At 36.5% G+C, this 283,074-nt stretch overlaps 23 protein-coding genes, 4 long non-coding RNA genes and 2 pseudogenes across 91 annotated transcripts; 20 read left to right on the top strand and 9 right to left on the bottom strand.

Moving 5' to 3' along the window:
* The first annotated feature begins 18,470 nt into the window (after positions 1-18,470).
* LOC148786795 (uncharacterized) lies at positions 18,471-22,913 on the top strand. Of its 2 annotated transcripts, XR_016068000.1 has the most exons (5): positions 18,471-18,808; positions 19,013-19,219; positions 19,501-19,583; positions 19,716-19,793; positions 20,567-22,913. It is a non-coding gene; the product is annotated as an uncharacterized LOC148786795 (long non-coding RNA). The 2 variants fall into 2 exon arrangements; XR_016068001.1 differs by lacking the exon at positions 19,716-19,793 and having other exon boundaries at positions 18,474-18,808.
* Positions 22,914-34,707: 11,794 nt separating this feature from the next.
* On the top strand, positions 34,708-39,479 carry LOC148786794 (uncharacterized). 3 transcript variants are annotated; one of them, XR_016067984.1, is made up of 5 exons: positions 34,708-35,027; positions 35,232-35,447; positions 35,729-35,811; positions 35,944-36,021; positions 36,794-39,141. It is a non-coding gene; the product is annotated as an uncharacterized LOC148786794 (long non-coding RNA). The 3 variants fall into 3 exon arrangements; XR_016067982.1 differs by lacking the exon at positions 36,794-39,141 and adding an exon at positions 39,148-39,479 and having other exon boundaries at positions 34,712-35,027; XR_016067983.1 differs by lacking the exon at positions 36,794-39,141 and adding an exon at positions 39,148-39,479 and having other exon boundaries at positions 34,716-35,027; positions 35,310-35,447.
* A 21,392-nt stretch (positions 39,480-60,871) lies between these two features.
* On the top strand, positions 60,872-65,638 carry LOC148786793 (uncharacterized). 4 transcript variants are annotated; one of them, XR_016068025.1, is made up of 5 exons: positions 60,872-61,206; positions 61,432-61,626; positions 61,908-61,990; positions 62,123-62,200; positions 62,974-65,638. It is a non-coding gene; the product is annotated as an uncharacterized LOC148786793 (long non-coding RNA). The 4 variants fall into 4 exon arrangements; XR_016068023.1 differs by having other exon boundaries at positions 61,411-61,626; XR_016068026.1 differs by having other exon boundaries at positions 60,873-61,206; positions 61,489-61,626.
* Positions 65,639-100,456: 34,818 nt separating this feature from the next.
* On the top strand, positions 100,457-105,239 carry LOC148786792 (uncharacterized). Of its 4 annotated transcripts, none has more exons than XR_016067993.1 (5): positions 100,457-100,788; positions 100,994-101,209; positions 101,491-101,573; positions 101,706-101,783; positions 102,554-103,333. It is a non-coding gene; the product is annotated as an uncharacterized LOC148786792 (long non-coding RNA). The 4 variants fall into 4 exon arrangements; XR_016067994.1 differs by having other exon boundaries at positions 100,459-100,788; positions 101,072-101,209; XR_016067995.1 differs by lacking the exon at positions 101,706-101,783 and having other exon boundaries at positions 100,459-100,788.
* A 4,201-nt stretch (positions 105,240-109,440) lies between these two features.
* On the top strand, positions 109,441-131,824 carry LOC105178824 (protein MOR1-like). 29 transcript variants are annotated; one of them, XR_016067676.1, is made up of 62 exons: positions 109,441-109,700; positions 111,489-111,559; positions 111,744-111,868; positions 111,955-112,063; positions 112,150-112,299; positions 112,405-112,483; positions 112,569-112,654; positions 112,759-112,886; positions 112,961-113,061; positions 114,567-114,637; positions 114,749-114,819; positions 115,002-115,126; positions 115,213-115,321; positions 115,408-115,574; positions 115,663-115,741; positions 115,827-115,912; positions 116,017-116,136; positions 116,226-116,373; positions 116,462-116,540; positions 116,626-116,711; positions 116,816-116,935; positions 117,022-117,170; positions 117,276-117,354; positions 117,440-117,525; positions 117,630-117,749; positions 117,836-117,984; positions 118,090-118,168; positions 118,254-118,339; positions 118,443-118,570; positions 118,644-118,744; positions 120,947-121,017; positions 121,129-121,199; positions 121,381-121,505; positions 121,592-121,700; positions 121,787-121,953; positions 122,042-122,120; positions 122,206-122,291; positions 122,396-122,515; positions 122,605-122,754; positions 122,860-122,938; positions 123,024-123,109; positions 123,214-123,333; positions 123,423-123,589; positions 123,678-123,756; positions 123,842-123,927; positions 124,032-124,151; positions 124,238-124,386; positions 124,492-124,570; positions 124,656-124,741; positions 124,845-124,972; positions 125,046-127,419; positions 127,531-127,601; positions 127,783-127,907; positions 127,994-128,102; positions 128,189-128,320; positions 128,406-128,491; positions 128,596-128,715; positions 128,802-128,951; positions 129,057-129,135; positions 129,221-129,306; positions 129,411-129,538; positions 129,612-131,824. XR_016067676.1 is itself a non-coding variant. In XM_088885536.1 (61 exons), exons 13-17 carry the CDS (start codon positions 115,229-115,231, stop codon positions 116,033-116,035), a joined length of 321 nt encoding a protein of 106 aa, XP_088741662.1. In that variant the 5' UTR covers positions 109,441-109,700; positions 111,489-111,559; positions 111,744-111,868; positions 111,955-112,063; positions 112,150-112,299; positions 112,405-112,483; positions 112,569-112,654; positions 112,759-112,886; positions 112,961-113,061; positions 114,567-114,637; positions 114,749-114,819; positions 115,002-115,126; positions 115,213-115,228; the 3' UTR covers positions 116,036-116,136; positions 116,226-116,373; positions 116,462-116,540; positions 116,626-116,711; positions 116,816-116,935; positions 117,022-117,170; positions 117,276-117,354; positions 117,440-117,525; positions 117,630-117,749; positions 117,836-117,984; positions 118,090-118,168; positions 118,254-118,339; positions 118,443-118,570; positions 118,644-121,017; positions 121,129-121,199; positions 121,381-121,505; positions 121,592-121,700; positions 121,787-121,953; positions 122,042-122,120; positions 122,206-122,291; positions 122,396-122,515; positions 122,605-122,754; positions 122,860-122,938; positions 123,024-123,109; positions 123,214-123,333; positions 123,423-123,589; positions 123,678-123,756; positions 123,842-123,927; positions 124,032-124,151; positions 124,238-124,386; positions 124,492-124,570; positions 124,656-124,741; positions 124,845-124,972; positions 125,046-127,419; positions 127,531-127,601; positions 127,783-127,907; positions 127,994-128,102; positions 128,189-128,320; positions 128,406-128,491; positions 128,596-128,715; positions 128,802-128,951; positions 129,057-129,135; positions 129,221-129,306; positions 129,411-129,538; positions 129,612-131,824. The 29 variants fall into 29 exon arrangements, 5 of the variants coding, with proteins under 5 accessions (XP_088741662.1, XP_088741664.1, XP_088741661.1 ...); XR_016067679.1 differs by having other exon boundaries at positions 118,644-118,774; XR_016067682.1 differs by having other exon boundaries at positions 118,644-121,017; positions 125,046-125,146; positions 127,349-127,419.
* A 6,508-nt stretch (positions 131,825-138,332) lies between these two features.
* LOC148786791 (uncharacterized) lies at positions 138,333-138,747 on the top strand (annotated as a pseudogene).
* Positions 138,748-149,642: 10,895 nt separating this feature from the next.
* On the top strand, positions 149,643-152,532 carry LOC105178927 (putative L-gulonolactone oxidase 6). Its single transcript, XM_011102519.3, has 4 exons — positions 149,643-150,422; positions 150,905-151,160; positions 151,316-151,417; positions 151,527-152,532. Exons 1-4 carry the CDS (start codon positions 149,721-149,723, stop codon positions 152,261-152,263), a joined length of 1,797 nt encoding a protein of 598 aa, XP_011100821.1. The 5' UTR covers positions 149,643-149,720; the 3' UTR covers positions 152,264-152,532.
* A 6,591-nt stretch (positions 152,533-159,123) lies between these two features.
* LOC148786790 (uncharacterized) lies at positions 159,124-159,782 on the bottom strand. Its single transcript, XM_088886267.1, has 2 exons — positions 159,496-159,782; positions 159,124-159,430 (listed from the first exon to the last, which is right to left on the bottom strand). The coding sequence occupies exons 1-2, from the start codon at positions 159,780-159,782 to the stop codon at positions 159,124-159,126; spliced, it is 594 nt and encodes a 197-aa protein (XP_088742393.1).
* A 4,474-nt stretch (positions 159,783-164,256) lies between these two features.
* On the top strand, positions 164,257-169,402 carry LIF2 (RNA-binding (RRM/RBD/RNP motifs) family protein). 2 transcript variants are annotated; one of them, XM_088885635.1, is made up of 9 exons: positions 164,257-164,423; positions 165,657-166,156; positions 166,275-166,391; positions 166,535-166,675; positions 166,750-166,929; positions 168,121-168,325; positions 168,558-168,736; positions 168,812-168,900; positions 168,992-169,402. In XM_088885635.1, exons 2-9 carry the CDS (start codon positions 165,773-165,775, stop codon positions 169,134-169,136), a joined length of 1,440 nt encoding a protein of 479 aa, XP_088741761.1. In that variant the 5' UTR covers positions 164,257-164,423; positions 165,657-165,772; the 3' UTR covers positions 169,137-169,402. The 2 variants fall into 2 exon arrangements, with proteins under 2 accessions (XP_088741761.1, XP_088741760.1); XM_088885634.1 differs by having other exon boundaries at positions 164,258-164,423; positions 165,704-166,156.
* A 5,151-nt stretch (positions 169,403-174,553) lies between these two features.
* On the bottom strand, positions 174,554-176,656 carry KCS1 (3-ketoacyl-CoA synthase 1). Its single transcript, XM_011102364.3, has one exon. It carries the CDS (start codon positions 176,391-176,393, stop codon positions 174,753-174,755), a length of 1,641 nt encoding a protein of 546 aa, XP_011100666.1. The 5' UTR covers positions 176,394-176,656; the 3' UTR covers positions 174,554-174,752.
* A 1,989-nt stretch (positions 176,657-178,645) lies between these two features.
* LOC105178830 (CBL-interacting serine/threonine-protein kinase 9-like) lies at positions 178,646-182,818 on the bottom strand (annotated as a pseudogene). The gene is made up of 13 exons (XR_016067746.1): positions 182,748-182,818; positions 182,563-182,670; positions 182,367-182,447; positions 181,777-181,818; positions 181,550-181,693; positions 181,382-181,471; positions 181,053-181,175; positions 180,848-180,955; positions 180,313-180,422; positions 180,115-180,171; positions 179,546-179,620; positions 179,376-179,445; positions 178,646-179,291 (listed from the first exon to the last, which is right to left on the bottom strand). The product of XR_016067746.1 is annotated as a CBL-interacting serine/threonine-protein kinase 9-like (transcript).
* Positions 182,819-183,438: 620 nt separating this feature from the next.
* On the top strand, positions 183,439-184,037 carry LOC148786789 (uncharacterized). Its single transcript, XM_088886266.1, has 2 exons — positions 183,439-183,606; positions 183,750-184,037. The coding sequence occupies exons 1-2, from the start codon at positions 183,439-183,441 to the stop codon at positions 184,035-184,037; spliced, it is 456 nt and encodes a 151-aa protein (XP_088742392.1).
* Positions 184,038-188,599: 4,562 nt separating this feature from the next.
* On the top strand, positions 188,600-192,212 carry PDE320 (pigment defective 320). Its single transcript, XM_020699452.2, has 6 exons — positions 188,600-188,975; positions 189,161-189,455; positions 189,749-189,995; positions 190,267-190,621; positions 191,119-191,441; positions 191,619-192,212. The coding sequence occupies exons 1-6, from the start codon at positions 188,900-188,902 to the stop codon at positions 191,811-191,813; spliced, it is 1,491 nt and encodes a 496-aa protein (XP_020555111.1). The 5' UTR covers positions 188,600-188,899; the 3' UTR covers positions 191,814-192,212.
* Positions 192,213-195,689: 3,477 nt separating this feature from the next.
* On the top strand, positions 195,690-200,002 carry LOC105178831 (uncharacterized). Of its 4 annotated transcripts, none has more exons than XM_011102366.3 (5): positions 195,691-195,841; positions 196,048-196,109; positions 196,228-196,610; positions 197,070-198,938; positions 199,717-200,002. In XM_011102366.3, exons 3-5 carry the CDS (start codon positions 196,261-196,263, stop codon positions 199,793-199,795), a joined length of 2,298 nt encoding a protein of 765 aa, XP_011100668.1. In that variant the 5' UTR covers positions 195,691-195,841; positions 196,048-196,109; positions 196,228-196,260; the 3' UTR covers positions 199,796-200,002. The 4 variants fall into 4 exon arrangements, with proteins under 4 accessions (XP_011100669.1, XP_011100668.1, XP_020555114.1 ...); XM_020699455.2 differs by having other exon boundaries at positions 195,703-195,970; XM_011102367.3 differs by lacking the exon at positions 196,048-196,109 and having other exon boundaries at positions 195,690-195,841.
* Positions 200,003-201,155: 1,153 nt separating this feature from the next.
* On the top strand, positions 201,156-202,325 carry LOC105178832 (Late embryogenesis abundant protein (LEA) family protein). Of its 3 annotated transcripts, none has more exons than XM_011102370.3 (2): positions 201,156-201,579; positions 201,763-202,325. In XM_011102370.3, the coding sequence occupies exons 1-2, from the start codon at positions 201,330-201,332 to the stop codon at positions 202,158-202,160; spliced, it is 648 nt and encodes a 215-aa protein (XP_011100672.2). In that variant the 5' UTR covers positions 201,156-201,329; the 3' UTR covers positions 202,161-202,325. The 3 variants fall into 3 exon arrangements, with proteins under 3 accessions (XP_011100672.2, XP_011100670.2, XP_011100671.2); XM_011102368.3 differs by having other exon boundaries at positions 201,745-202,325; XM_011102369.3 differs by having other exon boundaries at positions 201,157-201,579; positions 201,751-202,325.
* A 3,440-nt stretch (positions 202,326-205,765) lies between these two features.
* RPL3P (ribosomal protein L3 plastid) lies at positions 205,766-210,770 on the top strand. 2 transcript variants are annotated; one of them, XM_011102371.3, is made up of 5 exons: positions 205,766-206,190; positions 206,490-206,699; positions 207,463-207,567; positions 209,750-209,863; positions 210,301-210,770. In XM_011102371.3, exons 1-5 carry the CDS (start codon positions 205,846-205,848, stop codon positions 210,472-210,474), a joined length of 948 nt encoding a protein of 315 aa, XP_011100673.1. In that variant the 5' UTR covers positions 205,766-205,845; the 3' UTR covers positions 210,475-210,770. The 2 variants fall into 2 exon arrangements, with proteins under 2 accessions (XP_011100673.1, XP_020555127.1); XM_020699468.2 differs by having other exon boundaries at positions 209,750-209,859; positions 210,301-210,573.
* A 962-nt stretch (positions 210,771-211,732) lies between these two features.
* On the top strand, positions 211,733-216,566 carry LOC105178836 (hAT dimerization domain-containing protein). Its single transcript, XM_011102372.3, has 7 exons — positions 211,733-212,010; positions 212,563-213,904; positions 214,052-214,738; positions 214,832-214,915; positions 215,032-215,107; positions 215,186-215,502; positions 216,165-216,566. The coding sequence occupies exons 2-7, from the start codon at positions 212,588-212,590 to the stop codon at positions 216,375-216,377; spliced, it is 2,694 nt and encodes an 897-aa protein (XP_011100674.1). The 5' UTR covers positions 211,733-212,010; positions 212,563-212,587; the 3' UTR covers positions 216,378-216,566.
* A 224-nt stretch (positions 216,567-216,790) lies between these two features.
* On the top strand, positions 216,791-222,296 carry LOC105178837 (putative plant SNARE 12). Of its 2 annotated transcripts, none has more exons than XM_088885904.1 (10): positions 216,791-217,292; positions 218,104-218,196; positions 218,318-218,411; positions 218,951-218,988; positions 219,851-219,948; positions 220,735-220,814; positions 220,891-220,947; positions 221,033-221,125; positions 221,243-221,314; positions 221,401-221,475. In XM_088885904.1, the coding sequence occupies exons 1-9, from the start codon at positions 217,213-217,215 to the stop codon at positions 221,288-221,290; spliced, it is 681 nt and encodes a 226-aa protein (XP_088742030.1). In that variant the 5' UTR covers positions 216,791-217,212; the 3' UTR covers positions 221,291-221,314; positions 221,401-221,475. The 2 variants fall into 2 exon arrangements, with proteins under 2 accessions (XP_088742030.1, XP_011100675.1); XM_011102373.3 differs by lacking the exon at positions 221,243-221,314 and adding an exon at positions 221,827-222,296 and having other exon boundaries at positions 216,807-217,292.
* Positions 222,297-222,882: 586 nt separating this feature from the next.
* Positions 222,883-231,736, top strand: LOC105178838 (squamosa promoter-binding-like protein 1). Of its 3 annotated transcripts, XM_020699469.2 has the most exons (12): positions 222,883-223,376; positions 223,469-224,447; positions 224,744-224,925; positions 226,052-226,209; positions 226,284-226,694; positions 226,930-227,004; positions 229,287-229,394; positions 229,666-229,783; positions 229,886-230,027; positions 230,142-230,292; positions 230,412-231,023; positions 231,112-231,736. In XM_020699469.2, the coding sequence occupies exons 2-12, from the start codon at positions 223,771-223,773 to the stop codon at positions 231,538-231,540; spliced, it is 3,063 nt and encodes a 1,020-aa protein (XP_020555128.1). In that variant the 5' UTR covers positions 222,883-223,376; positions 223,469-223,770; the 3' UTR covers positions 231,541-231,736. The 3 variants fall into 3 exon arrangements, with proteins under 3 accessions (XP_020555128.1, XP_011100677.1, XP_088742029.1); XM_011102375.3 differs by having other exon boundaries at positions 222,883-224,447; XM_088885903.1 differs by having other exon boundaries at positions 222,913-223,667.
* Positions 231,737-231,881: 145 nt separating this feature from the next.
* LOC105178839 (major pollen allergen Ole e 10) lies at positions 231,882-233,703 on the top strand. 2 transcript variants are annotated; one of them, XM_088885905.1, is made up of 5 exons: positions 231,882-232,633; positions 232,720-232,754; positions 232,840-232,910; positions 232,981-233,246; positions 233,348-233,703. In XM_088885905.1, exons 1-5 carry the CDS (start codon positions 232,567-232,569, stop codon positions 233,371-233,373), a joined length of 465 nt encoding a protein of 154 aa, XP_088742031.1. In that variant the 5' UTR covers positions 231,882-232,566; the 3' UTR covers positions 233,374-233,703. The 2 variants fall into 2 exon arrangements, with proteins under 2 accessions (XP_088742031.1, XP_011100678.1); XM_011102376.3 differs by having other exon boundaries at positions 233,345-233,703.
* A 924-nt stretch (positions 233,704-234,627) lies between these two features.
* LOC105178842 (TRAF-like family protein) lies at positions 234,628-236,382 on the top strand. 2 transcript variants are annotated; one of them, XM_020699470.2, is made up of 6 exons: positions 234,628-234,885; positions 234,966-235,095; positions 235,199-235,368; positions 235,459-235,738; positions 235,825-235,991; positions 236,111-236,382. In XM_020699470.2, exons 1-6 carry the CDS (start codon positions 234,855-234,857, stop codon positions 236,263-236,265), a joined length of 933 nt encoding a protein of 310 aa, XP_020555129.1. In that variant the 5' UTR covers positions 234,628-234,854; the 3' UTR covers positions 236,266-236,382. The 2 variants fall into 2 exon arrangements, with proteins under 2 accessions (XP_020555129.1, XP_011100689.1); XM_011102387.3 differs by having other exon boundaries at positions 234,632-234,885; positions 235,450-235,738.
* On the bottom strand, positions 235,965-237,503 carry LOC105178841 (proteasome assembly chaperone). Of its 2 annotated transcripts, none has more exons than XM_011102386.3 (5): positions 237,283-237,417; positions 237,141-237,209; positions 236,897-236,972; positions 236,759-236,823; positions 235,965-236,342 (listed from the first exon to the last, which is right to left on the bottom strand). In XM_011102386.3, the coding sequence occupies exons 1-5, from the start codon at positions 237,391-237,393 to the stop codon at positions 236,277-236,279; spliced, it is 387 nt and encodes a 128-aa protein (XP_011100688.1). In that variant the 5' UTR covers positions 237,394-237,417; the 3' UTR covers positions 235,965-236,276. The 2 variants fall into 2 exon arrangements, with proteins under 2 accessions (XP_011100688.1, XP_011100685.1); XM_011102383.3 differs by having other exon boundaries at positions 236,326-236,593; positions 237,283-237,503.
* An 8-nt stretch (positions 237,504-237,511) lies between these two features.
* On the top strand, positions 237,512-241,097 carry LOC105178840 (S-adenosyl-L-methionine-dependent methyltransferases superfamily protein). 4 transcript variants are annotated; one of them, XM_011102381.3, is made up of 10 exons: positions 237,512-237,640; positions 237,734-237,959; positions 238,760-238,873; positions 239,079-239,147; positions 239,222-239,241; positions 239,319-239,371; positions 239,482-239,512; positions 239,750-239,825; positions 240,522-240,658; positions 240,796-241,097. In XM_011102381.3, exons 2-10 carry the CDS (start codon positions 237,758-237,760, stop codon positions 240,853-240,855), a joined length of 762 nt encoding a protein of 253 aa, XP_011100683.1. In that variant the 5' UTR covers positions 237,512-237,640; positions 237,734-237,757; the 3' UTR covers positions 240,856-241,097. The 4 variants fall into 4 exon arrangements, with proteins under 4 accessions (XP_011100683.1, XP_011100682.1, XP_020555131.1 ...); XM_011102380.3 differs by lacking the exon at positions 237,512-237,640 and having other exon boundaries at positions 237,659-237,959; XM_020699472.1 differs by lacking the exon at positions 237,512-237,640 and having other exon boundaries at positions 240,811-241,097.
* Positions 241,098-242,035: 938 nt separating this feature from the next.
* On the bottom strand, positions 242,036-255,508 carry POK1 (phragmoplast orienting kinesin 1). Of its 4 annotated transcripts, none has more exons than XM_011102388.3 (32): positions 254,635-255,494; positions 254,312-254,467; positions 253,991-254,074; positions 253,792-253,911; positions 253,594-253,707; positions 253,380-253,472; positions 253,139-253,299; positions 252,991-253,065; positions 252,278-252,365; positions 252,084-252,142; positions 251,935-251,998; positions 251,789-251,854; positions 251,551-251,718; positions 251,366-251,470; positions 251,054-251,289; positions 250,902-250,971; positions 250,754-250,822; positions 250,607-250,665; positions 250,155-250,221; positions 247,930-249,912; positions 245,472-246,773; positions 245,281-245,388; positions 244,920-245,083; positions 244,765-244,837; positions 244,604-244,678; positions 243,987-244,223; positions 243,540-243,638; positions 243,384-243,458; positions 243,230-243,288; positions 242,826-242,937; positions 242,466-242,731; positions 242,036-242,391 (listed from the first exon to the last, which is right to left on the bottom strand). In XM_011102388.3, the coding sequence occupies exons 1-32, from the start codon at positions 255,139-255,141 to the stop codon at positions 242,376-242,378; spliced, it is 6,930 nt and encodes a 2,309-aa protein (XP_011100690.1). In that variant the 5' UTR covers positions 255,142-255,494; the 3' UTR covers positions 242,036-242,375. The 4 variants fall into 4 exon arrangements, with proteins under 4 accessions (XP_011100690.1, XP_011100691.1, XP_088742027.1 ...); XM_011102389.3 differs by having other exon boundaries at positions 247,930-249,849; positions 254,635-255,493; XM_088885901.1 differs by lacking the exons at positions 254,312-254,467; positions 254,635-255,494 and having other exon boundaries at positions 253,792-253,907.
* An 824-nt stretch (positions 255,509-256,332) lies between these two features.
* On the bottom strand, positions 256,333-257,169 carry PER1 (1-cysteine peroxiredoxin 1). The gene has a single exon (XM_011102391.3). It carries the CDS (start codon positions 257,123-257,125, stop codon positions 256,451-256,453), a length of 675 nt encoding a protein of 224 aa, XP_011100693.1. The 5' UTR covers positions 257,126-257,169; the 3' UTR covers positions 256,333-256,450.
* A 119-nt stretch (positions 257,170-257,288) lies between these two features.
* On the top strand, positions 257,289-262,339 carry LOC105178845 (inositol transporter 4). The gene is made up of 6 exons (XM_011102392.3): positions 257,289-258,144; positions 258,223-258,293; positions 258,374-258,709; positions 258,783-258,890; positions 258,999-259,607; positions 259,735-262,339. Exons 1-6 carry the CDS (start codon positions 258,009-258,011, stop codon positions 260,215-260,217), a joined length of 1,743 nt encoding a protein of 580 aa, XP_011100694.1. The 5' UTR covers positions 257,289-258,008; the 3' UTR covers positions 260,218-262,339.
* DRM3 (S-adenosyl-L-methionine-dependent methyltransferases superfamily protein) lies at positions 260,988-268,811 on the bottom strand. Of its 4 annotated transcripts, none has more exons than XM_011102396.3 (12): positions 268,660-268,811; positions 268,318-268,377; positions 268,073-268,201; positions 267,717-267,813; positions 267,423-267,469; positions 266,782-266,871; positions 266,194-266,292; positions 265,117-265,216; positions 264,227-264,339; positions 263,388-263,490; positions 262,566-262,636; positions 260,988-262,475 (listed from the first exon to the last, which is right to left on the bottom strand). In XM_011102396.3, exons 2-12 carry the CDS (start codon positions 268,318-268,320, stop codon positions 261,090-261,092), a joined length of 2,238 nt encoding a protein of 745 aa, XP_011100698.1. In that variant the 5' UTR covers positions 268,321-268,377; positions 268,660-268,811; the 3' UTR covers positions 260,988-261,089. The 4 variants fall into 4 exon arrangements, with proteins under 4 accessions (XP_011100698.1, XP_011100697.1, XP_088741708.1 ...); XM_011102395.3 differs by having other exon boundaries at positions 268,643-268,801; XM_088885582.1 differs by lacking the exon at positions 267,717-267,813 and having other exon boundaries at positions 268,643-268,801.
* Positions 268,812-269,286: 475 nt separating this feature from the next.
* Positions 269,287-274,075, bottom strand: LOC105178847 (YTH domain-containing protein ECT2). Of its 2 annotated transcripts, XM_011102399.3 has the most exons (8): positions 273,801-274,075; positions 272,748-272,812; positions 272,387-272,528; positions 272,182-272,255; positions 271,629-272,105; positions 270,962-271,495; positions 270,624-270,836; positions 269,287-270,228 (listed from the first exon to the last, which is right to left on the bottom strand). In XM_011102399.3, exons 2-8 carry the CDS (start codon positions 272,754-272,756, stop codon positions 269,617-269,619), a joined length of 2,061 nt encoding a protein of 686 aa, XP_011100701.1. In that variant the 5' UTR covers positions 272,757-272,812; positions 273,801-274,075; the 3' UTR covers positions 269,287-269,616. The 2 variants fall into 2 exon arrangements, with proteins under 2 accessions (XP_011100701.1, XP_011100702.1); XM_011102400.3 differs by lacking the exon at positions 272,748-272,812.
* A 970-nt stretch (positions 274,076-275,045) lies between these two features.
* Positions 275,046-282,610, bottom strand: LOC105178848 (DEAD box RNA helicase family protein). 4 transcript variants are annotated; one of them, XM_011102401.3, is made up of 8 exons: positions 282,418-282,610; positions 280,418-281,781; positions 279,959-280,189; positions 278,929-278,997; positions 278,119-278,388; positions 277,679-278,029; positions 276,795-277,072; positions 275,046-276,596 (listed from the first exon to the last, which is right to left on the bottom strand). In XM_011102401.3, exons 2-8 carry the CDS (start codon positions 281,765-281,767, stop codon positions 275,480-275,482), a joined length of 3,666 nt encoding a protein of 1,221 aa, XP_011100703.1. In that variant the 5' UTR covers positions 281,768-281,781; positions 282,418-282,610; the 3' UTR covers positions 275,046-275,479. The 4 variants fall into 4 exon arrangements, with proteins under 4 accessions (XP_011100703.1, XP_011100705.1, XP_011100704.1 ...); XM_011102403.3 differs by having other exon boundaries at positions 280,418-281,769; XM_011102402.3 differs by having other exon boundaries at positions 282,433-282,610.
* Positions 282,611-283,074: the final 464 nt, after the last annotated feature.

The raw sequence follows: 283,074 nt of genomic DNA, 5'->3' as shown, positions 1-283,074 counted from the left end.
TATCCTGAGCACCTATTACTCCCGGAGTTTTTGGCTATCCAGCTAGCATCATTATATCCCTCAAGAACAACAGGGAATCTACCATAATGTATGGCAAGTGACACCGTGCCCTTTAGGTACCTTAGTACTCTATCCAAGGCACCCCAATTAGTTTTATCAGGGCAACTAGTGTATCTAGCCAGCTTAAAGACAGAAAAAGATATATCTGGTCTCGTGCCATTTGCCAGATACTGTAAGCTCCCAATAATTTGGGAATACCTTAGCTGTGCAACCGAAACACCACTTTCATTTTTGAATAAAGCTACAGAAGGATAATATGGTGTTTTAGCAATTCTACTGTTTTGATAACCAAATTTCTCAATTATCTTCTCAACATAATGAGACTGAGAATTGGCTATTCCATCAGTTGACCGAGTCAACTTGATGCCAAGAATCACATTAGCCTCACCCATATCCTTCATTTCAAACTTATTTTTAAAAAATGACTTGGTTTCGGTAATAATATCTAGACATGACCCTATTAATAGAATATCATCCACATACAGACATAGAATTATCAGTTTATCTCCTTTAATCTTGCAGTATATGCATTTATCATTCTCATTTACAGTGAAGCCGAACGCAAGAATAGTTTTATCAAACTTTTCATGCCACTGTTTGGGTGCTTGTTTAAGTCCATATAGAGACTTAACAAGTTTACAAACTTTATGCTCGTTACCATGAGCTACAAACCCCTCAGGTTGTTCCATATAAATCTCTTCCTCGAGTTCACCATACAAGAAGGCTGTTTTCACATCCATCTGATGAATTGAGAGATTATACACCGAAGCAATTGCTATAAGCATCCGGATTGTAGTGAATCGAGCTACCGGAGAATAGGTATCGAAATAGTCTATTCCCTCCTTTTGTTTAAACCCTTTAGCCACCAATCTGGCTTTAAACTTATCTATGGTCCCATCAGGTTTCAGTTTCCTTTTAAAAATCCACTTACACCCAATAGTAGTACACCCCGGAGGAAGATCGACTAGCACCCACGTTCCATTAGAAACAATGGAGTCCATCTCACTTTTGACAGCTTCTTTCCACTGCTTGGCTTCTGAAGAAGCCATAGCATCTTTGAAAGTTATCGGATCATCCTCGATGTTGTAAGTGACAAAGTCACTTCCAAAATATTTAAAATAAATAAAATGTGAATAATATATAAACACTAATCTAAACTTCAAATCCATCAATTCAAATATAGTCTAAGTGTTTCAGTCCTATTGTGAAAAAGACATAAGAGCAAACTCTGTTAAAGAAGAAAATTATTTGCCATTAATTCCTAATTTCTCTAAACTAATTAAAGAATGAACACTATATTCTTAAAAATAAATAGGCAAATAACATTTCAACGTTGTTAATTTGCTAGGAATTTATTTAAAATAAACAATTTAAAATAAATGAGCAATAATCATTTTAATGAATATTTTTATTAACAAGAAAATTTCTTATTCTTGATTGATAAAATATTTTTTAATAAGGTTTTAAAATTTTTTATATACTAAACTATATTAGTATAATATTAATTTATTTATTTATTAATACAAAATAAGGAGAAGGGTTATGTTGGAAAAATATTTGGTTTCAAGCAATCGAAACGATATTTTGAAATATTACAATCGGATTTAAGAAATTAAAAGCAAATAAAGCCACGTTGGAACAAATAACATTCCTTAAATTGGGCTGAAAATACTGATTTTCAAAAGGTGGAATGCTAGTTTCCAATTATCGCATGTGGGCTGAAAATTGCTAGCAGTGGGCCACAGCCTAACACTCCACAGTTGATGCCCATAATTAAGAATTAAAATAAATAATATTCTTTTACTTGTTAAGAATTTTAAAAAAACAGTATAATTATAAAAAATAGCAGCAGCGGTGCTGCCTACTTTTTAAACACCTCCAAAACCACCCCACTCTTGTAACTTTCTTTTTCTTTGCATTATTACAATAATTTCCCCTAAAAAAGTACATTCTTTTTTATTTACTCTCACACAAGTTTATATATATATATATAATTTTTCTCTAAAACTATTTTGGCCATCATCTCTAAGCTTTGTCTTGAAGATCTATTTACAACCAATTGCCCGTTTACCAGGCAAAAAAGGGGCAAGCTTCCAAGTGTTGTTGTGCTCTAAGGCCTGTAGCTCATTTTTCATGGCCTCCCTCTATTCTTCATGTTGGATGGCCTAAAAAAAAGACTTGGGCTCCTACAAAACAGATAACGAGGCTACAAACAACTTAAATGCAGGAGTGGTGGAGTGTAAAGAAGGAGGTACATGTGCAGAACATATAAAATCATTAAGCCAAGGAGGACATTGAGTATTTTTGGTGGAACGACGAAGAGGAGGTGCAGGTGGTTGAGGAGCAAGAGGAGAAACAGAAGGGACACAGGAGCCAGAGGAACTGCGGGAAATGGGTGAAAAGTGCAGTAGGATCACAGACAACATCATCAGTATAAGGGGGAACTAAAGGAAAAGGACAGAGACTAAGAGAAGAGAGAGAAACAGGGTAGAAAAAAGAAAGTAATGTTCATGGAAGTGAACATCTCTAGAGATGATAATATGGTTTTTATCCAAGTCATAGAGTTTATATGCTTTCTAGGTCATGGCATACCCTAACAGAATGCACTTGAGAGCCCTAGGATGAAAGTTAGACTTGTGAGGATCCATATTACTGGCATAGCAAAGGCAACCAAAGGCATAAAGATGAGTGTGAGAGGGACTGTGATCTATTAATTGTTCAAAAAGACTTTTCTAGTGGAGGAGCTTTGAAGGTGTTCTATTGATTAAGTAGGTTGCTGTGAGAATGAATCACCCTAGAACTGTAGGAGGCTTGGTGTAGCAAGGCTCTAGTAACATTTAGAAGTTATTTATGTTTGCGTTCAATTCTCCCATTTTGCTGAGGTGTATATGTGCAAGAAGTTTGATGGATGACACCTAGATCTTGACAAAGAGTGTGGCAGTCGTTGTTGAGGAATTCAAAACCATTGTTCGTCCTTATGACTTTTATATTTATGGCAAATTGGTTATTGATCATGGAGAAGAAATACTTGAGAGTGGAAGCAACTTAGGATTTGTATCTCAAGAGGTAAGTCTACAAGGAGCGACTGTAATCATCTAGAATTGTGAGGACATAGTTGCACTTTTAAATTGTATAGGTTGTATAATGGCCCCAAACATCTAAATGTATAAGATGAAAGGGTGCTTCAGATTGTGATTCACTGGAAAGAAATGTCATTAGTTTGTTTGGCTTTGTGACACACATCACAGGGTACATCAAGATCGACATGAGTGAAAGCACAGATTGGAATATGTTTCATTACGTTTAAAAGAATGTCCCAGCCTATTGTGCTAGGTTTGTACATCACATTGAACTGAGCTAGAACATGCAATATTGCAATGCACAGAGGGAGGAAAGGCATATGTGTTAAGGCACTGTCTAACAATGTAGAGATTCTTGGGAGCAGTCCCTTCAACCAAGCTCCTTTCGTAACTTGGTCCTGCAATAAGCACTTAGCTTTAGGGAACTGAAAAGTATAAGCGTTGTGATGACATAACTGGCTGACAAATAACAAGTTGATAGAGAAAGAAGGAATATAAAGACTTGCGTGTGTGTGACATGGTCATTTAAGTGAACAATGCCAACGTATGATGCAAGCTTCATGGAACCACCAGGCAAGTGAATGTATTTGGTGTGTGGAGGCTTAGTGTATGAATGATAAAGTTGAATGTTTCACATATATGGTTAGTAGCCCTGCAATCAATTATCCAACAGTCCGAATCATTTTCAGATGGTCCAGAGGTATTACCAGCAAACTCTTCTGTATTTTGTGACAAGCAAAGTTCGGTAGTGGTGGTATCTATAGATGTTTCCCTTTCATCCAGTGTTGCTGCAGCAACAAAATTTCGATTGCTTGTTCCTTCTACTTGTACTTGTACCAGTTTTGCTCTCCATGAACCTGGAAGCATGTGTCTTATGTAAGACCAGGTTTATGACAGTAGGTGCGCAACAAATTATGTTTATTCAAATATGGTTTCCTCCTGTTTGAGAACATATCTCCTACATCCTTCTTGTTATCTTTCAACATGAGCTGGTAGACCATTTGTCTTGAGACTTCTCCTATATCAGTGTGAACCTGCCTTTGTTTCTCCACCGTGAAAACCATGGAGAATGCTCGCTCTAAATCTGCCAAAGGTTCTTGCATCAAAATCTAGCTTCTTTCATAATCAAAGCTTTCATGTAACTCCATGAGTAATTGCATCAATTATGTGTTCTCATTCCTCTCTGCAATTGCTTTGTTTTGACCACATGTGCAGCCTCCAGAGGTGCATTTGGGATTAGGCGCCAGGTGACAATTTGTTCCATATTTTATTAAGTCTGGTCACATAAGCAGTCAGTGATAGATCCCGTTGAATTTGATAGACCATAGGGCCATTGCTCCGCCCATATCTACCTTGAATCTCAAGCCAAAGTTCACGTGAGGAAGATACGTACATGAACGACTCAACGAAATCTCTGGAAATTGAATTCCAAATCCATGACGTGACCATTAAATCCACCCGTCTCCATTGTTCAAAGATCACCGAACCAGCTGTTGGTCTGGGGAAAGTCCCATCAATGAAAACGAGTTTCATCTTTGTCCCAAGCGCTACAGAAACTACCATGTGATTCATGGGTGAAAATTATAGAGACCGCTATTAGTAGGAAGAAAATCAAAATGGCTAAACACACCAAAGTCAGGGTTCAAAACTACAATATTTTGTAATGGTCGCTGTCAACCAATTTCAAGAATTGGTTAGCATATCATAACCACCCAAGGCAGTTATCAGATTTTATCAATCCTCCACTCATTTTTCCTTACTATATCCCCTTTAGTAAATTAAATCAATCCAAGACCACTCTTGCTAACAAGATACAGTAAAATCTCTATAAATTAATACTCTATAAATTAATAAACTCTCTAAAATAATAAAATTTTTCGGTCCCGACTTGGGCCTTTGTAAAAAATCATCAAATTCAGTTGTCCTCCACCTGCAGCGTTTTCATGGCATCCGAAGTTCGTAGATATGCGTAAGAAGCACTTCGATTTGATGAAGGCCCTGGATTGATAATTCTGCTTGCAAGGAAGCAACGAATAATTTCTCCTCTTTCCACAAAATGCATGCGCATAGCTGTGAGAGGATTTCCCATCCATGTAAAGAAGAAACCAACATTGTGAAGACAGGGTGTTAATGGTGGACGGGGTAATCTGGAACAAAGGGGCCATGTTATGCCTACCCGAGAAGGCCATGCCTCAGCATTCTTGATATTTGGAAGCAAATGGCGGATCAGCCTTAGACGATGCTCCTATAAGCCCCTTGAAGCTCTATCAGACGTTGGCATGGCTGATTTGCCTGTCAGTGTGCATGGGTGCCAGCATGGTGTGGCACTCGAGCTGATTAAGTGTTGAACCAGTTTAAGGCAGACTGTTCATCGTATTAGACTATTCAAAATGAAAGTAAAATATGTTCTATCGTGAGACACACACACACACATACCCCACCCCAAACACACACACCCACCCACACACTCCACACGCATACACACACACACACACACACCCCACACGCAGACACACACACACACACACACCCCATGCACACACACACATATGCGCACACACACACACCCCACACACACACACACACACACCCCACACACACACACACACCCCACAGACACTCAAACACCACATAAAAAAAAGATGGACAAACAAGGAAATAAAAAGTTCAAAACAAGGAGGGGCCATCATTAAGCAAAACTTCTCAAGTTTGTGGACGATAAAATTGAAAAAGAAATGCAGTAGCTGATCATAACATATAAAAATATATTCGTTGACATCATGATCTCAACAGAAACCTGCTACAATAGATCTTAATTTTCAGAGTGGTTGATCCAGAAACTAGATAATATTAATGAAAAAATCATTGCCCTAATACTATTACATATGTAAAACACACTGGGAAATGTTGCAACTTTCTTTGCTCCAATAATAACACTGGGTTCAATAGAGCAGTAATAGTTAAGCTCTTCTTGATGCCCACAGGCAGGCTTCTCCCAAAGCATCGAATAGCAACCAACAAGTAATGCAACTTTAAACTCAATAAAATTACAAAGCATTACTGCAATATTTCAACTAACAGGACCGATCACATGTCCACATATCATACTCAGTAAGTATCAGAATTGTTACAACCAAAATAATAAAGCAATTACAATGATACATTACATCAAACTGAAAAACAGCAAATGCACCAAACTATGCATTGTCTACTAAGCTAAAGTGGTTTTCATCAAGAAGCTCATCAATCACCAGATTAAAGATTGAATAGAGCACGCTGAGCAGCAGTTTAGAGGAACCCTAAAAGCACATGACATATCACCCATTGTAGAAGCTAATCCTATTCATGAGCAAAAACACCATTCTCCCTCTTCCATTTACCCAAAAATCACGGTGATGCCACAGAAACTACCATGTGATTCAAGGGTGAAAATTATAGAGACCGCTATCAGCAGGAAGGAAATCAAAATAGCTAAACATACCAAAGTGAGGGTTCAAAACTACAATATTTTGTAATGGTCGTTGTCAACCAATTCAAGAATTGGTTAGCATATCATAACCACCCAAGGCAGTTATCAGATTTTATCAATCCTCCACTCATTTTTCCTAACTATATCCCCTCTAGTAAATTAAATCAATCCAAGACCACTCTTGCTAACGAGATTTATTAAAAGAAAAAAAAAAGAGGGCAATGCACTCTCTCCGGTCCTGTTATTGCTCTTATTTCAATAAATACTATTTCATATCAGGTAAATAAAAATGAGAATACACATCTATGCAATCACACAAAAATATTACAAAGGACAAAAATACACCACAAACACACACAATACCAGTAATTAGCATAAAATATTACGAAACTATGGTGACATCCTGCACGAGAAAAAAGATTGTGTAGATAAAAATGAAGACTTAGAAATTGAAGGAGAATGACAAATGTAACAAGATGCAGATGGCATTCGTTGGCGCTGAAGACAAAAGCAACACCTCATTTCTTCTATATTCAGAATGAAAGTAAACATGTTTTATCATGACACACACACACCCCCCCCATCCCAAACACACACACCCACCCACACACTCCACATGCATACACACACACACACACACCCCACACACACACACACACACACACACACACACCCCACACACACATCCCACACACACACACACACCACACACACACACCCCATGTGACGCCCCAAAAATTATAATATATAATTGGGGGATCAATTCGTAAATTTTTATGAAACTTAGTTAATTAGTACATAAATTATGGGTTATAATTGGAATATAATAAAATTTGAACGGATTGAATTGGAGTTCGTTATAATATTTTGGGACAATTCATATTAATTAAGAAAATTAGGAAGGACGTAAATGGTATTTTGAGAAAAGTTTAATTAAATAAATAAATTAATAATAATATTATATATATAATACATAAATATATACATATAATAATACATATATTATTTGGTGAGAAAAGAGGAAAAGGATGAGGGTGGGGGCCACCGCCACCTCTCTCCTCTCTCTCATGATATATATATATATATATATATATATATGTAAGATATACTTTATATATTAAAGTTACTGCTTCAGAAATTTGCAATTCCTCGCGGGCGAAGGAAGAAACAGGTAATTTATGTTTTAATTTTTATTAATTCATATAATTACATTATTTAATTAGTCTTTTTATTAAATATAATTTATATTAAGCAATGTACTATTTAATCGGAGTATTTTATGATTTTGGCTATTTAAATTAGTATCGTATTAAATATCACATTTGCTATAAAAATGATATAGTTGGGTAATTAAAATATTAGATTTGTTAGCTTTAATTATTATTATAGCTAATTTACACAATTCCATCGGAACGATTAACGAAATATGTAATTCTATGTATTGTTGCTTAATTAAATTATATAGCAACGATAAATTGGTAGAAAATTCATAGAAATGATTTTAAAATTATATTTAAGAAATATTATGTTATTAAAGAGGAAAAATAAAGATTTGTATTTTGATAGAAATGGAACATTAAAGAATTATTAGATATTGTACAAATGATAGTCAATATTATATTTAAAAGAAATTACGATATTCTCGATATTAATTGTATGTGGTATAACTCATTATAGGATATGGGGGTAAAGTGAAAAGACCGAACCACCACCTATTGGATAGATAAAAGCGTTGTAAGGTCGAGGTAAGTAAATAATTAGTATTATCTATATATGCTTTCTGTATTTGTGGTTTTATTGTTATATGAATTTGTGGTTCGTGTTGACGTGGATTTATCTGAAAATATATGAGTAATGGATGATTTGATTTGATTGACGGTATTGTGTACGTGGAATATGGAAATATGTTGCAATATTATGTTTGTTGTATGTTATGTTGTGGATATCTGAAAATTAGAATATATGTATATATATTATTTTACGTTACTAGTTGCTTACAAGAATGGTGATATGTGGAAATGAGGAAGTGGTGGAAATTGAATATAATTGTGGTGTGAATACCCCTTGACGTGTTGAAAATGCTATGTGCGAAAAGAAAGTGCTATGTGCAAAAAGAAAATGCTATGTGCGCAATGAAAGAGCTTTGATGCGAAATGAAAATGCTATGTGCGAAATGAGATTGATGAGCTGGCTGTCAAGGGGGTTCACTTAAATTTATATAACGGTGAGACTGAGTTGGTGGGAAAAACACAAATCACCTTCTGGTAAGCAAACTAGGAGAAATGGAGTTTGGTTAGTTGTCTCATTATGAGATAGTCATGTGGTGTAATAAAGTTGATTATATTGGAATTAAATTGATTGTATTCCATTCGTGTTGCTTATTTATCTTGTTTGGGCTATGGTTGACATGCATATATAGATAGGACTAGTTATTTGCTTACTGAGTGGCAGGCTCATTCCCCTGCTGACATTTTCTTTCAGGAATAGACTTTGAGGTGTCTGACTATTGAAGAATAGGTCCACGCGCTATACTCAGGCAGGTCGGGCCAGTATGCAGTTTTCTCCTCTGAGTCAATTAGAGTACAACTCACATTTTGTTTGTACAGAGAGAATATAATTGTACGGATTACTTGTGGTGAATCACCGTGTGGTGTTTGATATGTATATATATATATATATATATAATATTGTAGGTTGATAATACTTGCTATGACATGTTGGGATTACGTATGCAAATTGATTAGTTGATTATGTGCATTTATATATATGAATACAGGGATTACTATAAGTATGACGTTTAGGGTAGATATAGCCCTTGTATCAAAGGGGGTGTTACACCCCACACATACGCACACACACACACACACACACACACACACACACACACACACCCACATGCACAAACACACACACATCCCCACATGCACAAACACACACCCCACAGACACCCAAACACCACATAAAAAAAAAGATGGAATAAAAAATTCGAAACAAGGAGGGGAATCATTAAGCAAAACTTCTCAAGTTTGTGGCCTATAAAATTGAAAAAGAAATGCAGTAGCTGATTATAACATATAAAAATATATTTGTTGACATTATGATCTCAACAGAAACCTGCTACAATAGATCTTAATTTTTAGAGAGGTTGATCCAGAAACTAGATAATATTAATGAAAAAATCATTGCCCTAATACTATTACATATGTAAACACACTGGGAAATGTTGCAACTTTCTTTGCTCCAATAATAACACTGGGTTCAATAGAGCAGTAATAGTTAAGCTCTTCTTGATGCCCACAGGCAGGCTTCTCCCAAAGCATCGAATAGCAACCAACAAGTAAAATAACTTTAAACTTAATAAAATTACAAAGCATCACTGCAATATTTCAACTAACAGGACCGATCACATATCGGAATCACACATATCATACTCAGTAAGTATCAGAATTGTTACAACCAAAATAATAAAACAATTATAATGATACATTACATCAAACTGAAAAACAGCAAATGCAGCAAACTATGCATTATCTACTAAGCTAAAGTGGTTTTCATCAAGAAGCTCATCAATCACCAGATTAAAGATTGAATAGTGCACAGTGAGCAGCAGTTTAGAGGAACCTTAAAAACACATGACATATCACCCACTGTAGAAGCTAGTCCTCTTCATGAGCAAAAGCACCATTCTCCCTCTTCCATGCGAGTACCCAAAAATCACGGTGATGCCACAGAAACTACCATGTGATTCAAGGGTGAAAATTATAGAGACCGCTATTAGCAAAAAGGAAATCAAAATGGCTAAACATACCAAAGTCAGGGTTCAAAACTACAACATTTTATAATGGTCGTTGTCAACCAATTCAAGAATTGTTTAGCATATCATAACCACCCAAGGCAGTTATCAGATTTTATCAATCCTCCACTCATTTTTCCTTACTATATCCCCTCTAGTAAATTAAATCAATCCAAGACCACTTTTGCTAACGAGATATATTGAAAGAAAAAAAGAAGAGGGTAATGCACTCTCTCCAGTCTTGTTATTGCTCTTATTTCAATAAATACTATTTCATATCAGGTAAACAAAAATGAGAATACACATCTATGCAAGCACACAAAAATGTTACAAATGACAAAAATAGACCACAAAGACACACAATACCCATAATGAGCATAAAATATTACGAAATTATGGTGACATCCTGCACGAGAAAAAAGGTTGTGTAGATAAAAATGAAGACTTAGAAATTGAATGAGATTGACAAATATAACAAAACGCAGATGGCATTCGTTGGCGCTGAAGAGAAAAGCAACACCTCATTTCTTCTATTTTCAGAATGAAAGTAAACATGTTCTATCGTGACACACACACACAAACCCCACCCCAAACACACACACCCACCCACACACTCCACACGCATATACACACACACACCCCACACGCACACACACACACACATCCCATGCACACACACACACACACACACACACACACCCCACATGCACGCACACATCCCCACACACGCACACACACTCACACACACCCCCACATGCACAAACACACACACACTCCCACACGCACGCACACACCCCACAGACACCCAAACACCACATAAAAAAAAAAGATGGACAGACAAGGAAATAAAAAATTCAAAACAAGGAGGGGCATCATTAAGCAAAACTTCTCAAGTTTGTGGCGATAAAATTGAAAAAGAAATGCAGTAGCTGATTAGAACATATAAAAATATATTCGTTGACATCATGATCTCAACAGAAACCTACTACAATAGATCTTAATTTTCAGAAAGGTTGATCTAGAAACTAGATAATATTAATGAAAAAATCATTGCCCTAATACTATTACATATGTAAAACATACTGGGAAATGTTGCAACTTTCTTTGTTCCAATAATAACACTGGGTTCAATAGAGCAGTAATAGTTAAGCTCTTCTTGATGCCCACAGGCAGGCTTCTCCGAAAGCATCGAATAACAACCAACAAGTAATGCAACTTTAAACTCAATAAAATTACAAAGCATTACTACAATATGTCAACTAACAGGACCGATCACATGTCGAAATCACACATATCATACTCAGTAAGTATCAGAATTGTTACAACCAAAATAATAAAGCAATTACAATGATACATTAGATCAAACTGGAAAACAGCAAACGCACCAAACTATGCATTGTCTACTAAGCTAAAGTGGTTTTCATCGAGAAGTTCATCAATCACCAGATTAAAGATTGAATAGCGCACACTGAGCAGCAGTTTAGAGGAACCCTAAAAGCACATGACATATCACCCACTGTAGAAGCTAGTCCTCTTCATGAGCAAAAACACCATTCTCCCTCTTCCATGCGACTACACAAAAATCACGGTGATACCACAGAAACTACCATGTGATTCAAGGGTAAAAATTATAGAGACCGCTATTAGCAAGAAGGAAATCAAAATGGCTAAACACACCAAAGTCAGGGTTCAAAACTACAACATTTTGTAATGGTCGCTGTCAACCAATTCAAGAATTGGTTAAGATATCATAACCACCTAAGGCAGTTGTGAGATTTTATCAATCCTTCACTCAGTTTTCCTTACTATATCCCCTCTAGTAAATTAAATCAATCCAAGACCACTCTTGCTAACGAGATATATTGAAAGGAAAAAAGAAGAGGGCAATGCACTCTCTCTGGTCCTATTATTGCTCTTATTTCAATAAATAATATTTCATATCAGGTAAACAAAAATGAGAATACACATCTATGCAAGCACACTAAAATGTTACAAATGACATAAATAGACCATAAAGACACACAATACCCGTAATGAGCATAAAATATTGCGAAACTTTGGTGACATCCTGCATGAGGAAAAAGGTTGTGTAGATAAAAATGAAAACTTAGAAATTGAAGAAAAATGGCAAATGTAACAAGATGCAGATGGCATTCGTTGGCATTGAAGACAAAAGCAACACCTCACTTCTTCTATGTTCAGAATTAAAGTAAAACATGTTCTATCGTGACACACACACCCCACCCCAAACACACACACACACACCCACACACTCCACACGCATACACACACACACACACACACCCCACACGCACACACACACACAACGCACGCACACCCCTCCCCCCCCCCCACACACACACACTCACACACACCCCCACACCGCACACGCACACGCACACACACACAAACACACTCCCACACGCACGCACACACATACCCCACAGACACCCAAACACCACACAAAAAAAAATAGACGGACAGATAAGGAAATGGAATATTCGAAACAAGGAGGGGGCATCATTAAGCAAAACTTCTCAAGTTTGTGGCCGATAAAATTAAAAAAGAAATGCAGTAGCTGATTAGAACATATACAAATATATTTGTTGACATCATGATCTCAACAGAAACCTGCTATAATAGATCTTAATTTTCAGAGAGGTTGATCCAGAAACTAGATAATATTAATGGCAAAATCATTGCTCTAATACTATTACATATATAAAACACACTGGGAAATATTGCAACTTTCTTTGCTTCAATAATAACACTGGGTTCAAAAGAGCAGTAATAGTTAAGCTCTTCTTGATGCCCACAAGTAGGCTTCTCCCAAAGCATCAAATAGCGACCAACAAGTAAAACAACTTTAAACTCAATAAAATTACAAAGCATTACTACAATATTTCAACTAACAAGACCGATTGCATGTCAGAATCAAACATAGCATACTCAGTAAGTATCAGAATTGTTACAACCAAAATAATAAAGCAAATACAATGATACATTACATCAAACTGAAAAACAGCAAATGCACCAAACTAATGCATTGTCTACTAAGCTAAAGTGGTTTTTATCAAGAAGTTCATCAATCACCAGATTAAAGATTGAATAGCGCACACTGAGCAACAGTTTCGAGAAACCCTAAAAGCACATGACATATCACCCACTGTAGAAGCTAGTCCTCTTCATGGCGATGTTTCCTACTCTTTTTCTTAGACCGCTTCTCGCCCCTAACCACTCGTGAATCATTTGAAGCACTGACATCGGAATTAGAGTTTGAATACGCCTTCCTGTTCCTCCTTTTATGCCGCAGATCAGCAGAATCATCATCTGAATGATGGTGACTCCTCCCCCTCCTCTTCTCCTCTTCCTCTTTCTTCGCCTGCGCTTCAGTTCCTGCAATTTACCTAATTCAAAAAAGTGCCTTCAATTCCTTAAAAGAAAATAAAAAAAAATAGAAAAGTACCTTCAAGGTAATCCAACTACCCATACTGCTCAAAAGCAATATGAGATCAGAAAGTAAACACAAATCCAAAATGCTATGAATACATAGGATGGTTAACAGAAAGCAATTAGCACTAGGTTAGCTTTGTATTTACTAAGGCATTTCATCAAAAGCCCAAGCGACAAGAAACATAAATCACACAAGACACTTCAACCTTTAACAAAGTTAGCATAAAAACTTGTAATGAATTTTGATTACTTCATGAAACTTACCTCCCTTCCAAAAATTTAAAACTAGTGTCTCCTTCCAGTAAATGAATCATTCACTTTCTGAAGAAGAGCCACAGGAACTGCTGTACCATTTATCGAGCAACACCACAAATTTAACAACTTATAGGCCTAATATCCTGGTTTCTGCAATACCAAAACTGCATTACTAGGAAACTGTTACCACTCAAATATGTATAAAACTGTCAATAAGTACCTGAAGGCAGGAAAATAGCAAAAACTTGGGGAGGTAAATGATTAGTTCTTTACCTGATAAACAGTAAGCCACATGTAAGCACAAGCATGAGTCAAGCATCAACTACAACATATATAACTAATTAATTGTTCTTAAGCAAAAGCACCATTCTCCCTCTTCTGTGCGAGTACCCAAAAAACACGGTGATGCCACAGAAACTACCATGTGATTCAAGGGTGAAAATTATAGAGACCGCTATTAGCAGGAAGAAAATCAAAATGGCTAAACACACCAAAGTCAGGGTTCAAAACTACAACATTTTCTAATGGTCGCTGTCAACCAATTCAAGAATTGGTTAGCATATCATAACCACCCAAGGCAGTTATCAGCTTTTATCAATCCTCCACTCATTTTTCCTTACTATATCCCCTCTAGTAAATTAAATCAATCCAAGACCACTCTTGCTAACAAGATATATTGAAAGGAAAAAAGAAGAGGGTAATACACTCTCTCCTATCCTGTTATTGCTCTTATTTCAATAAATACTCTTTAATATCAAGTAAACAAAAATGAGGATACACACAATACCCATACTGAGTATAAAATATTGCAAGCACACAAAAATATTACAAAGGACATAAATAGACCATAAAGACACACAATACCCATACTGAGTATAAAATATTGCAAAACTATGGTGATATCCTGCACGAGAAAAAAAATTGTGTAGATAAAAGTGAAGACTTAGAAATTGAAGAAGGATGGCAAATGTAACAAGATGCAGATGACATTCGTTGGCGCTGAAGATAAAAGCAACACCTCACTTCTTCTATGTTCAAAATGAAAGTAAAACATGTCCTATCATGACACACACACTCACACACCCCACCCCAAACACACACACACCCCCACACACTCCACACGCATACACACACACACACACCCAACACGCACGCACACACCCCCCACACACATGCGCACACACACACACACCCCACACCGCACACGTGCATGCACACACACACACACACACACCACACCCACACACCACAAAAAAAAAAAAGACGGACAGACAAGGAAATGGAAAATTCGAAACAAGGAGGGGGCATCATTAAGCAAAACTTCTCAAATTTTTGGCTGATAAAATTGAGAAAAAAACGCAGTCAATTTTTTCAGACAATGAAGTTTCATACTCTCAGTTGTCCTGCACCTGTAGCGTTTTCATGGCATCCGAAGTTCGTAGATATGTGTAAGAAGCACTTCGATTTGATGAAGGCCCTGGATTGGTAATTCTTCTTGCAAGGAAGCTACGAATAATTTTTCTTTATGAGTTTTCTCTAGACTATCATGGTCTTCTGAGTTGCCTTATAGATTGTTAAAGATCCCGAGCCCGCTTCTAAAATGATGTAGTCAAAAAAGTGTCGTTTAAAGGGGATTGGGGCATATAGTTTAGTTATAGTAATCTGGTAGGGGGCACTGGTATATAGTTTACGACGCCAAACAAGGGAGACACCCCCCTGTAACCCCCCCCCATTAGTCGTCTCTCGCGCCTTCCAACTAGGAAGTCGCTCTCTCCCTCGATCGCTACGCTAGGCCTGCTACACTCTTTGATTTCCCATCCATGTAAAGAAGAAACCAATATTGTGAAAACAGGGTGTTAATGGTAGATGGGGTAATCTGGAAGAAAGGGGACATGTTATACTACCTGAGAAGGCCATGCCTCAGCATTCTTGATATTTGGAAGCAAATGGCGGATCAGTCTTAGACGATGCTCCTGTAAGCCCCTTGAAGCTCTATCAGACGTTGGCATGGCAGGTTTGCTTGTCAGTGTGCATGGGTGCCAGCATGGTGTGGCACTCGAGCTGGTTAAGTTTTGAACCAGTTTAAGGCAGACGGTTCATCGTATTAGAGTGACAATTAGCCATGCAGAGGTGTGAGCAACAATACGTTGGTGTCGTAGCCTTGTTCTACAGTGGTGAATGATTGTGGGTATGTGTGGATAGGGGCTTTGCATGGAAGGTTGCGGGAGTTGGCTAAATGGTACCCGAGTTTAGTGAAGATAGCACTTGAGTTGCAACAAAGAAAGGTGCCGCCCACACAGACCGCATGCATTTGAAGTAAGACCAGATGTCATGCACTCATATAGGACATGACGTTCAAAAGGCAGGAAGTTGCACGTGCAGGCAACATCCAATGTTTAGACGACATCAAGTTGTGCGACAGGCAGCACCCTACGTGCGGCAGACTAGCAGACAATGTGCGTCACGGAAGAACGGGAATATATGCGCTCAGGCTGATTGATGATAGCAGTTATGTGTGGCACTTTTATGGTTGTTGTCTTCCCTATCGCATGTGCCATTATCCCTCATGACAACCGTTGATAGATAGGAGACAAAAATTTATTTTTTATTACTACAAGAAAATAGAAAATTATCAACAAAAAGTATTTAATAATAATTTTAATATCTTATCTCAATCAAACATATTTTACTCGCAAGTAATTACAGCCTAAACTATTTACATTTTGAGATATAAAGAGACATTGTTCTTAAGTTATTATGTAATTGGTTGAGTGTGGAAAATACTTGGCTAGGTCCAATAATAAATGACGTCTTGATTCTCATAGTTAGATGATATTCTTGTGCCAAAAATGCAATTTTTTTATTTACAACAATTACAAAATATTAAATATGTTATACTATTTTAAAAGCTACATTCACGTACTCATTAATATTTTCAATAATAATGATTTTAAGTTACTTATTAATGTATTTTCAATAATAATACGCGTTAATGAAAGACAGATATAATAATATAAAATAATCATTATTTTTGTAGTATAATCAATATTTTTTTAATACATAATTAATTGTGAGATAAAATAATATATAATGATTATAGTTGATGTGATATATTTTTTTCAAATGTATTTAAAATACTTTTTCTTAAGTTAAAGAATAGTTTTTACAAAATAATTATATCTGCTAGTTCACTTAATTAACTCCTGTATTTATCAGCTCACTAACTGTACTACCTCTCTTGGCGTTATTTTTTTGTTCACGACCATTAACTCTCTCAAGAGTTACTGAACTGGTAAATATAAGAGTTAATTTTTACAATTAGAAACTAATTATAATTTTTATAAAATAATTATCTTCAATAAAACTTTAAAATTCATTGTTGTAATAAAATAATAATTCTTGCCACTAAATAAATATAATTTTTGATAATATTAAAATTATAATTAATTATTTTTTATCGATAATTTTCTATCTCTTTGCCATAGATTTTATCTTTTTTAATTTTTTATTTCGATCTACTTTTTCTATATATTTTCTCTCTCTTGCCCCACGATTTTTACACCACATTTTCTCTCACTTAAGATTATCCATGGCAATCATCCCAAAAAGCAATAGGAGATGAAATAGGAAAATGAAATAGAAGATCCAATGCCGAAATTGAATAGTGGGATTTTTTAAACTTTAATTGCATTTATTGTCATTTATATAAGAGGTGACAAAATAGTAACCTCGAATTAATTGATTTTTTACAATTGCAAGATTCTGATCGTCGATTTTAAAAGTGGCTAAAATATGGTGAGATGGACAAAATTGAGATTTTTTAATTTGAGGATTTTATTGATTGGACATTTTTTTAATTAGTCTTTCATCCGCTACATAAACACTTACATGTAAAAAGAAAATATCAAATTGCATAATATAAATGAGCAAAAAATCCTGTATAAAAAATAAAATAGTAAATTGTTTCATGTGTTGTCATAAGGGGATATTTGCTCATTTCGTATATCACATGAGTAAATTGCATTTAACCCCATTTTTTTTTATAACATGGCACTTATTTCACCTACATGTGTGGGTTATATGTGATTATATTTTTAAATTATGTATGATTTAATTATATTTTAATTCAACACATGCCAGTCATATATTAATGTATTAACACGAAAATGGTGCGGATTTTTCTAATTGATATCTTATGATATAATATTGTATTGATATAGCATTTTTTAATATTTCTCGCTCTTCGCCAGATCCTAACAGGAATAAAGTTTTACACAAGATTAATAAAAACATCGAATTTTTAACCTATTTTTTTTAATATAGGGGTTCTTTGCATTTTGATGATAATACAGGGGCAAAAATGCAATTTACCCTTGAAATCATCATCTTGTTCACGGGTCTGTCACTTTCTCACCCTCAAACCACAGTGAAACCTAATCTTCCCAACTTTACCGTTGTGATTTCAAGAAAGAAAAGAACAAAAAAACTTTACCGTTGTGTTCCCCGCGCCGGCGCATATTTATATAAGAGGAACATCCACGACCAGATTTTGAAAAATCAAAAATAGTGCAGAAGAAAAGCAAGAGGGCGCTCACATTGACATGCCCTTGTTTTTTAACAGCGGCGTTTTTGAACATCGTCTCAGACGTCCGGCCGCCTCCGCCGACTGCCCTCAGCCTCGATCTGTTCTTTCTTAAGGTATTTCTTGAGAGTCTGACATCACCTCATTGCATAAGAGTTCTTTTAAGTTTCTTGCATTATGGGTTCTTGCATTGTGAACTTAAGAGTATCTTGGTTAAAGGAAGTCTGTCTTCCCAACGGAAGATTTAATACGAGTACTTTTCAGTGTCACTGAATTGTGAAATTACGGCCTTACTCTTATTCCTTTTTGTCTTTTTTAAGGTCTCGATTTGTTATTTCAAGGTTCTTGAATTTCAATTACACATGGGCTCTACTGTATGTCTTGGATTACGACTGCAGTCTGCGGACAAGTGTCTGGGACTTACATACAAGGATGCTGGTGTGGACATTGTTGCTGGATCAGAACTTGTTCAGAGAATAGGCAAGATGGCTCTCTGAATTGGAGGTTTTGAAGGCTTTTCCCTTTGGGTATGGTTGTTTTTTCATATGATTATATTCAGTAGTGATCCTGTTGTCATTTTGATCGCTAGTGTCTTGAGGGATATTAATACATATTGCCTACACTCACAAACTGGTCAATTTTTTGGCAGTCTTGTTTTTCAGAGCTTCTTTCTTGAAGGCAGATTTGGCTTTGCTTATTCCACTTGCATTTTCTGTGTCTAGCTTTTCCTTTTTTCTTTTTGGCTCTGATTTCATTGGTATTTTCCCATCTTATAATGTTATTTAATTGCATCCAAATGCTTTCACAGGGGATTCGTATAGAGATGGAGTGGGAACGAAACTTATGTTGGGTTTAGGGACTCGAATCGACGAGACTACTGGCATTGAATTGGTAATCTTTTGGTCTTTTACATGTTCTTTGTTAATAATGCATGCGTTAATCATTGTTTCGAATCAAGTTTTCACGAGTGTTAATGATATAGTAACTCCTAGGGCAAAACCTTTGTTTTTCCAAATCTGCCAGGAGAACCTGCAGGCTTTGGATTGGATTGTCATCTTTGTCTGTTGGCTGATCTTCCCTACCATTAGGTTGGGAAAGAATGTGAGTCTAGCAATGTTATAACTTGCGTGAATGTTGTGTTTCAGAAAAGTTATTTACAAATACATATTTGGTTGCAGTTGTTAATATATTTTGCTTGTGTGAATGTATTGGCCATGATTTTCATTTTCCATCCGTATAAATTGCTGCCAATGATCCTTGGTTTACGTGGGATTTTGTTTCTGAAAATGTTTGGCTGCAGTTGTTAATATATGGGGCTAGGATATACTAGAAATATGATGATTTTTGTTAGTCACACCATGTCGATTATCTTACACAATCTAGCATAAGACAGTTGCTTGAAACTAATGGGACCCCACATGTATCTTCACTTAGATCAGCAACTATGAACCTACTTTAGGAACAGTAAGTAACACTTTGTTTTTCCTGCTATTATCTTTGTTGCCGATCAAGTTCACTTATCTTCTTTCTTAATGCATATATGTGATTCGCTGAATATGAGCTTGACTTTAAATATCTCAATTTCCTCTTTGGACTGTAATGGAACTTCGTAAACCAATTGATACTTGCTCAATTGATGGGCCAGCAAAATATCTTTTCTCAAGTGCATCAAGTGCGGCATTTGTTCTTATGCCTTTTAATTGGAGAGGTGCTACAATGTTGTATCTATGTTGTTTTCTTCCATGTCTGTTCGTAATTCTGTCTTGATACAAAGTATAGAGATTCAATAGAGTCACACGGAATTGCTGTTATCAATTCTTTTATTTGCAAGTTTTATTTGTTGAAAAAAGCACTATACTCTAAATTTGATGCAGGCAATGCCGTCACTGAAGTCTCGCTGAAACCCATATTTATTTGCAAGTTTGTTTCTAATTGCATTAAAATTGTGAAATTGTTCGATAGGTTTTGGGTCCCACAACCCATTGACTAGGTAAGGTGAGTATTTATTTATTGGTGAATTTCTATCCGTACATATAAAGTGAAATTTTAAGAGATTTTCAAATAAAAATTGGACCATATTGAACTAATGTTGGAGGTGATATCTGGTTTTCTTTAGCCCTAACACATATAGCGTTCAATTAGCAAAGGGCATCACCCTACCTGATACATCATTCTCCACATGCATTAAAGTGAAGCATATAAGTTAGTATAGGTTTTTCATACTTGTTTATTAAAAGATTGAAGGCTAGAGTTTGAATTGGGTTTGCCAATTAGGTGCAAACTAGATAACCTCATATCGATAAGAATTGTGTGGGAATTTGTTGACATTTTAGAACCTAATGGTAGCCTTACGTATCTTCATAGTCTTCTCTTCAAGTTTCTAACTGAAAAGCAACCAACGGCCCCTATCAATTCTTCTTTGCTGATTTTTCTCCTATATTTTGGAATCAAGAATGGTTGAGACCATTGATTTTATACTTTGTATAATTCAAACCTAAAATTTGCTGCTCTGATTTCTTTGGAAAGCCGTGCTTTCTCCATTCTGGTCTGGAAAGTATGGGATTAGGGATTTTTTAGGCTGCTCAAAAATGTGAATGATGCAAGTATAGAGTTGAGACCTTAATGAGAGAACAAATACCTCATCTTTTTGTAAATTTATTTTTGGTTCGTTTATTATGTTGGGTTTTCTTCATGAGCTGCCTTAAAACTTTTTGTTGTTAATACGTTTGACATTTGTGTATGATTTACAAAAACCATGTTAGTTCTTGTTATTAACATCTTATTTTTGAAGGTGTATTACAGAATAGTATGTTGGAACATCTATATTATACAATCATGAATTATTTTTTATTTGCGAACTTTGGGATTAAATGCTATGCTAATGTGGAACAGTTGTCGAGATGCCAATTAAAAATATATTTTTCAAGATTACTTGGTAAAACTTTTGTGAGTATTATTATGTACGTTCAAGAGTTCATCAATGATTTTTAAGGAACACAAAGTTTTGATAAGTTGAAATGTATTACTAGAAAATTGTTTCTCTCTTTTGCCCAAAAGATTTGTTTTCCTTGTCAAGTGTTCTTTTGTTTTCACGTAAAGTTCTTAAAATAAATTTTTCTCTTTGACTCAAAGATTTGTTTTTCTTGTGGGTGGTCTTCTTTAATTCTCAAAATCAGCTGTGGTTTTCTTTAATTCTCAAAATCAGCTTGAATTGCAGTAATTTCTTTCAAATTATTTAAAATAAATTTACAGCGTTTAGAATATTTTTTGTATTTGATTATTCATGGGCATATATTCATTTAATTATTTTTGATAAATGCATGAATAAGTCACGTTTTTGGATTTTCAAGGAAATCTGTTATTGATTTTTATTTCCATAAAAAAGAATTGGATTCAAAACAGTTTTTGCAGCTCTTTGGAAAATTTTAAGCTGCATTAAGTTTTCTGTTTTTTAGCAAATTGCATTCATCACCATCTTTGTTTAGACTTCCAAAAAAGTACACTATTTTTTAGCAAATTGCATCCATCACTATCTTTTATTTTGATAAATGATAAAAGTCTTTTAAGATATATATACAAGTGATTTTAACACAAATAATGAGATTGGCATCTCGACTGTTTTGCAATTTAGTATGCAGTATTTGATTTCTGAATTTCGTGTGATTGTGTAATAATGATTTTTCAACAAATTTTTTTGTGATACACCTTCAAATGTTAGATGTCAATGATATGGACATATATGGAGTTTTTGTAAAATTTGTACAAAAATGCAAATGTATGACAAACAAAAATTTCTAAGAAAGCAACATGAGGCCAAAAGCCAACATAATGAACAGACCAAGAATAAATCTACAAAAACATTGGAGTATTATCTCTCTTGTAGGCCTCAACTCCGAACTGCCTTGCGTCCGTCATGTTTAAAGTGGCCTTGGAATTCATAATCCTATTGCTTTCCCCATTAGAATGTTGAGAACGTGAAGGCATAATAGAAATCAGTCCGAATTTTGGGTTTGAATTATGCAAAGGATAATAAAATGGACTCAATATTTCTTGATTTTTAAATATGGGGAAAAATCAGTAGAGGTGAAATGGATGGGGACAAAGGTTGCTTTTGGGTAGAAATGGCAGAGAAGGATATAGGTTGTCCTATAGTTTACATGGCATTATGTGTTGCATACTTTTCTTATATGGTTGATTTTGCTCAAGTTTTCTTCTTTGTTTTTGCAGTTAAGTTAGCAGTGAAGATGATCTGAATGAAAGAGTCTGCTTAACAACGTTCATGGATTTGTCGATATCAGTTGTGGCGTTCAAGTAATTCTAAGTATGAGCCTCATGGGTTCGCCGTGGAAGTAAATCTTGCCTACTGTAAATAGAACCAAACATGTTTGTAATACTTAGATCATAATCATGTATTAAGGAAACCAGAAACAGGGAAAGTATGTCCGGTTCATGCCTAAAAGTGATCCCTAGAGATCCTATGTAGTTGTTTCCTACTATCTTGTTAGAAAATATTTGATGTGGTACCATGTTTTGAGCAAGCAAGCAATTTTTCTTTTTCCTTTCTCATGTGCACTATTATACCTTCTCTATCTTTTTCTGTTTTTTTTTTTATTGAGAGGAACAAACTTCACTCGAATTATCTGGCTAACTCGCCACACATGACAACATCAAGTCCAAGGGGACAGCAGGATGAATCAAGTAAACGACCAAGTAGGAAACATACTATATATCCAATAAAAAGATTAAATACAAAATAATATTTTAACACGATTAATTTGATAGAAGATATTTTTATTATAATTTACTTGGCATAGTAAAATTTAAAATAAATAAAATGTGAATAATATATAAACACTAATCTAAACTTCAAATCTATCAATTCAAATATAGTCTAAGTGTTTCAGTCCTATTGTGAAAAGACATAAGAGCAAAACTCTGTTAATGAAGAAAATTATTTGCCATTAATTCCTAATTTCTCTAAACTAATTAAAGAATGAACACTATATTCTTAAAAATAAATAGGCAAATAACATTTCAACGTTGTTCATTTGCCAGGAATTTTAGTTAAAATAAACGATTTAAAATAAATGAGCAATACTCATTTTAATGAATATTTTTATTACCAAGAAAATTTCTTATTCTTGTTTGATAAGATATTTTTTAATAAGGTTTTAAAATTTTTTATATAGTAAACTATAATATTAGTATAATATTAATTTATTTATTTACTAATACAAAATAAGGAGAAGGGTTATGTTGGAAAAATATTTGGTTTCAAGCAATCGAAACGATGTTTTGAAATATTACAATCGGATTTAAGAAATTAAAAGTAAATAAAGCCACGTTGGAACAAATAACATTCCTTAAATTGGGCTGAAAATACTAATTTTTAAAGGTGGAATGCTAGTTTCCAATTATCGCATGTGGGCTGAAAATTGCTAGCAGTGGGCCACAGCCTAACACTCCACAGTTGATACCCATAATGATGTGATTGTTCCATAATTCTATCTTATTTTTTATTTTTTATGTTTCGTAACTGTTCAAAATATAGCATAAATCCTTTTAATTGTTAAGAATTAAAATAAATAATATTCTTTTACTTGTCAAGAATTTTAAAAAAACAGTATAATTGTAAAAAATAGCAGCAGTGTTGTTGCCTACTTTTTAAACACCTCCAAAACCACCCCACTCTTGTAACTTTCTTTTTCTTTGCATTATTACAATAATTTCCCCTAAAAAAATACATTCTTTTTATTTACTCTCACACCTGTTTATATATATATAATTTTTCTCTAAAACTGTTTTGGCCATCATCTCTAAGCTTTGTCTTGAAGATCCATTTACAACCAATTGCCCGTTTACCAGGCAAAAAAGGGGCAAGCTTCCAAGTGTTGTGCTCTAAGGCCTGCAGCTCATTGTTCATGGCCTCCCGCTATTCCTCATGCTGGATGGCCTAAAGAAAGACTTGGGCTCCTGCAAAACAGATAACGAGGCTACAAACAACTTAAATGCAGGAGTGGTGGAGTGTAAAGAAGGAGGTACATGTGCAGAACATATAAAATCATTAAGCCAAGGAGTACATTGAGTATTTCTGGTGGAACGACGAAGAGGAGGGGCAGGTGGTTGAGGAGCAAGAGGAGAAACAGAAGGGACACAGGAGCCAGAGGAACTGCGGGAAATGGGTGAAAAGTGCAGTAGGATCACAGAGAGCATCATCAGTATAAGGGGGAACTAATGAAAAAGGACAGAGACTAAGAGAAGAGAGAGAAACAGGGTAGAAAAAGGAAAGTAATGTTCATGGAAGTGAACATCTCTAGAGATGATAATACGGTTTTTATCCAAGTCATAGAGTTTATATGCTTTCTAGGTCATGGCATACCCTAATAGAATGCACTTGAGAGCCCTAGGATGAAACTTAGACTTGTGAGGATCTACATTACTGGCATAGCAAAGGCAACCAAAGGCACAGAGATGAGTGTGAGAGGGACTGTGATCTATTAATTGTTCAAAGAGAGTTTTCTAGTGGAGGAGCTTTGAAGGTGTTCTATTGATTAAGTAGGTTGCTGTGAGAATGGAATTACCCCGGAACTGTAGGAGGCTTGGTATAGCAAGGTTCTAGTAATATTTAGAAGTTATTTATGTTTGCGTTCAATTCTCCAATTTTCCTGAGGTGTATATGTGCAAGAAGTTTGATGGATGACACCTAGATCTTGACAAAGAGTGTGGCAGTCGTTGTTGAGGAATTCAGAACCATTGTCCGTCCTTATGACTTTTATATTTATGGCAAATTGGTTATTGATCATGGAGAAGAAATACTTGAGAGTGGAAGCAACTTAGGATTTGTGTCTCAAGAGGTAAGTCCACAAGGAGTGACTGTAATCATCTAGAATTTTGAGGACATAGTTGCACTTTGAAATTGTATAGGTTGTATAATGGCCCCAAACATCTAAATGTATAAGATGAAAGGGTGCTTCAGATTGTGATTCACTGGAAAGAAATGTCATTAGTTTGTTTGGCTTTGTGACACACATCACAGGGTACATCAAGATCGACATTAGTGAAAGCACAGATTGGAATATATTTCATTACGTTTAAAAGAATGTCCCAGCCCATTGTGCCAGGTTTGTACATCACATTGAACTGAGCTAGAACAATACAATATTGCAATGCACAGAGGGAGGAAAGGCATATGTGTTAAGGCTCTGTCTAACAATGTAGAGATTCTTGGAAGCAGTCCCTTCAACCAAGCTCCTTTCGTAACTTGGTCTTGCAATAAGCACTTAGCTTTAGGGAACTGAAAAGTATAAGCATTGTGATGACATAACTGGCTGACAAATAACAAGTTGATAGAGAAAGAAGGAATATAAAGACTTGCGTGTGTGTGACATGGTCATTTAAGTGAACAATGCCAACGTATGATGCAAGCTTCATGGAACCACCAGGCAAGTGAATGTATTTGGTGTGTGGAGGCTTAGTGTATGAATGAAAAAGTTGAATGTTTCACATATATGGTTAGTAGCCCTGCAATCAATTATCCAACAGTCTGAATCATTTTCAGATGGTCCAGAGGTATTACCAGCAAACTCTTCTGTATTTTGTGACAAGCAAAGTTCGGTAGTGGTGGTATCTACAGATGTTGCCCTTTCATCCAGTGTTGCTGCAGCAACAAAAATTCGATTACTTGTTCCTTCTACTTGTACTTGTACCAGTTTTGCTCTCCATGAACCTGGAAGCATGTGTCTTATGTAAGACCAGGTTTATGACAGTAGGTGCGCAACAAATTATGTTTATTCAAATATGGTTTCCTCCTGTTTGAGAACAAATCTCCTACATCCTTCTTGTTATCTTTCAACATGAGCTGGTAGACCATTTGTCTTGAGACTTCTCCTATATCAGTGTGAACCTGCCTTTGTTTCTCCACCGTGAAAACCATGGAGAATGCTCGCTCTAAATCTGCCAAAGGTTCTTGCATCAAAATCTACCTTCTTTCATAATCAAAGCTTTCATGTAACTCCATGAGTAATTGCATCAATTGTGTGTTCTCATTCATCTCTGCAATTGCTTTGTGTAACCACATGTGCAGCCTCCAGAGGTGCATTTGGGATTAGGCGCCAGGTACGACAATTTGTTCCATATTTTATTAAGTCTGGTCCCATAAGCAGTCAGTGATAGATCCCGTTGAATTTGATAGACCATAGGGCTATTGCTCCGCCCATATCTACCTTGAATCTCAAGCCAAAGTTCATGTGAGGAAGATACGTACATGAACGACTCAACGAAATCTCTGGAAATTGAATTCCAAATCCATGACGTGACCATTAAATCCACCCGTCTCCATTGTTCAAAGATCACCGAACCAGCTGTTGGTCTGGGGAAAGTCCCATCAATGAAATCGAGTTTCATCTTTGTCCCAAGCGCTACATAAACAGAGCGACTCCATGGTAGAAAGTTTGTTCCGTCTAACGGAGAAGGGGGTAGTGTCAAGCTCGAATTCTTAGAGGGATATATATATATATATATAGTGCATCTCTTTCCAATTGTTCTGCAGCAGCTTTGCTGCTCGGACTCACAATCGAATCCGCCATAATTTAGCAATTCTCTATGCGCCATTGAAGTAAAATTGGTTTTAGCACCCCGAGATCTTCACAAGGAAGGCTCTGATACCATGTTATAGTTTGATCTTGAAGAGATATGACACAGTGGAAGCCATGAAAATGAACATTCAAGCTCTGTTTTCTGTGAATTAGTGTATATATCAATGAGGAAGAAGATGATTGTGATTTATATACAAATGAGCTCCTATAACTATCACTAACAGATTAACTGACTAAGTAATGACGTGGCCGAATAGACATGAGAATAAATGAATCAGCATACACATCAGACGTAAGAAGTGAAAAAATAAAACAAGCGTGTGACAATAGCGACTTCATCTTGTGTCTACAATATCAGTGTCGTCTTCTTCATGGTTTCATCATCTTCAGGCTAGTGTTTGTTGTTGTTGTTGTTGCTGCTGCTCATGGAATCCATCATCTAAGAATATCATTTGATCTGAGGTTGGATCCAGACAAAAAGAGCAGAGTGGATAACTTACCAAGCTCTATAGCCGCCACAAACAGTTAAAGTCAATTAAGACATCTCTTAAACTATTGAAAGGGTTCAAATTTTAATAAGATTTGAGTATTGCAATTATTTACTTGGAATATGCTTTAGCTACAGGAATAACAATATGGGAAACAATCAATTCAATAATTCTGAGCAAAGGTCATATTGATTGATGAACTATGTTGTAAGAGAAGGAACAAAAATACGAACTAGTCTTCCTTTGGTTATCACATCAAGCACATACCTCATTTGCCTGGAAAACAAATATGATATAAATGAATGTATTGAAGTCCAACTGTACCTTGGCTGAGCAATGGAAAAAAAATGCTCAGAGTCCACGTATTGATTAATTGTTTACCTGATAAACAGTAAGCCACATGTAAAAACAAGCATGAGTCAAGCATCAACTACAACATATATAATTAATTAATTGTTCATAAGCAAAAGCACCATTCTCCCTCTTCTATGCGAGTACCCAAAAATCACGGTGATGCCACAGAAACTACCATGTGATTCAAGGGTGAAAATTATAGAGACCGCTATTAGCAGGAAGAAAATCAAAATGGCTAAACACACCAAAGTCAGGGTTCAAAACTACAACATTTTGTAATGGTTGCTTTCAACCAATTCAAGAATTGGTTAGCATATCATAACCACCCAAGGCAGTTATCAGATTTTATCAATCCTCCACTCATTTTTCCTTACTATATCCCCTCTAGTAAATTAAATCAATCCAAGACCACTCTTGCTAACGAGATACAGTAAAACCTCTATAAATTAATAAACTCTCTAAAATAATAAGATTTTTCGGTCCCGACTTGTGCCTTTGTAAAAAGTCATCAAATTCAGTTGTCTTGCACCTGCAGCGTTTTCATGGCATCCGAAGTTCGTAGATATGTATAAGAAGCACTTCGATTTGATGAAAGCCCTGGATTGATAATTCTGCTTCCAAGGAAGCAACGAATAATTTCTCCTCTTTCCACAAAATGCATGCGCGTAGCTGTGAGAGGATTTCCCATCCATGTAAAGAAGAAACCAATATTGTGAAGACAGGGTGTGAATGGTGGACGGGGTAATCTGGTACAAAGGGGCCATGTTATACTACCCAAGAAGGCCATGCCTCAGCATTCTTGATATTTGGAAGCAAATGGCGGATCAGCCTTAGACGATGCTCCTATAAGCCCCTTGAAGCTCTATCAGACGTTGGCATGGCTGGTTTGCCTGTCAGTGTGCATGGGTGCCAGCATGGTGTGGCACTCGAGCTGGTTAAGTGTTGAACCAGTTTAAGGCAGACTGTTCATCGTATTAAACTGTTCAAAATGAAAGTAAAACATGTTCTATCGTGACACACACACACACACATACCCCACCCCAAACACACACTCCACACACACACACACACACACACACACACACACGCCACACGCACACACACACACACACCCCATGCACACACACACACATATGCGCACACACACACACACCCCACACACACACACACACACACACACCCCACACGCACGCACACACCCCCACACACGCACACACACTCACACACACCCCCACATGCACAAACACACACACACTCCCACACGCACACACACACACCCCACAGACACCCGAACACCACATAAAAAAAAAGATGGACAGACAAGAAAATAAAATTTCGAAACAAGGAGGGGCATCATTAAGCAAAACTTCTCAAATTTGTGGACGATAAAATTGAAAAAGAAATGCAGTAGCTGATCATAACATATAAAAATATATTCGTTGACATCATGATCTCAACAGAAACCTGCTATAATAGATCTTAATTTTCAGAGAGGTTGATCCAGAAACTAGATAATATTAATGAAAAAATCATTGCCCTAATACTATTACATATGTAAAACACATTGGGAAATATTGCAACTTTCTTTGCTCCAATAATAACACTAGGTTCAATAGAGCAGTAATAGTTAAGCTCTTCTTGATGCCCAGAGGCAGGCTTCTCTCAAAGCATCGAATAGCAACCAACAAGTAAGGCAACTTTAAACTCAATAAAATTACAAAGCATTACTGCAATATTTCAACTAACAGGACCGATCACATGTCGGAATCACACATATCATACTCAGTAAGTATCAGAATTGTTACAACCAAAATAATAAAGTAATTACAATGATACATTACATCAAACTGAAAAAGAGCAAATGCACCAAACTATGCATTGTCTACTAAGCTGAAGTGGTTTTCATCAAGAAGCTCATCAATCACCAGATTAAAGATTGAATAGCGCACACTGAGCAGCAGTTTAGAGGAACCCTAAAAGCACATGACATATCACCCACTGTAGAAGCTAGTCCTATTCATGAGCAAAAGCACATTCTCCCTCTTCCATGTACCCAAAAATCACGGTGATGCCACAGAAACTACCATGTGATTCAAGGGTGAAAATTATAGAAACCGCTATTAGCAGGAAGGAAATCAAAATGGTTAAACATACCAAAGTCAGGGTTCAAAACTACAATAATTTGTAATGGTCGTTGTCAACCAATTCAAGAATTGGTTAGCATATCATAACCACCCAAGGCAGTTATCAGATTTTATCAATCCTCCGCTCATTTTTCCTAACTATATCCCCTCTAGTAAATTAAATCAATCCAAGACCACTCTTGCTAACGAGATATATTAAAAGAAAAAAAGAAGAGGGCAATGCACTCTCTCCGGTCCTGTTATTGCTCTTATTTCAATAAATACTATTTCATATCAGGTAAACAAAAATGAGAATACACATCTATGCAATCACACAAAAATATTACAAAGGACAAAAATAGATCACAAAGACACAATACCCGTAATTAGCATAAAATATTACGAAACTATGGTGACATCCTGCACGAGAAAAAAAATTGTGTAGATAAAAATGAAGACTTAGAAATTGAAGGAGAATGACAAATGTAACAAGACGCAGATGGCATTCGTTGGCGCTGAAGACAAAAGCAACACCTCATTTCTTCTATGTTCAGAATGAAAGTAAACATGTTCTATCGTGACACACACACACACACCCCATCCCAAACACACACACCCACCCACACACTCCACACGCATACACACACACACACACACACACCCCCCCCCACACACACACCCCACACATACGCGCGCACACATACACACACCCCCACATGCACAAACACACACACACACTATATCCCCTCTAGTAAATTAAATCAATCCAAGACCACTTTTGCTAACGAGATATATTGAAAGGAAAAAAGAAGAGGGCAATACACTCTCTCCTATCCTGTTATTGCTCTTATTTCAATAAATACTCTTTAATATCAAGTAAACAAAAATGAGGATACACATCTATGCAAGCACACAAAAATATTACAAAGGATATAAATAGACCACAAAGACACAGAATACCCGTAATGAGTATAAAATATTGCAAAACTATGGTGTTATCCTGCACGAGAAAAAAGGTTGTGTAGATAAAAATGAAGACTTAGAAATTGAAAGAGGATGGCAAATGTAACAAGACGCAGATGACATTCGTTGGCGCTGAAGATAAAAGCAACACCTCACTTCTTCTATGTTCAAAATGAAAGTAAAACATGTCCTATCGTGACACACACACTCACACACCCCACCCCAAACACACACACACACCCACACACTCCACACGCATACACACACACACACACCCAACACGCACGCACACACCCCCCACACACATGCGCACACACACACCCCCCACACCGCACACGTGCATGCACACACACACACACACACCACACCCAGACACCACAAAAAAAAAAGACGGACAAACAAGGAAATGGAAAATTCGAAACAAGGAGGGGGCATCATTAAGCAAAACTGCTCAAATTTGTGGCCGATAAAATTGAGAAAAAAATGCAGTCAATTTTTTCAGACGATGAAGTTTCATACTCTTGGTTGTCCTGCACCTGCAGCGTTTTCATGGCATCCGAAGTTCGTAGATATGTGTAAGAAGCACTTCGATTTGATGAAGGCCCTGGATTGGTAATTCTGCTGGCAAGGAAGCTACGAATAATTTTTCTTTATGAGCTTTCTCTATTCTATCATGGTCTTCTGAGTTGTCTTATAGATTGTTAAAGATCCCGAGCCCGCTTCTAAAATGATATAGTCAAAAAAGTGTCGTTTAAAGGGGATTAGGGCATATAGTTTAGTTATAGTAATCTAGTAGGGGGCACTGGTATATAGTTTACGACGCCAAATAAGGGGGACACCCCCCTGTAACCCCCCCCCATTAGTCGGTTTCTCGTGCTTTCCAACTAGGAAGCCGCTTTCTCCCTCAATCGCTACGCTAGGCCTGCTACACTCTTTGATTTCCCATCCATGTAAAGAAGAAACCAATATTGTGAAGACAGGGTATTAATGGTGGATGGGGTAATCTGGAAGAAAGGGGACATGTTATACTACCTGAGAAGGCCATGCCTCAGCATTCTTGATATTTGGAAGCAAATGGCGGATCAGTCTTACACGATGTTCCTGTAAGCCCCTTGAAGCTCTATCAGACGTTGGCATGGCAGGTTTGCCTGTCAGTGTGCATGGGTGCCAGCATGGTGTGGCACTCGAGCTGGTTAAGTGTTGAACCAATTTAAGGCAGAATGTTCATCGTATTAGAGTGACGATTAGCCATGCAGAGGTGTGAGCAACAATACGTTGGTGTCGTAGCCTTGTTCTACAGTGGTGAATGATTGTGGGTATGTGTGGATAGGGGCTTTGCATGGAAGGTTGCGGGGGTTGGCTAAATGGTTACCCGAGTTTAGTGAAGATAGCACTTGAGTTGCAACAAAGAAAGGTGCCGCCCACACAGGCCGCATGCATTTGCAGTAAGACCGAATGTCATGCACTCATGTAGGACACGACGTTCAAAAGGCAGGAAGTTGCACGCGCAGGCAACATCTAATGTTTAGACGACATCAAGTTGTGCGGCAGGCAGCACCCTACGTGCGGCAGACTAGCAGACAATGTGCGTCGCGGAAGAACGGGAATATATGCGCTCAGGCTTATTGATGATAGCAGTTATGTGTGGCACTTTTATGGTTGTTGTCTTCCCTGTTACATGTGCCATTATCCCTCATGACAACCGTCGATAGATAGGAGACAAAAATTTGTTTTTTATTACTACAAGAAAATAGAAAATTATCAATAAAAAGTATTTAATCATAATTTTAATATCTTATCTCAATCAAATATATTTTACTCGCAAGTAATTACAGCCTAAACTATTTACATTTTGAGATATAAAGAGACACTGTTCTTAAGTTAATTATGTAATTGGTTGAGTGTGGAAAATACTTGGCTAGGTCCAATAATAAATGACGTCTTGATTCTCATAGTTAGATGATATTCTTGTGCCAAAAATGTAAATTTTTTATTTACAACAATTACAAAATATTAAATATGTTATACTATTTTAAAGGCTACATTCACGTACTCATTAATATTTTCAATAATAATGATTTTAAGTTACTTATTAATGTATTTTCAATAATAATACGCGTTAATGAAAGACAGATATAATAATATAAAATAATCATTATTTTTGTAGTATAATCAATATTTTTTTAATACATAATTAATTGTGAGATAAAATTATATATAATGATTATAGTTGATGTGATATATTTTTTTCAAATGTATTTAAAATACTTTTTCTTAAGTTAAAGAATAGTTTTTACAAAATAATTATATCTGCTAGTTCACTTAATTAACTCCTGTATTTACCAGCTCACTAACTGTACTACCTCTCTTGGCGTTATTTTTTTGTTCACGACCATTAACTCTCTCAAGAGTTACTGAACTGGTAAATATAAGAGTTAATTTTTACAATTAGAAACTAATTATAATTTTTATAAAATAATTATCTTCAATAAAACTTTAAAATTCATTGTTGTAATAAAATAATAATTCTTGCCACTAAATAAATATAATTTGTGATAATATTAAAATTATCATTAATTATTTTTTATCGATAATTTTCTATCTCTTTGCCATAGATTTTATCTTTTTTAATTTTTTATTTCGATCTACTTTTTCTATATATTTTCTCTCTCTTGCCCCACGATTTTTACACCACATTTTCTCTCACTTAAGATTATCCACACGGCAATCATCTCAAAAAGCAATAGGAGATGAAATAGGAAAATGAAATAGAAGATCCAATGCCGAAATTGAATAGTGGGATTTTTTAAACTTTAATTGCATTTACTGTCATGTATATAAGAGGTGGCAAAATAGTAACCTCGAATTAATTGATTTTTTACAATTGCAAGATTCTGATCGTCGATTTTAAAAGTGGCTAAAATATGGTGAGATGGACAAAATTGAGATTTTTTAATTTGAGGATTTTATTGATTGGACATTTTTTTAATTAGTCTTTCATCCGCTACATAAACACTTACATGTAAAAAAAAAATATCAAATTGCATAATATAAATGAGCAAAAAATCCTCTATAAAAAATAAAATAGTAAATTGTTTCATGTGTTGTCATAAGAGGATATTTGCTCATTTCGTATATCAGATGAGTAAATTGCATTTAACCCCATTTTTTTTATAACATGCACTTATTTCACCTACATGTGTGGGTTACATGTGATTATATTTTTAAATTATGTATGATTTAATTATATTTTAATTCAACACATGCCAGACATATATTAATGTATTAACACGACAATGGTGCGGATTTTTCTAATTGATATCATATGATATAATATTGTATTAATATAGCATTTTTTAATATTTCTCGCTCTTCGCCAGATCCTAAGAGGAATAAGGTTCTACACAAGATTAATAAAAACATCGAATTTTTAATATAAGGTTCTTTGCATTTTGATGATAATACAGGGGCAAAAATGCAATTTACCCTTGAAATCATCATCTTGTTCACGGGTCTGTCACTTTCTCACCCTCAAACCACAGTGAAACCTAATCTTCCCAACTTTACCGTTGTGATTTCAAGAAAGAAAAGAACAAAAAAACTTTACCATTGTGTTCCCCGCGCCGGCGCATAGTTATATAAGAGGAACATCCACGACCAGATTTTGAAAAATCAAAAATAGTGCAGAAGAAAAGCAAGAGGGCGCTCACATTGACATGCCCTTCTTTTTTAACAGCGGCGTTTTTGAACATCGTCTCAGACGTCCGGCCGCCTCCGCCGACTGCCCTCAGCCTCGATCTGTTCTTTCTTAAGGTATTTCTTGAGAGTCTGACATCACCTCATTGCATAAGAGTTCTTTTAAGTTTCTTGCATTATGGGTTCTTGCATTGTGAACTTAAGAGTATCTTGGTTAAAGGAAGTCTGTCTTCCCAACGGAAGATTTAATACGAGTACTTTTCAGTGTCACTGAATTGTGAAATTACGGCCTTACTCTTTTTCCTTTTTGTCTTTTTTAAGGTCTCGATTTGTTATTTCAAGGTTCTTGAATTTCAATTACACATGGGTTCTATTGTATGTCTTGGATTACGACTGCAGTCTGCGGACAAGTGTCTGGGACTTACATACAAGGATGCTGGTGTGGACATTGTTGCTGGATCAGAACTTGTTCAGAGAATAGGCAAGATGGCTCTCTGAATTGGAGGTTTTGGAGGTTTTGAAGGCTTTTCCCTTTGGGTATGGTTGTTTTTTCATATGATTATATTCAGTAATGATACTGTTGTCATTTTGATCGCTAGTGTCTTGAGGGATATTAATACATATTGCCTACACTCACAAACTAGTCAATTTTTTGGCAGTCTTGTTTTTCAGAGCTTCTTTCTTGAAGGCAGATTTGGCTTTGCTTATTCCACTTGCATTTTCTGTGTCTAGCTTTTCCTTTTTTCTTTTTGGCTCTGATTTCATTGGTCTTTTCCCATCTTATAATGTTATTTAATTGCATCCAAATGCTTTCGCAGGGGATTCGTATAGAGATGGAGTGGGAACGAAACTTATGTTGGGTTTAGGGACTCGAATCGACGAGACTACTGGCATTGAATTGGTAATCTTTTGGTCTTTTACATGTTCTTTGTTAATAATGCATGCGTTAATCATTGTTTCGAATCAAGTTTTCACGAGTGTTAATGATATAGTAACTCCTAGGGCAAAACCTTTGTTTTTCCAAATCTGCCAGGAGAACCTGCAGGCTTTGGATTGGATTGTCATCTTTGTCCGCTGGCTGATCTTCCCTACCATTAGGTTGGGAAAGAATGTGAGTCTAGCAATGTTATAACTTGCGTGAATGTTGTGTTTCAGAAAAGTTATTTACAAATACATATTTGGTTGCAGTTGTTAATATATTTTGCTTGTGTGAATGTATTGGCCATGATTTTCATTTTCCATCCGTATAAATTGCTGCCAATGATCCTTGGTTTACGTGGGATTTTGTTTCTGAAAATGTTTGGCTGCAGTTGTTAATATATGGGGCTAGGATATACTAGAAATATGATGATTTTTGTTAGTCACACCATGTCGATTATCTTACACAATCTAGCATAAGACAGTTGCTTGAAACTAATGGGACCCCACATGTATCTTCACTTAGATCAGCAACTATGAACCTACTTTAGGAACAGTAAGTAACACTTTGTTTTTCCTGCTATTATCTTTGTTGCCGATCAAGTTCACTTATCTTCTTTCTTAATGCATATATGTGATTCGCTGAATATGAGCTTGACTTTAAATATCTCAATTTCCTCTTTGGACTGTAATGGAACTTCGTAAACCAATTGATACTTGCTCAATTGATGGGCCAGCAAAATATCTTTTCTCAAGTGCATCAAGTGCGGCATTTGTTCTTATGCCTTTTAATTGGAGAGTGCTACAATGTTGTATCTATGTTGTTTTCTTCCATGTCTGTTCGTAATTCTGTCTTGATACAAAGTATAGAGATTCAATAGAGTCACACGGAATTGCTGTTATCAATTCTTTTATTTGCAAGTTTTATTTGTTGAAAAAAGCACTATACTCTAAATTTGATGCAGGCAATGCCGTCACTGAAGTCTCGCTGAAACCCATATTTATTTGCAAGTTTGTTTCTAATTGCATTAAAATTGTGAAATTGTTCGATAGGTTTTGGGTCCCACAACCCATTGACTAGGTAAGGTGAGTATTTATTTATTGGTGAATTTCTATCCGTACATATAAAGTGAAATTTTAAGAGATTTTCAAATAAAAATTGGACCATATTGAACTAATGTTGGAGGTGATATCTGGTTTTCTTTAGCCCTAACACATATAGCGTTCAATTAGCAAAGGGCATCACCCTACCTGATACATCATTCTCCACATGCATTAAAGTGAAGCATATAAGTTAGTATAGGTTTTTCATACTTGTTTATTAAAAGATTGAAGGCTAGAGTTTGAATTGGGTTTGCCAATTAGGTGCAAACTAGATAACCTCATATCGATAAGAATTGTGTGGGAATTTGTTGACATTTTAGAACCTAATGGTAGCCTTACGTATCTTCATAGTCTTCTCTTCAAGTTTCTAACTGAAAAGCAACCAACGGCCCCTATCAATTCTTCTTTGCTGATTTTTCTCCTATATTTTGGAATCAAGAATGGTTGAGACCATTGATTTTATACTTTGTATAATTCAAACCTAAAATTTGCTGCTCTGATTTCTTTGGAAAGCCGTGCTTTCTCCATTCTGGTCTGGAAAGTATGGGATTAGGGATTTTTTAGGCTGCTCAAAAATGTGAATGATGCAAGTATAGAGTTGAGACCTTAATGAGAGAACAAATACCTCATCTTTTTGTAAATTTATTTTTGGTTCGTTTATTATGTTGGGTTTTCTTCATGAGCTGCCTTAAAACTTTTTGTTGTTAATACGTTTGACATTTGTGTATGATTTACGGAAACCATGTTAGTTCTTGTTATTAACATCTTACTTTTGAAGGTGTATTACAGAATAGTATGTTGGAACATCTATATTATACAATCATGAATTATTTTTTATTTGCGAACTTTGGGATTAAATGCTATGCTAATGTGGAACAGTTGTCGAGATGCCAATTAAAAATATATTTTTCAAGATTACTTGGTAAAACTTTTGTGAGTATTATTATGTACGTTCAAGAGTTCATCAATGATTTTTAAGGAACACAAAGTTTTGATAAGTTGAAATGTATTACTAGAAAATTGTTTCTCTCTTTTGCCCAAAAGATTTGTTTTCCTTGTCAAGTGTTCTTTTGTTTTCACGTAAAGTTCTTAAAATAAATTTTTCTCTTTGACTCAAAGATTTGTTTTTCTTGTGGGTGGTCTTCTTTAATTCTCAAAATCAGCTGTGGTTTTCTTTAATTCTCAAAATCAGCTTGAATTGCAGTAATTTCTTTCAAATTATTTAAAATAAATTTACAGCGTTTAGAATATTTTTTGTATTTGATTATTCATGGGCATATATTCATTTAATTATTTTTGATAAATGCATGAATAAGTCACGTTTTTGGATTTTCAAGGAAATCTGTTATTGATTTTTATTTCCATAAAAAAGAATTGGATTCAAAACAGTTTTTGCAGCTCTTTGGAAAATTTTAAGCTGCATTAAGTTTTCTGTTTTTTAGCAAATTGCATTCATCACCATCTTTGTTTAGACTTCCAAAAAAGTACACTATTTTTTAGCAAATTGCATCCATCACTATCTTTTATTTTGATAAATGATAAAAGTCTTTTAAGATATATATACAAGTGATTTTAACACAAATAATGAGATTGGCATCTCGACTGTTTTGCAATTTAGTATGCAGTATTTGATTTCTGAATTTCGTGTGATTGTGTAATAATGATTTTTCAACAAATTTTTTTGTGATACACCTTCAAATGTTAGATGTCAATGATATGGACATATATGGAGTTTTTGTAAAATTTGTACAAAAATGCAAATGTATGACAAACAAAAATTTCTAAGAAAGCAACATGAGGCCAAAAGCCAACATAATGAACAGACCAAGAATAAATCTACAAAAACATTGGAGTATTATCTCTCTTGTAGGCCTCAACTCCGAACTGCCTTGCGTCCGTCATGTTTAAAGTGGCCTTGGAATTCATAATCCTATTGCTTTCCCCATTAGAATGTTGAGAACGTGAAGGCATAATAGAAATCAGTCCGAATTTTGGGTTTGAATTATGCAAAGGATAATAAAATGGTCTCAATATTTCTTGATTTTTAAATATGGGGAAAAATCAGTAGAGGTGAAATGGATGGGGACAAAGGTTGCTTTTTGGGTAGAAATGGCAGAGAAGGATATAGGTTGTCCTATAGTTTACATGCCATTATGTGTTGCATACTTTTCTTATATGGTTGATTTTGCTCAAGTTTTCTTCTTTGTTTTTGCAGTTAAGTTAGCAGTGAAGATGATCTGAATGAAAGAGTCTGCTTAACAACGTTCATGGATTTGTCGATATCAGTTGTGGCGTTCAAGTAATTCTAAGTATGAGCCTCATGGGTTCGCCGTGGAAGTAAATCTTGCCTACTGTAAATAGAACCAAGCATGTTTGTAATACTTAGATCATAATCATGTATTAAGGAAACCAGAAACAGGGAAAGTATGTCTGGTTCATGCCTAAAAGTGATACCTAGAGATCCTATGTAGTTGTTTCCTTCTATCTTGTTAGTAAATATTTGATGTGGTACCATGTTTTGAGCAAGCAAGCAATTTTTCTTTTTCCTTTCTCATGTGCACTATTATACCTTCTCTATCTTTTTCTGTTTTTTTTTTATTTTTTATTTTGAGAGGAACAAACTTCACTCGAATTATCTGGCTAACTCGCCACACATGACAACATCAAGTCCAAGGGGACAGCAGGATGAATCAAGTAAACGACCAAGTAGGAAACAGACTATATATCCAATAAAAAGATTAAATACAAAATAATATTTTAACACGATTAATTTGATAGAAGATATTTTTATTATACTTTACTTGGCATAGTAAAATTTAAAATAAATAAAATGTGAATAATATATAAACACTAATCTAAACTTCAAATCCATCAATTCAAATATAGTCTAAGTGTTTCAGTCCTATTGTGAAAAGACATAAGAGCAAACTCTGTTAAAGAAGAAAATTATTTGCGATTAATTCCTAATTTCTCTAAACTAATTAAAGAATGAACACTATATTCTTAAAAATAAATAGGCAAATAACATTTCAACGTTGTTAATTTGCTAGGAATTTATTTAAAATAAACAATTTAAAATAAATGAGCAATAATCATTTTAATGAATATTTTTATTAACAAGAAAATTTCTTATTCTTGATTGATAAAATATTTTTTAATAAGGTTTTAAAATTTTTTATATACTAAACTATATTAGTATAATATTAATTTATTTATTTATTAATACAAAATAAGGAGAAGGGTTATGTTGGAAAAATATTTGGTTTCAAGCAATCGAAACGATATTTTGAAATATTACAATCGGATTTAAGAAATTAAAAGCAAATAAAGCCACGTTGGAACAAATAACATTCCTTAAATTGGGCTGAAAATACTGATTTTCAAAAGGTGGAATGCTAGTTTCCAATTATCGCATGTGGGCTGAAAATTGCTAGCAGTGGGCCACAGCCTAACACTCCACAGTTGATGCCCATAATTAAGAATTAAAATAAATAATATTCTTTTACTTGTTAAGAATTTTAAAAAAACAGTATAATTATAAAAAAATAGCAGCAGCGGTGCTGCCTACTTTTTAAACACCTCCAAAACCATCCCACTCTTGTAACTTTCTTTTTCTTTGCATTATTACAATAATTTCCACTAAAAAAGTACATTCTTTTTTATTTACTCTCACACAAGTTTATATATATATATATATATATATAATTTTTCTCTAAAACTATTTTGGCCATCATCTCTAAGCTTTGTCTTGAAGATCCATTTACAACCAATTGCCCGTTTACCAGGCAAAAAAGGAGCAAGCTTCCAAGTGTTGTTGTGCTCTAAGGCCTGTAGCTCATTTTTCATGGCCTCCCTCTATTCTTCATGCTGGATGGCCTCAAAAAAAGACTTAGGCTCCTACAAAACAGATAACGAGGCTACAAACAACTTAAATGCAGGAGTGGTGGAGTGTAAAGAAGGAGGTACATGTGCAGAACATATAAAATCATTAAGCCAAGGAGGACATTGAGTATTTTTGTTGGAACGACGAAGAGGAGGTGCAGGTGGTTGAGGAGCAAGAGGAGAAACAGAAGGGACACAGGAGCCAGAGGAACTGCGGGAAATGGGTGAAAAGTGCAGTAGGATCACAGACAACATCATCAGTATAAGGGGGAACTAAAGGAAAAGGACAGAGACTAAGAGAAGAGAGAGAAACAAGGTAGAAAAAAGAAAGTAATGTTCATGGAAGTGAACATCTCTAGAGATGATAATACGGTTTTTATCCAAGTCATAGAGTTTATATGCTTTCTAGGTCATGGCATACCCTAACAGAATGCACTTGAGAGCCCTAGGATGAAAGTTAGACTTGTGAGGATCCACATTACTGGCACAGCAAAGGCAACCAAAGGCACAAAGATGAGTGTGAGAGGGACTGTGATCTATTAATTGTTCAAAGAGACTTTTCTAGTGGAGGAGCTTTGAAGGTGTTCTATTGATTAAGTAGGTTGCTGTGAGAATGAATCACCCTAGAACTGTAGGAGGCTTGGTATAGCAAGGCTCTAGTAACATTTAGAAGTTATTTATGTTTGCGTTCAATTCTCCCATTTTGCTGAGGTGTATATGTGCAAGAAGTTTGATGGATGACACCTAGATCTTGACAAAGAGTGTGGCAGTCGTTGTTGAGGAATTCAAAATCATTGTTCGTCCTTATGACTTTTATATTTATGGCAAATTGGTTATTGATCATGGAGAAGATATACTTGAGAGTGGAAGCAACTTAGGATTTGTGTCTCAAGAGGTAAGTCTACAAGGAGCGACTGTAATCATCTAGAATTGTGAGGACATAGTTGCACTTTTAAATTGTATAGGTTGTATAATGGCCCCAAACATCTAAATGTATAAGATGAAAGGGTGCTTCAGATTGTGATTCACTGGAAAGAAATGTCATTAGTTTGTTTGGCTTTGTGACACACATCACAGGGTACATCAAGATCGACATGAGTGAAAGCACAGATTGGAATATGCTTCATTACGTTTAAAAGAATGCCCCAGCCTATTGTGCTAGGTTTGTACATCACATTGAACTGAGCTAGAACATGCAATATTGCAATGCACAGAGGGAGGAAAGGCATATGTCTTAAGGCACTGTCTAACAATGTAGAGATTCTTGGGAGCAGTCCCTTCAACCAAGCTCCTTTCGTAACTTGGTCCTGCAATAAGCACTTAGCTTAAGGGAACTGAAAAGTATAAGCATTGTGATGACATAACTGGCTGACAAATAATAAGTTGATAGAGAAAGAAGGAATATAAAGACTTGCGTGTGTGTGACATGGTCATTTAAGTGAACAATGCCAACGTATGATGCAAGCTTCATGGAACCACCAGGCAAGTGAATGTATTTGGTGTGTGGAGGCTTAGTGTATGAATGAAAAAGTTGAATGTTTCACATATATGGTTAGTAGCCCTGCAATCAATTATCCAACAGTCCGAATCATTTTCAGATGGTCCAGAGGTATTACCAGTAAACTCTTCTGTATTTTGTGACAAGCAAAGTTCGGTAGTGGTGGTATCTACAGATGTTGCCCTTTCATCCAGTGTTGCTGCAGCAACAAAAATTCGATTGCTTGTTCCTTCTACTTGTACTTGTACCAGTTTTGCTCTCCATGAACCTGGAAGCATGTGTCTTATGTAAGACCAGGTTTATGACAGTAGGTGCGCAACAAATTATGTTTATTCAAATATGGTTTCCTCCTGTTTGAGAACATATCTCCTACATCCTTCTTGTTATCTTTCAACATGAGCTGGTAGACCATTTGTCTTGAGACTTCTCCTATATCAGTGTGAACCTGCCTTTGTTTCTCCACTGTGAAAACCATGGAGAATGCTCGCTCTAAATCTGCCAAAGGTTCTTGCATCAAAATCTAGCTTCTTTCATAATCAAAGCTTTCATGTAACTCCATGAGTAATTGCATCAATTGTGTGTTCTCATTCCTCTCTGCAATTGCTTTGTTTTGACCACATGTGCAGCCTCCAGAGGTGCATTTGGGATTAGGCGCCAGGTGACAATTTGTTCCATATTTTATTAAGTCTGGTCACATAAGCAGTCAGTGATAGATCCCGTTGAATTTGATAGACCATAGGGCCATTGCTCCGCCCATATCTACCTTGAATCTCAAGCCAAAGTTCACGTGAGGAAGATACGTACATGAACGACTCAACAAAATCTCTGGAAATTGAATTCCAAATCCATGACGTGACCATTAAATCCACCCGTCTCCATTGTTCAAAGATCACCGAACCAGCTGTTGGTCTGGGGAAAGTCCCATCAATGAAAACGAGTTTCATCTTTGTCCCAAGCGCTACAGAAACTACCATGTGATTCATGGGTGAAAATTATAGAGACCGCTATTAGTAGGAAGAAAATCAAAATGGCTAAACACACCAAAGTCAGGGTTCAAAACTACAATATTTTGTAATGGTCGCTGTCAACCAATTTCAAGAATTGGTTAGCATATCATAACCACCCAAGGCAGTTATCAGATTTTATCAATCCTCCACTCATTTTTCCTTACTATATCCCCTTTAGTAAATTAAATCAATCCAAGACCACTCTTGCTAACAAGATACAGTAAAATCTCTATAAATTAATACTCTATAAATTAATAAACTCTCTAAAATAATAAAATTTTTCGGTCCCGACTTGGGCCTTTGTAAAAAATCATCAAATTCATGACGTGACCATTAAATCCACCCGTCTGCATTGTTCAAAGATCACCGAACCAGCTGTTGGTCTGGGGAAAGTCCCATCAATGAAACCGAGTTTCATCTTTGTCCCAAGCGCTACATAAACGGAGCGACTCCATGGTAGAAAGTTTGTTCCGTCTAACGGAGAAGAGGGTAGTGTCAAGCTCGAATTCTTAGAGGGATATATATATATATATAGTGCATCTCTTTCCAATTGTTCTGCAGCAGCTTTGCTGCTCGGACTCACAATCGAATCCGCCATAATTCAGCAATTCTCTATGCGCCATTGAAGTAAAATTGGTTTTAGCACCCCGAGATCTTCACAAGGAAGGCTCTGATGTTAAAGTTTGATCTTGAAGAGATATGACACAGTGGAAGCCATGAAAATGAACATTCAAGCTCTGTTTTCTGTGAATTCGTGTATATATCAATGAGGAAGAAGATGATTGTGATTTATATACAAATGAGCTCCTATAACTATCACTAACAGATTAACTGACTAAGTAATGACGTGGCCGAATAGACATGAGAATAAATGAATCAGCATACACATTAGACGTAAGAAGTGAAAAAATAAAACAAGCGTGTGACAATAGCGACTTCATCTTGCGTCTACAATATCAGTGTCGTCTTCTTCATGGTTTCATCATCTTCAGGCTAGTGTTTGTTGTTGCTGCTGCTGCTGCTCATGGAATCCATCATCTAAGAATATCATTTGATCTGAGGTTGGATCCAGACAAAAAGAGCAGAGTGGATAACTTACCAAGCTCTATAGCCGCCACAAATAGTTAAAGTCAATTAAGACATCTCATAATCTATTGAAAGGGTTCAAATTTTAATAAGATTTGAGTATTGCAATTATTTACTTGGAATATGCTTTAGCTACAGGAATAACAATATGGGAAACAATCAATTCAATAATTCTGAGCAAAGGTCATATTGATTGATGAACTATGTTGTAAGAGAAGGAACAAAAATACGAACTAGTCTTCCTTTGGTTATCACATCAAGCACATACCTCATTTGCCTGGAAAAACAAATATGATATAAATGAATGTATTGAAGTCCAACTGTACCTTAGCTGAGCAATGGAAAAAAAATGCTCAGAGTCCACGTATTGATTAATTGTTTACCTGATAAACAGTAAGCCACATGTAAGCACAAGCATGAGTCAAGCATCAGCTACAACATATATAACTGATTAATTGTTCTTGAGCAAAAGCACCATTCTCCCTCTTCCATGCGAGTATCCAAAAATCGCGGTGAAGCTACAGAAACTACCATGTGATTCAAGGGTGAAAATTATAGAGACCACTATTAGCAGGAAGGAAATCAATATGGCTAAACACACCAAAGTCAAGTTCAAAACTACAACATTTTGTAATGGTCGCTGACAACCAATTCAAGAATTGGTTAGCATATCATAACCACCTAAGTCAGTTATCAGATTTTATCAATCCTCCACTCATTTTTCCTTACTATATCCCCTCTAGTAAAGTAAATCAATCCAAGACCACTATGCTAACGAAATATATTGAAAGGAAAAAAGAAGAGGGCAATACACTCTCTCCTATCCTGTTATTGCTCTTATTTCAATAAATACTCTTTAATATCAGGTAAACAAAAATGAGGATACACATCTATGCAAGCACACAAAAATATTACAAAGGACATAAATAGACCACAAAGACACACAATACCCGTAATGAGTATAAAATATTGCAAAACTATGGTGATATCCTGCACAAGAAAAAAGGTTGTGTAGGTAAAAATGAAGACTTAGAAATTGAAGGAGGATGGCAAATGTAACAAGACGCAGATGACATTCGTTGGCGCTGAAGATAAAAGCAACACCTCACTTCTTCTATGTTCAAAATGAAAGTAAAACATGTCCTATCATGACACACACACTCACACACCCCACCCCAAACACACACACAACCCCCACACACTCCACACGCATACACACACACACAAACACCCAACACGCACGCACACACCCCCCACACACATGCGCACACACACACACCCCACACCGCACACGTGCATGCACACACACACACACACCACACCCACACACCACAAAAAAAAGACGGACATACAAGGAAATGGAAAATTCGAAACAAGGAGGGGGCATCATTAAGCAAAACTTCTCAAATTTGTGGCCGATAAAATTGAGAAAAAAATGCAGTCAATTTTTTCAGACGATGAAGTTTCATGCTCTCGGTTGTCCTGCACCTGCAGCGTTTTCATGGCATCCGAAGTTCGTAGATATGTGAAAGAAGCACTTCGATTTGATGAAGGCCCTGGATTGATAATTCTGCTTGCAAGGAAGCAACGAATAATTTCTCCTCTTTCCACAAAATGCATGCGCGTAGCTGTGAGAGGATTTCCCATCCATGTAAAGAAGAAACCAATATTGTGAAGACAGGGTGTTAATTGTGGACGGGGTAATCTGGAACAAAGGGGCCATGTTATACTACCCGAGAAGGCCATGCCTCAGCATTCTTGATATTTGGAAGCAAATGGCGGATCAGCCATAGACGATGCTCCTATAAGCCCCTTGAAGCTCTATCAGACGTTGGTATGACAGGTTTGCCTGTCAGTGTGCATGGGTGCCAGCATGGTGTGGCACTAGAGCTGGTTAAGTGTTGTTCCAGTTTAAGGCAGACTGTTCATCGTATTAGAGTGACGATTAGCTGTGCAGAGGTGTGAGCAACAATACGTTGGTGTCGTAGCCTTGTTCTACAGTGGTGAATGATTGTGGGTATGTGTGGATAGGGGCTTTGCATGGAAGGTTGCGGGGGTTGGCTAAATGGTACCCGAGTTTAGTGAAGATAGCACTTGAGTTGCAACAAAGAAAGGTGCCGCCCACACAGGCCGCATGCATTTGCAGTGAGACCGGATGTCATGCACTTATGTAGGACACGACGTTCAAAGGGCAGGAAGTTGCACGCGCAGGCAACATCCAATGTTTAGACGACATCAAGTTGTGCGGCAGGCAGCACCCTACTTGCGGCAGACTAGCAGACAATGTGCGTCGCGGAAGAACGGGAATATATGCGCTCAGGCTGATTGATGATAGCAGTTATGTGTGACGCTTTTATGGTTGTTGTCTTCCCTGTTGCATGTGCCATTATCCCTCATGACAACCGTCGATAGATAGGAGACAAAAATTTATTTTTTATTACTACAAGAAAATAGAAAATTATCAATAAAAAGTATTTAATCATAATTTTAATATCTTATCTCAATCAAACATATTTTACTCGCAAGTAATTACAGCCTAAACTATTTACATTTTGAGATATAAAGAGACATTGTTCTTAAGTTAATTATGTAATTGGTTGAGTGTGGAAAATACATGGCTAGGTCCACGTTGCTGTGAAGAGCTTTGAAGGTGTTCTATTGATTAAGTAGGTTTGCTGTGAGAATGAATCACCCTAGAACTGTAGGAGGCTTGGTATAGCAAGGCTCTAGTAACATTTAGAAGTTATTTATGTTTGCGTTCAATTCTCCCATTTTGCTGAGGTGTATATGTGCAAGAAGTTTGATGGATGATACATAGATCTTGACAAAGAGTGTGGCAGTCGTTGTTGAGGAATTCAGAACCATTGTCCGTCCTTATGACTTTTATATTTATGGCAAATTGGTTATTGATCATGGAGAAGAAATACTTGAGAGTGGAAGCAACTTAGGATTTGTGTCTCAAGAGGTAAGTCTACAAGGAGCAACTGTAATCATCTAGAATTGTGAGGACATAGTTGCACTTTTAAATTGTATAGGTTGTATAATGGCCCCAAACATCTAAATGTATAAGATGAAAGGGTGCTTCAGATTGTGATTCACTGGAAAGAAATGTCATTAGTTTGTTTGGCTTTGTGACACACATCACAGGGTACATCAAGATCGACATTAGTGAAAGCACAGATTGGAATATGTTTCACTACGTTTAAAAGAATGTCCCAGTCTATTGTGCCAGGTTTGTACATCACATTGAACTGAGCTAGAACATGCAATATTGCAATGCACAGAGGGAGGAAAGGCATATGTCTTAAGGCACTGTCTAACAATGTAGAGATTCTTGGGAGCAGTCCCTTCAACCAAGCTCCTTTCGTAACTTGGTCCTGCAATAAGCACTTAGCTTTAGGGAACTGAAAAGTATAAGCGTTGTGATGACATAACTGGCTGACAAATAACAAGTTGATAGAGAAAGAAGGAATATAAAGACTTGCGTGTGTGTGACATGGTCATTTAAGTGAACAATGCCAACGTATGATGCAAGCTTCATGGAACCACCAGGCAAGTGAATGTATTTGGTGTGTGGAGGCTTAGTGTATGAATGATAAAGTTGAATGTTTCACATATATGGTTAGTAGCCCTGCAATCAATTATCCAACAGTCCGAATCATTTTCAGATGGTCCAGAGGTATTACCAGCAAACTCTTCTGTATTTTGTGACAAGCAAAGTTCGGTAGTCGTGGTATCTATAGATGTTGCCCTTTCATCCAGTGTTGCTGCAGCAACAAAATTTCGATTGCTTGTTCCTTCTACTTGTACTTGTACCAGTTTTGCTCTCCATGAACCTGGAAGCATGTGTCTTATGTAAGACCAGGTTTATGACAGTAGGTGCGCAACAAATTATGTTTATTCAAATATGGTTTCCTCCTGTTTGAGAACATATCTCCTACATCCTTCTTGTTATCTTTCAACATGAGCTGGTAGACCATTTGTCTTGAGACTTCTCCTATATCAGTGTGAACCTGCCTTTGTTTCTCCACCGTGAAAACCATGGAGAATGCTCGCTCTAAATCTGCCAAAGGTTCTTGCATCAAAATCTAGCTTCTTTCATAATCAAAGCTTTCATGTAACTCCATGAGTAATTGCATCAATTGTGTGTTCTCATTCCTCTCTGCAATTGCTTTGTTTTGACCACATGTGCAGCCTCCAGAGGTGCATTTGGGATTAGGCGCCAGGTGACAATTTGTTCCATATTTTATTAAGTCTGGTCACATAAGCAGTCAGTGATAGATCCCGTTGAATTTGATAGACCATAGGGCCATTGCTCCGCCCATATCTCCCTTGAATCTCAAGCCAAAGTTCACGTGAGGAAGATACGTACATGAACGACTCAACGAAATCTCTGGAAAATGAATTCCAAATCCATGACGTGACCATTAAATCCACCCGTCTCCATTGTTCAAAGATCACCGAACCAGCTGTTGGTCTGGGGAAAGTCCCATCAATGAAAACGAGTTTCATCTTTGTCCCAAGCGCTACAGAAACTACCATGTGATTCATGGGTGAAAATTATAGAGACCGCTATTAGTAGGAAGAAAATCAAAATGGCTAAACACACCAAAGTCAGGGTTCAAAACTACAACATTTTGTAATGGTCGCTGTCAACCAATTTCAAGAATTGGTTAGCATATCATAACCACCCAAGGCAGTTATCAAATTTTATCAATCCTCCACTCATTTTTCCTTACTATATCCCCTTTAGTAAATTAAATCAATCCAAGACCACTCTTGCTAACAAGATACAGTAAAACCTCTACAAATTAATACTCTATAAATTAATAAACTCTCTAAAATAATAAAATTTTTCGGTCCCGACTTGGGCCTTTGTAAAAAATCATCAAATTCAGTTGTCCTCCACCTGCAGCATTTTCATGGCATCCGAAGTTCGTAGATATGTGTAAGAAGCACTTCGATTTGATGAAGGCCCTGGATTGATAATTCTGCTTGTAAGGAAGCAACGAATAATTTCTCCTCTTTCCACAAAATGCATGCGCATAGCTGTGAGAGGATTTCCCATCCATGTAAAGAAGAAACCAACATTGTGAAGACAGGGTGTTAATGGTGGACGGGGTAATCTGGAGAAGGCCATGCCTCAGCATTCTTGATATTTGGAAGCAAATGGCGGATCAACCTTAGAAGATGCTCCTATAAGCCCCTTGAAGCTCTATCAGACGTTGGCATGGCTGATTTGCCTGTCAGTGTGCATGGGTGCCAGCATGTGTGGCACTCGAGCTGGTTAAGTGTTGAACCAGTTTAAGGCAGACTGTTCATCGTATTAGACTGTTCAATATGAAAGTAAAACATGTTCTATCGTGACACACACACACACACATACCCCACCCCAAACACACACACCCACCCACACACTCCACACGCATACACACACACACACACACACCCCACACGCACACACACACACACACACCCCCCATGCACACACACACACACCCCACACGCACACACACACACCCCACAGACACTCAAACACCACATAAAAAAAAAGATGGACAAACAAGGAAATAAAAAGTTCGAAACAAGGAGGGGCATCATTAAGCAAAACTTCTCAAGTTTTTGGACGATAAAATTGAAAAAGAAATGCAGTAGCTGATCATAACATATAAAAATGTATTCGTTGACATCATGATCTCAACAGAAACCTGCTACAATAGATCTTAATTTTCAGAGAGGTTGATCCAGAAACTAGATAATATTAATGAAAAAATCATTGCCCTAATACTATTACATATGTAAAACACACTGGGAAATGTTGCAACTTTCTTTGCTCCAATAATAACACTGGGTTCAATAGAGCAGTAATAGTTAAGCTCTTCTTGATGCCCACAGGCAGGCTTCTCCCAAAGCATCGAATAGCAACCAACAAGTAATGCAACTTTAAACTCAATAAAATTACAAAGCATTACTGCAATATTTCAACTAACAGGACCGATCACATGTCGGAATCACACATATCATACTCAGTAAGTATCAGAATTGTTACAACCAAAATAATAAAGCAATTACAATGATACATTACATCAAACTGAAAACAGCAAATGCACCAAACTATGCATTGTCTACTAAGCTAAAGTGGTTTTCATCAAGAAGCTCATCAATCACCAGATTAAAGATTGAATAGAGCACGCTGAGCAGCAGTTTAGAGGAACCCTAAAAGCACATGACATATCACCCATTGTAGAAGCTAGTCCTATTCATGGGCAAAAGCACCATTCTCCCTCTTCCATTTACCCAAAAATCACGGTGATGCCACAGAAACTACCATGTGATTCAAAGGTGAAAATTATAGAGACCGCTATTAGCAGGAAGGAAATCAAAATGGCTAAACATACCAAAGTGAGGGTTCAAAACTACAATATTTTGTAATGGTCGTTGTCAACCAATTCAAGAATTGGTTAGCATATCATAACCACCCAAGGCAGTTATCAGATTTTATCAATCCTCCACTCATTTTTCCTAACTATATCCCCTCTAGTAAATTAAATCAATCCAAAACCACTCTTGCTAACGAGATTTATTAAAAGAAAAAAAAAAGAGGGCAATGCACTCTCTCCGGTCCTGTTATTGCTCTTATTTCAATAAATACTATTTCATATCAACTAAATAAAAATGAGAATACACATCTATGCAATCACACAAAAATATTACAAAGGACAAAAATACACCACAAAGACACACAATACCAGTAATTAGCATAAAATATTACGAAACTATGGTGACATCCTGCACGAGAAAAAAGATTGTGTAGATAAAAATGAAGACTTAGAAATTGAAGGACAATGACAAATGTAATAAGATGCAGATGGCATTCGTTGGCGCTGAAGACAAAAGCAACACCTCATTTCTTCTATATTCAGAATGAAAGTAAACATGTTCTATCATGAGACACACAGACACCCCATCCCAAACACACACACCCACCCACACACTCCACATGCATACACACACACACACACACCCCACACACACATCCCACACACACACACACACACCACACACACACACCCCATGTGACGCCCCAAAAATTATAATATATAATTGGGGGATCAATTGGTAAATTTTTATGAAACTTAGTTAATTAGTACATAAATTATGGGTTATAATTGGAATATAATAAAATTTGAACGGATTGAATTGGAGTTCGTTATAATATTTTGGGACAATTCATATTAATTAAGAAAATTAGGAAGGACGTAAATGGTATTTTGAGAAAAGTTTAAATAAATAAATTAATTAATAATAATATTATATATATAATACATAAATATATACATATAATAATACATATATTATTTGGTGAGAAAAGAGGAAAAGGATGAGGGTGGGGGCCACCGCCACCTCTCTCCTCTCTCTCATGATATATATATATATATATATATGTAAGATATACTTTATATATTAAAGTTACTGCTTCAGAAATTTGCAATTCCTCGCGGGCGAAGGAAGAAACAGGTAATTTATGTTTTAATTTTTATTAATTCATATAATTACATTATTTAATTAGTCTTTTTATTAAATATAGTTTATATTAAGCAATGTACTATTTAATCGGAGTATTTTATGATTTTGGCTATTTAAATTAGTATCGTATTAAATATCACATTTGCTATAAAAATGATATAGTTGGGTAATTAAAATATTAGATTTGTTAGCTTTAATTATTATTATAGCTAATTTACACAATTCCATCGGAACGATTAACGAAATATGTAATTCTATGTATTGTTGCTTAATTAAATTATATAGCAACGATAAATTGGTAGAAAATTCATAGAAATGATTTTAAAATTATATTTAAGAAATATTATGTTATTAAAGAGGAAAAATAAAGATTTGTATTTTGATAGAAATGGAACATCAAAGAATTATTAGATATTGTACAAATGATAGTCAATATTATATTTAAAAGAAATTACGATATTCTCGATATTAATTGTATGTGGTATAACTCATTATAGGATATGGGGGTAAAGTGAAAAGACCGAACCACCACCTATTGGATAGATAAAAGCGTTGTAAGGTCGAGGTAAGTAAATAATTAGTATTATCTATATATGCTTTCTGTATTTGTGGTTTTATTGTTATATGAATTTGTGGTTCGTGTTGACGTGGATTTATCTGAAAATATATGAGTAATGGATGATTTGATTTGATTGACGGTATTGTGTACGTGGAATGTGGAAATACGTTGCAATATTATGTTTGTTGTATGTTATGTTGTGGATGTCTGAAAATTAGAATATATGTATATATTATTTTACGTTACTAGTTGCTTACAAGAATGGTGATATGTGGAAATGAGGGAGTGGTGGAAATTGAATATAATTGTGGTGTGAATACCCCTTGACGTGTTGAAAATGCTATGTGCGAAAAGAAAGTGCTATGTGCGAAAAGAAAATGCTATGTGCGCAATGAAAGAGCTTTGATGCGAAATGAAAATGCTATGTGCGAAATGAGATTGATGAGCCGGCTGTCAAGGGGGTTCACTTAAATTTATATAACGGTGAGACTGAGTTGGTGGGAAAAACACGAATCACCTTCTGGTAAGCAAACTAGGAGAAATGGAGTTTGGTTAGTTGTCTCATTATGAGATAGTCATGTGGTGTAATAAAGTTGATTATATTGGAATTAAATTGATTGTATTCCATTCGTGTTGCTTATTTATCTTGTTTGGGCTATGGTTGACATGCATATATAGATAGGACTAGTTATTTGCTTATTGAGTGGCAGGCTCATTCCCCTGCTGACATTTTCTTTCAGGAATAGACTTTGAGGTGTCTGACTATTGAAGAATAGGTCCACGCGCTATACTCAGGCAGGTCGGGCCAGTATGCAGTTTTCTCCTCTGAGTCAGTTAGAGTACAACTCACATTTTGTTTGTACAGAGAGAATATAATTGTACGGATTACTTGTGGTGAATCACCTTGTGGTGTTTGATATGTATATATATATATATATAATATTGTAGGTTGATAATACTTGCTATGACATGTTGGGATTACGTATGCAAAATGATTAGTTGATTATGTGCATTTATATATATGAATACAGGGATTACTATAAGTATGACGTTTAGGGTAGATATAGCCCTTGTATCAAAGGGGGTGTTACACCCCACACATACGCACACACACACACACACACACACACACACATGCACAAACACACACACACCCCCACATGCACAAACACACACCCCACAGACACCCAAACACCACATAAAAAAAAAGATGGAATAAAAAATTCAAAACAAGGAGGGGCATCATTAAGCAAAACTTCTCAAGTTTGTGGCGATAAAATTGAAAAAGAAATGCAGTAGCTGATTAGAACATATAAAAATATATTCGTTGATATCATGATCTCAACAGAAACCTGCTACAATAGATCTTAATTTTCAGAAAGGTTGATCTAGAAACTAGATAATATTAATGAAAAAATCATTGCCCTAATACTATTACATATGTAAAACACACTGGGAAATATTGCAACTTTCTTTATTCCAATAATAACACTGGGTTCAATAGAGCAGTAATAGTTAAGCTCTTCTTGATGCCCACAGGCAGGCTTCTCCGAAAGCATCGAATAACAACCAACAAGTAATGCAACTTTAAACTCAATAAAATTACAAAGCATTACTACAATATGTCAACTAACAGGACCGATCACATGTCGAAATCACACATATCATACTCAGTAAGTATCAGAATTGTTACAACCAAAATAATAAAGCAATTACAATGATACATTACATCAAACTGAAAAACAGCAAACGCACCAAACTATGCATTGTCTACTAAGCTAAAGTGGTTTTCATCGAGAAGCTCATCAATCACCAGATTAAAGATTAAATAGCGCACACTGAGCAGCAGTTTAGAGGAACCCTAAAAGCACATGACATATCACCCACTGTAGAAGCTAGTCCTCTTCATGAGCAAAAACACCATTCTCCCTCTTCCGTGCGACTACACAAAAATCACGGTGATACCACAGAAACTACCATGTGATTCAAGGGTAAAAATTATAGAGACCGCTATTAGCAAGAAGGAAATCAAAATGGCTAAACACACCAAAGTCAGGGTTCAAAACTACAACATTTTGTAATGGTTGCTGTCAACCAATTCAAGAATTGGTTAAGATATCATAACCACCTAAGGCAGTTATGAGATTTTATCAATCCTCCACTCAGTTTTCCTTACTATATCCCCTCTAGTAAATTAAATCAATCCAAGACCACTCTTGCTAACGAGATATATTGAAAGGAAAAAAGAAGAGGGCAATGCACTCTCTCTGGTCCTATTATTGCTCTTATTTCAATAAATAATATTTCATATCAGGTAAACAAAAATGAGAATACACATCTATGCAAGCACACTAAAATGTTACAAATGACATAAATAGACCACAAAGACACACAATACCCGTAATGAGCATAAAATATTGCGAAACTTTGGTGACATCCTGCATGAGGAAAAAGGTTGTGTAGATAAAAATGAAGACTTAGAAATTGAAGAAAAATGGCAAATGTAACAAGATGCAGATGGCATTCGTTGGCATTGAAGACAAAAACAACACCTCACTTCTTCTATGTTCAGAATGAAAGTAAAACATGTTCTATCGTGACACACACACACACACACACACCCCACACGCACACACACACACAACGCACGCACACCCCCCCCCCCCACACACACACACACACTCACACACACCCCCACACCGCACACGCACACACACACACACACACACACACACAAACACACTCCCACACGCACGCACACACATACCCCACAGACACCCAAACACCACACAAAAAAAATAGACGGACAGATAAGGAAATGGAATATTCGAAACAAGGAGGGGGCATCATTAAGCAAAACTTCTCAAGTTTGTGGCCGATAAAATTAAAAAAGAAATGCAGTAGCTGATTAGAACATATACAAATATATTCGTTGACATCATGATCTCAACAGAAACCTGCTATAATAGATCTTAATTTTCAGAGAGGTTGATCCAGAAACTAGATAATATTAATGGCAAAATCATTGCCCTAATACTATTACATATATAAAACACACTGGGAAATATTGCAACTTTCTTTGCTTCAATAATAACACTGGGTTCAAAAGAGCAGTAATAGTTAAGCTCTTCTTGATGCCCACAAGTAGGCTTCTCCCAAAGCATCAAATAGCGACCAACAAGTAAAACAACTTTAAACTCAATAAAATTACAAAGCATTACTACAATATTTCAACTAACAAGACCGATTGCATGTCAGAATCAAACATAGCATACTCAGTAAGTATCAGAATTGTTACAACCAAAATAATAAAGCAATTACAATGATACATTACATCAAACTGAAAAACAGCAAATGCACCAAACTAATGCATTGTCTACTAAGCTAAAGTGGTTTTCATCAAGAAGTTCATCAATCACCAGATTAAAGATTGAATAGCGCACACTGAGCAACAGTTTCGAGAAACCCTAAAAGCACATGACATATCACCCACTATAGAAGCTAGTCCTCTTCATGGCGATGTTTCCTACTCTTTTTCTTAGACCGCTTCTCGCCCCTAACCACTCGTGAATCATTTGAAGCACTGACATCGGAATTAGAGTTTGAATACGCCTTCCTGTTCCTCCTTTTATGCCGCAGATCAGCAGAATCATCATCTGAATGATGGTGACTCCTCCCCCTCCTCTTCTCCTCTTCCTCTTTCTTCGCCTGCGCTTCAGTTCCTGCAATTTATCTAATTCAAAAAAGTGCCTTCAATTCCTTAAAAGAAAATAAAAAAAAAATAGAAAAGTACCTTCAAGGTAATCCAACTACCCATACTGCTCAAAAGCAATATGAGATCAGAAAGTAAACACAAATCCAAAATGCTATGAATACATAGGATGGTTAACAGAAAGCAATTAGCACTAGGTTAGCTTTGTATTTACTAAGGCATTTCAGCAAAAGCCCAAGCGACAAGAAACATAAATCACACAAGACACTTCAACCTTTAACAAAGTTAGCATAAAAACTTGTAATGAATTTTGATTACTTCATGAAACTTACCTCCCTTCCAAAAATTTAAAACTAGTGTCTCCTTCCAGTAAATGAATCATTCACTTTCTGAAGAAGAGCCACAGGAACTGTTGTACCATTTATCGAGCAACACCACAAATTTAACAACTTATAGGCCTAATATCCTGGTTTCTGCAATACCAAAACTGCATTACTAGGAAACTGTTACCACTCAAATATGTATAAAACTGCCAATAAGTACCTGAAGGCAGGAAAATAGCAAAAACTTGGGGAGGTAAATGATTAGTTCTTTACCTGATAAACAGTAAGCCACATGTAAGCACAAGCATGAGTCAAGGATCAGCTACAACATATATAACTAATTAATTGTTCTTAAGCAAAAGCACCATTCTCCCTCTTCTATGCGAGTACCCAAGAATCACGGTGATGCCACAGAAACTACCATGTGATTCAAGGGTGAAAATTATAGAGACCGCTATTAGCAGGAAGAAAATCAAAATGGCTAAACACACCAAAGTCAGGGTTCAAAACTACAATATTTTCTAATGGTCGCTGTCAACCAATTCAAGAATTGGTTAGCATATCATAACCACCCAAGGCAGTTATCAGCTTTTATCAATCCTCCACTCGTTTTTCCTTACTATATCCCCTCTAGTAAATTAAATCAATCCAAGACCACTCTTGCTAACGAGATATATTGAAAGGAAAAAAGAAGAGGGTAATACACTCTCTCCTATCCTGTTATTGCTCTTATTTCAATAAATACTCTTTAATATCAGGTAAACAAAAATGAGGATACACATCTATGCAAGCACACAAAAATATTACAAAGGACATAAATAGACCATAAAGACACACAATACCCGTAATGTGTATAAAATATTGCAAAACTATGGTGATATCCTGCATGAGAAAAAAGATTGTGTAGATAAAAGTGAAGACTTAGAAATTGAAGAAGGATGGCAAATGTAACAAGATGCAGATGACATTCGTTGGCGCTGAAGATAAAAGCAACACCTCACTTCTTCTATGTTCAAAATGAAAGTAAAACATGTCCTATCGTGACACACATACTCACACACCCCACCCCAAACACACACACACCCCCACACACTCCACACGCATACACACACACACACACCCAACACGCACGCACACACCCCCCACACACATGCGCACACACACACACACCCCACACCGCACACGTGCATGCACACACACACACACACACACCACACCCACACACCACAAAAAAAAAAAAGACGGACAGACAAGGAAATGGAAAATTCGAAACAAGGAGGGGGCATCATTAAGCAAAACTTCTCAAATTTGTGGCCGATAAAATTGAGAAAAAAATGCAGTCAATTTTTTCAGACGATGAAGTTTCATACTCTCAGTTGTCCTGCACCTGCAGCGTTTTCATGGCATCCGAAGTTCATAGATATGTGTAAGAAGCACTTCGATTTGATGAAGGCCCTGGATTGGTAATTCTGCTTGCAAGGAAGCTACGAATAATTTTTCTTTATGAGTTTTCTCTAGACTATCATGGTCTTCTGAGTTGCCTTATAGATTGTTAAAGATCCCGAGCCCGCTTCTAAAATGATGTAGTCAAAAAAGTGTCGTTTAAAGGGGATTGGGGCATATAGTTTAGTTATAGTAATCTGGTAGGGGGCACTGGTATATAGTTTACGACGCCAAACAAGGGAGACACCCCCCTGTAACCCCCCCCTCCCCATTAGTCGTCTCTCGCGCCTTCCAACTAGGAAGTCGCTCTCTCCCTCGATCGCTACGCTAGGCCTGCTACACTCTTTGATTTCCCATCCATGTAAAGAAGAAACCAATATTGTGAAAACAGGGTGTTAATGGTAGATGGGGTAATCTGGAAGAAAGGGGACATGTTATACTACCTGAGAAGGCCATGCCTCAGCATTCTTGATATTTGGAAGCAAATGGCGGATCAGTCTTAGACGATGCTCCTGTAAGCCCCTTGAAGCTCTATCAGACGTTGGCATGGCAGGTTTGCCTGTCAGTGTGCATGGGTGCCAACATGGTGTGGCACTCGAGCTGGTTAAGTTTTGAACCAGTTTAAGGCAGACGGTTCATCGTATTAGAGTGACAATTAGCCATGCAGAGGTGTGAGCAACAATACGTTGGTGTCGTAGCCTTGTTCTACAGTGGTGAATGATTGTGGGTATGTGTGGATAGGGGCTTTGCATGGAAGGTTGCGGGAGTTGGCTAAATGGTACCCGAGTTTAGTGAAGATAGCACTTGAGTTGCAACAAAGAAAGGTGCCGCCCACACAGACCGCATGCATTTGAAGTAAGACCAGATGTCATGCACTCATATAGGACACGACGTTCAAAAGGCAGGAAGTTGCACGTGCAGGCAACATCCAATGTTTAGATGACATCAAGTTGTGCGACAGGCAGCACCCTACGTGCGGCAGACTAGCAGACAATGTGCGTCACGGAAGAACGGGAATATATGCGCTCAGGCTGATTGATGATAGCAGTTATGTGTGGCACTTTTATGGTTGTTGTCTTCCCTATCGCATGTGCCATTATCCCTCATGACAACCGTCGATAGATAGGAGACAAAAATTTATTTTTTATTACTACAAGAAAATAGAAAATTATCAACAAAAAGTATTTAATAATAATTTTAATATCTTATCTCAATCAAACATATTTTACTCGCAAGTAATTACAGCCTAAACTATTTACATTTTGAGATATAAAGAGACACTGTTCTTAAGTTAATTATGTAATTGGTTGAGTGTGGAAAATACTTGGCTAGGTCCAATAATAAATGACGTCTTGATTCTCATAGTTAGATGATATTCTTGTGCCAAAAATGCAAATTTTTTATTTACAACAATTACAAAATATTAAATATGTTATACTATTTTAAAAGCTACATTCACGTACTCATTAATATTTTCAATAATAATGATTTTAAGTTACTTATTAATGTATTTTCAATAATAATACGCGTTAATGAAAGACAGATATAATAATATAAAATAATCATTATTTTTGTAGTATAATCAATATTTTTTTAATACATAATTAATTGTGAGATAAAATAATATATAATGATTATAGTTGATGTGATATATTTTTTTCAAATGTATTTAAAATACTTTTTCTTAAGTTAAAGAATAGTTTTTACAAAATAATTATATCTGCTAGTTCACTTAATTAACTCCTGTATTTACCAGCTCACTAACTGTACTACCTCTCTTGGCGTTATTTTTTTGTTCACGACCATTAACTCTCTCAAGAGTTACTGAACTGGTAAATATAAGAGTTAATTTTTACAATTAGAAACTAATTATAATTTTTATAAAATAATTATCTTCAATAAAACTTTAAAATTCATTGTTGTAATAAAATAATAATTCTGGCCACTAAATAAATATAATTTGTGATAATATTAAAATTATCATTAATTATTTTTTATCGATAATTTTCTATCTCTTTGCCATAGATTTTATCTTTTTTAATTTTTTATTTCGATCTACTTTTTCTATATATTTTCTCTCTCTTGTCCCACGATTTTTACACCACATTTTCTCTCACTTAAGATTATCCACGGCAATCATCCAAAAAAGCAATAGGAGATGAAATAGGAAAATGAAATAGAAGATCCAATGCCGAAATTGAATAGTGGGATTTTTTAAACTTTAATTGCATTTACTGTCATGTATATAAGAGGTGACAAAATAGTAACCTCGAATTAATTGATTTTTTACAATTGCAAGATTCTGATCGTCGATTTTGAAAGTGGCTAAAATATGGTGAGATGGACAAAATTGAGATTTTTTAATTTGAGGATTTTATTGATTGGACATTTTTTTAATTAGTCTTTCATCCGCTACATAAACACTTACATGTAAAAAGAAAATATCAGATTGCATAATATAAATGAGCAAAAAATCCTCTATAAAAAATAAAATAGTAAATTGTTTCATGTGTTGTCATAAGGGGATATTTGCTCATTTCGTATATCAGATGAGTAAATTGCATTTAACCCCATTTTTTTTATAACATGGCACTTATTTCACCTACATGTGTGGGTTATATGTGATTATATTTTTAAATTATGTATGATTTAATTATATTTTAATTCAACACATGCCAGTCATATATTAATGTATTAACACGAAAATGGTGCGGATTTTTCTAATTGATATCATATGATATAATATTGTATTGATATAGCATTTTTTAATATTTCTCGCTCTTCGCCAGATCCTAACAGGAATAAGGTTCTACACAAGATTAATAAAAACATCGAATTTTTAACCTATTTTTTTTAATATAGGGGTTCTTTGCATTTTGATGATAATACAGGGGCAAAAATGCAATTTACCCTTGAAATCATCATCTTGTTCACGGGTCTGTCACTTTCTCACCCTCAAACCACAGTGAAACCTAATCTTCCCAACTTTACCGTTGTGATTTCAAGAAAGAAAAGAACAAAAAAACTTTACCGTTGTGTTCCCCGCGCCGGCGCATATTTATATAAGAGGAACATCCACGACCAGATTTTGAAAAATCAAAAATAGTGCAGAAGAAAAGCAAGAGGGCGCTCACATTGACATGCCCTTCTTTTTTAACAGCGGCGTTTTTGAACATCGTCTCAGACGTCCGGCCGCCTCCGCCGACTGCCCTCAGCCTCGATCTGTTCTTTCTTAAGGTATTTCTTGAGAGTCTGACATCACCTCATTGCATAAGAGTTCTTTTAAGTTTCTTGCATTATGGGTTCTTGCATTGTGAACTTAAGAGTATCTTGGTTAAAGGAAGTCTGTCTTCCCAACGGAAGATTTAATACGAGTACTTTTCAGTGTCACTGAATTGTGAAATTACGGCCTTACTCTTTTTCCTTTTTGTCTTTTTTAAGGTCTCGATTTGTTATTTCAAGGTTCTTGAATTTCAATTACACATGGGCTCTACTGTATGTCTTGGATTACGACTGCAGTCTGCGGACAAGTGTCTGGCACTTACATACAAGGATGCTGGTGTGGACATTGTTGCTGGATCAGAACTTGTTCAGAGAATAGGCAAGATGGCTCTCTGAATTGGAGGTTTTGGAGGTTTTGAAGGCTTTTCCCTTTGGGTATGGTTGTTTTTTCATATGATTATATTCAGTAGTGATCCTGTTGTCATTTTGATCGCTAGTGTCTTGAGGGATATTAATACATATTGCCTACACTCACAAACTGGTCAATTTTTTGGCAGTCTTGTTTTTCAGAGCTTCTTTCTTGAAGGCAGATTTGGCTTTGCTTATTCCACTTGCATTTTCTGTGTCTAGCTTTTCCTTTTTTCTTTTTGGCTCTGATTTCATTGGTCTTTTCCCATCTTATAATGTTATTTAATTGCATCCAAATGCTTTCACAGGGGATTCGTATAGAGATGGAGTGGGAACGAAACTTATGTTGGGTTTAGGGACTCGAATCGACGAGACTACTGGCATTGAATTGGTAATCTTTTGGTCTTTTACATGTTCTTTGTTAATAATGCATGCGTTAATCATTTTTTCGAATCAAGTTTTCACGAGTGTTAATGATATAGTAACTCCTAGGGCAAAACCTTTGTTTTTCCAAATCTGCCAGGAGAACCTGCAGGCTTTGGATTGGATTGTCATCTTTGTCCACTGGCTGATCTTCCCTACCATTAGGTTGGGAAAGAATGTGAGTCTAGCAATGTTATAACTTGCGTGAATGTTGTGTTTCAGAAAAGTTATTTACAAATACATATTTGGTTGCAGTTGTTAATATATTTTGCTTGTGTGAATGTATTGGCCATGATTTTCATTTTCCATCCGTATAAATTGCTGCCAATGATCCTTGGTTTACGTGGGACTTTGTTTCTGAAAATGTTTGGCTGCAGTTGTTAATATATGGGGCTAGGATATACTAGAAATATGATGATTTTTGTTAGTCACACCATGTCGATTATCTTACACAATCTAGCATAAGACAGTTGCTTGAAACTAATGGGACCCCACATGTATCTTCACTTAGATCAGCAACTATGAACCTACTTTAGGAACAGTAAGTAACACTTTGTTTTTCCTGCTATTATCTTTGTTGCCGATCAAGTTCACTTATCTTCTTTCTTAATGCATATATGTGATTCGCTGAATATGAGCTTGACTTTAAATATCTCAATTTCCTCTTTGGACTGTATTGGAACTTCGTAAACCAATTGATACTTGCTCAATTGATGGGCCAGCAAAATATCTTTTCTCAAGTGCATCAAGTGCGGTATTTGTTCTTATGCCTTTTAATTGGAGAGTGCTACAATGTTGTATCTATGTTGTTTTCTTCCATGTCTGTTCGTAATTCTGTCTTGATACAAAGTACAGAGATTCAATAGAGTCACACGAGAATTGCTGTTATCAATTCTTTTATTTGCAAGTTTTATTTGTTGAAAAAAGCACCATACTCTACATTTGATGCAGGCAATGCCGTCACTGAAGTCTCGCTGAAACCCATATTTATTTGCAAGTTTGTTTCTAATTGCATTAAAATTGTGAAATTGTTCGATAGGTTTTGGGTCCCACAACCCATTGACTAGGTAAGGTGAGTATTTATTTATTGGTGAATTTCTATCCGTACATATAAAGTGAAATTTTAAGAGATTTTCAAATAAAAATTGGACCATATTGAACTAATGTTGGAGGTGATATCTGGTTTTCTTTAGCCCTAACACATATAGCGTTCAATTAGCAAAGGGCATCACCCTACCTGATACATCATTCTCCACATGCATTAAAGTGAAGCATATAAGTTAGTATAGGTTTTTCATACTTGTTTATTAAAAGATTGAAGGCTAGAGTTTGAATTGGGTTTGCCAATTAGGTGCAAACTAGATAACCTCATATCGATAAGAATTGTGTGGGAATTTGTTGACATTTTAGAACCTAATGGTAGCCTTACGTATCTTCATAGTCTTCTCTTCAAGTTTCTAACTGAAAAGCAACCAACGGCCCCTATCAATTCTTCTTTGCTGATTTTTCTCCTATATTTTGGAATCAAGAATGGTTGAGACCATTGATTTTATACTTTGTATAATTCAAACCTAAAATTTGCTGCTCTGATTTCTTTGGAAAACCGTGCTTTCTCCATTCTGGTCTGGAAAGTATGGGATTAGGGATTTTTTAGGCTGCTCAAAAATGTGAATGATGCAAGTATAGAGTTGAGACCTTAATGAGAGAACAAATACCTCATCTTTTTGTAAATTTATTTTTGGTTCGTTTATTATGTTGGGTTTTCTTCATGAGCTGCCTTAAAACTTTTTGTTGTTAATACGTTTGACATTTTTGTATGATTTACAAAAACCATGTTAGTTCTTGTTATTAACATCTTATTTTTGAAGGTGTATTACAGAATAGTATGTTGGAACATCTATATTATACAATCATGAATTATTTTTTATTTGCGAACTTTGGGATTAAATGCTATGCTAATGTGGAACAGTTGTCGAGATGCCAATTAAAAATATATTTTTCAAGATTACTTGGTAAAACTTTTGTGAGTATTATTATGTACGTTCAAGAGTTCATCAATGATTTTTAAGGAACACAAAGTTTTGATAAGTTGAAATGTATTACTAGAAAATTGTTTCTCTCTTTTGCCCAAAAGATTTGTTTTCCTTGTCAAGTGTTCTTTTGTTTTCACGTAAAGTTCTTAAAATAAATTTTTCTCTTTGACTCAAAGATTTGTTTTTCTTGTGGGTGGTCTTCTTTAATTCTCAAAATCAGCTGTGGTTTTCTTTAATTCTCAAAATCAGCTTGAATTGCAGTAATTTCTTTCAAATTATTTAAAATAAATTTACAGCGATTAGAATATTTTTTGTATTTGATTATTCATGGGCATATATTCATTTAATTATTTTTGATAAATGCATGAATAAGTCACGTTTTTGGATTTTCAAGGAAATCTGTTATTGATTTTTATTTCCATAAAAAAGAATTGAATTCAAAACAGTTTTTGCAGCTCTTTGGAAAATTTTAAGCTGCATTAAGTTTTCTGTTTTTTAGCAAATTGCATTCATCACCATCTTTGTTTAGACTTCCAAAAAAGTACACTATTTTTTAGCAAATTGCATCCATCACTATCTTTTATTTTGATAAATGATAAAAGTCTTTTAAGATATATATACAAGTGATTTTAACACAAATAATGAGATTGGCATCTCGACTGTTTTGCAATTTAGTATGCAGTATTTGATTTCTGAATTTCGTGTGATTGTGTAATAATGATTTTTCAACAAATTTTTTTGTGATACACCTTCAAATGTTAGATGTCAATGATATGGACATATATGGAGTTTTTGTAAAATTTGTACAAAAATGCAAATGTATGACAAACAAAAATTTCTAAGAAAGCAACATGAGGCCAAAAGCCAACATAATGAACAGACCAAGAATAAATCTACAAAAACATTGGAGTATTATCTCTCTTGTAGGCCTCAACTCCGAACTGCCTTGCGTCCGTCATGTTTAAAGTGGCCTTGGAATTCATAATCCTATTGCTTTCCCCATTAGAATGTTGAGAACGTGAAGGCATAATAGAAATCAGTCCGAATTTTGGGTTTGAATTATGCAAAGGATAATAAAATGGTCTCAATATTTCTTGATTTTTAAATATGGGGAAAAATCAGTAGAGGTGAAATGGATGGGGACAAAGGTTGCTTTTTGGGTAGAAATGGCAGAGAAGGATATAGGTTGTCCTATAGTTTACATGGCATTATGTGTTGCATACTTTTCTTATATGGTTGATTTTGCTCAAGTTTTCTTCTTTGTTTTTGCAGTTAAGTTAGCAGTGAAGATGATCTGAATGAAAGAGTCTGCTTAACAACGTTCATGGATTTGTCGATATCAGTTGTGGCGTTTAAGTAATTCTAAGTATGAGCCTCATGGGTTCGCCGTGGAAGTAAATCTTGCCTACTGTAAATAGAACCAAGCATGTTTATAATACTTAGATCATAATCATGTATTAAGGAAACCAGAAACAGGAAAAGTATGTCTGGTTCATGCCTAAAAGTGATCCCTAGAGATCCTATGTAGTTGTTTCCTACTATCTTGTTAGTAAATATTTGATGCGGTACCATGTTTTGAGCAAGCAAGCAATTTTTCTTTTTCCTTTCTCATGTGCACTATTATACCTTCTCTATCTTTTTCTGTTTTTTTTTTTATTGAAAGAAACAAACTTCACTCGAATTATCTGGCTAACTCGCCACACATGACAACATCAAGTCCAAGGGGACAGTAGGATGAATCAAGTAAACGACCAAGTAGGAAACAGACTATATATCCAATAAAAAGATTAAATACAAAATAATATTTTAACACGATTAGTTTGATAGAAGATATTTTTTATTATAATTTACTTGGCATAGTAAAATTTAAAATAAATAAAATGTGAATAATATATAAACACTAATCTAAACTTCAAATCCATCAATTCAAATATAGTCTAAGTGTTTCAGTCCTATTGTGAAAAGACATAAGAGCAAAACTCTGTCAAAGAAGAAAATTATTTGCCATTAATTCCTAATTTCTCTAAACTAATTAAAGAATGAACACTATATTCTTAAAAATAAATAGGCAAATAACATTTCAACGTTGTTAATTTGCCAGGAATTTTAGTTAAAATAAACGATTTAAAATAAATGAGCAATACTCATTTTAATGAATATTTTTATTACCAAGAAAATTTCTTATTCTTGTTTGATAAGATATTTTTTAATAAGGTTTTAAAATTTTTTATATAGTAAACTATAATATTAGTATAATATTAATTTATTTATTTACTAATACAAAATAAGGAGAAGGGTTATGTTGGAAAAATATTTGGTTTCAAGCAATCGAAACGATGTTTTGAAATATTACAATCGGATTTAAGAAATTAAAAGCAAATAAAGCCACGTTGGAACAAATAACATTCCTTAAATTGGGCTGAAAATACTAATTTTTAAAGGTGGAATGCTAGTTTCCAATTATCGCATGTGGGCTGAAAATTGCTAGCAGTGGGCCACAGCCTAACACTCCACAGTTGATGCCCATAATGATGTGATTGTTCCATAATTCTATCTTATTTTTTATTTTTTATGTTTCGTAACTGTTCAAAATATAGCATAAATCCTTTTAATTGTTAAGAATTAAAATAAATAATATTCTTTTACTTGTCAAGAATTTTAGAAAAACAGTATAATTGTAAAAAATAGCAGCAGTGTTGTTGCCTACTTTTTAAACACCTCCAAAACCACCCCACTCTTGTAACTTTCTTTTCTTTGCATTATTACAATAATTTCCCCTAAAAAAATACATTCTTTTTATTTACTCTCACACCTGTTTATATATATATAATTTTTCTCTAAAACTGTTTTGGCCATCATCTCTAAGCTTTGTCTTGAAGATCCATTTACAACCAATTGCCCGTTTACCAGGCAAAAAAGGGGCAAGCTTCCAAGTGTTGTTGTGCTCTAAGGCCTGCAGCTCATTGTTCATGGCCTCCCGCTATTCCTCATGCTGGATGGCCTAAAAAAAGACTTGGGCTCCTGCAAAACAGATAACGAGGCTACAAACAACTTAAATGTAGGAGTGGTGGAGTGTAAAGAAGGAGGTACATGTGCAGAACATATAAAATCATTAAGCCAAGGAGTACATTGAGTATTTCTGGTGGAACGACGAAGAGGAGGTGTAGGTGGTTGAGGAGCAAGAGGAGAAACAGAAGGGACACAGGAGCCAGAGGAACTGCGGGAAATGGGTGAAAAGTGCAGTAGGATCACAGAGAGCATCATCAGTATAAGGGGGAACTAATGAAAAAGGACAGAGACTAAGAGAAGAGAGAGAAACAGGGTAGAAAAAGGAAAGTAATGTTCATGGAAGTGAACATCTCTAGAGATGATAATACGGTTTTTATCCAAGTCATAGAGTTTATATGCTTTCTAGGTCATGGCATACCCTAATAGAATGCACTTGAGAGCCCTAGGATGAAACTTAGACTTGTGAGGATCTACATTACTGGCATAGCAAAGGCAACCAAAGGCACAGAGATGAGTGTGAGAGGGACTGTGATCTATTAATTGTTCAAAGAGAGTTTTCTAGTGGAGGAGCTTTGAAGGTGTTCTATTGATTAAGTAGGTTGCTGTGAGAATGGAATTACCCCGGAACTGTAGGAGGCTTGGTATAGCAAGGTTCTAGTAATATTTAGAAGTTATTTATGTTTGCGTTCAATTCTCCAATTTTCCTGAGGTGTATATGTGCAAGAAGTTTGATGGATGACACCTAGATCTTGACAAAGAGTGTGGCAGTCGTTGTTGAGGAATTCAGAACCATTGTCCGTCCTTATGACTTTTATATTTATGGCAAATTGGTTATTAATCATGGAGAAGAAATACTTGAGAGTGGAAGCAACTTAGGATTTGTGTCTCAAGAGGTAAGTCCACAAGGAGTGACTGTAATCATCTAGAATTTTGAGGACATAGTTGCACTTTGAAATTGTATAGGTTGTATAATGGCCCCAAACATCTAAATGTATAAGATGAAAGGGTGCTTCAGATTGTGATTCACTGGAAAGAAATGTCATTAGTTTGTTTGGCTTTGTGACACACATCACAGGGTACATCAAGATCGACATTAGTGAAAGCACAGATTGGAATATGTTTCATTACGTTTAAAAGAATGTCCCAGCCCATTGTGCCAGGTTTGTACATCACATTGAACTGAGCTAGAACATACAATATTGCAATGCACAGAGGGAGGAAAGGCATATGTGTTAAGGCTCTGTCTAACAATGTAGAGATTCTTGGAAGCAGTCCCTTCAACCAAGCTCCTTTCGTAACTTGGTCCTGCAATAAGCACTTAGCTTTAGGGAACTGAAAAGTATAAGCATTGTGATGACATAACTGGCTGACAAATAACAAGTTGATAGAGAAAGAAGGAATATAAAGACTTGCGTGTGTGTGACATGGTCATTTAAGTGAACAATGCCAACGTATGATGCAAGCTTCATGGAACCACCAGGCAAGTGAATGTATTTGGTGTGTGGAGGCTTAGTGTATGAATGAAAAAGTTGAATGTTTCACATATATGGTTAGTAGCCCTGCAATCAATTCTCCAATAGTCTGAATCATTTTCAGATGGTCCAGAGGTATTACCAGCAAACTCTTCTATATTTTGTGACAAGCAAAGTTCGGTAGTGGTGGTATCTACAGATGTTGCCCTTTCATCCAGTGTTGCTGCAGCAACAAAAATTCGATTGCTTGTTCCTTCTACTTGTACTTGTACCAGTTTTGCTCTCCATGAACCTGGAAGCATGTGTCTTATGTAAGACCAGGTTTATGACAGTAGGTGCGCAACAAATTATGTTTATTCAAATATGATTTCCTCCTGTTTGAGAACATATCTCCTACATCCTTCTTGTTATCTTTCAACATGAGCTGGTAGACCATTTGTCTTGAGACTTCTCCTATATCAGTGTGAACCTGCCTTTGTTTCTCCACCGTGAAAACCATGGAGAATGCTCGCTCTAAATCTGCCAAAGGTTCTTGCATCAAAATCTAGCTTCTTTCATAATCAAAGCTTTCATGTAACACCATGAGTAATTGCATCAATTGTGTGTTCTCATTCATCTCTGCAATTGCTTTGTGTAACCACATGTGCAGCCTCCAGAGGTGCATTTGGGATTAGGCGCCAGGTACGACAATTTGTTCCATATTTTATTAAGTCTGGTCCCATAAGCAGTCAGTGATAGATCCCGTTGAATTTGATAGACCATAGGGCTATTGCTCCGCCCATATCTACCTTGAATCTCAAGCCAAAGTTCATGTGAGGAAGATACGTACATGAACGACTCAACGAAATCTCTGGAAATTGAATTCCAAATCCATGACGTGACCATTAAATCCACCCGTCTCCATTGTTCAAAGATCACCGAACCAGCTGTTGGTCTGGGGAAAGTCCCATCAATGAAACCGAGTTTCATCTTTGTCCCAAGCGCTACATAAACAGAGCGACTCCATGGTAGAAAGTTTGTTCCGTCTAACGGAGAAGGGGGTAGTGTCAAGCTCGAATTCTTAGAGGGATATATATATATATAGTGCATCTCTTTCCAATTGTTCTGCAGCAGCTTTGCTGCTCGGACTCACAATCGAATCCGCCATAATTCAGCAATTCTCTATGCGCCATTGAAGTAAAATTGGTTTTAGCACCCCGAGATCTTCACAAGGAAGGCTCTGATACCATGTTATAGTTTGATCTTGAAGAGATATGACACAGTGGAAGCCATGAAAATGAACATTCAAGCTCTGTTTTCTGTGAATTCGTGTATATATCAATGAGGAAGAAGATGATTGTGATTTATATACAAATGAGCTCCTATAACTATCACTAACAGATTAACTGACTAAGTAATGACGTGGCCGAATAGACATGAGAATAAATGAATCAGCATACACATCAGACGTAAGAAGTGAAAAAATAAAACAAGCGTGTGACAATAGCGACTTCATCTTGCGTCTACAATATCAGTGTCGTCTTCTTCATGGTTTCATCATCTTCAGGCTAGTGTTTGTTGTTGTTGCTGCTGCTGCTGCTCATGGAATCCATCATCTAAGAATATCATTTGATCTGAGGTTGGATCCAGACAAAAAGAGCAGAGTGGATAACTTACCAAGCTCTATAGCCGCCACAAATAGTTAAAGTCAATTAAGACATCTCTTAAACTATTGAAAGGGTTCAAATTTTAATAAGATTTGAGTATTGCAATTATTTACTTGGAATATGCTTTAGCTACAGGAATAACAATATGGGAAACAATCAATTCAATAATTCTGAGCAAAGGTCATATTGATTGATGAACTATGTTGTAAGAGAAGGAACAAAAATACAAACTAGTCTTCCTTTGGTTATCACATCAAGCACATACCTCATTTGCCTGGAAAATAAATATGATATAAATGAATGTATTAAAGTCCAACTGTACCTTGGCTGAGCAATGGAAAAAAAATGCTCAGAGTCCACGTATTGATTAATTGTTTACCTGATAAACAGTAAGCCACATGTAAAAACAAGCATGAGTCAAGCATCAGCTACAACATATATAATTAATTAATTGTTCATAAGCAAAAGCACCATTCTCCCTCTTCTATGCGAGTACCCAAAAATCACGGTGATGCCACAGAAACTACCATGTGATTCAAGGGTGAAAATTATAGAGACCGCTATTAGCAGGAAGAAAATCAAAATGGCTAAGCACACCAAAGTCAGGGTTCAAAACTACAACATTTTGTAATGGTTGCTTTCAACCAATTCAAGAATTGGTTAGCATATCATAACCACCCAAGGCAGTTATCAGATTTTATCAATCCTCCACTCATTTTTCCTTACTATATCCCCTCTAGTAAATTAAATCAATCCAAGACCACTCTTGCTAACGAGATACAGTAAAACCTCTATAAATTAATAAACTCTCTAAAATAATAAGATTTTTCGGTCCCGACTTGTGCCTTTGTAAAAAGTCATCAAATTCAGTTGTCTTGCACCTGCAGCGTTTTCATGGCATCCGAAGTTCGTAGATATGTGTAAGAAGCACTTCGATTTGATGAAGGCCCTAGATTGATAATTCTGCTTCCAAGGAAGCAACGAATAATTTCTCCTCTTTCCACAAAATGCATGCGCGTAGCTGTGAGAGGATTTCCCATCCATGTAAAGAAGAAACCAATATTGTGAAGACAGGGTGTTAATGGTGGACGGGGTAATCTGGTACAAAGGGGCCATGTTATACTACCCAAGAAGGCCATGCCTCAGCATTCTTGATATTTGGAAGCAAATGGCGGATCAGCCTTAGACGATGCTCCTATAAGCCCCTTGAAGCTCTATCAGACGTTGGCATGGCTGGTTTGCCTGTCAGTGTGCATGGGTGCCAGCGTGGTGTGGCACTCGAGCTGGTTAAGTGTTGAACCAGTTTAAGGCAGACTGTTCATCGTATTAGACTCTTCAAAATTAAAGTAAAACATGTTCTATCGTGACACACACACACACATACCCCACCCCAAACACACACTCCACACGCATACACACACACACACACACACGCCACACGCACGCACACACACACACACACACCCCATGCACACACACACACATATGCGCACACACACACACACCCCACACACAAACACACACACACACCCCACACGCACGCACACACGCACACACCCCCACACACGCGCACACACACACCCACAGACACCCGAACACCACATAAAAAAAAAAGATGGACAGACAAGGAAATAAAATTTCGAAACAAGGAGGGGCATCATTAAGCAAAACTTCTCAAGTTTGTGGATGATAAAATTGAAAAAGAAATGCAGTAGCTGATCATAACATATAAAAATATATTCGTTGACATCATGATCTCAACAGAAACCTGCTATAATAGATCTTAATTTTCAGAGAGGTTGATCTAGAAACTAGATAATATTAATGAAAAAATCATTGCCCTAATACTATTACATATGTAAAACACATTGGGAAATATTGCAACTTTCTTTGCTCCAATAATAACATTGGGTTCAATAGAGCAGTAATAGTTAAGCTCTTCTTGATGCCCAGAGGCAGGCTTCTCTCAAAGCATCGAATAGCAACAACCAAGTAAGGCAACTTTAAACTCAATAAAATTACAAAGCATTACGACAATATTTCAACTAACAGGACCGATCACATGTCGGAATCACACATATCATACTCAGTAAGTATCAGAATTGTTACAACCAAAATACAGTAAAACCTCTATAAATTAATACTCTATAAATTAATAAACTCTTTAAAATAATAAAATCTTCCGGTCCCGACTTGGGCCTTTGTAAAAAATCAGCAAATTCGATAAGATAATAAGATAATAATTTTTTGAAAAATTCCTTTATAAATATTAGGTCCCATTAAAACTCTAAATTAATAATTCATAAATATTATGGTAATTTGCTCAATTATGAAGTCTGTAATGTTTTACGCAATGAATCATTCATGGATGATTTTGTGATGCCTTTTAGATGAGAATACATGGTTGGGTGTTATGAATTATTTTATTTTCATATTAAGATTTATATAGTATATGTTTTCATTCATCATAACATGAATATATTTAATTGGCTATAATAGTTATTTAAGTGCAACGAATTAATATAAATATGTATGTTTAAGTAATTCCAATGAATTGATACATGCGTCTATGAATATAATAGTTAATTGTATAAAATGAATTGATATTATACATGAATATATGTAATTAGTTACAAAAAATTGATTGATGCATGAATATAATCAATGAAATATATATATGAATTCATTTATTTTCAGTACATATGTACTAAATTTGTTGAATTTAAAAGGTCTCTCTTTTAATTAATAAAATATTAATTTATCGATAAATTAATATCTCTCTAAATTAATAAAATTTCATGGTCCCAAGGTTATTAATTTATAGAGGTTTTACTGTAATAAAGCAATTACAATGATACATTACATCAAACTGAAAAAGAGCAAATGCACCAAACTATGCATTGTCTACTAAGCTGAAGTGGTTTTCATCAAGAAGCTCATCAATCACCAGATTAAAGATTGAATAGCGCACACTGAGCAACAGCTTAGAGGAACCCTAAAAGCACATGACATATCACCCACTGTAGAAGCTAGTCCTATTCATGAGCAAAAGCACATTCTCCCTCTTCCATGTACCCAAAAATCACGGTGATGCCACAGAAACTACCATGTGATTCAAGGGTGAAAATTATAGAGACCGCTATTAGCAGGAAGGAAATCAAAATGGCTAAACATACCAAAGTCAGGGTTCAAAACTACAATATTTTGTAATGATCGTTGTCAACCAATTCAAGAATTGGTTAGCATATCATAACCACCCAAGGCAGTTATCAGATTTTATCAATCCTCCGCTCATTTTTCCTAACTATATCCCCTCTAGTAAATTAAATCAATCCAAGACCACTCTTGCTAACGAGATATATTAAAAGAAAAAAAGAAGAGGGCAATGCACTCTCTCCGGTCCTGTTATTGCTCTTATTTCAATAAATACTATTTCATATCAGGTAAATAAAAATGAGAATACACATCTATGCAATCACACAAAAATATTACAAAGGACAAAAATAGATCACAAAGACACAATACCCGTAATTAGCATAAAATATTACGAAACTATGGTGACATCCTGCACGAGAAAAAAAATTGTGTAGATAAAAATGAAGACTTAGAAATTGAAGGAGAATGACAAATGTAACAAGACGCAGATGGCATTCGTTGGCGCTGAAGACAAAAGCAACACCTCATTTCTTCTATGTTCAGAATGAAAGTAAACATGTTCTATCGTGACACACACACACACACCCCATCCCAAACACACACACCCACCCACACACTCCACACGCATACACACACACACACCCCCCCCCCCACACACACACACCCCACACATACGCGCGCACACACACACACACCCCCACATGCACAAACACACACATACCCCCACATGAACAAACACACACACGCCCCCACATGCACAAACACACACCCCACAGACACACAAACACCACATAAAAAAAAAAGATGGAATAAAAAATTCGAAACAAGGAGGGGAATCATTAAGCTAAACTTCTCAAGTTTGTGGCCTATAAAATTGAAAAAGAAATGCAGTAGCTGATTATAACATATAAAAATATATTCGTTGACATTATGATCTCAACAGAAACCTACTACAATAGATCTTAATTTTTAGAGAGGTTGATTCAGAAACTAGATAATATTAATGAAAAAATCATTGCCCTAATACTATTACATATGTAAACACACTGGGAAATGTTGCAACTTTCTTTGCTTCAATAATAACACTGGGTTCAATAGAGCAGTAATAGTTAAGCTCTTCTTGATGCCCACAGGCAGGCTTCTCTCAAAGCATCGAATAGCAACCAACAAGTAAAATAACTTTAAACTTAATAAAATTACAAAGCATCACTGCAATATTTCAACTAACAGGACCGATCACATGTCGAAATCACACATATCATACTCAGTAAGTATCAGAATTGTTACAACCAAAATAATAAAACAATTACAATGATACATTACATCAAACTGAAAAACAACAAATGCAGCAAACTATACATTGTCTACTAAGCTAAAGTGGTTTTCATCAAGAAGCTCATCAATCACCAGATTAAAGATTGAATAGCGCACACTAAGCACTCTTGCTAACGAGATACATTGAAAGGAAAAAAAGCACCATTCTCCCTCTTCTATGCGAGTACCCAAAAATCACGGTGATGCCACAAAAACTACCATGTGATTCAAGGGTGAAAATTATAGAGACCGCTATTAGCAGGAAGAAAATCAAAATGGCTAAACACACCAAAGTCAGGTTCAAAACTACAACATTTTGTAATGGTCGCTGTCAACCAATTCAAGAATTGGTTAGCATATCATAACCACCCAAGGCAGTTATCGGATTTTATCAATCCTCCACTCATTTTTCCTTACTATATCCCCTCTAGTAAATTAAATCAATCCAAGACCACTCTTGCTAACGAGATATATTGAAAGGAAAAAAGAAGAGGGCAATACACTCTCTCCTATCCTGTTATTGCTCTTATTTCAATAAATACTCTTTAATATCAAGTAAACAAAAATGAGGATACACATCTATGCAAGCACACAAAAATATTACAAAGGACATAAATAGACCACAAAGACACAGAATACCCGTAATGAGTATAAAATATTGCAAAACTATGGTGATATCCTGCACGAGAAAAAAGGTTGTGTAGATAAAAATGAAGACTTAGAAATTGAAGGAGGATGGCAAATGTAACAAGACGCAGATGACATTCGTTGGCGCTGAAGATAAAAGCAACACCTCACTTCTTCTATGTTCAAAATAAAAGTAAAACATGTCCTATCGTGACACACACACACACACACCCACACACTCCACACGCATACACACACACACACACCCAACACGCACGCACACACCCCCCACACACATGCGCACACACACACACCCCACACCGCACACGTGCATGCACACACACACACACACCACACCCAGACACCACAAAAAAAAAAGACGGACAGATAAGGAAATGGAAAATTCGAAACAAGGAGGGGGCATCATTAAGCAAAACTTCTCAAATTTGTGGCCGATAAAATTGAGAAAAAAATGCAGTCAATTTTTTCAGACGATGAAGTTTCATACTCTTGGTTGTCCTGCACCTGCAGCGTTTTCATGGCATCCGAAGTTTGTAGATATGTGTAAGAAGCACTTCGATTTGATGAAGGCGCTGGATTGGTAATTCTGCTGGCAAGGAAGATACGAATAATTTTTCTTTATGAGCTTTCTCTAGACTATCATGGTCTTCTGAGTTGTCTTATAGATTGTTAAAGATCCCGAGCCCGCTTCTAAAATGATATAGTCAAAAAAGTGTCGTTTAAAGAGGATTAGGGCATATAGTTTACTTATAGTAATCTGGTAGGGGGCACTTGTATATAGTTTACGACGCCAAACAAGGGGGACACCCCCCTATAACCCCCCTTAGTTACAGGAAAAACCCAATTCCTTAGTTACGGCCAAACAACGACATTCACTTAGTTGGGTGTCTCCAAGGATGCACTGCTAGCATCTCGTCTTATAAGACTTGACCCCATTCAGAGATGAACTCTTACTATACTTGCAGTAGCAGCACCTTCTAGAATTTTAGGGGATAGACTCCAGATATAAAGTATCAGTCTATTTGGTGCTCTAACATACCCTTACGACTTGTTGATACCACATTGAACTTTTTTTATGGGATCTCCACTCAAAAGGTTGGGTTGCCGTCGTAGATATATCACTCATAGGTTTTCAGTCTCATCTCCAATCTGGACTTATGAACTTGCGACAGATTCAATCCTTTCGTCAAAGGATCAGCCACATTGTCCTTTGTTCCCACAAAGTCAATGCCTATTACTCTGTCTGACACTAATGCCCTTATAGATTTTAGTCTAACTTGGATGTGTCGTTTGGTCTTTTGATTGTATTTACGACTCCTCACCTTTGCTATTGTAGTTTGGTTATCATAATGTACAACAATTGGTGAAAGAGGCTGATTTACAACGGGAAGTTGTGATAACAACCAAAATAGCCATTCTGCCTCGGTACCATTCGTATCTAACGCACATAACTCGGCTTCAAACGTAGACCGGGTTATCAAAGTCTGTTTTGCAGACTTCCAGGAGACTGCCCCCCACCTAAGGTAAAAACATATCCTGAGCACCTATTACTCCCGGAGTTTTTGGCTATCCAGCTAGCATCATTATATCCCTCAAGAACAACAGGGAATCTGTCATAATGTATGGCCAGTGACACCGTGCCCTTTAGGTACCTTAGTACTCTATCCAAGGCACCCCAATTAGTTTTATCAGGGCAACTAGTGTATCTAGCCAGCTTAGAGACAGAAAAAGATATATCTGGTCTCGTGCCATTTGCCAGATACTGTAAGCTCCCAATAATTTGGGAATACCTTAGCTGTGCAACCGAAACACCACTTTCATTTTTGAATAAAGCTACAGAAGGATCATATGGTGTTTTAGCAATTCTACTGTTTTGATAACCAAATTTCTCAATTATCTTCTCAACATAATGAGACTGAGAAATGGCTATTCCATCAGTTGACCGAGTCAACTTGATGCCAAGAATCACATTAGCCTCACCCATATCTTTCATTTCAAACTTATTTTTAAAAAATGACTTGGTTTCGATAATAATATCTAGACATGACCCTATTAATAGAATATCATCCACATACAGACATAGAATTATCAGTTTATCTCCTTTAACCTTGCAGTATATGCATTTATCATTCTCATTTACAGTGAAGCCGAACGCAAGAATAGTTTTATCAAACTTTTCATGCCACTGTTTGGGTGCTTGTTTAAGTCCATATAGAGACTTAACAAGTTTACAAACTTTATGCTCGTTACCATGAGCTACAAACCCCTCAGGTTGTTCCATATAAATCTCTTCCTCGAGTTCACCATACAAGAAGGCTGTTTTCACATCCATCTGATGAATTGAGAGATTATACACCGAAGCAATTGCTATAAGCATCCGGATTGTAGTCAATCGAGCTACCGGAGAATAGGTATCGAAATAGTCTATTCCCTCCTTTTGTTTAAACCCTTTAGCCACCAATCTGGCTTTAAACTTATCTATGGTCCCATCAGATTTCAGTTTCCTTTTAAAAATCCACTTACACCCAATAGTAGTACACCCCGGAGGAAGATCGACTAGCACCCACGTTCCATTAGAAACAATGGAGTCCATCTCACTTTTGACAGCTTCTTTCCACTGCTTGGCTTCTGAAGAAGCCATAGCATCTTTGAAAGTTATCGGATCATCCTCGATGTTGTAAGTGACAAAGTCACTTCCAAAATATTTAAAATAAATAAAATGTGAATAATATATAAACACTAATCTAAACTTCAAATCCATCAATTCAAATATAGTCTAAGTGTTTCAGTCCTATTGTGAAAAGACATAAGAGCAAACTCTGTTAAAGAAGAAAATTATTTGCCATTAATTCCTAATTTCTCTAAACTAATTAAAGAATGAACACTATATTCTTAAAAATAAATAGGCAAATAACATTTCAACGTTGTTAATTTGCTAGGAATTTATTTAAAATAAACAATTTAAAATAAATGAGCAATAATCATTTTAATGAATATTTTTATTAACAAGAAAATTTCTTATTCTTGATTGATAAAATATTTTTTAATAAGGTTTTAAAATTTTTTATATACTAAACTATATTAGTATAATATTAATTTATTTATTTATTAATACAAAATAAGGAGAAGGGTTATGTTGGAAAAATATTTGGTTTCAAGCAATCGAAACGATATTTTGAAATATTACAATCGGATTTAAGAAATTAAAAGCAAATAAAGCCACGTTGGAACAAATAACATTCCTTAAATTGGGCTGAAAATACTGATTTTCAAAAGGTGGAATGCTAGTTTCCAATTATCGAATGTGGGCTGAAAATTGCTAGCAGTGGGCCACAGCCTAACACTCCACAGTTGATGCCCATAATTAAGAATTAAAATAAATAATATTCTTTTACTTGTTAAGAATTTTAAAAAAACAGTATAATTATAAAAAATAGCAGCAGCGGTGCTGCCTACTTTTTAAACACCTCCAAAACCACCCCACTCTTGTAACTTTCTTTTTCTTTGCATTATTACAATAATTTCCCCTAAAAAAGTACATTCTTTTTTATTTACTCTCACACAAGTTTATATATATATATATATATATATATATAATTTTTCTCTAAAACTATTTTGGCTATCATCTCTAAGCTTTGTCTTGAAGATCCATTTACAACCAATTGCCCGTTTAACAGGCAAAAAAGGGGCAAGCTTCCAAGTGTTGTTGTGCTCTAAGGCCTGTAGCTCATTTTTCATGGCCTCCCTCTATTCTTCATGCTGGATGGCCTCAAAAAAAGACTTGGGCTCCTACAAAACAGATAACGAGGCTACAAACAACTTAAATGCAGGAGTGGTGGAGTGTAAAGAAGGAGGTACATGTGCAGAACATATAAAATCATTAAGCCAAGGAGGACATTGAGTATTTTTGTTGGAACGACGAAGAGGAGGTGCAGGTGGTTGAGGAGCAAGAGGAGAAACAGAAGGGACACAGGAGCCAGAGGAACTGTGGGAAATCGGTGAAAAGTGCAGTAGGATCACAAACAACATCATCAGTATAAGGGGGAACTAAAGGAAAAGGACAGAGACTAAGAGAAGAGAGAGAAACAGGGTAGAAAAAAGAAAGTAATGTTCATGGAAGTGAACTCTAGAGATGATAATACGGTTTTTATCCAAGTCATAGAGTTTATATGCTTTCTAGGTCATGGCATACCCTAACAGAATGCACTTGAGAGCCCTAGGATGAAAGTTAGACTTGTGAGGATCCACATTACTGGCATAGCAAAGGCAACCAAAGGCACAAAGATGAGTGTGAGAGGGACTGTGATCTATTAATTGTTCAAAGAGACTTTTCTAGTGGAGGAGCTTTGAAGGTGTTCTATTGATTAAGTAGGTTGCTGTGAGAATGAATCACCCTAGAACTGTAGGAGGCTTGGTATAGCAAGGCTCTAGTAACATTTAGAAGTTATTTATGTTTGCGTTCAATTCTCCTATTTTGCTGAGGCGTATATGTGCAAGAAGTTTGATGGATGACACCTAGATCTTGACAAAGAGTGTGGCAGTCGTTGTTGAGGAATTCAAAACCATTGTTCGTCCTTATGACTTTTATATTTATGGCAAATTGGTTATTGATCATGGAGAAGAAATACTTGAGAGTGGAAGCAACTTAGGATTTGTGTCTCAAGAGGTAAGTCTACAAGGAGCGACTGTAATCATCTAGAATTGTGAGGACATAGTTGCACTTTTAAATTGTATAGGTTGTATAATGGCCCCAAACATCTAAATGTATAAGATGAAAGGGTGCTTCAGATTGTGATTCACTGGAAAGAAATGTCATTAGTTTGTTTGGCTTTGTGACACACATCACAGGGTACATCAAGATCGACATGAGTGAAAGCACAGATTGGAATATGTTTCATTACGTTTAAAAGAATGTCCCAGCCTATTGTGCTAGGTTTGTACATCACATTGAACTGAGCTAGAACATGCAATATTGCAATGCACAGAGGGAGGAAAGGCACATGTGTTAAGGCATTGTCTAACAATGTAGAGATTCTTGGGAGCAGTCCCTTCAACCAAGCTCCTTTCGTAACTTGGTCCTGCAATAAGCACTTAGCTTAAGGGAACTGAAAAGTATAAGCATTGTGATGACATAACTGGCTGACAAATAACAAGTTGATAGAGAAAGAAGGAATATAAAGACTTGCGTGTGTGTGACATGGTCATTTAAGGGAACAATGCCAACGTATGATGCAAGCTTCATGGAACCACCAGGCAAGTGAATGTATTTGGTGTGTGGAGGCTTAGTGTATGAATGAAAAAGTTGAATGTTTCACATATATGGTTAGTAGCCCTGTAATCAATTATCCAACAGTCCGAATCATTTTCAGATGGTCCAGAGGTATTACCAGTAAACTCTTCTGTATTTTGTGACAAGCAAAGTTCAGTAGTGGTGGTATCTACAGATGTTGCCCTTTCATCCAGTGTTGCTGCAGCAACAAAAATTCGATTGCTTGTTCCTTCTACTTGTACTTGTACCAGTTTTGCTCTCCATGAACCTGGAAGCACGTGTCTTATGTAAGACCAGGTTTATGACAGTAGGTGCGCAACAAATTATGTTTATTCAAATATGGTTTCCTCCTGTTTGAGAACATATCTCCTACATCCTTCTTGTTATCTTTCAACATGAGCTGGTAGACCATTTGTCTTGAGACTTCTCCTATATCAGTGTGAACCTGCCTTTGTTTCTCCACCGTGAAAACCATGGAGAATGCTCGCTCTAAATCTGCCAAAGGTTCTTGCATCAAAATCTAGCTTCTTTCATAATCAAAGCTTTCATGTAACTCCATCAGTAATTGCATCAATTGTGTGTTCTCATTCCTCTCTGCAATTGCTTTGTTTAACCACATGTGCAGCCTCCAGAGGTGCATTTGGGATTAGGCGCCAGGTACGACAATTTGTTCCATATTTTATTAAGTCTGGTCACATAAGCAGTCAGTGATAGATCCCGTTGAATTTGGTAGACCATAGGGCCATTGCTCCGCCCATATCTACCTTGAATCTCAAGCCAAAGTTCACGTGAGGAAGATACGTACATGAACGACTCAACAAAATCTCTGGAAATTGAATTCCAAATCCATGACGTGACCATTAAATCCACCCGTCTCCATTGTTCAAAGATGACCGAAGCAGCTGTTGGTCTGGGGAAAGTCCCATCAATGAAACCGAGTTTCATCTTTGTCCCAAGCGCTACATAAACGGAGCGACTCCATGGTAGAAAGTTTGTTCCGTCTAACGGAGAAGAGGGTAGTGTCAAGCTCGAATTCTTAGAGGGATATATATATATAGTGCATCTCTTTCCAATTGTTCTGCAGCAGCTTTGCTGCTCGGACTCACAATCGAATCCGCCATAATTCAGCAATTCTCTATGCGCCATTGAAGTAAAATTGGTTTTAGCACCCCGAAATCTTCACAAGGAAGGCTCTGATACCATGTTAAAGTTTGATCTTGAAGAGATATGACACAGTGGAAGCCATGAAAATGAACATTCAAGCTCTGTTTTCTGTGAATTCGTGTATATATCAATGAGGAAGAAGATGATTGTGATTTATATACAAATGAGCTCCTATAACTGTCACTAACAGATTAACTGACTAAGTAATGACGTGGCCGAATAGACATGAGAATAAATGAATCAGCATACACATCAGACGTAAGAAGTGAAAAAATAAAACAAGCGTGTGACAATAGCGACTTCATCTTGCGTCTACAATATCAGTGTCGTCTTCTTCATGGTTTCATCATCTTCAGGCTAGTGTTTGTTGTTGCTGCTGCTGCTGCTCATGGAATCCATCATCTAAGAATATCATTTGATCTGAGGTTGGATCCAGACAAAAAGAGCAGAGTGGATAACTTACCAAGCTCTATAGCCGCCACAAATAGTTAAAGTCAATTAAGACATCTCTTAATCTATTGAAAGGGTTCAAATTTTAATAAGATTTGAGTATTGCAATTATTTACTTGGAATATGCTTTAGCTATAGGAATAACAATATGGGAAACAATCAATTCAATAATTCTGAGCAAAGGTCATATTGATTGATGAACTATGTTGTAAGAGAAGGAACAAAAATACGAACTAGTCTTCCTTTGGTTATCACATCAAGCACATACCTCATTTGCCTGGAAAAACAAATATGATATAAATGAATGTATTGAAGTCCAACTGTACCTTAGCTGAGCAATGGAAAAAAAATGCTCAGAGTCCACGTATTGATTAATTGTTTACCTGATAAACAGTAAGCCACATGTAAGCACAAGCATGAGTCAAGCATCAGCTACAACATATATAACTGATTAATTGTTCTTGAGCAAAAGCACCATTCTCCCTCTTCCATGCGAGTATCCAAAAATCGCGGTGAAGCTACAGAAACTACCATGTGATTCAAGGGTGAAAATTATAGAGACCACTATTAGCAGGAAGGAATCAATATGGCTAAACACACCAAAGTCAAGTTCAAAACTACAACATTTTGTAATGGTCGCTGACAACCAATTCAAGAATTGGTTAGCATATCATAACCACCTAAGTCAGTTATCAGATTTTATCAATCATCCACTCATTTTTCCTTACTATATCCCCTCTAGTAAAGTAAATCAATCCAAGACCACTCTTGCTAACGAGATATATTGAAAGGAAAAAAGAAGAGGGCAATACACTCTCTCCTATCCTGTTATTGCTCTTATTTCAATAAATACTCTTTAATATTTAGGTAAACAAAAATGAGGATACACATCTATGCAAGCACACAAAAATATTACAAAGGACATAAATAGACCACAAAGACACACAATACCCGTAATGAGTATAAAATATTGCAAAACTATGGTGATATCCTGCACAAGAAAAAAGGTTGTGTAGATAAAAATGAAGACTTAGAAATTGAAGGAGGATGGCAAATGTAACAAGACGCAGATGACATTCGTTGGCGCTGAAGATAAAAGCAACACCTCACTTCTTCTATGTTCAAAATGAAAGTAAAACATGTCCTATCGTGACCACACACTCACACACCCCACCCCAAACACACACACACCCCCACACACTCCACACGCATACACACACACACAAACACCCAACACGCACGCACACACCCCCCACACACATGCGCACACACACACCCCACACCGCACACGTGCATGCACACACACACACACACCACACCCACACACCACAAAAAAAAGACGGACAGACAAGGAAATGGAAAATTCGAAACAAGGAGGGGGCATCATTAAGCAAAACTTCTCAAATTTGTGGCCGATAAAATTGAGAAAAAAATGCAGTCAATTTTTTCAGACGATGAAGTTTCATACTCTCGGTTGTCCTGCACCTGCAGCGTTTTCATGGCATCCGAAGTTCGTAGATATGTGAAAGAAGCACTTCGATTTGATGAAGGCCCTGGATTGATAATTCTGCTTGCAAGGAAGCAACGAATAATTTCTCCTCTTTCCACAAAATGCATGCGCGTAGCTGTGAGAGGATTTCCCATCCATGTAAAGAAGAAACCAATATTGTGAAGACAGGGTGTTAATGGTGGACGGGGTAATCTGGAACAAAGGGGCCATGTTATACTACCCGAGAAGGCCATGCCTCAGCATTCTTGCTATTTGGAAGCAAATGGCGGATCAGCCTTAGACGATGCTCCTATAAGCCCCTTGAAGCTCTATCAGACGTTGGCATGGCAGGTTTGCCTGTCAGTGTGCATGGGTGCCAGCATGGTGTGGCACTAGAGCTGGTTAAGTGTTGAACCAGTTTAAGGCAGACTGTTCATCGTATTAGAGTGACGATTAGCTGTGCAGAGGTGTGAGCAACAATACGTTGGTGTCGTAGCCTTGTTCTACAGTGGTGAATGATTGTGGCTATGTGTGGATAGGGGCTTTGCATGGAAGGTTGCGGGGGTTGGCTAAATGGTACCCGAGTTTAGTGAAGATAGCACTTGAGTTGCAACAAAGAAAGGTGCCGCCCACACAGGCCGCATGCATTTGCAGTGAGACCGGATGTCATGCACTTATGTAGGACACGACGTTCAAAAGGCAGGAAGTTGCACGCGCAGGCAACATCCAATGTTTAGACGACATCAAGTTGTGCGGCAGGCAGCACCCTACGTGCGGCAGACTAGCAGACAATGTGCGTCGCGGAAGAACGGGAATATATGCGCTCAGGCTGATTGATGATAGCAGTTATGTGTGGCGCTTTTATGGTTGTTGTCTTCCCTGTTGCATGTGCCATTATCCCTCATGACAACCGTCGATAGATAGGAGACAAAAATTTATTTTTTATTACTACAAGAAAATAGAAAATTATCAATAAAAAGTATTTAATCATAATTTTAATATCTTATCTCAATCAAACATATTTTACACGCAAGTAATTACAGCCTAAACTATTTACATTTTGAGATATAAAGAGACACTGTTCTTAAGTTAATTATGTAATTGGTTGAGTGTGGAAAATACTTGGCTAGGTCCACGTTGCTGTGAAGAGCTTTGAAGGTGTTCTATTGATTAAGTAGGTTTGCTGTGAGAATGAATCACCCTAGAACTGTAGGAGGCTTGGTATAGCAAGGCTCTAGTAACATTTAGAAGTTATTTATGTTTGCGTTCAATTCTCCCATTTTGCTGAGGTGTATATGTGCAAGAAGTTTGATGGATGACACCTAGATCTTGACAAAGAGTGTGGCAGTCCTTGTTGAGGAATTCAGAACCATTGTCCGTCCTTATGACTTTTATATTTATGGCAAATTGGTTATTGATCATGGAGAAGAAATACTTGAGAGTGGAAGCAACTTAGGATTTGTGTCTCAAGAGGTAAGTCTACAAGGAGCGACTGTAATCATCTAGAATTGTGAGGACATAGTTGCACTTTTAAATTGTATAGGTTGTATAATGGCCCCAAACATCTAAATGTATAAGATGAAAGGGTGCTTCAGATTGTGATTCACTGGAAAGAAATGTCATTAGTTTGTTTGGCTTTGTGACACACATCACAGGGTACATCAAGATCGACATTAGTGAAAGCACAGATTGGAATATGTTTCATTACGTTTAAAAGAATATCCCAGTCTATTGTGCCAGGTTTGTACATCACATTGAACTGAGCTAGAACATGCAATATTGCAATGCACAGAGGGAGGAAAGGCATATGTGTTAAGGCACTGTCTAACAATGTAGAGATTCTTGGGAGCAGTCCCTTCAACCAAGCTCCTTTCGTAACTTGGTCCTGCAATAAGCACTTAGCTTTAGGGAACTGAAAAGTATAAGCGTTGTGATGACATAACTGGCTGACAAATAACAAGTTGATAGAGAAAGAAGGAATATAAAGACTTGCGTGTGTGTGACATGGTCATTTAAGTGAACAATGCCAACGTATGATGCAAGCTTCATGGAACCACCAGGCAAGTGAATGTATTTGGTATGTGGAGGCTTAGTGTATGAATGATAAAGTTGAATGTTTCACATATATGGTTAGTAGCCCTGCAATCAATTATCCAACAGTCCGAATCATTTTCAGATGGTCCAGAGGTATTACCAGCAAACTCTTCTGTATTTTGTGACAAGCAAAGTTCGGTAGTGGTGGTATCTATAGATGTTGCCCTTTCATCCAGTGTTGCTGCAGCAACAAAATTTCGATTGCTTGTTCCTTCTACTTGTACTTGTACCAGTTTTGCTCTCCATGAACCTGGAAGCATGTGTCTTATGTAAGACCAGGTTTATGACAGTAGGTGCGCAACAAATTATGTTTATTCAAATATGGTTTCCTCCTGTTTGAGAACATATCTCCTACATCCTTCTTGTTATCTTTCAACATGAGCTGGTAGACCATTTGTCTTGAGACTTCTCCTATATCAGTGTGAACCTGCCTTTGTTTCTCCACCGTGAAAACCATGGAGAATGCTCGCTCTAAATCTGCCAAAGGTTCTTGCATCAAAATCTAGCTTCTTTCATAATCAAAGCTTTCATGTAACTCCATGAGTAATTGCATCAATTGTGTGTTCTCATTCCTCTCTGCAATTGCTTTGTTTTGACCACATGTGCAGCCTCCAGAGGTGCATTTGGGATTAGGCGCCAGGTGACAATTTGTTCCATATTTTATTAAGTCTGGTCACATAAGCAGTCAGTGATAGATCCCGTTGAATTTGATAGACCATAGGGCCATTGCTCCGCCCATATCTCCCTTGAATCTCAAGCCAAAGTTCACGTGAGGAAGATACGTACATGAACGACTCAACGAAATCTCTGGAAATTGAATTCCAAATCCATGACGTGACCATTAAATCCACCCGTCTCCATTGTTCAAAGATCATCGAACCAGCTGTTGGTCTGGGGAAAGTCCCATCAATGAAAACGAGTTTCATCTTTGTCCCAAGCGCTACAGAAACTACCATGTGATTCATGGGTGAAAATTATAGAGACCGCTATTAGTAGGAAGAAAATCAAAATGGCTAACACACCAAAGTCAGGGTTCAAAACTACAACATTTTGTAATGGTCGCTGTCAACCAATTTCAAGAATTGGTTAGCATATCATAACCACCCAAGGCAGTTATCAGATTTTATCAATCCTCCACTCATTTTTCCTTACTATATCCCCTTTAGTAAATTAAATCAATCCAAGACTACTCTTGCTAACAAGATACAGTAAAACCTCTATAAATTAATACTCTATAAATTAATAAACTCTCTAAAATAATAAAATTTTTCGGTATCCCGACTTGGGCCTTTGTAAAAAATCATCAAATTCAGTTGTCCTCCACCTGCAGCGTTTTCATGGCATCCGAAGTTCGTAGATATGTGTAAGAAGCACTTCGATTTGATGAAGGCCCTGGATTGATAATTCTGCTTGCAAGGAAGCAACGAATAATTTCTCCTCTTTCCACAAAATGCATGCGCATAGCTGTGAGAGGATTTCCCATCCATGTAAAGAAGAAACCAACATTGTGAAGACAGGGTGTTAATGGTGGACGGGGTAATCTAGAACAAAGGGGCTATGTTATGCCTACCCGAGAAGGCCATGCCTCAGCATTCTTGATATTTGGAAGCAAATGGCGGATCAGCCTTAGACGATGCTCCTATAAGCCCCTTGAAGCTCTATCAGACGTTGGCATGGCTGATTTGCCTGTCAGTGTGCATGGGTGCCAGCATGGTGTGGCACTCGAGCTGGTTAAGTGTTGAACCAGTTTAAGGCAGACTGTTCATCGTATTAGACTGTTCAAAATGAAAGTAAAACATGTTCTATCGTGAGACACACACACACACATACCCCACCCCAAACACACACACCCACCCACACACTCCACACGCATACACACACACACACACACACCCCACACGCACACACACACACACACACCCCATGCACACACACACATATGCGCACACACACACACACCCCACACACACACACACACCCCCCACACGCACACACACACACCCCACAGACACTCAAACACCACATAAAAAAAAAGATGGACAAACAAGGAAATAAAAAGTTCGAAACAAGGAGGGGCATCATTAAGCAAAACTTCTCAAGTTTGTGGCGATAAAATTGAAAAAGAAATGCAGTAGCTGATCATAACATATAAAAATATATTCGTTGACATCATGATCTCAACAGAAACCTGCTACAATAGATCTTAATTTTCAGAGAGGTTGATCCATAAACTAGATAATATTAATGAAAAAATCATTGCCCTAATACTATTACATATGTAAAACACACTGGGAAATGTTGCAACTTTCTTTGCTCCAATAATAACACTGGGTTCAATAGAGCAGTAATAGTTAAGCTCTTCTTGATGCCCACAGGCAGGCTTCTCCCAAAGCATCGAATAGGGACCAACAAGCAATGCAACTTTAAACTCAATAAAATTACAAAGCATTACTGCAATATTTCAACTAACAGGACCGATTACATGTCAGAATCACACATATCATACTCAGTAAGTATCAGAATTGTTACAACCAAAATAATAAAGCAATTACAATGATACATTACATCAAACTGAAAAACAGCAAATGCACCAAACTATGCATTGTCTACTAAGCTAAAGTGGTTTTCATCAAGAAGCTCATCAATCACCAGATTAAAGATTGAATAGAGCACGCTGAGCAGCAGTTTAGAGGAACCCTAAAAGCACATGACATATCACCCATTGTAGAAGCTAGTCCTATTCATGAGCAAAAGCACCATTCTCCCTCTTCCATTTACCCAAAAATCACGGTGATGCCACAGAAACTACCATGTGATTCAAGGGTGAAAATTATAGAGACCGCTATTAGCAGGAAGGAAATCAAAATGGCTAAACATACCAAAGTGAGGGTTCAAAACTACAATATTTTGTAATGGTCGTTGTCAACCAATTCAAGAATTGGTTAGCATATCATAACCACCCAAGGCAGTTATCAGATTTTATCAATCCTCCACTCATTTTTCCTAACTATATCCCCTCTAGTAAATTAAATCAATCCAAGACCACTCTTGCTAACGAGATTTATTAAAAGAAAAAAAAAGAGGGCAATGCACTCTCTCCGGTCCTGTTATTGCTCTTATTTCAATAAATACTATTTCATATCAGGTAAATAAAAATGAGAATACACATCTATGCAATCACACAAAAATATTACAAAGGACAAAAATACACCACAAAGACACACAATACCAGTAATTAGCATAAAATATTATGAAACTATGGTGACATCCTGCACGAGAAAAAAGATTGTGTAGATAAAAATGAAGACTTAGAAATTGAAGGAGAATGACAAATGTAACAAGATGCAGATGGCATTCGTTGGCGCTGAAGACAAAAACAACACCTCATTTCTTCTATATTCAGAATGAAAGTAAACATGTTCTATCATGATATACACACACACACCCCATCCCAAACACACACACACACCCACACACTCCACATGCATACACACACACACACACACACACACACACACATCCCACACACACACACACACACCACACACACACACCCCATGTGACGCCCCAAAAATTATAATATATAATTGGGGGATCAATTGGTAAATTTTTATGAAACTTAGTTAATTAGTACATAAATTATGGGCTATAATTGGAATATAATAAAATTTGAACGGATTGAATTGGAGTTCGTTATAATATTTTGGAACAATTCATATTAATTAAGAAAATTAGGAAGGACGTAAATGGTATTTTGAGAAAAGTTTAATTAAATAAATAAATTAATAATAATATTATATATATAATACATAAATATATACATATAATAATACATATATTATTTGGTGAGAAAAGAGGTAAAGGATGAGGGTGGGGGCCACCGCCACCTCTCTCCTCTCTCTCATGATATATATATATATATATATGTAAGATATACTTTATATATTAAAGTTACTGCTTCAGAAATTTGCAATTCCTCGCGGGCGAAGGAAGAAACAGGTAATTTATGTTTTAATTTTTATTAATTCATATAATTACATTATTTAATTAGTCTTTTTATTAAATATAGTTTATATTAAGCGATGTACTATTTAATCGGAGTATTTTATGATTTTGGCTATTTAAATTAGTATCGTATTAAATATCACATTTGCTATAAAAATGATATAGTTGGGTAATTAAAATATTAGATTTGTTAGCTTTAATTATTATTATAGCTAATTTACACAATTCCATCGGAATGATTAACGAAATATGTAATTCTATGTATTGTTGCTTAATTAAATTATATAGCAACGATAAATTGGTAGAAAATTCATAGAAATGATTTTAAAATTATATTTAAGAAATATTATGTTATTAAAGAGGAAAAATGAAGATTTGTATTTTGATAGAAATGGAACATTAAAGAATTATTAGATATTGTACAAATGATAGTCAATATTATATTTAAAAGAAATTACGATATTCTCGATATTAATTGTATGTGGTATAACTCATTATAGGATATGGGGGTAAAGTGAAAAGACCGAACCACCACCTATTGGATAGATAAAAGCGTTGTAAGGTCGAGGTAAGTAAATAATTAGTATTATCTATATATGCTTTCTGTATTTGTGGTTTTATTGTTATATGAATTTGTGGTTCGTGTTGACGTGGATTTATCTGAAAATATATGAGTAATGGATGATTTGATTTGATTGACGGTATTGTGTACGTGGAATGTGGAAATACGTTGCAATATTATGTTTGTTGTATGTTATGTTGTGGATGTCTGAAAATTAGAATATATGTATATATTATTTTACGTTACTAGTTGCTTACAAGAATGGTGATATGTGGAAATGAGGGAGTGGTGGAAATTGAATATAATTGTGGTGTGAATACCCCTTGACGTGTTGAAAATGCTATGTGCGAAAAGAAAGTGCTATGTGCGAAAAGAAAATGCTATGTGCGCAATGAAAGAGCTTTGATGCGAAATGAAAATGCTATGTGCGAAATGAGATTGATGAGCCGGCTGTCAAGGGGTTTCACTTAAATTTATATAACGGTGAGACTGAGTTGGTGGGAAAAACACAAATCACCTTCTGGTAAGCAAACTAGGAGAAATGGAGTTTGGTTAGTTGTCTCATTATGAGATAGTCATGTGGTGTAATAAAGTTGATTATATTGGAATTAAATTGATTGTATTCCATTCGTGTTGCTTATTTATCTTGTTTGGGCTATGGTTGACATGCATATATAGATAGGACTAGTTATTTGCTCACTGAGTGGCAGGCTCATTCCCCTGCTGACATTTTCTTTCAGGAATAGACATTGAGGTGTCTGACTATTGAAGAATAGGTCCACGCGCTATACTCAGGCAGGTCGGGCCAGTATGCAGTTTTCTCCTCTGAGTCAGTTAGAGTACAACTCACATTTTGTTTGTACAGAGAGAATATAATTGTACGGATTACTTGTGGTGAATCACCGTGTGGTGTTTGATATGTATATATATATATATATATATAATATTGTAGGTTGATAATACTTGCTATGACATGTTGGGATTACGTATGCAAATTGATTAGTTGATTATGTGCATTTATATATATGAATACAGGGATTACTATAAGTATGACGTTTAGGGTAGATATAGCCCTTGTATCAAAGGGGGTGTTACACCCCACACATACGCACACACACACACACACACACACACACACACACACCCACATGCACAAACACACACACACCCCCACATGCACAAACACACACCCCACAGACACCCAAACACCACATAAAAAAAAAGATGGAATAAAAAATTCGAAACAAGGAGGGGAATCATTAAGCAAAACTTCTCAAGTTTGTGGCCTATAAAATTGAAAAAGAAATGCAGTAGCTGATTATAACATATAAAAATATATTTGTTGACATTATGATCTCAACAGAAACCTGCTACAATAGATCTTAATTTTTAGAGAGGTTGATCCAGAAACTAGATAATATTAATGAAAAAATCATTGCCCTAATACTATTACATATGTAAACACACTGGGAAATGTTGCAACTTTCTTTGCTCCAATAATAACACTGGGTTCAATAGAGCAGTAATAGTTAAGCTCTTCTTGATGCCCACAGGCAGGCTTCTCCCAAAGCATCGAATAGCAACCAACAAGTAAAATAACTTTAAACTTAATAAAATTACAAAGCATCACTGCAATATTTCAACTAACAGGACCGATCACATATCGGAATCACACATATCATACTCAGTAAGTATCAGAATTGTTACAACCAAAATAATAAAAAAATTATAATGATACATTACATCAAACTGAAAAACAGCAAATGCAGCAAACTATGCATTGTCTACTAAGCTAAAGTGGTTTTCATCAAGAAGCTCATCAATCACCAGATTAAAGATTGAATAGTGCACAGTGAGCAGCAGTTTAGAGGAACCTTAAAAGCACATGACATATCACCCACTGTAGAAGCTAGTCCTCTTCATGAGCAAAAGCACCATTCTCCCTCTTCCATGCGAGTACCCAAAAATCACGGTGATGCCACAGAAACTACCATGTGATTCAAGAGTGAAAATTATAGAGACCGCTATTAGCAAAAAGGAAATCAAAATGGCTAAACATACCAAAGTCAGGGTTCAAAACTACAACATTTTGTAATGGTCGTCGTCAACCAATTCAAGAATTGGTTAGCATATCATAACCACCCAAGGCAGTTATCAAATTTTATCAATCCTCCACTCATTTTTCCTTACTATATCCCCTCTAGTAAATTAAATCAATTCAAGACCACTCTTGCTAACGAGATATATTGAAAGGAAAAAAGAAGAGGGCAATGCACTCTCTCTGGTCCTATTATTGCTCTTATTTCAATAAATAATATTTCATATCAGGTAAACAAAAATGAGAATACACATCTATGCAAGCACACAAAAATGTTACAAATGACAAAAATAGACCACAAAGACACACAATACCCATAATGAGCATAAAATATTACGAAATTATGGTGACATCCTGCACGAGAAAAAAGGTTGTGTAGATAAAAATGAAGACTTAGAAATTGAATGAGATTGACAAATATAACAAAACGCAGATGGCATTCGTTGGCGCTGAAGAGAAAAGCAACACCTCATTTCTTCTATTTTCAGAATGAAAGTAAACATGTTCTATCGTGACACACACACACAAACCCCACCCCAAACACACACACCCACACACACACCCCACACGCACACACACACACACCCCACACGCACACACACACACACATCCCACGCACACACACACACACACACACACACACCCCACACGCACGCACACATCCCCACACACGCACACACACTCACACACACCCCCACATGCACAAACACACACACACTCCCACACGCACGCACACACCCCACAGACACCCAAACACCACATAAAAAAAAAAGATGGACAGACAAGGAAATAAAAAATTCAAAACAAGGAGGGGCATCATTAAGCAAAACTTCTCAAGTTTGTGGCGATAAAATTGAAAAAGAAATGCAGTAGCTGATTAGAACATATAAAAATATATTCGTTGACATCATGATCTCAACAGAAACCTGCTACAATAGATCTTAATTTTCAGAAAGGTTGATCTAGAAACTAGATAATATTAATGAAAAAATCATTGCCCTAATACTATTACATATGTAAAACACACTGGGAAATGTTGCAACTTTCTTTGTTCCAATAATAACACTGGGTTCAATAGAGTAGTAATAGTTAAGCTCTTCTTGATGCCCACAGGCAGGCTTCTCCGAAAGCATCGAATAACAACCAACAAGTAATGCAACTTTAAACTCAATAAAATTACAAAGCATTACTACAATATGTCAACTAACAGGACCGATCACATGTCGAAATCACACATATCATACTCAGTAAGTATCAGAATTGTTACAACCAAAATAATAAAGCAATTACAATGATACATTACATCAAACTGAAAAACAGCAAACGCACCAAACTATGCATTGTCTACTAAGCTAAAGTGGTTTTCATCGAGAAGCTCATCAATCACCAGATTAAAGATTGAATAGCGCACACTGAGCGGCAGTTTAGAGGAACCCTAAAAGCACATGACATATCACCCACTGTAGAAGCTAGTCCTCTTCATGAGCAAAAACACCATTCTCCCTCTTCCATGTGACTACACAAAAATCACGGTGATACCACAGAAACTACCATGTGATTCAAGGGTAAAAATTATAGAGACCGCTATTAGCAAGAAGGAAATCAAAATGGCTAAACACACCAAAGTCAGGGTTCAAAACTACAACATTTTGTAATGGTCGCTGTCAACCAATTCAAGAATTGGTTAAGATATCATAACCACCTAAGGCAGTTATGAGATTTTATCAATCCTCCACTCAGTTTTCCTTACTATATCCCCTCTAGTAAATTAAATCAATCCAAGACCACTCTTGCTAACGAGATATATTGAAAGGAAAAAAGAAGAGGGCAATGCACTCTCTCTGGTCCTATTATTGCTCTTATTTCAATAAATAATATTTCATATCAGGTAAACAAAAATGAGAATACACATCTATGCAAGCACACTAAAATGTTACAAATGACATAAATAGACCACAAAGACACACAATACCCGTAATGAGCATAAAATATTGCGAAACTTTGGTGACATCCTGCATGAGGAAAAAGGTTGTGTAGATAAAAATGAAGACTTAGAAATTGAAGAAAAATGGCAAATGTAACAAGATGCAGATGGCATTCGTTGGCATTGAAGACAAAAACAACACCTCACTTCTTCTATGTTCAGAATGAAAGTAAAACATGTTCTATCGTGACACACACACACACACACACACACACACACACACACACCCCACCCCAAACACACACACACACACCCACACACTCCACACGCATACACACACACACACACACACACCCCACACGCACACACACACACAACGCACGCACACCCCCCCCACACACACACACACACTCACACACACCCCCACACCGCACACGCACACACACACACACACACACACAAACACACTCCCACACGCACGCACACACATACCCCACAGACACCCAAACACCACACAAAAAAAATAGACGGACAGATAAGGAAATGGAATATTCGAAACAAGGAGGGGGCATCATTAAGCAAAACTTCTCAAGTTTGTGGCCGATAAAATTAAAAAAGAAATGCAGTAGCTGATTAGAACATATACAAATATATTCGTTGACATCATGATCTCAACAGAAACCTGCTATAATAGATCTTAATTTTCAGAGAGGTTGATCCAGAAACTAGATAATATTAATGGCAAAATCATTGCCCTAATACTATTACATATATAAAACACACTGGGAAATATTGCAACTTTCTTTGCTTCAATAATAACACTGGGTTCAAAAGAGCAGTAATAGTTAAGCTCTTCTTGATGCCCACAAGTAGGCTTCTCCCAAAGCATCAAATAGCGACCAACAAGTAAAACAACTTTAAACTCAATAAAATTACAAAGCATTACTACAATATTTCAACTAACAAGACCGATTGCATGTCAGAATCAAACATAGCATACTCAGTAAGTATCAGAATTGTTACAACCAAAATAATAAAGCAATTACAATGATACATTACATCAAACTGAAAAACAGCAAATGCACCAAACTAATGCATTGTCTACTAAGCTAAAGTGGTTTTCATCAAGAAGTTCATCAATCACCAGATTAAAGATTGAATAGCGCACACTGAGCAACAGTTTCGAGAAACCCTAAAAGCACATGACATATCACCCACTGCAGAAGCTAGTCCTCTTCATGGCGATGTTTCCTACTCTTTTTCTTAGACCACTTCTCGCCCCTAACCACTCGTGAATCATTTGAAGCACTGACATCGGAATTAGAGTTTGAATACGCCTTCCTGTTCCTCCTTTTATGCCGCAGATCAGCAGAATCATCATCTGAATGATGGTGACTCCTCCCCCTCCTCTTCTCCTCTTCCTCTTTCTTCGCCTGCGCTTCAGTTCCTGCAATTTACCTAATTCAAAAAAGTGCCTTCAATTCCTTAAAAGAAAATAAAAAAAAAAATAGAAAAGTACCTTCAAGGTAATCCAACTACCCATACTGCTCAAAAGCAATATGAGATCAGAAAGTAAACACAAATCCAAAATGCTATGAATACATAGGATGGTTAACAGAAAGCAATTAGCACTAGGTTAGCTTTTTATTTACTAAGGCATTTCAGCAAAAGCCCAAGCGACAAGAAACATAAATCACACAAGACACTTCAACCTTTAACAAAGTTAGCATAAAAACTTGTAATGAATTTTGATTACTTCATGAAACTTACCTCCCTTCCAAAAATTTAAAACTAGTGTCTCCTTCCAGTAAATGAATCATTCACTTTCTGAAGAAGAGCCACAGGAACTGCTGTACCATTTATCGAGCAACACCACAAATTTAACAACTTATAGGCCTAATATCCTGGTTTCTGCAATACTAAAACTGCATTACTAGGAAACTGTTACCACTCAAATATGTATAAAACTGCCAATAAGTACCTGAAGGCAGGAAAATAGCAAAAACTTGGGGAGGTAAATGATTAGTTCTTTACCTGATAAACAGTAAGCCACATGTAAGCACAAGCATGAGTCAAGCATCAGCTACAACATATATAACTAATTAATTGTTCTTAAGCAAAAGCACCATTCTCCCTCTTCTATGCGAGTACCCAAAAATCACGGTGATGCCACAGAAACTACCATGTGATTCAAGGGTGAAAATTATAGAGACCGCTATTAGCAGGAAGAAAATCAAAATGGCTAAATACACCAAAGTCAGGGTTCAAAACTACAACATTTTCTAATGGTCGCTGTCAACCAATTCAAGAATTGGTTAGCATATCATAACCACCCAAGGCAGTTATCAGCTTTTATCAATCCTCCACTCATTTTTCCTTACTATATCCCCTCTAGTAAATTAAATCAATCGAAGACCACTCTTGCTAACGAGATATATTGAAAGGAAAAAAGAAGAGGGTAATACACTCTCTCCTATCCTGTTATTGCTCTTATTTCAATAAATACTCTTTAATATCAAGTAAACAAAAATGAGGATACACATCTATGCAAGCACACAAAAATATTACAAAGGACATAAATAGACCATAAAGACACACAATACCCGTAATGAGTATAAAATATTGCAAAACTATGGTGATATCCTGCACGAGAAAAAAGATTGTGTAGATAAAAGTGAAGACTTAGAAATTGAAGAAGGATGGCAAATGTAACAAGATGCAGATGACATTCGTTGGCGCTGAAGATAAAAGCAACACCTCACTTCTTCTATGTTCAAAATGAAAGTAAAACATGTCCTATCGTGACACACACACTCACACACCCCACCCCAAACACACACACACCCCCACACACTCCACACGCATACACACACACACACACCCAACACGCACGCACACACCCCCCACACACATGCGCACACACACACACACCCCACACCGCACACGTGCATGCACACACACACACACACCACACCCACACACCACAAAAAAAAAAGACGGACAGACAAGGAAATGGAAAATTCGAAACAAGGAGGGGGCATCATTAAGCAAAACTTCTCAAATTTGTGGCCGATAAAATTGAGAAAAAAACGCAGTCAATTTTTTCAGACGATGAAGTTTCATACTCTCAGTTGTCCTGCACCTGCAGCGTTTTCATGGCATCCGAAGTTCGTAGATATGTGTAAGAAGCACTTCGATTTGATGAAGGCCCTGGATTGGTAATTCTGCTTGCAAGGAAGCTACGAATAATTTTTCTTTATAAGTTTTCTCTAGACTATCATGGTCTTCTGAGTTGCCTTATAGATTGTTAAAGATCCCGAGCCTGCTTCTAAAATGATGTAGTTAAAAAAGTGTCGTTTAAAGGGGATTGGGGCATATAGTTTAGTTATAGTAATCTGGTAGGGGGCACTGGTATATAGTTTACGACGCCAAACAAGGGAGACACCCCCCTGTAACCCCCCCCCATTAGTCGTCTCTCGCGCCTTCCAACTAGGAAGTCGCTCTCTCCCTCGATCGCTACGCTAGGCCTGCTACACTCTTTGATTTCCCATCCATGTAAAGAAGAAACCAATATTGTGAAAACAGGGTGTTAATGGTAGATGGGGTAATCTGGAAGAAAGGGGACAAGTTATACTACCTGAGAAGGCCATGCCTCAGCATTCTTGATATTTGGAAGCAAATGGCGGATCAGTCTTAGACGATGCTCTTGTAAGCCCCTTGAAGCTCTATCAGACGTTGGCATGGCAGGTTTGCCTGTCAGTGTGCATGGGTGCCAGCATGGTGTGGCACTCGAGCTGGTTAAGTTTTGAACCAGTTTAAGGCAGACGGTTCATCGTATTAGAGTGACAATTAGCCATGCAGAGGTGTGAGCAACAATACGTTGGTGTCGTAGCCTTGTTCTACAGTGGTGAATGATTGTGGGTATGTGTGGATAGGGGCTTTGCATGGAAGGTTGCGGGAGTTGGCTAAATGGTACCCGAGTTTAGTGAAGATAGCACTTGAGTTGCAACAAAGAAAGGTGCCGCCCACACAGACCCCATGCATTTGAAGTAAGACCAGATGTCATGCACTCATATAGGACACGACGTTCAAAAGGCAGGAAGTTGCACGTGCAGGCAACATCCGATGTTTAGACGACATCAAGTTGTGCGACAGGCAGCACCCTACGTGCGGCAGACTAGCAGACAATGTGCGTCACGGAAGAAGGGGAATATATGCGCTCAGGCTGATTGATGATAGCAGTTATGTGTGGCACTTTTATGGTTGTTGTCTTCCCTATCGCATGTGCCATTATCCCTCATGACAACCGTCGATAGATAGGAGACAAAAATTTATTTTTTATTACTACAAGAAAATAGAAAATTATCAATAAAAAGTATTTAATAATAATTTTAATATCTTATCTCAATCAAACATATTTTACTCGCAAGTAATTACAGCCTAAACTATTTACATTTTGAGATATAAAGAGACACTGTTCTTAAGTTAATTATGTAATTGGTTGAGTGTGGAAAATACTTGGCTAGGTCCAATAATAAATGACGTCTTGATTCTCATAGTTAGATGATATTCTTGTGCCAAAAATGCAAATTTTTTATTTACAACAATTACAAAATATTAAATATGTTATACTATTTTAAAAGCTACATTCACGTACTCATTAATATTTTCAATAATAATGATTTTAAGTTACTTATTAATGTATTTTCAATAATAATACGCGTTAATGAAAGACAGATATAATAATATAAAATAATCATTATTTTTGTAGTATAATCAATATTTTTTTAATACATAATTAATTGTGAGATAAAATAATATATAATGATTATAGTTGATGTGATATATTTTTTTCAAATGTATTTAAAATACTTTTTCTTAAGTTAAAGAATAGTTTTTACAAAATAATTATATCTGCTAGTTCACTTAATTAACTCCTGTATTTACCAGCTCACTAACTGTACTACCTCTCTTGGCGTTATTTTTTTGTTCACGACCATTAACTCTCTCAAGAGTTACTGAACTGGTAAATATAAGAGTTAATTTTTACAATTAGAAACTAATTATAATTTTTATAAAATAATTATCTTCAATAAAACTTTAAAATTCATTGTTGTAATAAAATAATAATTCTTGCCACTAAATAAATATAATTTGTGATAATATTAAAATTATCATTAATTATTTTTTATCGATAATTTTCTATCTCTTTGCCATAGATTTTATCTTTTTTAATTTTTTATTTCGATCTACTTTTTCTATATATTTTCTCTCTCTTGCCCCACGATTTTTACACCACATTTTCTCTCACTTAAGATTATCCACGGCAATCATCCCAAAAAGCAATAGGAGATGAAATAGGAAAATGAAATAGAAGATCCCATGCCGAAATTGAATAGTGGGATTTTTTAAACTTTAATTGCATTTACTGTCATGTATATAAGAGGTGACAAAATAGTAACCTCGAATTAATTGATTTTTTACAATTGCAAGATTCTGATCGTCGATTTTAAAAGTGGCTAAAATATGGTGAGATGGACAAAATTGAGATTTTTTAATTTGAGGATTTTATTGATTGGACATTTTTTTAATTAGTCTTTCATCCGCAACATAAACACTTACATGTAAAAAGAAAATATCAAATTGCATAATATAAATGAGCAAAAAATTCTCTATAAAAAATAAAATAGTAAATTGTTTCATGTGTTGTCATAAGGGGATATTTGCTCATTTCGTATATCAGATGAGTAAATTGCATTTAACCCCATTTTTTTTTTATAACATGGCACTTATTTCACCTACATGTGTGGGTTATATGTGATTATATTTTTAAATTATGTATGATTTAATTATATTTTAATTCAACACATGCCAGTCATATATTAATGTATTAACACGAAAATGGTGCGGATTTTTCTAATTGATATCATATGATATAATATTGTATTGATATAGCATTTTTTAATATTTCTCGCTCTTCGCCAGATCCTAACAGAAATAAGGTTCTACACAAGATTAATAAAAACATCGAATTTTTAACCTATTTTTTTTAATATAGGGGTTCTTTGCATTTTGATGATAATACAGGGGCAAAAATGCAATTTACCCTTGAAATCATCATCTTGTTCACGGGTCTGTCACTTTCTCACCCTCAAACCACAGTGAAACCTAATCTTCCCAACTTTACCGTTGTGATTTCAAGAAAGAAAAGAACAAAAAAACTTTACCGTTGTGTTCCCCGCGCCGGCGCATATTTATATAAGAGGAACATCCACGACCAGATTTTGAAAAATCAAAAATAGTGCAGAAGAAAAGCAAGAGGGCGCTCACATTGACATGCCCTTCTTTTTTAACAGCGGCGTTTTTGAACATCGTCTCAGACGTCCGGCCGCCTCCGCCGACTGCCCTCAGCCTCGATCTGTTCTTTCTTAAGGTATTTCTTGAGAGTCTGACATCACCTCATTGCATAAGAGTTCTTTTAAGTTTCTTGCATTATGGGTTCTTGCATTGTGAACTTTAAGAGTATCTTGGTTAAAGGAAGTCTGTCTTCCCAACGGAAGATTTAATACGAGTACTTTTCAGTGTCACTGAATTGTGAAATTACGGCCTTACTCTTTTTCCTTTTTGTCTTTTTTAAGGTCTCGATTTGTTATTTCAAGGTTCTTGAATTTCAATTACACATGGGTTCTATTGTATGTCTTGGATTACGACTGCAGTCTGCGGACAAGTGTCTGGGACTTACATACAAGGATGCTGGTGTGGACATTGTTGCTGGATCAGAACTTGTTCAGAGAATAGGCAAGATGGCTCTCTGAATTGGAGGTTTTGGAGGTTTTGAAGGCTTTTCCCTTTGGGTATGGTTGTTTTTTCATATGATTATATTCAGTAATGATCCTGTTGTCATTTTGATCGCTAGTGTCTTGAGGGATATTAATACATATTGCCTACACTCACAAACTAGTCAATTTTTTGGCAGTCTTGTTTTTCAGAGCTTCTTTCTTGAAGGCAGATTTGGCTTTGCTTATTCCACTTGCATTTTCTGTGTCTAGCTTTTCCTTTTTTCTTTCTGGCTCTGATTTCATTGGTCTTTTCCCATCTTATAATGTTATTTAATTGCATCCAAATGCTTTCGCAGGGGATTCGTATAGAGATGGAGTGGGAACGAAACTTATGTTGGGTTTAGGGACTCGAATCGACGAGACTACTGGCATTGAATTGGTAATCTTTTGGTCTTTTACATGTTCTTTGTTAATAATGCATGCGTTAATCATTGTTTCGAATCAAGTTTTCACGAGTGTTAATGATATAGTAACTCCTAGGGCAAAACCTTTGTTTTTCCAAATCTGCCAGGAGAACCTGCAGGCTTTGGATTGGATTGTCATCTTTGTCCGCTGGCTGATCTTTCCTACCATTAGGTTGGGAAAGAATGTGAGTCTAGCAATGTTATAATTTGCATGAATGTTGTGTTTCAGAAAAGTTATTTACTAATATATTTGGTTGCAGTTGTTAATATATTTTGCTTGTGTGAATGTATTGGCCATGATTTTCATTTTCCATCCGTATAAATTGCTGCCAATGATCCTTGGTCTACGTGGGACTTTGTTTCTGAAAATGTTTGGCTGCAGTTGTTAATATATGGGGCTAGGCTATACTAGAAATATGATGATTTTTGTTAGTCACACCATGTCGATTATCTTACACAATCTAGCATAAGACAGTTGCTTGAAACTAATGGGACCCCACATGTATCTTCACTTAGATCAGCAACTATGAACCTACTTTAGGAACAGTAAGTAACACTTTGTTTTTCCTGCTATTATCTTTGTTGCCGATCAAGTTCACTTATCTTCTTTCTTAATGCATATATGTGATTCGCTGAATATGAGCTTGACTTTAAATATCTCAATTTCCTCTTTGGACTGTAATGGAACTTCGTAAACCAATTGATACTTGCTCAATTGATGGGCCAGCAAAATATCTTTTCTCAAGTGCATCAAGTGCGGTATTTGTTCTTATGCCTTTTAATTGGAGAGTGCTACAATGTTGTATCTATGTTGTTTTCTTCCATGTCTTTTCGTAATTCTGTCTTGATACAAAGTACAGAGATTCAATAGAGTCACACGGAATTGCTGTTATCAATTCTTTTATTTGCAAGTTTTATTTGTTGAAAAAAGCACTATACTCTAAATTTGATGCAGGCAATGCCGTCACTGAAGTCTCGCTGAAACCCATATTTATTTGCAAGTTTGTTTCTAATTGCATTAAAATTGTGAAATTGTTCGATAGGTTTTGGGTCCCACAACCCATTGACTAGGTAAGGTGAGTATTTATTTATTGGTGAATTTCTATCCGTACATATAAAGTGAAATTTTAAGAGATTTTCAAATAAAAATTGGACCATATTGAACTAATGTTGGAGGTGATATCTGGTTTTCTTTAGCCCTAACACATATAGCGTTCAATTAGCAAAGGGCATCACCCTACCTGATACATCATTCTCCACATGCATTAAAGTGAAGCATATAAGTTAGTATAGGTTTTTCATACTTGTTTATTAAAAGATTGAAGGCTAGAGTTTGAATTGGGTTTGCCAATTAGGTGCAAACTAGATAACCTCATATCGATAAGAATTGTGTGGGAATTTGTTGACATTTTAGAACCTAATGGTAGCCTTACGTATCTTCATAGTCTTCTCTTCAAGTTTCTAACTGAAAAGCAACCAACGGCCCCTATCAATTCTTCTTTGCTGATTTTTCTCCTATATTTTGGAATCAAGAATGGTTGAGACCATTGATTTTATACTTTGTATAATTCAAACCTAAAATTTGCTGCTCTGATTTCTTTGGAAAGCCGTGCTTTCTCCATTCTGGTTTGGAAAGTATGGGATTAGGGATTTTTTAGGCTGCTCAAAAATGTGAATGATGCAAGTATAGAGTTGAGACCTTAATGAGAGAACAAATACCTCATCTTTTTGTAAATTTATTTTTGGTTCGTTTATTATGTTGGGTTTTCTTCATGAGCTGCCTTAAAACTTTTTGTTGTTAATACGTTTGACATTTGTGTATGATTTACAAAAACCATGTTAGTTCTTGTTATTAACATCTTATTTTTGAAGGTGTATTACAGAATAGTATGTTGGAACATCTATATTATACAATCATGAATTATTTTTTATTTGCGAACTTTGGGATTAAATGCTATGCTAATGTGGAACAGTTGTCGAGATGCCAATTAAAAATATATTTTTCAAGATTACTTGGTAAAACTTTTGTGAGTATTATTATGTACGTTCAAGAGTTCATCAATGATTTTTAAGGAACACAAAGTTTTGATAAGTTGAAATGTATTACTAGAAAATTGTTTCTCTCTTTTGCCCAAAAGATTTGTTTTCCTTGTCAAGTGTTCTTTTGTTTTCACGTAAAGTTCTTAAAATAAATTTTTCTCTTTGACTCAAAGATTTGTTTTTCTTGTGGGTGGTCTTCTTTAATTCTCAAAATCAGCTGTGGTTTTCTTTAATTCTCAAAATCAGCTTGAATTGCAGTAATTTCTTTCAAATTATTTAAAATAAATTTACAGCGTTTAGAATATTTTTTGTATTTGATTATTCATGGGCATATATTCATTTAATTATTTTTGATAAATGCATGAATAAGTCACGTTTTTGGATTTTCAAGGAAATCTGTTATTGATTTTTATTTCCATAAAAAAGAATTGGATTCAAAACAGTTTTTGCAGCTGTTTGGAAAATTTTAAGCTGCATTAAGTTTTCTGTTTTTTAGCAAATTGCATTCATCACCATCTTTGTTTAGACTTCCAAAAAAGTACACTATTTTTCAGCAAATTGCATCCATCACTATCTTTTATTTTGACAAATGATAAAAGTCTTTTAAGATATATATACAAGTGATTTTAACACAAATAATGAGATTGGCATCTCTACTGTTTTGCAATTTAGTTTGCAGTATTTGATTTCTGAATTTCGTGTGATTGTGTAATAATGATTTTTCAACAATTTTTTTTGTGATACACCTTCAAATGTTAGATGTCAATGATATGGACATATATGGAGTTTTTGTAAAATTTGTACAAAAATGCAAATGTATGACAAACAAAAATTTCTAAGAAAGCAACATGAGGCCAAAAGCCAACATAATGAACAGACCAAGAATAAATCTACAAAAACATTGGAGTATTATCTCTCTTGTAGGCCTCAACTCCGAACTGCCTTGCGTCCGTCATGTTTAAAGTGGCCTTGGAATTCATAATCCTATTCCTTTCCCCATTAGAATGTTGAGAACGTGAAGGCATAATAGAAATCAGTACGAATTTTGGGTTTGAATTATGCAAAGGATAATAAAATGGACTCAATATTTCTTGATTTTTAAATATGGGGAAAAATCAGTAGAGGTGAAATGGATGGGGACAAAGGTTGCTTTTTGGGTAGAAATGGCAGAGAAGGATATAGGTTGTCCTATAGTTTACATGGCATTATGTGTTGCATACTTTTCTTATATGGTTGATTTTGCTCAAGTTTTCTTCTTTGTTTTTGCAGTTAAGTTAGCAGTGAAGATGATCTGAATGAAAGAGTCTGCTTAACAACGTTCATGGATTTGTCGATATCAGTTGTGGCGTTTAAGTAATTCTAAGTATGAGCCTCATGGGTTCGCCGTGGAAGTAAATCTTGCCTACTGTAAATAGAACCAAGCATGTTTGTAATACTTAGATCATAATCATGTATTAAGGAAACCAGAAACAGGGAAAGTATGTCTGGTTCATGCCTAAAAGTGATCCCTAGAGATCCTATGTAGTTGTTTCCTACTATCTTGTTAGTAAATATTTGATGTGGTACCATGTTTTGAGCAAGCAAGCAATTTTTCTTTTTCCTTTCTCATGTGCACTATTATACCTTCTCTATCTTTTTCTGTTTTTTTTTTTTTTATTGAGAGGAACAAACTTCACTCGAATTATCTGGCTAACTCGCCACACATGACAACATCAAGTCCAAGGGGACAGCAGGATGAATCAAGTAAACGACCAAGTAGGAAACAGACTATATATCCAATAAAAAGATTAAATACAAAATAATATTTTAACACGATTAATTTGATAGAAGATATTTTTATTATAATTTACTTGGCATAGTAAAATTTAAAATAAATAAAATGTGAATAATATATAAACACTAATCTAAACTTCAAATCCATCAATTCAAATATAGTCTAAGTGTTTCAGTCCTATTGTGAAAAGACATAAGAGCAAAACTCTGTCAAAGAAGAAAATTATTTGCCATTAATTCCTAATTTCTCTAAACTAATTAAAGAATGAACGCTATATTCTTAAAAATAAATAGGCAAATAACATTTCAACGTTGTTAATTTGCCAGGAATTTTAGTTAAAATAAACGATTTAAAATAAATGAGCAATACTCATTTTAATGAATATTTTTATTACCAAGAAAATTTCTTATTCTTGTTTGATAAGATATTTTTTAATAAGGTTTTAAAATTTTTTATATAGTAAACTATAATATTAGTATAATATTAATTTATTTATTTACTAATACAAAATAAGGAGAAGGGTTATGTTGGAAAAATATTTGGTTTCAAGCAATCGAAACGATGTTTTGAAATATTACAATCGGATTTAAGAAATCAAAAGCAAATAAAGCCACGTTGGAACAAATAACAAAAAGCAATTAGAAATGCTATTTCTGACAAGAAATTTAAATTGAAAACTTACAACGAGAATCGTATCGTAACAATTTTCAGTCCACTTTGAAATCGTTAATTTTAACCGAATCGCAGAATTACTGCTTGCCTTGAAGAAAATATACGCCTCGTATCAGCAGTGCACCGGGTGCAACGTAATTTCTCTCAGGATAAGACGGTTATAGTTCTTTTGGTTTTTAGCACTATACCGAAGAACACCTCGACCAAACACTCAGAAGCTCGTAATCAAAACTTGATCGCTCAAATCTTTAAAGAATGATAGAAATCGAGAAAGAGAGGGAGAGAGTTCGCAAAGGAAGAGAGATTGTGATTGTCGTTGTGTTTTTACAAATGGGAAGTTGCATGCTTTTATATAGGCATGCCCAAAGTACAGCCATAAAAGAAAATATAATGGCAATTAATCTCCCCCCACAAGAAACCGTGCGAAATGAATCAGCAATGAAGAAAGAAATTGCTGTTACACTCATATTCAATTGCAAATTGAAAGCAGCAATCCAATTTCTTTTTCAAATTGTAAATTGAAAACAACAATTGAAAATGGGTTTTGCGGTTTTTGATCCTCAATCAATCACATTCAATAGCAAATGAAATGAAGAAAATTGAAGGTGAATTCAATTGCTGCTGCTGTTACAAATCTGTGGGTTTCTGCTTTTGAAAATTCAAATTCAACAATCCCCCACAAACTCATAGATTTGAACTCAAGTTTCCATGACTTGCTTTCAACAAAGGTACCTTTCGGTTTGAACCACTGTCTAAGTTATCTAACGTCAGTTGTCACCAGGTTAAATGGAACTAAGCCTTGAATTTAAGCCTGTGAGTGTGACAACGTCTGTCAGTAACAACGAGCAACCAGCTTTGTGTTGATCTTTAGGGTTGACACTTAGGCCATGTGTCTTGATCCTGTTCATGAATGCTTTCAGGAAAATCCAATTCCTTAGTTACGGCCAAACAACGACATTCACTTAGTTGGGCGTCTCCAGGGATGCACTGCTAGCATCTCGTCTTATAAGACTTGACCCCATTCAGAGCTGAACTCTTACTATACTTGCAGTAGCAGCACCTTCTAGAATTTGAGGGGATAGACTCCAGATACAAAGTATTAGTCTATTTGGTGCTCTAACATACCCTTACGACTTGTTGATACCACATTGAACTTTTTTTGTGGGATCTCCACTCAAAAAGTTGGGTTGCCGTCGTAGATATATCACTCATAGGTTTTCAGTCTCATCTCCAATCTAGACTTATGAACTTGCGACAGATTCAATCCTTTCGTCAAAGGATCAGCCACATTGCCCTTTGTTCCCACAAAGTCAATACCTATTACTCTATCTAACACTAATGCCCTTATAGATTTTAGTCTAACTTGGATGTGTCGTTTGGTCTTTTGATTGTATTTACGACTCCTCACCTTTGCTATTGTAGTTTGGCTATCATGGTCAAAGAGGCTGATTTACAACGGGAAGTTGTGATAACAACCCAAATAGCCATTCTGCCTCGGTACAATTCGTATCTAACGCACATAACTCGGCTTCAAACGTAGACCGAGTTATCAAAGTCTGTTTTGCAGACTTCCTGGAGACTGCGTCCCCACCTAAGGTAAAAACATATCCTGAGCACCTATTACTCCCGGAGTTTTTGGCTATCCAGCTAGCATCATTATATCTCTCAAGAACAACAGGGAATCTGCCATAATGTATGGCCAGTGACACCGTGCCCTTTAGATACCTTAGTACTCTATCCAAGGCACCCCAATGAGTTTTGTCAGGACAACTAGTATATCTAGCCAGCTTAGAGACAGAAAAAGATATATCTGGTCTCGTGCCATTTGCCAGATACTGTAAGCTCCCAATAATTTGGGAATACCTTAGCTGTGCAACCGAAACACCACTTTCATTTTTGAATAAAGCTACAGAAGGATCATATGGTGTTTTAGCAATTCTGCTGTTTTGATAACCAAATTTCTCAATTATCTTCTCAACATAATGAGACTGAGAAATGGCTATTCCATCAGTTGACCGAGTCAACTTGATGCCAAGAATCACATTAGCCTCACCCATATCCTTCATTTCAAACTTATTTTTCAAAAATGACTTGGTTTCGATAATAATATCTAGACATGACCCTATTAATAGAATATCGTCCACATACAGATATAGAATTATCATTTTATCTCCTTTAACCTTGCAGTATATGCATTTATCATTCTCATTTACAGTGAAGCCGAACGCAAGAATAATTTTATCAAACTTTTCATGCCACTGTTTGGGTGCTTGTTTAAGTCCATATAGAGACTTAACAAGTTTACAAACTTTATGCTCGTTACCATGAGCTACAAACCCCTCAGGCTGTTCCATGTAAATCTCTTCCTCGAGTTCACCATACAAGAAGGTTGTTTTCACATCCATCTGATGAATTGGGAGATTATACCCTAAAGCAATTGCTATAAGCACCCGGATTGTAGTCAATCGAGCTACCGGAGAATAGGTATCGAAATAGTCTATCCCCTCCTTTTATTTAAACCCTTTAGCCACCAATCTGCCTTTAAACTTATCTATGGTCCTATTAGGTTTCAGTTTCCTTTTAAAAATCCACTTACACCCAATAGTAGTACACCCCGGAGGAAGATCGACTAGCACCCACGTTCCATTAGAAACAATGGAGTCCATCTCACTTTTAACAGCTTCTTTCCACTGCTTGGCTTCTGAAGAAGCCATAGCATCTTTGAAAGTTATCGGATCATCCTCGATGTTGTAAGTGACAAAGTCACTTCCAAAATATTTAAAATAAATAAAATATGAATAATATATAAACACTAATCTAAACTTCAAATCCATCAATTCAAATATAATCTAAGTATAATTATAATTTTTTCTAAAAGTATTTGGAAATTACAATAGCGTTCTCACATTTACAATTGTGCCTCTTTCATCAAAGTTTAAAATAAAATTATTGACAGCGTTTCAAAATTTACTCCTCATTTAGTGTTATATAATTTATCAACAAAGCTACCTGTTAATATTATTATATTTACAATGGGACAAATATAATATATATTATAAAAAAAAATCATTCCCAAATTATAGTTATTTGATTAAAAAATAGCCATTGAGGAATGAAAAAATTTAGCCATGTTTTGAACAATTTATATAAAATACTGAATGATACATAAAATTAGAAGTTTATATATTTTTATTTGCTGACAATTATAAATAAAGAATTATCAAAAGGTATGCAAATGTAATTTTTCAATTATTGGAAAAAATATAATTTTATATTTATAGAAGGTGTTAAGTTAATTAACTCAAATAAAAATTGTAAGTATCATAAGGAATTAAACATTTGTTTTTTCTTGACAGCAAAGACTTCTGTTTCCCCAACCAAAGACTTTCTACTCTAATCTGCTTTTGCTTGAAGCCCTTCTTTACCCACTTCTTTTAGAACTCCAAAGAAGGCTTGAACAACGCCAAATCGGAAGCCCTAAAGAACCTTCTTCCTTGTAGTATGCCAGCCAGTTCCCGGTCACCAAGCCAACAATTTCAATCCTTGAGAACCCTGCGCGTCAACAATACCTTTGTGTTTTAACGGCTAATTTCCGCGCTTTACCGCTTCTTCAAAGGTAAATCGCCTAAGCTTTTCTTGATTCAAGATTCAACGGCTACTTTTTTTAATTTAACGGCTAATTTTTCATTATAAATAGACAACCCATAGAATTAAAGAAGCAACACCCCAGTTTCTCGCTTCACTCGTTTTTGGTACTTCTCTTATTCCAGTGTTTCTTTAGTGCGATCCTTTTATTTGTTTTGTTTCTGATTGTTCTGGAAATTGCTTATGTATTTGTGCTTTCTATGTTCTGATTGTTTTTGTGACTGTAGGGTTTGTGTTTGTTTTTGTTTATGTGATGTATGTGGGTTTCGGTGTAATTTATCTTAATTGTTCGAACTTATTTCTTGGATTTGATCTTTTGCTTCTGACTAGTTTGTGATTGTGGGATGTTGTTAGTGATTCTTGATTGTTTCTTTTCGGTTATGATTATTGAATTTTCTGTTTCTTGGAATTTTGTTTTAATTTTGCCCTGTAATTGGTTTTGTGATTGTGGGTTTGTGGTGCAAGCGGTGTGATATTTGAATCAGTTTCTTGGACCTTTCTTTGTGGTTGTGAACTTGTGATTATTCACATTCTTTTGTTAATTTGGTCTCACTGATGTTCCAATGTTTGGTTACTTTTTTTGGTGTTTGATTCTTTTGATGTTCTAATGGAATTTCAGTGATTAATTTTGTGATTGTGCGTTTTTTACTAATTGATTGTTCTTGGATTAGTGATTGTATTCTAATTGTTTATATGATTGTGTTGTTTGTTTTCTCATTGTATTGGTGTTGTTTGTAGTGTAATTTGACCAGCGATTGTGGTTTGTCTTTCTGATTGACTGTGATTGTGTGGTTTTTTTTATGACTGCTGTGTGATTTCTGAATTTTTATTGTTTATGTGACTATTTGTGTTGTGATTATTTGATTATTTTTGTTTGTGGGTTTGTTAAGTTTCTTGATTTGTTGTGGGTTTTGGTGCAATTTGACTTAATTGTTCGAACTTGTTTCTTGGATTAGATCTTTTATCTTCTAATTAGTTTGTGTGATTATCCGTTGTTTGTGATTCTATTTGTGATTGTGGTTTGTCTTCTAATTCTTTTTGTCATCTTGAGTTTGTCTTATGATTGTTCGTGATTGTGGGGATTTTTCTAATTGATTGTTCTGTATTTTTTTGGGATTTTATTCTGATTGTTTATGTGATTGGGCTATTTGTGTTCTCATTGTATTTGTGACTATGGGTTTGTGTAGGTTTCTTTTGTTTTTGTGGGTTTTCTGCAATTTGATTTAATTATTGGAACTTGTTTTTTGAATTTGATCTTTTGTTTCTAATTAGATTGTAGTTATTGGTGGTTGTTTGTGATTCTTGATCGTTTCTTCTTGGTTATGATTCTTGAATTTTCCATTTCTTGATTCTATTGTTAAATCCACCTCAGTCCCTGATGCGTCCTGTGTTCATCACTATCAGGTTTTGTCTATGCCCATGTAATTTCAGCACTTCTAGATAATTGGATTTAAGCTCTCTTGAAAATGTGCTTTTGTTGTTCTTCACTTTGTGTACATTTTATAATTGAACCTAGCATCATGGTCATGCTCTTTGATGGAATTTGGAGCTCTCTCTCCTAATGTGCCAAAAGGAGAAATTTCAAAACAATTCACCTTTTCTGCTAATGGTGCAAATATTTTTAACTCTGTGCCACAACTCCTTTCATTTATATTTATATTATCTGAAAAAAAAGAGCCTATTTTAGCACAACTCCTTTCACTTTGGAGATAGCAAGGTTATTAATTTTGCAGTATTATGTGGCTGTTTTTTTCTTCAGATACTTGCACATGGTATTATCCCAAATGAGTGTGGAACCAATTCATGGGAAAGCTAAATATTGGATTAAAGGTAAATTTATTGCTAATTTCAGATACAACAATATGAATTTCTCTTTTCCTTAATTGAATTCTCATAAAATTTATTGCATTTTCCTCAAACTAAATGGACTTCTGTGAAGCTGGAAACAACATTGTTTGGAACATGAACCTTAATGGGTAGAAAAACTCGTTTTAACTTGTTTGCATGCTTCCAGGATAGTTATTTGGAGCTCTTAAAAGTCATTTAGACGACAGCAACAAAAATTGGATTACAGCAACGTTGTTTACAATTTGTGCTCTTACATCTACAATGAGACAACCGGTTGAGGAGTCAAGCAAGGTTCATTTTCTCAGAAGTAGTCTATTATCGTTTTGTCTCTGTTAAAGTTTGGTTAGTTGATTTACGTCGATGTGGTTCATGCGCAGAATTCTTTAAGATGTTATGAAATGCCTTGGCGACAATGAAAAGCAAATGCGAGAGTGCACTTTGATTACTTTAGACTCTTGGCTTGCTGCTGGCCATCTTGACAAAAAGGTCAGCACTAGTTCACTTCAGAATTTCTTTTTCCTCACATCCTTGTTTCATGTATTGTTAACCTTGTTGCTTTTTCTTCCCTATAGGTCCCTTATGTAACTGCTGCTCTCAAGGACACTAAGTTTGGTGGGTAAGGGCGCAACGATCCTTTTGACTGGTTGTCAAGACAACTTGCTGGACTATCCGATTTTCCTCATGCTATACATCTGTTAAAACCCTCTACATCTGCTATGATGGTATTTTCTCCAGCAAAGTTAAACTTGTCCTCTAGAGTTTTCACTGGTTGGCATGCACCTCTATTTCAATTTTTCTCATGATATTGTATGGTTAACATTCTGCAGGATAAGTCAGCAGATGTTCGTAAAGCTGCTGAAGCATGCTTTAATGAAATATTCAGGGTTTGTGGACTCGAAATGGCATGTAAGTCGCAATGTTCTGAAGCTTTGTTAGAGATCTCTTGACTTCCCCAGGGATCATAATTTGATCTAATTTGTTCCTCTTGTAGGTGACAAAAAATTTGAAAAATGTACAAGGTTCGGCTCTAGCTATTGTTATTGTTGTGGAACCATTGAAACTGTATAGGGTTTTCCGGTAATTCTATTTTGTGCCATAACTCGAGTAAACTCCTATTGAAAAGATGAAAAGGTTTTTCTATCTTGCAAATATGAATTTCATGGCTGCATGTTGGCTCGCAGAAAACTTCGAATCTGGTAGATTGATTTCAGCAGCCATAACATCCAAAACCGTGTCAAAGGTTGGAAAATCAAATGCTTATGGTGATCGTGCATTTTCATCAGGGCAAGGGAAAATAGTTGCATCTTCAGTATGTTTTTCATGTGGATTGCTTAATTTTTTGAATCATGGCATGTATTTGATCAATATATCTTGTTCCTGTAGAGAGGTGCTCCTACCAAAGGCGCAAGACAAGATTGATCGTGTGTGTTCACGACATCAACAATCAGTCAAATGCGTTTCTGAATGTGAAGGATTCAAACAAGGTATGATAAATTCGGCACTTGACATACAAGGTATGACTTTTTTTTGGTTGTTATGCTTAATGTTTTTTTTTGTTTAATTTTGTCGCATTGATGTCTTCTGATTCTTTTTTCCTTTTGATTGTTATTGATTGTGGGTTTTTCTGATTGGTTTGTTATTTGTTGGGTTTATTCAGATTATTTACGTGTTTGTGTCTTTGGTGTTCTAATTGTTTTTTTTTTTTGTTGTAGGGTTGTGTGGGTTTGTTTTGTTTCTGTGATTTATTGTGGGTTTGGTGTAGTTTGTCTTAATTTCAAACTTGTTTCTTGGATTAATCGTTTATTTCTAATTAGTTTGTGATTGTGGAATGTTGTTTGTGATTCTTCATGTTTTTTATCGGTTATGATTCTTGAATTTTTAGTTTCTTGAAAATTTGTTTTAATTTTGTCTTGTAATTAATTTTGTGATTGTGGGTTTTTTCCTCATTGATTGTTCTGTGATTAGTGAGATTTTATTCTAATTATTTATGTGATTGTGCTGTTTGTGTTCTCATTGTATTTGTGCTGCTTGAAGTATAATTTGACCTGTAATTTGGTTTGTCTTTGTGATTAACTGTGATTGTGGGTTTTTTTTACGACTCTTGTGTGATTTCTGCATTTTTATTGTTCATGTGACTGTTTGTATTATGATTATTTGATTGTTTTTGTTTGTGGGTTTGTTAAGTTTCCTGATTTGTTGTGGGTTTTGGTGCAATTTGACTGAATTGTTCGAACTTGTTTCTTGGATTAGATCTTCGAATTAGTTTATGTGGTTATCGGTTGTTTGTGATTGTTTTTGTGATTGTGGTTGTCTTCTAATTCTTTTTGTCATCATGAGTTTGTCTTATGATTGTTCGTGATTGTTGGTTTTTTGTAATTGATTGTTCTGTAACTTTTGGAATTTTATTCTGATTGAGGTTTCTTTTGTTTTTGTGGGTGTTGTGCAATTTGACTTAATTATTGGAACTTGGTTTTTGGATTTGATCTTTTGTTTCTAGTTAGATTGTAATTATTGGTGGTTGTTTGTGATTGTTGATCGTTTCTTCTTGGTAATGATTTTTGAGTTTTCTGTTTCTTGATTCTATTGTTAAATCCACCTATGAGTCCATGATGCGTCCTGTGTTCATCACTGTCAGGTTTTGTCTATGCCCATGTAATTTCAGCACTTCTAGATAATTGGATTTAAGCTCTCTTGAAAATGTGCTTTTGTTGTTCTTCACTTTGTATACATTTTATAATTGAACCTAGCATCATGTCATGCTCTTTGATGGAATTTGGAGCTACCTCTCCTAATGTGCCAGAAGGAGAAATTTCAAAACAATTCACCTTTTCTCCTAATGGTGCAAATATTTCTAACTCTGTGCCACAACTCCTTTCATTTATATTTATTTTATCTGAAAAAAAAGAGCCTATTTTAGCACAACTCCTTTCACTTTGGAGATAGCAAGGTTATTAATTTTGCAATATTATGTGGCTGTTGTTTTCTTCAGATACTTGCTCATGGTATTATCCCAAATGAGTGTGGAACCAATTCATGGGAAAGCTAAATATTGTATTAAAGGTAAATTTAGGGCTAATTTCAGATACAACAATATTTTAGCACAACTCCTTTCACTTTGGAGATAGCGAGGTTATTAATTTTGCAGTATTATGTGGCTGTTGTTTTCTTCAGATACTTGCACATGGTATTATCCCAAATGAGTGTGGAACCAATTCATGGGAAAGCTAAATATTGGATTAAAGGTAAATTTAGTTCTAATTTCAGATACGACAATGTGAATTTCTCTGTTCCTAATTGAATTCTCATCGAATTTATTGCATTTTCCTCAAACTATATGGACGTCTACAAAGCAAGAAACAACATTGTTGGAACATGAACCTTAATGGGTAGAAAGACTCGTTTTAACTCGTTTGCTTACTTCCAGGATAGTTATTTGGAGCTCTTAAAAGTCATTTACACGACAGCAACAAAAATTGGATTACAGCAACGTTGTTTACAATTTGTGCTCTTACATCTACAATGAGACAACCGGTTGAGGAGTCAAGCAAGGTTCATTTTCTCAGAAGTAGTCTATTATCGTTTTGTCTCTGTTAAAGTTTGGTTAGTTGATTTACATCGATGTGGTTCATGCGCAGAATTCTTTAAGATGTTATGAAATGCCTTGGCGACAATGAAAAGCAAATGCGAGAGTGCACTTTGATTACTTTAGACTCTTGGCTTGCTGCTGGCCATCTTGACAAAAAGGTCAGCACTAGTTCACTTCAGAATTTCTTTTTCCTCACATCCTTGTTTCATGTATTGTTAACCTTGTTGCTTTTTCTTCCCTATAGGTCCCTTATGTAACTGCTGCTCTCAAGGACACTAAGTTTGGTGGGTAAGGGCGCAACGATCCTTTTGACTGGTTGTCAAGACAACTTGCTGGACTGTCCGATTTTCCTCATGCTATACATCTGCTAAAACCCTCTACATCTGCTATGATGATATTTTCTCCAGCAAAGTTAAACTTGTCCTCTAGAGTTTTCACTGGTTGGCATGCACCTCTATTTCAATTTTTCTCATGATATTGTATGGTTAACATTCTGCAGGATAAATCAGCAGATGTTCGTAAAGCTGCTGAAGCATGCTTTAATGAAATATTCAGGGTTTGTGGACTCGAAATGGCATGTAAGTCGCAATGTTCTGAAGCTTTGTTAGAGATCTCTTGACTTCCCCAGGGATCATAATTTGATCTAATTTGTTCCTCTTGTAGGTGACAAAAAATTTGAAAAATGTACAAGGTTCGGCTCAAGCTGTTGTTGTTGTTGTGGAACAATTGAAACTGTATAGGGTTTTCAGGTAATTCTGTTTTGTGCCATAACTCGAGTAAACTCCTATTGAAAAGATGAAAAGGTTTTTCTATCTTGCAAATATGAATTTCATGGCTGCATGCTGGCTCGCAGAAAACATCGAATCTGGTAGATTGATTTCAGCAGCCATAACATCCGAAACCGTCTCAAATGCGAGAGTGCACTTTGATTACTTTAGACTCTTGGCTTGCTGCTGGCCATCTTGACAAAAAGGTCAGCACTAGTTCACTTCAGAATTTCTTTTTCCTCACATCCTTGTTGTTTCATGTATTGTTAACCTTGTTGCTTTTTCTTCCCTATAGGTCCCTTATGTAACTGCTGCTCTCAAGGACACTAAGTTTGGTGGGTAAGGGCGCAACGATCCTTTTGACTGGTTGTCAAGACAACTTGCTGGACTGTCCGATTTTCCTCATGCTATACATCTGCTATGATGGTGTTTTCTCCAGCAAAGTTAAACTTGTCCTCTAGAGTTTTCACTGGTTGGCATGCACCTCTATTTCAATTTTTCTCATGATATTGTATGGTTAACATTCTGCAGGATAAATCAGCATATGTTCGTAAAGCTGCTGAAGCATGCTTTAATGAAATATTCAGGGTTTGTGGACTCGAAATGGCATGTAATTCGCAATGTTCTGAAGCTTTGTTAGAGATCTCTTGACTTTCCCAGGGATCATAATTTGATCTAATTTGTTCCTCTTGTAGGTGACAAAAAATTTGAAAAATGTACAAGGTTCGGCTCAAGCTATTGTTGTTGTTGTGGAACAATTGAAACTGTATAGAGTTTTCAGGTAATTCTGTTTTGTGCCATAACTCGAGTAAACTCCTATTGAAAAGATGAAAAGGTTTTTCTATCTTGCAAATATGAATTTCATGGCTGCATGTTGGCTCGCAGAAAACATCGAATCTGGTAGATTGATTTCAGCAGCCATAACATCCGAAACCGTCTCAAATGCGAGAGTGCACTTTGATTACTTTAGACTCTTGGCTTGCTGCTGGCCATCTTGACAAAGAGGTCAGCACTAGTTCACTTCAGAATTTCTTTTTCCTCACATCCTTGTTTCATGTATTGTTAACCTTGTTGCTTTTTCTTCCCTATAGGTCCCTTATGTAACTGCTGCTCTCAAGACACTAAGTTTGGTGGGTAAGGGCGCAACGATCCTTTTGACTGGTTGTCAAGACAACTTGCTGGACTGTCCGATTTTCCTCATGCTATACATCTGCTAAAACCCTCTACATCTGCTATGATGGTATTTTCTCCAGCAAAGTTAAACTTGTCCTCTAGAGTTTTCACTGGTTGGCATGCACCTCTATTTCAATTTTTCTCATGATATTGTATGGTTAACATTCTGCAGGATAAATCAGCAGATGTTCGTAAAGCTACTGAAGCATGCTTTAATGAAATATTCAGGGTTTGTGGACTCGAAATGACATGTAAGTCGCAATGTTCTGAAGCTTTGTTAGAGATCTCTTGACTTTCCCAGGGATCATAATTTGATCTAATTTGTTCCTCTTGTAGGTGACAAAAAATTTGAAAAATGTACAAGGTTCGGCTCAAGCTATTGTTGTTGTTGTGGAACAATTGAAACTGTATAGAGTTTTCAGGTAATTCTGTTTTGTGCCATAACTCGAGTAAACTCCTATTGAAAAGATGAAAAGGTTTTTCTATCTTGCAAATATGAATTTCATGGCTGCATGTTGGCTCGCAGAAAACATCGAATCTGGTAGATTGATTTCAGCAGCCATAACATCCGAAACCGTCTCAAATGCGAGAGTGCACTTTGATTACTTTAGACTCTTGGCTTGCTGCTGGCCATCTTGACAAAAAGGTCAGCACTAGTTCACTTCAGAATTTCTTTTTCCTCACATCCTTGTTTCATGTATTGTTAACCTTGTTGCTTTTTCTTCCCTATAGGTCCCTTATGTAACTGCTGCTCTCAAGACACTAAGTTTGGTGGGTAAGGGCGCAACGATCCTTTTGACTGGTTGTCAAGACAACTTGCTGGACTGTCCGATTTTCCTCATGCTATACATCTGCTAAAACCCTCTACATCTGCTATGATGGTATTTTCTCCAGCAAAGTTAAACTTGTCCTCTAGAGTTTTCACTGGTTGGCATGCACCTCTATTTCAATTTTTCTCATGATATTGTATGGTTAACATTCTGCAGGATAAATCAGCAGATGTTCGTAAAGCTGCTGAAGCATGCTTTAATGAAATATTCAGGGTTTGTGGACTCGAACTGACATGTAAGTCGCAATGTTCTGAAGCTTTGTTAGAGATCTCTTGACTTCCCCATGGATCATAATTTGATCTAATTTGTTCCTCTTGTAGGTGACAAAAAATTTGAAAAATGTACAAGGTTCGGCTCAAGCTATTGTTGTTGTTGTGGAACAATTGAAACTGTATAGAGTTTTCAGGTAATTCTGTTTTGTGCCATAACTTGAGTAAACTCCTATTGAAAAGATGAAAAGGTTTTCTATCTTGCAAATATGAATTTCATGGCTGCATGTTGGCTCGCAGAAAACATCGAATCTGGTAGATTGATTTCAGCAGCCATAACATCTGAAACCGTCTCAAAGGTTGGAATATCAAATGCTTATGGTGATCGTGCATTTTCATCACGGCAAGGGAAAATAGTTGCATCTTCGGTACGTTTTCATGTGGAATGCTTAATTTTTTGAATCATGGCATGTATTTGATCAATATATCTTGTTCCTGTAGCGAGATGCTCCTACCGAAGGAGCAAGACAAGATTGATCATGTCTGTTCACGACATCAACAATCAGTCAAATGCTTTTCTGAATGTGAAGGACTCAAACAAGGTATGATAAATTCGGCACTTGACATACAAGGTATGACTTTTTTTTGGTTGTTATGCTTGATGTTTTTTTTTTTGTTTAATTTTGTCGCATTGATGTCTTCTCATTCTTTTTTCCTTTTGATTGTTCGTGATTGTGGATTTTTCTGATTGGCTTGTTATTTGTTGGGTTTATTTAGATTATTTACGTGTTTGTGCCTTTGGTGTTCTAATTGTTTTTTCTTTTTTGTGTTGTAGGGTTGTGTGGGTTTGTTTTGTTTCTATTTATTGTGGGTTTTGATGTAGTTTGTCTTAATTTTTCAAACTTGTTTCTTGGATTTGATCGTTTATTTCTAATTAGTTTGTGATTGTTGGATTTTTAGTTTCTTGAGTATTTAGTCTTGTAATTGTGGAGTTGTGGTGCAATTAATGTGATGTTTGAATTAGTTTCTTGGTCCTTTCTTTGTGGTTGTGATTATTCATTTTTTTAGGTTAATGTCGTCTGATTGATGTTCCAATATTTGGCTAGTTTTCTGGGTGTTTGATTCATTTGATGTTCTAATGGAATTTCAGTAATTAGTTTATGATTGTGTGTTTTTTCCTCATTGATTGTTCTGTGATTAGTGGGATTTTATTCTAATTGTTTATGTGATTGTGCTGTTTGTGTTCTCATTGTATTTGTGCTTCTTGTAGTATAATTTGACCTGTGATTGTGGTTTGTCTTTGTGATTAAATGTGATTGTGGATTTTTTTTATGACTGTTGTGTAATTTCTGGATTTTTATTATTTATGCGATTGTTTGTATTGTGATTATTTGATTGTTTTTGTGCGATTCATTCTGGTGTAGTTTGTCTTAATTTTTCGAACTTGTTTGTTAGATTTGATCGTTTGTTTCTAATTAGTTTGTGAGTGTGGAATGCTGTTTGTGATTCTTCATGTTTTTTATCAGTTATGATTGTTGGATTTTTAGTTTCTTGAGTAATTAGTTTTGTAATTGTGGACTTGTGGTGCAACTGATTGTGATGTTTGAATTAGTTTCTTGGTCCTTTCTTTGTGGTTGTGATTATTCATTTTTTAGGTTAATATAGTCTGATTGATGTTCCAGTATTTGGCTAGTTTTCTGTGTGTTTGATTCATTTGATGTTCTAATGAAATTTGAGTAATTAGTTTGTGATTGTGGGTTTTTCTCTCAATGATTGTTCTGTGATTAGTGGGATTTTATTCTAATTGTTTATGTGATTGTGTTGTTTGTGTTCTCATCGTATTTGTGCTGCTTGTTGTGTAATTTGACCGGTGTTTGTGGTTTGTCTTTGTGATTGACTATGATTGTGGGTTTTTTTTATGACTCTTGTGTGATTTCTGGATTTTTATTGTTCATGTGACTGTTTGTATTATGATTATTTGATTGTTTTTGTTTGTGGGTTTGCTAAGTTTCCTGATTTGTTGTGGGTTTTGGTGCAATTTGACTCTTTTATCATCTAATTAGTTTATGTGGTTATCGGTTGTTTGTGATTGTTTTTGTGATTGTCGTGTGATTGTGGTTTGTCTTCTAATTCTTTTTGTCATCATGAGTTTGTCTTATGATTGTTCGTGATTGTTGGTTTTTTTGTAATTGATTGTTCTGTAACTTTTGGAATTTTATTCTGATTGAGGTTTCTTTTGTTTTTGTGGGTGTTGTGCAATTTGACTTAATTATTGGAACTTGGTTTTTGGATTTGATCTTTTGTTTCTAGTTAGATTGTAATTATTGGTGGTTGTTTGTGATTGTTGATCGTTTCTTCTTGGTAATGATTTTTGAGTTTTCCGTTTCTTGATTCTATTGTTAAATCCACCTATGAGTCCCTGATGCGTCATGTGTTCATCACTGTCAGGTTTTGTCTATACTCATGTAATTTCAGCACTTCTAGATAATTGGATTTAAGCTCTCTTGAAAATGTGCTTTTGTTGTTCTTCACTTTGTGTACATTTTATAATTGAACCTAGCATCATGGTCATGCTCTTTGATGGAATTTGGAGCTACCTCTCCTAATGTGCCAGAAGGAGAAATTTCAAAACAATTCACCTTTTCTCCTAACGGTGCAAATATTTTTAACTCTGTGCCACAACTCCTTTCATTTATATTTATTTTATCTGAAAAAAAAAGAGCCTATTTTAGCACAACTCCTTTCACTTTGGAGATAGCAAGGTTATTAATTTTGCAGTATTATGTGGCTGTTGTTTTCTTCAGATACTTGCTCATGGTATTATCCCAAATGGGTGTGGAACCAATTCATGGGAAAGCTAAATATTGTATTAAAGGTAAATTTAGTGCTAATTTCAGATACAACAATATTTTAGCACAACTCCTTTCACATTGGAGATAGCAAGGTTATTAATTTTGCAGTATTATGTGGCTGTTGTTTTCTTCAGATACTTGCACATGGTATTATCCCAAATGAGTGTGGAACCAATTCATGGGAAAGCTAAACATTTGATTAAAGGTAAATTTAGTTCTAATTTCAGATACAACAATGTGAATTTCTCTGTTCCTAATTGAATTCTCGTCGAATTTATTGCTTTTCCTCAAACTATATGGAAGTCTATAAAGCAAGAAACAACATTGTTGGAACATGAACCTTAATGGGTAGAAAGACTCGTTTTAACTCGTTTGCTTACTTCCAGGATAGTTATTTGGAGCTCTTAAAAGTCATTTACACGACAGCAACAAAAATTGGATTACAGCAACGTTGTTTACAATTTGTGCTCTTACATCTACAATGAGACAACCGGTTGAGGAGTCAAGCAAGGTTCATTTTCTCAGAAGTAGTCTATTATCGTTTTGTCTCTGTTAAAGTTTGGTTAGTTGATTTACGTCGATGTGGTTCATGCGCAGAATTCTTTAAGATGTTATGAAATGCCTTGGCGACAATGAAAAGCAAATGCGAGAGTGCACTTTGATTACTTTAGACTCTTGGCTTGCTGCTGGCCATCTTGACAAAAAGGTCAGCACTAGTTCACTTCAGAATTTCTTTTTCCTCACATCCTTGTTTCATGTATTGTTAACCTTGTTGCTTTTTCTTCCCTATAGGTCCCTTATGTAACTGCTGCTCTCAAGGACACTAAGTTTGGTGGGTAAGGGCGCAACGATCCTTTTGACTGGTTGTCAAGACAACTTGCTGGACTGTCCGATTTTCCTCATGCTATACATCTGCTAAAACCCTCTACATCTGCTATGATGATATTTTCTCCAGCAAAGTTAAACTTGTCCTCTAGAGTTTTCACTGGTTGGCATGCACCTCTATTTCAATTTTTCTCATGATATTGTATGGTTAACATTCTGCAGGATAAATCAGCAGATGTTCGTAAAGCTGCTGAAGTATGCTTTAATGAAATATTCAGGGTTTGTGGACTCGAAATGGCATGTAAGTCGCAATGTTCTGAAGCTTTGTTAGAGATCTCTTGACTTCCCCAGGGATCATAATTTGATCTAATTTGTTCCTCTTGTAGGTGACAAAAAATTTGAAAAATGTACAAGGTTCGGCTCAAGCTGTTGTTGTTGTTGTGGAACAATTGAAACGGTATAGGGTTTTCAGGTAATTCTGTTTTGTGCCATAACTCGAGTAAACTCCTATTGAAAAGATGAAAAGGTTTTTCTATCTTGCAAATATGAATTTCATGGCTGCATGTTGGCTCGCAGAAAACATCGAATCTGGTAGATTGATTTCAGCAGCCATAACATCCGAAACCGTCTCAAATGCGAGAGTGCACTTTGATTACTTTAGACTCTTGGCTTGCTGCTGGCCATCTTGACAAAAAGGTCAGCACTAGTTCACTTCAGAATTTCTTTTTCCTCACATCCTTGTTGTTTCATGTATTGTTAACCTTGTTGCTTTTTCTTCCCTATAGGTCCCTTATGTAACTGCTGCTCTCAAGGACACTAAGTTTGGTGGGTAAGGGCGCAACGATCCTTTTGACTGGTTGTCAAGACAACTTGCTGGACTGTCCGATTTTCCTCATGCTATACATCTGCTAAAACCCTCTACATCTGCTATGATGGTATTTTCTCCAGCAAAGTTAAACTTGTCCTCTAGAGTTTTCACTGGTTGGCATGCACCTCTATTTCAATTTTTCTCATGATATTGTATGGTTAACATTCTGCAGGATAAATCAGCAGATGTTCGTAAAGCTGCTGAAGCATGCTTTAATGAAATATTCAGGGTTTGTGGACTAGAAATGGCATGTAAGTCGCAATGTTCTGAAGCTTTGTTAGAGATCTCTTGACTTCCCCAGGGATCATAATTTGATCTAATTTGTTCCCCTTGTAGGTGACAAAAAATTTGAAAACTGTACAAGGTTCGGCTCAAGCTATTGTTGTTGTTGTGGAACAATTGAAACTGTATAGGGTTTTCAGGTAATTCTGTTTTGTGCCATAACTCGAGTAAACTCCTATTGAAAAGATGAAAAGGTTTTTCTATCTTGCAAATATGAATTTCATGGCTGCATGTTGGCTCGCAGAAAACATCGAATCTGGTAGATTGATTTCAGCAGCCATAACATCCGAAACCGTCTCAAATGCGAGAGTGCACTTTGATTACTTTAGACTCTTGGCTTGCTGCTGGCCATCTTGACAAAAAGGTCAGCACTAGTTCACTTCAGAATTTCTTTTTCCTCACATCCTTGTTGTTTCATGTATTGTTAACCTTGTTGCTTTTTCTTCCCTATAGGTCCCTTATGTAACTGCTGCTCTCAAGGACACTAAGTTTGGTGGGTAAGGGCGCAACGATCCTTTTGACTGGTTGTCAAGACAACTTGCTGGACTGTCCGATTTTCCTCATGCTATACATCTGCTAAAACCCTCTACATCTACTATGATGGTGTTTTCTCCAGCAAAGTTAAACTTGTCCTCTAGAGTTTTCACTGGTTGGCATGCACCTCTATTTCAATTTTTCTCATGATATTGTATGGTTAACATTCTCCAGGATAAATCAGCATATGTTCGTAAAGCTGCTGAAGCATGCTTTAATGAAATATTCACGGTTTGTGGACTCGAAATAACATGTAATTCGCAATGTTCTGAAGCTTTGTTAGAGATCTCTTGACTTTCCCAGGGATCATAATTTGATCTAATTTGTTCCTCTTGTAGGTGACAAAAAATTTGAAAAATGTACAAGGTTCGGCTCAAGCTATTGTTGTTGTTGTGGAACAATTGAAACTGTATAGAGTTTTCAGGTAATTCTGTTTTGTGCCATAACTCGAGTAAACTCCTATTGAAAAGATGAAAAGGTTTTTCTATCTTGCAAATATGAATTTCATGGCTGCATGTTGGCTCGCAGAAAACATCGAATCTGGTAGATTGATTTCAGCAGCCATAACATCCGAAACCGTCTCAAATGCGAGAGTGCACTTTGATTACTTTAGACTCTTGGCTTGCTGCTGGCCATCTTGACAAAAAGGTCAGCACTAGTTCACTTCAGAATTTCTTTTTCCTCACATCCTTGTTTCATGTATTGTTAACCTTGTTGCTTTTTCTTCCCTATAGGTCCCTTATGTAACTGCTGCTCTCAAGACACTAAGTTTGGTGGGTAAGGGCGCAACGATCCTTTTGACTGGTTGTCAAGACAACTTGCTGGACTGTCCGATTTTCCTCATGCTATACATCTGCTAAAACCCTCTACATCTGCTATGATGGTATTTTCTCCAGCAAAGTGAAACTTGTCCTCTAGAGTTTTCACTGGTTGGCATGCACCTCTATTTCAATTTTTCTCATGATATTGTATGGTTAACATTCTGCAGGATAAATCAGCAGATGTTCGTAAAGCTGCTGAAGCATGCTTTAATGAAATATTCAGGGTTTGTGGACTCGAAATGACATGTAAGTCGCAATGTTCTGAAGCTTTGTTAGAGATCTCTTGACTTCCCCATGGATCATAATTTGATCTAATTTGTTCCTCTTGTAGGTGACAAAAAATTTGAAAAATGTACAAGGTTCGGCTCAAGCTATTGTTGTTGTTGTGGAACAATTGAAACTGTATAGAGTTTTCAGGTAATTCTGTTTTGTGCCATAACTCGAGTAAACTCCTATTGAAAAGATGAAAAGGTTTTCTATCTTGCAAATATGAATTTCATGGCTGCATGTTGGCTCGCAGAAAACATCGAATCTGGTAGATTGATTTCAGCAGCCATAACATCCGAAACCGTCTCAAAGGTTGGAATATCAAATGCTTATGGTGATCGTGCATTTTCATCACGGCAAGGGAAAATAGTTGCATCTTCGGTACGTTTTCATGTGGAATGCTTAATTTTTTGAATCATCGCATGTATTTGATCAATATATCTTGTTCCTGTAGCGAGATGCTCCTACCGAAGGAGCAAGACAAGATTGATCATGTCTGTTCACGACATCAACAATCAGTCAAATGCTTTTCTGAATGTGAAGGACTCAAACAAGGTATGATAAATTCGGCACTTGACATACAAGGTATGACTTTTTTTTGGTTGTTATGCTTGATGTTTTTTTTTTTGTTTAATTTTGTCGCATTGATGTCTTCTCATTCTTTTTTCCTTTTGATTGTTCGTGATTGTGGATTTTTCTGATTGGCTTGTTATTTGTTGGGTTTATTTAGATTATTTACGTGTTTGTGCCTTTGGTGTTCTAATTGTTTTTTCTTTTTTGTGTTCTAGGGTTGTGTGGGTTTGTTTTGTTTCTATTTATTGTGGGTTTTGATGTAGTTTGTCTTAATTTTTCAAACTTGTTTCTTGGATTTGATCGTTTATTTCTAATTAGTTTGTGATTGTTGGATTTTTAGTTTCTTGAGTATTTAGTCTTGTAATTGTGGAGTTGTGGTGCAATTAATGTGATGTTTGAATTAGTTTCTTGGTCCTTTCTTTGTGGTTGTGATTATTCATTTTTTTAGGTTAATGTCGTCTGATTGATGTTCCAATATTTGGCTAGTTTTCTGGGTGTTTGATTCATTTGATGTTCTAATGGAATTTCAGTAATTAGTTTATGATTGTGTGTTTTTTCCTCATTGATTGTTCTGTGATTAGTGGGATTTTATTCTAATTGTTTATGTGATTGTGCTGTTTGTGTTCTCATTGTATTTGTGCTTCTTGTAGTATAATTTGACCTGTGATTGTGGTTTGTCTTTGTGATTAAATGTGATTGTGGATTTTTTTTATGACTGTTGTGTAATTTCTGGATTTTTATTATTTATGCGATTGTTTGTATTGTGATTATTTGATTGTTTTTGTGCGATTCATTCTGGTGTAGTTTGTCTTAATTTTTCGAACTTGTTTGTTGGATTTGATCGTTTGTTTCTAATTAGTTTGTGAGTGTGGAATGCTGTTTGTGATTCTTCATGTTTTTTATCAGTTATGATTGTTGGATTTTTAGTTTCTTGAGTAATTAGTTTTGTAATTGTGGACTTGTGGTGCAACTGATTGTGATGTTTGAATTAGTTTCTTGGTCCTTTCTTTGTGGTTGTGATTATTCATTTTTTAGGTTAATATAGTCTGATTGATGTTCCAGTATTTGGCTAGTTTTCTGTGTGTTTGATTCATTTGATGTTCTAATGAAATTTGAGTAATTAGTTTGTGATTGTGGGTTTTTCTCTCAATGATTGTTCTGTGATTAGTGGGATTTTATTCTAATTGTTTATGTGATTGTGTTGTTTGTGTTCTCATCGTATTTGTGCTGCTTGTTGTGTAATTTGACCGGTGTTTGTGGTTTGTCTTTGTGATTGACTATGATTGTGGGTTTTTTTTATGACTCTTGTGTGATTTCTGGATTTTTATTGTTCATGTGACTGTTTGTATTATGATTATTTGATTGTTTTTGTTTGTGGGTTTGCTAAGTTTCCTGATTTGTTGTGGGTTTTGGTGCAATTTGACTCTTTTATCATCTAATTAGTTTATGTGGTTATCGGTTGTTTGTGATTGTTTTTGTGATTGTCGTGTGATTGTGGTTTGTCTTCTAATTCTTTTTGTCATCATGAGTTTGTCTTATGATTGTTCGTGATTGTTGGTTTTTTTGTAATTGATTGTTCTGTAACTTTTGGAATTTTATTCTGATTGAGGTTTCTTTTGTTTTTGTGGGTGTTGTGCAATTTGACTTAATTATTGGAACTTGGTTTTTGGATTTGATCTTTTGTTTCTAGTTAGATTGTAATTATTGGTGGTTGTTTGTGATTGTTGATCGTTTCTTCTTGGTAATGATTTTTGAGTTTTCCGTTTCTTGATTCTATTGTTAAATCCACCTATGAGTCCCTGATGCGTCATGTGTTCATCACTGTCAGGTTTTGTCTATACTCATGTAATTTCAGCACTTCTAGATAATTGGATTTAAGCTCTCTTGAAAATGTGCTTTTGTTGTTCTTCACTTTGTGTACATTTTATAATTGAACCTAGCATCATGGTCATGCTCTTTGATGGAATTTGGAGCTACCTCTCCTAATGTGCCAGAAGGAGAAATTTCAAAACAATTCACCTTTTCTCCTAACGGTGCAAATATTTTTAACTCTGTGCCACAACTCCTTTCATTTATATTTATTTTATCTGAAAAAAAAAGAGCCTATTTTAGCACAACTCCTTTCACTTTGGAGATAGCAAGGTTATTAATTTTGCAGTATTATGTGGCTGTTGTTTTCTTCAGATACTTGCTCATGGTATTATCCCAAATGGGTGTGGAACCAATTCATGGGAAAGCTAAATATTGTATTAAAGGTAAATTTAGTGCTAATTTCAGATACAACAATATTTTAGCACAACTCCTTTCACATTGGAGATAGCGAGGTTATTAATTTTGCAGTATTATGTGGCTGTTGTTTTCTTCAGATACTTGCACATGGTATTATCCCAAATGAGTGTGGAACCAATTAATGGGAAAGCTAAATATTTGATTAAAGGTAAATTTAGTTCTAATTTCAGATACAACAATGTGAATTTCTCTGTTCCTAATTGAATTCTCGTCGAATTTATTGCTTTTCCTCAAACTATATGGAAGTCTATAAAGCAAGAAACAACATTGTTGGAACATGAACCTTAATGGGTAGAAAGACTCGTTTTAACTCGTTTGCTTACTTCCAGGATAGTTATTTGGAGCTCTTAAAAGTCATTTACACGATAGCAACAAAAATTGGATTACAGCAACGTTGTTTACAATTTGTGCTCTTACATCTACAATGAGACAACCGGTTGAGGAGTCAAGCAAGGTTCATTTTCTCAGAAGTAGTCTATTATCGTTTTGTCTCTGTTAAAGTTTGGTTAGTTGATTTACATCGATGTGGTTCATGCGCAGAATTCTTTAAGATGTTATGAAATGCCTTGGCGACAATGAAAAGCAAATGCGAGAGTGCACTTTGATTACTTTAAACTCTTGGCTTGCTGCTGGCCATCTTGACAAAAAGGTCAGCACTAGTTCACTTCAGAATTTCTTTTTCCTCACATCCTTGTTTCATGTATTGTTAACCTTGTTGCTCTTTCTTCCCTATAGGTCCCTTATGTAACTGCTGCTCTCAAGGACACTAAGGTTGGTGCGTAAGGGCGCAACGATCAGCAGATGTTCGTAAAGCTGCTGAAGCATGCTTTAATGAAATATTCACGGTTTGTGGACTCGAAATGGCATGTAAGTCGCAATGTTCTGAAGCTTTGTTAGAGATCTCTTGACTTCCCTAGGGATCATAATTTGATCTAATTTGTTCCCCTTGTAGGTGACAAAAAATTTGAAAACTGTACAAGGTTCGGCTCAAGCTATTGTTTTTGTTGTGGAACAATTGAAACTGTATAGGGTTTTCAGGTAATTCTGTTTTGTGCCATAACTCGAGTAAACTCCTATTGAAAAGATGAAAAGGTTTTTCTATCTTGCAAATATGAATTTCATGGCTGCATGTTGGCTCGCAGAAAACATCGAATCTGGTAGATTGATTTCAGCAGCCATAACATCCGAAACCGTCTCAAATGCGAGAGTGCACTTTGATTACTTTAGACTCTTGGCTTGCTGCTGGCCATCTTGACAAAAAGGTCAGCACTAGTTCACTTCAGAATTTCTTTTTCCTCACATCCTTGTTTCATGTATTGTTAACCTTGTTGCTTTTTCTTCCCTATAGGTCCCTTATGTAACTGCTGCTCTCAAGGACAGTAAGGTTGGTGGGTAAGGGCGCAACGATCCTTTTCACTGGTTGTCAAGACAACTTGCTGGACTGTCCGATTTTCCTCATGCTATACATCTGCTAAAACCGTCTACATCTGCTTTGATGGTATTTTCTCCAGCAAAGTTAAACTTGTCCTCTAGAGTTTTCACTGGTTGGCATGCACCTCTATTTCAATTTTTCTCATGATATTGTATGGTTAACATTCTGCAGGATAAATCAGCAGATGTTCGTAATGCTGCTGAAGCATGCTTTAATGAAATATTCAGGGTTTGTGGACTCGAAATGGCATGTAAGTCGCAATGTTCTGAAGCTTTGTTAGAGATCTCTTGACTTCCCCATGGATCATAATTTGATCTAATTTCTTCCTCTTGTAGGTGACAAAAAATTTGAAAAATGTACGAGGTTCGGCTCAAGCTATTGTTGTTGTTGTGGAACAATTGAAACTGTATAGAGTTTTCAGGTAATTCTGTTTTGTGTCATAACTCGAGTAAACTCCTATTGAAAAGATGAAAAGGTTTTTCTATCTTGCAAATATGAATTTCATGGCTGCATGTTGGCTCGCAGAAAACATCGAATCTGGTGGATTGATTTCAGCAGCCATAACATCCGAAACCGTCTCAAAGGTTGGAATATCAAATGCTTATGGTGATCGTGCATTTTCATCACGGCAAGGGAAAATAGTTGCATCTTCGGTACGTTTTCATGTGGATTGCTTAGTTTTTTGAATCATGGCATGTATTTGATCAATATATCTTGTTCCTGTAGCGAGGTGCTCCTACCGAAGGAGCAAGACAAGATTGATCATGTCTGTTCACGACATCAACAATCAGTCAAATGCTTTTCTGAATGTGAAGGACTCAAACAAGGTATGATAAATTCGGCACTTGACATACAAGGTATGACTTTTTTTTGGTTGTTATGCTTGATGTTTTTTTTTTTGTTTAATTTTGTCGCATTGATGTCTTCTCATTCTTTTTTCCTTTTGATTGTTCGTGATTGTGGGTTTTTCTGATTGGTTTGTTATTTGTTGGGTTTATTTAGATTATTTACGTGTTTGTGTCTTTGGTGTTCTAATTGTTTTTTCTTTTTTGTGTTGTAGGGTTGTGTGGGTTTGTTTTGTTTCTGTGATTTATTGTGGGTTTTGATGTAGTTTGTCTTAATTTTTCCAACTTGTTTCTTGGATTTGATCGTTTATTTCTAATTAGTTTGTGATTGTTGGATTTTTAGTTTCTTGAGTAATTAGTTTTGTAATTGTGGATTTGTGGTGCAACTGATGTGATGTTTGAATTAGTCTCTTGGTCCTTTCTTTGTGGTTGTGATTATTCATTTTTTTAGGTTAATGTTGTCCGATTGATTGATGTTCCAATATTTGGCTAGTTTTCTGGGTGTTTGATTTATTTGATGTTCTAATGGAATCAGTAATTAGTTTATGATTGTGTGTTTTTTCCTCATTGATTGTTCTGTGATTAGTGGGATTTTATTCTAATTGTTTATGTGATTGTGCTATTTGTGTTCTCATTGTATTTGTGCTTCTTGTAGTATAATTTGACCTGTGATTGTGGTTTGTCTTTGTGATTGTGGATTTTTTTTATGACTGTTGTGTAGTTTCTGGATTTTTATTGTTTATGTGATTGTTTGTATTGTAATTATTTGATTGTTTTTGTGCGATTCATTCTGGTGTAGTTTGTCTTAATTTTTCGAACTTGTTTGTTGGATTTGATCGTTTGTTTCTAATTAGTTTGTGAGTGTGGAATGCTGTTTGTGATTCTTCATGTTTTTTATTAGTTATGATTGTTGGATTTTTAGTTTCTTGAGTAATTAGTGTTGTAATTGTGGACTTGTGGTGCAACTGATTGTGATGTTTGAATTAGTTTCTTGGTCCTTTCTTTGTGGTTGTGATTATTCATTTTTTAGGTTAATATAGTCTGATTGATGTTCCAATATTTGGCTAGTTTTCTGTGTGTTTGATTCATTTGATGTTCTAATGAAATTTGAGTAATTAGTTTGTGATTGTGGGTTTTTCTCTCAATGATTGTTCTGTGATTAGTGGGATTTTATTCTAATTGTTTATGTGATTGTGTTGTTTGTGTTCTCATCGTATTTGTGCTGCTTGTTGTGTAATTTGACCTGTGTTTGTGGTTTGTGATTGATTGTGATTGTGGGTTTTTTTTTATAACTCTTGTGTGATTTCTGAATTTTTATTGTTCATGTGACTGTTTGTATTATGATTATTTGATTGTTTTTGTTTGTGGGTTTGTTAAGTTTCCTGATTTGTTGTGGGTTTTGGTGCAATTTGACTCTTTTATCGTCTAATTAGTTTATGTGGTTATCGGTTGTTTGTGATTGATTTTGTGATTGTCATGTGATTGTGGTTTGTCTTCTAATTCTTTTTGTCATCATGAGTTTGTCTTATGATTGTTCGTGATTGTTGGTTTTTTGTAATTGATTGTTCTGTAACTTTTGGAATTTTATTCTGATTGAGGTTTCTTTTGTTTTTGTGGGTGTTGTGCAATTTGACTTAATTATTGGAACTTGGTTTTTGGATTTGATCTTTTGTTTCTAGTTAGATTGTAATTATTGGTGGTTGTTTGTGATTGTTGATCGTTTCTTCTTGGTAATGATTTTTGAGTTTTCCGTTTCTTGATTCTATTGTTAAATCCACCTCTCAGTCCCTGATGCATCCTGTTTTCATCACTATCAGAGTTTGTCTATGCCCATGTAATTTCAGCACTTCTAGATAATTGGATTTAAGCTCTCTTGAAGATGATCTTGACACAAGAAAAGATCTGTCGAGAAACAATGTTGTTGAAGATGATCTCAACACAAGAAAAGACTTTTTCTGTTGAAGATGATCTTGACACAAGTTCAAGGACATTTGGAGCCCTCTGTTGTAGAGACTAGTTTGTAAATTAGAATATTAATGTAAAGACTATTTCTTTAGCCAAGGAAATAAAAGTTTTGATCAAAAGATTTTGATATTTGTTACTCCAAAACTTGTTTCTATACTTTTAGAACCACCTACTTTCTAAATTTAATGATCACCATGTCATCATTTCCTTAATAGCAACTCATTTTATAAGTAATTTTTTTAAGCCGTAAAATAAATTCTATTTTATCAATATAATATATAGATATCATATGAGATAATAGATATCGAGAAAACTTTATATTTACCCTCACCAGATGTCGTCATATACATAACCTCAAAGGAAAATAGCCTAACAAACAACAGTACAAAATTTTAAATACAAACCTGACCAAATACTAGAATATTTAACAACCAAACAACCTAAAATCCCAACTGTAAATCTGTCCATGACATAATATTTGATGTTATTGTTAATTATCTAAGTGCCCTGCTTACTCTAATTGGATTAAATCAGTCAACGATTTTACCGGCCATCATTATTCAGTCAATGTCTTATCATATACAGCACAGGATATTCATTGTATGTGATATCCTCCACACTCTCAATCCCGGTGTGTAGTAATATCAGCACAGGACATTACAACAACAATGACATTCTCGCATCACCCCAGTGTGTAGCTAACAACACAGGATATCTCTCAGTACCCGAAATATCACGGTACCCTAGGCGCCTTGGTACCTAACTTAACTCATTTATTTTTCTTATCACATCATCATCTACATCATCATCTACCATATTCTTGTAACTCATTGATTATGTTCCTAACTAGGTAAGCAACATCTTTTATTTTAATTCACAACAGCTATAGGATCTCATAACCATATCTCACACGTCCATACATTACAATCACATATACATTCCTACCTAATTTCTTAATTAATATAATTTGCTCGTAAATAATATGACGAACTCCAATTTAATCCATTCAAGTTTTATTATATTCCATATTTAATTTATAATTTATTTATAATTAAATTTAAATTCCTAAATAATTACCAATTAGTGTCTCTCAATATGTGAAAAATCCTACGGACGTCACAATACTTCTTTGAAATTTTAAAGAATGCATGAAGAGATTAAATTTCTTTATCCAGTGTCTGGTTGATTGTTTTAGACCATAAAAGGATTTTTTAAGTAAAAAAACATAATCAAATCTTATCAATGAAACCATTGGGTTGACATATATAAATTTGTTCATTGAGATCATCATGCAGAAATGCAGTTATAATATCCATTTGCTTCATTTCCCAATCAAAATGTGCAACCAGAGCAAGAATAATTCTTATAGTAGTGTATTTTACAACTGGAGAAAAAAAAATTCAATGTAACAAATTCCTTTCTTATGAGTAAAATCTTTTGCAACTAATCTTGCTTTAAAACGTGTTTTATCATTTTCTTGTTTGATCTTGAAAATTCATTTATAGTCAATAATAGAAGCATTATATTGGGAGCGGGGATCAAGCTTATCACTATTTTGCAAAACTAATGCAGAACATCCAAAAACTGCGAAGTGAAGAAAGAACAACATCTTTACCAGACCAAACACATTCTGGCAATTTACCAAGCAAAGGTACAAAAGGAGAACGATTAATCAGATAAGCAACAGTTAAAATGGCTTCTCCCCAGAAAGTTTTGGGCAAGCCAGAACTTATTAATAGACATCTTTCTTTGTTTAATAAAGTTCTATTTATACGTTCAGCAACACCATTTTGCGGAGGAGCATAAGGAATAGTTTTATGTCTTTTTAATACCAAATTATTTTCAAAGATCGAAAAATTGTTGGTTATAAAATTTCAAACCATTGTCCATTCTTAATGCTTTTAATTTCTTACTAGTTTGATTTTCAACATAAACTTTCCAGTTTTTTAATTTCTCAAAAACTTCAAATTTTTGCTTCATTAAGAAACAAAAACTTTCCTAGGAAAATCATCAATTATTGAAAGAAAATATTTATTTCGACTATGTGTTGTAGTGTTAGCATGGGGACATCAACATGAACGTAATCTAAGATGCAGAAAGATGATGAGGCTTTTGGGGAAGGTGAAACAGGAAAATGAACTCTGTTGTTTTCCAAAAAACAGTCATCACAAAAATCCATATCATCAAACTTTTCATCTAAAACACCATTTTTACGAAGCATTTCTAGTCATTTCATACTGATGTGTCCTAACCTTTTATGCCACAATTCAGTTTTGTTTGTTTTTAAGACAGATACAACAAGCAAAATGATACTTAACAGAACAAACATACTAGTTACTTTTTCTTTCTGTCTTAAACACAGTGAGGGAACCCTTCATGATCTTCATAGCACCCTTACCCCCATTTCCCCTCTAGCACTTCCTCCTCAAGGGCAGCACATGATATCAAATTATGACATAATTCGGGGACATGTCTAACATTTCTTCATGCAAGATTGAAACCATTCTCAAAATTCAAACAAACATCACCAAGGCCTTGAATATCACTTAATTTTTCATTTGCCATAGAGACAGAACTCAATTTTTGAGACCTATAGTTTGTTAATAATTCTTTAAAAGGAGCCATATGGTAAGTGTAGCCAGAGTCAATAAACCAAACATTTATATGCAAGGATGATTTAGCAGAATTAATATCACAAATTATAGAAACTTCATCAGAAGTTTCTTTAGATACATTTGCAGTTTCTTTTGTTTATTTTTCTTTGACTTTTTATAATCTTTTATAAAGTGTCATCTATCTCCATAGTTATAAAATCTTTTTTTTCTTTTTGTCTATCTTCGTTATGTCAATCTTCCATATATTTAGGCATAAACCCACTTTTACCTCTACTTCTAATCCTGCTTTTGCTATACTTTCTAAACTTATAATCAAAATTTTTATTCTTAGTTCTATCCCTTACAAAATTAACTTCATTTCTATCCTGACTAGGTTTATTAGCTTTAATATTCATTTTTTTGCTTTTTAAGCCACTAATCATTATTTCTAAATATACATTATCCCTTTCATATCTAATTGCAGCTTTGACATCTCCAAAAGTTTCAAAAATAACATTTTACAACACTATACGAGAGTAATCATCCATTTTTTTTTAATCTCCTCTTAATTTTATGTCTTGAATTAATTTTGAAAAATCATCCAAATTTTCTTCAATGTTTTTAGAGTAATCAAATATATATCTAAAAAAACCTCAAGTAAGAAAAGCTTACTGAGTAAAGAAATTTCAGTAAAAAGTTCTTCTAACTTATTCCAAAGATCTTTAGCAAAATTCTATTTCCCTACTTTTCTAATTACAGAATCAGATAAATCAAGAATAATTCAAAAATAAACATATTCATCATTGTGGCGTTATCAATGAATTTTCCATCGATAGCTTTTAAACACTTTTTGTTGTATTATTTTCTTTTTTCTATTGCCATATAGAAAAAACAAACTTACCATCAAAAGGTTATAAATTATATCCAGCTATATTGACAGAAATGATCACAGAATAATCAGCAAGGTTAAGAACATAAAACTTAACAGATAATCAGTAATTAAAAGGGAACCCTAACTATTTCTTAAGCCTGATACATGCAGCCTCAAGGGTTTGGCCGGGTGAGAAAAAATAGCAGGGGGTTTGGTCCATCGGAATAAATTTTAATAGAAATAAAGGAAATTGCAGAAAGGAACGATCCTACCAGGTGATAGTGGCTCTGATACCACTGCTATATATCAATCTCAAGACATCGAACCAATCCCATAGAACAAAAATAGGCCTATCAACTATTACATGTTTTGTTAGGGTTTGACAACCCTTTATACAATGATTTTACAAAATAAAATTACAGATCTATTCAAGTACATAACTAAAAATACAGTAAATATTAAAACAATAGAGAAAGAGTAGGAGATCACAACGTTTATAGGAATAAGGCTCAGAAGGCAAGATTAAGTCAATGTAAACTCGAAAGCCAACACAGGCTTAGGTCCACACAAGATCAGTCAACCACTAAGGCTTGTTCATGAAGAACTTTAAGGAAAACAGAAGGATATTAGAGAGAGAAGAACGGTTTGAAATTCTAATAACAAACAAGACTGAAGCCAACTATATATAAAGGAACAACCCATTTAATACGAGAAGAAGATCGAGGATAAATGGCTGTCAAGAGAGAATCAAGATACGACGCAGGGAGACCCAACACTAGAGAAAAAAGGAGAGAGAGAGAGAGAGAGAGAGAGAGAGAGAGAGAGAGAGAGAGAGAGAGAGAGAGAGAGAGAGAGAGAGAGAGAGAGAGAGAGAGAGAAATAATGCTCGGGAAAGGGATTAGGGTTAAGATAGAGAGAGGAAGAGACGAACCTATTTAAATAAAAGGGAGGGAGTAGGTTGACCTAGTGGACCGGGTCAGGTGAGTGGGCTATGGCCAGGAGAAATGGACCACGTATCATGGGACGGATCAATCCCAGCCATCGGATGAGATGGGCTGGGCCAACGGGATTTGGGTCACAAATTATTAACAGATTGAAACCTGGATCTTTACTTGGCCTAGAAAATTTAGTGAAAACTACTGATTTCTACAAAAGGGTCCTAAAATACTACAAAGTACATTCTGTTTCATGTGTGGGTAAAATTTTCAATTCACAATGTAATTCTTGTGATCATAGATGCAAGTGAACATATTTCATGTACAACCAATAACATTATCCCATATTAAGTAAACATGTATTAAATTAGCCTATCCTAATCAATGTAAGAAACTATCCAAAGCCAATACAGATGCTCTTACACTAGTGGAGTGGGCTCACAACACTTTTTTATTCATGGTACGAGTCTTGAAACTTTCAAACGTTAGAGGCCAAATTTGATGAGCCGAAAATTTGAGGGATCAAGTCATGATTAGTGACATAGTTGAAGGATCAAAAGTGATATTTACCCACATAAATAATAGAAACTTAAAATATATATGAATGAATTATCAAGAAAGGTAATATGTTTATTTTTTTTATGACTATTATGTATATTTCCTTAATTTTATAATTTTTCAGAAATATTATGAATTTTTTTAAATACTTATTAACTCGGAATATGAAACAAAACTATAATCCACAATAAGCATCTCAAATTTTTTAGAAACAAAAATCCATGAAGCACGAGTCTCCACTTGAGGCATACCGATTCCTCTCTTGGTAATTGGTGAGTGAGAAATGATTTTATTTTGTATTTACAACATTTTTGTTACCATTCTCCCAACCTTCTTTTAACTTCTGAATTGCAGAGCTCAGATGCGGTGAAGGAAATTCCCTATTCTGTGATGGTGTCCACTGCAAAACTCTAATCCAAATCTTCCATCTTTACATAAAGACACCCTGAGAAATCAAACCACCCTTATAATGGTAATGATCTCCATATGCATTTACAAGTGCGAAAATATATAAAAATAGTTTGACTTTAAAAATATTTGTTTGATCGACCATAATAACTAATTTGTCAGTAATAAATCAACTGCAGGAAAATATGAATTTGCATATAACTTTTTTTTTACTACTCAACAAATTTTGATTAATTGATTGTTCCATTTATTAAACAAAATAATTGTTAGGGATGCAATACATACTTTTCTAAACTAAAAAAATTTAATTACAATTATATTAAATTTTAGGAGAAAGTAGTGTAATTATCTCTAAAAATATTATAGATAAGCATATGATGAACTTTTGAAAAATTACATTAAAAGTATTGATTTAAAAACATGAAAATAGATTACATACAAATCTATATGTAAACATAAAGTAGAAATAAAAAAAGAATTATTTAAAAGTAATGGTAATTTATTTTGATTTTTATATATCATGATTGTATCTATTCCTGATTTACATAAAAATTATTTTATTTTCAACCCATAATTAATCTATTAAACTAGCAAAAGTTGCATGGCATAATATGTCCTAAAAAAGTCGCACTTTCTGAAACATATATAAAGTGGAGCGGGTACTCGAGAGAGAGTAAATAACCAAAGTCCCTGTCACTTTGCCCTCGCCTCTCTTTAAAAAAAGTGATTTTTTGGTTTATATATTTTATTCTTATTTATAGCTATATTTTAAAATATAAAAAATTATTTATTATATGAATGCAGGGACAACGTGACATGACGACTAGTATAAAAAAAAAAATAATCTACTCGCACTAAATGATGACTAAAGACATACCATACAATTTTTTAATAAGAAATCATACACTTAATTATATAGTTTTAAAAATTAAGTGTAATTATATTTTTGTTTTACAAAAGTGATCTCATGTCATTTCAACATCACAAGAATAATTCTTTATTATGTCAACAATAACTTAAATTAAAATTATTTTTATTGTTTATTTTTGAAATATAATTATTAATTTATAATATATTGTAAAATTAAAAAAAGAATTATTATATTCACTCAAGTACAGCTTGCACGGCTAGTACAAACAAAAAGACACGTGCGTAATTGGTGTTGGTTGTAATGCCAACGGTAAACAAAATTGGTGAGTGAAAAGCGCTTTGTATTTACAGTATTTTTGTTAACATTCTCCCCACCCTTCTTCTGAACTGCAGAGCTGTGACGCAGTGAAGAAATCCCCAATTCCCCGACGGCGTCCGCTGCGAAATCCCTAATCCAAACCCTCCGTCGTTACATAAAGAAACCCTGGGAAATCACCGGCCCTGTAGCCGATCCAGAATATCGTTCGGCCGTATCGAAGGCTACGGAATACCGCGTCTTCTGCCCCGCCACCGTCCCCGCTAAACCATTGTCCCCACTTCCTTACCAGAAACCGTTTCCGACATCAAGTACTTCTCTCGCGACCAGCGCCGCAACCGACCCCCAATAAAACGCACCGTTTTGAAGAAGGCTGACGTGGAGAAGATGATGAAGGAGACGACTTTGATCTGACTGATTTCCCTAGGCCGTACTTGACTGCGAAAGTCATCGAGGAAGATAATGCTATCGGTGGCGGATACCAGAAATAAAATTTCCGAGTATGAATTTTACGTATCTTTTCATGTGTGATGGTCTGTTTGTGAAATTAGTATTTTGGTTCAATCTGTGACGAATAAGGCTGTCAGATATAAATTGGGTCTTTATCTTAACGCCAAGTTGCTTTGTGTTTGCATGTTTTAGGCATCTCCTCGAAGGTGATTAAAACTTTTCGCTATCCTATCGCTGCCAATACCCGATTTCTTGATTCTTGATATAGTAGACTAGGAAATAACTGAATCTTGAGCAGTACCAATTGATTTATGAAAATGTGAACTCTTTCTGTAGCATGGTTTCTTGGTCTGATGAATTAGTTGGTTATCTTTCTTCTTTCTTTGTTCTTTTTCATGTGCTCTGGTGGATTTAACCGGTTCTTTTTGCGCTTTCTTGTTTTTTCTTTCTTTTTTTGGTCATGTTCTCCTGAGGAGACGTTGAATCTTGGAAAATTTCCGTCAGAGTTCACTGCTAGTGGTTTCTGTCTCAGAATCTTGTTTTTGGCAGAGAAAAGTAGGTTACCATATTGATGATGAAGTTGAAGATCCTCTCTTCAATGATGGAGATGAAACCCACCTCTACACAAGAATTGCTACTGCTACCCATACCCTCTCAAATGAAATAATAGGCTACTTACCAACAATGGCTTCAGTCTCTGATTCAGATGAAGAAATTGTTTCCAATGATGAGGTGTGGCAGTAGAATATGATCTGGCCCATCCGAACTGGCCCATAAATATGATCTGAAAGAGCATTCGATGGTTGAATTTCTAGACTGCTTCCAGGAGAGGAGTGATCTGCCGCTAGATAGTCCAGAACCAGTTGAGTTCTTCTCTATTAACTATCATTTCTCCCCTAGTTCTGCATTGTAAATTAAATTATGCAGCAGTGGGATATATGGGAAGTTGCAGCAAGTGATGCTGAGCGAGAAAGAAAAAGATATGGATTACTTAAAGAATATAAGTGCAGGAATCAGTTCCAAAGGTAAAAGCATATGTTGAACATTCCAGTTGTCAATATATCAGAATTTCTGGCATGTTCCTCTTCTCTAGGTTTTCCCTTTTCCTTCTTCTGTTCAGATGACCGAATGTACATCTCCGTGAGAATTTTGTCAAGGTCTCTGGAAGCAAAGTTTGTTTGTTCTTGTGCACCTGTTGGAGAGGGAAAGGTTTGCTTTGCTACCTGAATATCAAACTAGCTAAAGAATGAAAACCATAGTCTAGCTTTAGCAAGCAGTTGCATTTGCTGGAATCATTTCGAAAACTAGATCCTTGCACAGTCTTGTGTGTGTGTACAATCATGGAGTAACAACTTTAAAAAGTTCAATTCGAAAAAATACTTAAATTTTATGAAAGGAGCAACAAGTTATGTGACTTAGTGACTACATGATTGACTGAACAGATCCACTAGTTTCCATGCATGATCCTCTATAATGACAGAAAAATTACGTGATTACATTTGTTGCCTATTCAGAAATCATATTGGGAGGATAGCTTGCGTATGAGAATGAAAGGGGTGGCAAGGACCTTTGACCATCATCTTCAACCCGAGAATATGTAGTGATGTTGAGCTGCAAGTTGGCAGCCTGATTCTCATACACCCTCCTTGGTATGAGGTGCAGAAACTGTATCCTTTATATTTTTCTGGTACAGTACACTTCCTCAGATAAGTTGGTTGTGGTACACTTTCTGTGCAGTCACTCTGGTGATTTAGAAGAGACAGTGAAGTGGAGCAAAACTGATGTCACAATTTAAACTATATATTTACTAATTTTCATATTATATTTCATACTATCAACATGATTGGAGACCGTTTTTATATCTATATTGGCAGGTCTTGCTTGTTCTACTTTCCCTCCTTGGGGGTAAATGCGACATCTCCTCAAGAGAATTTGGTATGACACGTAATCATTTCATTTCAAGTTTCTTGTGTTACTTCCACGGACTCTTCCTTTCAAAGGTATTGTCATTTTTGTGCTTTTCAGCATTTCTTGTCTTGAAGTTGTGCATTAAGATTCTACCATGGCTTTGCATTGCTTATATTCCTTGGTTCTTGGTATTTACAGTGGTATTATCTTTGAATCCAGTCTCTTTTTTCAATATTCTTATGATTTGATTATTGATATTGTAGACTAGCAAATAAGTGAATTTTGGAGAGATTACAACTTGATTATTGTACATGTGACTCTTTCTGTTGCCTGGTTTCTTGGTTTGATGAATTAGAAGGTTATCTCTCTCTCTATATATATATATATTCACTGTAATGTAAGTGCCTTCCAGCTGCTCTCTTTTACTTTTAGTTCAGCTTGAGTTTAGTAATCTTCTTAAATCATTAGTAGCTTGTGATCGATCAGCAGTATTTCTTTTCTTAAGTGCATCTGGAGAGCTCTCTTGGTTATTAAGTATTTCTGCTCTGTTGCTTATCTATCTTCTTTTGTCATATTCAAGTTGCTTTCACAATCTTGTCTTAATGCATATTATAGGATGCGGAGACAATATTTGATTTTCTTTGCCCATAACACATATAGCATACAATTATAAACTGGAATCAACTTATTTGAAAAATCATTTTTCAGTACCATGTGTCACAAGCATTTTATTTTGATTGTATCTATACTCGTTTCTTGTAAGATTGAGGGCCTTAGCTTGAATTTGGTTTGTCAATTTTGGGCAAACTAAAGTAATCTCTTATTCTTAAAAGTTGTGTGGAAATCAAAAGGTTAAGCAGAAAATTTAAACACTCAACTGAAACACACATTGGCTGCTACTATAATGCATTTTGACAATATTTAGAGCCTAATGGTAATTGTTGTATCTATGGTTTCCTCTCGACTTGTTTTTCTACCAGAAAAGTGATCCTTGTTCCTTTCCATCCTACTTTGTCGAGTTTTTCTCTAACATTTGAAAATCAAGAAAATGTTGAACCATTGTTTTTACAATTTGTAAACTTCAAAACCTAAACTCCTGCTGTGATTCTGTGAAGTGTCCTCTTTATCACCATTATAATTTGGAAGAAACAGGAATATGTATGTTTTAAAGGCTCCTAGGAATATGAGGGATGCATGTGTAGAGTTGAATGCCAATCGGAAGAACAAAACTTCATTCTTTTTGTAGATTTGCTCGTGGTTTATTCATTTTGTGGGGTTCTTTTCATGGGTTTGCTTTACAATTTTTTGATGCCATTTATTTATCATTTTGTATGGATGTACAGAAAATCATGCTGTCATGTTCCTTGACATCTTCACTTTTGCAGGTGTATCGTAGAAAAATTTGTTAGAAATTCTTTACCATACAATCATAAACTATTTATTTGTGATCTTCGATAATGGCACACTATGCCAAAATATAGGATGGTTGTCTACATGTCACTTTTAATTTTTTTTTAAAGGAATTTGAGAACTCTTTCTTTAATATTATGTCTCAAATTTGAGAAATGTTTTTTGAAGCAACATGCAGTTTTGACAACTAAATACTCTTATATTTACAAATTTGTTTTTCTTGTTAAATGCCTTCATTTTCTAAAGCATGTATTTACCACAAGTATTTTACTCTCTCTCTCTCTCTCTTTTTCTTTTTGGTCTTTTCTTTTGTCTAAAACGTGCTTGAATGAATTAAATTTCTTTTGATAAACTTTTTTCTTCCCAAATTAGATTCTACTGCACAAACTTTTGTATCCAGAATTTTGTATAAAAAACCTACTTAATAATTGGTAGTTTGTGAGATGCATTCATTTAATTGCTTTTTGATAAATGCTTCAAATTTCCTCGGAAAAGCCCAATTCAATTTTTCTTTTTATATAAAAAAGCAGTTTTAATCATTTCAAAAAAGCAATTCATCTGACGTTTTCCCTATAAATGAATGAATTCCTCATATTTTGATAATTGAATATAAGTTTTTTCAGTTATCGAGAACACTTGAAAAAATTGACGTATTAATTATGATGATATTTATGAATACAAATGCATATGTATTCGAGAAATTGGCATGTAGACAACCATCAATATTTAAGTATGTGATGTTTTATTAATGAAGTTCACAAATAAATAAGTTGTGTTTTGTATAGTAATGATTTCCTAAACAAATTTTATATTTTGATACACCTGTAAATGTCAAATGTCAATAACATGACAAGATATGAGTTTTTGTACAATGCGCACAAAATTTTAAATATATGATGTTAAAAAGTTCTCCAAAAGCAAACCCTTGAAACAAATCTAACATATTGAATAAATTAGGAACAAATTTGCCAAAAGGTTGGATTATTGTTCTGGAAAGAGGCATTCTTCTCAATTTGCACCCCTTGTATTCTCGAAGGCTTAAAAAATTCATGCACCTGTTCTTTTCAAACTAGAATAGTGAGAAGTTGGACTCTTTATAAAAATTAAAGCAGACTTTTGGGTTTTGAAGTGTACAAAGAAAAATACAATGACTTTTCAACTTTTTGGATTTTCAAATAAGGGAGAAGTTGACAAAGGGGAAACATATAGGAACATTGGACACTTTCTCTGTTAGAAGAGGAGGGAGAGAGAGCAACAACGTGGATACATAAGTTGCCATTTGGTTTTGAATGTTGTTGAAGTACATTCTGTGTTTAGTAGAGTATTTAAATTTTCTACATTAACCTTAGATGTCCACACAACTCTTAGGGGTACGAGGTTATTTAGGCAAGCACATGTGACAAATCAGTGACGGGCTTTGAGTCCCTCGGCCTTAATTAACGAGTATAGATAGATTGCACATGTTTCGCATTCTGCCTTTTGTTTTTCTTTTCAGGTTTACATGATGACATGTCATACATTACGTCACAACGCTGTTGAAGATGATCTTGACACAAGAAAAGATCTATCGAGAAACAATGCTGTTGAAGATGATCTCAACACAAGAAAATACTTTTTCTGTTGAAGATGATCTTGACACAAGTTCAAGGACATTTGGAGCCCTCTGTTGTAGAGACTAGTTTGTAAATTAGAATACAAATGTAAAGACTTTTTCTTTAGCCAAGGAAATAAAAGTTTTGATCAAAAGATTTTGATATTTGTTACTTCAAAACTTATTTCTATACTTTTAGAACCCCCTACTCTCTAAATTTAATGATCACCATTTCATCGTTTCCTTAATAGTAACTCATTCTATAAGTAATTTTTTTAAGCCGTAAAATAAATTCTATTTTATCAATATAATATATAGATATCATAAGAGATAATAGATATCGATATCAGCAAGGTTGGAGATGGAACTTTCTAAAGGAACTGCTCTCCTTCCTCTGTATCAAGGGGATTGCAGTTCAGGTGGCATACTGGATCCCAAATCTTTTTTGGGTATGGGCTAGCCGGAGAGACAACAAGTTGGCTAGTGTTGTGCTCCCCCTTTGAGTCATCAGTGTTGTCCCAAGCCTTCAATTATCCAGTTACCACTCCAAATTGTAACAAATTTGGAGTAATTTATAGGCCTTTTTAACTTTGATCCATTTCTTTTTCCTTCTGCTTTCCAATCTCATTGTCTCGACTGACTGCATTTTCATCCCCCAATAGGGTAATATTCATCGCAAACAGCAAGGTTATCGGAGTCACAACAGACCTCAGGAATTGATTCATCAATTTCATCACACTTAGCCATATTTTCAATATCATGGGTCACCTCTTTATCATCGTGTGCAATGCAAATATTATTTTCAACATGCAAATCATTCTCCACTTTCGAACCACAAATAACATCAGACATCTCGATTTCAACATTGTCATTACCATGTTTGCCACTATCAATAGGTTTAGGTTTTAGGGTTTAGGATTTTTTTTAATTGAAAATAGGGGACTTGTCGGGTTCCCTTCCCTTCTCGATAAATTTAAAATGTGTACATAGTGTTTCGGACAATGCCAAAAGTAAATAAATGCAACAAGGCCTAATCGAATTCGCAACATGTTTCTCAGTAAAAAGAAATCATTAACTCAGCGTTCTTGTTTGTCTTTCCCACACTGCAGCAGTCCAAAATAGCTGATCCAGCCCATTTCCATCCAGTGTCAAAGTCAGCATCGCCGCGTCCATTGGTCATGAACTCCAACCCAAATCTCCTACATCTTTCTTTTTCTTCTGCTTCTTATTTCTCCTATTTCCAACCCCAATAAGTCGTTTCTTTTTTCTCTTCCTTTTCTTTCTGAGAGTAAGATCCATCAGCTAATCAAATTACCTATTTTCATGGTTGTTCCTTTGCAGCAAGGTTGGAGATGGAACTTTCTGAAAGAACTGCTCTCCTTCCTCCATATCAAGGGGATTGCGATTCAGGTGGCATACTGGATCTCAAATCTTTTTCGGGTATGGGCTTGCCGGAGAGACAACAAGTTGGCTAGTGTTGCCCTCCCCCTTTGAGTCATCAGTGTCGTCCTAAGTCTCACTTGTCCAGTTACTACTCCAAATTGTGACAAAATTTGGAGTAATTTATAGGCCTTTTTAACTTTGATCCGTTTCTTTATCCTTCTGCTTTCCAATCTCATTCTCTCGACAGGCCGCGTTTCCATCCTCCCAATAGGGTAATACTCATCGCAAAAAACAAGGTTATCGGAGTGACAATAGACCACGGGAATTGATTCATCAATTTCATCGCACTTAGCCACATTTTCAATATCATGGGTCACCTCTTTATCATCATGTGCAGTGCAAATATTATTTCCAACATGCAAATCATTCTCCACTTTTGAAATCGAGATGTCTAATGTTATTTGTGGTTCGAAAGTGTGCTTTTATTTCAAAAAGGCTGATTTATAAATAATGTGGTCAATTGTTTATTGTCAAGAAGGTTTGCTTAACTAATTAAACTTTACAAATCCGTGTAATTGTTTGATCAGTTTGATGCTTAGTAGCAACGTAACATTACTAATTATGTCAAAGTAGTTAGTTATGTTATGGGGAATGCTTGATCTAATTTAAACGAATTCTCCTCGTAGGAATTCGTTAATTAGAATCAAGCCTTTTTTTATTCTTAATGTTGTTAATAGATTAAATCTTGTGGATGTTCCCAGGGTTGTCTGTTAATTAGATATCTAGTCAACGGTCGTACTTTGGCTAACGAAAAGGTAAGAAAATGTAAGGTTGTTATGTCGTACCAACAACTATAACTGATTTATTTGTTTATACAAGTGTTATTTTTGCATCAATGATCAACTCACAAGAATCAAGTATGATTCTGACCTTAACCGAAAAATCTCTCTTTCATCCTCGTAAGGTAATTTTAATTGTTTTCTAATTTATTAGTTTTTAATTATTTCTCTTTATCATCAAACATTCCTCCCCTCCTCCCAATTATTTTTTTTATTTCTTTTAAAGAAATCAACTTAAATCAGTCTCTATGGATTCGACCCTACTCCCACTTTCACAAGTGTTGTAAGAATTATTTTTGATAGTTTCGACACCCATTATTTGCTTTGGTTTAGAATGTTTATTCATGCATTTCATTGTGAGTTTTCTAAATTTTCATTTTTAATGGTAATCAAATTAAAAAATCATAAGTTAACAGTTCAAAGAATCAAATAATATTCTAATTAAAGTTGGTACTGAAATATAATTTTCATATATAAATAATATATATGGAACGAGCACTTGTATAATTAGAACTTTGTTAAAGTAGGTTCCACTTAGTATATTTAATTAATATTCTAACTTTTCTAATATAAAGTTTATAAATTAAATCAATGCACCTCAAGTTAAGAAAAATAATTAATTTATCTGAATCTAATGACAATTGCTTCCTTATAGAACTAATCAAATAACCTGATCTTCTTCCCTTTTACTATACTTTTTGTTTTTAACTTTTTAAATGAGAATCATATAATATTAAATTTTATATGTAACTATTAAATTAATGATTTAGTAAAAATTTTGAATGTATATATTTGTAAGAAATGTTCCATCTGACCAACAATCAACTATAAAATATTATGAATTGATAGATATTAATCATTTTAAATTTAAAATTGTGACCAAACTTTATATATAAGGAAAAATCATCAACGATTTAGAAAATATTATATCAATTTTTTAATAAATTTTTTTAAATTTATGTATTTGTAAGATTTTGTAAGAAAGACATCTATCCCCTTGCTTAAATTATTCTTTTTAATAATAAATAAAAGTTAGTTATAAGAAAGATAAAAATTCTAAGAAAATAATTTAGTAGTTCTAATTCCTCTCCACTAAGATATATTTGTCATGAACTAAATAATTTAAAGGTATTAGGACTATTAAATTATGTTTTTTTATAAATTTATTTTTTATAACTAATTTTAATTTGTTACTAAAAAATTACTTAAATACAGATACATAAACTATCCTAAAAAAAAATATTTGAAAAATTAATTCATATTAGATTCTTCCTCAATTATGCTTATATGATATATATTTTGAAATACTTTATAGAATTTATAGATTGTGGTTCTAATTTCTCCTATCTACAAATATTATTTGCTTTATTTTAGAATGTTCACTCGTTCATTTCATTATGATGTTTTGTAAATGGTAATTAAATTAAAAATCATAAATTAACAACACAAAGGATTCAATAATATTCTAATTAAACTTGGTATTCAAATATAATTTTCATAATTTCTAATAAATAATATGGAATGCGCACTTGTACGTATTAGAATTTTGATAAAATTGGCTTTACTTAGTACATTTAATTAGTATTTTAAGTTCTTTAGTATAAGATTTAAAAATTAAACTAATGCACTCAACTTAAAGAAATAATTATTTGTTTGAATCTAATTATATATGATTGCCTCCTCCTAGAACTAATCAATAAGTTGAGTCTTCTACTATCATTTTTTGCTATAACTTTTTAAATGATATAATTTTGTAATATTAAATTTTATGAGTAAAATTAAATTGATCTTTTAGTATAAATTTTGAATTATGTATTTATAAGAAATGTTCCACTGGACCCACTCTCAACTATAAAATGTTATAAAGGAAAAAAAAAATTTGTCCTATAACTTTGGTTTGAATTCATTTTAATTCTTTATCTTTAAGAATATAAATTTAGTCTTTTATCTATCAATTTTTCGTGGATTTGATCTTTTAGCCTAATTTATAACTCTTTTGCCCTTTTGATAATAAAGGCTAATAGTTAATCTTAATGTTCTAAGTGTAATATAAATAAATATTTTTCAAATAAACCTAAACTCTTATACCATTTTAGGCGAGTATTAGCTATGAAATGTAAAATGAATAGATATATGTGAACTAAAATTGTTTTTGAAAAGCTATGTAAAGGTAAAATTATCCGAAATATGATCAAAGAACTAAAATTAAGTAATTTTGAAAGTTATCGGACTAAAATTAAAATGAGTAAATTTGAAGGATTAAAATTAATAGTAGGCAAATTTAAAGGATTAAAAAAATATCTTTTTCTATTATAAATTGATAGGTAATAATCTTTTTAAATTCAGAATCGTGAACATCATAAACAACTGTAGAATTGTTATAAATATGATATTAATCTTTTAGTAAAACTTTTAAATTTATATATATATTTGTAAGAAAGACATTTGAACCCTTGCTTAATATAATTCCTTTTAATAATAAATAAAAATAGTTATAAATTAAAAAGACAAAATTCTAAATAAAAAAAATAAACTATTTAATAATTCTAATTTCTCTCGACTACTTAGATATATTTGTCATTATCTAAATAGTTTAGAGATATTAAAACTATTAAATTACTTTTTATAGAATGTATTCTTTTATAATTAATTTTAATTTATTGTTGAAAGAATTATTTAAGTAAGGATTATGAGTATTTTTTTGGAAATGAGGAACAAAAACTATTTATATATGAGATTTATATTTTGCAAGTGACATATATAGTTGTCCGCATCTGGTAGTGCCTTGCTGCCAACTCTAATCCATCCAAACACAAATTTTTGTTTGATATCCGCAATTATGTGATTCACTTTTATTATTATTTTGCAAGATTTAACTTATTTACTGTTATTATGTTGTGATATTTACTAAACTAACAGGAAATTATACGAACAAATTTCATAAGGACTACAATATTTTAGATTTATTGGATTTTATATTCAGTTATATTCTACTTGTACATGATTTCAGTGTTCCTTTTCTTTAAAAAAAACACCCTTAAAACGTGTGATGCTTACTTATCTACTCCATGCATCAAGGACGTTGAATACACACATATATATTTGCTCCATCAAGGGCGCTGATCAACTGTGGGTGCGTAGCTTCCAAAAGAGTCTGTTTAGGCATTTGAGGTCAAGCTAAGCATTCAAAATATGTGTTACAAGCTGTTTGGGACATGAGAGAGAGAGAAAGGAATGTGTGAAAGAGACAAGAAGTAAGTTTGGTGACTCTAATTGTAACATCTCATTGTCTTGTCTTGATGATGAATATCCAATCCCACACCCGTTCGGCCGGTCCTCCTTGATCATTAGAAATATCAATAATCATTAAAATACAGTTCGTTCCTGCTTAATTTGTTTTTCTGTAACTTATAATACAGCAGTCTACAGTGGTACGAAATCGAAGTTATATATATTATTTCCTTCCATCAACTAGAATTAATCATAATTATTTAATTATAAGTTGTTTCCGAATTTTCTACATATAGCAGCTAGTGGTCATGATGAGGGGAATTAATTAATTATGCGTATTAAAATGTTGGACCAATTCTCCTTATTAATTCCAACCAAGCCTAAATTAGTTGCTTAATTCATACGCTAATTATATACATTCATCAATTAAAATTAATTATAATACTAGCTAGTATATATAAGAACTTAATTAACTTGAAAGCATCCACAAAATGATATTCCAGGTACGTACAGCTTATCAAGGCTCTTCCTGTGTGTCGTCTCATCAGATTAATATTATAAACTTCCAAGGCAACCAACAAATCTAGTATACTATACCAGCTAGCTGGTATAGGTCCCTACGTTGCAACTCCATTCATTCCCAATTGAACTTCCTTCAAGAATGACTTCATTTCTACACAAGAATAGCATTTTCATTGCCATAGCAAAAATTGGCATCCTATCAGTGATCACATTCGTTGCCAACTGCAGCACACCCGAAGATCCCATACAATGCAGATCAGCTGGAGCAGTCAAAAACTCATATTGCACCATCACCAATTCATATGGTGCGTTTCCCGACAGAAGTATATGTCGAGCAGCCCAAGTAGTTTACCCTTCTTCAGAAGCTGAGCTCATATCAGCCGTAGCAAATGCAACCCTGGCCAAGAGAAAAATCAAAGTTGCAACACGCTACTCCCACAGCATTCCCAAACTGGTTTGTCCTGACGGGGACGATGGACTGCTAATAAGCACCAAATACCTCAATCGCACGTTAAACATCAATCCTTCAGCCATGACTATAACTGTGGAGAGTGGTGTGACCCTGAGGCAGCTGATCAACGACGCGGCTAAAACAAAGCTGGCGCTGCCCTATTCTCCATACTGGTGGGGCTTGACCGTGGGGGGGATGCTGGGCACGGGTGCACACGGCAGCTCATTATGGGGTTTGGGAAGTCAAGTTCATGATTATGTGATCCAGCTCAGAATCATATCTCCAGCCACAGCTGAAGAGGGTTATGCAAAGGTTCGCACGCTGGAAACTGGAAATCCGGAGCTGGATGCAGCGAAAGTCTCTCTAGGGGTTCTTGGAGTTATTTCACAGGTATGTATACGGCTACATGTGTGTTTCTTGTGCATGCTTGATGATCATCTGATTTAGTAATTATCTTCAATTTGTGGGTTTCGGTAGGTTTTTGCCCCTGGATGCTAAACTGTGATTATATTATTTATATATTTAAGAGGGAATAATTGAAGCATATATAACTAGCTAATCTTGTACATTTATATTATCAGTAAATTAATTGGGAAGTGCTGGTGTGAATGAATTCTTAAGTAAGAACCATATATATAGTGGTAAGTGGCAAAGCCGAGCAATGAAGGTCACTGAGTACAGGCTCGATGATTACATTATAAAATCAGATATATGGCAAATTTGAGTTTTCACATCACAAATTAAATGTAAAAGTTGCACGCATTCTAAGGGCATGCACTTATATATCACATATAATTTGGATTTTTTCGTCCAATATTTGTCAGTCAAGAAATGGAATATTAACAAGGGTAATTAATTGATGCGCATGGCAGGTGACTCTGAAATTACAACCAATGTTCAAACGTTCCATCACGTATATAACAAAGAACGACTCAGATTTTGGAGATGAAGCTGCTAGTTTTGGCCGGCTGCATGAATTTGCAGACTTTATGTGGTACCCAAGTCAAAAACTTGTTGTTTACCGGATTGATGATAGGGTCTCAAGCAACGCATCAGGAAATGGTCTCAATGATTTTCCAGGATTTCGTTCAACTCCCTCAATTGTTCTAGCAACTTTAAGAACTTCCGGTGAGTACAAGTACTAGCTATATATTGCTTAATTAATTACTTACTATTCTAATCATATATAAATTAGTCCATCAATTCTTTCCAACTTAATTAATTAATTCAAGGGACCCCGCGTAATAACAATTTTGTTTGCTGTTTATGCTAATTGTTCACAGAGGAGACACAAGAATCCCTTGGTGACTTAGATGGGAAATGCATAAACGGAAAATTGACGACATCTACCTTGAGAACTATGGGTTACGGACTAAAAAATGATGGTACGACATCGTGGGTGTACTTGATTAAATTATTATTAAACTTGTCCAATATAAATTTAAATTAAATAAATAAATTAACATAAAATGAAAATGAATTGTATGCTCGTAGGTATCTTGTTCACGGGGTACCCAGTAATTGGATTTCAGAACCGGATTCAAGCATCAGGAACATGCCTTGACAGCTTGGAGGACGCAAGGATTACAGCATGCCCATGGGATTCTCGTGTTAGGGGCCTATTCTTTTACCAAACCACATTTAGCATTGGGTTGTCCAAAGTGAAGAAGTTCATCCAAGACATTCAAAAGCTTGCAGCTTTGGAGCCCAAGTCAATGTGTGGATTGGATTTATACAATGGGATATTGATGAGGTACGTGACGGCTTCGAGTGCATACTTGGGTAAACAAGAAGATGCGCTTGACTTCGACATCACTTACTATAGAAGCAAGGACCCTTTAGCCCCGAGGCTTTATGAGGACATCTTGGAGGAAATTGAACAGATTGCAGTTTTCAAGTATAATGCTTTGCCACACTGGGGAAAGAATAGGAATGTGGCTTTTCAAGGGGCGATTAACAAGTATAAAAAGGCTACCGAATTCCTCAAGATCAAACAAATGTATGATCCATTGGGGCTGTTCTCAAGTAATTGGACGGATCAAATTCTTGGATTGAGCAGCCGATCAGTAGTGATGATGAATGATGAGGAGGGATGTGCACTGGAAGGATTATGTGTTTGTTCTCAAGATATTCATTGTGCCCCCAACAAGGGATACTTTTGCCGACCAGGCAAAGTTTATGAGGAGGCAAGAGTTTGTGCTAAGCTAATTAAAAAGTCTATGACTAGCTAGATATATCAGAGGACAGAGAGAGTTCCATCTTAATTATCATCATTATTCCATTCAAGTACAAATTTCCAATCATCAGCATCATCATATATATATATATATACATATCCTTATGTGTCTTTAAATCCAATCAATGGGCATTCATCCATTTCAAAACTTGAGCTTCATATACTAATATGTAAATCCATATCCATTGCACTTGATGAACTTATAAATGTAAGTAAGTATATGTGTGAACACAAAAACTATCTCAATATCTTACTACTTATTTTTTTGAAATATGTTCGATATATATGAATGAGAATTTATCTTTTTCCCTTAGAAATACTCTTCATAAACCAGCCATGTTTTTAGGAATTGATATTAATATTCATTTTCATATCAAGTTAAACTGCTTGTAGAAAATTAGTCGATGACAAAATTCATATAATTAATTCAAACCAAATTTGAAGCTTGATTTGCTCGACTTAATTGACAATCTTACAATTTTAATTTCACATTTACTCACGCTGAGAATTTATGAGTCATTGTCTTGACAAATATATTTATATAATCAATATTAATATAAAAAATAAAAATATTTTTCATTCATAAACAACAGTTTATGACACAACACCGAAAAATAGGCCTTTAACTACAATAGAAAACTCGTAACAAAAGCCCAATTTCGTAGCAAAAAATCTTTTGTTACCAATTCGCTGCAAATTTTGGTAGTAAAAAATACTGACGTAGCAAAAGCTTGGATATATAAAGATAAAATTCGTAGCAAAAGGCATTTGTTAATAAAACAGGAACTTTTGTTACAACATATATTCGTAGCCAAAATGAGCAAAAATAATTACCTTTTTGCTATGATTGTCCGTTCATAGCCGTCACGTGGTTATTTGCTACGAAAATTCTTAGCAAAAGCAACAATAAAAATTATCATCTTTTACAATGGAGTTCTTATTCCAGTAAATTAACTTTTACACCACACGCTCCACCAATTTTTGCACTATCATTAATACTTTTAGATTATTATTTTTTTAAAAAAATATGATGTATTAATTTATATATTTTATTGGAAAAAATATTTTTTAACCCTTTAATTTTACCTCTTAATAATTTTAGTCTCGTAAGTATGCCCATTATTAATTAATTAGTACTATAAATTTGAAAAATGATGAAAATAAGTTTGATTTTAGATTTAATTTTTTTAATTGAATTTTCCAACAATATTTAAAATTTTAGCCAGAAAATGGGCATGTGGCAAATACAAACTGAAATGTCCCATAATTTATCCACCTGTACATCCATGTATTATGACACATGTATTACCACAATATATATTAATAAATTATAATATTTACCTAAATAATATTAAATATGTTTTTATATTATTTACATTTAAAATTAATTATCTTATTCTTTTAAAAAAATAACTTTCTCTTAAAAAATTATTTTTTTAAATTATTTTAATTAAAACGTAATTGACTTTTTTTAATGATGGTGAAGGCGATGCCCCCGCCCCCCCTCCCCCGCAGAGGAGAGCGACAGCGCCGTTTCCACCTCAGTGGAGGGCACTCCATCACCCTCCACATTTGGGGGTAACGCACTCTCCTCACACCTCTGGGCGACACTGGGACGCCAAGGGGTAGGAAGAGGGTAGGCGGGGGAGGGTGAGGGTCTAGGGCAAAGAGGGGAGGGAGAGTTGGAAGTGGGGGTTACTTTTCTTTTTTTAAGTTAAAATTATACACATAATATAATTCAGAATTTGTTAAATCTTTTTTTTTTCTTCAAAACATGTTCAACATGTTCTCCAACTCACGCCCAAGGTGCCTTAGGATTATAAACCCTAAAAAATTGTCCACCTCGGCTCCATGCCTCTTTCTGACCAAAACCTAAAATTTCAACAATTGGAGTATTTGTCATTAATTTGTTACTTTTGAACTAAATAAATAAAGGACATACTTATAGGACTAAAATTAAAGAATGAAAAAAATAATTTTTATATTATTTTTATTTATAATTGATGCGTGCAAAAGTCGCACGTATTATGTGATGCGTGGACTTGATCTTTTGGGCCAAATTTCTTGATAAGCTCAGAATGAGGACTTGTAAAAGAAACATTAGCACTCCAGTACACAGCTCAGGGTGAACCTTCGCCTTCATCCCTCGCTTTTACGAGGAGATCGATCAAATTTTTCAGGTCTTCATTAATCAATTGACCCCCAATTTCTTCCATCTCTTAGCTAGTTTTGCTTCGATATTCCTATACAACAGTGTTACTCTAATGGGGAAAAGGTTTTTCAATGTTTTCAGTTAAAAAGGTCTAAGCCTATTGTGTTTCATTCCTTTCTCCGTCGTGGGGTGTTTTTTGTCCATCCCCAATGACACTAAGCGTTGGTGATGCAGTTTTTCCTTTGTCCTTTCTCCCACTCGGTGGTCCTTTTCCCACAAGTTGATTCATGACCTTCCTCCTATCACCTCTTTCGCTGTGAGAGATAAGACAATAGCATTCTGGAAGAACCGCTATGATTGTTAAGGTCTAGTAGATTAGAAGTTTCTTTCTCATTTTGGGATGAGCCCCAAGGCAACCCTTTTGGTGGGGTCTTTGGATATTTAACAATAGTTTGCTGAATTTTGTTTATTTTGCATGTTCGAATCATATTTGGTTGAATCTATTTGTTTCCTTTTTTAGAAAAAATCTTATTCAACAAGCTACACAGAGATCATATTTCGGGCAACCCGGGCTCGGGATCTGCAGCTAACCCTTCCTTTCGGGCTCCCAAGGACTCTCCATCTTCCAAAGATTCTAAAGGGAAATGCCTACACTCTGTGACCTAAGGGGATCTTCCAAGAAGGCAAAGGGAATTCTTCCAACCATCTTTCTCTTGGGGTCCTTTTATAAGTGTCCACGCGTTTTGCAGCCACGTCTCCTCCTTCTCTTCCACCTCCTCAGGATACGGTCGGCTTCTCTACCCAATGCCAATATCTTACACTTGAATGGTGTCTCTATACTTGCCAACCTCTTGTGAGGGTGAGGGAAAGAGAGTCAAGCCTCATTGCTGAATTCCTTGTGGGGGGGGGGTCTACCCTTGGAAACAAACGTTCTTATCCTCCCTTACCAAAAGAATGTGAATAGTTTGTTGTCTTGCCATGTTGCAAAGGCAAGATAATTTGTGTCTTTTTTTCAAGTATTTCAAGTTTGACTAAGCTTGTTTATAATTCTCTCTTTTGTTTCCTATTTGTTTACGATGGCACTGGTGCTAGGGGAGTTTTTATCTCGTCCGGATGCAACACTTCCCCCTCAACAAATGGGCAAAGGAGGAAGCTGGAGGACCCAGTGAAATGTTTGTTGGCTAAAAACGCTGAACTAAGGAAATATAAGAAAGATGTTGTAGCAAAGTGCCAGCAGGCTAAGAAGAATACAAATAAACTTCAAAAGTAGTTCTTGGCCCTTATTGAGACCCAATTAAAGGCACCACTAAAAGTAGCAGAATGGACCCGCCTGGACGGCTTCTAAACTTGCCAGAAATAGTTTGCGGCACATAGATACCCCCCGACGAGTAAGGAAACATCCTTCCAAATTTTTGAGGCGGCCTTAGATAGCTCCCCTAATCCCTTCACAGCCCCTCATGTTCCAACTATTGAGTCCCCCCAACAGATTAAGGTAATAGGTTTGCTCGACTTTTATCCATTCTTAATGAGATTTTCCACGTGTTGAACGATATAGCTAGACAATTCCTTTTAGATGATGACTTGGACTACCTTTTGGGGACAATCGTAGCATAGGTGCAGACCCTTCCTCCTACCAACGTGCATATGGCTATGGAGGTCGATGTTTTGGGGGAAGAACCTAGAGTCAATCCCTACCCATGACAACCCTCCCCCCCCCCCCTCTTAGAGGTTCCAACAGCTGAGACCCCCCTCACCCACAAGAATTCCCCAAGATAGAAGAGAAAACCACGCTGGTGGGGCAAGAAAAATGATATATTCCCCTTTCTCTTGCATTTTAAAAATAATTTTCTGTCTTTTCTATTTCACCACCCATGGGAAGGGATGAGATAATTTTTACTTTACCAGTTTTGAGAATACTTTCTTGGGCCCCTTCCCGGTGGTTTGGTTCAGGTACTTATATGCATATTTCTAAAAGCTTGCCACCTGCTTGGTTTGTTAGATTATTTATGATCGGGCTTGCTTCTTTCCCCCTCTTTTGTGGTGCTGCTTTTGGTTTGCTCCTTACATTTTATTGTTTATCCTGTTGAGGAATAAAAGGCTTAGGTGAAATATTTATGGCAAATGAGACGCGTTTCATCACACAATTACATACTTAATTCAAGTATTTTAGAAACTAGTGCATAACAATGATAATTGAATTATGCATCTTTTGAGTGAATAGTTCATATTAATCCCTTTTGAAGGAAAGAGAGCCAAAAAGCCCCAAATGGACTTGAAACCAATCAAGGGAAGTAAGGATAGAAACAGACTTCAACATTGGTTAGGGTGTAATCACGCCCTATCCTAACTTCAGAGTTGTCTGATGGGAGAAACTATTTTGGAAAGTTGTTAGAGAAGATTTGTTTCCTTATGGCTGAAAAAAAAAAAAAAACACGAAGGGAAAGAAAGGAGGCCCCAATTGCTGTAGATAGAAGAGAAAAGAAGGAGGGAGAGAATTCATTCATCATTTTGGAGCTTGGGACCAAGGAATCAAAGGACGTCGGCCTCGTCAATTAATTTTTCTATCTCTCTAGTTAATGTTTTCTATTAGGATTTTATTTAGCTACGAACATGTTGCGTAGCTAAATCTATTTTTTGATTCAAGGGAAACGTTAAATCCAAGTGTTATGTTTTGAAATTTTGCTTTTAATCTCACTTTTTGAGAGATAATGTGTCTTCTTTCTGACAAGGTTTATTTTTCAGGCAACGCCTGTCAGGCAGTAGGGCCTTAATTTGCTAGTATGTAATGAGAATTTTTTGATTCTAAATAGAGAATATTATGAAAATTATTTGTCTGGATGATTAAAGCTTTCCAATGGGATTACTTGTTTGAAGAGCATCGTTTCTTTACGAAGGTTCTTTTATTTGAGACGAATTGGTTCCTGAGAAAGATTTGTTCCAAAGAAGTCCCTACTTGGGGGTAGAACATTTTTCTGACAAGGAAGTGTGCCTGAAGGCATGACTTATTTTCTGAGGGGATACTGGCATGGGGGCAGGACTTATCTTTTGAGGAGATGCTGGCACAGGAAAATGTTTTGTTTCTAGAGAAGGATGCTTGCCTGGGAGTATGACTTATTTTTTTAGAAGAATGTTTGCCTGGTTTAAGCATAGAAACGCTTGAGATTGTTCATGTTCCAGGATTGGGACAAGGAACATCCTTCCCTATCTTCTAACTCATAGGCCCCATGCCTCAATACTCTTGTGACTTTATAGAGGCATCATCAGGTCCTTGATGTATTCCACGTGTACTTACTTGTCACTTTTGTCCAAATAATCTACAACCACCTGGGTGAGTGTCTTTCTAGTTGGCATTGGGCCCCTTGCACACTTGGATATACAGATTTTCTCCTTGAACTTCATCCTTTTTGGGCCCTAGTTGAGTAGGAGCTCTTAAGGGCCTTGTTGAGCCTCTTTAGTTTGTGTTTGACTTTTATATGTGGGCCGCAAATTGAGTCAACTATTTTTTATGATATTAATAATAAATTTAAAATATAAAAAAGTATTCGTTTTACGCACACTATTAAGTATAAAAAAATAAAAATGAGTAAAAGGTACGGAGTTAATTAATTTTTTATTATAAAAAAATTATTTTATTATAATTTTTTTAAAATAACTAACAAAAACATGACGAGTCGCGATTTGAAATTGCGACTCGTCATTAAAGTAATGGGAAAAATGGCAAAAAATCTGAAGTCGGGATTCTAAATCCCGACTTGGTATTTTTCTTTTTTTTTATTTAAATTATATTTATATAATTTAATTTATATATGATTAATTTTAACAACATACTAAAATCCAAAAATTAATAAAATTAATATTGCATTAACTTAAAAAATTACAATTAAGGGTACAAATGTAATAGTTATTTATTTTGTACAATTGTAAAAAATTACATTAAATGTATAAATGTAAAAGTGTATATTTTTGTACAATTGTAAAAAATACAAAAAGTATACAATTAATCCTGGCTACCTGGTACTGGCACATCTGATTGTGTTGAAGAATTTCATTGTTGTGTTTGTTGACGTGCACGTCTTTGCGCCCAATCCATCTCGTTGTGAATACGTGTTGTTTGATTTCGACTAGGGCGCGAAGAGATGCGAATAGTAGGATCGTGGACCAATTCAAATCCCGGTACATCCCAATAATATTCGGAATGCACGGGTTCAAATGACTTAGAATATGTATTCTTATAAGTCATTATATCATAATAATCATTCACCAATGATGCAGCATTAATCATGTATGCAGCGCATACCTTTTGAGCGTGACTGCAAGGAATACCAAATTGAGTCTATTTGCCACAAGAACATTCTCGGTTCGCAATTTTGACAACATGGTGTTGACTCCATGTCCACTGTGACGTCTTTTAACAACCGAGGCGGACTGTTGGAACTAATGGTATTTGGTGACGATATGTTCAACAGAATTTTGATGCCAACCATGAACATCTTATATGCAAAATCCGTCCACAGTTGGTTGTTGGCCAACATTATAGTACTTCTTTCTAACCTCTCACGGAAATAATGGACACTTCGCTGAAACATCATCTCAGCAATTGTTGTCAATGGTAGGCGGCGAGCCCCTTTCAATACTCCATTTATGCATTTCGACATATTGGTTGTCAGAATTCCGCATCGCCATCCACCATCATGTGATGCTGTCTACTTTTTCTTGTCGATCCTATCTAACCACTGAAACGCCTCTAGTGACTGGCTCTTTATCTTCTCTATAATGCGATTGAATTTTCGGATCTGATATTCAGAGCCAGCTCTCCAACAAAGATCCTTCAACACAACATTTTTGTATTTACTGTTGAAATTGGAACACACATGCCGCAAGCAATATCGGTGCACGCCGTTGGGTGGCACGAAATCCGGACATTCACGTACAGCTCTTGTGATACCAGCATGGCGGTCAGAAATAAGGCAGATACCCCGTCGCCCTCGTATAATATGTCTGCTCAATTGTCTAAGAAACCACTTCCAAGATAAATGTGATTCTTCATCGATAATTGTAAAAGCAAGAGGGAGTACCTGTTGATTTCCATCCATGCAGCAGCAATCAACATCTTGTGTTTGTACTTTCTGTATAGATGGGTCCCATCTACACTGATAAGGTTGCGACAGTATTGGAACCCTTCAATACACGGCTTGAACGCCCAGAATACGTACCCTATCACATATGCACCGGTTGATGTGTCGCGGGCTTTATGTTGCCATTCAACAATCATTCCTGGATTATATTTTTGGAGAGCTCCCAAGTATTTGGGTAGCTTTTGAACGGAGCTCTCCCATGTGCCATAAACCATCTCACGTGCCATTTTCAAACTGTACCATGCCTTTTAATATGGTATATCGTATCCGGTATGGTCTTTCACAGTCTGGATGACATGCTTGATTCCGTACGAAGGGTTGCATTTTACATGTCCTAACAATAAAGAAGCAGCATATACTCTATCTAAATTACCGTGTTCGAGGGACATTTGATTCAATATACATGTATGGTCCCCTCCATATTTTGTTATTGTCCACCTTCCCATTTTTGGTTTGTAAATGCCTCGCAGCTCCCATCTACACCGCATAGCTCAAAAAAATTAACACGAATCAGTTGAATAATTTTGTATGCTTAGAATCATCTGTCAAATATATATATATATATATATATATATATATACCTTCGGTGGTATGCTTACACAATACTTTCCACTTGGTCTTTGAACTCTCAAGTACTCAATACTCACGTCGGGCATATCGTATTGAGTGATCTTTCACCGCCTCGATTAAAGCTTCTTTATTTTTGAAAAGCATTCCCACATCAAGTCTGCCTTCGTTTTTGTCATAAAATTTTGCATACCTTAAGTTCGGTACATCAATGGAATCCATTGGTACCTCCGGGAATGTTTGTTCAAAAAATGGTATGGAGCGGTAAAATGTTTGCTGAGTAGTTCAATGTGGCGTAACCGGTTGAGAGGATGTTGACGTACCTTGTGCAACATTTTCGGCCATAATATTTATGTCAACATCTTCTATTCCATCCTCTAGTGGAATTGGATAATCCACTTCATCCGGTTCGGAAGATGCATCTGATTCATTAGCCAGGCTGTCCGCAATAGGGTCTTCTGGCTCGCAATGTCTTGTGCAGAAGTTGGTATAAAATGGGAGGTGGATGGAGTATGTGAGTGGGTGGGTTCTGTATAATTAAGTTCAATATTATCGAGCCCTTGTGTGACAGACACCACGTTCGGAGTATAACACTCTGTATTATAAATTTTTGACAAAAATTTATCATAACTGGATGAACGAGTAATCCTCATCGCTGCAATGGGCGTCTGATCATATGTAACAGACCATCCACTCGATAATTCACCACCAAAATACACAAAAATCTCAATGCGAGAAGATGAAGAAGACATTTTTTTACAAGTTTCTACGTAAAAATGAGGAATGTATTTGATATGGGATGAACGAGGATATGCTGCTTGAAACAAGATGACGGAAACAAGGGTTGTACGCATATATATAGGGCTCGAAATGCATTTATTCAGGTAGGTCGCCTACCAGCCTTTAGTAAAGGCTGGTACAACCTTTATTAAAAGCTGGCACGTACCAACCTTTATTAAAGGCTGATACCTATCACCTTTAAAAGGACATATATATATGTAATATTATACAAATATATAATATATATACATATATCATATATATATATATATTCAAAGGGCTGGCAGCGTGCCAGCCCTCATTAAGGCTGGCAGCGCCAGCCTTTGACCACGGCTGGCCGCGGCCATAATTTTTTTTTTTAAAATTTTAAAATAAAAATTTTCACCCACCCTCATCCACCATTATAAATTGACGGATGAAGGGTGGTGGAAACTCACTGTCCTCCTTTAACTCTCGTGCCATTTTATTTTTCACTACATTCATATATAGGAGATTGTGAGGTTATCTCAATTTATTTTTCGTACAAATGGATATACGTTCAGTTTACGGTCCTCGTGATAGTACTGTATTATCTCAACAAGCCCAACATAGGTTCAACGATATTCCAGAAGGTGACCTAGATGTCGTACTAATTTCATGGCGTGCGGATGGTAGCTTTTTTGGAGTTATTTTCACCAAAATAATATGTCCGAGCGTGTACAAGAAATCCTACACCAAATAGAATTTTATGGAGTTTATAGGTGCGGACGCCTTCAATTAAATCAACACCTCCTCACTGCATTAGTGGAGAGGTGGCGATCGGAGACGCACACTTTTTATTTTCATGTAGGGGAAGCCACAATTACCCTACAAGATGTACAAATAATTTGGGCACTCCCAATAGACGGCGAGCCAGTGACTGGAATTGATTTCGACCGCACAACACAACAATGGCAAGAATATTGTCTTACTTACATAGGCTTTAGCTCGGATACAAATGTGTTGAAGGGCTCGAGACTACAGACATCCGCAGTTACATCGTATTTGGCGGTGGTCGAAATCACTTATAATATTCCCCAGGTTGTCTTCGTCCAGTACGCACGTGCCGTTGCATTACTTCTATTTGGGGGATTGATGTGCCCAGATTTCTCAGGTAACTATGTCTCATTATTATATCTTTCAAAATTAGAAGATATAGAAACCGCGAGGAACTATAGTTGGGGGAGTGCTGTGCTGGCATTTTTATATCGCGAATTATGCAATGCCAGCACAAAAGGCAAAGCGGCAATTGGTGGAGCGCTGCAATTGCTACAGGTAAAATTGACTTAAAAAGTCTTACACATTTTTTTTTTGCTATTGATATTCATTAATAACGCATATTTGTATTGTTCGTGTAGATTTGGGCATGCTCACGGATTACGCCACTTTGTCCTGAACTTGGTGCCCAACGGCTATTTATGGGCCAAGTGCAAATGGACAACAATCGCTGGCTCCCAGCAGCACCATATGGTGCTACTTGGAATTGTCAGCACACTCTCACCACTACAGTTCAGGAAACTGTACAAGTCATACGAGAAATTTTGGATGAGATGCAGGCAGATCAGGTAACTTATTCTTAATATTATTTGTATATTTATACCGTGAATTAAATTCGTATTAATTTATATTTTTGTATTTATTATAGTTCATATGGCAGCCGTATGACATGGACTCGGATGTCATTATGGCTTACGACGATGAATTGAACCCCCAGTTATAGAGGTCATCCGTTCCGTTGATATTCTACGCAATAGTTGAAATGCATCGTCCCGAACGGGTTGTTCGCCAATTCGGGATGAGGCAGAATGTACCAGAATCGACGGATACCCGTGATATGAGCCTCCATCAGATTTTCCGTAAAAATCACGCGGGCGTAGATTGGTCCCTGCAACACATACAATATATCACTAGATGGCAAAGACGATATGACACGGTTGTACATAGGCCACTCATTTCCAATAGAAGGGAAACAGAACGAGGTTATTGGAAGTGGTACTACAACATAACAAGAAATTTCATGTCGTCATCTACTGATAGACGTGTGGGAAGCGGGTACCAACTTGGAGAAGCACCTATGTTGCAAGTTGTGGTACGTTGTTATATAATATTTCATGTTTTATTTTATATATATTTTTTAACAACACAAGGCTCATTATTTTTCTACACTTTTCAGGCAAATGAGGTGAATGCCCTTGAAACTTTATGTCGATCTAGACCACCAAATATCGAAGGATATAATCAATTGGTGGATAGATTTGAATATGAGTTACATATTATCAAGGAAGTTATAACCCAACAGCCACAACAAATTGCTTCTCCATCCGATGATGCTCCCACAACATCCCACAGGCAAAGAAGAAGTTCTAGCCGAATGTCAACTGGTTCAGTTGAACGTGATGATATTGGGGTGGATATAGCTAGTCCTTCTACAGTATATCCACCTCAAGATTACTACGTACCTCAACCGCCTCAAGATTATTATATGCCTCAACCGTCTCAAGGTGATTGGTTTCAATCGACTCCATATATGTCAAACCAAACACAAGATTATTCTCTTGACCTTGGTCTTGGTTTTAATCAACCATATACACAAGGATATAATATTTCACCAATTTTATTTCCACCATTTGGTGCATATCGTGACAATGTGGAGTCAAGTTCCGAAACATCAAGTCGGTTTGGTGGTGAAGAAAATGAGGCGCAAAATGAGCCAGTTCAAAATGTGGGCGAGGAAATAAGAAGACCTTGACGTCAACGCCACATACGACATTGTGGAACGGGTGGACATTGTTTATATTTGTAATTGTATAATTTAATATAATTTTTTACAATTGTACAAAATAAATAACTATCACATTTGTACCCTTAATTGTAATTTTTTAAGTTAATGCAATGTTAATTTTATTAATTTTTGGATTTTAGTATGTTGTTAAAATTAATTATATATAAATTAAATTATATACATATAATTAAACGAAAAAAAAGGGGAAAATACGGAGCCGGGATTCAAAATCCCTACTTGGAGTCGGGATTCAGAATTCCGACTTTGGGAATTTTGCAATTTTTGGCCTTATTTTAATGACAAGTCGCGATTTCAAATCGTGATTCGTCATGTTTATGTTAGTTATTTAAATAAATTTATAATAAAATAAAATTTTTTTTATAATAAAAAATTAATTAACTGTACGTGGGTCCACCTGTACAAGTTACAACAATAGAGGGTCAAGGTACTAAGCGGAGGTGAACAGGTGCCAACCGCATGCAGAGTAGTCAAAATGACTGGAATATCCCTAAATATCCATTCTCAATTGACAAGAATGGACATAGGCAGAGGGCAATGGCACCAATTTAGGGCCTGAATTCTGGAAGTGGAAGCGGAAGAAATAGAAGAGGGGAGAAGGAGGGCTCTCTCGTTGTTTCGGATAGATCTCACACTCCAGACAGAGAGAGAGAGAGAGAGAGATAAAGCGAAATCCCCAAAAATAAAAAAAGGGAAATTTTTGGTATGCAAAGTCTTTCTCAAATCTCCTCCTACTTCAACCTCTACTTCTTCTGCAGCTGTTTACTCTCAGTTACATATGTAAATATACACATACACATACTCGTACTCATACATATACTCACGCTATTAAACTCTATAGACACATCTAACCCTTTTTGTGATTTTTCCCTGAAATCAGTTTGACAACCCCCGTAATATTACATGCATCGCCTAAAGCGCCTTTCCTGGTAGCCCTGAGTTGCATTTGATTGATTATGATTATTCTTTTTTTTGGAATTCTTTGCTGTGAGGACTCTACTTCAGCTTCCGGATTGCGGGTTTTTCCATTTCGCTCCAATACTTTGTTGGGGTTGTTTGATCAATGGTTCGATTTTTTTTTATTAGATGAGGGTTTAATTTTTTAATTGTCTTTCCGTTGTGTTTTTCGGGGTGGGGGTGGGGGTGGAGGTGGAGGCGTGGGGATTTTGGGGGATAAAAAACCTGGTTGGATTAAGTTGAGTCGAAATGAGTTTTAACGGCTTGTCAATGTAGCTTTTTCCAAATTTTTATACGTATATGCTAATTTTAATCAGTTTTAACTTGTTATCCTCTGGGATATATGTATATGACCGTACATAATTTTGCTAAGTTATCTACACCTTGAACAAGTGTTGGTTTTTTCTTCCTTGCAAGCTAGCCTTCAAATGTATGTATTTTACTTTCTTATCTTCTGGTTTATTGGGAAGTTTCTGGTTATTATGGGTCAAAAAGACATTTCCCCTGGGGTTAAAGGTATTGCACTAATAGATTAGGGAAGGATGCGGAGAATATTGGATCTTGATTTGGACTCCATTGCTTTTGTTGTCTTGGTTTTAGGGGAAAGGAAAATTGTCAACTCGTTTCCGTTTCTGGTGTGGTTTCATTTGGGGAATAATCCTGGGACAGTTTGCTCCTTTTGGGAACTGAACAATTACCAAATGCTCTGTCGGCTGTGAATTGTTCTTTTTTTGTCCCAATGCAGATATTTGGCTAGTGGCAGCAGGAAAAATGAATACAAAACTTGCTTCTCTGTACCCATTGGTCCATGAATATCTGACTGGGAAACCCAACACCTGAAAATTTACCATATTTCAACCAGAACATGGAAGTAAAATGTCCTTTCCTAGTGCATATCTCATATTTAAGAACCAGAAATGATACTTTTCAAATTCTTCATGGTTAAATACCTTTCAGCCCCTATCCATGCAATCTGCAGATGGTTTCTCTTTTGCCTGCTGCCATAATAACAATGTAAGCATGCAGATTCTATTGGTGGAGTCAAGGCCTCAAATTGTGTTTATTGTGTGACAACACTTGAAAAGTAAGACAATCATGGCAGAGAACACTGAAATTGAGGACCGGGTGGATCTTGATGATGACAATTACACTGAAGAGGATGATGACGTCGAAGAACCCATTGAAGATGAAGGAGCTGGAGAGGCTATTGAAGAAAATGGCAAAGAGTTTCAGGAGGACATAAGAAGTGAGGATGGCGGGAAAGAACAATCTCCAGGAACAGATAGAAATGATATTCGCATCGGGCATGTGGAAATTGAAGAAAACCCTGCATCAATTAAAGCAGATGAGAAAGAAAAGCATGCCGAACTTCTGGATCTTCCTCCTCATGGTTCTGAAGTTTTCATTGGAGGACTTTCTCGAGATGTTTCAGAGGAAGACTTAAGGGAACTCTGTGAACCCTTTGGTGAAATTTTTGAGGTTGGTTGTGTTTTAGCAGGAAAAGTATTTGTTTATGTATGGTGCAAAATTGTTACCTCTATGCTTATGCTATTCCTCTGCATTTCCATGTATTACTCATAGCATCGTCATATGGCAGATAAGAGTAATGAAAAACAGGGATACAGGCGAAAGCAAGGGCTTTGCATTTGTAGCCTTCAGAACAAAAGATGTTGCTCAAAAGGCAATTGAAGAATTACATAATAAAGAATTCAAGGTGATTTGCAACTTATTCTCAAAAAAACTTCTCAACAATTTTAGTTTTTGTGGTGTAAGGAGTTTTTGCATATCTGATGTTCCACTTGGTTTAGTTCAAATGTGCTCCTTCTTTGTTATCGGCAATCTGTTTCCTCAATGCAGGGCAGAACATTGCGGTGTTCGCTATCAGAAACTAAATACAGATTGTTCATAGGTAATGTACCTAAGGGTTGGACTGACGATGAGTTTAGGAAAATCATTGAAGAGACAGGTCCCGGGGCTGAAACCATAGAGCTCATAAAGGTGCTTTTTGGTTTTTGTTACTGTTGAAGACTAAGCATGTGTCTGCCTTTGACGTACTTCTCCTCAAACTACAGGATCCACAGAACCCAGGTCGTAATCGGGGTTTTGCCTTTGTGGAATATTACAACAATGCTTGTGCTGATTATTCTAGGCAACAAATGTCTGCTCCAAGCTTCAAGCTGGATGGTAACACACCAACTGTGACATGGGCTGATCCAAAGATTACGCCAGATCATTCTGCTGCTGCTGCTCAGGTATAACCTCAATATTGGAACCCTCATTATCAATGTCCAAATTTTTAAAATTTGATGCCTTTCCTGAGGAATTATAGTCTAAACGTAGTTTTAGGTTGTCATTTATTCATGTGCTGGAGAACAAATGCTTGAGATGTCACTGAAATCCACTTATGGTGGACTAGATCTGCTAACATGGAATAACATACAAGAAGATTTTATTACTTAGAAACATGTAGCGATTGGATAAGAATGCATCAGGGGATGGTGGACCTTGTCTAAACACTACTGAGATGAGTAGGAAGATAATTTAACTCATTGAGAGTTATTATTGCTGAAATTTTCCTGCAGCTAGCTGGGAAAAGATGTTGGCTGCATTGGCTTGAGATGTAAAATACCATCGCTGATTTCAATCAGCACAACTTTTGGTATGAAAGAGTAATATTCATTGTGTAGTAAACTGTAAAAGTACTAGAGCCCATTGATTGAGCTGGACTTATCAACAAGCAAATTATTATTTTGATGCTTTCAAGATATACCTGCAACTTTTTCCCAAGACTATAGAGAGTGGTTCATGCTTATTAAAGGCACTAGATGAAACGAGTGAAATCTTCCTTCCTCTTTCTAAATTACTAGACTTAGCTGTATCCTGTAGAGGAACTTCTAGTCCAGAATTTGCAAGACCTATTTCTCCCAAATGACACCAGCATAATGTGCTCTTACTGCTTTTCCATGTCATAATTCTGAAAGGTTTTCTCATAATGGCTTCCTGTGGCTGGTAATAATTTTTTGGTGAGTTGGTAGTTATCTCCTATGCGATTGTGCCCACATTTTTCCTGTGTTTGGTGTTCAGCTCAGATTATAACCAACCTATATTTTGATAATACAAGCATTTCTATGACGAGAAGAAACAAGGGATAAATGCACAACTTCTGAAGCAAGTAGGACTGTATGTGATTATCCTGGAATTTGAGGAGTTATGATGTACTTTATCTATCAGAAAACATGCAGGAATGTGCATTACTATGTGATTATGCTGCAATTGTATGAGCCTCCAAATGTCCTTGTTTCTCCATTTTGTCAAGGTTGCTGAGGGTATATCATATATGTACCGTTTACATTGGTCGGTAGACTAGTGGCAGAAAATGAGGACTTCTGTTGTTTATGCTTATCGGAAATATCACTGATGCTCCCTTTTTAATGTTTATCCAGGTCAAGGCTCTTTATGTGAAGAATATACCTGAAAACACACCGACTGAACAATTAAAGGAACTCTTTCAACGCCATGGGGAAGTAACAAAAGTTGTTATGCCACCTGCCAAAAGTGGCGGAAAAAGAGATTTTGGATTTGTCCACTATGCGGAAAGGTCAAGCGCATTAAAGGCCGTCAAAGACACAGAAACATATGAGATAAATGGTACATTTCCAAATATTCCTGATCTGGGATAAAAATTTACTCAATTATCATTAGTTAGTACTGCAAATTGGTACGTGTGATTAGAATTGCATTAAGCACATGAAAGTTCATAGTTTTTAAGGCTGTGATCTCTTCAGAGTAGATGCAATCTTTTGGTTAAAGTCATTTGGTTATCGCACTTTTGTAGACAGACTTGCCACCTTGTATTTTGATTGGTACGTGTATAATGCAGGTCAGGTGTTAGAAGTTGTTCTTGCAAAGCCTCAGACTGAGAAGAAGTTTGATGCAGCGAATCCCCACAATCCTTCTCCAGTCCCGAACTATATTCCTCATCCAGGGTATGCTGGTATACCAGTGAATCCTTATGCGCCTATAGCTGCTGGATATGGTACAGCTGCTGGTTTTCAGCAGGTAGTCACTGGAATCTTCTGCTGTCTTTCTATTGTTTCCCGTGAATGAGTTCTTCTAAAATGTTGGAATCTGCAGCAACCTATGATTTATGGAAGGGGGCCAATGCCAGCAGGAATGCAGATGGTGCCAATGGTTTTACCAGATGGTCGAATTGGCTATGTTCTGTAAGTTGCTCTGGATATAATTATGGTACTTTTTGATGTTGATGATTAATGAGGAGATTCTATATCATTGACTGGCTTGTGTTTTTTATAGCCAGCAACCTGGTGTACAGATGCCACCACCTGTCAGACCACGGAGGAATGATAGGAGCAATGGTGCTGGTGGACCACAAGCACGAGGTGGAACGAGCAGTAGTAATGATGATAGTAACCGTAACAGACGATACCGGCCCTACTAGAAGTGGGGAGAAGTAAAATGTTGTACTTGGATAGCCAGCTGTAGCAGATGAGTATATCCCTGAGCCACTTGCCTTTTTGCTTGTTCAACCTTGGCACAGGGGAAATAGACGTGGTAAATTCAAGCATTAGGATGATGGCAGTAACTATATTTTATCATGTTCTTTACTATTTGTTCGTTTGTCTGGGAAGAGAGAACAGTGTGAACACTTGTTGGCAGAGCTTTATTACTATACATATGAATTTGAATATTTAAGATTCTGCTCTAGCTCTATGATTCATTGAGCATTCTCTTTATTCTCTTTCTAGACAGCTACATCTCATGCTTGAGGGTAGGAGCATGCGTGGAACTATTGGGTCATGCTATGATCTTAAACCTAGTGGGCATGAAGTTTATAGGTTAGAATGCTAGTGCTATGATATTTTCACATTTATCGATGCAGTGTCTGGCGAAACACTATAAGTGAGGATTAAGGGGCAAGGAGGAGAGAAGCCTTTATTTGAACCTCTGAAACAATGAGTGTTCTTGGTGGATGAAACAGTAATTATTATCATGGGCAAATCAAAGATGTTAAGTTTGTTAATTGTATGGTGTTCATCTTATCGTGGGTGCAAAATGTATTGTCCAAGTCGAAGAGCAGATGTGGCCCAGGGTGCTTGCGTTTGGTAATTGGTAAATCACTAACTTTTTGCCCGCGCTGCTGGTTGGAGAGGGTTCTAAATCAATAATGTATGTGTCCCTTTATTTCTTTTTGCGTGCTAACAAAATATAACAAGATACTTTTTTACCAAATCACAAAAAGAAAAAAAAGAAGATAATACACTTTTAATGAACAAGGGAAGATTTAAAAACATTTTAAAATTTTAGCAAAATTATTTAATTTGATAAAGCAAATCATAATAAATAATGATGTCATGTAAACTTGAAAATTGGTAAACGATTCACCTCCTTTTTGCCCTTAAATGTAGTGCAGACATATTGACATTATTGTATACAGGTGTAAAATCTTAGAAAGATGTCTGAAATGCGTTTATCTTGAGAAAGACCCTGAATCGAGTGGAATACAAGTTTTCACCTATGGCCTTGACTATGTGCAAGTTGTTGAAGTCTCCTTTCCAATTCCTCCAACCGATCACTCCATTCTGGTTTAATGCATAAGGGCCTAACATCGCTGAAATTGGAAGTCTCCTGCTTCGCTGTTCCCGCACTATTGCGGCCTCTAGAAAGGCCACCAGTGTTCCTCCTCGCTTTCTTTTTCTTGGTTTTGTCGGCTGTGGCTCTCTCAAGTGCCATCAGTACATCAGCGCCACTTAGCTGCCTCTGCCTCTGCTGTTGTTGCTGTTGCTCCTCCAATTTTTCTTGCTTTTCAAGGGGTGGGGGTGGTTCTGACTCTATCCTTGATTTTGTGGCGTTTCGGTGCTGTGGCTTATTGGAATTGAGGGCAGTGACAACTACCTGCCGCGGACCACCCATTTCGCCTCCGTTTTGGCGGTTGGCGATGGGCACAGAATGTAGTGGAGGTGGTTTGGTGGTGGAGAGGGCGTTGAGTGGCCATGGTTTTGGTGGTTGAAGTGGCAGAGCGGCCCACATGGTTCTATGGCTGCTGCGCTTCTCTGCAGCTGGTGGTCTTGGTCCTAGCAAGTAGGAGAGTAACCCATATACACTTTATAAGCGTACGCGCGACTCAACCCAATGTGCAAGACCTACTTCTAGTACGTGCGGGTTGGACTTAATTATTTTTTATCTAACCTCATATTTGCAATTTTTAAAAAGTTTAATTCAAATCCAGCCCAACCATAATCAAAATCGCACTTTACATTTTAATTGGATTGGGATGATTTGAGGCGGTTTTTAGTATAAAGTCAATTACTTGTACAATAATATTAGTATTTTCATATGCTTTTTTATAATTATTTATGATAATAAATGCATTTTTTGGCAATTATAGTTAGAAAAAGTATAAAAATATGATATATCAATTACAATATGTAAAAAGTAACATGGTTATATATTTATCATAGAATAATACAAGTAAATATGACTAACTTACCAATTCTTTTAATAATATTGTGAAAAAGTCCTTATTTTGAATTAAATAATAAATCAAACTAATTATAATAGTATATATTATGAAGCAAATATTACTTGAAATAAAATAAGATGATTATAAAAACAGATTGTAACAAAATGATTATATCATATATTTTTAAGTTTTTTTATTTATGAATGGCATAAAAAATTACTAACAACCAAAATTAATTAACTCAACAAAATTGTTACATTATAATAATAAGATGAATTTATGAATAAAAATATGTTAAATTAGATTTAAAAATATCATTTTTACAATTAAAGTAAATGAATACAGTTAAAAATAAAATAATTATTCCCCACTTCATTTATATTATAAAAACTAATTTTTTTCTACATCATAGATATGCAATTTTTTAGTTAAAGTAAATGTCAATTCAATTCATATAATATTGGGTCAAGATAATTATAAACATACACAAGCAGACAAAAAAATTCACACACGCATGTATATATCCATATATGTGTGTAGGATATATAATAACAAAGATAGATAAATAAAAATACATAGTGGTTGATTTTTTTTATATGGAGAAGTAATGAATAAGAAAATTTAAAAATATGTGTTGATAATATAAAAATTCATTAAAATAGAATAAACATGTTTATTTAATTTATTTTGATTTGGTGCTTTTTAGTTATAGTTTAATATTTGTTATCAAATAAGTATTAGATTACCTTGAAGATCACATTCTGAATAAGTAGGACATTGTCCTACATGTTACTTTAATTTCTTAAAAATGTATGTTTTTTTTAAATTTCTGTATTGTGTGTGCTTCTTTTTATGTAGCATATATATTTTTTCCAGTGACTATTATAATTTTTAAAGATTTTATTTAAATAGTTATTAGTTGTGACTATTAGTATTTATTTCATTAGAATTGATTTCAATATATCAACTGTAGGGGAAGGAGAAAAAAATATAGTTTCTTTTTGAATTGTTTAATATGATTGAAGGAAAGTAAATTTCAAATATTTCATCTTGTACATTTATCTTTATTTTGTAGTAAAAAATGATAAACTATTATTATGCTAAAATATTTAAGTTATTAAAAATTAAAAGCTTATTAATAAAAATATGCTATCAAACAAAAATAAGAACACACTTGTATTGGTGTTATTAGCTGGAGAAGAAAAAAGAATTTAAGAGACATTATATGTATAGATAATTTATTTTTCCACTTAATTATGGATGAAAACAAAATTAGACCTCCGGAGAATTTTATATACATTCATTTTTATTTTTGATCTATTTATTCTCCTTAATCAAACATCAATTTATTTATTTGTTTTTTGTACATTGTTGTTTACTTATACTTTTCTTATGCACCTATTTTTAACCCAATCAAACAAGCAATGAGGTGGTGTTTGGTTGTGGAATAATTTTCTCATCTAAAACAAAAATTATTTCAAACACATTTCATTATCTATACTAATATATATATATATATATAAGGGATTCCATACTCACAAACTGCGATTAATGACACAATGCACCAATTTTTTATAAAGTCAAAATGCCGTTCAACTAATAAAATAATTTACTTATTCAACTTTCTAAATTATACATTAACTATAAATTAGTTTTTTTTCTTTTAATTTTTTAATATAATGTATTTATTTGTATATTATACTCTTATTTATAATATATTTTAAAGTATAAAAAATGATTTATTATATACACATAAAATCAACGTATCACAACAACTAGTTATACTAAAGAAAACACATCACATTACTTACAATTATTATATTTTCTTTTTTTACTCAGTACTTTGTACACATCACAATAATTATTTTTACTATTTATCTCATATCTAATCACATACTCATTCCGAATCTCATTTATTTCTCGTTGGGACGAGATGAAAATACAATCAATTACAACTAAATAATTTCTTTAGTTGCAAACTTTAAATGATCCACAGTCACACTTTCTCGGTCAGCAATTAATGGCGTTGCCACTTGCTAGAATGGGCTTACCTAATTAAGATTGGATAATTATAGTCTCCTCCTCCAAAATATACTTAATATTTCTATCATTTATAAAATAAATCACTTTGTTTATAAAATTTCACCGAATTTGTGAATATTAATAAAAAAAATTAAATAAAAATTAATATTTACCCTCAATTGACTTATTAGTTGTTATTAACTTATTGCAGGTTAAAAAAAAAATCTCTCATTAAACTACCCTTGTATTAGTAAAGTACATCTTCACAGGATTAACATGTAAATATATATAAGAATAATTTGATCATACAAGATTTGTTTGACCTGTTATAAACAGTAATAAGTCAATTGAGAATATAAATATGAATTTTTATTTGGTTTTTCATTAATATAAGCAAATTCAGTGACTTTTAATTAATGAATGGATTTATTTATAAGATGAAAGTAAATATCAGTGGTACTAGATATAATTTTCCAAAATCACAGAGGATCCACATATGATTATATCAAATCTTTGGGAATGAGAGTATAAATTATCCCTTAAAGTTGACTAGTACTACTAATATACAGTGATATATGCTTTTGTATTGATTAAAAGGGATAATTATATTTACACACCCTCACCTATTGTTTTTTTACACAATCATTCTTGTCTTTTGAAAAATTACAGAAATCACCCATCGCAGTATTTAAAACCTAAAGGTACCCCTATTAATTAGGTCAAGCTTTAAAATAATTTTTCAAGGACAAAAATGCACTTAGGGTGTTTCTATAATTATTAAAAGGTGAAGAGGTGTCAAAGTAATATTTATGAAGATGAGTAATAGGACTAACATATATATATTTTTTATTATTTATACTAATTTCTAATTTAAATATAAATTATCATATTAACTTTTTTGTTGAATCTCTATATAAAATTGTACCTTTTAATAATTAAAATATTAAATTTAATTATATATAAATTATCCTGTAGTAAAATTATTAAATTCACCCTCTATTTCTATTTATAAGTAAAACATCCCTTCTACCTTTTGATAATTACAAAAATACCTTTAAGGGTATTTCTATTGTTGAAAAATTATTTTAAAGGTTGACCTAGTCAATAAGGGCAATTTTGAGTTTTAAAGGCTGCTAAGGGTGGTGGTTTTTATAATTTTTCCAAAAGTAGGGATGATTTGTTTAAGAAGACAATGAGTGAAGGGCCGTAAACATAATTATCCCTAATAAGTAATTGGATTGGAATTAAATGTGCGATGACGCATGTTTCTAATTTCCCCTTAACTTTCTTCAAAATTCAAATTAATAGATCTTCCCTGCTTTTGTGTGTAATTGAATCTTGATTTGTTTCCATCAATATACTTAACTCAAAAATTTGAAACAGATTCCTTCCTAGCTACATACATATTGATAAATACTGATGATCAGAAGGTCTTTTAAATGCTTATACATAGATATATTATAAGAGTTCCAGTTTCCCTAATATATAGTAATAATACTTAAGAATATCAAAGTAGAAGGGTGCATGCAGGCCGGCAGGGCAGCTCAGCTCAACATTCTTAGCACGCACTCACTATGCAATAGGTGGCACCTCTACTGGGTACTTATCAATACAATCGTACCATGGACTACCCCTGCACTCTTTAGCAGGGATATCCCTCAACGCTTTCCAGACAGCACTGTTACACTTGAAACCCGACCCGAATGCAATCTGCCACACCCTATTACCTCTGGAAACCCGACCTTTTGCTTCTGTGTATGCCAATTCGTACCACAGTGAACTACTAGATGTGTTCCCAAAGCGATGCAGCGTCATTCTTGATGGCTCCATATGCCACTCCGTAAGTTGCAGATTCTTCTGAATCGCATCAAGAACTGCCCTCCCCCCCGCGTGTATGCAGAAGTGCTCGAATGCGAGCTTGAAGTTTGGTATATAAGGCCTCACCTTAGCTCTCAACACCTTTCTCTTCACCAACGTTACAAGAAACATCAACTGCTCCGAGAATGGCAGAACTAGAGGCCCTAACGTCGTTATATTCGTCTTTAATGCATCCCCAGCCACCGCCATCAGTTCTCTAGCTAACGAAACTCCAACTATGCCCTTGTCATCTTCTCTTTGGTACACACAGTTATAGCTATTGTCATCCGCTCCTTTGTGGGTTCGTACCGAGTGAACCAGCTCATACTTTGACCGCCGCCTGTCTCTGCCCTTGTTTGACAGCAGAATGGCTGCGCCCCCCATCCGAAATATGCAGTTGCACAGCAACATTGAGCGGTCATTGCCGAAATACCAATTCTGGGTTATGTTCTCTGTGCTCACCACAATTGCATATGTGTTAGGGTTAGCCTGAAGTAGGTGTTTTGCCAGGTCTATAGATATGAGGCCAGCACTGCAGCCCATTCCTCCAAGATTGAAGCTCTTGATGTCTGTTCTGAGCTTGTAACGGTTGACGAGCATGGAAGAGAGAGATGGGGTTGGATTGAATAAGCTGCAGTTGACAATAAGAATACCAATGTCCTTAGGCTCAACACCTGTCTTGCTGAAGAGAGAATCCAATGCGCCAAACATGACGGCTTCTGCCTCCAAACGGGCTTCTTTCATGGATAGCATTGGGGGGTTGGAGGTGATGCCCTTTGCGAAATAGGTCTCGTCACCAAGCCCGGAACGATATGATATTCTCTTCTGGAAGTTAATTGAGTCTTGTTCAAACGCACCATTTTCTTCTGTCAACTTCATGAATGAATCTATGGACAGTTTCCTCTCATCTTCTGGCTTGTAACATGCAAAATCAACCAAGTAAACAGGGGTTGGTCGCTTGGCCCAGTAGATGGCCAACAAGAACATAAGTAGAGTTGAGCCGAATACGAGGGTGGCAGTGTCCATGACATTAAGTGTTTGATTCATCCATATATCAGAGAAAAGGGTGAAGAGTGGTAGGCCAGTGATGAGCTGATGGATGGCAGTGGCTATAAACAAAGACAGGAACAGGAAGAGAAGGAGAGTGCAGGGAGGATTAATGAATGAATAACCATAGCCTAATTTGACATATTTGAGCTTCACAGACTGCAAAAAGTCGGGCAATGCTCGCTTGATTTTAATGACCATGGATGAGGAGTCCTTGAAAGCCACTTCTGCCAGTAGCCTCTCCTCATTCATCTCTATGCTATTATTATTCGTTTCTCCACCGCCTGCTGCTGCACCAGATCTCTCCATATCTATGTGTGTGTGTGTGTGTATATATATATAAAATGATCAAGATCGAATGAGGCTAGCTAGATATATAGCTCTGATTGTTTTTCTGTATTTGTTTTTGGTCTCAAACAAAAAATTGTTGGTTGCCTTGTTTCAAGAAAATTAATATATAAGCTCAAGAAGTAGATAGATTCTCAAACAGAAATAATTGGATAGAAAAGGCAGTGCTGTAACCGCTACTGTTGGTTGGGATTGGAGGAGAAAAAAAGGGGATGGAGTATGTTTTTTATAGAGTAGCAGAAAGAGGGAAGAGAAGAAACATAAAGCTGCAAGAAAATTAAACCAATTGGCCCGACATTTAATGACTCATCACTGTCTTTAAGAAATCGTATGGAAACAGATGGATAGCTCACCTACCTCAACCTCAACCTCAACCTCAACTAGGGGGAATCCGGAACACCATGTGAACATGGACAAGATTAGTTTACGTAAAAAATATTATATATATCTGAAATTTATTTATAATAAGCTAATCAGGATTAAAATATAAATTTTTCGTTCAAATATTTTGATCAATATCAATAAATTTCAAATTAATTGATAGATCTGTTTGTTGAAAGGGAATGAAAATCAAGGTACAAAACATAATTCTTATATATAATTACAAAATATTTACGTATAATTACAATAAATTTTATAAAAAGATGATACAATTATTCCTAAAATAATACATATCTTATTAAGTATTTACAATTTTCAAACTATTTGGTATTTCATAAAATCACTACTCCTATTTTATTATAAATTTATAATACTTTAAAAGATTACCTTTTAATGAAATCAAAACATTTGAAATAAATCCAAAGCTGTCCCTCATTCTTGTCTAGATGTGCCAATCAAATTATAGGTAGTGTTGTTGATCAGCATGGAGTTATTAACCAAGTTGCCATGTGACGTCGCCACATTTCGTCCAGCCAACCAATAATCTTTTCATATTAAAATTAATAATACTCGCATACATGAAGAATTTAATCCCCACCCCCCAACCAAAAAATAAAAAGAAAAATCTAATTTCATGACTTGCACACGCAGTGCAGTACAGGTATGTATGGTGGAGACATTGGAGCTTTTATTGTTAAATGATTAAATCACGTAATATGTATTAAAAATAGAAACCAAAAAACAAATAAACTCTTGACAATATGAAAAAAAATTAACTAATTTAGATGAAAAATATTAATATATTGTGTGTCTCTGTAGGTGCATATTGTTGTCAACTTATGTTTGGGAGAGAGAGATGTGAAATGAGAAGGGAGTTGTATTCAGGAGCGTGCAGTCAGGATTAATGAATGGAATCGGGCGAATTTTGGTAATTTAGGTAGAAATGGAAAATTTGGTTTTGGGTGGATAAAACCTAACCTAACCATATAAGGTAGCCCCTAAGTTGTACTAAGGAGGAATGGGTGGTGGGTGGTGGGTGGTGGGTGGTGGATATGTCCGTCAACAAACAAAATTATTAATGTAATGAGATGATCCTCATTCCTCATTCCTCATCAATCGCAAGCCCATCCCATCCCATGCTCAAACATTAACTTGTTATGTTCAGAATTAACTGATGATCATGTGGAAATTCGTGAACTATTTTTATCATGCAATACTGACTACTGCACCCTTTATAATCAGGCGTTGACCCGATAAAGTAATATTATATTCAGCCACATGTGGCTATGGAGGGAATATATTCAGCCACATTGAGAAAGAAGCCGGCAAAGGTGCAGACGCAGCTGGAATTGGAACTGGAACTGGAACTGGAACCGGAACCTACGTGTTGCACATTTTCATAATTCTCTATCTCCATCTCCTATACCAATGCGATTGAACTTATTAATGTGTATTTATGACCAACTTCCAACATCCATCCATCCATCACAAAGAAATATCCACTTCATTAATGGGGCCTTCACTCTTCCAAGAATCCCACATACACGCATGCCCTACCTACATAATCTGCATCAATCACATCAACATCAATTTTTTTTCTCTCTTTCTTTCTTTCTTTTTTTTTTTTATAAAAAAACGAGAAAAATATACACAGTTGCTATCTAATCCACCTATACTTGATAAAAGATAAAATTTTCTTACGTATGGAATGCAACCTCTAAGAAGAAAGGAATTTTAATTAATAGGGATTCAGAGTCTTTTAGCTTTGCTTTTCTTCATGCCAACTTGCTTCTGGAGACAGACAAATATTAATCCTTCAAAAAAATGTTACGTAGAAGAATTATTAGAGCATCCCCTTTTCCCATATTTTATGCCGCACGAAATTAACTTTGAACAGCAAGACCCATCTGTACTAGTTGGGAAACGGTTTCGTTCAAGAAAACCACCTCCACTTTTTTTATCATATGCAAATACAATTAGCAGCAGCTTTGAGTATCCCAATTCCCAAACAAACCATGATTTTTTCCATCCTCTGCAGTCTGTACCACAGCTTTAAAAAAGGTATATCATAGATCTGAGATAAGCTTTCATATTCATCCACCTTTCTATAAGAATCTCAAAGTAAAACCATCTCTTTCCCTGCAGAATTTCGCGTTTTGCCGCTGCTTTGCTGCCCGTTTTAGGATCTTCTGATATATGATTCATAATGTCGAGGAAGCCACATTACATGTCTTTGAGAGAGCCATCACAATTTAACTTCCAACTCAACTTTCATTACTAAGCCTAAAACCAAGACAATGGATTAACTGAATACCTCAAACTCAATTATATTTTTCAGTATATTCTCATCCCACCCATGACTTCAGGCCCCATTAGAAATCATATGGTTCTTCTGCCAGTGCCAGATATGATGATGCAAAAAGCTGGACAATCAAGGATTCGTTTGAATTCACGAGCACTAAAGTCACTCGTTACCATCTGTCGTAGAAAACAAAATGTCAACATATATCCAGTATCCAAATAAGATGCATGGTACTTGCACATGCATTAATGGGAGCCCACCTCGTTTTTTCATCATTTGATTCAGACGTCCAGACAATTCTTTTAACCCTGATGAGAAGGTTTTGTACAACTGCCATAAATTTAGAATTACTACATAAGTTAATCAATGTGCCCGGTCCTCAAAACAAACATACATAGAAAGGTTATTTAATAGTTGAACATTATCATGCCTTGTGGAACTCCAGGGTGTCACCACCAGTTTTGCGAAGCTCCACCATGTGCAAGGAAGGAGCCACCTCAAAGACCTGACATCAAAACCAACCAGATGCCCATATATTCAATGCTATACCATACTGAACAATACCAGAGGAAAGAGAAAGAAAAAGATACACTGACCACACCCTATCCATTAGGAAGTTCATGTTACTAATTATACAAAGTCTTTAACCCACAAAAACCATTTCCCAGAGTCTCCGATCAACTGAGAAAATTCCTCCAGAACTGTAGATTTTAAAATGAAACACCAAGACAAGTAATCAGCTTTTGTCAACATAACCATTTGATTCAATCCTTGTATCTGCTCATAATTACCAACAGATGCTTTAAATCTTAGAAGCATCTTTCCTGTTCCATCAATAAAGAGTAATCGGTTCATTGCTACAAGTTATCGCAGTAATTCACCATATTGTTCTTCAGCACACAACGTCCTAGTCACTGTAAGTACCTTGATCCCCAGACTTATACACACAAAATATGAAGTATTGACATTTCATTTGTCCAAAGCGAAGTTGATATATACCTCTGTAGCTACAGCAAGTTGGCCTTTTCTTCCTTTCTTGTCACCTTGTAACTTCATCTGCAATAGCTACAAAGAATAAGTGGCAAGTCGGCCAGAGGACTATTTCCGATGAACTGATGGGACATTGAATATTATCCTCCTTTCATCTAGGAAGAGAAGGCATGAGGAATGAAATGTCCAAGAAACTGTGTATAGTACCTTAAAGGTTTTTTTATGAACATTAAAACCCAAAGGTTTAGCAGCCTCCTCAATTTTTGACATTATCTCACTCGCAGGATGCTTGGATGTATTTCTCTCTTTACCAGGCCCTGCATTGTTTGATCCAAGACAAAAATAAAAAGGAAATAATTAGGTACCCTGATGATTTTGACTTTACCATGAAGGGGGGTCATTCGTGTCCAAACCCACATGGGTTGGTGGACCATTAGATTAGCCATATGTGACAGTCAACTGACACCATGAAAGGATAACTGCATATATGTACATTGACGACAGAATCAGCTATGTCTGATCAGTGTTGGTGCTGGCATATGGCTAGCTGGACAGAGCCCCAGAATAGATTCAACAACAAATTATGAAGGAACAAAGATTTATATAAAGCTACAGGGTACAAATTGCAGGTAGACTTTAATTCTGATCTTCAGAATTCTTTGTTCAAATGATTCTTTTACTTATAATATGCATCAACAACCACAGAATGGTGGAAAAATAAAGGACAGCTGAACTCACATACCTTCTGCTTATCAAACAAATTTTCGAGACTGAAACCCTGAGACCTAGAAATGAGCTGAAAGGCATTCATGGATACAGGTTTCTCTTTGCTTTCTGTAACAAGGTTTTCCTGTCAAAGAAAATGTTCTTGGTCAAATTGAAGTTTAGCTATGTATACACAGTAGCAGCTAGTACCAAAACAGAATTCTGTGATTTAAATAGCTTACCTCAGAGTCATTCAAGACAGCATCAACATCATCAAGACTTACTTCCTCTTCCTGCTCAAAGTAAGGTGGCTTGTAATCTTTCTTGAACCAATCATTTTCTAGAATTTCAGGAATAGTCATCCACTGCAAGATACCCACGAATTATACAGAAGAACTCCAAACTCCCTAAACATGTGTACATGAATTTGTCAAAACTAGAGAAAATGCATAAGAACTATGAAACAAGGAAAGAATAGAACTACAAGAAAGAGATAGCAGAGGAAAAACATCTTGTAATGAATGGACATTTGACTGATAAATAAGATAAAGACAAGCTTCGAAGAGCTCACAGTGAGTGAATTTGGATCCAAAATATGCTTAATCAGCTTTTTTGCACTGGACGAGAACCACGATGGAAACAAGAAATTGGCCTTTTGAATCTGGAAAAACAATTAGTTCGTACCACATTCCAAATGCAACTCAGAGTAGAAAGCAAGTAGAGCTCTCTCCAAACTTACTCTCGTATACAAAGCCATGAGGCTGGGCTCATTGAAAGGCAAGTATCCAGCCATCAGAACAAAGAGGATAACCCCACATGACCATATATCTGACGATGTACCATCATAGCCTTTATCAGTGAGCACCTGATGGAGAAAAGACATCTCAAAATCTTGAAACTGAACATAGACACTTGCGCCTTTCCCTTCTTAGTTCCATAAAACCATAAGTAGTACCTCAGTGCTACATAATTCGGCGTGCCACAGGCCGTGTGAAGCAACCCATCTTCCTATAAAGAATCATCATGAGATTTTCATCGTTCACTTCTGGAGCCCTCAGAAAAGCAAAATTCATGTAGGACTTCATGATAATGGTTACCCGACACGAACATGATAAAAATAGATTCGCATGCATAAGTGGAATTGACAGAAAAACTCGAGAACATGAAAGAAGAATAAGATTACAAGTATCCATTTTCTATCTAGTGAACAATTGTGTAGGGACCTTGCAAGTTCCTGAACAGGAAAATAAAATGAGCCAACCAAGATGCAGTCTCTAAACATGTATCAATCCCAAGCTGGAGCAGCTTTTTCTGACATGAACCAAAGATATTGATTGTAGATTATTATACTAGGATGCAACAAGAAGAAACGAGTCAAAAGGAAAGGCCGTTTGAGACCAAAATTTCTCATCATGGAATACATGAAAAAAGTGACGCATAGTTGAATAACACTTTAAAACAGATCCAAATAACGTTTCTGGCAGCCTTTCCACGTCTTCAAAATGGAAAACTTTGGCCCCCCAATGAGTCCATGACAGAAATTATAGACAACTCACCTGGACTTGCTTCTCAAATGCACTTAATCCGAAGTCAGAAACTTTAAGAACACCATACGAGTCCAGCAACAGATTCTCCGGCTGCAAAATTTATATTGAGACACGCACAACATTTCTAAACAAGGTAGAAAAAGAAAGTGAAAGTTTTGTTAAAAAGACGCATAAACTGTGAGATAGATAACAGGTCTTGTTCAACCTTCAAATCTCTGTGGTATATGCCTCTACTGTGGCAGTAGTCCACAGCGTTGATGAGCTGTTGAAAATATCTCCTAGCCACATCTTCTTGAAGTTTTCCATATTTAGCCTATAGAGGAAGGGAAAATGACATCACCTTTTTCAGGGCATAACAGCTGAAAATTTTGATTAAAATTAAACACTTACGATTTTGTCAAAGAGCTCGCCTCCATCAACATATTCAAGAACGATATAGATTTTGGTTCTGCTAGCCATAACTTATTATTGGCAAAAAACAAGGAATAGGTGAACTTAAAGTATCTGAGACCTTTAAATAAGGCAACAATTGATAAAAGATAAGTAAGCAGAGTGTAGCAACAGCAAGCAGAGCAGCAGCATCGGTGAACATTCTTCATGATGCAGAGGGCTGCAATGCGTAGTCATTTTCCGCTTATCTACTTTGTAGATAAATCGCATTTCTTAGATTATGTTTTTATTAGTTGATTCACGCCTTGTCTTGTACTATACACATAGTAGCTAACGTGTAGAGTAGTTAGAGTCTGTTAGTCAGCAGTTATTTAGTTCTTCTTCATTCTCTGCTCTTGTGACTGCTATTTAACAGAGCCTTCAGCTCCAGATTCAAGTAGCCATTAATTCATATTTCCTTGCTGTGCTTTCTCTCCTCTTCGTTTTTATGGAATGAACTTATAATCTGAACATGGTATGAGAGCCATCATTTTGATGGTCTCTGCATATCTTTACAATCAGTTTGTGGTTTGTTTGAATTTGTTACTGTGATGGCAAGCACTTCAACCACGGCGTAAACGATGTAACTGGAACTATTGGCTCTGGTGGCGATAGTTCGAATACCAGAGTTCAGGTATTGGATCACCCTGGGATGGTGATGATTTCTGCCCCTTTGAATGGGCGAAACTGGCTTTCTTGGAGCAGATCTGTCCGTATTCCACTGGAAGGTAGGTACAAGCTTGGTTACATTGATGGATCGTCTGCGAAACCAGCTGATGGCTCCGCCGAACTCAGACAATGGAGAATTATGGATTCTATGGTGAGAACTTGGATACTGAATACAATATCTAAGGATATTCTGAATGCTTTTTGTACGCAACTTCAGCACGTTCTCTATGGCTGGATCTAGAAGCAAGATATGGTGAGTGTGATGGACCACTCTTATATAAGATTCAACGCCAGATTAGTTCCATGTCGCAGGGTAATCTGGATGTTACTGCATATTACACAAACCTGAAGCAGCTATGGGATGATTTGGTGTGCTTGATGCCACCAGCCATGTGCACCTGTGGCAAGTGCACGTGTGGATGTAATAAGGCAAAGATTGATCAAACTGAAGCGAGCCAATTGATTCAATTCCTTATGGGATTGAACGAGTCACATGATAAAATTAGAAATCAGATTTTGGTGTTGGATCCTCTTCCCGACGTTGATAAAGCATACTTAATGGTGCTACAGGTGGAAAGATAACGGGAAGTGGACCTTGGATTTGCAGAAACTGGGGACAATGTCGCAATGCAAGTAAGGAGCTGCGAGAGTAAAGGAGTTGGACCTAGGAACTACTTAAAGAAGAAAGGTCCTACAAACAAAAGAAACTTGGTTTGTGGACACTACAACAAGCCAGGGCAAAGCAAGGACACTTACTTCAAAATCCACGGTCGACGTGATTGGTACAAAGATTTAAATGACCAGAGGTAGAACAGTGGTCTTCAGGAAGGGCGTATGCAGTCAATGAAACAACGCAACAGAGTCCCATGGACAATATAAGTGCAGCAAACCATAACTTTGTTGTAGATTTGATGGAGGCCTTAAAAATAGTGCAGAACAAGGTGCCTTATGATCCAGTAAAGGTGCACTTTGCACAGAACTAAGAGATGGCAGGTATGACATTGATTAAGATTTCTGGAGATGAAAATGTTGGTTCTTGGATAGTAGACACTGGAGCTACTAGTCATATGTGTGGTGATGTAAATTTGTTTCACTCCTTACAAAATCTTCATTCCTGCATCAATATTCATCTTCCTGATAATAGCATTGCAAAAGCTACGTAATGTGGTGATATTCATCTTTCTCCCAGCCTAACTCTCACAAATGTCCTCTTGGTTCCTAGCTTTAAACACAACCTACTTTTAGTGTCACAATTATGCCAATCTCAGTCTGTTAGTTTCCTATTTCTCACATCTTTGTGCGTCGTGCAGGACCTGAAGAATAACCATACACTCACAACAGGAAAACAGAAGGGGAGACTTTACTATTTGGATACCAATTCTTTTATTCCTACTTCTTTGTCTCAGACAATTGAGAAACATGTATCCTGTTTTTCTTCTGATATAAAACTTTATACATTGTGGCATAAGTGTCTAGGACATGCAAGTTCTCATGTGTTGAGCCACTTTCCTGTATTGAGTATCAAAGATAGCAATAATGAAGACATTTGTTGCATTTGCCCCTTGCTAAACAAGAAAGACTGGCATTTCCCCTTAGCAAATCACACTCCAATTCTCCTTTTGATCTTCTTCACATTGACATTTGGGGGGCATATAAACAAACCTCGTTAACTGGATGTCATTATGTGTTAACAATGTTGGATGATTATTCAAGAGTACCCTGGACTTTCCTTCTACAACACAAATCTCAAACCCTTCAGATCATGACATCTTTCTTTGCCCAGATATCAACACAGTTTGATACCAAAATCAAAGTGATACGATAATGGATCAGAATTCCTAGCCTCCCTTGTCAAGAATTCCTTCAGAACAATGGCATAATCCACCAAAAAAGCTGTGTCTACACACCAAAACAAAATGGTGTTGTAGAAAGGAAACATAGACACCTTTTACAAATTGCTCGAGCCCTTATGTTTGAGTCCCATTTGCCTAGGCATTTCTGGGCAGAGTCTGGCCTTACAGCAACCCACATTATCAACAAATTGCCATCCTCCACATTGAATTGGAAGTCCCCGTTCGAGCTACTACATAAAGCCTCTCCATCTTATGATAACCTTAGAACATTTGGATGTCTCTGTTTTGCTTCAAACACCTTTACTCACAAATCTAAATTCGATCAAAGAGCTTTTAGATGCATATTTCTGGGGTATGCTCATGGGCAAAAGGCCTACAAACTATATGACCTGGATAACATAGTGAGTCATATCTAGGGACGTTTTACATGAAAATGTCTTTCCATACCAAAGCTCTACTTCTATTTCAGACAGTGCTCTATCCTTGATCCTGTTATTGAGTCACATTCAGCTCATGTCCCTAGCACATCTGACTCATATCCTGATCAAATTTCATCCAATATCCCTGTTCCTACTCAATCTCTTCCACAGTCTCCCCTTAGACGGTTAACTAGACATACTAAAACCCCCGCTTGGTTAACTGATTTTCACTGTAATTCTTCTTCGGATTTTTCTATAAAGCTTTCTGATATTGCATCTCATACATAGGATTTATGGCTGCTTTATCTACTGTGCACTAACCTAAGCATTATTTGCAGGCTAAAGGTTTTTTGGAGGGGGAGAAAGCTATGCAGGATGAATTGGCACTGGAAAGAAACAATACTTGGGATATCATGGATCTTCCACCTGATAAGAAGCCAATAGGAAGCAAATGGGTATACAAAGTTAAGCTACAACCTGATGGTTCTGTAGACAGATACAAGGCAAGGTTGGTGGCTAAAGGCTACAATCAAGTCGAAGGTGTGTGGCTAAAGGCTACAATCAAGTCGAAGGTGTGGACTAATCGATAGATTTTCCCCTCGCTAAGGCTGTAACAGTCCGCTTGTTGTTGGCTGTGTGGCATCTAACAACAATTGGCCAATTCATCAGGTTGATATTAATGACACATTTTTACATGGGTTTCTTGATGAGGACATATACCTATCTGTGCCATATGGTTATTCTATTGAAGAAGGGAAGGTTCGAAAATTGAAGCGATCTTTATACGGACTGAAACAGGCCTCTAGACAATGGAATCTGGAGCTCAGTAATCAACTCATTGGCTATGGCTTTTCTCAATCATCTCACAACCATTGGTTATTTACTCAACAAACTTCTGATAACCACCTTATTCTCTTGGTGTATGTAGATGATGTACTACTAAGTGGTTCGTCTCAATTGCATATTGATAAGGTCAAGAATTTCTTACATTCAGCCTTTAAAATTAAAGATTTGGGTCCTACAAAATATTTCCTTAGATTGGAAATTGCTCGTTCTGCAGCAGGTCTCGTGTTAGTCAACATAAATACATTAGGGACATCATTCTCTATATTATTCAACATAAGTAATCAGGGACATCATTCTTGACACTGGTCTTCAAGATTTCAAGCCAGCCAAGAACCCTCTTCCTATGGGTCTGAAACTTTCTGCTCAAGACATTGTTCCTTTACAAAATTCTGAGCCTTATTGACACTTGGTGGGGCGCCTCCTATATGTAAGTTTTACTCGTCCAGACGTTTCTTTTGGCGCCCAACAATTTGTCCATCAGCCTGGCCAGATTCATATGGATTCGTACGGTATCTTAAGGGGTGCCCTGATCAGGGTTTCTTCTTTCCATCTTCCAATTCCTCTACTCTCACTGCTTACTTAGATGCGGGTTGGACAAGCTGTGTTGATTCGCGTCGCTCTTTAATTGGTTACTCAGTTTTCTTGGGGAAGGCCTTGATTTCCTGGAAAACCAAAAAGCAGACAACAGTTGCTCGTTCTACAGCAGCAGCGGAATACAGGAGTCTTGGCACTAGTGTCTGCGAGCTACATGGATTTCTTACTTGCTCAATGATCTGGGTGTTTCTGTTCCTACACCTATTCCAGTTTATTGTGACAATCAAGCCGCTATCCACATTGTTGCCAATCCCACATTCCATGAACAAACTAAACACTGAAATTGACTGTCATTTGGTGAGGGACAAGTTCAAGGCTGGTTTTGTTCTTCCATCACACATTTCTGGTAATCTCAACTTGCTGACATTTCACAAAATTACTTCCTAGTCCTGTTTTTGGTTCCTTCTTGTCCAAGCTAGGCTTGGTTTCGTTTCCCCTAGTCCATCTTGAGGGGGGATGATGAAAGATAAGCAAGCAGAGTGTAGCAACAGCAAGCAGAGCAGCAGCATTCTGGAATGTTCTTCATGATGCATGGGCTGCAATATGTCGTTGTTTTCCACTTATCTACTTTGTACATAAATCGCATTTCTTAGATTAGTTTTTATTGAGTTGATTCGGGCCTTGTCTTGTACTATACACGTGGTAGCTGATGTGTAGAGTAGTTAGAGTCTGTTAGTCTGCAGTCAGTTAGCTCTTCTTCTTTCTCAGGTCTAGTGGATTCAAGTAATGAAGAAATCCACCATTAATTCATATTTCCGTGCTGTGCTTTTTCTCCTCTGCATTTTTATGGAATCAACTTATATAATCTGAACACAATTTGCATGTCATCTATCAGAAACCAGCATTTTTTATCAGGTACTGCAATTAATCACTTAAACCTTTAAGTCACAGGATAATTATCCTGCAATCTTTTTGGCGCAGGGCTTAACACAAAGTGATCTATAAGAACTATATTCAGCATCACTTGCCAAAGAGTAATTAGTCATAAAATATGATGCTTAAGCAAACATTTGGCAACAAGCTTTATTTGATTTCACTCAAATCCTTCCAGCCCCTGCCCACCCCCCAAGAAAAGAAGAAAGAAAAGTTAAAAAACCAATAAAAAGTGCACAGTACCTCAAATAAATTTAAGACATTGGTATGTTTGATCATCTTCATGGTCGAAATCTCTCTTTTGCTCTGCAAAATTTATAAATGAAAATTTTCAACAAAAAAAAGGGAAAATCCATGAAAACAAAACTTAATCCACTCTTTTCTGTTTCAAGAATGACACTTGAGGGATATGATGACCCCAGCACACAAGTAATACTTAAAACAGCAGCTTCAATTACAGTTAACAAAATAGTTAGAATAAAGAATGAAGTAAAAAAAAAAAACAATAAACTAAGTAAAGGAGAGTAAGTACAGAACAGAGTTAAAAATTGAGATATATAAAGAGAGAAAGACCTGCTGAACCATCTAGTGACAGAGGACTCGATCACGGTCGATGATTTTAATGGCGACGGGAGCACCGGTGAGGGTGTTAGTGGCAAACTTGATCTTAGCAAAGGTGCCTTCGCCCAGGGTCCTACCGAGCTCATACTTGCCAACGCGCGTCCTCGATCGCGGCACTGAACCGCTGCTGCTCATTTCTCCTCCGTTACGTTAGAAGGAAATGTGCTGGTGGATAAGCTAAATAGTAGTAGTAGCAGCAGCAGCAGCAGCAGCTGTAGCAGTAGTAGAGTTTGGGAAGATGAAGAAGATAGAAGAGAATTGTCCTGTATTCTTTTTCTGGGTGACGGTCAAACTCAAATCATTTGTAATAAGAGGTAATTTTTCTTTTTTAATCTCTGATGGAGCGGAGGTGAATTCAATTGGCATTAGGTAAGGTCAGTGGGGACACCGAAGGAATTTTGCATCAAACAAAAATCCAGTCTTTCCTCTTGCAATTCTCTCCTCTCCAACACACACACACGCTGTCAGTCTGAGTTTCTTCATTTTTGTTGTTCACTAGAGTTCAGAACCAATCAATCCACCAACCAAATAATGAAGAAGCTGAGATGGGTGATGGATGGCGGATTCTGGGACGTGGACGTATCAACGCCGGTGACGTTGGACGGGGTGGCGCGCCCCGTCCCCGGTGAGGTCCTTCCGTTGGGATTGACTCGTGGACCAAGGCTGTCCAGGCCCAAGCAGATTGATTTCTTCCAGCGTTTCATGGCGATGCCCTTCGTCCCCTCATTTTCCAATTCCCTCTCTCTCCAACGAGTCCTATCTCTCCCTCTTCCCTCCTTTGCCCGCGAAACCTGGTACTCCTGCTTTCCCCTATTTCCACCATGACCTCTATTAGAAAGCAATTCAGTTAGGTTTTAAAGAAACTAAGGAATGAAATAAATGTCCAAATTAGTGAATATTCTTCAGTTAAGTTTTTCCTTCTCTCCTCTTCCTCAAGATCAATGAAAACGAAATGCTTTGTTTTACCTCACCGGACCAAGATCCTCTTAGAAATATATATATATATATATATATATATATAATGAATCAAACTACTGGATCCACAGGGATTTTTGTAATTGGCTGTTGATATCATTAAGTCGTGCAGGTTTTCAACATTGCTTGGACAGTTCGATGTGCAGAAGTTTGTTACTTCTCTCAGAAGGAATGGGTTAAGACAAGAATCAGATGCGTCCTCTTTGCAAAGTATTTGGAGACACCTTTCAGACCCAAATTTGTATGCCCTCAATTTCTCTTCCGAATGGTTGTTAACACCTGAAGATACAATGCTACTTAGCTTGGAAGCACATGCTGATGACAAGACTCCTAGAAAGAAGGCAGTACTTCATCACAAGGCAAGCTAGCATGAAAGTAACTTCTAGTCAAATTCTTATTCAACATTTTAGTTGTTATCAGCCTCTTTCATCTCTTATATCTGTTTATTGTTGAGTGTGGTCATTGTTTTGATTCTGGTGCAAGCTGTATCTTTCTTGAGTCGTGTAATTTCTTTCGCTTCTTATACCTTTTTGTTCTCCCATTTTTATGATTGCGATAAAGATTTGAATCTTGACTCTATCCCATGATCTGTAGTCTCGGCATGACAACTAGAGACATTTGTTCTGGCAGTTTCCCCATCATAATCTCACTTTGGAGGCAACTTCGCCAGCACTTTTTGTTGACCATCTTGGTAATTACTGGGATGTTCCGTTCACATGGGCCTTGGATCTTGCATCAGTGGCTTCTGATTCCGGTACTAGCTGTCATTTCTGCATCAACCATACTGTAGGTTCACCCAAACAATGTGAAGAGCACCCTATGAGCTCAGAACCTCCTAGTTTACTTCCTGGATTGTGCGCCAAATGCGCTGTTTCAGTCAAGAAAAATTTTGACATATGGAGGAGTGAGGCACCAAAGATAAAAATGGTGCAACCATATGATATATTTCTCTCCAACCCTCATATTTCAGCATCAGCAACCCTGGGTAATCACAGTTTTGTTGCATTAGACATTGTACTATGTTAGTAATCTTGATTTATATGATTTGATTTTGGTTGAAGGAAAACACTGATTGCAAGTTTACCATGGGGAAGCAGGTTTATTCTTATTTAGTGTGTTAGGTTTGATAAATAAAAATGAGATATGTTGGTTGCTGATGGCCTGGAGTACCCACTTGTTTATTATTTATTTTCTTTTCCTGTTTACCTAAATGAATGCAAGGTTTTGGTCTGCATTTAAATTATGTAACCTCATGGAATTACTGAAGAAAACATGTGCGCATACTTGATTATGCTGGCCCTGGTATGGAGTATGAAGTTAAAATATGTGGGTGCTTCTCTTGAATCAAACCAATAGTTGGATTATTTAGTCTGTTATACATCCATCTCTCATGCTTAATGGCCCTGTCTTTGTGAGTCATTCACCTATTATTTTTGTCCTCTTAAATTCTGATAATTATTTATATTATATTTTTAATTGTAGGTACTGTAGTCACTGCATCTCTTGGAGATAAATCGCTCAGAGCCCATACAAAAGATGAGTCATTTGGGTTTCGAGCCAAAGGAGCAAATTCTGCAATTTTAGCTGATCTTTTTGCAACTGCATCCCTCTCTTTTCAGCACGGACATTTCCAAAAGCGGTTTTTGGACCTTACTCGCTTTTACACACGGTTAGATATTCCATTGGGGTTAAAGTTCCTAGTTGGTGCCTCTCAGGTGGCATTTGACCTTTACAATTCTAAAGCACCAAGTATTGAAGCAGTTCAGGCAATTTGTCCTACTGCCAGCCTTTTGATTCAGCAGCAGGTACTCTTTATCGTAAAGTTAATCTTCAATCAATTGGTATATCGACATTAAAAATGTGCTATCTCTCCAGATCCATTCTCTCCCTCTCCCCTCTCTGCTTGCGGTACCTTGTAGTCCTTTACATGTTATTACTAGGAGATGTAGGCCTTGCTTGATTTGGGCTCTTCATAAATGTAGATAGCGGGACCTTTCAGCTTCAGAGTTGATGCTGGAGTGAGCCTTAATCTAAAGAAAGAATGGTACTTCAATGTGAATGACCCTGTAGTTGCTGTTGAATATGCCTTGCAAGTTCTTGGTTCAGCAAAAGCTCTAGCTTGGTACTCCCCGAAACAAAGAGAATTCATGATAGAATTACGGTTCGTTGAGACCTAAAGCTAAAATGGACAATTTTGTGTGCAAGTAGTTTTCCTGTTTCACTTTTAATAAGGTGTAATGGGTGCTCAAAATTGAGATTAAGTTTGGCTTCTTTAGACCACGTACAATGATGAGAGGCCATCAGCATGGCTCTAACCATGTACGACTAACATAACATATAGAAGAATTATGTTTGAAGATGCAAGGAGGCTGGAGGTCAGCGATTTCTTGTGGGAGCCCAACTGCAAAATCAAATTCGCCCTTGTCAGTAGTAGACAGTAACGTTTTTATTTTCTTTCTTTTTTTCTTTTTTTCTTTTTTTGGTTAGTAACTAGACATTATATAATTCTACTAGTATTTAAATTTTATTGAAGCACATAATTTTTTTTCTATATAATAAAGTTTGTCATTGCCTTACGACTTTAAATATCAATAAAAATGACCATACTACATGGAACACAAATATTAATTTGTGTGGAGTTGCATGGAAATAATATTTTAAAGAGGCGCGATTGAGTAGTTAATTCGACATGAATTGTAAAGTTAATTAAAAGCTATTAATTGAAGGGTATTTTTGATATTATAATAATTTGGTGTAATGATATTAAAACTATCAATTTGAGTCTAAAAAACCCCTTTTTTTTTATAATAATACTAGCCGTCATAATATGCTGCCATTATGTGTATATAATAATTAATTTTTTATATTATAAAATATATTATAAATAAGAATAAAACAGATAAACTAATAACTAACATTTTAAAAAATATACAGAAAGAAACAAACAACACAATAAAAGAATTGGTGTAGGATTTTTTTTAAATAAAAAAAGTATATACAACTAATTTTTAGATATAATTATGATATGACATATTTAAAAATTAGTGCGGCGAAGTCACTAACCATTATTTATGAGTGTAGAAGATCTTTCTTTTTATACTAACTGTTATGGCATATTGTGCTTATAATAAATAATCTTCACATTTTAATATATATTAAATCAGAGTAATAATATATGAACCAACATTATATTAAAAAAAGCAAGAAAGAAAAAAAATTAATTTATCAGTTAATATAAAATTTGAAAATTTGAATAAGTTAATTATCTTATCAATTAAAGGGCACTTTTTGCATATAAAAAATTAATACGGCAATAATATTAACGTATATGTATGAGTGTATGGTCCTTTTTATATTAGTATAGATAGATAAATGAAGAGTGCCATCACCTCAAGTCAAAAGAATTTTTTTTTTTTTCATTGAAACCACCGGGGGGGTGGGGGGAGTCCTTCTTTATTAAAATAAAAGGTGAACAAATTTACAGCGGGGAGTTCTGATACCCTATCATTTTTAAAAAAAGTTATAAAATCAGGAGTATTACTCCCTTACAAATATTCGTCTAAAGTATAAACGAAAAGTACTACTCCCTTACAATAAATCACAAAAACATAAATAAAAAATACTACTCCTTTTAAGTCAAGTCAAAAGAAAATAATATCAATAGATTGCAAATACCTTGCCAATTTTCGAAATTGGGACGGCAAATGGCACAAGAATCTAGGCAGGCAAACTAGTGGTGATTACCTTACGACTTCTTGGGATATAAGTCCAACTAATTACCTCGATCTGAATGAGTGAAATTAGTTTGCAGAAAAATGTTAGATTAGCTAAAATGCTTTTTAAATAAAATCCTTCAATGTTTTTAAGTTAGAATTGAGCTCAAAGTCATAGAAATTACAGACTGTGATCTGATAGTAATTAAGGATGTATCTTGTGAAAATGGATCAATTAATATTTATAGAAGCTTATGTATCATAGTCCGTATAGGTTACGTGTCGTTTAAATAATTATCGAATGGTTCAAAATCAATGATTGACAATTCTAATCATTGAGTTGGATAAATTAAGTACAACTCAACACATTTAAAAAAGTTCGAACCCTTGAAGTATTTTGAATTTTTCTCCTCAAATAAATTCTTTGGGGCTTATTAATTGCATTCTTCCCATCAAATTTACATTTTGATATTGACACGTGTTCATCCTATAACGCACGCATTATTTTAGGTGATATTTTTTTTATTAACTATAATGGGTATCTTATAACACTTGATGATTCTATCAAATGAATGGTTACTCCAAACTATCCACTTGCCAATTTGGATTGATAGAAGAAATTGCAAAGTCCTCCCTCTGCAAATATCCATCTCCAATTGTGCTACAAAAATGTACGAATTAATGATGTATGTTTCGTTCCACGGTTGCAAGAACAAATATTTTTCAATGGTGGAATAAAAATGCTTTTGACTTTGATAAATATTATTTTCTATCTGAAATTTGAAAATTATGTTACATTATGTGCAAGCTGTATAATTAAAATAAGGGGAAAAATACGATTTATCTTTTATAACATGAGAAATGTGAAAAAAAAACCCTCTATGATATGTAGTTTTGTATATTCAATTATATATAATATTGATGCATGCGAATGTAGCATAAGTCCAATGAATTTTGGCTATTGTTCAGAGTTGGATTGGAATGCTTATGATCCTAAGAAAAGAAATGTGCAAATCAACATTTAGCACTCCAACGCTTAAATTAGTATTGGATTCAAGAAAAGATAAAATCAAAAAATAAATAATCATAATAAAGAATTGAGATATGCTGATTAAATAAAAAAAATATGCAAATTCGCAATTGAATGTTTGATGAAGGCTAGAAATAGTGCTTAGAGAGTCAGGGAGCCGTCTCCCGCATAGAGGACCGAACATGTATATATAGAGGAGGTGCCCCCATCTGTTGGGAATCTATCCCTTTTCTTGAATTTCAGGAGATAGGTTAAAATGGTTGGATAAGTGACAAAATGTCTCTATTCGCAATTGGATGCATCCAATTGGAGTGTCTTTCGTCGGAGGAGACCCCTCACTGGTAGAAAATTTCAACCGCCAGGGAATCCCAGACCTTGGGGAGGCCTTCCTTGTTTGGGTCGATCACTCTTGTTAGCTCATGAGGATGGGTCGAGTCCAAAGATGTCTTGGGCCTCGTCTTTTGTCCTGGGCTGCTAGGCCCCTTGGGTTGTTGGGGTAGGTAAATTAGGCGACCCTGGGCCTTGTTGCTCTTTTTTTGAGTTGAGCCTTCTCAAATTATGCACGTCAAATATATATAATTTAAATTGTATACTTACTTAAACCTAAATCGTTGATTCAAATTAAACAAAATCCAAAATGTTGATTGATTAGTTAAATTTGGACCATAAATTAAAATCAAGATTCAATAATTTTAAACAAAAATGCAATTGTTAATTTTAAATTAAAAAGTAAATAAAGAAATCGTGCATGTAAACCACTAAATGCGTTTGGGGTATATTTGCTTCATTTCAACAAACGTAGGGTGATAATTTACTTTTTTCTTAACAATAATTTTTTTTTTCGCTCATTTTCTGCATCAAGGGGTAAATAGCATTTAACCAATTAAAATTATCATAAACCATAAGTGAATATTGCCTATATGATATTTTTACATATTAACAAAATTAATTATGTAGTAACGTCTACAAAATAATTTATGATTGATTTAAAGGATTAAATGACATATAATTTATTTACATATACAAAAATATTGTGGGAATGCAGGATCTACTTATAATCCCAAATAATTTATTACTTGTATGATTGTAAATGCAAGTGCCATATATGTTATCATAATTTCTTTGAAAAATTCTTAATTATTACGTTTATGTATGAACTTTTTTTTCTCTTCTAATTCATATATTATTACTATCTATGGTTTTGTTGATCCTCATTGAATCAAGAAAAAAGAAAAAGAAATAGAATAGCGTTACGCATTGGATGAAGGAACCAACGGTTCAGATTAGTCATACGTGATGATACCAGTTAAAACTAGCTAGTTGCCCCCCATCCCCGCCCCCCATCCAAAGGGTCCTCCTCCTCTCTCCCGAAACCCTTGCCCTGGCCCTGACCCTGACCCTGAGCATGCACATTGCGCAAGCTTAATTTCACCAGAGGCTACTGTAATTCTTTACGTGGAAGGTAAACCCTTGGTTCTCTTAATTCACTCCAGCAGAGAGAAAATTCTAAAGGAATTACCTCCCAAACTTTGCAAAATTTTCTTATTTTTCGTTTTCTTTTTCCCGGTGATTTGGTGTTTTAAGCACCAAGGTACATCTTTTCACTCTACTTCTTATCGGTTTTGGATTTTCGCTTGTTTATTTATTTGTTTCTACTGCCCTTTGTAGATTTCTTGAATATTTACTCTTAGGGATTCTCTTTCGCTGACCGTTTTGCCTCTTCTCTTTTGGTAATGTTATCGTTTCTTGTTGCTTTTCTGAGTTTCGTTGTCAAGATATGTGCTTTCGTTATTTTACTTCGTATGTAATTAACCGGTCCTATAAACTATTGCCCGCTTGCCCGTGTAGTTGATTCAATTTTAATCTTTTGGCCTTCTGGTGATGGCCACTAAGAAAATCATAGCCATATGCCAATCTGGAGGGGAATTTTTGACAAATAAAGATGATGGCTCTTTATTTTATACTGGAGGCGAAGCTTATGCTCTGGACCTCGATCATCAGACCCAGTTGAAAGATTTCAAGCATGAACTTGCCGAAACCTTTCAATGCAGTGCAGACGCAATGGCAATCAAGTATTTTCTTCCTGGAAACAGGAAGACTTTGATTACCATATCCAAGGATAAGGATCTCAAGCGCATGGTTAACTTCTTCAAGGACTCTGATCAAGTTGAGGTCTTCGTAATTGCTGAAGAAGCTGCTGCTCGAAATATGTCCAACATGCCTGCTAGTAGGTATTTCTCAGAATCATGCTTTCTATTCCTATATCTTTTCTTTGCTGTTGCTCAACCTCTTAAGCCTTTCTATTATAGGAAATTGTCGCAGATGTCATTTGTTTTAATTACTTTTAAATGGTGAAGCTCTACTCTTGAAGTAACTGTTTTGACCGACATGAATCCTTTCTAAACTGTCCTGCTCACTAACCGTTAATGAGGCATACAGTTAATCTACTATTTTCCAATTCCTCTCATGTTATTGAAAAGTAAACCCAACTAGCCTAACCGGTGGTTTTATAATATTTTATGTCGAGCTAGCTAAAGGAAGTTGAAACTAGTTCTTGTGATTGTATCCCTTCTAGTGTGTGAAAGCTTGTTTGCCACCTTATTATCATGAACCAGTAGAGAGTTACATTTGTAATATGAGTGCTATGTTGTTTCCCTTAAATTCTTTGTAATATTGGTCTCACCATACAGGTCTAGCAGGACAACTGTGTCCGAGGCTGCAATTCCATCTGATGTACCAGTGGATTTGATGCAAACTGATGATGCAATTGTGTTGGATGAGCCTATTGAAACTACACCACTTGGTGCATGTCCATTTAGCAATGAAGAGAAGCACCGGAGAGCAGCAATTCAGTGGGAGAACATCATAACTGGTGTGGACCAAAGATTCAATACTTTTGCTGAATTTCGTGAAGCGCTGCATAAATATTCCATTGCTCATGGATTCACCTACAAATATAAGAAAAATGACAGCCATCGCGTGACTGCCAAGTGCAAAATAGAAGGATGTCCGTGGCGCATATATGCATCCAGGTTGGCTACTACTCAATTAATATGTATAAAGAAAATGAACCCCGAGCATACGTGTGAAGGGGCCACCGTTAAAGCTGGTTATAGAGCGACTAGGGGATGGATAGGAAGTATCATAAAGGAAAAACTGAAAGTTTCCCCAAATTACAAACCGAAAGATATTGCCAGTGATATCAAGCGTGATTATGGCATTCAGTTGAACTATACGCAAGCATGGCGAGCCAAGGAGATTGCAAGGGAGCAGCTTCAGGGATCTTATAAAGAGGCGTACTCACAGTTACCTTTTTTCTGTGAGAAGATAATGGAGACTAATCCAGGCAGTCTAGCTACATTCAGCACTAAGGAAGATTCGAGCTTCCGACGATTTTTTGTATCATTTCATGCCTCAATATCTGGTTTTCACCAGTGTCGTCCTCTTCTTTTTCTTGATAGCACTCTCCTTTACTCGAAATATCAAGGAACTTTATTAGCTGCAACAGCTGCAGATGGAAATGATGATTTTTTCCCTGTAGCTTTTGCTGTGGTAGATGAAGAGACCGAGGAAAACTGGCATTGGTTTCTGTCACAACTGAAATCCGCTCTCTCAACATCAGAGCAAATTACTTTTGTTTCTGACTTCCAGAAAGGCATAAGAGAGTCCTTGCTTGATATATTTGGCAAGGAGTGCTATCACGGTTACTGTTTACGGTGTCTTGCAGAGAAGCTTAATAAAGATCTTAAAGGACAATTTTCTCATGATGCGAGACGCCTCATGGTTCAAGATTTCTATGCTGCTGCCTATGCACCAAAACTTGAGATGTTCGAGAGGTGTGTTGAAAACATAAAAGCTATCTCAGTTGAGGCTTATAATTGGGTTGTTAACAGTGAGCCAGATCACTGGGCCAATGCATTTTTCGGTGGGGCTAGATATAACCATATGACATCAAACTTTGGCCAACAGTTCTACAGTTGGGTGTCTGAGGTGGATGAGTTGCCTATAACTCAGATGGTAGATGTGTTGCGTGGCAAGATTATGGAATTGATATATAGGCGACGACTTGAATCCAGTCAATGGGTAACAAGGTTGACACCTTTTATGGAGGATAAACTTCAGCATGAGATATCAAAAGCAAGATCACTTCAAGTGTTACTCTCGCATGGTAGTACATTTGAGGTCCGTGGTGAATCAGTTGACATAGTTGACATTGATCACTGGGACTGTAGTTGCAAGGGGTGGCAGCTCAGTGGATTGCCTTGCTGCCATGCTATTGCTGTTCTTGAATGCCTTGGCCGGAGCCTTTATGATTATTGCTCTAGATTCTTCATGACTGACAGCTACCGCTCAACTTATACAGAGTCAATCAATCCCATGCCAAATGTGGAGAAACCAGAAAGAAGTGAGCTGCAGGAAGCAACTATTGTAACTCCTCCACCTACAAAACGACCACCAGGGCGACCAAAATTGAAATTGGTTGAATCCGTGGATATCATTAAACGTCAGCTCCAGTGTAGTAAGTGCAAAGGCCTGGGCCACAATAAGAAAACATGCAAGTAAGTATTTATAACCACTCTCTTGGAAGGGTGTGATTAAGTAGTGTAAATCGAGTGTTGGCTGATATTTTAAGTTTCATGTCGTTGGTAGTTTCCTCTAGTCCTACTTCATTATACGGTGATGTTTATTTTCCAAGAAATTTCACATTTCATCACTGGAAGTTAATGGTTAACTCTGTTGATATTTGGCAACTGGTGTTTATAAGTGTATTGTTTTGATCCATTACTAATATTTAAATACAAGCATTCTTGTGCAAATTCTTTCTATTCGCTTCTCCAAATTCGGTCATGTCTGGTACTAAGACCCATTTTTATGTGATATACTCCCTATAATTCATGTGTGTTGCATATGTTTTACAATAGTCATATAACCGTGACCTAAATGGAAAAGGTAAAGAATGACCTCCCAAGTACACGCATTGCAATATGTTCAAAGTTCCAAATCAAGAAAACAAATGAGAAGTTTTTGCTTGGTTCGTGTACGCCCAAAAGAATCATGCTTAGCCTTAGGGGATATTTTGTTTCACCGCTATACTTGGTATGAAGTGAGATGGTCTTTTTACCACTTGCTTATTTCTATAATTAAATAGTTATTTTCAGTTGTTAGAAAACCTTAATTGTCTTTTGGTATTGAGATGTATATCAATTCTGAGCTTGTACCCATGGGACTATTATATTGTTATTTTTATTCTGTATTTTTTGGCATCATGTTCCTCTGTACTGAGTAGAAACATTGTTCTTCTTTTCCTTTTTCTCCTACATTTGGTTCTTTGAACAGCAAGGTGAACGGGATAGAGGCACCAGAGACTCCTGTCTTGACAAGGGTGGCCATTGAAGAACCAGAAGGAAGCACTTGAGTTGTTACCACCCATTGCAATGTGAACTTGGGTCTTGTTCTTTGTTACCAAAGGACATTGGATGCTTTAAGATAGTTCTCTGGAAATGAGAAACGCTCATTTTACTGGATTAGTAAGGGAATTTTCTTAGTTATAATCTTTGGGTTTCCCCTTGAATATGAACTAGATTACTCTGTTCCATAAAAGAGAGTTGATTATTATTGTTTATTTATTTTTAAAGGAGAGAAAGAGAGAGGCTACAGCCTAAAGAAATTGACAGGCTAAATAAAGATTCGACCTAACAAAGTACAGGCTACAGCCTGTCCGAATTTCATTTTGGGAGGAATTGACATCAACTCCTACTTAAATTGTTTTAAATTTTATAAATATATTTAAATTAATTGAGAATATTCCCAGTTCATCATCATCAAAAAGCAAATTTGCCAGTCAGTCTCTATGTAATACTTTTAAAGATAATATCACTCCCCCGTCTCAGAACTCCCCTTATTGTTTGATTTCATTACATATAATTTTTTGTAATTTAAAAATTTTATTTCTATTATTTTTAAAGATTGGTTTCATCTCACAAATAAGTTCATTAATAGAAAACTATCAAATGTGTTGATAGTAATAATAAAATAGAATAAAAATTTATATTTTTTATTGATTTATTAAAAATTTATTATAAGTTAAATAAATATTTATATGATTAAATTATTTTTATATATCTATAATAAATTAATAAATAAGTTAATTAAGAGTAAATATTAATTTTTAGTAATATAAAAAAATTCAGCATTTTTTAATTAACAGTTAGATCTACTTATTAGATCAAAGTAAATTATAAACATATTAAATGTAGCTTTTTGAACTACAAAAAGCCTATATGTAATTTTACGTTTGTGTCTACCGCGACTTGTTTACTTCGGAAGTACATTTTTGCTTAATTTTTTAGTTTGTTTTATTTTATAATTATTGATTAATTAGTTTTTAGTTTTCTTTCTCTTTTCAACTTCCATCTATCCTTCTTCTCTCACCCTTTTTTCATAATTTACTTATATATATTTCTATTTATTTAGTTAATATAATCTTTTTTTTACTTTTTTCAAATATAAATTAGTCATGCACACATATAATATAGTTGGACGTGTCTTATTATGAAAGGGAAATAATATATATAAAGGGTAGGTTTATCCAATTTAAGAAGAGTGGTGGTCGGGGTGATAGGTAGAGGTGGGGGGGAGAGAGAGACAGTGTATAAAAGGACAGGTGGGAAGTGAGAGGGTTTAGATGTTGGCCACGTTTGGTGCCACTCGTCATCTCCCTGAAACTAAAAATCATCAACCACCGCCATTCTTCATTCTACATATATAAGAATTAACCTCTGCGCTCTCTACCATTCGGCCTCAGCATTGTGTGCATGGTTGATGCTCTTTGTTTTTTCTTAAAAGACCAAAAATATACATCAAGTGAATGCCACACATGTGGGTACTGCTTTTGATAGCAGCATTAGTGGTGCTTGTGCTTGTATTTGTAGCAGTGAATCAGTAGATCGATGAAGGTCAGGTTTGTGGTTGTGGTACTGTTGGTGATATGGGCAGTGGTGGGCATCAATGGGAAAGAGGATCCACTACTACATGAGGAAGGAGCAGCTGCAGCTGGTAAAGAGAGTAGTTCGGAATCCTGGGCTGAGTGGGCCAAGGAGAAGATCGCCGAGGGCCTTGGCTTTAACCACGCTGCTAAGCACACCTCCACCTCTGATGCCGCCAAGAACACCAAAGATAAAATCACCCAAGCAACTACTGGTACGGCCGCCTCTCTCTCTCTCTCTCTCGATATATATATATATATATATATGTAGTATATACATACGCGTAGTAGCTAGTAATTTTTTTTGGAATATTTTTATTGTTATTGTGTCGTGTGTACAATATGCACGATACATATTGTTGCGTACTTACGTGCAGCAGCTGCAGAATATGGTTCAGATGTAAAGAAGGGGGCAGCAGAGAAAGCTGGAGAGGCAAGAGACAAAGCAAGCGAGGCGGCGGATGAGGTAAAGCGAAAGGCGTCGCAGAAGACTGAGGAAGCTTACGAGAGGATGGGACAGGCGAAAGAGATGGCGGCAGAAAAAGCAAGGCAAGGCAAGGAAGCGGCAAGAGAGGAGGCGAGAGAGAAAGAGGAAAAGGCTGAAGAGAAGTTGAAGTGGGCAAAGGAGAAAGCCAAGGAAGGGTATGAAGCTGCTAAAGAGAAAGTTGGAGAGGGTTATGAGTCGGCGAGGGATACCATAGCATCAAACCTTGAAGCAGCTAAGGAGAAGTCGCGGGACATCAAGGAGGATATGACGACGACGACAACAATGGGAGGTCGTGATGAGGAGCTATGATCAATTAGCGAGCGGGAGGAAGCATTAATTAAAACAGCTAGTTATAAGCTGCTACCACTTTGTCACTAAAACCGCTGTGTTGTGCATAGCTATCACTTTGTCACTTGTTGTGCATATACTGTTTTTAAGATTGAGGTTTGGGTTATGGGAGTTTACTTTTCGATAGACAGCGACTACCTACCGACCTTGTTGTTTCCTTTTGTTTTTGTAAGATTTACAGAACACAGTTGTTTTCATAATATAATCAAGGTCCTATACTATCCATCACGGTTAATACAATCCATCGATGCTTCATATTCATTTGGATCCCCTCCCATCCCATGTGATGCAGCTTGAATGTGTGATCTCGATCAACGCGCTTAATTTGGTCGCGTTATTTTTTTAGATGTGTGATTGGGTCTGAGGATAAAATAAAAAAGTTAGGCTAGTCGGATTTGTCCCCGATGAAGATCCTTCGACGTCCAAATTAGGTAGTGATCGAGGTGAAAATATGCTATCAGCGAGTAAATATATGCAATGTGAATATAAAGGTCATCGTAATAAAATGCCAGTTATTCATTTGGTATTTTGAGGAATTTATATGGTTTATATTGACACTGTAGATCAGTTCATGTGTCATTTCTCCTCTATTCCAATTGTGTGAGCCCAAAGATATGGTATTTTGAGGAATTTATATGGTTTATATTGACACTGTAGATCAGTTTATGTGTCATTTCTCCTCTATTCCAATTGTGTGAGCCCAATCATCTTTAGCATCCGGGTCAAAACGCTACCTTATGCGCGGATTCTGGCGAAATGACCTTTGTACCCTTAATAAAGGGTTTTTTCGTCTTTTAATAATTAAATCTTCATCAAACTCCACCACTTTTTCTAAGTGTATAATTATATTAGGAGAAGTCGAACAGTCACCAATTCCAAATCGATTGGCCACCTTGATCTGTGCATCATGGCGCCACCTGAATGGTCCCTCTCTGGCGCTCCCTTCCAAGCCTTCACTTATATGTACTCCTCATTTTCATGAAATTCCTATTGACTGAATCTCTTATTGAGATCGCTATCTGCATCCTCTCGACTTTCCACACGACCTCTCTTAAGGTACCATGTCTTTCTCTAACTCTTCTAATTCAAGTTCTGAATTTTCATCTTGTGCGACCTTCCTACTAAGGGGAGCGACCCCAGTGCCTGCAGAGGGTCCATCTAGGATTAGGTCTAGGTCTAGTCGTCAAGTAGAAAGGTCTAATAGTGATGAGGTCCCCATTCAGGTTAAGTATCAAAGAATGTTTCTTGGTTGGGTATAACAAATACTGTTAAACTCCCCATTCATCGTATTAAAGAAAAATATTATATTCCCAATAATTTCGAAGTCCTTATTGCTCAATCTTTTGATCGCATGCATTTCCCTCCTAGAGGATTTTGTCCTTTTTCCTTGCAACATTTCGAAGCCGGACTGCGATTACCCCTAGCTCCATACGTAGCTCAGGTTCTTAGGGGCTTGAATTTGTGTCCTATGCAGCTATCCCCAAATTCTGTTAGTCATATTGTCATCTTCATCATAATAATGCAAGTGCATCAGTTTGAACTCAATTTTGATAATTTTTTATCATTGTATTCTTTCACCACTTCGAAAAGGTAGGGAGATAGAGGTTTTTTCTATCTCTCTGCTAAAAAAGACTATAGATTTTTAGACACCCTCAAGTCCAATGTAGGTCCTTGAAAGAGAAGTTCATCTTCGTACGACCTCCTTCGGGTCAAGAATGGCTTTTCAAATGTGAGTGGAGTAAGACAAATCGGAACTGGTTACAGTTTGAAATGGCACGTGAAATTGTTTACGGCACATGGGAGAGCTCAGTTCAAAAGCTACCCAAATACATGGGAGTTCTCCAAAAATATAATCCAGGAGCGATTGTTGAATGGCAACACAAAGCCTGCTACCCATCAACCGGTGCATATGTGTTAGGATACGTCTTTTGGGCGTTCAAATCGTGTATTGAAGGTTCAGATACTGTTGCAAATTTATTAGTGTAGATAGGACCCATTTATACACAAAAGTTTAAACACAAAATGTTGATTGCTGCTGCCATGGATGGAAATGAACATGACTCCCTCTTGCTTTTACAATTGTCAATGAAGAATCATATTCATCTTGAAAGTGGTTTCTTAGACAATTAAACAGACATATTATACGGGGGCGACGTGGTATCTACCTTATTTCTGAGCGCCATCCTGGTATCGTTAAAGTTGTACGTGAAAGTTTGGATTTCGTGCCACCTAACGGCGTGCATCGATATTGCTTGAGGCATGTGTGTTCCAATTTCAACAGTCAACACAAAAATATCGTATTGAAGGATCTTTATTGGAGAGCTGGCTTTGAATATCATATTAGGAAATTTAATCGCATTATGGAAGAAATAAAGAACCAGAAACTATCCGCATTTGAGTATTTAGACAAGATCAACAAGAAAAAATGGACAGCATCTCATGATGGTGGATGGCGATATGGAATTATAATGACAAATATATCGGAATGCATAAGTGGAGTATTGGAAGGGGCTCGCCGCCTACCGTTGACAGCAATTGCTGAGATGACTTTTCAACGAACTGTCCATTATTTTCGTGAGAGATTAGCGAAAAGTATTGTAATGTTGGCCAACAACCAACTGTGGATGGATTTTGCACATAAGATGTTCACATGTTGGCACCAAAATTCTGTTGAGCATACCGTCACCAAATACCATCAGTTCCGACAGTTTGCCTCGATTGTACAAGATGTCATAGTGGACATGGACTCAATACCCATGTTGTTAAAATTGCGAACCGAGAATGTTCTTGTGGCAAGTGGACTCAATTTGGTATTCCTTGCAATCACGCTCAAAAGGTATAGGTTGCATACATGATTAATACTGCATCAATGGTGAAATATTATTATGATATAATGGCTTATAAGAATACATATTTCAAATCATTTGAACCTTTGCATTTCGAAGATTATTGGGATGTGACGGGATTTGAGTTGGTTCACGACACTACTATTCGCATCTTTTCGCGCCCTTGTTGAAATCAAACATCACATATTCACAATGAGATGGATTAGGCGCAAACGCGTGCAAGGCAACAAGCCTAGCAAAGAAATTCTTCTACAATCAGATGTGCCGGTACCGGGTTGTCAAAAATAATTGTATATTCATCATACTTTTTACAATTATACAAAAAAATATACACTATTATATTTGTACACTTAATTATAATTATTTAAATTAATATAATTTTAATATTATAATTTTTTGAACTTTAATATATTGTTAAAAATTAATTTTTATAATTAATTTATAACCAAAATTAATTAAAAAAATAAAAAAAAAGTCGTGATTTGTAATCGTGACTTGGCCATTTATTTTTAAACAATGAATATTTTTTAAATCGAGCCGTGATTACAAATCACGACTTGTTATACTAATATTAGTATATTTAATTAAATTATATTAATATAATCCTTTTATTTTTTAATAATAAAAAAATAAATAACCCCTAAACAGGAGTGTCTGCGTTTTACCCGAAACAAAAAGTAAAACACATATTTCCTCTAAAACCCTACCCAGCACCGCTGCACAGTCATTTCAACTTCAAACCCCCCCCCCCAAACTCTCAAGTTCCACATTCTTCATTTTAACCCCTTTGCACCAACGGCATGGCCGCCGCTTCCAAAGGCCTCGTTTCTCGTTTCACCCACCTCCTCTTCTTCCGCCCCACATCTCTTTCGCTTTCTCAGGCATCCCTACAGCAAACCACACAGTTCAGAACCTTCATCCTGGAGGCAGAAAAACATGATTCTATCAGCTCTCGAGTTATCCAAGCTACACCCGGAGTTATGACCCGCCATTCGAAGCGGACTGGTGCTATCGCCGTTAAGTGTGGAATGACGGCGTTGTGGGATAAGTGGGGCGCCCGGATTCCCGTTACGATTCTCTGGTTGGATGATAACATCGTCTCCCAAGTCAAAACCCCTGAAAAAGAAGGATTTTCTGCGCTTCAGGTTCCACCGCATCAACCTTAATTTGTTCTCACTCTCTCTATTTCTTTTACAAGATCCAATAAAATGTTAAAAAAATGTTAGACGTGTTTGCCTAAAAATTCAAATCTTGCGAGAGATGGCTAATGTTGTAAGCAATATGACTCATTGTTATCCTTAGGACTAGTGGTTGTGGACGGGGTTGTGCACTGTATGACCATTCTGATTTGATGCGTACTACTTACTATACACACACACACACACGGTATGAAGCTTTTCTTCTACAACTACTCTGATGTGTTTAATGGTATGGTGGTAGCTAGATTGGGTGTGGACAAAAGAAGGAGAAACATTTGAGAAAACCTGAAGTGGGCCATTTTAGAGCTCAAGGCGTGCCCATGAAAAGGAAGCTGAGGGAGTTTCCAGTGACTGAGGATGCTCTTCTTCCCGTTGGAACATCCATCAGTGTTCGCCATTTTGTTCCAGGGCAGTATGTTGACGTCACTAGCATTACAAAAGGGAAGGGATTTCAGGTACCAGTAATTCTTACTTGCAACTGTATTCATAACTGCTGTGTTACTTATTTTACACATTCTCCGCATTCATTTAGTTTGACTGATTGTAAGCATCATTTGCCACCTTCAGCAACAATGACTATCCCGAAGTAGAAGCTATACATTGGAAATTTGTTCACTTTTCTGATAAACTAATGAAGGTGCTTTGTTCTTTTCAAAAATCTGTATAGTTTTTGGTAACTTAAGGACTTCCAACAAATCGCATGTAGAGCTGCATTTGTGACTTCACCTTTGTGGTATACAAATTCATGATGTATGTGACTGGATACTTTTAGGAGTTCACTTTAAAATGATTTACGACCACTAGCCCCTTCACCCCTTGACCCCCACCAGAAATTGACAGTTGGATGCTGTGTCTTCTTGGGGTTGTTGTGGCAAAATGAATTAGGAGCTTTGGAAACATTTTATTTTTTCAGAAAATAAGCTGAAAAGCAGGTTTGTTTTGTGGTCTCAACTCAAGTATGAAATGCTACTTTGAATATTAGGAGAAATGAATCTAAAAGTTCTGTAATGTGAGGCACTTTGTATCCTTGGCCTCTAGAACTGTTCCTCTCAGGCTTTGAACTGTAATGCAAGTTTTTAGCTTGTGTGTGGAACTTCATTTTATTTTCTTTCTCACTAATCAAGTAATTAAGTTAGAGAAATCCATATTACCTGTGTGAAAGATGCACTTTTCTTGATCTGTATGATACTGAACTGTTACGGTTTCTTCTGCTTGTAGGGTGGGATGAAACGGTGGGGCTTCAAGGGTATGCCTGCATCTCATGGTGCATCATTATCGCACCGAAGTATTGGTTCTACTGGTCAAAGGGATGCTCCAGGAAAGGTGTGCATTGTCCTTGGTGAAATTTCAGACTTTTTTTTTTATTCAATCCAAAAATCTGATTGCTTTTGGAGATCTGGAGATGCATATCCCTGCCCCATAACTCTTTTCCTTGTCTATTAGTTGTATCTTAAATCCTATTTGAAGCATCTGGTTTGTATTTTAAGTCCTGATTATTTTGAGAACGTGTGCTCATAACTTGCTGGGATATATTATGGTATCATAACAAATTTGACGAAACCGCAAAGGAACAGCAGGCTCTGTTCTAATAAGAGAGGAAAACGTTTCTCATGATAGATAAAATATTGATGAAAAGTACACATCAACAGAAGTATCAGATAAAAATGATAAGAGATCTATAGTAATAGTATCATTGAGGGAAGAAGATGGTGCAGTGCTTGCTAAGCTCGAGGTTTGAGGACATTGAATAAATAATGGGGGTTTCTGCTCAATGTAATAAGACTAATTTCGTCTCCCTCTTTCATAAAAAACAAAGTTTCCCTTCTATTTCTGTTCTAATAGTTGAAGGGGTGCCTTTTATATTGTATCTATAATTAAATCTCATTGCCTTAAAAACTTTTAAGTATCTCAAGTGTAAGTATTATTAGTTGTACCTCCAATTATGTAAGGTGTTTGGATATTTGGAGTTGTCTTGAATAACCAATTTTTGTTGTTTGAACTCAATTTAAGCAAGTCAAACCCTGTAAAAACCTAGGTCAACTCTCCCTCCCTCCTCTCATCCTTCCTCTCCTCTCTCTCTACCATTTCCTTCCCTGTATCTAGCTCCATTCCTCTTCACCATCGTCACATTGTCCTTCCATCTTTTCCCCTAAGCCATCCATCGGTCTCTCTCCTCTTCCCCATCTCCCTCTTCTTATTGTCCCCACTTTCTTGTTCCCATCATGTCTTTCCTACCCGCTTTGCACCTTCTCCTGTCAGCCTCCTTGTCGCTACCTCCATCCTTATTTTGCTCTCTCTTCCTCAAGAATCTTTCCTTTGTTTGCCTCAGTGTCCTCTTTCTCTCACTCCTCATGCTATGTCTTACCTTTTCTGTTCACCTGGTTCTCTTTTCTCCCCACTCACAGTTATTATTGTTAGTCATTATGGAAAAGGATTGGAGGAGTTGGCAATTTGGCTATTTAGGAGGGAGGTAGCTGCAGTTAACCCAGTTTAATGTCCTTGTTTGTTTGAAGGTTTTGCTGATTAGCTCTGTATTCTGTTCTATGAGTCTGCAGCAGTGGATATTTCTTTTAGCTTACAGGGCAACATTGTGATTGTATTATGAGCACCAAGGATCAAGATACATATTGTAGTTGATATCGTGAGATCGATGTCTTTTTGATGGATAATGTAATTTGCTGATACGAGGAGTCAGAAATGTGCAACTCAGACCCACAACCAAACACTTTTATTGTCAGCTTCCCTCTATATTGCTTGAAGAAAACTTGAACACAATTTTGAGCTCCTGAAGGTTGAAATTGTTGAGGTTCAACCTTACAGGTTTACTCTACTTTTATGGAGCATCAGGAAGGACTATTCAGAGTTAGGGACATGTTTTGAAGCAAGCTGCTCTTTTCCTGATTCTCATATACTGTTATTCAATTGCTCAATTCTTCCTTTATATTGCCTATTTGCCTATAGTACTTACTGAGGTGTGGAAATTAAAGCAATGAATATGTAATGTTGTGAGCAACTTAGCATTATGAGATTCCACAATTACTAATACTATCCAATCTTTCCTTTTTCCAAACTAATTTTGTCTCCATGAAGAGGTTGATTAAAAAATATTCCATTATGACTTATGAGAGCCATTCGAGCACATAGAGGTATGTATTGATGGCTACATATTATTAGGTTTGGAGAAGCTGATAACTTGAAAGAAGTCATCGAAGTTGATCATCAATTATAAGAGGGAATTAGTTTGGTCGAGTCTTGAAAACCAACAAACAAGTATGATTTCCCTTGCTTGATATCTTACAACTAAAGGAAACTCTCTTCCAAATACTCCTGGGAACCTCTTTCTGTAAAACTATGAAGGTCCATCCCACAAAGTGGACAAATTGGTTTTAGAATTTACTTTACTATTTTCCATTTTTTGGCATTTTCACTGCTTTTATCTAATGATCGGCATGTAGTTACACTGCGGATGCATGCTGTGACATACTATTCTATCTTATTTGATCAGGTTTTTAAGGGAAAGAAGATGCCTGGCCACATGGGTGTCGAGCAAAGAACAGTTAAAAATGTTTGGGTTTACAAAGTTGACCCTGCAAGGAACCTATTATGGGTAAAAGGGCAAGTATGGTTTTCTTATCTACCTATTTATTTCTTTGATTTGCATTATTTGGACCACAAATTGAAGGCAGCAAATAAAGTTATCACATGCTTGTAATGCATTAACCTTTCTAAGATTTTCTCACTTTTGACTGTTCACAATAAATTCCCATCTTCCTAGATGTTAATGTTCTGGAGTTAGAGAAGTAAATCAATCATTTTTGTACAAAGGCACTTAGGAGTTTATGTTGATTTACACAAATTTTTCAACAAGAGTTTTCAGCGCATTGAAGAAAACTGCTATTCTATGCAAAAATGCTACGAGCGTGTTTGATGTCATGCAGTAACAATGGTGAATTCTATGCCACATTTTCATACTGAAGTCGTTGAGCTGGAGGAGAATTCGTTTTCTTGACATCTTGTCGGTTGAAATCCATTTTGGGACTGCTGGTGCTTTTGCAGGTTCCAGGTGCAGCCGGAAATTTTGTCTTCATAAAAGATGCAGTCTACAAGAAGCCAGATGTGTCTTTGCTTCCGTTTCCTACTTATTTTGCACCAGAAGATGAGGACCCGACAAAATTGGAACCTTTAGTAGCTGATATCGGTGAGACAGACCCTTTTATGGCAGCAGATTGATGTTAGCTGATAATTGGTGATAAAGACCCCTTTCTGGCAGCAAATTTAGTGAAGGCTATAGGTTGCTAGGGAAAAAAGAGTGTAAATTTTTTGTTTCTCTTTTCTTGAGAAGTGGTGGTATTGGTTTAAATGATTTATTGTTGTGATTTTATTATGAACAAGACAGGTAATAGAGTTGATAATTCAACAAGTGGTTGGGAGGGGCGGTTGATGAACCATACAAGAGTAGAATAGGATGTCCAAGGAATGTAATTCTGTTATATTATTAAGAATTCAGGCCTGGTTTGTCTTGTTTATTCTGTTATTAATGTCAGACTTGCTATAATAAATGCATGGTTTTGGAAATCAAAATAATATTACCAATGGTTTGTCATCCACGGATGACTGACAGTTTCTTTTGGGTTCCGCTCTTATGATAAAGTAGGGGGCACTTGAGCAGGCGTGAACTGAAGAGCTTCGTCCCTGTTCCTGTTGGAGTTGGTTATGACACGGTAGCCCTTCCATTTGATCTGCCTATCAGTTGAGGCACCGGGACCGCTGTTGCATACTCCCTGTAATAGCAAGAACTGACAGGACTGAGCTAGTTCTTGAGCTCCGTGGGGAGATGTTGTGCAAGGTAGGTAGGGATGGGTAATAATAGAAGAGTAGATGGTGTGGGTTTGAACAGAGTGCGAGCGACTATGAGGTGGAGCAATTAAGAGAGGTGGAGACTGGAGAATGAATATGAGCAAGAATGATGGATCATGGCAATGGGTAGGTGTGACTGCGAAGTAGGCATCACTTGATGCAATTTGGCAAATGGCAATTGCATTATACACTAATCTATCTAATAATTGCTTCCATAGTCTTTTCTTTTGAAATTATATATATATATATGTATATATATATGAATGAATGCCAATTAGAGGGGAAACTCTAATAATATAAATCACTGAACATTGATTTATTTATCCGTTCACATATTTTATTTGCATTATTGATATTGGATTCACTTTATCAATAATTGTTTTGAGAGAATTGATAATCACACTGATATAAATTGTAATTTACATGTCTCTATTCAGCATCTTCCTCTTTAATCAATGATTGTTTTAACTTATTGAGTAAATTTTATTTGTAATGTATTAAATTGTTTTAAATTGTATATTCAAAGTTTGTTCTTTTCGAGTCAATCCCTCTTTTTTTTTTCGTTTTTTTCTTTTTCTAATGAACAAATTTGTTTTTTTTTATTATTATAAAAAAAAAGTTTGGGCAATGTGTTCAACGCGTGTGGGTGTGCGTGTCCACTCACTCAGAGAGTCAGGATTGTGGAACCCTAGCGAGGAAGAGGTAGAGGTAGAGAAGGCAACAGCGGTTCTCTACTCTCTGACTCAGCCGATTCCCAAACCCTCTCTCCACTCGACTGGTTTCTTTCTTCCGATCCATTAATCCTTTTTCCTTTTCCTTACTAATATTCATTTCTTCTCCCATCAATCAATACAATATAATACCCGCCGATTCCAATCCCTTACAATCATCATCATCATTCAATTTCAGGTATGAAGATTTCAAATTTATTCTCTTCTCCATTCAATTCAGTGTTTCAAGAAATTATTTGATTTATCCTCCTTTGCTTGCCGTGCCAGAGTCACTACTACTCTTTCTAGCTAATTCAGTACCTACTGCATCTCCTCTTTTTAACCATCCTACATTCACTATGATTTTTTTTTTAAGCTTTTAGCTTCAGCTCAACTTCTGTCGTTTCTCTGTTTACTCAATTTCTGCTCTACCTCTCCCCTCTACTGCTTAAACTTTCGTCTTTCCTCTTATTATTTTCCATGTTTTCCAATTTTTCACTCTATATATGTAAAATGTGTATTGCTACTTCAATTTGAATCTCTCTAGTTGTTTAACATTTATTTGTTTTTACTTCTTACATACGCTTAATATCAGATGGGCACTGCACATAGAGTTCCCGGACACTTATTGCTATTCCCCTCTATAATATATGTAATCCCCTCATTGCATTTTTCACATTATTCTCGCATTATTATGAAAATAAAGCTCTTGCAAGGTTACCTCATTCACATTGCTCTCACCATTCTGCAGGACTGCATTGAGGAATGGTTTAAAGATGGCATCGCTCCGCCCTTCTGGATATGTAGACCCAGGGTGGGAGCATGGTGTTGCTCAAGATGAGAGGAAGAAGAAGGTCAGATGCAATTACTGTGGCAAAGTTGTTAGCGGTGGAATTTACAGACTGAAGCAACATCTTGCCCGCCTTTCTGGTGAAGTAACTTATTGTGATAAGGCTCCAGAAGAGGTGCGCCTCAAAATGAGGGAAAACTTGGAGGGTTGCCGACTTGGTAAGAAATCAAGGCATATTGAGTATGACGAACAATCCTATTTGAATTTCAGCACTACTGATGATGTGGAAGATGAAGAGCATGTTGGATATAGGAGAAAAGGTAAGCAGTTGTCAAGTGACAAGGATTTAGTGATAAATATGACTCCACTTCGTTCATTAGGATATGTTGACCCTGGTTGGGAACATGGTGTTCCTCAGGATGACAGGAAGAAGAAAGTAAAATGCAATTACTGTGAGAAGATCGTTAGTGGTGGTATCAACCGCTTTAAGCAACACTTAGCTAGGATACCTGGTGAAGTTGCTCCCTGTAAGAATGCGCCTGAGGAAGTATATCTTAAGATAAAGGAGAACATGAAATGGCATCGTACAGGTAGGAGGCATAGGCGACCTGACACTAAGGAGATATCTACCTTTTACCTAAACTCAGAAAATGAAGAGGAAGAGCAGGAAGAGGAAGCTGCATATTGTGTGGGTAATGATATACTTGTACTTGGTGATAGAAGATTTGACAGAGACTTGAGGAGAACTTTCAAAGGGTTGTCTGCTTGTAATGGGTCTGAACCATTGTCGAAAAGGCCAAGGTTTGATGCTAATGTTCTTAAGACACCCAAAATTCAGATGCCAGTATCTGGCAAACAAGTGAAAGCAGGTTCCCCTAAGAGGTCCCGAAGAGAAGTCGTTTCTGCTATAAGCAAATTTTTCTATCATGCAGGAGTGCCTCCTCATGCAGCCAACTCCCCGTATTTTCATAAAATGTTGGAGTTGGTTGGCCAGTATGGCACAGATCTGGTAGGACCATCAAGCCATTTGCTATGTGGACGGTTTCTACAGGATGAGATTTTGACCATCAAAAGCTACCTTGAGGAGTACAAGGCCTCCTGGGCAATTACAGGATGTTCCATTTTGGCGGATAGTAGGAGAGATTTTCAGGGCAGGATGTTGATCAATATTTTGGTTTCTTGCCCTCGTGGAGTATATTTTGTATGTTCAGTGGATGCCACGGGCGTAATTGATGATGCAGCCTATTTATATAAATTGCTTGACAGAGTGGTGGAGGAGATGGGGGAGGAAAATGTTGTGCAGGTAACCTTTTGCTTCTATGCATACTGTAGTGCTACTTTAATTGTATGTTTAGTTTTCTGCTTTTTTATCAACTGACTCACCGTCCCTCCATCCTCACCCCCACGACCTCCATCGTGTCCTCCTCCTTGTCAATTAATTTGAGTGTAGGTTATCACTCAGAATACACCCAGTTACCGGGCTGCTGGGAAGATGCTTGAAGAGAGGAGAAGAAATTTGTTTTGGACACCTTGCGCTGCTCACTGCATTGATCAAATGCTAGAAGAATTTATGAAACTAAATCGGGTGCGAGACTGTATAGAGAAAGGGCAAAAAATCACAAAATTCATTTACAATAGGATCTGGTTATTGAATCTAATGAAAAAAGAATTTACTGGAGGTGAGGAACTTTTGAGGCCGTCTGTCACTCGGTCTGCTTCCAGTTTTACTACATTACAAAATTTGCTTGACCACAGGGTTGGTCTTAGACGAATGTTTCAGTCGAAGAAGTGGGTTTCATCTAGATTTTCAAAATTGGACGAAGGTAAAGAGGTTGAAAATATTGTTCTGGATTCCTCATTTTGGAGGAAAGTACAGTTTGTTAGAAGATCAATAGACCCTATAGTGGAAGTGCTTCAAAAGATGAATAGCGATGAGAGCCTCTCAATGCCATTCATCTACAATGACATGTACAGGGCAAAGCTTGCGATTAAAATCAATCATAATGATGATGCACGTAAATATGAACCTTTTTGGAGTGTGATTGACACTCACTGGAGTTCATTGTTTCACCATCCCCTCTATCTGGCTGCTTATTTCCTGAATCCTTCGTACCGGTATCGTCCAGACTTTATTCTGGTACGAGAATGATTGTCCATCTCGAAAAGTTAATTTTCTCTCCAATTTCTTCTAGCTTTTGCTAGCATAACAGTAACAGTGTGCATCATGTAGCATCCTGATGTTGTACGTGGCCTCAATGCCTGCATTGTGAGATTGGAATCAGACAGCGCTAGAAGGATTTCAGCATCTATGCAGGTGATAAATTTCTAGTTCAATCATTTTGCATTTTCATTTCTAGAGGGAGTATTTTCTTACTTTTGAAATATGTACCCGCATATGTATTTGCCAACCATTTGCATGTTCCCTTTCAGATTTCTGACTTTGGCTCTGCAAAAGCTGATTTTGGAACTGACTTGGCAATTAGTACCAGATCAGAGCTTGATCCAGGTTATACCATACAAAATAATTAAATCGAATTACACCTCTAATCTGTAATTTACATTGACAACAATCTCCTTTCTCTAGCTGCCTGGTGGCAACAACATGGGATAAATTGTTTGGAGCTGCAACGTATAGCTGTGCGTATATTGAGTCAAAGTTGCTCAACGTTTGGGTGTGAACATAACTGGAGTATACATGATCAGATGTATGTACAAAGGCACAACCGTTTGGCACAGAAAAGATTGAGTGAAACTATCTATGTTCACTACAATTTGAGGCTTAGGGAACGACAAATGAGGAGAAGGTCTTGCAACTCACCATCCCTCGACATTGTTCTGCAAGAAGATTTATTGTATGACTGGAGTGTAGAGACAGAGAAACAACCCTTGCAAGAAGACGAGGTATCAATGAAAAATTGCTGGCCCACATAAATTCCCAGTTTGTTTGACTTAGCTCGGGTTTGGGTTATTATCTTTTTCTGAATGGTTACTGTAAGTATGATTAAAGATCGGACCTGATCTGATTGGCTAACGAAAGACAATTTTCTGGTTCTCATAATTCAAGATTTGTTTCCCCTGTCTTGGGATTTTGGCAACTTTGATTATGGAGGCTGTTGAATGGCAGCCTATTGTGATTTTCTGCCTTGTCAGTCAATCTTACTAATTGTCACTTGCGACTCATTCTCTTAGCACCTGATAGTGGTTATTTTGCCTCATTTCATATTCCTCTATATTCCTATTTTGTTATTGCTCCTTTTCCTTTGTCTTTCAGAATAAATTATTTTTTCATTGTAATCAAGGGGTATTGCCTGGTGTAGATCTCGAATGCCCTTGGATTTAATTTTGGTGTCTGAGTTTGTTCTCATTTCAAGTGAAAAGAAAGGTTTCACGACGATTAAGATAAAAGTTGAGATTGCTGCATATTATTAGTTTTCATCATAATATTCCTTGTTAGTATTAATGTTGGGCTTGTTTGCGAGTTCCAGTTTTGCCTAGTTTCGTTTTGATTATGCCTTTGCACTAGTGTGGACTTGTGAATATTCTAATTCCAATAAAATTTGCAGGAAATACTTTATAATGAAATGGAACATGGGGATGCATACGAGAATGAATTGCAGGAGCTTGATGATGGAAATGCAGACTCCAGAAAGAGAGCACTGGAGATGGTGCTAGCAGATGTGGTAGAGCCATTGGATGTTGAGGATCCTGCTCAGGATGATGCAGCCTCAGGCGATGATCAAGATCTGAACTTTATTGATGATGATATGACTGAATAGTAACAGGAATGCGCCACCTATGAAGAAATGCGTAAAAATAGTTAAACCATTTAACTGGGTGTAAGATTTAATAGGTTCATTTTCTCTTCTTCTTAGTGGTGCTTTGTAAGTTGGTAACAGTTTGTGTATTCCTGGTGACAAATTTTGTAAATGGATTGAGGTGTAACTGCAAAGAAGAGAGTTATTCAATTGTTTCAAAGTAAAAGGATAAAAGTACTTTGATTGTTCTGGCACAACCGGACATGATATTACCCAAAATACTTGGCACTGCACTTGGTAAATAAGAAGATGATGAACGAGTCAAAAGTTTTGCCAAAACATAGTTGTGTGGGTTTATGTGAGTTTTCTCTGAGTCGGGCTTTCTTTAGAGCAGGATTGGATTTGGGAAGGTGTGTGTGAGGTGGGGTTTTTCCTAGTTCAGTTGAGTTTTCTCTTTACCAAACATAATAGTAATAAAAGCTAAGTGGGAGTTTCCTTGGAAATTAATTTAATATACCCTCTTTGTAAGAAGTTGTTGACAATCAAATGCATCATATCCACTTTCTCTTTCCTTTTCTTTCTCTACTATGCAACGCCAACGCCCCCTAGAACCCTAAACCATCTCAATTCCTGTTTCAATTTCCCTCTCTCTCTCTCTCTTTTCTCTTTCAATTTTTGAATTCAACCCTCATCACTGTCCCTCTCTCCTCTGGGGAAATTCCACCCTCTTCTCAATTGCAAGTCGTCCCCTTCTTTTCCTATTGAGATGACCTGAAATTTGTTTCATCTTTTGGGGACATTAATATATCTACTTCCAAGGAAAAGAGGAAGGAGATAGAGAGAAAGAAGGGTAAAAATGGCTAACCTGGAGTTACAGATGAACACTCAAATGGAGCAGATCCATGGCGAAATTCGCGATACTATGCGTGCCCTTGCGTAATCTCTCTCTCTCTCTCTCTCTCTCTCACTCGGTCCATGCTCTTATTTAGAAAGTCGTTGTACAAATGTCTACTCTTGAGTTGGTTCTTGGTGTATATCTGTATTTTGTCAGTTGATATATCGTACTCACTTTAGGTTTCGTTATGCTTGTAACTATGATTCTCCCTTTGGTTTTTATGTTTTCCACAATTTTATGATTTTCCATGGATTTAAGTAATCTGATATGATTAAAGTCATTGCAAGTATAGCTGCTTTATTCTTTACTTTGTCATTCCACCCAACTACAATTACACATGGCTGTATGCAGAGGTCTTATCAAGCCTTTGGATAGCAAATCAATTAGGTGTCTTTGTTACAGCTTGCGGTTGACCAGATTGTAAAGGTCTTATATTTTTGAAGGAAGAGTTTTCTCCTGTGAATATAATAACTCAATATCGGCTTATTGCATGATAATGATCTTCTTGTTGAATTCAGTTACTCTGATTCTCGTTTGGCTATCTACACACATCATCTTTTTTTGTTAAATGTTCTGATGTTCCATCTAATATTGTAAATTTTTAAAGAAGTTTTGTTTTTTTTAGTCTTGATTTTGTTGCTAGTCCACTGGAAAACTTTCTAAAGCTCCCCCCTTTTTTTTTCTTAATAAGCAGGAAGTAATTTTTTACTTCTTGCTATGTATGAGGTATTGGTGAATTATTATAATCCAGTATCCTCATCAGTGTGCATATTTTGCTATTGCTGATAAAGCAAACCAGGGTTAGTGGTAGCATATTTTCTCAGGTAATGACAGCAACTTTTTCCTAAACAGAAATGGCTTCGGGAAGCTGGATAAAATCAAAGACCCAAGTAGACAAAGTAAACAGCTGGAGGATCTTACTGGGAAGATGAGGGAGTGTAAAAGGTAACCGCTATATGATTTCTCCCTACTACTATATTGGTTGTCGCATGATTGAATTATTCTGTCACTAGATTCTGTGTTGATCTTCTTAGACTTTTAATTGATCATCCCCTAAATTTTCCAGATTGATTAAAGACTTTGATCGTGAAATTAAAGACGAGGAAAGTAGAAATCGTCCAGAGGTGAACAAGCAGCTTAATGATGAGAAACAATCCATGGTAAGTGTCTTCGAAACTTCTATTTGCTTTTAACTGACTCACTTTCATTTTGTCAATGATGGCATATTTTGTGTTTCCATGTCATGCATGTTTTCTCTTTTTCATATCATTAGTACTCATAACACTGGGGTCAAGTTTGAATTATGGGAAAGCAAAAGATCAGTCTTTAAGCAATGATGAAGATTAGAATGGTATTCACTCTTGGAATTGGAATAAGCTCCCTCATTTTCCTGTCATAATTTACCTATTTTAATTGCTACTTAAAAGTCACCAACTCTAGTTTTATGTATACACTAGTTGGCATATAGGTTGAATGGCTGGGTGCTAGACTGTTAGATTTGTAATTTTATAGGTCAGTTTATATGATATTGGCATTTAGATGATCTTGTAGTTTTCTGGATATGGTTTGAATTCATTAGAGGTAGATGATTCTGTTGGACCTTTCTGAAATCCTTGATGCCTAGAGCTCACCTTCACATACTGCAGATTTTGTTTACACTCTGGTGGTATTATTGTTTAATTCCTTTTCATTTATGCAGATCAAAGAGTTGAATTCATATGTAGCTTTGAGGAAAACGTAAGTTCTGTCAGTTAAATCTTTTATGATTCACTGATTTTAGTCTGTTGATGGTTGATTCCTGTTGTAGATTGTCATTAAACATGACCTAATCAATTTTGCATGGCTTATTTTCTTTAGTTCATTATATGAGCTGACAAGAAGCTGGTGTGTATTCGTCATGGTCTGTCATGATGATTTCATAAGCTCAACATTTATCCATCATGACATGTTACTTCGATGACTCTTTCTTGCTGTGATCATATGTTAACTTTGCTAAAATGACTAACAAATTGATATTTATTTTTCACATGGGCAGACAACAATAGGTCTAACTTTATATCCAGAAGCTGCATTTTTTAGTAATTATATCAGTTCTATTGGACTATTGCAAATCCAGACATATAAAGGACTAATCTGAGTTTCTTGCGTGCAACTTTCTTGGCCCATTGAATCTTGTGAGTTGCTATTTTGCTTGTATGAAGTTTATCCTCATCTTGAGAAGTAAAATCATTGGTCTCCTAGATTCCTATTGTACCTTTTGTTTACTGTGTAATTGTATCCACATGTGGTGCTCTTTCATTTTTATTTTTATTTTTGGGGGATGGGCTGGTGGGGGTGTTGAGGAAAACGATGTTTTCAGAAGATACTGCATTAAATTGTGCTTTTCTGATACCTTAGTTAGACAAGTGGTTGGGCGTATTTGATAATTCAAGATTCAATAAAACAACTGTGAATAACAAATGATTGAGCACATTATTCTGCTAGCTTCTGTACTATCTTCAGCGTGATTAATTGGTTCTCTTTTTGTTATTGTCTAATATTGTAGTCTTGTCTTCTCTCTTTTTACTTGTTAGCTATTCTATGGCATTTGGTGGTGCAGGTACATGAGCACTCTTGGGAACAAGAGAGTTGAACTTTTTGATGTGGGAACTGGTGCTAGCGAGGCTACAGCTGATGACAACGTTCCATTGGCATCAGGTGGCATTACGTGCTAAGCTTTTATATGATTGGATTCCAATTATAAATTGTTTGATTAAGCACATATGAAAGGAACATGACGGCAAGATTTGGCTGACATGATTTATATTCGAACTGTTTTTAATTAAAATCATTTTCCTCTTGACCGGTTGCCACCTTTCTGTTCCTTTGCCTTTTATACTTAGTTCTCTTAATAATTCATCTGATTAATCGTGATCTTGAAAAGACTATAAAAAGCATTGTGTTAAATAGCTTGCTGCTTATGTTACAGTGTAAAAACCACTCAAATCTTGCAAGCTCGTTCTCCCTGACTGAAACATTTAGGCAAATGTTTAGTTGTGCAAATCTTGACCTTTTTTTTGGGGGAAAAAATTGTGGCACTTACAAAATACATATAACCTGAACAGCTGCATACACCAAGATGGTTGGACGTGATATTGAAAGTCTGTAATATCACCGTCCATTCTAATTAAATAGGAGTTCCATTGAATCTAGTCTAAAGGTCTGTGATTCCTTATTTTCTATAGGAAAAGTGATTCTTCAGAGTGGGACTTATTTTGGGTCTGCTTATAACTATAGCTGCTTTTATTGCTACTCAGTGTGACGCGACCATGAAAGCTCCATTGTTACTACTTATTGTGAATTTTTGATGTGCATGCCATGCTTTAGACTATGATCTGCTTTGGATTCTGTTTGCTGCAAATATAAGCTCCATATCTTCTCTTGATGGAAGTGGCTTTGACCCTAATAGCTGACAATTCTCTGCATTTTCATGTATGATTATAGAAATGTCAAACCAGGAGCTTATCAATGCTGGGATGAAGACGATGGATGAAACTGACCAAGCCATTGAACGTTCCAAGCAGGTAAAATGAAATTTAAGTGAATTCTCAAAATCTAGGCACAGTGTTTATGGTATTCTGAACTCATTGTTAATTGTAGGTTGTTCACCAAACTATTGAAGTGGGAACGCAAACGGCTACTACTTTGAAGGGCCAAGTGAGTGCACCTTTGTCAATGCTAATTTTATTGGCCTCAAAATGGTTCTTCATCTAATCACTGACATAGTTTTCAATACTTATAGACTGAACAAATGGGTCGCATTGTCAATGAACTGGACACAATCCAGTTCTCCATAAAAAAGGCATCTCAGCTTGTAAAGGAGATTGGTAGGCAGGTAAAAAGTCAGAAACACCACCTATTTCTTTCCTGAATCATGTGTGTTGGAATATTATAATGTGGACTCATTGAAGGTTTCACACAAACTAATTTGGCTACCCATGGAAACATGTAGAAAAATTGCTTTTTCAAACCTCAAAAAGCAGTTGGTACTTTTTGGTAGATTTCATTTTCTAGAGATAGCGAGGTACTTTGGGATTTGTTTTTTGTGTTTTTGCTTCATTATGGTTTTCATTGTTCTTGATACAAAATCAACTTCATGAATCTTTGCAGGTGGCCACTGATAAATGCATCATGCTTTTCCTTTTTCTGATTGTGTGTGGGGTTATTGCCATAATCATCGTGAAGGTATTCCTATATCCTCAATCTACCTCCATGGCTAATGTTTTTGCATATTCACAACTCTGTTATGAGATTGAATTGGTTGTATTTATTAATCTTGCTGTTGCTCTTATGGCCTGGCGGCTTTTCTGGTCTCATAATAATATTTGGAGGGAGGGAAAATTTTGGTATATACCCCATTTTATGTCCCGTGAATTAGACAGCAGGAGGGGTTGTTTTATTGGACTCAGTTTGGTTTTATCTTACTGTTCATTATTTATATATACTTTCTTCGTGTATTTGTACTTCCTGTCTATTACTTCGGAAGTGCTAAACTGGTATTCGTAACTGATGGACTGGGACTTGCATATTTATTAGATTGTGAATCCAAACAACAAAAGCATAAGGGATATTCCTGGATTGGCTCCACCTGCATCAACGAGGAGGAGATTGTTGTATGTAAAGCCTGTTCAACATTTTGAGTGAATTTGTTGACTTGGTTCAAAAAGGTCATTATTCCAATTTCTGTTGTGAGGCTGCAGTAAACAAATGCGGGAATGATATCCATCGCGTCCATTGTTGTGTTATTGTATCTGGTTTTGTGCTTGAGTTGTGCATATTTGTATTTCCTTTTTCTTTTTAAATATGTAGATCATATTTGTGGTTTGTCTTCACGGTCACTTCTTTTCTCTTCTCCACTGTTGATTGGTTGGAGGCGATTTTTATTCATGTAAACCATAAACCTTTGGAGGGGGATACAGGTTCCTCCAAAAAAAAAAAAAGAAAAAAAAGAAGAGGACAAAACTTGGTAGTTAGCAGTGACATACGCTATTCAAATTTGATGTTCATCTCTCTTGTTAGTTGCATTATTTTCTTATTGTATCGTGTTATTGGCTATTTGATATTTATAGTGGGAATGACATAAGATGGGGAATGTCCCCGGACTCTGTTGTCCCCTTGGCATTGTACGACGGGAGTTCCATTCCAGGGTAGCACACCCAGAAGCTGGAAAAGTAGTGAATTAAAATTAGTTATGCTTTTGAAAAGAAAAGCTATGATCATTTATGATCAATGAAAATGAAAACAAGCTTATTCTTGCAATTAAAATTTTTATTTAATCCGCAAGTTATATACTATTATTAGGTAAGGTAAAGAGAAGCATAACATTAACAATTGGTCCCATTCATTACTGATACACAATTTTTATTTATTTTTCTGCTGTAATAAGATCAGCTAAAAGAAGAGATGAATTAGGACAAAAGGGACGCATGGAATTCCATGTTTGTCGGTGCCCTATAACCCATATCCACCTCCACACATACTGCCGTCCCGCGTGGGAAAAGAATAGCAAAGATTGAGGATCAGGCCTCAGTCTCATCTCATCATTAGAGTTGTATCATTTTTACCGAATCAACAGTGATATTTATGTATGTAGTAGTCTTATGAAGAGTTGATAGGATAAGATTGCATCAATTGTAGAACAGGAATGCAATTGGGGTTGAGACATTACAGAAGAGATGAGAGAGACAAGTAGGGGGAGAGGGAGAGAGAGAGAGAGAGAGAGAGAGAGAGAGGGACTGTGGGTCTTTGGATTCCCTGCTGGAGTTTGGCATCATAATTAATATACCACTTCAAAAATCTGTTTCTGTACTATGTTTCTCTCTCTCTCTCTCTCTCTCTCTCTCTCTCAATAAGCAAACTTCACTATTACTATGCTCCGAGTTTTTTACTCATCAAACACTACCGGACAATGAAATGTTTGTAATTTGTATAACAGTAATAAGAGGCCCATTTCTTCAGTTTGGCCCTTCCTCATTTCCTTCTTATCTTTTTCAGTTAGTACAAACCGTCTCCATCTCTCTCTCTTTATTACGTCTATCCGCCCCTAAATCGCCGGCGCTTTTCCGTCAGAACTAACATTTCTTCAGGTCAGGTCTCACCTCCGCGTCTATCGCCAACTTCAGTCTCTTCTGATCATCACCTCACACTTAGCTAAACATACACTCATCTGTAATGACAGACAAAGATAAGTACTGCCGCTTTTATTTTCTTGGGATCAAATCAAAGCGAGAGTCTTTTGCGTCATAAAAGCTGTGCTCCACAATGATGCTAGTTCTAAACTAGAGTTGTTTGGCTTGTGGGTTGCTCTTGTTTGGGCCCATGGATGTGTCGGCGTGCTTTTCTTGGATTTCTGAGCTTGTAGGGAAGCTGATTGAGAGGTGATTTTTTCAGTTTCGTTCTTGGGTCTGATTGTTTGGAAACGATTCAATTCTTTGTTTCTTTCAATTTCTCTTTGTGGGTATATCAATCAAACTTCCTGAAATGGAGACTAAGTTTGGTGGAAAGTTGCACCATTTCTATGGTCCAGTGGTGTCGGATTTGAAGGACGTGGGTAAGAAGAGTATGGAATGGGATTTGAATGACTGGAGATGGGATGGTGATTTGTTTATGGCCGCTCCGCTAAATACCGTGACATCAGATTGTAGGAGTAGGCAGCTCTTTCCCGTTGGATCAAATATTTCGGTGAACGAGGGAGCTTCCCTAAATACGGTGCCATCGGATTGTAGGAGTAGACAGCTCTTTCAAGTTGGATCAAATATTCGGGTGAACAGTGGAGCTTCCAATTGCTCCCTATTGTGGTCAGAGGAAGTGATGGGAAGCGAGAAGGAGAAGAGGGATTTGGAGAAACGGAGGAGGGTTTTCGAGGTTGAGAATGAACAGGTCAACGAAGAGGCTGGATCACTTAATCTGAAGCTAGGTGGACAAGTTTATCCTATCGTTGAAGGAGAGCTCGATGAATTGGAAGGGAAGAGTGGGAAGAAGACCAAAGTAACCGGTGCACCATCTAGTCACGCAGTTTGTCAGGTAGAGGAATGCAAAGCGGATTTGACTAATGCAAAAGATTACCACCGACGACATAAAGTGTGCGCCATGCATGCTAAGGCTACCAGAGCTTTAGTGGGAAACATTATGCAGAGGTTTTGTCAGCAGTGCAGCAGGTCACTTGATTGATCTAGGGTTCTTGCTTTTTTCTAATATTGCTAGCATTACCTATGCATTGCCCTTACAATTAGTACAGTTAGTATCTGCAGAATCTGGAGCTGGAGTTGCTAATCACTTTTTTTCTTCTGTGCCTTTCACCTGTCCACATCTTCTTAGTTTGGTTCATGAACCTCAGATTCAGCTGCCTAGTACATTTGTTATTGGGATGTGCATTATGATATTAGTTGGAATCTCATTAAGAACTGCAAATAATGGCAGGACAACTGACTAACTAGTACAATATTTTGTGCAGGTTTCATGGTCTTCAAGAGTTTGATGAAGGGAAGCGAAGCTGTCGCAGGCGTCTGGCAGGACACAATAAGCGGCGGAGGAAAACACATCCTGATAATTTAGTTAATGCAGCCACCCAGAGTGACGAGCAGGGTAGTAATTACTTACTGATCAGTCTGTTAAGGATACTCTCCAACATACACTGTAAGTAGGCTTTCTGACCAAATTCTTTGATTTGAAGCACTTTGCTCTTAGCTGTAGGATGTCATTTTGAAAATGTACAATATTCTCCGAATGCAGCGAACACTGATAGATGATAACACATCTGATGTCTTTAGGTGTTCATGTTCCAATTTTAGAATGCAAACATTAATTTCAATTTGAAAAGAAAGGTCTGGATCCTTGAAACCTTGTTCAATTTGGCAAAAATCTTATGTAGTTGGAATGGCATCAAACAAAAGCGAGGTTTTGAGAACAACACTCCATTAACTCGCCTTTCTTTGAAAAGCTGAGTTAAGTAATCTGACAGTTGAAGGGTAGTATAAGTTTACTTTCTCTGGACCCGTAATGTATTGTGCATGCAGGGAGCTATGCCTAAAGAATTCGTTATGCCCGTTTAGTAACTTTGATGGGGCATGCCAACTATGCTGTATTTTAATCATTTAGGTCATGTTGAGATGAATGCTAAAAGAATGGTGAGAGCTGAATTCCTTGGTAACTACACACAAAATGCATAATGTATAAAAGTCCTCATTGAATCTTAGAGGGTTTATAAGGTTCAGCCATGGTCCCATTATTTTGATAAAAGTTATCCATGCCTGGGAAACTTATAGAACAAACAACTAGTAATTCTTGGTGAACTAAAATAACATGTCTAATTTCCAATAAGTTGTCCTTCAGAAGTGAGTAATACAGACTAATTATTAATATTTACTTTACACCTCATTGTTGCTTATGTCTTCCCTCGTTATAATGCATTCTAGATATAATATTATTAGAACAAGCTTATTAGAATTTTCTTCCTAAATGTAATTTACATTTAGTGTCTTCTGAGGTAGTCATGATTGTGTTGAGAAATAATGGAACTCAGGTGAAAACTGAACATGTCCGCTATGCATGGTCTATCTTTCTGCTGGTGATAATACAAAGGCTGAGTGATGAAGAATGATGAAAGTGAGATATTTATCTATTTTTGACTAAATATTCTTCTCTTTGTTCTTCCTCCAAAATTTTCTTTTTTATTGTTCTTTCTCTCTTGATTGAGCTTTTGTCCATACAGTGATTTTGGTTGCTTAATTACTTCACAGCTTCTACTACTTATCAATTGCAGCCAATAACTCCGATCAAACCAAGGATCAGGATCTACTATCTCATCTTTTAAGAAACCTTGCACCCACTGGCTTAACTAATGAGGGAAACCCTGCTAGACCATTACCTGTATCTGAGGACTTGCAGAATGTGGAGACATCTTTGGCAACTGCTGTAGAGGTACTAGCCTAAGCCCCCAATTTCTCAAATCTGTATAGTACTTTCATCTAGTTCTGATTGCATTTTATCTTCAGGACCTTATTACACCTGCTGAGCCAGGTGTGACCATACCTACAACTGATTTGACACAAAAGAGGATGCTAACAGATAAGGCTCTAGGCAAAGTTACATACAGTGAACCAACTTCACAATATGCTATACAGTTTCCAGCAAATGCAAGTGACTCAATGAAAGAAAACACTTCGGATACCACAATAGGGAGGAACAAACTGAATAACTTTGACTTAAATTATGTATATGATGGTTCTCAAGACTGCATGGACAATCTGCCGGATGCTTGTGCCTCAGAATATCTTGGCAACATGTCTCCTGCTGGTCCATTATGGTTATACAAAGATTCTCAACAGTCTAGCCCACCTCATAATAGTGGGAATTCAGGATCCACATCAAGCCACTCACCTTCTACATCTAGCGGAGAGGCACAGGTCATATTTATGATTGAGTTATTTTCTGGTGCTACTTGCAAGGATGCTCTATGAAGTGTTCATAATTATGTGATAAATATTCCGGATGCAGATTGTTGGATAAAAGACATAAGCATATTGTTGCATTTTTAGTTAAATTTTTATTAAGCTCGTCTTGGTACCAGATAGTCAAATAAGAACTTTCACCTCTTCCGGTAAGATTTTTGTTGGAAGTAAACTTTCAATTGTTTTGCAGAGTCGCACAGATCGGATCGTCTTTAAGCTTTTCGGGAAAGATCCAAATGATTTCCCTCTTGTCCTGCGAAAACAGGTGTGTATCTTGCTTTCGAGATTACAAAATTTCCTATGACCTTTCTTTTTGTGCATTTCATCTTTTAAGGTTTGATTTTTGATAAACATTATGCTATATTTGGTGCAAGGTTGTTGGTAGAAGATTAGTTTGTTAACCAAAATCTCATCGGATCTTGTAGGATTTTATTTTTATTTTTAACTGATTAGTTAGTTTTTTATTCAGTTAGTTTGTTGTGATTTTTTTGAATTTGTGATAGTTATCTTTCTGTAACTCATTATAGTAAATAGGCTAGTAGTGAAATGAGAACTCATCATCTTTTGTTTTCCAGAAACTCGAGTGTTATAGTATTCTTTTTTAACAAAGTGGTATCAACGGTCTTTGTTTAAGGGACCTGTGTGAGTGAAACCTGTGAGGTGCCTATCACCAAAAAAACTAAACACCTGCCTTCATCAATTGCATCAATGGCACGCAATAGTTCTTGTGTATTCCTCCAGTTTTCACATAAGAAAATTATCATGCATGGGCTGTGAAAATGGAGTTTTATTTAGAAGCACATGGACTATGGGAGTTTGTTGAAATAGATGGAATTCAACCATTTCCCGAGTACTAACAATTGCTCAAATAAGAGATTATAGGGAGGACATGAAGAAGATGCATAAGGCCAAGACGTATATTCACTCAGTAGTCATGGGATCTTTTGAAACAAGCGTATCAAGGAAATGTCATGACAACCCAAATGCAAGTTTTGAACCTGAAAAGGGAATTCAAGATGCAAAAGATGAATGAGACAGAGCATTTAAGGTAGATGCAAAGAGTAAGAAACAAAAGTGGAAAAAGAATAAGGGGAAGGAAGGTCAAAAGAGTGGCAACACAGGAAGTTTCCTCCATGTAAACACAGTAAGAAAAACTTCACAATTAGAAAAATATTGTTGGTATAGACCCGCTATGGAGGTCCTGTGGTCAAATGTATCATATGGAGAAGGTGTACAAAAACAAGGGACAGGCTCAAGTAGTGGAACAAGAGCACGAGGAGGAGAAACTATTTGTTGCAATGTGTTATGCAAGCCGCACCCCAAGCAACGATTGGCTAATCGCCAGTGGATGCACTAACCACATGACCTTGACAAATCGCTTTTCAGAGAATTAGACAAGTCATTAATATCAAAAGTGAGAATTGGCAATGGACAATTTATTGAGGTTGAAGGTAAAGGTACCATTGCAATTGAAAGCCCAACATGTATAAAATTAATCTCTAATGTGATGTTTGTTCCCAAGGTTGATTAAAATTTGTTGATCCTAGGACAATTACTTGGGAAGGGTTATTCTGTTACGTTTACCTTTAAAGATAACATGTGTGTTATTATTGACGTGTCTGGTGCTGAATTATTTTCTGTAAATTAAGAACAACAAGAGTTTTTAAGCCAGAGTGAATCAGGATGAACTATACTACGAGAGGCTGGGGCATTTTCATTATTCAACTTTGGATATAATGTAGAAAAAAGAAGAGAATACCTTTCACGCAAGGAGCTATTGCTATGCGTGAGATATGTCTATTAGGGAAGCGGGTCAAGCTACCACTTCCAATAGGAAAAACATGGGGAGCAACTGAGAAGCTTCAACTCATTCAAACTGATACTTTTGGAGATGTAAAGATTGAGTATCAATTTAGTGTAACCTACACCGCTCAGCAAAGTGGAAGTATAGAACAATTATGGATGTGGCTCAATGTATATTAGTCACAATTGTATTTCTGCTAGTCGTGTTTTTTTTAAAATATTTGGTTGTTTATGTTTTACCCATGCTCCAAACGTGAAACAAAAGCTAGATCCTAAAGCAGAATATGGAGTCTTTGTTGGTCACAATAGTACCATCAAAGGTTACAGAGAATGGGTTTACTAAACTAAACTCAATGACGATGGTTCTGTGAACAAATATAAAGCCAGGCTAATGGTAAAAGGATATGCTCAATTATTCGGTGCAGACTTTTCAGAGACATTTGCACCTGTCGCAAGTACAAATAAGGATGAGTGATTAACATTATGGTATATTTGTTGCAAGTTTGTTGGTACAAGATTAGTTTGTTAATCAAAATCTCATCAGATTTTGCAGTATTTTATTTGTTTTTATTTGAATTGATCAATTAGTTTGTTGAGATTTTTTTGAATTTGTGATAGTTATCTTCTTGTAACTTATCACTATAAATAGGCTAGTGGTGAAATGGAAATCATCATCTTTTGTTTTCTGAAAATTTGGGTTATAGTATTCCTTTTTGCCAACAATTTTGTGCAACTTGATTTCAGATTCTTGATTGGCTATCCAACAGTCCTACTGACATGGAAAGCTACATCCGACCTGGTTGCATTATTCTGACAATATACTTACGTATGGATAAATCCAGTTGGGACAAGGTAAGTTTTGTTCAGCATTCTTATTTAGTTAAAGCATTGTTTAGGCTATAAGCTTAGATCTCTTTTCCATAGATTGCATGAGCTACCAAAAGGGATACTAAGTTCAGGTTTTAATCACATGATGCGCATAAGTAGGAGCAAGGGTTTGGTGTCCCCAATCCTGAAATCATCCCTACAGGCTTAGTTTCTTTCAATGAACTATATCAAAGACTAACTCTTCATTTTTCGGTTCTATGAGATGGTGTGTAATTGATATGATATTATTTTTCAGCTTCACTGTGATCTGACTTCCAGTTTGAGGAGGCTTGTCAATTCATCTAGTGATTCCTTTTGGAGAACAGGATGGATATATACTCGAGTACAGCATCGTGTCACATTTGTGTGTAATGGTACAAATGAAGCTTCCAATCTGAAGATTCTGTCTTCCAGAATTTGACTTGTGTAGCGGACAATGTTGGATGGTAAGGCTGATAATTTTCATAATTCTGCAGGCGAGGTTGTTCTAGACACACCCTTACCCATGAAAAACCACCACAGTTGCAGAATATCAAGTATCAAGCCAATTGCTGTTACTGTGTCAGAAGGTGTTCAGTTTGTAGTCAAAGGGTTCAATTTGTCTTGTTCTACTTCAAGGTATTCTTGCCTTGACATGCATCAGTGTCTTGGTTTTGGAGATGGTTTGTTTCTTTTACATTTTCTTAGTAAAGCTAGGAGGGTGCTCCAATGGTGACTAGTTGCATCTGCCAGGTTACTATGCACAATGGAAGGGAAGTATCTAGTTCAGGAAAATTGTGCTGATATGACAGGATTGGCAGATTCATTTATCAAACATGATGAGATTCAGTCGCTTAGCTTCTCTTGTGTTATACCAAATATTGTTGGAAGGGGATTTATCGAGGTGATGTCACTTTTTGTTTCCTACCAAATTATTATCCTGCTGTTCAATCAACTGGGAGTTAAGTTGGTTGCCTCACTCTCCAAGCACTGAATGTTGTCATTGTTGCCCTTACATATTAGGTTGAAGACCATGGCCTCAGAAGCAGCTTTTTTCCATTCATTGTTGCAGAGGAGGATGTGTGCTCTGAAATTTGTACTCTAGAAAGCATACTTGAGGATGCTGACGAAGATATTAATAAACTAGAAGTTAGGAATCAAGCTTTGGACTTTATACATGAAATGGGTTGGCTTCTCCATAGAAGTCGCTTGAAGTTTAGGTTAGGTGATAGCAGTGGCGATGTGGATTTATTCCCTTTCAAACGCTTCAGGTGGCTTATTGAGTTTGCTGTTGATCGGGACTGGTGTGCGGTAGTCAAAAAGCTTATAAGTATTCTGTTTGATGGAACTGTGGATCTGGGACAAGAGAATTGCAATTTGGTAGCACTGCTGGATATTGGACTTCTTCACCGAGCTGTCCGGAGAAATTGTAGGTCCATGGTGGAATTTCTGTTAAACTGCAATCCAGGTGTAAATTTGGAGAAAACAAGATCCAGACAGAAGCAACCTGATGGGGGACAGTATTTGTTCAGGCCTGATTCTGTGGGACCTGGTGGGTTGACTCCTCTACATGTAGCAGCCAGTCTAGATAGCCGTGAGAATGTATTGGATGCATTAACTGAAGATCCGGGATCGGTATGCTCTATATTTTCTTGATGTGCATATGTCTCATTATTTAATGCTACTTTAGCATGATAGCATGCTGATCATTGTTGATTTTCAGGTGGGAATAAAAGCATGGAAGAGTAAACGAGACAGTAGTGGGTTAACAGCACATGATCATGCATGCATGCGTGGTAACTACTCGTATGTCCTTCTAGTTGAGAAGAAACTGAACAAGAAATCAAGAAATGGGCATGTTCTTATTGACATTCCTGGTAGAGTAATAGATAGTAGCAAATTAGGAAGGACAAGTAAATTTGTGGGGTTGGAAAGTGAGAAGAGGGGAGGAGAGTGCAGGCAGTGCGACCAGAAATTGGGTTATGGAAGGAGGTGGAGATCATCAGTGAGAATATACAGACCCACGATGGTATCAATAGTTGCAATAGCTGCTGTTTGTGTTTGTACAGCTTTGCTCTTCAAAAGCTCACCTGAGGTACTCTATTCATTCCGGCCATTCAGGTGGGAACTATTGGACTATGGATCTCAGTAGAAGTAAATATCATATGTAGAGAGTTGTGTATGATGAATCATAAACTAATGTACATGTTGATTTAGGGATATCGATGTTGCCAATGGTCTGGTCGCACACAAATTATGCACTTGTTATCTCAATGTAAATTTCTGACTATAAGGGACGAGTTGGAGAGGGCGAAAGGGCCAAGCGGGCTTTTCTCTCTTTTGCTTCATAGTTTTTGTGATACAAATTAGTTTTCCCTAATTAAACCATATTTGTTCCTGAAATTTTCCCCCCAAACCTACAAAACAGTTGTTGTCGTAAAGGAAACGAAATACTCTCTTATGAAATTGTGTGAAGACTTTTTTACATCTACAAGTCCAAAAAGTGCAGATTGCATTAAAGTTTGACGGGAAGCAGCATGTAAGGAAAATTACAAAACAAAGATGGGTAGTGATCTGGGATTTGATTTGCAAATGGTCAAATTTTCTTTTATATCAAAGACAGAGTGGCCCGAATCGATATGCTAAATCCACAAGTATTGGTTTAATTGCTCTTCTGGATCAAGAAAATTTCTCCAACTGAGCCTGCAACTATATTAACATCCGAATTTTGGGGAAAAAACAGCTAAATGTAGTAGCAACAGGAATGCAGTATGAACATGACCATGCATGTGTTTCGAAAATAGCAGAGCAGTTTGGCAGGTGATATTGCCATATTGGGAGTCGAAACAAAGAAGCCTCTCATTTCCTCAACGACCCAGCATCCTCCTGTTAATGTTTTTTCATTTGTTTCTGTTGCTATATTACATCAATGAGTGGTGGGAGCAGTTGATCTTTGAAACTTAATTCAGAATGAGTAGTTATCATCTTTCCAATTCTTGAGATACACACACGCGTGCATCTTCCATCTGTCTGTATAGCTAGCTCCTCGGCTCTATTTATATAAAGGAGTGTACATGTCCATGAGGCAATAGCCAGTAGCCAAGTAGGTCTTAGAGTTGAATATTACTTGGATTCATTTCAACTCCACAATTCTGCATATTTCTTTAGAAGAATCTGAATGGGCAAGGAGGGAGGGATTGCCGCATTCATCTGTCTTCTTCTTTGTTTCCTATGTTCAAATGGAGGTCTGTTCTTCCATTATAATTCATTACTTTTTTTAATTAATAGGGAAAGAAAGCTTCTGCATAATTTAGTCTCTAACCTTTTGCAGGAGGGGCTGCTGTCTTTTCTGCAGAAGCAAAGCTGGTCCGTGATTCTTTATTCTTACATGAGAAAATATCACTACATGTTTACCTTTTAAATGAAAAGTTGGTGGTGTACGTAATTGTAGGTTCCACTTTCACGGCTTTTGGTCAACAATCCTGGACATGATCATAAGCCAAATCACTATGTGATGAAAAGGTAAAACGGCATTCGTGCTTGTGCTTGTGGTTGCGTTAACTGAAAATATTCGTTGAATGATATGTAGCAGCAATCAAAAGGAGGAAAATGGAAGCAGGACGTGGTGTATAGTGAAGCCATCGACATCTGAAGAAAAGCTGGACGATATCATTCAGTACTGCTGCACTCAACCAAATGTGGACTGCAAAGTGATCCAGGCAGGGGGCACTTGTTATCGTCCTCCCAACAAGATTTCTGATGCTTCAGTTGTCATGAACATTTACTACCACCTCAATGGAAGACAAGATTTCAACTGTGATTTTAAAGGAAGTGGTCTTATTGTTACTCGCGATCCATGTACGTCTAAACAAATCCACTCTTAATTTCAAAATTTAAGTATTACTTGTATCTCATGATCATCATTTTGTTAAAATGAATTCAATACAATATTGCAGCAGTGGGCAAATGCATATACCGAGCCTGAGGAAGCATATATGTAGGTGTGATGGAGGGTTTAATAAAGCAGCTCACCATCATCAATAATCAGCAGGCTGCCTCTCATGCACCCATTACTACTCGCTGCTACTGCAATTATTATTATAACATAGTATCCTAATGCTCTAACATTATTCAGTACTAATTGAGACTGATTAAACGGGGAAAGCTAGCTACCTCCTATTTTCTTATTATACTTGCTTTGATTTTACTCTACACACTTTTCTATAATGAGGAACTACAACTACTACTGTCAATCAAAATTCTCATCGTAGTTTTGTGAAAACGAATGCATAATAATGCATTTCCCTTTCATCCACTTGTTTCAACAAAAATACATGCATGTATCATTGGTAACAGTCGAGATATATAAGAAGAGTGTGGACAGGGACAGGAACCATTATCATTGAAGTACTCAACCACGGGAGATTGACCTCAAGACGAACAGAACAACAATGCAGAGGAAGAGAGAAAAGGAGAATGCGGAGTGGAACCTGGAGCAGCTAGAGAGAGGTATAGGTATAGGTATAGGTATGGAAAGATTGAAGGAGACATGTGATGATTTGGGTTGTAAGAGAATGAAGGCAGGTCGGTCAGGACGTCCTTTTCAACCTCAACCAGTGATTACTCTCCGCCTCCGGCATTGGAGTTTAGTTGAACTCTTATTATTGAGTGTATCCCCTGTAGTAATAATTTTATAAAATATAATTTCAAAATAAATTAGAGCATGTGATATTCATATACCTTTACTTAAGGCCGTTTGAATTCCACGATTTTCGGCCATATTGTTGGTGCTGTGTCGATGGATCCTTAGGGCCTCTTTTTGTTTCAAAATAATTTCTCTCTTTTTGTTTTTATTTTTTTATCTTCATCATTGCCTGGTTAAATTTCTTTTCTTTTTTATATTAAATTCTCTCTATCCATTCATTGTGGTTAGAGTGTATGCGATAAACTCAAGTTATGGAAGAATGGATAGACAGGATTGAGAAAATGTTATATGATATTGTACGGTTTAGGTGATGGAGGCTGGATTGGAATTTGGAGGAGTAGGCATGCAAATATCTGATAACTACAAGTTCAACTGCTACATCCATCTTTTTAGCTAACCCTTTTCCGCCCACCAATATATATCTTCATCCATTATACAAGTTGCATTTGGACATGCTCATACGTGTACGTCTATAGATTTGATCTACAAGATTACCATATTCATGGCAAAGTAACTTTTGTTGGAACATAAATCTCTCATTCCCCTCTCTTTGCAAGTCACTCCACGAATCTCATTTCTTATGATAGTGCAAAATGGCAATACCTTGTTTTCTGGCAGAGATACAACCACATTCAAGCAAAGGATAACCCACCCCCTCTAACTCGTTGCCACCTTCTTTCATCTTTAAAACCTCAATCTCCCCACCTCATTTCTCCACCAAATTAACATCTACACATATTTTCATCTTCCATCTTTGGATCATGGCTGATCTTTCACTCCCCGGCCAAGATGGTACGCCTTGTCGCTTATTAACTTTCTCCATAATTTCCCATATTCTCTACTTCCATTCTCCACTCTTCTCTTCTCAACAGGGCTTTCAAGATCAATTTCAGAAACCCCGCCAAACCATTATATACTCAAGATTCAGTCTTTTTCACAACTCACCAAACACAAAATAGACAGGTACAACTCTACTGATTTCGAAGCTGGAGGCTACAAGTGGTAAGTCGCTCAATCTACTAGCGGTTTGTCTACTTTGAGGGAACTATTTGTTTTTCTTTCCAACCCTGCTATTTTGTAAACGTGATGGTTTTTTGGGTCTCAGGAAGCTGGTTCTTCACCCCAATGGAAACAAAAACAAAGGCATCTCCGACCATATTTCCGTTTACTTGCTCATTGCCGAATCAAATTCGCTTGTTCTGGGTTGGCAAATCAGAGCTATATTCCGCCTTTTTCTGCTTGATCAGAACAAAGACACCTACTTAACTCTTCAAGGCAAGGCATCCACAAAATAGCTTTTCTATTCAATTGGCTGCACAATCCTATTCTTAATTACTCGATTTCTTGTTTTCTTAGACATAGCAGAAAATGGCAGACGGTTTCACCAGATGAAACCTGAATGGGGGTTCGATAAGTTCATACCTCACTCTGTGTTCAACGATTCTGCCAATGGATATCTGGTTAATGACACCTGTGTATTTGGAGCAGAGGTTTATGTATGCCAGGAAAAACTCATCGGAAAAGGGGAGTGTCTCTCAATGATAAAGGATGCAATAACCTATAAGAACACATGGAGAGTCGAGTTCTCCAGCTTAACTGATGAGTGTGTAGACTCCCAACCATTCAATGCTGCTGATCAAAAATGGTATGTGTTTCTCACATTTTCTTCATCATTAGTTGTTGCAGACATCTCAGCTAATAAAAATAATTCCTTGCTGTGAAATGCTGCAGGAAGATACAGCTCTACCCTAGGGGCAAAGGCAGTGGTGCTGGTAGCTACATATCTCTGTATCTGACTTTAGCTGAACCAGAAAACTTACCTCCAGCATCTAGAATATATGCAGAATTTACATTGCGCATTCTAGACCAACTTAATCGCAACCACTACTTTGGAACCGGTAAAAGTACCCTGTCCTTTGATGGCAATGTACATAATAATACAGTTGATAGGCATTCTTACCTAATGCAATAACATATTATTCTGGCACAAAGTTAAGCTTTGGCATTTTTCCTGCAGCTAATTATTGGTTCAGTGCATCACACTCAACATGTGGTTGGCCAAGATTCGTCTCGCATGGGTATTTTAATCTGCCAACGGCAGGTTTGCTGGTGAAAAATACATGCCTTGTGGAAGCAGAAGTCATTGTCCATGGGATGGCTAATGGTTTATGAGCATTGTCTGGCTAATCCTCATAGCAGTCCACATGTACATTTATCAGGACAGTGTATTCATATTGTTTCATTTGTACCTACATTGATGATTAAACAGATGCATTGATACACCGTTTAGTATAAAGTCTTTGAAACGAAATAAATGGAAAATCCAACAATGTGGTTCTTCTCTTAGCGTAAATACTGGGAAAAAGGAAAAACTGTGAAGGTAAATATTGCAGACATATGGCAAAAGAAAGTCCACTTGATGAGGATGTTTCTTTTAGATTTTTGGAATGGTGTATCCCAGACTAATTAGCTTTTGCACCAGAATTTTCTCAGCATTTGCCTGAACACGACATAATAGCATAACAGAAAAGCGGGTTAAATAGTAAAAGAATGACAAAACCAACATAAAAAATAAGGAGACGACTAGAAAAGAAATCTGTGAGTTGGTGAATATAAGGTGTTGATAAAGCAGTTATTGAGTTAGAGAGAGAGAGAGAGATCTAACCTCAAGCAAGGGGCTATTCTTTGGTATATTACAAGCCAGCACAATATTAAGACCAGTCTTTAGAACTAAAATTCAAGGGAGAAATCAGCCCAAGTAGAGCGGATGACGTAGAAGTATGTTTATTTAATAACAAGTTACCTAATCGGCGTGCAATAGCAGATCCGATATTATCAGAAGCCCCTCCAATTAGAGAAGTCACACCAACTGTATTGCTCTGTTGATAAATTCACATAGTGAGAAGTAGAAGAGAGAAAATATGAATATGCAAGGTAAATGAATCGCTTTATGTATTTGGAAATGAATCTGCCGTTGCAATGCAAGCTTGAAAGGAGATTATGTGAAAATATTCCATTGAAACAATTAGCAAAGGTAGTAAACTTACGGACGGTGTAGGTGCAGCAGCATATAGATGTCCAAACTTTGCAGAGTTGCAACCAATCCATGCATAAATCTAGAGGGATAGGAATGAAAGAGGAATGTATGGAAAAGACATAGAAGTAGTGGAGAAAGAAGAGAATTCGAACCTGTTTGTGGAGTCGAAGAATGTGAAAGTGGAGGGTAGCATCATCATGATCGGATAATTGGGAGAAGCAGGTGAGCTGAAGCCCAGGACCATCTTCACCATCAGCCTTCATTGCTGCTTGTAAGCCGCCGCCGGCGTTACTCAAACCATGTTTTCTTCGAGGTGATTGGGATGAGATGAAGTTGAGTGGTGAGAAAGTCCAGTCCAAATGAGAAGCGAGAATAAATTATGGAAAAAGAGCAGGCCCAGGCCCAGGCCCAGGGTATATGGAGAACAAAATTTGTGCGTATTGCGTATTGCGTATGCCTCCGCCGCTAGCTAGTTCTTGGTATTGATTGGCCAATGGCCATAGAAAGCATGTATGTATGTATGTATGTATGAACTGGATCATGAATAGGATACATCTCCAACTAATAACAATCAATAATTACTAATTCCATCAACCTACGCAGAATTTTGATCCATTCCCCGGAAAAATGACGGCACCTAATGCTCCGCCCACCACCACCACCACCACCCAGGCCTACGGAGAATCATGGTACTGGGACAACCGCTACGCCCACGATCCATCCACCTTCGATTGGTACCAGAAGTACCCATCCCTCGCCCCTCTCCTCCGCCTCTACTTTCCTCCCACTCCCCACCACCCAATTCTCGTCGTCGGCTGTGGCAATTCCGGCAAGTACCCCCCCCCCCCCATCACTTTTCCTTTTTTCTTTTTTTACTGTCGATCGCGCATTCTCTTTTGTTAATCTCGTGACTTCCAAACTGTATCATGCTACGATCTAGCCTTTTGTTCCCTAGCTTTGTTTTTAAATTTGCGAATCCCAAGTTGTTTGAACCCATTTACTGCTCTATACTCCAGCTCCTGTATCAGGGCACTTCCTTTTCTCCTTTCTAAACTCTCAAATGGGCCTAGCATTAGGACATTCCATCATCCGTACATATAGTTTAAAGTAGCTTTTTTATTAGAATCAATAAACATGCTCTTGCTCATGTATTGTCTTTGAGCTATTTATACAGGAACGTAGAAGATGTGTGTGTATATTTGTGTCTGTTTGTGTATATATGCTTACATATATAGCATTTGTTTCAATATTACCTGTGTATGCATTCAATAATCAATATTTTTGCTGGCTTCAGCTGTGCCATTGAATAGTGTCTTTGAGGAACTAATAAGATGAAGAGCAGTTGTTCTTAGATCTAATGATGAATTAAACATCTTTTCCTTGATGTTGCACAGATGGCAACCCATCAAACTGCTATTTATCTGCGAAGGATGCTTGAGCATTTCCATTATGTTTGTACATCTACTACATAGCCTTGACAAAAGAAGTCAATAATGTCAGATTTTATAAGTTTAAATATTCTCTTATGTACCACTACATTAAGCAACTCAAATCTTCCTTCGGTGAAGGTCTTGTTTTCTTTAACTTTTCCAGACTCTCTTATCTGAATACAATTGTTTCTTTCTGCAGCCTTTAGTGAAGGCCTGGTGGATGATGGATACGATGAAGTTGTCAATATTGACATCTCCTCAGTGGTGATTGAAGCAATGCAAAAGAAGTATGCTAATCGCCCGCAGTTAAAATGTATCTGTCATGGAATGCATATTATATGGCAGTCACAATTGGCCCACATGTGAAAGTTGTGAATAAATTACTATAACAAGCACATGCATAAAGGATGAGTGAAAAGATTGAACTTACCATTAAGCTTGTTGTTGTTCTGAATTCTCTGTTACTTAGGCCTTATGGATTGCATAGTTCAGGAAAAATTTCCTTAATGTATGAGCAGATATGAAAATGGATGTCCGGAATATGAGTGCCTTTGACACAAGGTCCTTTTCTGCTGTTATTGATAAAGGTACTCGCGTTTACGACTATGTGTTTCCTAAATGATGTTGCAGCAGTTTCTGATGCTTCTCAATATTCTTCCAGGGACACTGGATTCTCTATTGGTGAGTTCTCTATAATACATTAGATATGCACTGAACTGATTAATGATTAGCTGGCCTTTTTCTATTTCTCCCTGCAGTGTGGACACAACTCGCGGCAAAATGCTGGTAAGATGCTTGAGGAAGTCTGGAGGTACACTCAAGCAACTTAAGTCATTTTCCTATTTTCTAGTTCTCTTACATGATTTTATTTTATCCTTTTCACTCTGTCCATAAGTTGAAGCAGTTGATGACAAACTATAGGGTCCTCAAGGATAAAGGAGTATATATTCTGGTACCTCATTCTCAACCCTATCTGAGCACTTTCCTTTTGGTTCATTTTTTCTAAAGAGAATTTGGTAAGCTATGTTACATCCCCCACCAAAAAATAATAGTAGGAGGTAGGTTGGTGGAAGGGAAACACAAAATTTGCTTCTGAAGGTCTTCAATCTTGAGTTCTGTGGCCAGTACATATTTAAAGCTAGATTGTGCTTTGTCTCTACTCCCTAACCTAGGTTTCAATATGTTGCAGATTACATATGGATCACCAGCTTATCGACTACCATTATTGAAAGACTTGTCGTGGACAATTAAGCTGCATGTGATAGGTCTCCGAAAATTCTTTAGATTCCTAGTCATATGTTATGTTGAAGCTTTATTTGAAGCAGTTATATATGCTCTATAGGTTAATACTCTCACATAGGGGACTTTATGAGATTATGTTGTAGTATAATTCTGTTTTCTGTCCTTTTACTTTTTAGGGCCAAGGCCATTAAATGGGGCAGGTTGTTTCCACTTTGAAATTGATGTCTATCCACTAATTCATTGAATAGTTCCATTCTAGAACAGAACAGCAGCAAGAAAATTAAAGAAATGCATTAGTGGAACTTGAAAATTTATCCTCAATATGCTATTCAAAAATGTTGTTGAGCCAGATAAGGAATTAACTGAAAAGGAATAATGAAAGAAACCTATCATTTGTAATGCTTACTGAGTTTACTGGTTTAATAATAAACCCAGTAATAATGCTTACTAGATTTTCAACTGGTTTAATAACATTTGCTGCTGAAGAATGAAAAATATTATGGTGTAGCCATAGGACTTGAGGTTGAAGTTTAGATGATGTATGCATTGTACTATCTGAATGACTGCATTTGTTCAAATGAGATGATTTAAGTGGAAACCTTTCCTTTCTCCTCAGTTTCTATCTGTCCTTTTGGCATCTAGTTTGGAACATGAGTTGTCTCTTTAACTTGGCTGTGCATTTGTTTCTTTTTCGATAACTACTTAGCTATGCAATGCAGAGAAACTTGCATCGGGAAATAGTTCACATCAAACAACGGACATTACCTGCCCGATTCCATTAGATGTCAATGGTGGTTCTGTAGAAGGTGCTGTAGGGATGAAGGCTGATGTCCACTATATTTATGTATGCATAAAGGTTAGTGCCGAGTAACAACCTGTGTTACAATCAACTTCTTTTTGGCTCCGTAGGTTCACCTGAGCAAAATACTTGCTCAGTTGTACTGCTTTGAAGTTGATGGTTGTAACTTATAGGTTTGTTGGCTTTAAAATTAGCCTCCACTTTGTCAGGATAACTCCGAAAGAGTGAAGGATGAGTCTCCAATGGAAGGATGAAGAGATGAGGATCGCATAAGGATTATTGTTCTGCCCATAATTATTCCTTTTGTTAGTAATAAACTATGGTTGGGGCCTGGGTATGATAGCTATTTAATAGTATGAGGTGATCAAATACGTGGGAGGGCTGAGCTCTGTAGATACAGTGTAAAGCATTGTATCCCTGGACATTGCATGAGTTTATGTAATTGAACAGTATGATGGTTTTCCATCAAAAGAAAGATGATTGCATGGGTTGAAAATTCTTGTATTCGGCTGAAAACTACGAAACATGCTAATATTTCACATGAATTCAGATCTCTGGGAAGTGTAAGTCTCAAAGCTCAGATGCTGGAGTAAATAGGCAGTTAGTGGTTTTGAACCTGCCTAATTCCTATATTCATTTGTCAAATCAAGAAAAAATTCGCAGTCGCTGCATGTCTTGGACAATAAAGATTAGTTTTTTTTTCCCCCCCTCTAATTCTTGAAATTTTAAAAAATGAGAAAATCTAAATTCAAGTTGAACAACAAAGATTCAATGGCAATTTGTAATCCCTGGCATAAGTATGTACTATTAAAAATCAAAATGTGAGAGAGATGGAGCATAAATACACAACTGTTGAAAGAACCGGAGGCAGGCCCTTGAAACAGTAGACTGGCCACGTAGCGATGGCTAAAAGCTTCACAAGAAAAACTAATCGCCATTATCAATAGTACAGTACTACTATAATGTTGCTTGTCATTTCCTCTAAATAATAGTAATAATAACGGTATGTATCATCCTAGTTGGGTCTGGGACAATGTGAACGGGCTTTGACTGTTTCCTTTTCTGTATGGTTTTTGAGTGTTTGCGCCGGCATTTCGGTCTAGTCTTTCTTTGGAGTGTCCCTCATTATAATTTAGGACTTCAAATTTTCTAATCATTGTGTGCACGTAAAGTTATGAACTCTGTTGCAACTGCTTTAAACTGCAGTAGGATTTTTTCCCACTGTGATGACTGAATATTGATTGTTATAAATGGTTTTTCTGACTTGGAACACATTATGGTTTGTGTGCGATATTCTTTCATTGCCTTTGCTACTATAATTGGTACATATATATATTCATGACTGTCGCGAGATCAACACAATTTTGACCTTACATGTATGTTTTTTAAGCTTTATTGTTGAATGTGGTACGTGTTCTAGTCAGGTTAGTAGAGTTGTGGGCATATTGGGAATATACATATAAAGAGTGCAAACTGACTTGCAAGAGTAGAGCAATCACTTTCTGTATCCAACCGATGTGTTGCAACTGCAATGCAACACTAGCATATCGCTTTTGTATTACTAGGAAAAATGGGGAAAGTAAAAAAGGGATATTAACATTAACAATGACATTGACCTCCGTATCCATGTAAACTTTCAGCGCTGCAACTGGGCTTATTTAACCAGACGCCAAAGCTTAATTACCCAGAGGTTGTGATTACCTGTAAAACTTTTGCCATCCATGCCTAACCTTTACTGGAAGAGAGCAATTTCTGCAACTGCCGATAATTCTGATCATGGCCTTTGCTTCCTGCCAACAGTGGCATAAATTAGTGATTCATAAAGCTACATCACAAAGAAATGTCCTCAACTGCCTCAACTCACCTAAACTTGCACTCGCTGTGGCGTCTGTCCATTCTGTCATCTGGGCAGCCACCCTCAGGTCTATGATACTGCGCAAGTTGACTGTTGATCGTCGAAAGCACCTTTTGTGAATGGGCCAACCTTTCACTGATATTGTAGTCAAATGGCCGCAACAAGCTATCCATCAGGGGTTCTTGGTTGAGGGGTTGGTGATCCTGCATGCTGAAAAGCTTTTTCACCATGTCATCTAGTTCCGCTACCCTCTTCTGTAAATTAGATTTGTCCATCTGCACGTATATTTTCAAGTGATTGTGAAGATTATTTGTATATTTGGCATAGTATGTTTTACATGATAAGATAGATACAGGGTGTTGCACACACCTTAAGCATATGATTTTGTGCAATCAGCAACTTATCTCGTTCTTGTAATTGTTCCGCAAAAATCTCATTGGCAAGTTGATCTGCTTTGTTTTTACTGATTTCTGCCATGTATCTGCAGAAAAACAATATTATAGCTTCCCGTCCAATGCCATGATCACATCAACCCCAACTAATCTTAGCTGTTGCAAATATGGACTAAGAAGCCAACATGAAGACACAGGGGAAGGAGTGGCCTCCCTGGGCGATTGCTACCTGAGCTCGTATCCGAGCACTAGAACAATCAATTACGTAAACTTACATGTCATCTGTGCCGATTTTACTGTTAAAATATAAAAAGCAAATTCTCTCAACGGAGTATTTCATCTTCACAATCTGATTAATATGGAAAACAATTGCATATTCACCTTTCTCTTTCTTCAAGTAAATCATCAATCTGACTCCTCAGGTTGACATTTTCTCGCTCCTAGTCACAGGAAATATAGACAAAATAAATTCAGTAAAAGTATACCATTGCAAAATCATCAAGAGAATGATAAAACAAATTCTGTAAGAGTATACCATTGCAACAAACTCTTGTCTATAATGTTGAGCCTCCTCAGTTATCTTTTGAAGCTGATGTTGGTCAACAATATTCTACAGGAAACAAAAAGGAACTTTTGGACATAGATTAGAGAAGAAAATTTGACAAATTAGTATATGCAAGCCTGTACTTACAGCATAATTTGAGATGTCCAACTTCACGCTGAGTAAATCACGAATGACATCATGTGTCATGCTTTCAGCAGTCGCCAGTCTAGTGTTCAGCATACACACCTGATCAATGAAGATGGGCATGTATGTAAGTTGGAGATATAACAGGAAAAAGAAGTAACACGCAAAAAAAAATCATTTTAGAAGTAGCCAGGAAACACTGGAAATAATATCCCAAACCACAAATGAGAAAAGTTGAAAGGCATCTGAATGTGAACTAAAAATCAAGATTGGAACTTCTACTACATCAACTGCATATCCTTCACCCAGGGTTCTGGCTAGTAATGATAACTGGGTATGGACAAGATAATGCTTGAGGGGACTGCTAAAGTCATCTTTGTCAGAAGCATTTATGCAAGTACACAGACATACAAAACAAGAAATCTGGATGGTCGAAAAAGTTCATTTTACCTCTTTATACCTACTGGCAGCGAGAGCCTGAAGTTCTTCTATCCGAAGTCTAGCAGTTGACAATTCCTGATCCTTCTCTTGATTCATCTGCTGGATCAGACCAGCGATGCATCTGAACGGTGAACTTGAACCCCTTGTCCTTGCTGAGGTTTTATCAGCTGTTTCTAAGGTAGGCGCAGCAGATACATTTGATAAATCTGTCTTAACTTCATGAAGCATTGCTTCCAGGGTCTTGTACTGTTCATATGATATAGAGCACAACCAAACAAATGAAGGTTTCAATGTAGATGTATGAGATTGATAGTTTGATCAAAACCATTTTCACTCCTTTGGAAGTTCATAGAACAATTTTGTGATTATTGAACTGCTGTCCTTTTATATTTATTTCTTTGTTGAGAAAACACTTCTGAGTTATCTTGAAAATTGATGGTCTGAAAAATTTCACTACTATTAAATGGGTTCTAAAGTAATAATGGGTTTAAATTCATATAAGACCCAAGAAACCAATAGTTTAGCACTTATATGGTTTATTTAGAAAATACTGCTAGCCAAAAGTGGGCTTTTTCTTTCCGAACAACAATCTGGAAGAACTAGCATAACGGCCGTCATCGCTTTACCTTGTGTTGATACTGATGTGCCTGTGCTTCAGCATGCAAAACAAGTTCAGAGATATAATCTTTGAATTGTCTGATCTGTAGGATATGTCAAACAATTGGCATTAGGATACAGGAAAAAGGTAACTATAAAAATAGCCAATTATGACTAGTAGTCACTAAACCTCCTTAGCTTGTCTTGCATTCTCATCTTCAAGAAATCTTATGCGGCTATGGGCCTCATTAGTTTCCAGAGATCTGACACACATAATAAGTTTTAGGCATGAAATGCTTCTGAAGTTAATAAATAATATGTGGAAGAAAGCAGGGATTCTTCTACCTGGAAAGTCGCTCTTCAAGTAGTGCTGTATTTGAGTTCTCAGAAACCATACTTTCAGTGAGGCCTTCAACTGTTAATAATCTATGTCTAAGTGCTTGAAGTTCCAGTTCCAGTGAATCCCTTATGAGCCGGTGTTTCTCTACCTCCTCTTCCATTTCATGCACCTTAATTGTGAGATGAAGTCAAGTTTTGAAGCAACAAACTCTTTAACAGGCATTATGACATAACAGCTTGAGAAGTAACAAAACAATAGAGGGCAGCACAACAGATGATATGCATTCATCCCATCAAATAGTATTGCAACTGTTTCAACCATTCCCATAAACTTTTTGCCTGAAACTAGAGTACGAAACAGACTTACCTTCTTCTCCAGCACATTTATGGTGCTCTCAAGCTCCTCAACAGAACGTTCTAAAATCTTGACCTCCTCTTCCTTTTGTTCAGCATACATTTTACTGGTCTCTGACTCCTAGATATTTAAACCTGGACTTCAGGAGAAGTAAAAGACTGTATAAAAATTTACAATGTCAAACAACTTCCAAACTAACGTACTTGGCGAGCTTCCGCAGCTATAGCTTGGTTCTCATCAGCCAAAGCAGACGTGATAGAAAGCTTTTCTTGCAAAATGGTAACCTTTTCAACAAGTTGGTCTCTCTGTGCAGTTAGCTCTGTTAAAGCATCCTCAATTTCTTTCAGCGAAGGAACTAATTGTCTCTCAGGTCCAGAAGATACCCGAATAATTTCTCTTTCTAAACTTTTCATAGCTTCTCTTTGATCTTCTAGTAGCTGCTCCGCCTCTGAATTTTTCAGATACAGGTCTTTCAAAAGATCTTTCATCTCAACGTTTTGCTCTGAAAAATTTTTTAAAGCTCCTTTGGTCTGGTCTAGTTCAGAATTTGACTTGAGTAAGGCTTGCTCAGCTTCTAATAAGCGGCCTTCAAGTTTTGTATTCTGAACAAGCACTTCATCAAGTACAACACTTTTTATCTGTAGCTCATGCTGCACTTTGCTCATGGCAATTATCAACTTTTCAAGTTCATCCTTGATGTCCTTCCTGTGGGAAGCAAACTCTTGGAGCACGCTGAAATCAAAAAGTAAACCTTTCAACAGAACTTCCTTTCTTTCCAGCTCTCTCTTGAGTTCAAAATTTTTATCCACAGTATCACTCTTGGCCAATTCTTTAACTCCTTTTCTCAACACATATTCAATCTGATATCCCATGTTCTCGCATCTTAAAGGTTGAAGAGCCGATTTATCAACTCTACTTACATGACTTAGTCCAACATTACCTGCTAGTAGACAATGTTCCTGGAGTGTGGATCTATGAGAACCTGGAAAAGTATCCAGCCTTCTCAAGTTGTCAGAGTATTCTCCAATTTGGCACTGCAGCACAAATATGATTATATCATTCTGCAATGCTTTGACCATTACGTCTTCCAAGGATGATCTCAAGCTATAAAAGAAAGTCTGCATCTCTTCAACAATTTGAATGGCCTCACTATATGACGTCCCATACAGTTCCTCGATACATGTTTGCATTTCAATAAAATATTCTTCAAACAAAGACAACTTATTAGCTTTTCCTCTCAAGCTCAGTTCAGTCTCATCCTGAAGAACTTCTTTCTCTCCATTTCTCAAGAGAACACTGGATTTTAACTGTTTTATCTCTGCACTCAAGCTGGCTTTATCTGTCATCAATTTCTCTACTGCTTGTTTCAAGAATGTGGTTAACGAATATGCATTTTTATTTGCCCTGACCATTGCTTTTAACATGTAATCAGCCTCCTCTATGGTTGAGGAAGTCTCCTCAAATTTGGCAAAGAAGCGTGGACTATGCTTCTCTTCAACAGAAAACTGCATATGACATAATATTGTTGATTACAAAATAAAGCATGTGGAAAAATTACTTTTCTGTTTTCCAGCATGGCCTCGTTGTAAATAAAAAAGGAGGTAAGAAGCACCTTTTTCCAGTACTAATAAAAATTACATACATGCACCATTCAGAAACATGCAGAAGTAAAAGATTTTAAAAGAGGTTGTAGGCATTAACAATGATGTTTAAGTATGTTATCTCGTTAATTATTGAAAAAGACAAATAATAAAACATGAAGATTAAACCAAGTAAAAGTTAATGAGACTTCTGTAAGAGAATTAGTCTGGATGTACTTTCAAAAATATTATTATATACTTGATGCTTGTAATGCATACATATGAGCGAATTGAATAAATTCACATGTTGAGCACTGATAAGTAGTTCGGTTGAACTGTTATTGGTGTTCAATTTTCTCAACAAACATAATAATCATAGTTATTTAGTTATAAATAGAAAAAATTAAACCGTAGAGCTCCATCAAAAATTAAAATAGAACAGTAAGAATTGATTAAAACTAGAAACGAATCAGCTTGGAGATACTTTACAAAACTGTTACTTTTGCACATGGCTTGCATGGCATTATATGAGTAAATTAGATAATTTCATATGTTCAACCACAATAGTCATGCTTATTGGTTAAATAAAGAGAAAATTTAAAAACAAAAACCAATGAGTGTCATATTTACTAAGAACTAAGAACGCAACTAAAAGATCTATTTATCAAGATCATGCACATTGTTACCATATTAACAATAGTTATTTATATTAATATATAAAGTCCATTCTATTCGATCTATTCCTTTTATACCCTTGCTTCTCTGTATTGGTCACTTCTCCAAATAAAATAAATACTTATACAAAAGAAAAAAAGGAAGGTAAACATAAAAAGAATAAAATGCAGTACGAAAAATCTACAATAATTAAGTTTATTTAGGATGTTCTAGTTTATCATTATCTTTATCATAACACTTAGACCTTTAAAACATCATAAGATTAGTAATTTTCACTATTTTAATGAATAACATATTATTTTCCCATTTTTAAGAATAGAAATAAAACCATAAATATTCAAATATATTTTGTAAACTATTTTTCATTGTTTCAAATAACTACATAAAAATTAATTTATTGTCTTACCTCTTTCAAATTTTTAACGCCTGCTTCAGCTCTCTCGCTAGTGGGTTGATGATGTCCATCTCCACCTTGCTCCTTCAATTTCTCCAATGCATGCAGTTCTGGAAGTGATAAAATGTCTGCCTCAGAATCCAGATCTGTATGGCTAGCCAAAACTGCCATGAAGTTATTTTTTAGCTTGACAAATGTCTCATATGCTTTTCGGAATTCCTTTACCAAAAGCAAAATTGCTCTTTTACAGATCAAATTCGATCCTTCTTCAGAGTCTAAGTCAAGAGTTTGTTCAGTTATTTTGCCTGCCCATCTACTTCTGTCAGTTGAAGAAGGTCTATCATCATTATCAACACTTTCAAATGAAGAAAAAGTGCATGAACTTGAACAATCAGTGGTCTGTCCACCTGTCTCTGTCAAACCCTCGACGGAATCTAGATAGCCATGAATGTGAATGTTCATGACTTTGTAAAAGCATGAACTCAGGGAGCTCAATCTATTATTTACTTCCACAAGTTCATTTCTGAAATGTTGCAGCATAAGCAGTTGATTTTCATGCTTAATTGGAAGACATGATGGAATCATATCACTGAAAACTTGAAGGCTTCGTCGATTTCTCTTAAAGTCCTGGATGTCCTTCCTCATGTAGCTAACATCTTGTAAAAGATTTTGCACCAATTCCCTGCAAAAGGAAAAAGCATTGTGGATCTCAGAGTTCAGCATAGACCAATATGTTTCTGCATCAGCACAGCATCCATTAACAGCATCTTCAGTCTCTGCTAGAACTAGACCTGCCAATTCAATGTCAACATCCCTTATTGCAGAAGCTTTTGTATGAGCTGATGGCAGGTTTTCATCAACAGTGCCTCTAAGAATGCTTGTGCAATAATCAGATATCCTGTTATCCAACAATATACCAGTGTTAGGTTGATTGTCATTAGTCCGGCCCTTCTTGGACATGGGTTTATCTTCTGGAAACAATTTCACAATAGTTGAATCGGTTGGAATACTAGACCACTGGGTTTCCTCTCTGCTTAAAGATTTTTCTGGCTGCTGAAATTCAGTTAAAGCAATTGTTGCGCCCTTCAAGGAGTATAATTTCTGTTCCATTTCCATCACTGTGTTCTGTGCATCTTCCAAACTCTTCTGCAGTAGCAAAATGGTTTCTTCTTTTTCAATACATATTTCAGCAGCCCTCTCAATATGTTCACTAATCAAATCATTAACATTTGGAAACGAAAAGGAGATACTTTTTATTTGGCGAGAAGCATCTCCCAGAGATCTAGAACCATCTATGAGGAAAGTAGTTAGTTCCAAGATTGCCCTTTCCCACTCTGCACAGAAATCTCTTAATTCATCCTCCTTAGCTGCCACACTGTTTCTGAGACTTAAATTCTGTTCAGCCATGGAGCACAAGCACACCTGATATTCTGATTGAAGTCGATCTATCTCTTCCTGTAAATGTATGATTGTTCTTGTAGTTTCCATTTCGACTTCACCACGGATCAATTCTGTTTGGTGATCTTCAGATAGTTGTGTTGCGTGGTCTTCCATATATTGTCTATTAAGTATCTCAGCTTCCTTGAGATCCTTTGACAGCTTTTCCAACTTAGCTTGTAAATCCAAAATGATATTGTGTTCACTGCCTTCCATACTCACAGTTGGATCTCGATTCTCTCGAACAGATTGTTTTCTATAGTCCTGATGCAGGTTTACAAGTTCCCTCTGTATAACTTCGCTGTTGTCCAGCATTTTCATCAATCGCTGATTTTCAGTCTGGGCAGATTCTAGTTCTTTAATTAGCTGGAACTGGTCCTGTTTCATGGTTTCAATCAAAGATTGTGCATCCATCAGCTGTTTGTGGATGTTGTCACTCTGCAAATTCAAGATGTGTTCCGCCTTCTCATCATTTTTCTCATAAGTAACTTCATCCTGCAGGGGTTCGTTAGACGTAAGTTCATCAACAGAATCACTTCTTAGTAACACATCACCAATCTGCAAAGCAGCAAAAAGTATCGAGGAAAGTTCAGGTAGAAAATTGATTATCGCCAAGTAATCATTTTTCCTCACTAAGAAGCTTAAAAAGATATAAATGTTAATGGAGCACATTATGTGCTTGGCAGTCAGCTCATGGCCTTGCGCTTTTCACTTATTATAATTAGGTTGTCAAAATTACTTATTCTTATAAGAACATATATTACGAATCATTTCAACCAGTGCATATAACTTGTCCTTACTGAGTCACAAGTATTTTGGCTAGATGTCATTCTGTTTTCCAGTTTCCGCCGTAATTCATCTACTTCCCTGCAAAAGCATAGTATACGAGAAATGACAATAGTGAACAAAATAAAACTACTCAGGAGAGGGCAATTGTCCCACCAATTCGAATACACTCTGATTGGGAAAAGGGCATACTAACACCATTAGTCCAATGCCAAATTAATAGGACAAGTAATAACAATCAGCAAAAACAAACAAGCAGAAAAAATCTATGTGGATTGACAAGACAATCAGAACTATTTCAACATCAAAACTCTACAATTAAACAAAAGAATTATTCCACAGGACTCATAAACAAGTGAAAAATGTTAAGATCAAAACAGTCAACATATATGTGAGGCTGAAAAATGTGGTGCTGCTCCCTAGTTGTGCTTCTCTAGGTTTCTCAAAGTTGACCCGGTAAATTCACCTGATTAATTTTGAATTCATGTCCATGCAGCGTTCTAACTCTTTATCAACTTTAGGTTCCTGCATTTTAGGCCAGATATAACCAAGTAAAGATCTGAAATGATTATTAAAATTAAATAAATAAAACAGATAGAGCAATAGTGTGAACCTGGCTTCCTTTCATTGGAGAGAACTTCAGCAGTTCAAAGCTTTTTTCAACTTCAAGTGATTCCAAGAGCTTTATACATACAGGACAATGCAATAAGAATGTCATCAATGGGACCTGAACTAAAGACAATGACAATATTCTAGCAAACCTGATGGCGCAACTCGGATATCTCAGAAAGTAATGTTTCTCTCTCTCCTCGTTCATAGAAATCTTGAAACCTGTGAACAGTGGAAGGAGGAAGTGTTAAAAGGTATAATCAGACTGTACACAAGCATTCAAGACATATTCAATGATGATTACAATCTGATTTGCTCTCGCAGTCTGATATTCTCCAATGTGAAATGAGTGACTTCTGAATTTCTCTCAGTTTTTGCTCGAAGCATCATATTTTCCTCTTTTAAAGCATTGTTTTCATCCAGGTAGAACTTATCAGCAGAGATCAATCCATCCAAGAGTACTTCCAAACGTTTTATCTTTTCCTCACGGAATCTTACCATCATTTTAGTGCGTTGAGCTTCTTGTTCTCGCTGGTGAGCCTGCAATAAATATTACACTTGTTTATCTGGAAATACACACACAAAAAACATTTCAAGAACATGGCTTTTGGCATACCAAACGATTCAAATGTTCAATTTCTGCTTTTAAACCTCTGGCTTCTGCCTCGGCCAATTTCTCTCGCCGTAGAGCACCACGCAAGGTAGCTTTCAAATATGTATTCTGAAAATAAAATTGAGTTGGCAATGCATACATCCTTCAATGTATGAACAGCAGAAGTTCAGAGAATATATTGACATCACCTCCACAAATCCTCCCTTGGGAGTTTTAGGCCCATAATGCTCATTAATTTCATCAGATGGATTGTAACTCTCAGGCCAGTTGCCCAAGCTGCATTGTATTGATCTTGGAACAAAATTTATAAGTTTCGTCGATGCATGCTGGTGTTTCATCAGGTATGACAACTGATCCTGTTTAAATACATATCCAAATGACAAGTTCAGAGGCGCCAAAATTAAACCTGTACACACTTAATCCTACCTTTAATTGTTGGATTTGCTGTTGCAGTGCAGTGACACCCCCTGAAGCATCTTCATTTATTTTAGCCTGAAAAGCACATGAAAAATTAGTAGGAAAGAGATGAAAATTTCCGGTTTTCCATGAAGAACAAGTTCAGAATTTTATACATTGTTCTGGATAAGCTTAGCACGCTGTGCAAACTTCAAAGTGCTTAGAGTCTCATTTGCATTGCTGCAAAACAACATAAAATGTTAAGATAGCTTTTCCCAAAACTTTCACTTGCATTATTGCTTCAAGATATTAATTTGAATTTTACCAAGTGGATGGGCTGACATTTGCAATTATAGTCGTTTTGGAATTTCCACCAAGAGAATCCTGTATTCATGTATGTGCAGCAGCGCATGTAACACAAAACCTTCTTAACAAGACAAGTTTCAATGAAAAGAAATTGCGGAGGATAACGGCTTAACAGTTATAAGTCATTTAGTACACAATATGCATTTCTCTTACCTGGAGAAGAAATGTTAGCCTAGAGTCTCTATAAGGTACATGTCGATGTTTCCCTTGCGCTAAATCCACCAGGGACATTATTACCAGTCTAAAGGCACAAATGAATAGAAGATTTAGAGTGTCGTTCTATGCAAAAAGAAAAGGAAAAGGAGAAGAAAGACAGTGAGAACTCAGCCGACCACAGCTTCTTCATGATATTAACAGTAGGTGATGGTTTTGATATTGAACTCTATAGAATTAGCAGAACCAACAGACATCCACAAGCTGAAAAAATATTACATAATTTCATTTTGCACTGACGCCATTTTTGCATGAGCAGTTAACCTTCAATGTGAATGGCATGCAGGATCATCTGTGGAACTTATCAAACAAGTGAGTGGTTTATCTGATTTTTATCATTACATGATCCAGCTAACATCTTGTTTCTTTATAATCTCAATGCATTAACTATTCAATATTTATGTTAGATATTAGATATTTGAATGCGCCTACAACTTCAGCCAGTTGTCATGTTCCATGGAGAAATCTTGGTCTATACTAAAGACAATAACATGCAAACTAACTTAAGTGAATCTGACAGGCCTTTTTATAGAATGACACCCTTAAACAAGATATGCTTCATATACAAATAGTTGCATGTTGATATGTGAAAACCAGAATGTGAGTAGCATCAATAGAAAATCTCAGTTAACATTAGTTTATAAAACTATTACCCAAGGGTTGATAGAGACTTGTTTATATTGGCAGCTTCTTTTAAACGGTCACCTTCTGCTCCTGAGCTCTTCTGCCTATTAAAGTTCAAATGTGATTCCTACATATAACTACCAAAACAATATTATCCTCCATATGACAAGCTGTTACCTCTCAGAACCAGCTAGGTCTACTAAATTCAATCTCCCAAACCTAAGGTGGGCCATGGAATCTTTCTCCCAGCGGCTTTCGATGATGCAAGTGAAGACACTGTGGGATCGGCTGCTCTCACTGTTCATATGGGTTGCAGCTATCTTCCTATTTGCAGCTCCCTATGCAACATGTAGTCAGACAAAGCAAGTTCCCAAGGGGGGAAGAGTATAGATCAACAATGTTTAACTTTGTGAATCACCTGTTGCAAAAGTTTGAGCACATCATTGACTGTTCTGACACTGAACTCAGTAAGGTTTTCAACGTAGACCCCTTTCTTCAAGTCTTCCCTGAGCTGAAATTAACAGAGGGCAGAAGAAAGTATTTCTTATCTGGAGAACAAACGATTAGTTTCAATTGACTCTCTAGATTAAACTGCAAAGTTGGTTCATCCATCAAGCAAAACTTCTAATAACCTGTAGATTAGTTGATGAAGGCTCCAGAAGGTCCGTTATTTGTTCATTGTATATCTCTAGGAAAGAACATTTGCAGCTGTATGTCAATCTCTCGTGCTTCCTACTCTCTTCTTCCTTGAAGATGACCAAAAGGAAAGACATTTAACATAAGAGGCAAGAAAATTAGATTCACCTAATAAGCATATTACAAATGACAACCTTGGTGATCCTTGTGAATAAATACTCAAAAATGCGAGGTGTAATCCCACAATCATCACCCAGCTTTCCATCCATCTTATCAATTTCACCCATCATGGTATATGTCTTTCCACTGCCTGTCTGCAATAAACCGCTTTGTTATGGTTTTAAAGAATCAAGTAGATATATCAGACAGCAAACTAGCTCATTAAACTCCTACCTGTCCATAAGCAAACATGCAGCTGTTGTATCCAGACATGCAATTTTCCACCATGGGTAATCCAGCAACTCTAAAAAGCTTTTCCTACACAAAGCTCAAACCTCCACAAGTCATTATCAAATTCATATGGGAGCATTTAGCTGAGCTACATTGAACATAAATATCCCTTGTTTAAACTATATCTCAAGCATAGTGTGATCTACGAAGCAAATTTGGCAATATATTCCTTTAGAAATTGCGAGACTTTTCCTTAGAGCAACGCTTCTAAGATCTAGAAAAGACAATTTTGGATTAATCCAAAAATAGTTTATGAGTTGGCACCTGTGATATACTTTCACAAGCTATGTGATCGAATGTAAATCTGGTTTCAGGGTGGCCCAGCCAAACTAACATCTTGGCAGTCTCTTGTCTTAGGCATCTCCCATATCCTTGTGATATCAGTTCAGTATTGTTCAATGGTCTGATTCGAATCAAAACCTACATAAGACAAAAGGATAAAGAAACAAGAGAGAAAGAGAGAGAGAGAGAGAGAAATAAAACAGAAATGTCAAGTAAATCAGGCGAAAACCATATGATACAGAATAATGAATAGAGTAACTCATATCAAGGAATCAAGTTTTCCCGTTAAATTGCAGAAAACCAACCTGCACATTGTGGTCGTTCCAAAATAATGGATCCTCATCAAGCTCAAAATGTGGAACATCAGCTAATAATTGTTCGGTAATCGCCATAGAAATGCCCCGGGAAAGCCTAGGAACATTATCTCCTCGTCCTCCGGCATGACTGAATTGAGACGGCAACCTCATAAAAGTGGGTGACGCAGCAGCACCAGTGCAAACTCGAGGTCGGGTTCTACTAGGTGTAGTTTGAGCTGAGTTGGGTTCCGAATTAGTTGATTTAGGTCTGGCATGGAGCTTAGGAGTTTTTTGAGCTGAAGAAATGGGCTCTGGGATTCTGGTACCAAAAGATTTAGATGAGACGGGTTTTTCTTTGAAATCGGGGTGAAATTGTTGAAGCGGATATTGAGAGGGGTCAGGAATGGAATTGAGGGGAGGTCTTGATGGGAGGAGTGGAGATGGATTGGATGAGCTAGCGAAATGGTTTTCATTGTCTAGCAAGTGTGGATGGATGGAAGAAGTGGGTGTGGACATGAGTATGAGAGGGATGAATAGAAGTAAGTTTGTGAGGTTTAAAACAGGGGAAGAAGAAGAAGACGAAGATGATTATGAATGAGAAGGGGAAAGTAAAGAAGACTCTATTCGATTCGAGTTTGAATTGAACAACACTGACGACACGAGTTTGAATTGAGCACACTGACACTCTGAATTGAACAACACGGACACTTGTCTATTACATTCGAGTTTGAATTGAACAACACTGACGACACTCCTCTATTCCATTCGAGTTTGAATTGAACCAACACTGACACTCTTCCCGCCCGCCTCAAATTCGAATTTCAACTCAAGTAAAAAATCAATATCCACATCCTCGGGATAGTTTGCATATTTTCCATTTCACCCCACTCCTCCTCAAAACTTTTTATATTCAATTCAGATCCACCAAATCTCAATAAAAAATGATATTCTTAAATTCGATTCCATTAATATAAAAATAATAAATTATAGATAATTGATATTTGCATCTTATTACAATTACTTTTCTCTCAATCATACTTAACATCGTCAATCTTTTATTTTTGACCCAGTTAATTTTTTAATTTCGACAAAACATCATCTAAACTAATGAAAATATTCTTTTTTTTTTGGATAAATGTAATGAATGAATGAAAATACATTTTGAGGAAACTAATTTCGTGTGGTCGGAAAGTGAGTATTATTATCAAAATAAATGACTTAAAAGAAGAATTAATTTTAAGACAGCAACTCTTTTCTCTATTTATGTGATCAAATACAAAATTAATTCGTTATATAATAATTATTTCCCAAAAACAATGTAATTTGATACAATTTTGAATTCAAATATAAGTTGGTGGGAATTGAAGTGGTTATTATTAATGAGAATGAGGCCCCACAGCCGAGGCCCAGTGCACTCCATAATCCTAGTAAACAAGGCCGTAATGTAATCTGCTGGGACTGGGACTGCCAGACAAAATTAGACTTTGTGAATAGGGATATTTGCCCTAATCATGGCGAATGACAAGCCTAATTCTGGAGATATTAGGACAATTGGACTGAAATTGCCATTTTCCAGACATTACTGTCCCAATAATAAATAGTTAAGTGCTTGTCACTCTGTTTAATTAATGTTCTTGCTTGTAGACATGAGATTGATATCCTGTGGACTATACATATTGACTAAATTAAGATTAATGAAAAAAAAGATAATAATGCGACCCATCCTCAAAATTTTATTCAATAACAATATGATTATATATATATATATATATATGATTTTAACAGACAAGCTAGGCGCGCAGTAGATGATGATGATATGATAATATCAGTATTGATCATGGAGATTAGTGAAACGCATATAGTCCTTGCCAGATGGGAGGTGAGCAGTTTGGTATCCCTGCGGAAACATCTGTTTAGCCTCTTGGTTAGAGACGGTGGGTGATATAACCACAGGATCCCCAGGCTTCCAGTTGGCGGGAGTAGCAATCTTGTGATGTGAAGCCTTGTGCAATGAATCCACCACCCTCAACACTTCGTCCATGTTGCGACCCGTACTAGCAGGGTACAGAAAGCTCAACTTGATCTTCTTGTCTGCCCCAACTATATGCAAAGCACGCGATGGGGTTTGTTGGCCAGAGGAATCCTTCTCATCAGGATCCACCATGTTGAGCTGCTTTATAATGTGTCTGGTGGGATCTGCAGCAATGGGGTAGTTCACCTTGTGCCCCTTGTTGTAGGCTTCAATGTCTTTGATCCACTCATTGTGAGATTGCACATCATCAGCAGACACTCCCAAGAGCTTAACGCCTCTCTCCGCAAACTTATCAGCATATGCGGCCATCAGCCCCAGTTCGGTGGTGCAAACGGGAGTGAAGTCACCCGGATGAGAGAAGATGATGGTGAAGTTGCTGTCGCCCACATAATCGTGGAGTTTGAGTTTTCCATGAGTGGTTTCCACTTCAAGATCTGGGAGAGTGTCTCCAATACTCAGCCCTGGCATTTTATGTTAATTTGATTTCTTCTCTTCTCTTTTTGTTTCCTCACTTTCATATATATGAAGATTGAGGAGAAGATGGGAATGATGTAGTTGTGGTGCATGAAGAGAACGTGGCTGTTGCGGTGGCACTGGAAGATGGTTGCATGTTGCATGCACCACCATATGCTCTATTCTCTTTCCACGTATCACTAATTACTTCTCTTCCTCATCACCATCTCTATCTAATTCTTCTTCTTATTTTTTATTGAAAACGTAAATATCATTTGGGCTTTTAGCTAAAGTACTAATTGGGCTGCCTCTCCTACCTTTAATTTCTCAATCTCCCTATTCCAAAAAAAAAAAAGGGGGTAATTTTTAACCAATGGAGTATGTATGTATTTTAATGTTGATGATGATGATGTACGTCATGGATGAAACATAAATATCGCCTAAATTATCTGCATTCTTGTGAACATTTATGGTGAGTTAGGTTGGGGAAGACTCATTCCTTTGGTTTGGACTAAATATAGGAAGGGGGAGGGGGCATGGGTGGTTTATGGCCCCAAATTCATTTGATTGCTGCAACCCCCCGTGTATATAAAGGATGCACAATATCAACAACTTTTTCTATCTACCTACCTCACTGTACATAATAACATTAATTGTGCCCCTCCACATTCAGAAAGAAAACCACCAAAAAAAAAAGAAAAATATACTAGATAGAGAAGGAAAAGAAAAAAAGAGAGAGGGAGAGATAGAGTTAATTCTTTAAAAGAGCAATAGAGCAGCGAAGGTTACGTAAACTCTGCATTTATGCCAATATTCTTGGTGTATGATCAGCAATATTTTATTGTCTCTTTCAAAGAATTACCATTTACCACCACCTTACTAGCAGTAGCAGAGCAGAATGGTTGAGGCAGGAGTCTCACAGGCAGACAAAACTGAGTTCACCGAGTGCTGGAAGACATCATGGAGAACACCTTATATTATGAGGTTAGCCTTATCAGCTGGCATCGGGGGCCTGCTCTTTGGATATGACACTGGTAACATTAACACCTCATAAGTACTCACCGTCACGGATATAGAACTATTTTCTTTACTATTTTGGTGGGAAAATGCAGGTGTTATCTCTGGTGCCCTCCTCTACATAAGAGAGGATTTTCCAGTCGTTGATAAGAAGACATGGCTACAGGTATACAAGTATATCATCTGCAATCACCTTTTCTACCATTCTAACTCTATGCCTAACCTTTTTACGTTTGTGCATTCTAGGAAACCATAGTGAGCATGGCTGTTGCTGGTGCCATCTTCGGTGCTGCAATCGGTGGATGGATGAACGACCGGTTTGGAAGAAGAATATCGATTATGGTAGCTGACCTTCTCTTCTTTGCTGGTGCAGTTATTATGGCTGCTGCTCCAGCCCCATGGATGATCATCCTTGGTAGAGTTTTTGTGGGATTGGGAGTTGGGATGGCATCTATGACTGCTCCTCTTTACATTTCAGAAGCTTCCCCTCACAGGATTAGAGGCGCACTTGTCAGCACCAACGGTTTTCTTATCACTGGAGGCCAGTTTCTCTCATATCTTATCAATCTAGCATTCACACATGTAAGTTTTCCTTTTCCTGTAATGATTTTGCCATTCATATTTGTACTAAAAAACATACTTGATTGTATTTTAGGTCAATGGGACATGGCGCTGGATGCTCGGCATTGCTGGTCTTCCTGCAGTCATTCAGTTTATTTTGATGCTCTCTCTCCCCGAGTCCCCAAGATGGCTTTTCAGAAATGTAAGCCTATCACTTTTCAGGAATCTTAAACCTGATAGAAAGATGTTCCCCCATAAATGCAATGTGGTTAAATGAGCGTACTATTTCGCCTTTTCAAATGCCAAACAGGGTAAAGAGGAAGACGCAAAGTCCATCTTAGAGAAAATTTACCGTCCTGAAGAAGTTGAGGATGAGCTGCAATCTCTGCAACAATCGACTGAGCAAGAGAAGCAGGAGCAAGCGGCAGACGGTGGTTTCTTCGGTCAACTCAAGCATGCCTGGAAGAATGATGTAGTAAGAAGGGGGCTGTATGCTGGCATTACGGTTCAAGTGGCTCAGCAGTTTGTGGGTATAAACACAGTTATGTACTACAGCCCAACAATTATCCAGTTTGCAGGATTCGCATCAAATAAGACAGCTATGGCACTGTCTCTTATAACTTCTGGCCTAAATGCCATTGGCTCCGTAGTCAGCATGTGCTTTGTAGATCGCTACGGAAGGAGGAGACTAATGATTATTTCCATGATAGGGATCATTTCTTGCCTTGTGGTGCTGTCTATAGTCTTTTTCCAAGCCTCTGTTACTGCCCCCAAAATCAGCGCAACAGAGACTGCATTTTTCGGTGGTAACTCCACTTGCCAAGCTTATACCAAAGCGAATGATGCAGCAGCTTGGGGCTGCGTGAGATGTTTGGGAAAACAAGCTAGTTGCGGTTACTGCTCAGCAGCAGGTGGCGTAGTAAGTCCAAACTCAAATCCACTACTTTCACGTTTTGAACAAACTTGATATAACTGAAAAAAGGCCCGGCGGTTTCCTCCTTTTCCCTGTTCTCAACGATGATACTGAAATTATTGTCTCTTGTCAGTATCAACCCGGTGCATGTCTAGAAGTGAATGACGCGGTGAAAGGTGCATGCCGAGCAGCAAAAAGAACATGGTATACAGAAGGCTGCCCGAGCAAGATTGGATTCTTGGCAGTGATATTCCTGGCCTTGTACATCATTATCTACTCCCCCGGGATGGGCACTGTGCCATGGATTGTCAACTCTGAGATATACCCACTCAAGTACAGAGGGCTTGGTGGAGGGATTGCTGCGGTGTCGAATTGGAGTGCAAATCTGGTGGTCAGCGAGACATTCTTAACATTGACTGAGCATCTGGGTTCTTCTGGAACCTTCCTATTATTTGCAGGGTTTTCATTGATTGGACTCGTGTCTATTTTCCTCCTCGTGCCAGAAACCAAAGGGCTGCAGTTTGGGGAAGTGGAGAAGTTGTTGGAGAAAGGGTACTCCCCATTCAAGAAGAGTAGCAAGAAAGTTAAAAAAGATAAAGAAGATCACAACAGTTAACTTAAGCTGTCCAGAAATTTACAAGATGCTGGAGAACGGGCACGTCTGTATTCATTGCAACTAGTTTGCTACAATTATAATTGGGTCTTAGATAAAACAATCTTCTGCAGTTGTAAATTTGTAAATTATCTACCTATATACATATATATAACTATCGGAATAAAACAGCTAGTTCAAGTAGCTAGTATAAAATCCAAGAATGCCCGGAAACAATATCAAGATGAAAAATCAGAAACAGGAGCTAATAGTGAGCACAGATGAAAATAAACTACATGAAGAGCAAGTCAGAGCATAAGTAGAGTGGGAGAAATCCAACAAATATGATCAAATATATGAGAGAAATACTCTTTCATAGCGACAAATAAAGCTATTCATGGCATGTTGCATCTGCAAACTACATACAACTGTCAAGCTCATCTACACTAATAATAAAATCAAATCAAATGTATGCTAAAAGGATGAGCTTCCGCACCTTAAATGGTTAAGGGAACTTCAATTTTTTCACTCAGTTAAGCTTCTATTCCAATTTAAACAAAACTACTTGTCTGACATACTGGAGCAACACGATCTTAAAAGATTCCTCCACTAAACAAATATGTATAACAATTACACAATCAATATGAATAGAAAATATTAAGAAAAGATGAATAAACAAATAAATACAATTAATTATTATTCTTTGTTTATTATTATGTGTTGTACTAAATTAGGAATGAGTAAAGGTTGACTTGAAACATTCTCTTCTGGAATGAGTAATTGGGGGATCACAATTCACAAACATATTAACTCACTTATTATGGCAACATATAAACAAAATAAAACCACAGACGACAGATGATCCATACTACTGCTATTACCACAAGGAAAATGTTTCATCTATTTCTCTCCATTGTAGACCTTACACGCTGCACAACTCGTACAAACTCAACAAACATTGAAAAGTCTAGACCTGTCAGTGCCATCCTATCACTATCTGCTCCCGAATATGGATTCTGACATATCACTATATCAAACCCCCCAAACTTTTTAATCAAATCCTCCAGTCTGCTACTTGATAACTTGTGGATGCTCTCTATCTGTATCAATTCTCCACTCTGTCCACTATTCTCCCACCATTTCTTCACAATTCTGCGCTTCGTTTCACAAGACTCCACCGACACCACACCCTTCAAATGAATGCCCAGTCGGTGTAAAGCAACTTCAGCTCCACCTATTCCACTAAAGAATGATAACACAGTTACCCCTCCAGGAAATAACCTCCTCAACACAGAAAGATGATACCCCAATGCATCTGTCTGGAAAGAGAGTTTGAGCGATCTCAGTCTTTCTTCCAAGCTAAATCCAGCAACTCGGCTGTGATGCAATGGGTAGCCCATAATGCGTTCTAGATCTTCAGGTTCTACTGGGGCCAACTTGTAATTGCCAACCCACACAAGACTCTTTGCCTCACATTGCTGGACAAGTTCTCTCTGCAGCTCAGCTGATGGAAGCCCTCTGGATTCAGCCAACATTCTTCCAAGCTTGTCACATAGATAGGATATCCCACTAGTATCACAGTTGATGTAACTCAGCTGCTTCCTGTTATCCCAGGGTGGCCACCATTTTCTCGTACAGGGTACAGCTTCTTCTATAGTCATTGGTCCCTTTGGGAAAATGTGAAACCTATCTTCAGTGGGAAGATTGTGTACATAGCCTTCCTTTCTGCTCAAGGCTGAGTAGGATTGAGTATTCACAAATTCAGGCTGAAGTGAATACAGAAACTTTGATATTTTGGCCCAAGACTCGTGAGATAAATTTGTGACATTTCCATAAAGAAAATAAGGTAATTTAGCCACCACACTAGTAAGGCTCTTGGAGGGGTTGGATATGCACATTGTAGGCTTTCTATCTTCCTCTAGACTTTCCATAAGGCCAACTCGTCTGTGTAAGGCTGCCACCCGGTTACTGGTTGTGGTCGAGTTTCCCCTTCTTGTTTCTAGCCACCTCCGGCCAACAGGATTGCCAGTTTCTTCCATAAACTCTTGCTTGGGTGTCTTCCAATTGTTTGGTTCATCCGTGTCTTCCTCGTCTGGCATCTTGCCTTTTAATTTTTGAAGCAAGTCAGAAGTCCCAACTTGAGATACGATATCTGAACTGTATTCCTCAGTTTTTATATATAACGAGTCGAAAGGCCGATTCATTAAGCAATCTCCCACCTTTCTTTTTAAAGATCGACAGCTAACTCCAATGCCTGAGTTGCTCAAAGAAGTCGAAGAATACTGCAAAACAGAATTGATACTATTGCCCATCAATAAGAAAGGTGATGTTATTTATGGAAGCCACTAAACATGCTTATTAATGACACTTACCTTACCAGCAGTAGGGCCAGTACCAGCTGCAACAATTGAATCAGCAAGCTCTGGCAGAGGAGCTTCTGAACCTGGAATACAAGCACAGGAAAATAAAATGTTATAAGAGAAGATACAGAATAACCAACTCAGAAAGAATACGAAGTTATGGTAACATGATTTTACAGGCTCCTCGAATCATACGAAACAGAGAACCTTCAAGTTCCAAGTCTTATGTGACAGAATGGTAGAATCCTATTTAGCAAGGTTTAATGGAATTGGCAATCATAGATGAAGTTGAAAGTTTTGCATAAACAAACTATCAGAGACTACTGGTAAAACATTATATCAAGAAAACCTATCTACTGAACAAAGTGCAGAAGATCGATTTTTAGTGATGGCACACAACATACACCAGAACTGCTATTTTTACTGCTAGGATACCCAAATATTTTCTTCCCAGTTTGTACATAACTCTTTCCTTTCAGTTTCCTACTCACGGTAAAGGAGAACATCAGAGGCTTGCAGTGATAAAAAATGCATGCGGAATATGAAACAGAATAGGAGCAGGAGTATGGAGATAACTTTTCACAACCTCTCCAACAAGGAGATTTCCTTTTTTATCACTTAGAGAATCACAGAGAACTTACTAACTATGCTAACTAATACTTTACCTCTTTGTCTATCAAGAGAAAGGCAGAAACACAGAACCCCAGGCGGAAAAGGAAAGAAGAAACAAAAAGGAAGAGAGCTCTCTTTCTCTTATTGTTGTTTTCTTATGCCAACAGGGAAACTTAGTAGAATAAACATCAATATTTTTCAGATTTTCATTAATCAGCTCACCGCATTTTTCAAAAGCTGCAGAAATTTCGTTCTCAGTAAAGCCCATTTCAAGCAATCGAAGCGTCTTCTCCATAATACCAAACAAGGTGTCGTTGCTGTAGGCCTGAAAATTTACAGTCGAACACAGGCATGAGGCAGAAAATACAAAACATAAAAGTGGAATATAAACATGTAAAAACGTTCATGCTTTTTTTCCCTCTCTCTAACTCCAGTTATTCTGGTTTGGAAATTGCTCCTCTGACAAATCTCCAAGGGGATTTTATAAGTAAAATGCAAAATAAAAGCTAACACATTATGAGGAGGATAATCTTCAGGATGCTAGGGTCTGCATAAGGTATCAAAGTGTCCGAAAAAGCTTGAGTTGAACTAGAATAGATGTGAAATCATTCATCAAAAGTAAAGGCTCTTCATGCCAACAAATTTGAGAGTTTCATAACTCAAGCATTTGATGGTGAAACAAGGTGTTCAATCATTTGCTAAAACAGAATCTAACTAGTCTTACTCCCTTCAAACACATTGAACCCCATCCGAGAATAACAATATTCTGCACAGCATTCAACTTCTAAAAGAGATTTTCGAGAAAAGCTTCCTAGTCTACCACATAAAAAGGGATTTTGGTGTTAAGTGTTAATTGCTCTGACATATTACAGACCAGAAATGGTACATGAAGTCTTCAAAAAGGCCAATGCCTCAAGATTGCAAGGCACGACTTAGAACTCTCATCCAGGACTTAATAGAGTGATTGAAAAATTCAATCATTACTTGACTGCCCATGCAAAAAACCATCAGAAGTCATCAAATCAATCAGAAGGTAAAAGAAAGAGGAATCGATCAAATACCTTTTTACTTTCTTCATCTCTTGGAGATGGATGGTTTGAATCTTTGTCATACTTTTTGGCCATCCGTGCAGCAAAGATGAAGTCCATCAATTGACCAATTGAGGCGTGTTTGCCTTTGATTCAACATAACATTATTTGTTAGAGAACAATGCCATAAAAGTTCACTACTAACCTACCTCATAAATACTTGAGTAGAGTACACTATAATTTGGAACCAACAACCCGAGTGCCACAATACTTGGTGTATAAGGAACTAGGTCAAAGTAATCATAACAAAACAACAACATTGCATTGGAAGACACACTATGCCTGGAAAGATCAAACTGTCAAGAGTACAATAGACCAAAAGTTTGTCTTGATGAAAGCGTTGAAAGTCAGATTTTTTTACCCCCCAAATTTATGATCGTACTGAAAGATTCTATATTCAGTTGGGTGCAAAAATAAAACTAGTGGAGACTTATACTCGTTAGATAGTGCAACGACGCACAGTCTCTGTAGAGATAAGACATATTTTGATAGTTTAACATTTATCAAAGCAAATGTTACCATCATATCAGGTCCAACAGATCTGATCAAAGGCTTATCATCTATTATATGAAGCTTAGTGTCATTAGATGGGACAATCTTGGCCCTTTCGGAGCCTTTAATCAAATTTTTTGGACCTTATTTGATGGTAACATTGCTTTGATAAATATTAAACTATGAAATTGTCTGATCCTTTTAGATAGTGTGCGTCGTTGCGCTATCTACCAAGTATAAGTCTCCAAAACTTTTATTAGTGTCGGTAAAGCCATCACAAAAATCCATGTTCTCATAAAAGTGCAAAAATACAAGAAACATGCTTTCATGATTTAGAAACTGAAGTCCAGAGTTCAGACATTTTCACGAACCAAGTTTATCCATAGCAAACCCAACTTCATCCAAAGAGAAATTCATTTTTAACAACGATGCCATTTTCTCATCAGTAATTCCACTGCCATCATCAGATTCCTGTAAGATCCATCATTTCACAAAGTAAGAAACTCAAAGTACCATGAAGAATTATTTGAATAAAGATGAGTAAAACTGAAGAGTCAATTTCATTCTGAAGTGACCACATTACATCTCTTCAATTGCACTCAAGGACAGCTTACCATGAGCTGTCTATCAGAGGAAGGAAAGTTTCATTGATTCAGTTACAGCTTATGTAAAAACTGTAAAATTGATTATCAGGAAGCATATAGCCTCCCGAACACAACTAAAGAGTGTCAAAGTCTCTAAAAGAATGAGCAGCCATGCTGAGTCAGTTCGACATTTTCTACTAAACTCAGGCTCAATTGTATGAGGAGCAAACAAGACGAATAAAATATTTAACGATCCTTAGTAAAGCGACCCGACGACAATGCAGACTTGAGTAATCACTCAAAATAATTGTATTAAATATTACATGGTTATTGTTTGTCCAAAATATTGAAAGTCTCATAAGCAGAACATGTCAATGTAATTCATATCTTTCTCATTAAAGACATTAAACCATTTCATGAATTAGTTATTCAGAGATATCAACAGTACACATAAAGTTGATCATTTTTCCAATGACTGACTAGCAGCAATACAACCACCAGGATTCGCTTCGACTAATTGTAATATGATTTGGCTTTGACCAGTACTGTTGTCAGCAATTAGTTCAACCAATAGACATTTAAGTTGATACAGGAAGTGGGAAATTCAGGTCTCGACGAAACAGTGAGACATATATGGTCATAACAAGTTCGGGTCATCAGTGTTAAAGAAAGCTTCTGAACAAAAATTAATATACAGATCACACAGGAAAAATAAAAGAAATGGAAAAGAAATATAGGAAATAAGAAGGCCATACTGGTCTGCCCCTAGCCAAGACCTACTTTATCAGTTGAACAAGAAGAGAACTTTAATTTAGAACTGATCATCAGACATCAATGAACCAAATTTGACAATATTGAAGGTACCTCTTTCAGATGAAAACCTCTGTCAACATAGGAGTTCTTATTTGTATCCTCGCCAAACAAGCTATTGAGAGAATCTGATGATTCTGATTTATTAAAAGCCTGGTAGATTTTAAAAGAAGTCAGACAGCAACTACAACTTCAAAAAGAGAAGGTTGACTGATACACCAAGGAGTAGCAATCTATACATCCATATCATGAATATTTGGGATCCATATCACGAAAACAGATATTGTTGAGCTAATAATAGGGGGAAAAGAGAAAAGACTTAGTTAAGTACGTAGTACGTAGGACATCCGGAGATGAATCCTCAGGAAAGTCCACATAAAATTTAAACAAATACGGACACATGGTATGGGAAAGTTGAGACCACAGAATATGAAGACTCACAAACATGATAAGGACAATGGGAAATGTGGTTTATGACTGTAACGAATCATAAGCAGAAAACCAGTGTAAAAATTAAACAAATGCAGCTTTCAGTTGAAAAGTTTAGTCCTCTACAGGTAAACCTTGGGAAAGTCAAGCATGATTATTCATCAGCCTGGAAGTCAGATATGACTAAAAGGCGACAACTGAAAAGAAGAGTACCTCTGTTTGGTGAAGGTTTTCAGCTAAATCATTATTGTTTCTGCTGCATAAACCATCATATAAAATTTCTGTCTTTGGTTGCTGATGTTCCTGTTCAATTAAAGAGAAGTGATATAATTGCTCAAACAGAAATAAAAGAACAAGTTCCATTTTGGCAGGTATAACAAGAATTCAACATCTTGGCCAATGAAATGACCAATTGTAACCATTCAGCCGCTGTAAGGAAGATATCAAATCATGGAAATACTTGAGTTGTCTGAACTTATTCAAGCATGAAATTACCATTTCATGAGGGGATTAAGATTCGAATATCATAAAGAGGACGAATTTCAAAAGCAACCCATTTGAAGCAAAGGGATGGGGCTCAGAATTAGGAAAACACAGCAGAGATGGGGCTTGGTTCCTAGAATTCAAAAACTTATATCCCATGTTCCTCAACTAATCATCAAATGCAAGGTATGCCTCTCTTTATCCAAAAATGAAACAAATGATTTTGAAGCTGGCAAGAACCAGAATTTGAAGAAGCAAAGTTAATAACATGTCCACTATCCAAACAACATAGTGCCAGACAACAGTTAGAGCAGAATTGTGTCAGAAACATGTAAAACAATATAATTTCATCTTGGGGAAGAAGCACTTACAGAATATGCAAAGAGAGTCTCTAATAATAACTCAGCATTCCCTTCACCTATGATGAAAATGAAATATTAGTTATCTGATTTGTCAATACTGAATGGAAATGGTGATTACAGATCATAATACATTAGATTTAAGCGCTTCAAATATTGAGGTTGCTAAAGCTTGAAGTACAAAAAGGTTGGAGTCCAGAGACCTTTTTAGCTTAGAGACATGACAACAAGATTAATGACCAAATTAGATTTATAGCAGCTAAAATGTAGGAAAGCTTCAAGGTTGTAAGAATAAGGTAAACAAACCATTTTCCTCAATTGCTTTGTTGACAAGAGATGGCGCAAATCCCATCCCAATAAAAGATGATCTTAAGTTGACTCTAGATGAGCTTGCCACATTGTCCTATAAAAAGTTTGCAGCTCGAAAAGACAATAAACATATCAGTGCAAAACTAGATGCAAACTCCACCAGAAGCATCAAGAATAGTATGTTAATAAGGCAAATGCTTTTAGACTAATGCACTGTAATACAAGACCTTATCCTACACTTGGAATGTAGTATCAGATAGCTTAATCCAACATTCATTTTGAAATAGATGAATTTTTCACTAGCCTCATTGAATTGCAACATTTCCTTGTGCTAGCACCAAAAGTAATCATACCACACCAGGTCTTGAACATGCATCCAGTGGCGGAAAATCATAATTCGAACTCTCATCCTTTGGCATGATCCTAACATCATTTTCTGGCATTAAAGGATCCTCGTCATCTGAAATTTCCACTACCTCACACTACAAAGAGGAAAGTAAAAGGCACTCATGTACTATGAACACTTTCGAAACGTTTCCTATTACCTTGAATGAAAGATTAAAAATTAACTCAAACTTAGACATTCACGAGTGCCTACCATCTAAGACACTTGCGCTTCCCAATAAAAGCAAAATCAAGCTTGTATCTTGCACAAGTCCTGCGTATTAGAAATAAAAACAAATAAAATAAATAAGCAAGAAAGTAAGTGGGCAAACAGAACCGAAAATGAATGTATGAAAATCAGAGTGTGACAAATTGGAGAAGCATTAAGTTTGTGGGTTGGTCAGCCATCGATCATGCAAATAATTCAATATACGAAACCCCCCGAAAGAAGAGAAGGTGTGGAAACAGGGGCGGGGGTATCATTTTCCTTGTCTTCACCGAAATTTTTTAGAAAGGAGATGAAGGATAAGGATGGGTACGAAGAGCAACGACTGACGCCGAGAGACAGCGTAGCTGGTGGACGAGGGCCCGTGGAAAGTCGCGGCCACCGAAGTGAGAAGTGAGAAAAGTGAGAAGCTGAAACACAAACACAAAAATATGGCTTGGCTTCGTAGTGAAATTGCGTCTACAGACCCGAAGATGGACGAATATTTAAGTTTAGTCCCTATAATTTGGAATAACTCAGTTAATATATAAATTACTAATTAAATGAATATATAACATACAAAATACATTACAACACCCTCACCATCACCGTCACCGCTTACTTTTCACGATTCACCATCCATTGGACTCATCTTGTAACAAATTTAAAAACATCTGTTAAGATTTTGAATACAAATTTGTCTATTCCTTACTTTACGTTAAAGAAATCCTAAAACCCTTCTTCTTTGGAATTTATAAAATACTTTTAAGAAAAAAAATTATCAAACACTTTTATGAACTCTTAAAAAAATAACTTATAAAGTCACACTCCAGATCTTGTAAGTTGTAACTTCACCAATTGAAATAAAATGTAATAGCACATTTACAGGGATGTATAAATCGTTTCCGAGAACCAGAAACAATGCCCATTTCCACTTCATAGGAAAATATTCAGCAATAGATGAAAGAGGAGGAAGCATTTAGAATAGTCTTTTCTTTCTTTTTCCCTTTCCTTTTCTCCATATAATTACTGTAACCATTGATGCCAAGAACAAAATACATGCAAAAGAACAAAAAACAAAAACCATCAGTTGTCATTGTGGCAAATAAGAACTCGTCAAAAACTGCGAGCCACCCATGCAAGTACCACCAGTGATTCAACACAGTAGCCATCACCGAGTGTGTGCTGCACGCAATCCACTAGAACTTCACCCGGGACTTCTCAACATCATCCAAACAAAATGTTAAATTTGGACACCCCCATCCACCATAACCTCCTTTTATATATTGTCTTCTTCTATAAACCCCCCTACTCACGCTGAAGAGCTCTGGGATCCAGTGGAATTGTTCCAACTGTCAAAAAGCCTGACGAAGCTGTGCCCATAACCTTCACTGGCATCGACCCGATAGTGACAACATTAACCACCTCACCGTTTGTTGTGTTAGAAACAGCACCACCCCCCGACTCTGGCTCTATAGTCAATGCACTAATTTTCAATTCATCTACTACATTTGCCACTCCATCTGCTGAAACTTGGCAGCTCCCACTGACACTCATTAAGTCGTCACCATTAAAATCTAAGGAGACTCGCCCAGTAGGTGCAGAATGGTTCTTCATTGAGCCATCTGATTCATCCCCTGCTGGGACTTTGTTTAGGTTCACAATAGTCAAATTGGCATCACCTTCAGTACCATTTACATCTCCAATAGAAGGAGAATCATGAGGAGATTGAAGCTTGCGCGGAGGATCTATTAGTGGAACAAGATATGGATTTTCATAGCTCTTCCTTAGAAGCCTTGACCTCTCTTCATGCAGAATCCGCTGTCTATTTTCGTAGTACATGAAATCGTCAAGCAAGGATGTCTTTGATGTATAGTTTTTGAATATTTGCAGCATCTCCAAACCTTTCTTGTAGCATATCTGGAAATCATAATCACAATAAGATTAGGTAAGCAGCTAATAACCTCAAAAAGGGATCAAACCAAGAACCTGAATATCCATATCAGCTCAGTCCTCAACAAGTCAAGACATTAACTCTTGAACTAACCACCAAAGTTGACATGTGGCTCAGTAAAGCAAGAAAGATCCAGATCACAATATCCAATACAGGAATGCAGCAAGTGTGCAAGGTTATAAACGAGTTAAAAGAAAATCTACACTCTGGACTTGCAGCAGACATAATATGCTGATAGAAAGTGAGACTTGATAATGCTTCTTAACATTGCCCAAAAACCTCCCAAGATAGGCAACATATCTACACTAATGAAGAAAGAAAAAGAGACAGCAACAGACCAAGATAAGATGCATAAACATACCTCTTGTGTGTCTCTGCTGTTAGTAACTGGCTTGTTCTCATTATTTTCCAGTATGATGTGCCTAAAGTTGGGGTTCGGTAAATCCTTTATAATGTGCCACTTCACAGGAAAGCTACCACTCCATTTATCTTGCTGCCAGAAATCCATATCTCTCTGGAAATCCACAGGGCCGGTCATCTCAGCAACACCGCAGAACTGGCCACTAGCATTAACCTGAAGTATAAAAAGACATTGAATGAAATGAATACAGAGCAAAAACGTACCAAGTACCTTTAACACAAGAAAATAGATCACAGCCATCACCCAGATGCTTATCAATGTGATAAAGAGGAACTTACAGAAAAGAAGAGAAAGACAGGGCAGTATTGTGAACCCCCCGCCGCTATTTTCTGGGCATCTTCATATGCAGCATTAAGCTTCTTGTTTCCATTAGGTGTAGATGACCACACATTATACTTTATACTCTTGTGCACATCATCCTCACTATATGATTTGATCACAAAGAACTTTGCATTTACATAATCCACAGGAAAATCAACTTTGTTGTACTGGTCCAAAAAGATAACAATGTTTCCTTGTGCATCAGGATTTCCTGCCCTTGCTGTATAGGCTTTAACTATCAACTGATTCCTCAATTTGTTTGTCCTTGGTCCCCGATTCTGCTCGCTCAATGTATCATGGCTGACTCTTACATCATCAGAGGCTCTCTCATAAAGTAACTTGGACTTGACTTTATGTATAGATGCCCGGGTAAGATCACCTGATTCAAAACCAGAGGGTCCATTCTCAGAAGTAAAAGTACTTTTTAGTTGACTACCACCTGATGTAGCCTTCACACGGGGAGCATTTTCTGAACCTTGAGGACCTCCAACCTAAAAGACAAGATTTGAACAGAAGACCACACATAGAGTATCAGAATAAAAAATTGAAAGAAAGGAAGATAGATTGTTGTTTGAGGTTGTTCTTTTTATAAAAAGACAACCACTGTTTGTGCAAGATTCTTACCCAGCGAATTTGTGATGATTCTGGACTCATGAAACTACTAGATGTCATACTTGGCACAGGCTGCTTTCCAGATCCAGTATTAGCTCTAACCCCTTCAGGAACACTTGCAAAGGAATTTCTCCGACTAGAAGCATCCCTCACCGGAGCCGGTGAAAAATTAGGTGCATTTGAAGGTAAATTGTATTTAGCAACTGAACCATCAACTTTATTCACGGATACAGCATTTTCAATGAATGAGTCGGTCATCCCACTTGCAACTGTATCAAGCCTTGATGGAAGGACCAAGGGCACATATGCAGGGGGTGATACGGAATTCTCAAATGATGGAAGGGCATAGTACTGTGGGGGCGCTACAATTGATCCATCCAGTCCTATCATAGCACCAGGGATGTAAGGATTATACGGGTTGTAGGGAGACTCTCCATACCCATAGCTAGGAGTATAATATACATATGGCAGACTTTCATTTGCCAAACCCTGCAAGAAAGAACCATAATCAATATCATAAATCTGGTAAAGAATGCAAATATATGGCCATCAGATAAGGACGCACAGTATACTGAATATCTTGACCATCCAGACCAAAAATCATACGGTGGTCATCCCAGTCACCGGTTGATTCAATTCCTACCAAATACAAAAGAGCATATCAGTTCACTCAAGATGCCACAGGTCATTAAGGTAACTCACCCAATCCATAAAGAGTGTGAAATCAATTTAACTTCAACAAGAAAAACATGGATTATACAATTCATTACCTGTACAGATGTATCCATAGCTGGTGGCAGTTGGATAATACAAACCCTGGTCAAGAAAGTAGTCAGGGGTTCCCTCGTTATACATGGCTCCGAATCGTCCAAATTGAGCAGTAGACTGTGGGTTTGACACAGTATCTTGAATCTGGGAAATCCAATATCAGATGAATAAACATATTAGAAGAACATACATTCTGATTATTGGAGACCACAACCACGCCCCTCATTCCCCATGCACGCAAAAATATACGAAGAAGACAGTGCAGAGAACCTGCCAAACCACTAACCCAATCTACATCGAAAACTCTTGTCATAAGATTAGATAAAAGGAATATCAAGTCATCCAACTATCACAGGAAATTACCAGATACATATCAGCAAGTCCTTGATCAGGAACATTGTACACTTCCGTCCCAGGACTTGCCACCCCTACAGAAACATATGATAATACTTAAATACATATAGAGCTCAATGAGAAACAGTGACCCTGATGGAACCTTGACCAGAGATATCATATTGACAAATTACACATCTGATGAATAAGCCACAGCCAAAGAACATGAAGCACAAATGATTCAGTCACTTGTTCTCTTCTCTCTGGGGAGAGGAACACCTTCCTCCCAGCCCCGTCCTTGCCATTCCCGCTTTTGGACTCAGGGGCCAAGGAGAAGGAATCGGGAAAGGCAATTCCCTCCTCCCACCAATTAGTTGAACAAGTTAGGACCAAGGTGCTCTAATACTTATTATAGACTTTATAAGAGAGTGAGAAGCATGTAGATATTGCAACATTCAACAGCATAGACAATCCTATTTGCATATGATGAATTGATGATCAGTTAACTATTCTGTTGTATAAAGTATAAACAGAAAGTCCTACAGACTAGAAAGTATATACTAACAGAAACACATTTCAAATAATATGGTGCACAGGGACAACCATTCCTAGCAGGAATTGGCCAATTAATCACCACAAAAGCAGTTCCCACTCAAGCATACTTAAAACTACAAGCCAAGCACCCCCAAATTTATACAAAATCCCAAACCACAATCTCAATAGGAATTTCTCTTAATCAAAGAACCAATTTCCCACAACATTCAAGTCAAACCCCATGAAAACTTTTATGGGACAAAAGTAAGCAAGACAGGATCGAACCCAGAAAAAGTTATTTGTCCCTTAATTCTCAACTCAGCCAAAACCAGAAACCCTTAGAATTTCCCAAGCTAAAAAAAGTTCGCAACAGAAATAAACTATAAACTGCAACACGATAATAAATATAACGTAACAAAACAACATGAATGCTCAAAGGCAACAGAAACTGAAAAAATATGCATATACAGCCGTGAAGGCATCGGTATCACAAGGAAGGGAATGGAAAGGCAAACAGAAAAAGTATGAATATTAGGAGAGAAAAAGTACCAGATAGAAACTAGCAGATTCAAGCCATGGTTGACCCAGAAAGCAGCTGGATCAAACTTGAGAGTGGCTGAATAGGGGTCTTGATTTCAAGAGACATGAGTATTAAATTCTTGGATTTTGTTTGTGAGAAATGATTATTATTAATTATTATAAATATTATTGGGCACAAGAAGTGTTTAATTTTTTCAAAAGTAGACGCGGTTAAGAAAGAAAACCCTAGAGAGAGAGAGAGAGAGAGGAAATAAAAGGCGGTCGAAAGCGGAAAAAAATGAAAGCTTGAAAAAATGTTGGGGAGAGAAAGAGAGAGATTTGTTGGCACAAGCTGCACAACACGTAGAGGAATCCAGCGCTTGGCTGGACTCTTGAATTACTATTATACCCTTGCCTTTCAAATTTGGGGCAATAACTCTCCACCCCAAGATAAGGCTACAAAACAATAATATATTTAGTCTTGAGGGTTTTGTTTTTTCTTTCTTTCTTTCTTACGTACTAATAATTTGTGTTTTTTATAAATATTATTTATAATAAAATATTATAAAATTTTATTTTTTAATAAAATATAAAATTTATAAAAGATAATGACCAAAACAAGATGAAAGAATTTTTTTAAAAAAAAGAATTGATTATGATAAATAATGAGGATGGAAAGTTAAATGAAAACTTTAAAAAAATTAAATTAAATATATTAAAAAAAAAAAAAGAGTGATACTAAATGGCTTTCTCCCTTAATATACAGTACAGATAATAATAATAATAATAGTAAAAGTTCTTCTTATTTCAAAAGAAAAATAGAAACGGCAACACATTGATGAAATTGAGGGTATATATTTTGTTTGTGCTCGTCACATCAGCTATTACATATTGTGATAGTAATAATAGTAAAAGATATCTTCAGTAAAGAGATAAATTGATGAATTAGCATAATTCTTCTACACAATTTTCATATTAGTATATCGCAAGACTTCTACATCATCACACATCAACATCATCATCAAAATCATCATTATTATTATTATTATATGTATATATATTAGTATCCCAATCATAAAAGTCACAATGCAGTATTATTCTTAATTTTCATATAACTTATTAATATAAATATATATGTATACACACACAAACAAGTAATATTCATATTTACGTTTTACAGTAATGATTGAAACTCGGTTTGTAGTATTTTCAGAAGAGTTGAAAAGAGATAGTATATCAAAACTCTTCAGAACAAAAATGAAGGAAAAGCAGCTCTTTCAAAAACTTAAAGAAATACTACTAACCAAGAAATAACACAAAACAGAATCAGCATTCTCAGCTGCAAGCAGTGGAACATCACAACAGTTTTTACTGGCTAAAGATTTTGGCATTCCCAATGAATAGTGCGGGCGGGCAGGCAGGTAGGCCATAAGTCAATCTGCCAAAGAAAGAACAAAATGGTAAATGGAGAAACTTAGAATACTTATGGGGCTCTACATATCACCCCAAGCTTGATGATACTAGCTCGCACTCTATAGTATTTATCCCCCATAAAACAACAGCAGTAAAGCACACAGGAACTCAGTTAGCTTTGCTTCTACAATGTGGCCTGCCGGATTCCACAACTGGAGCCCAACCACGCAAAAGTTGATAAATATCCTTCCTAATGGCAGGTTAACATCCAAGAGATATGGTGAACATCCATCCAATCAAAGTCCAACGTCTCTGTCACTCATGGCTTCCACGCGCAGACTGTTTGGATCAACAACTCCAGCATCACGTCCACCAACATCCATGCTTTCACCAAAAGGAACCTGCTCTAGCGACTCAGCTCCAGAGCATCTATCGCCACTGGCACCTTGAGGCGCTGGGAACGTTCCAGATTCAGGGGGAACCTCAATATTTGGTGCTGGAACATCCATCTGATCAAACTTTGTTTTGCGGGGCCTTCTCTCATATCTCTCATAGCTGCGACTCCTGCTCCGACTCCTGCTGCGTCTTGGGCTCCTGCTGCGGCTGCTCCTGGGACTCCGGCTGCGGGACCAGCTTCTGCTCCGGCTACGACTTCTGCTATAACTCCTACCTCTGCTACGACTTCGGCTCCTGCTCCTGCTCCTGCTCCGACTATAACCCCATGTCCGAACTCTCTCTGGACTTGGGCTGAAACTCCTGCCCCTACTTCTATCTAAGCTGTCTCTTCTATTATCAAATCGTCCACGGCCCCTCCCTCTACCACGTCCTCGGACATCTATGTTGTTGAATCGATCGTGGGGACCTCGTCCACCCCTGTCCCAACCAACCCGACCACCTGAAGGAACACCAAAGTTGCCATCCCTTCCACCACCACGACCACCAAAATTTCCATCCCTCATTCCTCCTCTCCCACTAAAGCTGCCATCCCTCATCCCTCCACGTCCACCAAATCCGCCATCCCTCATCCCTCCACGTCCACCAAATCCGCCATCCCTCATCCCTCCACGTCCACCAAAACCACCATCTCTCATCCCTCCACGTCCACCAAAACCATCCCTCATGCCACCACGCCCACCAGAATCCCAACGCCCGCCACCATCACCAGAGTCAAAACGGTTCATCAAACCTCGGTCCTTAACAAAACTAGGCCCACCACGTAACGCTATATCCCTTATCTCAGGAGGCACAACTTGGTTAGCGCCCTCCAAAAGTTTAACAAGATCGGGGGCATATTTCCAGTCTTGCTCTGAGAAGAATGTGTATGAAATCCCTGTAGCACCAGCTCTCCCAGTTCGTCCAATGCGATGCACATAGTCCTCAATCCCAGTTGGAAAGTCATAATTGATAACCACCCTGTGATATGAAATCTCAACAGTGTAACTAGTGGAAAATTGGAAGAAGCCAAATAATGATAATGACCAGAAGCAAAAGGAGGAAATGTTACAATGTTGCAGAAACAGGAAAAGGGTGTGATCTAATGCATCAAAGCAACCTAAATTATTTAATTTCCGCAACAATGCGGACCTGCTAAGCAAATGTAAAGTTCTTAACCTTATATCTCGTATATCAAGCCCACGAGCAGCAACATCAGTGGCAACAAGAACCGGCGACTTCCCAGTCCGGAATTGATTCAAAACCCAGTCTCTCTCACCCTGTGATTTGTCTCCATGAATCGCAGCAGCCCCAAAGTTGCGTCCAAGATTACGTGCCAGATGGTCACACAACTTTTTAGTGGAACAAAATATAATGACTTTAGAACCACGTTCTTGGGATCTAAGAATTTGTTCAAGGCGTCTCTGCTTCTCCATTTCAGGGACTACTTCAACATACTGCAGAGAAGGATTCTTTAGTGAATAAGTAACAAAAGTAAAGACTCACTGACAAATATAGAATGCAACCTAATGTACATAGATAACCAAAATGCACATATTACCAGATTCAAAGCCTTAAAGCCTGAACATATTAGTTATAAATCTATATGATCACTATAAAAGATATGCGAATGAAATTGGTTAAACCACAGGGAATCTAGCTAATATTGCATGTTAGTACAAATTACTGTAACCATCCTAGTAATCATCACGGAGCAGGAGCAAAACCACAGATAGCAGGAGCTGCAGGAGATACTGAAGATAAACCTCACTAGACCAAAATCTAGCAAAATAAGATGCAACAGAAATGCAGATTAAGCCCGCTCATCAGCTCGTAATCAGAATAATTAACACTGAGGGAAATGCATGGGTATCCTAACTACAACATTAAAAATACTCAAATCGACCCCTTCCAGCAGCATACCATATATATATTGCTCAAAATTAAAATAGACAGCAGACAAGTAAAATATAAGCCCACCCCAATAGTAGATACCTGGTCCTATTTATGTGTTAAATTCATTTCTCAAACATGTTATCAGAATAACAAGACAATAATTTTACCTGTGTGATAGACTTATTTGCAGCAAGCTCATCAACACTGCCAATGTTGACCTGTACCGGATTGATCAAAAGATCACTAGCAATTTTCCGGACTTCTTTGGGCCATGTTGCAGTGTACATGAGAGTTTGCCTTCTTGGAGGAATCTCATTGACAATCTTACGGATCTGTGGCTCAAATCCCATGTCCAGCATTCTATCAGCCTCATCAAGAACAAGAAGGGAAACCTGTCTAAAGTCAATCCTCTTCATTTCAAGGATGTCATTGAGGCGACCAGGAGTTGCCACGACAATATCTGCACCGCGGTCTAGCTCTTTTAACTGAGGGCCTTTTGGAGCACCACCATATAAACACTGATACGGTTTCACATCAGTCAGTTCATCCGGTTGAGATTATAACAATTGCTGATTATAAGTAAAAAAAAAAATATTGGTAGGTCTACCGTGCAAGAGACTCTCGATGATCGACCAAATTTAATGGCTTCATCCTGGATTTGGGTGGCAAGCTCCCTTGTTGGAGCCAATACCAAGACAGTTGGGCCATTCTGGGGATTATTATGCTGTCTTCTGAGATGAATGAATGCCGGGATCAAATATCCCAATGTTTTCCCAGAACCTGTCTTGGCAATAGCAACTATGTCTCTGTTCTGTAGGGCAATAGGCCATGTTTGTGCCTGAATTGGTGTAGGAGCAGAGAAACCAGCAAAATGCATCTGCAATAAAACAAAATAGATAATAAACCCCCACAAGATTTATAGCAAAGAAGACTGCATGTTAACTCTCATTATAATATGGAAAGTTGAGCCGACACTAAGTGATTAGATATTTGGAAAAGAGGATATGAAACCTAAAAAAATGAATGCTCAAAAAAACTCATGGGTGTGCGGTTGCTTACTGAAGCAACTCGAGGCAAAAAATGGAGCAAATAAAACAGAAGCGGAGCCAATAAGCTTCTAATCCCAGTCACATATATAGTGTGAATTGGATGAAGCACCCTTCAAGAAGTAGTGCTATGGGAAGGCTCCAACAGTCCATTTTGCAGCCTCAAAAACTCAGAATAGTTGTTGCATAGATATGAGCATAGCACTGCAGCGTACGACATGTGCTCCTCCTCCGGAGCAGATATCGCACCTGCGACAAGTTAGAAGTGATAAGCTAAATCATGAATTTTGTGAACGAAAAAATAAAATGGGATAGAAAATTTCATTACGTAAGCTATAAGAACTAATCCAATTTCGATCACAGGCACTTACCTCCTGTAGTATTTCTGGAGGAAACCCAGTGGCCTCAAAAGTCATAAATGGTGGGGGAACATCTTCACCCTGAATAGTTTGAATAAAGTATTGTCAAGATACAAGTTTGGACTCAACTGAACATATCAATGCATCTAGAGGATTTGCCAACTTGGACATAGACTTCATCTAAATTTACGCATAAGAAATGGTAAACATCAGCCTAGAAGCAAATACTTACCATTGAACAATCTAAACTAGTAAAAGTTGAAAGAGTTACGTTGTTCTCCAGTCATACCCCACGACATGCAACAAAGGGTACTTGAGACATGTTTCTATAAAATCTCTTAGTTGATTGTCCACATAACATGAGTACCAAAAAGGCAAATTGGTGCATTATGGATCCACAGCAAGGTAATTTATGACTACTCGGCATCTTTAATTAAGGACATGCAGAATAAATCAACCAAAATAAAAATCCTAATGATGGATGGACAAACATAAATCCATTCTTACCACAAAGCCAGAATAGCATGTATCTTTAGCTTATTCTTGCAGAATAAACCAAAATAAAACTCTTAATGACGGATGGACAAATATAAATCCATTCCTACCACAAAGTCAGAACAGCATAAATCTTCAGCTTACCAAACGAATCATGTCTCTGCATCTAGCAACAGAATTCCAAGTTTTGTACATACATCCGTGAATCATTAGTGCCAGTATCCCATAGAAGATTAGACTTATTAAAGCTTTCTCTAGTCAAAGAAACAGTGTTGCTTCTCTAACATTATATACATGGATCTTTTCCTATGGAAAAGGTACATGATTTCTACAAATGCTTGATGTTAACATCAACAGAGATGCTTATATGTAGTTTAAAAATATTAAAGTTCAAAAAACGATATGAAAACACTACAATTCCTTAAGTGAGTATCTATATCCTCCAAGAGGAAGAATTGTGTGACAAACCAACCATAGTTACTAATGAAGCTATATCTTGCACACATTCTACTTCAAGAGGCAGAAAAGCGATTATAGAACAACAAACCGTGGCTGTCACTTCATGCTTTTGACGATAAGTTTCTGCAGCTGATAAATGAATAGGATCTGAGGGTCCCATCATTGTTAAAGGAGGCCTCACGAATGAATTGTTTGGATATGGTGGGGCACCAGACGAATGACCATAGACACCTTGTAATGGAGGCCCTCCAGGACCATTCAATCTCCCTGGAAGATTAGGTGTGGCATTTGGAGGGGGGAAATCCCCAATCCTCATTTCCTGAAAAAAGGAGGAATCAGCAGCAACAACATCCAACTCAACGCATTTGTCACCATGTGAAGCATAAATGCGGAACAATGCTAGAAAAGCGTTATACAATATCAAATAATTTGGGTGCTTCTGGTATATCATACGCTAAACACTCAGAAACGTCATATACAATATCCTTTTAATACTAGGGGCTCTGTATACGCAGCCTATGATAGTGTATCCAGACTACAAATTTACCTGCTGATTTCTGGTCATAGGTAATGGTGCCAACTTAGGTAGCTGGGGAGGCATTGCAGTGACATCCTTGCTCGTGTTATAAAAATATTCATTTGTGGGCCTTCCAAAGTGGTTTTCTTCAAAAGATATCTTTGGTGCCACAGGCGGTTGATTCTGCTGCTGGGCATGCATCATCCCAGGGCCCATTTGATTTTGGAATCTAGAAGCATGTTGCGGATGCGTTAAATCAGCTCCAATTGGCTGTACCTGAACTGAAGGGTTGTTCTGATGCAAATTAGCAGATGATCCAGCATAATGGTTTGTTTGGTTTGGCTGAATGGTCATCTTTTGCACATGAGAGGAGTTGCTCCCCACAGGCAAAATTGACCCAGATGGTATCCCAGGTTGCTGATTCTGGGCTGGAGAAAAACCAGCTTGGTTGACTTGCTGTGCATCATCTCTCTGAGAAATTCCAGTTTTTTGCTCTCGTAGATGGGGAAATTGTTGACCCTGCTTCAAATGCTGGTGGGCTGGTGAAAATCCTGCTTGCTTCCCATGATGAAAATCATGATCATCTCTCTGCCCAAGTTCCATTTTAATCTCTAGTTTGTGAGGCAACTGTTGCCCCTCACTTACCTGCTGAGATTGTTGGGAGGAGCTTTGTGGCCCATGTAGAGGCATGTTCTGTTGATGCACCATAAACTGTGTATGCTGAGGTGTAAATTGAAAACCATGTGGAGTTCCCATCAGTCCACCTTGGTACATCTGTGCTTGTTGAGCATGAGGCATTAGCTGCATCGGCGGATAAGGAGCTTGGTGCCCTTGCTGCATTGACTGTGGAAGTCCCTGTTGCCCTGGATGTATAGGCATTTGCCCCAACTGAGATGGCAGTTGTTGACCAGGCTGTTGCATCATTTGCGGCCTCATTTGCTCTGCCGCTGAATGACCCTGTTGCATTGTAGGCCCCATCTGTGACCCCTGAAGTTGCGCAGAAGGTGCTACTTGCTGTTGAGTCGCCTGCGATGCAACCTGAGTCTGTTGCTGCAATGACGAACTCATAAGCTGCTCTTGTGGCAGCTTAGATTGCATCATTTGCTGATTTTGCGGGTTTTGGATGCTCTCCGGCTGCGATGCTCTGCCTGATGGAATAGGATTTAGCTTTGGTGTGGACATTGCAGGTGGTGGCCCAGGTGGCAAAGGTGGTGGTAAAGCCGCCGGTTTTTCATACTGAGTAACATTTGTTTCAGGATTCCAATAGTATAGAAGTCCGGTACTTCCATCAATTAATCCCTTCCAAGGTTCCGGTAGAGTTGGATCATCCGGAGCATATCTGGGCCCTAGGGTACCAGGGGATGGCTCAGCAGTTGCCATTCCTACTCAACACACTGCAATGAAATTAATGCCAATAGGCTGAATACCCTCAAACATGAAGGAGCTCAGTATACAATCAAAGGCATCTTAACAAATATCACCTGCACTAGTAGTTTATAACGACAGTTTCAACAATAATTATACTTAAAAAAAAAAAAAAAAAACCAAGATTGTAAGCTGAATACCAATTCACTGAAAGCGTTTTTGTAATTCCTTTTTGTTCGAAACGCATAAGCTCAACTACGACAACAGTTTGCCCAACATCAGAAATAATTAGCTAAAATTAAAAGGGAAAATTTCGTCATAGTTGAGCCTCAACCTTCCATTTTCTCTTAGTGTGCACCGTTCAAGGAATCGCAATAAAAGAACAAAGGTCATGTCAATAAACCACTCGCTGAAGATCTACTGGACAAAATTCAACGTAGAGTACACACACATGCGAAGGAGTCGCCAAATTAACTAGCCGTAACCCTAGAACTACAACAATTAAAAATTAATAAAACCAATAAATATATCTAAAGCTTAAGCGTTTTATACAAAACAGAAGATCGTCAGTTCCTTGTCGCTGAATTTACCGAAAATCTGCGAAAAGGTAATCTAGTAACACAAGATGTCTAATAATATAAGAACCAAATTCATTCAAAACTCACCAACGCGTAACCAACCTTCAGCAACCTCTCTCAAAAATTCAGAATCCAAACGCGGAGAGGAAAAATGGTTCCAATCTCGTTGGGATGAGAGGAGGGATTGTAGAGTTGGTAAGAAGGCTTTTTGTTGTTAATGGTTAGGGTTCAGACTGGGACAAAATCGACTGTATGATGGCATACGGCGTTAATTGTGGGACTCGTTCTAGTGCCTCAATAATAATAAGAGTCAATTACACCCCCCCGGCACGATATTACGGCACGATATTAGGTATAATTACACGTAAATTTTTTTTATTTAAAAAATTACATTAAGTACTTCTAAAGTTTGCTTACATTTAATAAATTAGTTGTTCTGTCATACAAATTCACCCAATTTGCTGATATTAACAAAAAAAGCTGAAAAAAATCTATAGTTACCTTCAATTGACTTATTACTGACTTATTGCAGGTCAAATGAATATTTTTATGGTCAAACTAGTCTCATACGTCTTAACGCGTTAATACATATGAGAAGGTATATCTTCATTGTTATAAGGGTAGTTTCGTTCAATTTTTTTGTTAACATTAGCAAATTTCGTGAATTTTAACTAATAGATGCACTAATTTATAAAATAAAAACAAACATCAAAGTGCTAGATATAATTTTTCAAACTACAGATA

Source organism: Sesamum indicum, linkage group LG10, assembly GCF_026168435.1.
Source record: "Sesamum indicum cultivar Baizhima isolate 11 linkage group LG10, ASM2616843v1, whole genome shotgun sequence".
Lineage (NCBI taxonomy): Eukaryota > Viridiplantae > Streptophyta > Magnoliopsida > Lamiales > Pedaliaceae > Sesamum > Sesamum indicum.
This window is presented reverse-complemented; position numbering and strand designations above follow the sequence as displayed.

What these genes read in the sequence shown, in the direction of transcription:
- LIF2 (XM_088885635.1), top strand. Translation starts at nt 165,773, where the DNA reads ATGGCAGAGAACACTGAAATTGAGGACCGGGTGGATCTTGATGATGAC. An exon ending in TACATAATAAAGAATTCAAG is followed by an intron (nt 166,392 to 166,534) that starts GTGATTTGCAAC and finishes TCCTCAATGCAG; the next exon opens with GGCAGAACATTGCGGTGTTC. An exon ending in ATTCTGCTGCTGCTGCTCAG is followed by an intron (nt 166,930 to 168,120) that starts GTATAACCTCAA and finishes ATGTTTATCCAG; the next exon opens with GTCAAGGCTCTTTATGTGAA.
- LOC105178847 (XM_011102399.3), bottom strand. An exon ending in GTCAAGATATTCAGTATACT is followed by an intron (nt 272,106 to 272,181) that starts GTGCGTCCTTAT and finishes TCTTTCTTGCAG; the next exon opens with GGTTTGGCAAATGAAAGTCT. An exon ending in ACAGCAGAGACACACAAGAG is followed by an intron (nt 270,229 to 270,623) that starts GTATGTTTATGC and finishes TATGATTTCCAG; the next exon opens with ATATGCTACAAGAAAGGTTT.
- LOC105178839 (XM_011102376.3), top strand. Translation starts at nt 232,567, where the DNA reads ATGGGCAAGGAGGGAGGGATTGCCGCATTCATCTGTCTTCTTCTTTGT. An exon ending in TTTCCTATGTTCAAATGGAG is followed by an intron (nt 232,634 to 232,719) that starts GTCTGTTCTTCC and finishes AACCTTTTGCAG; the next exon opens with GAGGGGCTGCTGTCTTTTCT. An exon ending in TTTCTGCAGAAGCAAAGCTG is followed by an intron (nt 232,755 to 232,839) that starts GTCCGTGATTCT and finishes ACGTAATTGTAG; the next exon opens with GTTCCACTTTCACGGCTTTT.
- LOC105178838 (XM_020699469.2), top strand. Translation starts at nt 223,771, where the DNA reads ATGGAGACTAAGTTTGGTGGAAAGTTGCACCATTTCTATGGTCCAGTG. An exon ending in TTTTGTCAGCAGTGCAGCAG is followed by an intron (nt 224,448 to 224,743) that starts GTCACTTGATTG and finishes TATTTTGTGCAG; the next exon opens with GTTTCATGGTCTTCAAGAGT. An exon ending in CTTTGGCAACTGCTGTAGAG is followed by an intron (nt 226,210 to 226,283) that starts GTACTAGCCTAA and finishes TTTTATCTTCAG; the next exon opens with GACCTTATTACACCTGCTGA.
- LOC148786790 (XM_088886267.1), bottom strand. Translation starts at nt 159,782, where the DNA reads ATGGCACGTGAGATGGTTTATGGCACATGGGAGAGCTCCGTTCAAAAG. An exon ending in GCATGGATGGAAATCAACAG is followed by an intron (nt 159,431 to 159,495) that starts GTACTCCCTCTT and finishes GTGGTTTCTTAG; the next exon opens with ACAATTGAGCAGACATATTA.
- LOC105178824 (XM_088885536.1), top strand. Translation starts at nt 115,229, where the DNA reads ATGAAATGCCTTGGCGACAATGAAAAGCAAATGCGAGAGTGCACTTTG. An exon ending in AAGGACACTAAGTTTGGTGG is followed by an intron (nt 115,452 to 115,662) that starts GTAAGGGCGCAA and finishes AACATTCTGCAG; the next exon opens with GATAAATCAGCAGATGTTCG. An exon ending in TTGTGGACTCGAAATGGCAT is followed by an intron (nt 115,742 to 115,826) that starts GTAAGTCGCAAT and finishes TTCCTCTTGTAG; the next exon opens with GTGACAAAAAATTTGAAAAA.
- LOC105178832 (XM_011102368.3), top strand. Translation starts at nt 201,330, where the DNA reads ATGAAGGTCAGGTTTGTGGTTGTGGTACTGTTGGTGATATGGGCAGTG. An exon ending in AATCACCCAAGCAACTACTG is followed by an intron (nt 201,580 to 201,744) that starts GTACGGCCGCCT and finishes TACGTGCAGCAG; the next exon opens with CTGCAGAATATGGTTCAGAT.
- PDE320 (XM_020699452.2), top strand. Translation starts at nt 188,900, where the DNA reads ATGAAGAAGATAGAAGAGAATTGTCCTGTATTCTTTTTCTGGGTGACG. An exon ending in TCCTTTGCCCGCGAAACCTG is followed by an intron (nt 189,456 to 189,748) that starts GTACTCCTGCTT and finishes TAAGTCGTGCAG; the next exon opens with GTTTTCAACATTGCTTGGAC. An exon ending in AGGCAGTACTTCATCACAAG is followed by an intron (nt 189,996 to 190,266) that starts GCAAGCTAGCAT and finishes TTGTTCTGGCAG; the next exon opens with TTTCCCCATCATAATCTCAC.
- LOC105178842 (XM_011102387.3), top strand. Translation starts at nt 234,855, where the DNA reads ATGGCTGATCTTTCACTCCCCGGCCAAGATG. An exon ending in CACCTACTTAACTCTTCAAG is followed by an intron (nt 235,369 to 235,449) that starts GCAAGGCATCCA and finishes TTGTTTTCTTAG; the next exon opens with ACATAGCAGAAAATGGCAGA. An exon ending in AATGCTGCTGATCAAAAATG is followed by an intron (nt 235,739 to 235,824) that starts GTATGTGTTTCT and finishes GAAATGCTGCAG; the next exon opens with GAAGATACAGCTCTACCCTA.
- LOC105178831 (XM_011102367.3), top strand. Translation starts at nt 196,261, where the DNA reads ATGGCCACTAAGAAAATCATAGCCATATGCCAATCTGGAGGGGAATTT. An exon ending in TCCAACATGCCTGCTAGTAG is followed by an intron (nt 196,611 to 197,069) that starts GTATTTCTCAGA and finishes CTCACCATACAG; the next exon opens with GTCTAGCAGGACAACTGTGT. An exon ending in CACAATAAGAAAACATGCAA is followed by an intron (nt 198,939 to 199,716) that starts GTAAGTATTTAT and finishes TTCTTTGAACAG; the next exon opens with CAAGGTGAACGGGATAGAGG.
- LOC105178836 (XM_011102372.3), top strand. Translation starts at nt 212,588, where the DNA reads ATGGCATCGCTCCGCCCTTCTGGATATGTAGACCCAGGGTGGGAGCAT. An exon ending in GGGAGGAAAATGTTGTGCAG is followed by an intron (nt 213,905 to 214,051) that starts GTAACCTTTTGC and finishes ATTTGAGTGTAG; the next exon opens with GTTATCACTCAGAATACACC. An exon ending in ATCGTCCAGACTTTATTCTG is followed by an intron (nt 214,739 to 214,831) that starts GTACGAGAATGA and finishes TGCATCATGTAG; the next exon opens with CATCCTGATGTTGTACGTGG.
- LOC105178927 (XM_011102519.3), top strand. Translation starts at nt 149,721, where the DNA reads ATGACTTCATTTCTACACAAGAATAGCATTTTCATTGCCATAGCAAAA. An exon ending in TTCTTGGAGTTATTTCACAG is followed by an intron (nt 150,423 to 150,904) that starts GTATGTATACGG and finishes TGCGCATGGCAG; the next exon opens with GTGACTCTGAAATTACAACC. An exon ending in AGCAACTTTAAGAACTTCCG is followed by an intron (nt 151,161 to 151,315) that starts GTGAGTACAAGT and finishes AATTGTTCACAG; the next exon opens with AGGAGACACAAGAATCCCTT.
- LOC105178840 (XM_011102381.3), top strand. Translation starts at nt 237,758, where the DNA reads ATGACGGCACCTAATGCTCCGCCCACCACCACCACCACCACCCAGGCC. An exon ending in ATAAAGGAGTATATATTCTG is followed by an intron (nt 239,513 to 239,749) that starts GTACCTCATTCT and finishes AATATGTTGCAG; the next exon opens with ATTACATATGGATCACCAGC. An exon ending in AATTAAGCTGCATGTGATAG is followed by an intron (nt 239,826 to 240,521) that starts GTCTCCGAAAAT and finishes TATGCAATGCAG; the next exon opens with AGAAACTTGCATCGGGAAAT.
- PER1 (XM_011102391.3), bottom strand. Translation starts at nt 257,125, where the DNA reads ATGCCAGGGCTGAGTATTGGAGACACTCTCCCAGATCTTGAAGTGGAA.
- KCS1 (XM_011102364.3), bottom strand. Translation starts at nt 176,393, where the DNA reads ATGGAGAGATCTGGTGCAGCAGCAGGCGGTGGAGAAACGAATAATAAT.
- LOC148786789 (XM_088886266.1), top strand. Translation starts at nt 183,439, where the DNA reads ATGGTGATGATTTCTGCCCCTTTGAATGGGCGAAACTGGCTTTCTTGG. An exon ending in GGAGAATTATGGATTCTATG is followed by an intron (nt 183,607 to 183,749) that starts GTGAGAACTTGG and finishes ATTCAACGCCAG; the next exon opens with ATTAGTTCCATGTCGCAGGG.
- LOC105178837 (XM_011102373.3), top strand. Translation starts at nt 217,213, where the DNA reads ATGGCTAACCTGGAGTTACAGATGAACACTCAAATGGAGCAGATCCAT. An exon ending in AAGATGAGGGAGTGTAAAAG is followed by an intron (nt 218,197 to 218,317) that starts GTAACCGCTATA and finishes TAAATTTTCCAG; the next exon opens with ATTGATTAAAGACTTTGATC. An exon ending in CCATTGAACGTTCCAAGCAG is followed by an intron (nt 220,815 to 220,890) that starts GTAAAATGAAAT and finishes TGTTAATTGTAG; the next exon opens with GTTGTTCACCAAACTATTGA.
- DRM3 (XM_011102396.3), bottom strand. An exon ending in CATGTTCAAGACCTGGTGTG is followed by an intron (nt 267,814 to 268,072) that starts GTATGATTACTT and finishes AACTTTTTATAG; the next exon opens with GACAATGTGGCAAGCTCATC. An exon ending in CAAAGCAATTGAGGAAAATG is followed by an intron (nt 267,470 to 267,716) that starts GTTTGTTTACCT and finishes TTTTCATCATAG; the next exon opens with GTGAAGGGAATGCTGAGTTA.
- LOC105178841 (XM_011102383.3), bottom strand. Translation starts at nt 237,393, where the DNA reads ATGAAGGCTGATGGTGAAGATGGTCCTGGGCTTCAGCTCACCTGCTTC. An exon ending in CTGCTGCACCTACACCGTCC is followed by an intron (nt 236,973 to 237,140) that starts GTAAGTTTACTA and finishes ATTTATCAACAG; the next exon opens with AGCAATACAGTTGGTGTGAC. An exon ending in TGCTATTGCACGCCGATTAG is followed by an intron (nt 236,824 to 236,896) that starts GTAACTTGTTAT and finishes CTTGAATTTTAG; the next exon opens with TTCTAAAGACTGGTCTTAAT.
- RPL3P (XM_011102371.3), top strand. Translation starts at nt 205,846, where the DNA reads ATGGCCGCCGCTTCCAAAGGCCTCGTTTCTCGTTTCACCCACCTCCTC. An exon ending in AAGGATTTTCTGCGCTTCAG is followed by an intron (nt 206,191 to 206,489) that starts GTTCCACCGCAT and finishes GGTGGTAGCTAG; the next exon opens with ATTGGGTGTGGACAAAAGAA. An exon ending in CAAAAGGGAAGGGATTTCAG is followed by an intron (nt 206,700 to 207,462) that starts GTACCAGTAATT and finishes TTCTGCTTGTAG; the next exon opens with GGTGGGATGAAACGGTGGGG.
- LOC105178845 (XM_011102392.3), top strand. Translation starts at nt 258,009, where the DNA reads ATGGTTGAGGCAGGAGTCTCACAGGCAGACAAAACTGAGTTCACCGAG. An exon ending in ATAAGAAGACATGGCTACAG is followed by an intron (nt 258,294 to 258,373) that starts GTATACAAGTAT and finishes TGTGCATTCTAG; the next exon opens with GAAACCATAGTGAGCATGGC. An exon ending in CAAGATGGCTTTTCAGAAAT is followed by an intron (nt 258,891 to 258,998) that starts GTAAGCCTATCA and finishes AATGCCAAACAG; the next exon opens with GGTAAAGAGGAAGACGCAAA.
- POK1 (XM_011102388.3), bottom strand. Translation starts at nt 255,141, where the DNA reads ATGTCCACACCCACTTCTTCCATCCATCCACACTTGCTAGACAATGAA. An exon ending in GCGTTAAAAATTTGAAAGAG is followed by an intron (nt 246,774 to 247,929) that starts GTAAGACAATAA and finishes TGTCATATGCAG; the next exon opens with TTTTCTGTTGAAGAGAAGCA. An exon ending in GACAAGAGTTTGTTGCAATG is followed by an intron (nt 243,289 to 243,383) that starts GTATACTCTTAC and finishes TCCTGTGACTAG; the next exon opens with GAGCGAGAAAATGTCAACCT.
- LOC105178848 (XM_011102401.3), bottom strand. Translation starts at nt 281,767, where the DNA reads ATGGCAACTGCTGAGCCATCCCCTGGTACCCTAGGGCCCAGATATGCT. An exon ending in AGCATGAAGTGACAGCCACG is followed by an intron (nt 278,998 to 279,958) that starts GTTTGTTGTTCT and finishes CAAACTATTCAG; the next exon opens with GGTGAAGATGTTCCCCCACC. An exon ending in CAAATAAGTCTATCACACAG is followed by an intron (nt 277,073 to 277,678) that starts GTAAAATTATTG and finishes CCTTCTCTGCAG; the next exon opens with TATGTTGAAGTAGTCCCTGA.